This window comes from Orbicella franksi, chromosome 4 (genome assembly GCF_964199315.1).
Source record: "Orbicella franksi chromosome 4, jaOrbFran1.1, whole genome shotgun sequence".
Lineage (NCBI taxonomy): Eukaryota > Metazoa > Cnidaria > Anthozoa > Scleractinia > Merulinidae > Orbicella > Orbicella franksi.
In genome coordinates, this window is record NC_138148.1 from 20,452,301 (window position 1) to 20,737,300 (window position 285,000).

The following is a 285,000-nucleotide window of genomic DNA, read 5'->3' on the forward strand; positions in this document are numbered from 1 at the left end:
TTTTCTACGGGTTAACTGTACACCCACCTGTTTGAAAATCAAAAAATATCTCTGGGCAAATGGTTTTAAGTCGCCCGCCTTGGCCTGTGCTTCTCATAGATTTTTCCCTGACCCGCCGTGAGAATGTAAACAATTGCGTGACGCGGGCGGTCACCGTGAATACATAATTCCAAAAAACCGCAGATGGCTATCTTAGAACATTTCGGTAAAAAAAGAAACACATAATGGACCACTTTTAACTTTAATATTTTGAAAGTCATCGCTTTGGAAATTTCGTTAATTAAAAACGTCAATTAAAAGCAATTTACTTGGAGTTCGGGTGTTACTGCTATGTCGTTTTAAGCTGTCGTTCTTTCTTTGATCATTTTAATTACAAGAGCGAGTTCTAGAAAGAAAATCGTTCTAAGTTCATTTGTTAAGCGTAATGACAAGTTGATATTGTTGGTTTGTATTGTAGCCTTACGTGATCTGAATGAACGCTACAGTGATTAAATTTGTATTTGTTGATTGATTTCGACGGATCGATTTTCGGTTAAACCTTTTTATTTGTACCAACACATTTAGTGCCTTTTCTCCTGCTAAAAAGTCGGAAAAAGTGAAGTAAACAAATCCTAAAAGTTTAAATCATAAATAAGAGGCATCGACAGTGCGAGTGTCTCGGTAAGCTGTTAATTTGAACAATTACTGTGCTGGACGGATTGCTTTCCAGGTTACGCACGTACTATACATATGGTTCATTGTGCGCGAATGTTTCTGTTTCAAACAACTGAAATGCTCAATGCTTTTTTTTCTTTTTTTCTTCAGTCTTAAAACTTAAGGTTAGAGTTAGGCTAAACCCTAAACTGTTTTGGCGGCCAACCTATTTTTGGCTAATTGCTTAATCAAATTATATATATATATATTTCATTGAAATTCGCTCTTCCGTGACCGACTTCCGCGAACAAAACAAGATGGATGTTCGCTGTTCATTAAAGACTACAATCCTGGTCAAAAGTGTTGGGACAGTTACGGCAGATGACTTCACAAGCAGCCTCTCTTAAGACCAAAACCGCGCAAGCCCGCCTACCCCCCTCCCCCTGTCAATGTTGATAAAAATCTTGAAGAAAAAAAATCCTTGACAATAGCTTCAGAATAGCCACGTTTCAAGAATTGTTCGCCTCCTAGAACAGTGTTCTCGAACTAAAGAGACGAGAAGATTGATATTCACGTCTTATTCCAATAATAGCGATTTTTCAGCAATCGCGTTTGGTTCCAACACAACTGTCTAACAACTTTCTATTGTCCCTTTTTCCTTTTTTCTCACATCCGATCTAGTCTTTAGAATAGCTTCGTTTTCATGCAACATTGCTAGGGGGGAGGGGAGTCAATTGTACTTGCTTCTGTTCATCTTTTGTTCTAAAACGTTAAGGACGTAGTTGAAATCGAGGGTTTTAGCGCGCAAAAGGGGGAGGTGTCCCAACAACTTATGGCCAGAATTGTAGGTTTACACGAGAGGAAATTGTTCCGGATTCGTGATGAATTCGGAACGTTTCAGTGCCGGATTGATTTTGCCGTTTGCACAAAAGTGGACGAATCCGAAAAAAAAACTCCCCGGAATTTAAAGTGGGAACTTTGAATCCGAAAACTTTTGAATCTGGAGAGTTTTGTCGTGTAAACGATTTTCTCTCGAATCCGCATATTTTTCCGCCTGTGATCTTTTGAGTTTGCGGTGGAACGAAAATGGCGGATTACATGATCCAGTCGTATACGTAGTCGAGTCGTAGGCACATTGATGGCCATTTGATGGCGGTCGCTGGGTGATTGCCTCGTGCTGTTTCAGGTGTAGGTAATCACTTTTATAATGGGTAATGCCATACTCCTCAGAAACCCAATTTATACTTTACTGCGCAGATGACGACGATGGCACGATCGAAAACCGCGACGGTTCTAGATATTAAGTAAAGACCAGAATAACTTCCTGGAGGGACCTGACATGATGGACAACAGTACCGTGGTCAGCGAGTTGAAAGAAAACTTCAGACTGTCTCAACCTACCCCTAGCCTTATTTTCGGAGGCATTTTGTTTCTCGTTGTCGAGGTAACAAACTGCTTGTTAACCATTCCATCATGAATGTGCCCGGAGTTATCGTCGTGTGTAAATGGTTAAGAATCCGAATATCCTTTCACTGTAAACCCCTACTAATCCGAATACTCTAAAATTGATGAATCCGGGAACTTTTACGAATCCAAAAAAAATCCTTTAGTGTAAACCTAGTCCTAGATCAACCACTGTAATGTTTATTTGTCTACCAGTGTTATGATTTGCAATTTCAGTTAATTGATCAAACAACCAAAGTAGAAAAGATGGAGTTTTTCCCAGTATGATCGAAACTTAAACGCAATTTCTTCCTGGGCTAATTCAATTCAAGAAATTCCAGGTTTTCTAGCTGAGTTTGAGCATATTGTGTAGGTACAAATTTTCTACACAGCTAGAAGAGCTGAGATGCCATCACGCAGTTAGTAGTTTATAGAAATTATGGCATTTCCACTTGACTTTATTTGTCAGTCAATGATTCAATTGCCATAAACCATAGAGGATTGGTTAAGTGTATCTCTAAAACTGCCACTATATTGTAAGTTATCAGTGAAATCAATAAAATAAACAAGTATTAAAATCATTTCCCGGAGTACTGTAGCAACGTTCTTTATCAGGGATGTCGTGGGTGTTGCAATGCAAATGAAAAAACATATATATTTATACTAACTTAAACAAAAAAAAAAACATTTTCCATTATTTTATCCACACAACGTTTCAAAAATTGCTTTCATCGGATTGCTGGAAACGAATATTTTACTCGAGAGTGGCTTTCCGCGTCACGCAATTGTTTACATTCCAACGGCGGATTTTGGACAAAATCTATGACAAACACAGGCCAAGGCGGGCGACTTGAAACCATTTGCCCAGAGATATTTTTTGATAGCCTAACAGGTGGGTGTATATTTAACCCGTAGAAAGTGTTTTTACGGTATTTAAAGTTATAGCCCATAGAAAAATATGGCGATGTTTTTAAGCAATAATTCTCTTGCCACACACTGTAAAATTTTGCGTGTCAGTTTGATCTCTTTTCGGGCTCAAAACTAACTTTGATTTATTTTATTTTTCGCTCAGTCATACCACGAAGACCTGAACTGAATATAAAATCCATTGAAAGATTCTCAAGTAACTGTTCTGCGGAGCGCGAAGCAATCAAATATTCGGAAAATTCAGCAAAACCGGAAGTAGATTTTGAGTCCAATCGGGTCGAAATCGTTTTTGGCGTATTTCTACCAAAGAAAGCTGTATTAGCAGAAACTAACTATGGTCCGTTTCTATTCTTACTAGGACCTATCTATGGACAAAATACAAGCGAAATCAATTTTTCGACTTGTGCCATCGATAGGCGATTTAGGTCCATTTTTGTAGGCATTCACTCTTAAATTTTAATGTTTCCAAATGTTCTTACCTTGGAATCACACAACCTCGATCCCAGGGTCTCTCATCTTCCCGCCCTGGGAACGAGGTTGGGAATCACAAACAAGAATCTCCCTAGTCAATTCAATTATGCCTTAAATGGTGAAGTTATTTCACATGTTAAATCTACCAAATACTTAGATGTAACCATCACAGATATTCTATCTTGGAATGAACATAGTAAAATGATATGTAACAAAGCAAACAGTACACTTGGTTGCTAAGGAGAATCCTTAGTGCATGTTCCCCATAGGTAAAATCTAGAGCTTAAATATCTCTTGTTCTCCTAAAATTAGAGTATGCCTCTTTGGCATGGAATCACATACTGACTAGATTGAGATGGTTCAGCGCCGTGCAGCAAGATTTGTATTTAATGATTACTCAAGATACAGAAGTGTCAGCTCTATGATAGACAACTTGGGGTGGGACACGCTAGAGCAGTGTAGGCACCTTCATCAATTGCAGATGTTCCATAAGATCAAGTACGGCACGGTTGAGATAAAATTTTGTCCCGACAGACCAGGCTGCCAAATCGCCATCCTTATCACGAATACGGTGCACTGTTGACAGTTTTAAATTTTCATTCTTTTCGAGGGTTATTCCTGTATGGAATAACCTTAACTTTTTAGTTGATCAGGCAAATTTTAATTATGTAGCAGTGATGAAAACCATAAAATTATTCTTTTAAAATGTATTTTCCCTTTTCAATTATTGTATAAATTTGTATATATTTATATGTATTCTCTTAGTATAGTTTTTTTTACACTATTTTAGGTCTAACTTGTTAAAGATTAAAGATAACAGATAGCCGTAATAGGCGAGAGAGAACTGACACGAAATCTAGAATTAAATATCAGATAGTTTATACAGATAACTGCTCATAGTAGATATACATGAGATAAACAACCGCCTTTGTATATTGTTTTTAACATTACTTCAAAGATACGTTGCCCTTTGTATTGTTTTATTAACCGACATACTTGTTGATACTTACATTATCGCAAGCTGATGTACATTTACGAAGGTTTGATGTGGAATGTGCTCAATTCGGTTATCATGGAGAAGTCTAAATGCAAAAGAAAACATTAGAAAAAGAAGATATTTCTTATAAAATAATCACTGACAATAAAATAATGGTGAACTTCAAATGCGTAAATGTATTTATTTTTTAGCTAATGGTCGCTGATTACATTAACGCTGTGGTCATTCGTAACCGAAAATCGGTCTTTATTTAAGCATTGGTCCAAATGTTGTTGATCGGTTCGGGCCATGGACAATTTTGTTTATATGATGACGTCATCAAATGTGGCTTCTTGGTGCAATTTCCAAAAAGCTAGCTCGACATTTTAGTTCCGCATAGTTGTCTCTGATATTTCTGTCCCTTGGTAACCCTCGATATAATTTTTTTTAACGTAAACTTTTAGCGTGAGTAATTAACATTTACTCCCCGCAGAGGAGGTGGCTAGTGGTAGATAATATATCCACCACTAGCACTGCGGGGAATAATTGTTTTAGTATATACCAACGCAGTAGGACAAAATAACCGAAAAATTGACTCATGGTTGGCAGATTTCTCAGATTAAATTCCCGCACAAAATCTTCAGCCGTGCAAGATTCATCAGGTGATCAAACCTTTTTCGTGTGTTTAGAGAAATTACAGAACTGTAAACACAGCGAAAAGGTGATTGATGCGTTGATCTATCGAAAAGATTATTTCAGTTCAGTCGTCACAACTTCTGCTGCAAGTTTCTACCTGGAAGATTCACACTGAAGTGAATTGCTAACCTGAGGTAAGCGAGACTTTGTTGTAGGAACTTTCGTGGCGTTTTCCATAAACATCGTCAACTTGCTTTGGCGAGATATCCTTAATACGAGTTGTTAAGTCCTCCTGATTTGAAACCATACTGTTAGACATTTTATAAATTTCATTGCTTTCATTTCGCTAATTTCTGAACGATAACACGAGTTGCTTTGTCGAAGTTGTTGTAAGTTGTTTACTCTAAAAAAATCATTATCTGTCGGTTTTCGCCGATAGCCTCATGTGTAAATATAATGAAACTGTATTTGTAACTACTGTTAGGCAAGTTTTGAAGTTTTCTTTGTGTTAGTAGGGGCAGCTGCTTTGCGTAGACTGCTAAAATTTCTTCTTCTGTTACGGTTGCTCTAAACAGTGATCATCATCATCATCAACATCATCACCATCAACATCATCACCACCAACATCATCATCATCATCATCATTAAAAGTTAGACCGGCAAAATAATATTATAATTTAATATATTCTTTGGTATTTTTAAGCATTGATTATGCCTTTTCATGATCGGGTGTACTATTTTAATTGTGTGTGGTTAAGTAAGTTAATAACTTGCTCATGGGTGGGAATATGTTATAGGAAACGCATGAGTGAAAAAAAATTAGGAAAAATAGGAACTTTCTTTCAAAAAGATAAGAAAATTAATGCTACTTTGATGGACAAAGACAGTCCCCCTAAAACCCATCACCCATCTCAATTCCCCAATTAAGTCCATCAACAGTGATACAAATGTATATAAGCTTAAACCTATATGAAAATGCAAGCATTTTTTTGTTAAAAAAGTTATTCTACTCAGCTCTCATTGTGACAACAACATCAGTTTGTTTAACCAGGAGCCATAACCCGATAATGCCTCCTGGTTTAACATTATATATTATAAACAGAGAAAAATAATTGAAGGGCAATTGGCAATCAATTGTCAAAATGACATTTGCATATTTTCATAGCAGCAAGACTAGTGATTTTACTTTAAAATGGCAGGTCACCTTTAATATGGCTTAAAAATGATAGTTCACCCTTAATTTGGCTTTTTTTCTTTAAAGAAGAAGCAGATATACCATTTAATTTGGTGCTGTTTTTTCCAGTAGATGATCATATATATCCAGTTCAACAACAGTTCAGCATAAGGACATGCAAATCTAAGCTACGAAGAGAAATCCAATAAGCAACAGAAAACAATGAACTAATTACTGTCGCTAACATTTTTGTTGATTCAGAATATCAAAATTATGACACCAATTGTTTTATGCTAAATCTACATGTATATCTGAAACACCCGAGGCTTAAAGTGCACCTAACCCCCAAAATTTTTTTTCGCTAAAACGAGTCTAGACTTGATTTGAAGCATTTGGGCGAAAAAATTTTTGAATTTGGTTGAATCCTCGATTTCCTATGCCCTTTCAAAGTCGCGCTTGAAGGTTTCACGACTGCGTTTTAGGGAGTCTGGGGCGGCGGTACCTAATGACGTCTACCCAGGAACCAAACACAATGGCGCCTCAGTCAACTCTCTGTATTTGCTCGAGAAAACGGAATACAAAACTAATCGTTCCGATGTATTTTGGGACTAAAACGTCCAAGTTTTGTCTCAGAATCATTTCTTTTTCGTCACTGGAGTCAGAGTTAAGTTTCGATTCGGAAGACTCCGAAATAAACTTCGATCGAGCACGTTCGACAACTGTGAACTCACTGCTTAGAGCTTTGAGAGCAATTTACAATATTTCAAGCGACGAAGGGGAAGACTTCTTTGCGGACGAGCTGCTTGTATATTAGGAATGGAAAGCTAGATACGAAGTGGAGGGCAGGCAAACGAAACGCAGGAAAGAAAACTCAAGGATTGCTTTGGATGGTAATTTCGTCAACTAAACATAAGATTCCCTCGCGTGTTTATAGCCCGTTTACATTTGTCCTTAGCGAGAATGTATTTTGTCAAGGTGTGATTGTTCTGTTAAATCCAGTTTGTGTTTTACTTTCAGTTGAATGCTTCATGTTTATAAGAGCGACGTACGTGTTGCAGTTTTGGAGACTTGATGACCTCCAAAACATTGGCTTCGATCGATTGAAAATCGTATTGTTTAGACCTGTATTTTTGAAGTCTGTGGAACAAGGTCCACTGAGAGTTCTTCAATGGTTCTCACAGATTCAGTTCGCTTGTTTCGGTTCGACAAAATCAACCATCGTTTAAGTCTTTATTGCACCATTAGCCGATCATCGTCAGTAAATTGTACAGTATATCTTTTTTGGATCTGGGATATTGCTGCAGCAATCGATAGCACTTCTGGAAGGCATTTCTGCGCACTTTTCGAATGTGTATTGCACCGTCCTAAAGGAAATGAGAGGACGTGGGATATCCAACCTTCCTGAGTAGACGTCACAAGAGCCGCTGGACCCATTCTCCTCAAACTCGGTCGTGAAACAAAATGGCGGTGTTTTGGAGCTATTTTCGAGATTTTGTCGGGGCACAGAAAATCGAGGATTTAACGGAATCCAAAAATTTTTTCGCAGAACTATTTCAAATAACAAGTAGATTCGTTTTAGCCCAAAAAAGTTTTGGGGGTTAGGTGCACTTTAAATCCACTTTTAAGTTTGTAGCAAATGCTGCTTAATCAGCAAAAAAGGAAAAGTAGGAGGTTTCATTTAAAAGATAGGAGAAAATAGGAATCTGCCCAAAACATAGGAAAAAGTAGGAACTGGACATCCTTCACTGATTTAGGCTAGTCAATCAATGATCAATCAGTAATACACTGAACTTCTCCCACAAATTATTAATTTCATTCAGTGTATCAATGGTCACAAAAACACGCACAAGAGTTTTATCAGTCAATTAATTCAATGCCATCAGTTGACATCAACTATCACAGACCATTCATTTTCTCAATTACTGTATGACAATGTGAAGCAATAAAACTGGTCAGACCAGGCATACATCTATAAATTACTTAGCATGCAGGCTCTCCTGGTCAATAATTTAACCTTGGGTCTCATTATAACTGTTTTAAAAACCGTTAAATGCAATGGGTATGAGGTCATACACTGTATAAAGGTAAAATTCGAGCCAGTTTTACATGTAGCTGCAGTCAGTGTACATGTATAGGCTTTCACTAAAATAACTTCACTTTTCTTTTAATCGAAATCTAGCCCTCCAATTGTAACAGACATATAGCTTATAAAGTGAGCCTTTTGGTTTAAAAGCACTGTATCAATGCAAATGATTTCAATCTTTCTCGTTAACAATCAGGAGAGCACTACTGAGTAAAAGTGATGAAATATCATTGCATGAAAGATCATCGCAATTTATTTATGCATGCTACCAGTTGCAGAAACAAAGCTTGAAAAAAAATTGAGGACTGAATTGAATTCCAAGGCAACCCATGACCACTGTGATTTTCCCATACAAATAGAAAGTGCCTAAAATTTTTTTAAACTTCTTTCTTGTCATATGTCCTGTTTAAGAAATAGGAACGTATACCGTGTTTCTATCGAGTTTTAGTATAAAATCTACTAGTGTTCTAACACGAATGCTGTCCTCTGATTAGCTACGCTACTCACTATCTCTACTGTTGTAGATAGTGAGTAGCGTAGAAGTGTAAAATTGTTAACAAAATGAGGGCCGTGATAGAAATCTCGAGCTCATAATCTAACTGCTTAATAGAAACACTATAGATCGTTTTCACGTGACGTCATCACTTTCTAAAATCCAAAACGAAAGAGCCACCAAAGTTTTTGTCCTCATCAGGCACAAGAGGCGGTATATTTATATCTGTTTACAATTTTACAGCTCAATAGCGTGCTTCGTTTGGAATCCAGAGCATTTTGAATTTCAGGGTTATGGAGGTGCGTGACACAAGGCTATGATCGAGTTTGTCGAAAAATATATACTTATCCCATGATTTTGAGCCTTTTTAGAAGTTAAAGCATTAGGAAAAGTGCTTAAGTAAATGTTCGTTTGATCAGTACTGATAATCAGTCGCCTAGATAGCCAAAGTAAGTTCCAGATGTTTACACTATTTTCCGGCCGCCATATTGGTGTACCACGGAGGTACACCAACATGGCGTTTTCATACTGAGCTCTGTAAATATCGGCGAAACATTTCGACGAATATCTAAAGTTTGGGGAAACGCACAGGTCTAAAACTTGGAGAAGTGGCTTATTTAGTTATCTTCTATAACATCATAATTTCATAGCTTTTTCCACTGGATGGTTTTCGATTTATTTTTTTATTGCGTGACAGTGAAAACGATCTATTCTTAACCAATCAGCGCGCGTAGTTTCTTAGGACTGTTTTCACGTTTATTTACTTACAGCATGTATAATTTCATCACGCTCGCAAAGACCCCTTCAGGTAGATGTGTAATATTGTTTGAAGACAAATCTCTGTGAAAAGTAAAACGCGATAACGGCCTTTCCATTTGCGTACAATAAAATTCAACGTAGAGGCGAGACAATTTCGGACAGAAACTACGCAATTAGCCTATATTTCCACAATATCACGTTGGATTATATTGTAATGCAAATGAGTAAAAAACTACTTGGGGAGAAATGCTATTAACAGAGAAAACTGAATTTTTTTATTCTAGATACAGTTACACAGCTTTGTTTTCAGTTCTCGTAATCTGCCACTTCAAGTTCAAGTTAGCACATGTAAGTCATGTAAGCGATGGGGAGCAATTATCGAGGTGTGGGATCCACTCAGACGCATTATATGTACCAGCATTCCCATTTTTTAGAAGACGAAATTGTGCAGCCCTGCACGTCATAACCGCGCAGATGCGCAAATTTCCGCAGATTCTTGGTCGGAGTTGCCTGGAGTGGCGTGATCACTGTTTTGTGTAATAAGGACTGCGTAAAAAAGAATAAATCGCCCGGTAGATCTTAAAACAAATTAAAACAAGACACTACTACAACGTATAAATGATATACAATACAATACAATTTACAATCGCAAGATAAAACCATATGATGCCTCAGCATGGTATCGGGGTAAAACTTTTGACTTGCAATAAACAGAATTGGATACAACCTTCCTACAATAAGTTCTGTACGTGTTTATATTTGTTTACAGTGTTGTCAGTTCTGTCAGGTTCGCAAACACTCTGCCAGGTAAAGATATGATAGCGTTTGAAGACAAATACCTGGAAAAATGATCGTGCGATAAGTGAAACAATAAACCATATTTCGCTTAGTTTAGATTAATAAAATTAATAATAATGACAATAATAATAATAATAACAATAATAATTTGATAATAATAATTGACATTTTTATTGCGCATGTTAGTAAGTAACTAAGTAAGTAAGTAAGTAAGTAAGTAGGTAACTTTATTTAACCAGGGTAGCCCATTCAGCAACGAGGCTGGTATCCACAGGAACCCTGGGGGTTAAAGATATGTACAATCTATAAGATCTAAAAAATTAAGTACTATTTAGAAATTTAAAATTAAAAGGCTAAAATACACAAATATGAATGTTACATGAATATATGATCACCTGCGCATATGACTTGATGCTAGGTCTGATGATAAAGCCATAAAATCGTCTTTTTTTTCCTAAATTAATATTTCTTGTATGCTATTTAATGAATTACACGCAATAGAGACAATCAACGTTGCCATACAGTGTGCTTTGTCTGCATCTAGTTTTCAATAATGTCATTTCTGCGGTGATAGTTGATAGTTGGTTGATCCGGCCTTCGGCCTCATCAACTATCAACTCTTAGAAATCGAAAGCGAATAACCTAATTATTTTAGTATAATTTTTAGTTAAATTTTCTTCCGCTAACCATTTCTAATTGTTTTTTACCTCGTATTTATCTTAACGCTTTAGAAAAATCGCGGACTGAATTGTCGTTTGGAATTTCCTGTCGTGTACGCGCGCACATCAGTATTTATTCCGTTTATTCTTCTCAGAAATTTAATTATCCATATCTATTTAGATGTTCTTCCGTAACCTCGCAAAACGAGAAAACGCCGCTATTTTACAGACGACCTTCAGCCACTGCATTCTAATAAGCACGTAGATTATGAGCTCGAGATTTCTATCGTGTGATAGTTGACGAGGGCGCAGCCCGAGTCAACTATCACGCATAGGAATCGAGAGCGAATAATTTAGTTGTTTTAGTATAATTTTACCAGTCGTTCAAAACTTTATCTAAATCCTCTTCACAAACACTTCGAAAACGCCAAGAAGCTGTCGTCACTTTGTTAACACGGGCACACTGCTACTAGTACTCGTCAGTGACTAAACAAGCGGGCTTCGTTGTAGTAAATATGGCTACTCGCTTCACCGAGGTCAGCAGAGTAGATGTAACTATCCTCGTCAAGGAGGGAGTATCCCAAAAAACCAGGGAGGTGACTTCGTACGCCGTTAAAGTTTTTGAAGGTGAGCAAACTTTTAATTACAATGCATTGGACGAATTAAAATGTGCTTACCAAGAAAACATAAGAACGAATAAAAGTTAAATAAAATTGTTTTTCATCTTTAAACTTGATCTAGAGAGAAAGGAATAACGGAAAACATTGAGGAGTTCTCAGCAGAAAGACTTGCAGAATTCCTTCGGAAATTTTACGTCGATGTACAATTAGTGGACAAAACTTTTCGCGAGACTACATGAAAGCCGTTTGAGTGGGTCTGGAACGGTAACTGACTGAAGCTCCACACAGGAAAGCATTTTCTATCATACTCGAAAAAGTTTTTGTTCCATCCAACAAGGCTTTTGATTCCCACCTTAAAAGTTTGGCGAAGACGGGGCTGTTGTCATCTACAAAAATACAAGCAAGCCCTAGAACGCGAAGATCATGTGGAGCAGTTGTTTACGGCGAAGCAGTTAGGAAACGACACTCCTGAAAGCCTTGTTCAGACTTGTTGGTTCTATCTAATGCTCTACTTTAGCAAGCGTGGCCAAGAAAACCAGAGAAATACGGTAACTGATGGAAAATATTGTTTTAGGAAAAACCGCAAACGGCCTGGAATATATTTCCTTTAGAGAGCAAGAGACAAAAAAATCATCCTGGCGGCCTCCGTGACAAAGAAGATAACAGCCTGGAAAATTCTAGAGGAAGAAGACTAGTGTGACTGGCCACAAAGGGGATGTCTCAATCGAGCCATACCACGAAAGACCGACAATTCAACAACAGGTGCCGCAACAGCAAGTCAAGCTATTGCTGTCCAAAACACCGCTCAGTCACAAAGTCCTCTTGTAGCACTGCAGCAAAACCAGGGCAACGACGAATTCGCTACTTCAATCAACTGTCCAATGTCGGCACTCAACATACCAACGCGGCCCAGAACTGTACTTTCAATTTTTATGGACATTCTGCCTAAAACGACGTCTGAAAAGAGGTCTTGCGAGGTCTTTTGTAAAACCTTTTCTGCCAAAGTTCATGTTTTTAGGTTGCCATTTTTTCAAAATGAATGATTTGACGGCCACGAGGTTAAGCTGATCGGAAAAACACTGTGAATTTTCTGGCAGTTATGCCGTATTTTTTAACAAATGTACGTTGCGAATTATTGAAATTTGTGACAGGCTGTACGCACGAACAAATATTTGATTGATCTACATTCAGTGGATTTTTGACTGTTTTCTTTTTATGACTTCTGAACTGGCGTGCGGAAGAAAATTTAGCGGTGAACAATAAAGACAATAGAGTGTTTATGTCTCTGAACTGTCGATCTAAAAGTTTTCCCTTGGAATTAGATGTTCTTAAAACTAGCATATTTGCTTTAAGAACATCAAATTTCCGCGGGGCAACTATTAGCCGATAGTTCCTCGGCAGAAACACCTTGTTTAAATAGCATACAAGTAGCTCAGCCAATCAGATTGCAGCATTTACCTTGGTATACTAGTAGAATTCTACTAATATAATAAAATTCCTGAGAAGACTAAAAGAAAAGCATTAACGGTTTCTTGACTTTAGAAACTTGAAAATATTGAAAACAAAACCGGGTGCACGCGCATAGACAACTGCAAATTTCCAATGGCAATTCAGTCGGTTCGTGCGATTTTGTTCTAGTGGTAAGTTTAATAATACGCGTTTAATAATACGCGAAAAAATTCTAGAATTAGAATTCTTCTAAAACAACATTATTCGCTCTCGATTTCTATGGGGTGAAAGTTGATTCGGCCTTCGGCCTCATAGAAATCGAGAGCGAATAATCTTATCTAGCATAAATCTACACGCGGTCTATCACGAATGCCCTTCTCTAATTGGCTGATTGGAGATTTTGAATTAGCAAAGGCCAACCAAATGCTCGATGCTATTTGCAAAAACATGATCCAAAAATGTAGAGTGGGTCCGGTGCTGCATAGAAAAACGATAACCAGCGAGCAAATGAAAGAGTTGCTCAGAAGAGTTCAAATTGGCGACCTCGGCACAAACGATCCCTCCCAACTACAGCACTACGAACGGCCCTGTGTAACTTAACTTTTAACTTTGGAAAACGACACCGGGAATATCAAAGAAACTCAACAAAGAAATGCTGGTTCTGTAGACCACTCCTCAAGAAGACACTACTATGAGTTCCGAAGGGGAGCTCTTTAATAGCTACCAAAAACTACCAAGGCGGTCCTAAAGATTCTAAAGAAGAGTCCGTTGGAAAGATGTTTGAAGTAATTAATTCCAGCTGCTACCCCGTCGAAACAATTGAGAATTTTCTCAAGCATCTTAATACCAAACTGGATTGCCTTTTCCAAGGACTAAGGGGACTGTCAGTAAAATTCAACCGCGGAGCATTTCTCCATCGTTACTTTATTCAGCAAACATGAAGGGGACTGTTGCGAATAAAGAGGATATTACATGGCCGCTCGGAGATACGAAATTTATCCTCGAGTGAGGAACCCTTGAAATATAATAAACACAGTACTTACAGATATGTCAGTTCTTTTAGATTCTGGTTCGCAAACACTCTTTCAGGTAGAAATTTAATAGCGTTTGAATGCAGATGCCTGTGGAAAGTACAACCCGATAACTTGTAAGAGTGAACTAACAGTGTCTTATTCTTAGACTACGAGTAGAGCCTCCGTGGGGGCGGTTTTCTTTCGCGTCACGCACGACGGACGAAGCGAAAGAGGGACTACTCGGGACTACTTATTCTGGATACAGTTATGTGAGTTTGTTTTGAGTTCTCGTAACTCCCCATTAGTATCTCATACCATTAGTAAGCAATGCATGTGAAATGTCAATCTGAACGTCAAACAACCTTCAAACCTTCACCTTTACCATGGTGTAGATTAAGGTAAAATGTTGCGCTGTGAGCAACAACTTAGAGAACGCTTACTTGCCAAAAGATTTATCTACCGGTTCCAAAGAATCCAGCTAAAATAAAGACTAATGAGAAATATAGGAATTTCAAAAAACATAGTTATGAAGCAGAGACAAAAGCATGTAACATAAATGCAGACAATATATTAAACCCAAAGATTGTTCTGTAATTTAACAAGGCTCTCACTAAGCTACGGATATTTTTTACGTTTGATCGATTGCTGATCATTGCTGAAAAGCGTGTTGGCGCAGCACAATCTTACAGCCGTTATTTGTTCGTCACGCAATGCTGTCACGGCATATGCTCCACATTTTGATCTCTTTTGTATAGAGCACTCTCAGGATAAGTGAAGCAATTTAATCATTGTTCATCTGTTTGTTCATATATATAGTAATAGGTGCATATTTATATAATCGTATTCTATAGTGTACGTGGCCTCAGTCCAAATCACATTTGTTGTACGGTCTGATGTTTCAGACAACAGCTGATAAAGCTAGTGCCTGTACTCACTAGAATTTTAAAAAAATCGCCATAAACAAATTATAGATCAATGAAGCTAAAACGAGCTGAAATAAAAATAGGAAATCACAACGAGTCTAATTCATGAGAAAAACAGACTAAATTTAATTAATTACGTGAGTAAATAGCCCTGGCCATTCCATTTTATTTGGCGTATTTTGTTTGCTTAGTGGTGAGGCATTGGTGTGTAACAGAAAATGGAGGACTGTTGTCAATACAGTCCAAAATTATTGTCAGTAAAATATTGTAAATAAAACACCTATTGACCGGTTACTTCCGCAGCCGCCATTTGGTCGTTCCGATAAGGGTATCATTATTGTCTTTACCCCTATTAAGCGGCCACCCAAACGTTAAAAACTTTGTTTTGGAAAGGGCGATGGCAGATAAGAGTCTGAAATTGAAGGTGCATGACGAGTGATAATTCAAACACACGTCTATCATGATTGTCTTGAATTGACTCCATGTTCACCAAGAAATTTATAACCCGATAGTGAAAACTTTAATATTCAAGGTACACCAACCTCTACTAAAGCGGCTAGCCCCATTAAGCGGTCACCACCTATTTCACCGAGGGTAGCCCACTGTGTTACATGTAAACCAAAAATAATTGCACAGCGCGAAAAGACCTACAGGGGTTTAGCGTTATAGTATTACGCCGGGCGTGTAAGTAGCGGTGGTCGAGTAAAAGATAACAACTTGGGCAATGGTAAACTATTCATTCTTTTCATTTATTAATTTAATCTCTTCCTACTCAACACGATTGTGTGCTCCCAATGGTTCCAAGCCTTACGGAGCCTTACGTATTAGGATAGAAATTGTCCTACCCCTACCCTCTAAATGGGATGACAGCATTGCGTGACGAACAAGCAAGGAACCGCTGCAAGCAAGGATTCAAGCAGCAATAGAGCAAACGTAATATCTTGGTGTAGTGCAAAACAAGCAACTATCCACAAATGCCTTAGCCGTTTTTGACTTAGATGCGGTGGTGATCATATGTGTCGAAAGAGGGTCACAGATTCATGGTATTCGACCATTAAATAAGTTGACAGTTGGCGATGTACAACGGACGTTGTGTAAACAAAAGCAAACTGCTTTATGTGCAACGAATGGTGAGAGAAACACGTTAAATCGTCTATGGGCCTGCCTTTTACAGCAAACGAGGTTAGAAAATTTCGAAATTATCAGCTCTGTGTCTATTTCAACTTATTATAGGTCAAGTCATGTGGTGCATGCTAAAATATACGCCTAACCCGTAACTTGAAATTTGACGACGGATGGTCAAATATTTGCATTTTTAAAGTACTTTGAAAAGCTCTCGCGTCGCTCACAATCATTTGCCCAAAGAGAGTTTTACAGGAAACTTTAGACCATCCTTCTGCGATTCAACCACCAGAAGCTTAATACATTTGAAGGTTTCGCACATGGTGAAAATTAATTATATTCACGAAGTACTTTTAAGTGAATTAAATACATGTCTTCGAAATTTAATTATTTTGCACCCAAAAAGACAACGCAACATTCCCTAAAATTAACCCAGTACACATTTAAGCATTGCACAAAAATATTTGACTGTTTTAAAGACGGAAGAATGATGTGGTTTTGCATGCGAGGCTCTCAAACTTGTTTAATAAAATGGTGCGTCAAATGACGATTTTAACGGAATTTGGTAATTTGCATATTTCTTTGAAATAAAAGGATATTTTGCCAAAAAAAACTATCCAGTAGTTTTTGTCATGCCCTAGCCTATCTACCATGAAAATATAAGCGGAATCGAATTTTTGACCCTTGCCGAGTTATTTTCCATTTTTATGGACAGGGACTCTTAAAGTGACTCAGACAGTTTCCAGCAGTTAGACTTTGATGGGTTATTGTAAAAAATACTGCCCAATCGATCATTGGTGAGCTCTAGGTTACCACAGCATGACCTGCAAAAAACACGCTTAATTTTAGCTTTAAGTCCTTATAATTCAAAAACGAGCTTGGTGACCCCAAATTTTATTACTGAATTGTGACAAGCATGATAAGATGCAACGTTTTGCGAAGTTTAAAAAAATCGGTACACAGGGTTCAGAGCCACCTTAAATTTCGAAAATTTAAGGTGACTCTGAACCCTGTCTACAGAATATTTTGTAAAATACTTCGTAAAAATTTGCATCTTATCATGCTTGTCACAATTCAAAACTAAAAAAAATGGGAGTCACCGCAAGCTCGATTTTGAGTCATAAGCGCTTAAAGCTTAAATTAAGGGTGTTTTCAACAGATTTTATTGTTGCTTTGGCAACCTGTTGTATAAAAAGGATGAACTAAACTTGTTCACCAATGATTGGGCGTTTGTGTGATGCCATTATTGTAGCATCACTTGTTAAAAAGTAGTAGTATATTCATCCTTCAAAGTGTGTTTTTTTTTTTATTGTAATGCAATTTTATTTACAGGACAAACACTTACGCTACTTACAGTACTAATATTATTCTTACTTCTACACTTAAACTGTACCTGCTCCTTACCCTACTTATTCTTACACTATTTATACATGCACTAGTCACAATACATATATTACAATGCGATCACGCTAATTAAATTACAGTTGGCTGACTTACAATGCTCTTTTTTTATTAAAGATAAATTACATAAACATATAAGTTTTATACTTCCTACATTTTGCTTCTCTACAACGCACTTAATTATGTTTTTCGAATCTTTTTGGCGATAACATCAAACGACTCAGTATTGTTCAAGTTAAATAACAGATCACTTACATAAAAAAAAGTCGGACTCGAAATAATTTTTATAGTAGACCGGAAAGCCATTCACACGAATTTCTTTATTGTTCCAAATTATATTATTCCAGTCCTTATTTGATGCGAAGTCTTCACGAAATACAGACCACCATTGCAAAAGTTCAGTATAGAATTGAGAACGGGTTGAGAAGTCCTTTACATCGAAATTACTGTTAAAAAGGAAAAGTCCTCCGTATTTGGCTAGAAGATGACGCAAATAACTTTTCCAGGTACCACTGTTTGAACTAAATATTCTCTTTAACCATGCTAGCCTTGAGGATTTGATCATGCATTCAAGATCTATCATTTTTAAACCCCCTTTCTCAGAGTCATTTATTGTTGACAATCTCGTAACCTTATCAGTACCTTTCCACAAAAATTTATAGAGAATTCGATTTAATTCTGTAACTACTCCTTCTGGGGTTGGTATTAATGAAAATAAATAGACCATTTTGGGGATTACGAGAGCTTTGATTATTGTCACCTTCCCATACAAAGATAGACCTCTGAACGACCAGATGTTTATAAGTTTTTTTATTTTATCAAGATTTTCTATAAAATTCTTTTCCCGTAGCAATTTTTCATCATATGAATAATCGACTCCAAGTGCTTTGATAGGCTCATCGGGCCATTTAAGACCCAAGACCTCAAAGTATAGTTGTTAGAAAAATGCTGGAAATTGTTGCCAGCCTCCTTAAGCAATAAATCTGTTTTTGTCAAGGTTTCTAAATTGTTCTTATCAATATCATTCCATAATTGCAACATTTACACAAAAATGTTCTTGAGTCATTACTTCTTGAGACAAGACTAACAAGTTCAATTTGATTGGCGCTGTACATATTATATGTTCTTCACATTAGGTGTTGCTTAAACTATTGATTTATGTATTGTACATAGACAAAGAAAAATAGAAGTACTTTCACACAATCGTAGGAGTGCTCGATAAAATAGTCCTGCTGTTAAGAGCCAAAAATAACCAGAATTGTTCATTTTTTGATAAAAGCATGAAACTTCCCAGGATTACTAACCTCTATAAGGTAAACATTTTCTGATATGGAGCCATCCCAAATTTACACCCACAAACATGCTACGCGCATGTCAATAAATGACGTCTTAGGCCTTTACATGGGAACGAGGCTGAGTTAAAATGCTTATTTCTGAGCCTTCTCAGGAGTTCTTGGTCTAGATTTCTTGCTTTTTAATATAAAAGCAACTTATAAAGTATCTGGGAGTCTAAAAATTTGTCACGTGATTAGTCACGTGACCATCATTTCAATAAACAAAATAATACCGAATATTACATTAATACGATTAATTTTTATTTCTCTTCTTCTTTCTCGTTTTTCCTCGCAAATAGAATAAAGTAATCAATGTGGGAAGTTAAAAAAAATACAAGATTTATATTTCTGTCCATGGGACATTGGATCCTACCATCTTGCGGCTGCAAGGCGCGTGAAACTATGGTGGCTAAATGCGAACTTGTTATTTAAGGAACCTCACCAGTTAACTAAAAGGTCCACTTAAACAATATTTGGCAGAGAACATTTCCTTTCAAAGATCTACTTGCAATATTTTTGGGCTTACAGACACTGTGGCCTTATTCGCTAACGAAGCCCGATTTTTTCAGAATTAGGGTGTTCTTTCGGGCATGTTCTCTCCAAAATGAATTTTCGCACGAACGTCCTTAAGTCTGGCTTAACGGGATATAACTAATTTCGGTGCGGATCTCATGGGAAAACTCTTGATTGGTTTAAATCGTATTTGATTAATCGCACACAACGACGCTTCGTTAATGGCTGTCTCTCTAACTTCACCACTCTTAAATATGGTGTGCCACAAGGAACCATCCTTGGTCCTCTTTTATTTCTAATTTACATTAACGATTTGCCTAACTGTCTATCGTTTAGCGTACCTAGAATGTATGCTGATGACACCCACATTACTTATGCTGGTTCTGATTTGTATCTGATTCAGTCTAGTCTATCTCACGACCCTGAAAAGCTAAGTAAATGGCTTGTGTCTAACAGACATACCTCGAACGCTACAAAAACGAAATTTATGTTGATCGCCCTCCAGGCAAAGATTAAGTACTCTATGTGATACACTCGAACTCTCCATTGATAATGTTCCGATTGAACAAGTTTCCTCTGTGAAATTACTCGGAGTATATATCAATGAAAATCTAACGTGACATTCCCACATTGATAAACTGTGTAAAAAGATCGCTTAGAACTGCAACTGGAGCCATAAAGCGAGTTAAGCCATTTGTGCCTCAATCTACTCTACTCTGCACATACAACTCACTAGTTCAACCTCACTTTGATTACTGCAGCCTAGTCTGGGGTGATTGAGGCAAAACATTATCTAATAAGGTACAAAAACCACAAAACTGTGCTGCACGAGTAATAAATTCATCGGGCTATGACGCTGATGTCGATTCCTTGTTTCACAAGCTCAGCTGGAAAGACTTGCAATTTCAACACCAAATTCAGAAAGCTCTAATTAATGGATTTCAAGTCTTTAAACGGTCTGGTTCCCGAATATCTCCCGAAATGAATCAAATTATGCTCTGAGGGACTCGGTTAACAAACTTGTTGTTCTCTTTCTGAGAACTAACTACATGAAAAATAGTTTTAGTTACAGCAGCGCAACCCTCTGCAACAGCTTACCCTGTAACATTAGGGAGTTTGGTTCGTTAAATCAATTTAAACGCTTTCTCTATCGTAATTTTTAAACACGCGGCATTCACGGAAATCAGGTTTATAAGTAGAATATTGCTGTAAGTTATTACAAAATTAACATATGTTTGAAGACTAATCTTTTTTTTTTTTTTTTATTTGCAATAACACAAGGGAAACCAATGCTTACTTACAATACTAACTCTATTTACATTATATTGCTCTAATTATTTACACTATTTAAATTACAATAACTAAACGACTTACATTGCTAACAAATACAGTTACACGACTTACACAATTAAGAAATACAGTGACGACAAGGGGCAAAGAAAAAAAAAACTGAGAAGAAAAATAGCTAGTTATCATTACAGCTTGAGGTTGTAGTACAGAAACATCAAAAACAGACCAAAGGCATGTGGTACATTAAAAGTAAAATGAGTTATGCATCTGACAGGAGATTAGAAATAGATTAATGGGTAGGAGATAGATAACCTACAGAAAATATAATCTAAAATATTAATTAAATCCTCATATATCCTGTAAGAGGTTTCCATTTCTTCGTGTCTCCACTTTTTGTTTCTATCTAATATTGTGATTTTAGTGTGCATATGAAAAGCGTAAGATTTAGATGATCATCTTTTGTTTTAGCGAGCCATACGTGATATCGTGCTAAGAGAAAGCAGTAATTTATAAGAAGCGCAAATTGAGAGATATCAGGCCTCAGACCCAAAGCAGTAATATTTGTCAAAGCATAATCTCTAGGAAGTAAATTTAAGTTTTTCAGCCATTCAGTAAGTTTATTCCAAAAGTGAGATGTTTGGCGGCATGACCAAAAAAGATGAATTATTGACTCAGAGGAGGTGTGACAAAAACTGCATTTCATCGTCCTGTAGACCTATTCTAAATAAAAAGTTATTGGTTGGTACATGTCTATGTTGACTGTACCGGTTTGTGCAATTGTGGTGGAAATTGCAACTAAAAGAACCTTTATTCAGCTAGTGCTTTTAAAGGCAGGCATAGGAACGTTATAGCCAATGACAGATGTTTTTCAAAAGGTTTCCTTCAGACCACAAAGTTCAGCAAGTGTTTATTGTAACATACCTGATCTATTCCGGCATATTTGAAAATCTCAAATGCGAAATAGAAGGTGTCTCAATCACAGTAAGCAAGTAAGTCAAGAAAATCATGTCAATGAAAACTATATAAATTGACTATTGCCTATTGCCTATTGCCTATTGCAGTGCTTATTGCCTTGCTGGTAATTGAAAACAATGATCACGTGACTATCACGTGACATAATTTAAAACTCAAAGGCACTGGTTAATTTGTTATTGTATTAAAAAAAAGCAAGACACTTGGCATAGTAGTCCCACAAGGCCAAAATAATCGGTATTTTGCATCAGCCTCGTTTCCATGTAAGGGCCTTGTATGCCATATTTTTGACATGCGCATTCCATGGTTCTGGAAGCAAATTTGGCATGGCTCCATATCAGGAAATATTTGTCTCATAGAGGTCAGTAACCCTGCCAAGTTTGATGCTTTTATCAAAAAACGAACAATTTTGTCTCTTAACAGCTGGACTAAAAAATACATGTAGAGCGAAATACAAATTACAAATATTGATTTGCATGTTCAGTCGCGTGTAAAAAAAATTAGAATTCATTATCGTCGGTAATTGCGAAATCGCCTTGACTACGCGAGGCGGGAAAAAACAGGTCATGTGACTTAAGTTTTAAAAGGAAAAATTCATCATGTAACGACATTCGAAGCCAAGTCATCAACAGTCGTAAGCATAAACATCAAGATAGCGATCAAAGGGATCCGACACTCAGGAACACAAATTGTAAGTTTCGAAATCGTTTGTCGCTTCGATTCAGAATGTTTTAAATAGTAATTTATCTCGTAATTATTTCAATTTCAGTTGACTACGATGTAGCCACGGACGCAACGAGCCGTGTAAACTCTAGTTCAAATAAATCTGACAACTTTTGATCCCTGGTGGGCTAATCTTCAAAATAAGTAGCACCTTCAACCATAGGAGCGAATCAAATATTGTGCATAGATATATTTGCCGGATATATTATTAAAAGCCAAATTGCAATATACCCTTTCACTGTTTTGTTTACAAACAAATATACGTAAAAGGAAAAATTTAAGGGAGATGAAGGTTATGGGGGACCTTTTGAGAAACAGCCCTTAAAGGAAAAGCTGAATTCATTACATGTATGTGTTGAATACTCAAAGTAAGTAGTCAAAACACTGCAGTCCACGTGTCAAGTGATTGCATTGTGAGACTAATGATCTACTGCATAACATGAATATTGACTCAAATTAAACGTTCCCCTAACTCAGACAAACGCAATGGAAACGAACTATTCGGTCTGCGGTAAAAATAGCTGCCTGGAGTCCACTGTCAACAACAGAACAACAGAATTATTAAAACTGTACTAAAATAAGTTTTGCTAGATTCCGACAAAACAAGTAGCGACCAGTAATGAGTAGCGAAATAAACAAATTCTCAACCTAGCGAATGTTTCGATAAAAGACAATATTTGTTACATCTCGTGTTTCCCCTTAAACTTCTTTCGTGCTCTACCGCTTCCTGCGTGCTTTACAACAGAACAGAGCAGAGTAGAGATTTCGTTATTTGTCAAATATGAAAACCAATATATAAGCGAGCGAGAAAACTACATGATGCAAAAGTAGCCCAAGAGCTGAAACTGTTCCTATTACAACAAAAGCTATTGTATACATTTTGTTTTTATTGTTTTGTATGCATGTATTCACTTACAGCCATCTCAGTTTTATCAGGTTCTCAAACACTCTTTCAGGTAGAAATGTAATTGCGTTTGAAGGCAATTCCCTGTGAAAAATTGAACGCAACAATTTATAATTTATCTTTTTTGTAAGGTCGTAATACTAGCAATAATGATAAATATTGCATAAAACGTACAACAGTTTTTAAAGACATGTTTCGGCATGCTTATGCCATCTTCAGTTTAATAGAGTGACTAATGATACGTGACACAAGTTATATACTACAAAATATGAATAAATTATTTACAATATGCACTACAAAACAGTGGAAACGGAAATTACAGAGTTAAAAAGGTGTTGAAGTGATGTAACTGTTTGTTAAGGTCAGGTTTGTTCTTACTAATATAAAAGGCTTCTTTAAGTTTAAGATCAATAGAGCTATTCGCTGAGTCTAAGATGCGAAAACAAGAAGGTGTGTACATGCCCCTGCATGAAGAAAATTGAGAAAGATGTTTAAAAATATGCGAGTTTTTATCGCTTACTGTATGTTCTTTAATCCTGGTAGAAAAATGGCGACTGGTTTCACCAATATAACAGGAATTACATCCCGCACAAGTAAATTGATAAACTACCATGGATTTTAGAGCATCCGGAGTACGATCTTTAAAACTGAACATATTCTTGATTTTGAAAGAAGTAAAAACTAATTTGATATTAAGATCCGTTTCACAAAAACGTTTAAGTAATTGCCGTAGTTTGAGTTCCGTTATTCTAGAGTACTGGCCGATAAAAGGAAGCTTAAAATAGCGTATATCGTTTTCATCATTAACGTTGCGGCTTTTTTGATCAGAAGGCTTGTTAAGATACCGCTTGAAGGTTTTTTCAATGATGTGTGAAGGAAACGAGTTACGTTTTAGAGTGTCCGAAAGCTTGATCAGATCGTTTTCAAAACCGGAAGAAGTGTTGTTGATTTTATAAGTTCGGTCAATGAGAGTACGGACAAGGCCAATTTTATAGCGAAACGGAGTGAAACTAAAAAAATTTGTTAAGAGACCAGTGTAGGTTTTTTTATGAAAAACTGAAAAAACGCAGTCATGCGAAGAGTTGTCAATCAGAACATCCAAAAAGGAAAGTTTACCGTCGTTCTGTTTCTCGAAAGTAAATTTGATGTTGGGATGTTGAGAATTGATGAATTCAAAGAAAGACATGGCATCCCGAATAAATTGTATGAGTTTAACTTGATGACTCAGCATGCTAAAGAGGAGGACCTCTTGAAATATAATAAACACACTAGGTTTTGTATTCGTGTATTCACTTACAGCGAACTCAGTTCTTTTAGGTTCGCAAACACTCTTTCGGGTAGAAATGTAAGTGCGTTTGAAGACAATTCCCTGTGAAATATTGAGCCCAATAATTTAGAATTTATCCATTTTTAAATGAATTACATGAGCTTAACGTGATGCTTCAGCATGCTAAAGAGGAGGACCTCTTGAAATATAACTGTAAACTCAGTATGATTTGTATGCGTGTATTCACTTGCAGTGATCTCAGTTTTGTCGGGTTCTCAAACACTCTTTCAGGTAGAAATGTAATCTCGTTTGAAGACAAACGAGGCGCGGTGGCCTCATGGTTAGTGCGCTCGTCCCCGGATCAAGCAGTCCGGGTTGGAGCCCTGGCCGGGGACATTGTGTTGTGTTCTTGGGTAAGACACTTAACTCTCACAGTGCCTCTCTCCACCCAGGAGTATAATTGAGTACCGGCGAATTGTTGGGAAACCTAACAAATTGCGGAGGAGTGACCTGCGATGGATTAGCACTGATCCCATCCAGGAAGAGTAGAAATACTCCCAGCCGCTTCATGCCACAGAAACCGGGATAAGCTCCGGCAGCTATGAGCCAGTCGGCTCCAATGCTTCACTCCTTTTATCATTCACTTACAGTGATCTCAGTTTTGTCAGGTTCTCAAACACTCTTTCAGGTAGGAATGCAATATCGTTTGAAGACAAACCCCTGTGGAAAGTAGAACGAGATAACTTGTAAGAGTGAACTAACAGTGTCTCATTCTGGATACAGCTATGTGAGTTTGTTTTGAGTTCTCATAACTCCCTATTAGTATCTCATCCCATTAGTATCCAATGTATTTGAAAAAACAATCTCAATGTCAAACAATCTTCAAACCTTCGCTTCAGCATGATGTAGATTAAGATTTTGCGCTTTGGGCAGGAAGTTAGAGTATTGTTGCTTGCTAACAAATTTATCTACTGAGGACAAAGAATCCGACCACAATAAAGCGTAAAGAGTAATAAAGGAATTTCAAGGTAGCAAAAGACCAAAACAGGTAACATAAATGCCGACAAAAACTTAAACCTATAGATTGTTTTGTAATTTAATAAGGTTCTCATCAAGCTACGGATATTTTTAGCTGGAAAACGCGTAAAGCCGGCATTACGTCAACAGCTCGTGATAGTTGTGTATTTCTATCGATTCATAGAAACAAAATTCGGCTTTTGGCCCAAGCTTTTTTTACAGAGTATTTTCTAACGCATCATGTTTTGCATTGTAGTAAAACAAAAGAGTTTATGTTCTTGGGCATAAATATTTTTTGGGCCCGACTTATTTTTGCCTGAGCCGCTAAGCGACAGCCGGGAAATGAGCTCTGAGAAGGGCCCAAACATATTTATGCCCAAGAACATAAACTGTATTACTATTATTATCACTTTGGAGGACATCGAGAAAATAAGAACAAAAAAAACAACAGTCTGAACAATTACAGGTGCGTATACAAGTTGAATGGCTTTTTATTTTCCCTCAATGAAATGACACAATACATCGTGCGAAGCTGGTTAAAATTGCAAAATCTCGCCGTTTGAGTTTTCAAAAACTGTAAAAGACATGGAAGGAACTCGGCTCGATGAAGTTTATTTGTAAGTGTTAAAATTTCAGCGGGCTAAAGTAAATTTTATTCCGCTAATTTCTTCATTTTAGCCCGCAAAGTGCGCCACAATTCCCGACAAAGTGATAATTATTAAGAATAACACAGGCACCGACCAAATAAAGCAAATTTATTGATAAATATATGGATCGATGATTAATATAAATGAAAAATGAAAGAAAGGAAAGGATAAATGAAATAAATGATGGTTGTGTTATTTAAATGGGTCCTAAATGGATAGACTGCTGTAGGCAGGTACGTGGATGGTTTGGAAGGTGGATGGCTTAGAGGGTGGATGGACAAATGAACACACGTAGTTGGAAGGTCTGGATGGTGGATGGATCAGTATAGACATGCTAGCGAAATAGTCTTACAAATATTGAGTCTCCCTTGTAACGCAACGCATTGTGTCCGAGGATGATGTTCCATCCGTACAGTTAAGAACGAAGCCAGTACAAGAAGAGGACCGATGAAGCACACAACCTAAGAGCAAGCAACGTTGATATAAGAATGTAGGGTAAATATATATTCGTACAAAACTGAAGTTGAATTGTTTTAATTTTATTCCGTAAAGGATCGTAACAATAATAAGGATCAACCCTTAGGTTTTCGTTTTAATAAGAGATATCTAAATTGTTTTACGTGTACCAAATAGCCCTTGACTTGCTCTACAAGAACACATTTTTTTTTTTGTTACTCGTCATCTGAAGTCGCGTCAGCACGACACTTACTCTGATTGGGTAAAATCCATCGGATGATGAAGCAAGGACCAATCAGCTGTAGGGCTGATAATGCATTAGCAGCCCGCTGTCAGTCATTTGCGGTCCACTGAACACGAGTTTTCGAGAGGCCGAGTTTCTATTTGGCCGCGTATATTGATAATAATACAAATTTGCGTTAACTTCGCCTTAAGCATTTCGAACAAAAGAGGTCAAAAACTGTCTGTCTTGTAATGGAGAGCTGTTGTTGACACCGGATTCAGTCACGATCACCTGCGTAGAAGTTGGGAGACAAATATAATTCGCGTTGCTCACCGTTAATACCTGATAAGGAGCATAAAACTATTTGCTGTTTTTGGATAAATAGCATTTTTTTAATCAACTTGCGACTTTCATTCTCTGTGCTACTTAAAAGGACTCTGAATAGGAGAGAAAACACTTGGATTTGCATTTTCTATTTTCTAGCGCAAGAAAAAATGCTAACCTTGTGTAGCATAAGAGCACAAGAACATGGGCAGTAACAACAGCAGCAACATGGTGAAGATATAGTTCATGACGAGAGATGTTGTCTACGTTTACTTTGGAAACATCAAACTGTAGATAAGAAAAGAACAATAGAAATAATTGGCTAACTTGTGTCGATTACCTAAACGTTTTATTAATTGTTTCAAAGGATGCAGTAAAAAAAGGCCACAACAAAATGCGCAAAAACACTGCCTAAATAATTGGCCCCTTGAGTGCATCGAGATTTGTAGCATGTTTATGTTTTAAAGGATTAATTTAACGGAGCGCCGCATAAACGTCACTCACACAATTCTCCATCCGTGAAAACTCCCTCATGCCAAGCCCAAGATCCGATCATACATTTCTCTGCTAGACTTTGTGTGTCCCGGAGAAGCAGTCAGTTAACGGGGTCTACTGCAGTTTTCTTGGCACTTTTCTATTTTTGATGTAAAATGAATCTGGAAATCTGGAATGTTTGTAGGACATGATAGCTGCAGATAATGCAAACCTCAGGTATTTATACGGCTCGCGTGACTGCTTTCTCACGACAGCGTTAAGATCCTTATTAAGGTGGCCGAACACAGTTTTCGCGCGCTTTTGCTGATGCAATTCAGCGCGCACACAAGGATTGCAAAAAACAAACAGGCCATTAATAGAGCGATCATTTTATTTACTCAACGTAGTGTATTGATGGCTTTAATCAGACTTTTATTACAAGATATCTTAGAAAAGGTAACGATGCAAAGAACCCAGCAATTCTCAGCTTTCTCTTTGTTACCAGAAGAACTCAGTTAAATGCAGCGCATGCGTAGTAAGGCGAAAAATTGCGATTGAATGCGGAATAGCTTTCTCGGAAATACGCCTATTTCTCGAGAACCACTCATTAGAATTTTACGCCATTTGGTAGGAAAACACTTTAGGAAATAAGTAACTGGAGTATTGAAAAAAACTGAACTTTAACAAAGGAAATTCTAGATATTCCTGTGGACCTTCAACAAGGGATAATTAAAGATCCCTCTGTTAAATTATTAGCAAAATGGTGTTAACTTGTTGCATGCAAATTGTAAAGAAAATCTAACGTCTAGATTTTCTTCAAATAAACAAAACCGATTTTAAAGGCCTGTTTATATTTATTCATGTTGCCATGGCAACGGCAAATACGTCAGCTTAACCATCAAAAATCCAAAGTTTGCGTTGTTAACTTCCTTGCTGGCATTTTTGGCGACCGAGGGATCAAGGGTTTTAGAGAAAAAGATGAGTGAAACACAGGTATCAAAAACTGTGTTCACCCAGTAATCTGCGCGCGCTCAAAGGAAAACGTCAGTGTTTTTCGATTTTTATGACGTCAACATGAGCACAAAAAGCAAAACTGACAGTGAATTTTCTCGCGTTTCCTTTGGTGAATTTTTTTTTTAATTTGGCCCAGTTGTAACCACATACAATTCCTATAAAATACCCTATTTTTGTTAAAATCTGTCAGAGCTAATCTAATATATTTAGAAGAATGACAAATTACAGAATATTGGAAAAACCGTCTGAACAACCTTGACTTTTTACCAATTGAAAATGTCAGGCAATACCATTTCCATGATGACGCAAAGTATGAAAAAATTTCACCGAAGAAAAGTACAAATATTGAGGAGTTTAGGCCGAAATGAGGAATATATCCACAGGGCAATAGATGAGATGTTGCCATGGTAACGGACTTGATCCACAAATTGACAACCAAAAAATAAGCCTTATTTTAACAGTAACCATACTGGTATATCTCTACAAGGAAAACTGTTGCGGCTATTTCGTGTTTTCTATATTTCCTGTTTTCTTTGTGTCTTTTTTTGTTCCGTATGTTAATGTATTTTTTCACTTTCTGCATTTCGTTGCGTATATATTTGTGTTATCCCTTCATGTTCATTTAGTGCTAGTTTATCGTCCGGTACACATGTTACGTCTTGGTTCCCAGAACCCCGTTGCCAGCATTTTCGTAAGCCGTTTAGTTTATCGTCTGTTTTGTATTTTCCTCTTAGTTTTCTGCCGTCTTCGGTTGGTTATTTGTAGTAATTCGTTTTATGTTTATCTTTAGGAATTTACCCTCCTCGTGCGGAAAGTCAAATAAATTTACTGGACTAATTGAAACTCGCTTTAAGTTGTGTCTGAAGTCGGCCCTTTGCTTTTTCAAAAACTTTAAGAGAAATTAACTAAGTTTCCTTTTCTAACTCGCGCTCTATAGGGAGGGTGTTCGTAAATAATCTAGGGAGCCACCTTAAGGTGGCTTACAACCGTTTTGATGGATTATAACAGCCCAACTTCTAACTCTTTTCAAAAATGTTCCAAAATGTTTTTTCTTTCTCTATTTACTGTTTTCTTTAAGTCTTTTACCATTCTAGGGGAAACTTGAACAATTTAAACGTCAACAAATGGCCAAAATGAATGACCGAGTACCTAAGGAGAGACTGGGCACTAGTAGGTTAAATCGCGTTTTTCTAAAAATTCGCCCGCATGATCCCACCTCAAAATTTCAGGAATGAGAAATTGGCTCTGATTTAACATTCATGCAAAGTAAAATAAAAATCTGTACGACAGATTTTTCGCCAACTAAGAAAATGTGAAATCAAAAATAGCTCAAAATCAGTCTTACAGATTTTTTTAAATTTTGGCTCTAAACGCAATTCACCCCTAAAAATTAATTGTGAAAATTTCATCATAGGTTGCACGGTAGGTTTTCGAGCAATCCTCGATGAAAGACTTACTTTTACATCCTTGGACGAGAATTGAACTGCGCATGCCCTTTATTTATGCGCGCGCTCATGTGACGCCATGTATGGCTACGAGAAAGCAAGAGTAAATTAGAACTCTTTTACCGGTTGTTTATGAACCTTTTCTGTCATATTTTATTGGCCCTAGGCTTAAACACATGTTTGAAAGCAGTTTGAAACTATCGCTACGTATACCGAAGTGATTTAACGCCTTTCAAGTCCTGAAGTTGTTTACGTTTTTTCGTAGGGTTACTTGAGTCATTTTTGCACGCGCGACTAACACTGACGTCTGGCAGGCAATCGTAGCGCTCGCTACTGAGTCTCTGAAAAACTGTAGTAAGCCACCTTAAATCAAAGCTTGGGATCATACTACTTTTCATAGTATTCGGGGTACTAAGGGCTAGGGTAAAGGTAACAACCCCACCTCAAAGAATAGCCTTCCTTCTAACGTCAGAGCCTTTAGTTGTTTTATTAACTTAAACAAGGAGGCCAATCACCTAATGTACACCTCGTACTCCCACACAGCAAACATGTGAATCAGTTTTTTCTTATCTCAATCTTGTAACTGATGTTTCTGCCGTGTTTAAATAAATAAAGTGTATGTATTCCGCTAACGAAAGCTATCTGTTGCGACAACCATGGACTTAATTTGACATGAAGCAGCAAGAGGTTCCCTAAAATAACAATATGAAATGAAGCGGGGGAATTCATTACAAAGGCCAAAACGGCCTGTCCACTGCTAAAAACTTTGTCTGAAATCTTTACTGTTGGAGATTCAATAACAAGAAATCTCCCACAAAGTTATTTGTATCATCCACCACTGAAAACGAGTACGTCTGTATTTAATGGCAATAGCTCCAGCACAGAGTCTCCAGAGATGCGTTGATGCACTGTAAGAAACTAATTTTAGTCTGAAGAACAAACAGTAAAAACACAAAGCGATATTCACTCGAACAACGACATAATGAATTATCGCTCAAACTAAACCACAGTTTTCAAATGTTTGGCGAAATTGCCCTTAAGCATTAAAAAGATGTTTTTCTTCTTCTATTTTGTGTTGGTGGTTGGAGTGAGCTTACACGAATTAAAAAATAATCGTTTGTTTTGCGTAACTTAAGGTCGGGTTTTGCGCCTTAACCTCATACAAGAACCATTGGTTTTTCCCGTCACTGGCATTTCATGCAGAGTCTTCATAACGTCTTGTTTGACATATTTAATAATATGACTACAGTTTCAATAGCAAAAAATATGATTTTAACCTCAAGAAAAACAGAAGACACAAGTTGAAAGAAAAACGAGGTAATGGGATAGAGTAACAGCAACAAGCATAAAAAAAACAGCAAAAAGGAACCATCCACCTTGCACTTGAATTACATAACTTTAATCCCTTAACAACATATTATAAAAGTTGCCTTTCAACCTGCAAATGCCCGCAAAAACAAATGCAGTAAGAGTGTTGTGGTTCTTTTCTACAAATCTCTAAGAAAACGTTACCAGATAAGGTAAACTGCGCGATATGTCAGCAAGGCTGTCAATTTTGACGCCATCTGTTCACACAGTGTTTCAGCTTACGATCATTTGACGAGTCTAATACAATAGTTAGCTGTTTCAAAATTTTTATAGCACATTGACAAGTAATAAAAATCCACTTTCCTCTGTAAAGGGAGTGAGCTTGGTCAAGCTAATCTACCTTTATTTGAATTGACTTGACATAGTTCAGAATGAAGTACCATAAAAAATGTACATTGACACAAAGAATAATCTAAATTTGCGAAATATATAATTAATGCAGAAAGAGTTCAAAACCTGACCTTTTTTATTCATGGTAGTAGAAAAGTCAGTATAGGTGGCTAAAATTTGGAGCTGGTATGATCACAATAATCTTTCGTCCTTCAGCACAGCATTCATAAAAACTAATAGTTTTCAAATGCAAAGCAATGACGTGAATTTGAAAAATACAATTTATCGCCAAAAAGATGATTTGCTAAAATCTTATTTAGAAGTTTTTGATTAATTTTGCACTGGAAGTACCATAAATGAAGCGAATTTTGTGATTCGAGATTTTTCATTAGTTTTCGGTTACGGCATAGCTTTTGAAGTACACTAAGGACGATATTGATGTATTTACCATGGTTCTTTGGCAGAGGATGTTTTAGCAACGTTTCAATCGAGAAATGCCTGAAGAAAATACAACCGTTTAACAGAAAATCTGCCTGATGCGCAGGTTTATTTTTTCTAAGGGGGCTGTTCTTTTATTTTCTACCAAAACCCTACGAGAGGAATCTAACAAGTACGTAACCTACTCGACATATTTGCACTCTTGTCGATTTTTACGCCATCTGTTTCATTTATCAAGTTTTTTTGCGAAATGAGATCCAAATAACTTTAAAGGAAAGGGCCTTGTGAAAGTAAGAATACTACGAATTTGAAAACTAAAGTCACTCCACCAAAAGACGACCACTACTTGACACCCTGATAATTCAACATTCTTACCTTCTCTTCTTTTTAAAGATAGTGCTAGGTTGATTTGTGGGCCAAAATTTAAACTTTGTTTGAAAAAAAAATATATCCACAGCCTTCCTATAGAATAAGAATTATTTTCTGCGCTCAGAACAGCGGCATCGTATTATATCTAATTTTTGTCCAATAACTGCTTCGGTTTTACACTCCCTAAATGCTTCAGTATGAAACATTACAAATTGAGCACAACGTATGATTGTTAAGCTGAAAAATAATCCACTTCACGGATAATTAAAATAAGATGTCCTAGCAATCCTAATTAAGTTTCTTAACTTCTGATGGCAAACAAAACCTTTCGCCTGAATTTAAAACACACGTTTCAGCTTTTAATTAGTTTTTTGTGACCAAAATATAGAGAAGTTTCTTTATCTCTTGAGCACAACGTATGATTGTTAAGCTGAAAAATAATCCACTTCATGAATAATTAAAATAAGATGTCCTAGCAATCCTAATTAAGTTTCTTAACTTCTGATGGCAAACAAAACCTTTCGCCTGAATTTAAAACACACGTTTCAGCTTTTGATTAGTTTTTTTTGTGACCAAAATATAGAGAAGTTTCTTTATCTCTTGAGCACAACGTATGATTGTTAAGCTGAAAAATAATCCACTTCATGAATAATTAAAATAAGATGTCTTAGCAATCCTAATTAAGTTTCTTAACTTCTGATGGCAAACAAAACCTTTCGCCTGAATTTAAAACACACGTTTCAGCTTTTGATTAGTTTTTTGTGACCAAAATATAGAGAAGTTTCTAGATCTCTTTTCATTTTATTTTCCGAGAAGGAGGGGTGGGGGGTGGGGGCGTATGTCGTTGACTATTGATATTCATAATACAAGAAAGAAAAATTTAAAGGATAAAACTAGCTAGGGGTGAGTGCCTACTACAAAAAATAAACGACTCTGTTATTGTTTTACTCATGGTTGGCATCTTGCGCCTTTTTGAAATTGGCTGATCTCCTTCAAGGCAATCAGTAAAAGCGGATGTTAAGATATTTTCATTCGAAGAGATACCTCTCAGAATCTCATGTAGATTTTTGTTTATGCCCTTAATTGACATAGTTAAAATCATGATTAGGCTGGGTTCTGATAAAGGAGGCATCATTTTCCGTTAAAGAGACCCCTGTGTCGAGACAATCATTGACTTAATTTGACATGAAACAGCAAGAGGTGCCATAAAATGACAACTGAACATAAAATGAAGCAGGCGAATTCAGTACAAAGGCCAAACCTGTCTACCGCTGAAAACTTTGACTGAATCTCTTTTGTTGGAGAGTCAATAACAAGAAATCTCCCACAGAGGTATTGTTTATCACCCACCACTGACAACGAGTGTGTCTGTATTTAATGGCAATGGCTCCAGCACAGAGTCTCCAGAGATGCGTTGATGCACTGTAAGAAACTAATTTTAGCCTGAAGAACAAACACTAAAAACACAAAGCGATATTCACTGTAACAAAGACATAATGAATTATCGCTCAAACTAAACCACAGTTTTCAAATGTTTGGCGAAATTGTCCTTAAGCATTAAAAAGATGTTTCTCTTCTTCCCTTTTGTGTTGGTGGTTGGAGTGAACTTACACGAATTAAAAAGTAACCGTTTATTTTGCGTTATTTTAAGGTCGGGTTTTGGGCCTTTTAACTATGTTAGTCTCATACAAAAACCATTGGTTTTTTTCCCGTCACTAGCATTCATGCAGATAGCTTCGCCTCAGAGTCTCCATAACTTCTTATTTGACATATTTAATAATATGACTACAGATTCAATTATTATAGCAAGAAATATGATTTTCCTCTCAAGAAAAGCAGAAGGCACAAGTTGAAAGAAAAGAGAGGTAAAGGGATTAAGTATAATTAACAGCAAGAAGCAAAAAAGAAAAACTGCAAACAGGGAACACCCTCCTTGCACTTGAATTATATAACTTTAATTCCCTTAACAAAACTTTTGTAAATACGCATATTATAAAAGTTGCCTTTCAAACAGCAAATCCCCACAAAAAAGGCAATAAGAGTGTTGTGATTCTTTTCTATAAATCTTTAAGAGAACGTTACCAGACCAGACGAGGTGTGCGCGATATGTTAGCAAGGCTAACATATTGACGCCATCTGTTCACATACTGTTTCAGCTTACGATCATTTGAAAAGTCACTTACAATAGATCGCTGTTTCAGAATTTTTATAGCACATTGCCCAGTCACAAAAATCCACTTTTTTCTGTAACGTGAGTCAGCTTGGTCAAGCTACTCTATCCTAAACCAAATTGACTTGACGTAGTTCAGAGGGAAGTACCATAAATATGTACATTGCAAAAAGAATAATCTGCGGAAAGAGATCAAAACCTGACCATTTTTACTCAAGGTGGTTAAAAAAAAGTTAGTATATGTGGCTAAAATTTGGAGCTGGTATGATCAAAATAATCTTTCTTCCTTCAGCACAGCATTCATAAAAAATAACAGTTTTCAAATGCAAAGCAATGATGTGAATTTGCAAAATACAATTTATCACCAAAAAGATGACTAGCTGGCTATTGCTCAACTTTTATTTACAAGTTTTTGATTAAATTTGCACTGGAAGTACCATAAAATGAAGCGAATTCTAATAGTTTTCTATTATGGCTTTGCTTTTGAGGTACGCTAGGGACTATATTGATGTATTTACCATTGTTCTTTGGCAGATAATTAATGACAAACTGATATTGAAAGCACACTTTTCAGGTTTTCACAAGGTATTTTAAAATGTTGACAGATATATACATGTCTTAAGAGTCCCTGTCCATAAAAATGAAAAATAACTCGGCAAGGGTCAAAAATTCGATTTCGCTCATATTTTCATGGTAGATAGGCTAGGGCATGACAAAAACTACTGGATAGTTTTTTTTGGCAAAATATCCTTTTATTTCAAAGAAATATGCAAATTACCAAATTCCTTTAAAATCGTCATTTAACGCACCATTTTATTACACAAGTTTGAGAGCCTCGCATGCAAAACCACATCATTCTTCCGTCTTTAAAACACTCAAATATTTTTGTGCAATGTTTAAATGTGTACTGGGTTGATTTTAGGGAATGTTGCGTTGTCTTTTTGGGTGCAAAATAATTAAATTTCGAAGACATGTATTTAATTCACTTAAAAGTACTTCGTGAATATAATTAATTTTCACTATGTGCGAAATCTTCAAATGGATCAAGCTTCTGGTGGTTGAATCGCAGAAGGATGGTCTACAGATTCCTGTAAAAATTTCTTTGGGCAAATGATTGTGAGCGACGCGAGAGCTTTTCAAAGTACGTCAAAAATGCAAATATTTGAGCATCCGTCGTCAAATTTCAATTTACGGGTTAGACGTATATTTTAGCATGCGCCACATGATTTGACCTATGTTAAATTGAAATAGACACAGAGCTGATAATTTCGAAATGTTCTAACCTCATTTGCTGTAAAAGGCAGGTCCAAAACCGATTTGACCTGTTTCTCTCACCATTCGTCGCACATAAAGCAGAAGTTTGCTTTTGTTTACATAACGTCCGATGTACATCTCCAACTGTCAACTTATTTAACGGTCGAATACCATGAATCTGTGACCCTCTTTCGACACATATGATCACCACTGCAACTAAGTCTAAAACGGCTGAGTCATTTGTAGATAGTTGCTTGCTTTGCACTACACCAAAATATTACGTTTGATCATCATGGTTTGATGGCTTGAATCTTTGCTGGCAGCGGTTCCTTGTTCGTCACGCAATGTTGTCATCCCATTTTAGGGGGTAGGGCTAGGACAATTTCTATCCTAATACGTAAGACTCCGTAAGGCTTGGAATCACTGGGAGCACACAATCGTGTTGAGTAGGAAGAGATTGAATTAAGAAATGAAAAGAATGAATAGTTTACCATTGCCCCTGTTGTTATCTTTTACTCGACCACCGCTACCTACATGCCCTGCGTAATACTGTAACGCTAAACTCATGCCTAGGTCTTTTCGCGCTATGCAATTATTTTTGGTTTACCTGTAATACAGTGGGCTACCCCCGGGGAAATGGGTGGTGACCGCTTAATGGAGCTAGCCGCTTAAATAGAGGTTGGTGTACCTTGAATATTTAATTTTTCACTGTCGGGCTATAAATTACTTGGTGAACATTCAAGACAATCATGATAGACGTGTGTTTGAATTATCACTCGTCATGCACCTTCAATTTCAGACTCTTATCTGCCATCGCCCTTTCCAAAACAAAGTTCTTAAATTTTGGGTGGCCGCTTAATAGGGGTAAAGACAATAATGAAACCCTTATCGGAATGACCAAATGGTGGCCGCGGAGGTAACCGGTCAATAGGTGTTTTATTTATAATATTTTACTGAAGATAATTTTGGACTGTATTGACAACAACATACCAATGCCTCGCCACTAAGCAAACAAAGTACGCCAAATAAAATGGCATGGCCAGGGCTATTTACTCACCTAATTACTAGTTAAATTTAGTCTGTTTTTCTCACGAATTAGACACGTTGTGATTTCCTATTTTCATTTCAGCTAGTTCTTGCTTCATTGATCTATAATTTGCTTATGGCGATTTTCTTAAAATTCTAGTGAGTACAGGCACTAGCTTTATCAGCTGTTGTCTGAAACGTCAGAACGTACAAGAGACGTGATGTGGACCGACGCCACGTACACTATAGAACGCGATTATATAAATATACACATATTATTATATATATGAACAAACAGATGAACAATGATTAAGAACAAATGTCAACAAAAACCAAGTAAAATTTGAATTTGGCGGCAGAAGTAGAAAAATCGATTTTTCTCTCTTTTCGTCCACAGATAGCCCTTAGGTAGATATGAAACGTGATATAGTTTTTTGGAGCTCGAAGCGCTTTAAATTCGAGAAAATCGAGGGAAACGATTTTCGCCTCAATGGTCACCAAAATGGCCGATCACAAAGACTTAAAATTAGTAATCTAAACTTAATTTGCATTCGCGTGTAAAAGAGAACTAAAACTTATCAATACTTTTTCTTGAAAGACAAAGTATTTAGCTATCCAAAACAGGTTAGAACTTGACTTGAGCGCCATTTGGGAATAAACACACAATTTTTAAAAAAGTCCCTTTCAGTTAGTAGGTCGAATTCCTAATTTAGGAATAAAATTCAGAGATATTTTTCGACATGTGCCGTAACTCCAAATTCCTTGAAACTTCGCCTTTGGAACACTTTTATGTTGTTGTAAAACATGTATTAAAATCAGCTTGGGTTATTCTTTGAGTGGTTTTTGAGGCCTGGCTGAAAAACTCCGATTTTACCTAAAACATGACGAAAAGTAAACAATGGCTTCTGCGTGTTGGTCTGAGGGCAAGCGAGTACAGGCATTTAAATCCTTATAGTATGAGTTCTTTGTACTAATAAGCAAATTGTTTGCTTGCACCTGTAATAAAACTGTTCAATCTCAACGCCAGAGTAACTTTATTTAATCCGAATATGTTTCATCGCTTCGAATCCCAGACATTGTGACGAGATGTCGATTTCACACCAAGAAGAAACAAGAAGTCGAAAACGTTTTACTACGCGGCCTTCCAATTATCAGTTTAAGACAACTGGCCGCTGAAGGAGACATTTACCGAATTACAGCTTAAAACAGTTACGTTTTCTGTAACGCATCAGGTTCGGCTGCAAAAAGTTATTTCAGGACCAGCAATACAGGTTAAATTTGGTGAAGAAATCTTAAGGTTTCATTGTTTATTTTGTTTGCAAGTCACAGTTTCATTCCCGGCCGTGGAATTTACTATGTCCCACAGCAGAGACCAGAATGGGTTGTTTTACAAAAGTGCGGCCGTTTATTTCCGAAGTAAAACATGTTTCCGATAGTCTTTAGTAATTTTGTCAATATATAGTTCAGTTAAAAAGAAGATCACGCGAATTTCAATTAAAAGTTCGGTCAGAAATATTTCCCGCCAAAGCGAAGTTATTTTTTCCAATGTTTTCTAGTCACTTTGTTTCGACTTTCTGCTATTGGCAATCCATGACTCACTAAAAGACCCGCTTGGAATGGTTAGCTAGATTGCAGAATAGAATACTTAAGCACACCAAATCCATTAAGCTAATTTATTTTACCCAGTATTTTCCCAAGAGAATTCTATCTTAGACGTCACGCTGCATGTAAAAATAAAATGTATCCTCAGTTCTCTTGTTCTTTTTTTGCTTTGTATATTTTTTTTTTTTGCCGTCGTGCAAAACATACTGCAACCATATAACGATCGAAGCTCTACTCTAAATTAATTTTGAGACTTTAGTTAACACTTCGTTTGCTTTCGGAAGGCGTGACACGTCATATATACAGCGATTTAAGGTCAGACGACAGAAGTTCGCAAATGCGGATCTTTTTTAAAGGTTTCTGTCGTTTATCCTTGGTATGTTTTAAAAGTATGAACTGTTGTGTTTTTCGATCAGAAGAATTGCTAAGCAATGCGGGTGGACTCTGGTCAGTTATTGTTCCATTAACGGCGCTTAAACTGATGAACGAGATTCTCGAGGAAAGTCAGAGGTCAGATCCTATTTGGTAGCGATACGAAAAGACAGGTTGGGTGACACCAATTTGCCGCTATCCGCCATGGTATCCGTTCCACGAAGAGGTTACGAAGGAGAGAAGAATAGAAATATGTAAATGCTGCTATGTCAGGATTACCAGCGGAGATCTTTCTCGCGATCAATGTTGTTTTTGTCGGCCCAAGTTAGTATACCTTCCGTTGTACCTTGTAAATGGGCAAGTCCTATATTAGAAGGTTGGAAAATAAGCGCCTGCTCGCATTTACTTTGCAGTCCCGTTTTCCATATTCAACTGAAGTAAAGCAACTCTGTAACTTTTATTTATACATGTACACAGTTAAACCGGGTGAATTGTTTAGAATTGCGGTCCGTAATTGTGAAATCTACACATTATCTGTTTGTCGGTGATCTAATTTCACGTAGAAAGATTGAAATATTCCTTCATATTCCTCATTTTATCATTTTATTTTACTTTAAAAGAAGCATATCGACCGGCAGAACGAAAATATGATAATGAAAGAAGTTAAACCGCTTTACTTCAGCAGTCTCTTCTGTCTCTTGGTCTCAGGAAACACGCAAGCAGTCTATTGCTTACTTCTTGCTGATGTTTTCGTTAAAATCCGGTTATTTCAGCGGCGCGTTAAAAGCCACTCGAAGAATATCCCAAGCTGATTTTGATATATGTTTTACAACAACATAAAAGTGTTAAGTACAAGGAACTAATAATACAAGGACTTTAAACGCCTATACCGCATTACCCTCAGACCAACACGCAGAAGTCCATTGTCTACTTTTCGTCATGTTTTAGGTAATATCGGGGTTCAGTCGGGCCTCAAAAACCACTCGAAGAATAACCCAAGCTGGTTTTAATACATGTTTCACAACAACATAAAAGTGTTCCAAACGCGAAATAAAACAACCCATTCTGGTCTCTGCCGTGGGACACAGTAAATTCCGCGGCCGGGAATGAAACCGTAACTTGCAAAGAAAATAAACAATGAAACCTTAAGATTTCTTCACCAAATTTAACCTGTATTGCCGGTCCTGAAATAACTTTTTGCAGCCGAACCTGATGCGTTACAGAAAACGTAACTGTTTTAAGCTGTAATTCGGTAAATGTCTCCTTCAGCGGCCAGTTGTCTTAAATTGATAATTGGAAGGCCGCGTAGTAAAACGTTTTCGACTTCTTGTTTCTTCTTGGTGTGAAATCGACATCTCGTCACAATGTCTGGGATTCGAAGCGATGAAACATATTCGGATTAAATAAAGTTACTCTGGCGTTGAGATTGAACAGTTTTATTACAGGTGTAAGCAAACAATTTGCTTATTAGTACAAAGAACTCATACTATAAGGATTTAAATGCCTGTACTCGCTTGCCCTCAGACCAACACGCAGAAGCCATTGTTTACTTTTCGTCATGTTTTAGGTAAAATCGGAGTTTTTCAGCCAGGCCTCAAAAACCACTCGAAGAATAACCCAAGCTGATTTTAATACATGTTTTACAACAACATAAAAGTGTTCCAAAGGCGAAGTTTCAAGGAATTTGGAGTTATGGTACATGTCGAAAAATATCTCTGAATTTTAACCTTATATTAGGAATTCGACCTACTAACTGAAAGGGATTTTTTTAAAAATTGTGTGTTTATCCTCAAATGGCGCTCGAGTCAAGTCCTAACCTGTTTTGGATAGCTGAATACTTTGTCTGTCAAGGAAAAGTATTGATAAGTTTTAGTTCTCTTTTACACGCGAATGCAAATTAAGTTTAGATTACTAATTTTAAGTCTTTGTGATTAGCCATTTTGGCGACCGTCTACGCGAAAATCGTTTCCCTCGATTTTCTCGAATTTAAAGCGCTTCGAGCTCCAAAAAACTATATCACGTTTCATATCTACCTAAGGGCTATCTGTGGACGAAAAGAGAGAAAAATCTATTTTTCGACTTCTGCCGTCCTATGTTTGCTAATTAGAAAAACTCACTCTTAAATTGTTTCAGTTATCCCGAGAGTACTCTATACAAAATAGATCAAAATGTACAGCATATGCCGTGACAGCATTGCGTGACGAACAAATAACGGCTGTAAGATTGTGCTGCGCCGACACGCTTATCAGCAATGGTCAGCAATCGATCAAATGCAATATTTTGACGAAGCGTAAAGTAAGCAACTATCTACAAATGACTCAGCCGTTTTAGACTTAGATGCAGTGATGTTCATAAGCGCAGAAAGATGGTCACAGATTCATAGTATTCGACCAATAATAGGTTGACGGTAGGCGATGTACATCGGACGTTAACCTTGTGTAAACAAAAGCGAACTTCTGCTTTATGTGTGACGAATGATGAGAGATCGACTAGAAACACGTCAAATCGGCTTTGGACCTGCCTTTTACAACAAATAAGGTTAGAACATTTCGAAATAATCAGCTCTGTGTCTATTTCAACTTATTATAGGTCAAGTCGTGTGGCGCATGCTAAAATATACGTCTAACCCGTAAATTGAAATTTGACGACGGATGCTCAAATATTTGCATTTTTGACGTACTTTGAAAAGCTCTCGCGTCGCTCACAATCATTTGCCCAAAGAAATTTTTACAGGAATCTGTAGACCATCCTTCTGCAATTCAACCACCAGAAGCTTGATCCATTTGAAGGTTTCGCACATGGTGAAAATTAATTATATTCACGAAGTACTTTTAAGTGAATTAAATACATGTCTTCGAAATTTAATTATTTTGCACCCAAAAAGACAACGCAACATTCCCTAAAATCAACCCAGTACACATTTAAACATTGCACAAAAATATTTGAGTGTTTTAAAGACGGAAGAATGATGTGGTTTTGCATGCGAGGCTCTCAAACTTGTGTAATAAAATGGTGCGTTAAATGACGATTTTAAAGGAATTTGGTAATTTGCATATTTCTTTGAAATAAAAGGATATTTTGCCAAAAAAACTATCCAGTAGTTTTTGTCATGCCCTAGCCTATCTACCATAAGAATATTAGCGAAATCGAATTTTCGACCCTTGCCGCGAAATTAAGAATTTGTCTGATTTTTACAGGCAAGCACTCTTAAGAAAGTACATATGCATAACATTGCCGAAAAAAGTGACTGAAAAACAATGAAATAACAGTATTTCAGAAAAAAGGCCCTTTTCAGCAAGGCTTTTTGATTGTAATAATTCCCCAATCTCCAACAAATTTATTGCGCCTTATCTACTACTGACAGTGACTTTGACAGTCTCCAGAGATGTCTAGTGAATGACTGCAGTTTACAATGAAGAAATTAATTTCAGTCTGAAAACAAGCACTTAAGAAAAACCAGCAATATTTTATACGGTAACGACGAAGGCAGCGAGCTTCACTTAAAACCAGCGATAAGGCTAATATCTCTAACCACTCGTAATAATAAATAGGTGAACCACACAAAGATCGTGTTCATGAAAAATAGTGACTTGGATGTAAGCGTTCTCCAATAAGTAAGCTTATATTTGTGCTATCAAAATGCGCCCCCATTGGTGTCCATCTGTTGGAACGCAAAATTTGGTATAAAAAACACCAAAACAATTGTCGAAGAAGAGAATGTTAATGAATAATTGATACATTTGGATGACGAGAAACTCGAGTGTAAACTTGCCAGCAGTGTTCCGTAGGCGCGGTTTTGTTTTTCATGTATTCAGGAAGACCTTTGATTCTTGCAACCCGAAGTACGATATCATTGATTATGAGTCATTATTGCCTTATTTACCATGGCTAGAGTCTTGTTGACGCTTATTCCTTTGTTTTTCATCCCCCCTAGAATGTCCAAATGACCAGTCACACTAAGTACCAAAAATATTTGGGCAGTGGGAGAGGCAATTTCTTAATATTTTCAAAGGGCCACTTGCCTCACCTACCCTACGAGGGAGTTCATATACTCCCTCACCCACCCCCACACGTAGCTAACGAGTTACGTTTTCAACTCTGCTTTAAAATGGTTACCCGAGAAGTGTACTTTGTTATAACATTAATGATGTTTTGAACAGAGAACAGAAACCTCAAAAAGGGGAACCTAAAGAGAAGTGGTAATAAAGCTTATCATGAGACTTTGACGCTAGGAAGAGAGGAAGACCAGAATTTAAGACCAGAATGTCAGAACATGCACATATTGTACTCTTTAAATTTTATTCATCTCAGTGGTACTTGCTTATAGCAAGTTGCACAGCAACATGTCAAGAATGACAATCGAACTAAGAGAACCGTTTTAACTGTACGAAAGGAACTCAAAATTGAGTTAACACCCAGCACAAGATGTGACTTGTATAGCAGATTCCTAAGAAAAATCTACAATATCTGGTGTAATGAATTTATTCGAGCACAGAAGTGCCTTGAAGAACACCATTGCCAACAAACACAAGATTGACAAGTTATGCCTAGGGAAAAACTCTAGGTCCAGTTACAAAAATAAGACGTTACGTACAATGTTATTTGGTTTTGGCTCTTGGTTTTTATCATATATTTCCTGACCATTTACTTTTCAATGATCTTTGGTAAAATTCCTCACTATGTAATCTGGTCGCCAGTTTCACAACTGAAGTGGTTACCATGTCTAAATATTTTCTAAATATATGTATAAATATTTTCAATTTAAAAATCAATTTCAATTTAAATATTTTAAATATTTTCAAATCGGGCAGCACGCGTCATAACTTTTTCAAATTACGATCGTAATACTGATGAATTGTTGAGGGTGGTCAACTGGGTTAAACTGGACCGTCAACGCCTTGTTAATAAATCAATAATGATGTACAAGATTGTAAATAATATGGTTCCGGAATATCTTTGTTCATGCTTTGTCTTCCGTTCCGATACTTTGACTTATAAGCTAAGAGATAGTGATGGTACGCTTGCTATCCCACAGCCCCACACTAATCACTGTAAAAGAAGTCTTTCTTACAGCGGAGTTGTACTATGGAATAGTCTGCCCTTGAATATTAGTCAATCGCTCTCCCTTAATCAATTTAAATCTAAGTTGAAGAACTATGATTTTGACAGTGGTCTTATATAAATTTTATTTTGTTTTTATACACGGCTTCCTTGTAAAGCAGGTTTTTATCATTTCTCTTATTCTAGTAGTTATTCACAATATTAAATTAGTTAGGTAGTTAGATTTATTTAAATTAAATATTGTATAGTCCTGAAGGAAATACCGTGTCTAAATAAAGATTTTACCTTTACCTTACCTAATTGTTATTGTCATTAGTTATTTTTTTAATTAATAACAATTCTTTATCGAGCTTATTTAAATTCTTCATCAAAACTTAACGTGATAATTATTTACGGCACAAAACTATTTACAATAACAATTCTAATAAAGTCGTTAAAAAAGGAAGCAAAATTTAGTGTAAAGAAATGAATGAAATTGAGAAGAGCTAAAAATTGCAATAGCTTGTTTGAAATGTCACAGAAACGTAACAAAAGCATTTGCGGTTTGTGTCATTGATTGTACGCGAGAAGTAATCAAAAACTAAGAAAATTACTCTCACTTTACAATACACATAATTTCTACTAATTATGGAATCTTACTTGTGTCATTGATTGTACGCGAGAAGTAATCAAAAACTAAGAAAATTACTCTCACTTTACAATACACATAATTTCTACTAATTATGGAATCTCACTTGTCTTTCCTTTAACTGTAATACTACCAATAGTAAAAATAGAAAATTGATAGAATATACAATGTAAAATAGATATATATGTATATATTATTACTGTTCCCTTTATTATTATTATTATTATTATCATTATCATTATCATTATCATTATTATTATCATTATCATTATCATTATCACCATCACCATCACTATCACTATCATTATTATTATTATTATTACTATCGTTATCATTATCATTGTTGTCATCATTATTATTAAATGCCCCTCTGGCTTGGGACTCAGCAGTGGCTCAAATGTCCCACATGATAAAGAAGCTCTGGCACACTGATTGAGTTTAAGATTTTTCTTCTGGCCTAAAACTGATAACTGACTGTTATTTTTAGCTATAGCAAGCTGGCTTTCATGTTTCCAGGGTTGCCACAGGTCAGGGAAAAAATTCTTCAAGGTCAGGGAAAAGTCAGGGAATTTTGAGTCAGGGAAAATTGATATTTTGAAGAAAAGTCAGGGAAAATTGAAATAATTTAACACGCCTGATATACCACTGAAGGCGGGAAGAAACATTTTGGGTCACTGTGATCTCAAAGATATTTTTCCTCAATGAAGAAGGAAAATTTGTGGAAAACTTACAAGTCTAACGAACAAGTAGAAAAGAAGGATGTAAGTTGAGGCCAAAAGCTGCTACAAGATCTGATGTTTTTATTGGTCAGGGAGATCTTATTTTTATCAGGGAAGTCATGGAAAAGTCAGGGAAAAGTCAGAGAATTTTGAAAAGTGATGCCTGTGGCAACAACAGTTAGGATTTCATGTAAAAAGCGAAGTAGCAAGTTCCTCTATATCCAGATAGCTATGCAGCTTCACCCAAGGTAAAGCCCGTGTAACATGATTGATGAGAATAATTATTTATTACAATGGAACCCTATTAATACAGTCACAAATGGTCCAACAAAATTTTGGTCCATGAAAATCTTAACAAATATAGCATGATTGCACTTCTAAACAACTACTCTTTAATACCATCTGGAATGCAGATATAATTTTTAAAAAACTGAAACTTGAATCAGTGTATAACATATTAACAATAGAAAGATGACCATAACTGGTTTGAGTGGCTATATATATGGGGTTAAATTATAAAGGATTATACAGGTTTGGCCGTTGACCATGTTAACAGGGTAGTCACATTAACAGAACTTCCTTATAAGAAAATGTGTAGGTCTTTCGCCAGGACAAAATAAAGTGGCCATAATAACAAGGTGACCATATTAGCGTGGTGACTGTTAGGCGGGGTTCCACTGTATATACAAATGCAGTACAATGCACAACAGGACTTGTTGTATATGGGCAGAGCTGAACTGGACTAAATTTGACTTCACTGATACATTAAATTACAAAGAGAGGTAAAATGTCGAACAAAGGCATGATGTGACTACTTATGTTTTGGAAATCTACTGTTGTAGAACTATGCATCAAGGTGTCCCAAAATATTGAACTGTTGCAATCAGCCATTTGTAGAGACCAGACAGTTAAGTTCAAATTTCTCAACATCTGCATCTCTTGAGACAGAGTTCTCTTAGAAAGAGGGGGGTCCTCCTGTAAACATACTTTCCTCTCCGACCATGCATTTGTCGTTTAAACTTCAATGTTGTGAGAGCAGGGGCATAGTTAACTAAAGTTAAGTGACCATTCATGTTGATCTTTAGCTGGCTGAAGATGGTTTCCAGAGCACTGCCATTTAAGTGTAGAGGCCAAATGTAGTATCCTGGAAACTTTTGAAGGAAGGACTGACAGAATTCTGTAAACCCATGGTACATCAGTCTAGTAAGATGTCTGAAAGGCATATAATTTTGATGAGTTACATTAAGATAATAGATGATTATAATAATTGCGGTCTTTAATTATTGAATGGAGATGCTATATCAGTCACTAAAAAACAAAATCTACATCGTGTGTGCTGGCAATAAAAACATATCAATAACAACCATGATCACAGCTCTACATAATCCTTGGTTACACACATACTTATGACAAGTGTTAAATCTCTATTACTGATCATCAGAGAAAAATTGACTTGTTGACAACAACTGTAAGAAATACATGTATAACAAAGTGAGGAGAATTTGCATGTCGAAAATGGGGCTTTGGGTGACTCCCTAGACTATTTACGGACACCCTTTCTATAGAGCAAGATGAGCTAGAGTAAAGTTGTTGAAGTATATTAGCTGCTCGAGCAGCTACAATATCAACTGACTCGTAAGTTTGTTACATGTAGCTTATTTCAATGTCAACATGTTGGCAGTGACATGATAAGACAAGTGTGATAATGATAAGACTAGATGTATATTTCTTTGAGAACTGACTGCGATGTTACTGCTCGGTTGCTTCACTGTTGGGTTTGCATTTAGGCTTTAAGCTTCTGTAAGTGTTCATAAGGCTTTGGCTAAACAGCAATCAAACAACTTCAACCTTTCACAAGTAACCTGCACGCAGGCTCATGCTAGAGCACAAGCGCGCGAGGCGTAGCTGTGTGGGCGAAATCAAGCGGCACGAGAAAGTGAGCCTACTCTGATCTCTGCAAATATTTCATTTCCACCCCGGAAACTGAAGAAAAAATAAGCCAACTAATTTTCACCAGAAGTATGAACTTTGGCAGCTCAGATCTCTGGGATTTCATAACAACATGCAGTCATGATATACGTTGTTGATAAAGTTTTGCCGAAGAAAAACTGTCAATGTTTATGTCTAGCAAGGACACACACTTGATTCCAAGTGATCTTGCTTTGGCGGTCTGGTCTTTGATGATGTTGGTAAACAGGCAAACGCCTTCATGTTGTTTCGTTGCCCACTTGCAATCACATAAGTTTGTAATATTTAACTCTTCCCATATGCAGTCGGCAACACAACAAGTACATCTTGATTCTTTAACATACTCTCAACTCCTACTTCCTGCTCCCTCTTTAGTTAGAAATTTAACTAGAAGTAGACTGGAACTTTGTAAAACATCAGTAATGTGGGCACTCAACTCTTCCTCTGACTACAAATGTGGACGACTTATTTTTTATTGTGAGAACATGCAATAAATTACAGACTCCATGGGGATCTTATCGCTCCTCATCAAACATAATGGATTGACAGTTTTCTCGCCTTTCCCGCTTTTCGACCAATGGTATTGCACTTCGCTCAGGCGAAGCAGAAATGAAAAAAAAAAACAGAGATCAAGGCAGGCTCACTTTCTTGGCGCCTCTTCACCAGACTCCTTCCTGCCGGATCGCTTTGCTCTTCGCCGCTCGCGCGCGACTCAAAAATGAGCCTGCCAGCAGGCTATTTCACGAGCTGTGTGAAAGTAGAACGAATTTCAGTTTAATGTTATTAGATCGTTAGTAATTTGGTGGCGAGCAGACTTCGCTTGGTGGCGAAGTGACTGGCGGCCGCTGGTTGATAAGAATTATCGACTGATTACTCCAGAAAATTTTACGACTAGCACATGAAAGGTGCCTTTGTTTTGACTAAAAATTAAACTAAGATCGTCATACTCACCTCTGGCGGCACTTTTGTAAACTTTCGTGATGCTGTCAATGTCCCCCAAACCACATTTCTCTTTCAAACGAAGCAAACGAGGGTCAATCGAAGTGGCGGTTGATATTTACCGCATTTGATACACGCAAGTTTTCTTGTTTTCCTCGCCATATCTTTGCGAAGAAACTTCGACGTCAAGTTCAAAGTGCTCATTTTCCAAAGTACAAAACTGCGATATTTACGTTTTGATGCCTACATAACAAAATATTTTCTCCTCCTCATATCACGTTCGAGCCGAAATTCGATTTATCTTGTCATGGCATCTCGCACATGCGCAGCTCTGTCGTGTCCTGTCTGGTCCACTAGTCCCAGTATTACTCCGCTGCGCATGTTATTTCTGCGCGCCTGGGACTTAATCGCTCTTGATGGATTTATGATGGCGGCATGTTTTGAAAGGATTTTAGCTTCTCGGCGTTCTAATTTTCTTTTAGCTGCTCGATACTTTGCCAGTAACCCTTCAGCATTGTTTAAAGTTGGAAATGAGGTAGAAGTTCGTCGGGTTGTTTCTATGAAAGATGTACAGGCATTCGCTCACATGTCAGGAGATACCAACCCCATTCACTACGATGACAAATTTGCGAGGAAAACCCGCGTCGGACAGATTATTGTGCACGGTGTAATACTGAATGGGTATTGTTTTTTTATATGGCCTTAATAATCTTAGAATGTTTGTTTTATTTCGATGGCAACTTGTAGACGGGGCTTTGGGGCTTTGAAAGTCATTGTACTATCCCAAATATTTCTGTGAGAGTTCTGAAGAAAAGTGTTTTTATTTCGAGAGATAAAGAAAATTTTTTTCTTTTCGGAGAGGGATATTTTTTGAAACTTAGATCATTTTTTCCTCAGGTGGGTAAATTTTGAATGAATGAAATGAAAACAATCTTTAAAGAGGAAGCGCCCGTCACGTAAATACGTGGTTTTCAGGGAGGTCCTCTATAAAATAAAAAGTATTAAAATCTAAAATAAGAAATACAAGTATCACAGATCTAAAATATAAAAATATACAATAATTAAAACTACTAAAACTACCAAAACTACCTACTGTCATTTTTTCTAAAAATGTTTATCCATTAAGAACCTTATAAGGTTTTTCTTAAATTTTGAGTGGCTTCTTTCACATGCATGTATAGTCTCCTTTGCAGCCGTTATCAGAGTTGTCACGCAACACTTCTCCCCCACTTACTAATGCATGTATGGGTGTTAGGTGGAGTTACGTGTAGTTAGGGGAGGGTGAACATAAAACAGAATGGCCCTGTTCCCCCCAGAATCAAAGTGGGAAAAACCAGGCCATGTGTATTATCATAACAGCAATTTTTTTTCCATATAGGATGTTCATTTTTATCTGCCATGCATGGCCACAAAATACATGAGCAGCTATAGTTCTCCATATTTCCGATGTTTGATTTTCTTCTTGTGCCAAACTTACGAAAGAACCAGATGCTGATCATAGGCTTTCCCTAAGAGTAGAAAGTGTGAAAACAGGCAAATTTCATCTTTACTTGCTCATGAATGAAGTGTATGTATGTACACTAAACAACTATTCCTTCACCAAAGTCTAATCACAATTTATAATATTTTTGGGTTGGGTAAATATCTTAATCAATACCTCTCCCCTGTTGCATTGCTCAAGATTACATTTTACTGATAGGCAAAGGTAAGGTGTGCTTTCCTCTGATAACTGTTGTCTGTTTTTATTTTAGGATAATTTCAGCTATCCATGGCGCTAAACTTCCAGGTCCTGGTTGTATGATTCTGTCTCAATCGTTGAAATATCCTGCCCCATGTAAGTACTCTATATGAGGTGTCAGATGTAGGGAAATGAAAAAAATAATAATAATAAGTTCCAAAGGGAAAAGGGGCACCAAAGTGCACCATCACTGTAGGTTCTCTTTCTCCCCCTTTATATAAGAATGGTTGAACCTCACTATTTTGAAGCAGATCTCTTGAACGCCCAGCTATCTGGAGCTCAAATCATTTTCTGTTGGATATGCTCTTTCAGTCATTTGCTATCAGCTATATTGAACCCTGCTATCTCAAACTATTGTTCATTTCCTTTGAGATAACAGGCTTCAGCTGTACCTTGGGGCTCTCATCTTCTCTTTGGGTATCCCATTTGAACAGCTGTAGATCCACCTCTGGTTTGTAAAGATTGTGAAAAGATTGTAAAATCAGATCGGTAACTGAGAGATGATCTTAGCAACCCTGGTATGGCTTCCATTTGTTTAGAAGGAATGCAACCTTTGGAAACAAGATTGCGTAAGGGCTTTCACTTGCCCAGTATTTCCACAGAGAGGGGGACATGGGGCTTTGCAGTGTTACGTTGTTGACTGCTTTTCTAATGCAGTGATACGGTAAATAAAATCCCGCCTTGCAGTGTTGCGGTGATCTCAAACCCTACGGTTTGCAATGTTTGTGTTTTTCATGCTACGGTGTTCAGTGAAACGAAACTATTTGCAATGCTGTGTTTTCTTGTTTGATCTCTCTCTGACCTAAATTTTGTATGAAAACTTTGTTAATCCATGCTAATTTTATGGTTGTATATTTTACAAACCAACAAATACAGACCAACACTGGCTAGTTAATCTCCGATATGCTTCAGCTGCCAATCTGAAGCTGTTTTCAACCTTTACAGGCATCAGCAGTATCGACACATAGGCAGTGAGAAGTGTTGTGGCGTGTTTATTTTGTGGAAAATTGTTCAGGTGTAAAAGTATTATAACAAGTGTAGACGTTCAAATCATGGGCTAAATCATATGTTACAGTGAAGGTGTTTCATCGACTTTTCTTGCAGTGATGTGGTGGTCGTTCATTTTTTTTTTTTTTTTGCAGTGTTGCAGTTCTCAGAGCACCCCTATGTTCCCCTCAAAAGACCGTACTCAATTGCAGTGCTCAACTTGCAAACATGCCCTATTTAAATGCTATTTTGGAATGAAATGTAAAACTCTGTACAGCCTTTGTCACACCAATATAGCTTAAAAACAAATCCCCTTAGCACTGCAGATACCTGTGACTACCAAGAATAACAAACCCCACCCACCCCACCTTAGGAGATTACCAAGGTTGTATTGTATTGTATTGCATTGCATTGCATTGCACTGCATTGCATTGTATTGCATTGCATTGTATTCGATGCATTGTATACCCAATACTTCGAGAATATTGTTAACACTATGTGTCACCTGGAATGGGTAATTTTGGCTGATTTTTATTTTACAGTGTTTCCTGGAGAAGAAGTTTTGACTCATGTCCAGGTAACAGGATTAAGACATTCTATTATGATTTGTCAAGTCACTTGCACAGCAGTTCAGAGAGGCAAAGTAAGTTTTCTTTGTTAAATTTATGAAGTAAAGTGATTCAGACTCTGAACATTGCAAACTATGTTGACTGAAATGAAAATCAACAAGTTAAACTTGCTAGCCACAGTACACTTTTTTTTGGTGAACGAGATGTAGTGACAGCGTTTGCTTGTGTTTTGCAGCTTGCTAAAAGGTAGATATAAGGTTTTCATAAACAGTAATATTTAGTTCACGCAAAGAAGGTATAACCATTGAGTGACAAATTGTATGGAGGAATGCTAAATAGTACTTAAAGGCTGTCTGAAAACTGAAGCAAAGCAAAAGCTTGAAGAAGATTAAGACTTGGGAGTCATAGATCAACTAAAAAAAACAAAAAAGTCATAAAACAACTTCTGCTTTGGTGTAAAAAGGATATTTTCATTAACTACTTTTCGCTCCAAAATAGTTACGAAATTCACGGTGCGACACTCTCAGAGGATATGCATCACAACTTCCGAAGAAATAATCCAATAAAACCAGCCCCCATTTTTCCCTAGATTCGTCACTAGCCAATAAATTTCTATTGATATATATCCTTGAAGGGTTGGACTATCACACAATAAATATAAGATGAAGACCATCACACCATAATTCTCTCCGCTAAGCGGATGGGAACGTTTCCTGACAACACCTAGTTAGTGTTTCTCATCGTGTTAAGAGTATTGACTACTTCCTACCTGGAGAAAAAAGCCTCGGTAACTGAACTAAATCGAGCACAATGCAATGGATTGCGTTCGACTGTGTTCGATGAATAAATTTTCTTGAACAAAGGTCATGTTATGTGGTCTGGTAAACATACATACAAAGCAAACCCATCCTAAACAAGTTTTTCTCTTCCTTTTTTACAGACTATTCAATAACAAAAATAAACTGTCCAGGGCAGTGACAAGAGTGGTATATAAGCTATTTATGTAAGCTATTTATGTACTCGCGGTATATTCCGGCGGCATCCCGCACAAAGGTCTTCACTTAGCAAGTAATCGAAGCATTTACAGGCCACAGGGATACAATCAGTTCACGTTGAACAGTTTGAATTGTCCGCGTTCATTTACAACTCACTCGAAAAAGCACGGCCTTTCTCGCCTATTTTCTTTAAAACTTTGAAATCTTCACCCTCCTTCACTTCAAAGTGGCACTCTTGGCGGTCTTTAACTACGCACCCAAAGCTAACAACGCAGAACGCATCTGAAACCATTTCTCCGAGATGTGTGCCGTTACGAAAAACACGTGTTATATCGAAGCAACTGAGCCTCCAAACACTTGTTGTATTGATTTTCAACTCCAGTTTTACAGAAGTCAAGAGTTCGGAAAACGAGCGTTCGAGTGAGTTCGATTGTCCAATTTTTTTGTATGTGAGTTTGATTTCGTTCGATTGCCAAACTCAATCGGAGTCAATCCATGGACTGAGTCAACTTCAATCAATCAATCAATAAACTTTATTTAAGTGTATAAAAAAACTTCTAGTCAGTCCGGAGGCCGACTAATCCGGAACACTCCCAATAAAATTACTAATAGATTAAGTTAAATTAACTTAAGTTAAAAGTTACCTGTCACTTTTTACGTTTTATGTTCATATCTACAATGCCATTAATATTATAAAATATAGACTAAAATATAATAGTTTCTACCTATACAACTATATACAAACTTTAAATATGTCTAAAATTCAAATAGCATTTTAAACACACTTGGCACAATTTCCTGTACAGACATAATTTGAAACTAGGTTCGCGAGGTCTTTTCTGTGGATGTTCGAGACAAATGATGTTAGACTTGGCATTGTGTGTCGCTATGTCCAAGTTTTGAACACAAATATGGTCCTAGATATCTTAGGGAATGTTTGCCATAGTGGACAGAATAGAATCTGGAGATATGGAAATCTGAGTTCTTGAGGCTGTACCCAGATGGAGTGCCACTGACTAAATCTAATCTGTTCGAAGGCAGCAGTCTGTGCTTGACTTTTTACATAAAAATGGCGATATCTTGCAATCGCATGATGTACAGAGAGAACAAGTTGGCGCGTTTCAGTAAGTCTTTGTACGCGAGATCCCAGTCACAGAAAACCGCCCCAAGTCCCCTTTCATTTACTCTTTCTAGTTTCTTTTTGTCCGTTGCTTTACAAAAGTGCCAGACAAGGTTACAATAGGTCAGATGTGGTAATGTCGCTTTTTTATAAATTTGCTGTTTTGCCTCAGTAGGAATGGATTTTCTAAGTCTCCTTAGAACGCCTATTAATTTGCTTAATTTTTTTTACCAATTATGGAAATGTGTTTAGAGAAGTGCAGCTCTTTGTCGATAGTGACTCCCAGTAATTTAAATTCTTCAGTAGTGTTGATAGAGTGGCCATTAATGTCGACAGATGTTAGGGATGGCTAGTGTTTCTTGCCGATTACCATGACTTGGTATTTGCTGTGTCCCTGTGCCCTGTAAATGCTTCGATTGAAATTCAGTTGGATTGGGTTGGATTGACCATGCCGGTTTAGACCGGGAGGGAGCTTTTGAGACCCTTACCATGTAATTCACGGAACATTAACGATGTGACAACAAAAGGGTTTATAACAGTTTCAAAAGTATTCCCTTTGAAGTCATATAACGTAGAAATGGCATCGTTAAACAGCCGCCATCTTGGACTAGTTAACTTGAATTTCGCGCGTTACTTGTACAACACCTCAGTATTCCACCAAAACTGACACAAAAACAGTCAAAGCCGATAAAGAAACTTGCATTTATCTATTAAACTACAAGTTACCGTTTCATTAAAACTCGGAAATTGGAACATGCCTGTCAAGAGACAGTTTCTAGGGGGGGGGGGGGGGGCGCACCAATTTCCTTGAACAATGAGTTGTCATACCATATTGTTCCCAGATAAATTTTAGGTGGGGGTCTCAAAACACCCCTCCCCTCTCTGGTCTGATTAGGTTTATTAAAGCTATTTCTTTGATGAACATTTTGTAGGTTGTTCTATCTGGCGAAACAAAGCTCTTAGTTCCTCAGAATCTGGATGAATAAAGCCGTTGTTTTTTATGTAAGTGAAATTTAGTGCCTCATTCTTGCTGTATCAATTTTTTTTCCATCTGCCGTGGTGGCCATGTCGTGCATGGTGGCCATGCACTACATGGTGACCATGCTGGGGTTCCAAACAATCACACTCTCTCTTTCGGGATCACGGTTGGAACACGTTATATAATTACACATTATATAATCACGATATAATTATATAATTACACATTATATAATCACGACATAATTATATAATTACACATTATATAATCACGATATAATTATATAATTATACATTGCATAATGACAGTATAACTACACTTACCATGTACTATCGAACCTATATATAACGGCCCTGTATTAAGCGGCCAGTTTTCAAAGTCCCGAGTTTTCGCTCAAACAAACGCTGTATTTGTTACCTGTATTAGGTGGCCACCTTTATTAAGCGGCCGCGGCGACCCTGTAGCAGTCCTATGTTTGTCTTTCTTTGTTATTTTTACTTAACAACTATGAAATTGAACGTAAAAACTGTGAAATTGAACGTAACAACTGTGAAATGACGCAATGAGATATTTTGTTGTGAACTGTAAGTCACAGAAATACAGTACTGTATACCGTAGAAGAGTAGAGGATAATTTATTGCACAGTACTTTTACACAATGTTACGTACATTATACCGTTAAGTTACAAGTTGGCACTGAACCTTGTTTAAAGTATTGATCGCTTGAAAGAGTGTTGATTATCCTATTGTTTCCTTGCATGAAGTGTTCTTGTAGATACGCCATTTAAATTGACATTAGACCACACCCGCTGAGTATTTTTAGTGATCCTGTATTAAGCGTCCACCTGTATTAAGCGGCCAGTTCCTCAAGTCCCGAGGGTGGCCGTTATTTACAGATTCGACTTTAGTTGCATAATAGTTATACACAACAAGCAATGAAATTGTATCAGCTTACTACTTACTGTTTATTTTTAGTATAGTACCGACTTGTTATTTCTACTTTAGGGCCGTTTTTTTTCTACTTTATAGATAGCAATTTGCATTTGCAACAATTGAAAATTTCTACAAACGAGTTCAGCAGGTCCTGTGAAAGGACAAGGAATAGCACTGATCAAAGTTTTCAGCTGGCTTTATCAGTCACATGCGCGCTAACGGTACAAAACCATCTCTCCACTGAATTAATACTTGTTGCTGTGTGATTTTTGTCCAGGTTGAGCACTGATTCAGACAGAAAACAACTACACAGTCGGATGTCGTCAAGGGTTATCATCGCTTCCAAAAAGAGTCTCCTCCGCGACTCCCGGTGAGAGAGAGCAGAAACAGGAAACAGGAATCCTTATTCACGGAGCCTGCTGCATTGGTCAGACGTTGTTCGTGAATTTAAGATGGCGTCACAAGTCTCGAAATACTCGCAAACTTTCGCGCTGTTTTCTGGTTTAACACAATAGGAAGAATACGTGTGCCTTAGTGCCAGCCGTTTTCCTACGACATGGGAAAACGGAATTCAAACTTCCAGTTTCGTTTTTCGTTTACCCACGTCATCGGAAAAGGGAATTCGAACTTTTATTTTCGTTTTTCGTTTTTCAACTACATTGAAAACGAAATTTCCGTTTTTCATCTTCTATTTCCGTAAGACATTGAAAACGGAATTTAAACTTCGATTTTCGTTTTTCGTTTTCGTGTTCTGTTATGTTATCTCGAGACAGTGGCCTATTAAGCAGGCGCTAGCGTTCTTTGGGCTTGGACGTCATAGCCAACTGTATGTAACTGAGTGTACATACATACGGAGTTGTGATAACAACAAATAGCGTAAAAAAAACTGTGCAGCTACATTTATAGAAAACTAATATTTAAGAATTTTTCAGCCCGCTACAAACCGTATTGAGCTGACTGTTATTAAGAGCCTTCTGTTTAATATGACTACCACGATGTCGATATCGGCAAGGAAATGAAATTATGCGTGTACGATCACAAGTCACGGAATTAAATGGCTATTCAGGTCCGACTATTAAGTCAAAAAGTTTCAATACAAAGGCTTGTCATGATCGATTTGGAACATACAGTTGAACCTCCGATATGGCGCCTTCTACTTCGATATCGACCGGTCAGTGTAAAACGAAGACTGCGGACTGACCGGGAATAAAATGCAGACTGAGGGTAAAACGCAAACTGCAGACTACAGACTTTTTAAGAATATATCGACAGTGTTATTTCCATTATTGATTTCTAACCGGAAACAGGGTTATTCAGGCTAATAGTAGTGAAAGTTTCCAATGCTCCGGTTAGCCTGAATATCACTCAGGTTAGCCTAAATAACGCTCCGGTTTGCCTGTTAACGGTTAGCTCTCAATGATGGAAACTACTCAGTTAAAAAGTCTGCAGTCTGCATTTTGACCTTCCGTCTCCATTTTACCCCAGTCCGCAGTTGCAGTCCGCAATCTGTAGTCTGCAGTCCGCAGTCCTTATTTTACACTGACCGGATATCGACTGTTCCATCTGCAACTGACTCTCTCTTTTTGATACCATGGAAACTGTAAAACCCTTTTACACTTAGCAAACTACTGTGCAGCCCTTGATTCGGGTATCGGTTCTTGATTACCTTGAGAAGGTCTTCACAACTATTATTTTCCTCAGTAAGAAAACGGCGGACAAAGACTTCATCAAGGATGTAGTTTCCAGGTCCATTTTTAGCGACAGGAAGAGCCAACATTCTTCTGGTTCACGTATACAAAAGTGACAAAAAACACATAAACGAAAAACGACAATCGATGTTCAAATTCCGTTTTACAATATCTTAAAAAACGAAAGACGAAAAAAGGAAATAACAATTAGAATTCTGTTGTCCAAAGTTGTGGTAAAACGAAAAACGAAAACAGAAGTTGGAATCCATTTTCAATGTAGTAGGAAAACGGAAAACGAAAATGGAATCTCGAATTCCTTTTTCCGATCTCGTGGGTAAAACGAAAAACGAAACTGGAATTTCGAATTCCGTTTCCCCTGTCTTAGGAAAACGGTTGGCACTAAGGTACACGCATAAGGAAGATTCAGCAAACCACAACGGCAACTGCAACGAGAAAGTTACTAAGCAAATGGTTAATAAGCAGAGCAAGAAGTTGTTGATCCCGGGTGTTGATCACTTCACCCTTCGTAGAACATACGCTATAACACACGCTGTAACACGTGATTTCAATAGCCCACTACATAACCGCCTGACCAAAGTTGTGTTCCGTGTCACTTAACATTTATTCCCTGTTTGTTTATTTTGGTTTGACTTAGTTGAATGAGCTTTTCATTTAAATTCTCTTACATTGTTTTTAAAAAGCGAAAGCAGCCATTATTTTATTTGTTAACTTTAAGAAAAAATGTTCCATGATTTTCATGTTCCATACGCTTTTACCTTCGTGACTAAATGTTTATTCAATCGGCGCCTTTGCCGTGGCTGCAAAGCCGATTGAGCGCTTCCTTCTTGCTGTAAAGTTTCTAAAATTAAACGAACTTATATTGTCCATGTTTGAAATTCTGGCATAACTCTCCGCTCTTGGTGGTGAAAATAGATTAAGCGAGGTTAAGAATAGCTTGGATCAGTCTTCTGTCGTGAGCTGGCAATGTCAAATCTTGCTGGGACCAGATGTTTTATGCCGAGTATTATCATCTTAAAGTGCGTGTTCCCGGATTTACCCCCGGGCAATTTACCATTTTAGCTGAAACGCAAGACTAAGAACTCTACTGGAGGAAACAAGTATCTTTTCGTGCATAATCAACTTGGCTTGTTTGAAATCTCTTTGCTTTGTTACACTGAGTTCCCACGGTTATTAAAAGAGCGATAAGTGAAAGAAGTATATGAATTTGTTCCGTGGTATTTTTGTAACTAAGAGCTGTTATAGTTTGGTAGTCTCATATTCTGTGGAATGCGTCTTTTCGCGCGGTCTAAAATCTCGTTAAATTTTTTCCGCTGAGTCCTGTAAACTCTGAAAGAGAATATCAGTAATGGCGCCAAAACATTGGCTCGCTCGCAAGTTCCTTTTGCACGTATTTGCATGGCAATGTGTATGGCCTTATGTCCCAGTCGGGACAACGAGGATGAATAAGTGAGAGAGTCAGCACATGGCAATGTAATCTACTGCTTGAGAAACGAGAAATGCACTACTTTGCTTTCATGTCTTGATTGTCTAGTCATGGAGCTGATTCAGTGGAAAAACTTTCTTGTTTTTGTAGCTATTTGTAGCATGCACATAATTGGGCCTCTTGTGGTTCACTTGAAATCAAACATCGTCAAAACAAACACTGAAAGCGTCACAAACTTTCTCCAAGGAATGCTGCGCAAACATTGGAGTGATAATCTGAAGTATCGGTGGCGAATTGAGAGAGCCAGTAAAAATTAAACATGGAAAATTACATGTATCTTATTAGTTCAGTGTTAAAACAGTTAGAGGCTTCCGCACTTGAAAGAAACAGGCTTAGTATTTTTTGGTTTATGTTTCTGTTTTGGAGTTATTTTTAATGCTCGCAAAAAGGTTATTTTTAATTGATTGTGTCTGGTTTCTACTCTCGGGCCTGTATTCGCGTGTGGTGTCAGGAAATAACACTGAAATGATCTTTTCGTTTTTTACGCTTTACGTTGCCGCCGACTGACATTCATTTACTCTTTTTTTGTTTCCTTTGGCGGGAATTAAGAGAGAAGATGACAGATTTTCATCAGCTGCGAGTCATAATAGAGCGGCGAGAGAGTACAAAAGCCCAGCGCAGGGCCACTGTCAAGCACAACCCGGTTGAGGCCGTTGGATTCACTTGATCTTTGAGAATCATTTGTTAACTAAATTTCATAAAACTGATCCCACTGCTACCAAGGTATACCTTAGACCAATTGCTTTCTTTTCTTTGTTGATTGGACAACAAAGTTTATTGATTTGCTATTTTGCCCGAGGCAGGTTTTGGATTAAAGGCGTGAACTGATGGCGAACAAAAGTTTAAACTTTTACGGCGTGGTGGTGTTTTCGCTGATTGCGATTCAAACAGGTCCAGTGGCATTAGAAAGACAAACGGTAGACGAGGTGGTAAGTGTAGTTAATTGTTTCATATGTAACATTGGTTCTATGTAACATAGCAGTAGTTTTGTTTCGTAAAACAGGTTCCCACTGATTTTTTTTCTCGCATGGCACAGTTAAGCTAATGTTTGCAGCAACGCTGTAAAAGCATCATTTGAAAAAACGAAGTTCGTAGGAAACACTCTAGTCCGAAAGAATTTCGTGAAGGCTGGTTGGCCGGTTCCTTTCTGTGATCTGTAGCTTTTAAGAGGATTAGTAAAAAAAAAAACATAACTCGTTTACTAAAAGCATTTCAATTTAAAACAAGTGATGGTTGACCTATAAAGTCCTTGGCGAAATTGAGTCGAACGTTTAATCGCGTTTTCCCTTCAAAATCTGGTTTTCGTACTTAATTTCCTTAGACGAAGCTATTACTGCGATTATAAAACAACTTTGGTACAGAAGTCACATTGAACCATAAAAATTTATTAGAAAGCTATGTGCAATAAAATCAAGTTTATGTTGACAAATATTACTGGGTACAATCCACTTTCAAGGGCTTAATTTATATGAGGACCGTAGCTTCCGTTGATATCACTAGCTTAATTAAAAGAAAAAACACTTCATTCTCCACCGATATTGTGAAGGAATCTTTCGGTCTGTGTCCTTAGAAAACTAACAGCATGTTCATAACTATATGTAATGTAATTTCCTGAAAATAGTCTCATCAAATGCTAATTGAATCTTCACGCAACCTAAGAGTGGTTGGTACAAAAACGCTGATTAAGGGAGGATTAAAGAATAAATCTTTGTGTGCTGTTAACGTGGCTATAAATAAGCACATCGTGACTATATATACCGCGTTGACTCATTTTTCGTGCTATGTACTCAGTGGCACTTGCATAAGAAGATTAAGGTTATTCCCCAGTATTGCCTTGCGCATCCCTACTGCGCATAATTTCACGCGTGATTAGCCCGCGCATTAACAAATGGCGGCTTTTTCTTTACAGAGAGGTAACTGGTCATTTTCTCGCAAACGAGTATGGTGACCTATCATTTTTTTCTGTTGTTTTGAACTGAGTAATAAATTTCTCTGTGTAAACTAAATATGGACCAATTCTCAGTGTAGAACAAAAACCAATGGTCAGAAACGTGAATTTAGCAAGCAATCGTGACTACAATCATAGTGCTATTATAAGGATTTACATGGATATAAACAAGGTGCTTTTGCTCCTAGACGAACATGGGGACCCCTCATTTTTATTTCAAAATTTAAGTTCCTATAATATAAACAATCGATAGGCAAAGTTTCACAAAAATCTCAGTGCATAAGAAGATTAAGTAGCGGTTGTCAAGAAGTATTTGCTGAGGGTCTTCATTTTCCCTTTCTTTTTTCTTGGAATATCCTGACATACATACTTTATTTAACCATACCATGCGCTTGCGGTCCTTACAATCCAAACCGAAATCATTTTTTACTACCCGGGTATAAGGACGCCAAATTTACACCACCCTGTCAAGAAGGAATTCGTTTGGGCGTGTCAGTTGCTAGTGACGGTGCAATTTAGTGTCTTTTTTCTTTACTGCGACATACCTTAGTTTCTCGCCAGTTACTTTTATCCACATTCACGCTCTGTTGTAAGATTATGATTAGTTGTCTCACGACAGTCCGGCGTTTCTTCGGTAAGGAGATAAAAAGGGTCAGACTTTGTACTTGTTTATATAGGTAGGTCTTCATCAGCTGTTGGTAGTTAATTTAAAACAACACAGCTAATTGTCTAGGTCACAAAAATGTTTTTTCGTTTGGTCTGTTCTGTCGGGCAGATGTTTAGAAATCGCTGAAATTGCTAATTAAACCGAGGTGATAAACTCTTTTAAAAGATGATTATCTACTAGATGAGCTGCCTCTGTTACGGAACAACGTAAGCGGATGTTTGAATTTTTAACGTTAATTTTTGTATCTCGCAATTTAACGTTTAACAACAAGTTAGCTGTGGAAATTGCCCTTCATACTAATATTGTTTACTTTCACTATCAGGAAAGCGATGACGTTATAAATCCTGCCGCTTTCAACGGCGAGCTCTTGAGGCAAGTCCGTGACTCTAATGCTTCAGTCCCCGCTATGGCTGAAGAAATAAAGAAACGTGGAAATGAGCTCAAAAAATTCATTTTACTTCCCCTAATGCGTCACAAAGAAAAGCAAGGGCATAACAGAAATCAGAGCCCAACGAAACATCATGAAGAACACCACCATCAACATCAGCACAATTCTCCATCTGCTGGAATCCATTTGCCACGTCCATCTCCCACATTTCCCTTCAACACGAGGACAGATGAACATGTTGACTTCTCAACTGAAGAATATGCGCAGATTACTCCAACCCCATCGGTGGACAGCTGGTTGACTCGGTTGATCTTTACTCCAAAGCTTCGTTATGCAAGAGCTGACAAAGTTCCCGATGATTCACAAGTAAAGATAGCAAAAATTAGCAGTTTAAATTCCAGTCCTACTCCAACATTCACTCCCGTAAGCTCGGTGATGACGCTGTCGATGCAACCAAATCAGAGCGTGACAGGTATTTTAAAATATTGCGCGTTGGTCACCAGAGTAATTGTTGCTCTTGAGGTGCGAATGTTTCGCTTATAGCACAGTCTCAACGTTCTAATGACAGTAATCTCTATCAATCAACCAGTCAATCAATAAATCAACACTTTATTTAAACACGTTTCGCCTAAGAGCTAAGTAAGGTCGATCACAATACGAACGTGTAAAGGACGAAAGTAGCTGGATTTCATCCCCTTTGGGATCAACGTAGTCATAATTAAGCGTGATATACAAAAGGTAATTGTCTTTTCAGTATTTCATGGTAACCAGGATCGACAAAAGCCATTCACCGTTATGTCCACTATCATAGGAATAGTTGCTCACGCCACCAAAGGGGAAGCTACTCCAATCCATAACATTTGCACCACACGTAACATTATTATTTTCATAATGTGTTTGCTGCTCTGAGAACTGATTTGGAACACGCTGTAAAACCATGTAAACTCAACCTGCTAGCCTTGTTTTATTATTTTGTAAAGTGAAGGCTCAGTTGTGACTTTGATCCCCCAAACGAAAGGGGAACCACTATGCCCAGCCAAACCAGAAAATCTTGGGTATCATAGCAGAGGAAAGCACCCTATTGATTTGAACACGGTCTAATCAACCTACCTGCCGCTCCGATAGATGTGTTGCTAGTCTATATGCAGCTCCCACATTTTCTCAGGTTTTGTCAACAATCGCATACTCACGAGTGAAGAGAGGTACTAAAAAGATAACTAGTCCTGTTGAAACCCAACTCAAGGACTGCCAGGCTAAACTTCTCCTTTTCTTCCATAGTGTTTCAACTTACTTGTATCGTGTTGAGATGTCAGACTTTTTATTGAAAAATTATCGTGTACTGAGACACGTAGCATTTTGATGTTTTTTGGTTTGTTTCTGATTTTTGTTGTTTTCATCGGCTTCAGGACACCCAACGGACCCATCAGATGAACAGGATCCTTGCACTGTATGGCAGAACTGTGCTTTAAATCAGCTCCTGAAAGCCAGCCGCTGGTTTCAGAAATTACCCAGCTGTTCTTGTCAGCTTCAACCAGCGCATTTCATCTACAACAACACAATTTACGACCCGGCATTGAACAAGTCCTTTCAGTGGAGAGGAATGAAGGTGGATAAAAAAGGCCTCCTCAGACGTACAGCAGAGTTCTGCATTCGATCTCTTCCACGTACCAGCCTCAGCGCCCAAGTTTGTTGCTATGACTCCAAGTTCCAACTGATCACCCGGGGGACTGGGGCAGGCGCACCGTTCGTTGTGTCCCCGGATCGGAATGCCTCGATGCATTACAAGCTGGACGTCTTGCCTATTCGTCTTTGTAATGGGGACTGGACGCGTTATCACGCCGTGCGCTCTCCCAATAATGGCCGTAACTGTTCTGCAAACCCGGATGACAACGAATTTGCTCTTCAAGTACTGAAGGCAAGGGATTACTAGCCGAGAGTTTTCTACGGACTTATGGCATCCTTAAAACTATGTTCCTTTGATTATTTACAAGAATGAAACATATAAAAGTCTCTCAGTTGCAGAAGAACCTGAGAAAACTAACAACTTATCGTCTGATTGTTTTTCAAGATTCAGTAGTACAATAATAATGTGACGTCATTATATTTTGTAACCGCACCAGTAAACTAGTAGTGGCTATTACCTCAATGATATAATAAACTTTGCATAGTAGTTATGGAGACATTTTGTTATTGCTGCCTTTACCACTATAGAAAAGTCTTTGATCAGTACGTTTATATCGAAACGCAGTTCAAATGTATTTTAGACCTTAAACAAAGCTTTTATTGATAGCTTTAATGATGTTTTGTATGACAAATTTTATTACAATAAACTTTTCATCGAAGACATCATTTTAATGTGAACTACCCGAATCATGAGTACAGAGAGCTATACAAGAATAGTTGGTAACGTATCCTAAGCAGCACAAATCTGAACAGTTACACAGATTTTGAAGTTTTTTTTCTGAGTCGAAATATACGATTGGTTGAGTGGAGTACGGATAGTTCTTTCATTTTATGCTTGGCTGCGACATTTAGCTATCAATGAACGACTCGCATCACCCTACCTAGCTGATATTTCAAACTTTTTTCATTGCGGCCTCAGTCTGTAAGACTTCATTTAGCTTCTGTGTTCAAGGCTTTTTGAAAAAGTCATTTTCTCAGAATGTCGAGAATCCAGACAGGCAGAAAAAATCTTTTTTTCTCTGTATTTCGCCGAAACATGCCTTTGGGTGAACTTATTCAAGGAACAAGAGATGTTCCAACGATTTGTTCCAATGATTTGTTTTACGGGCGAAATTTTAAAGGAGGCAGTTTTCGACGCTTAAAATGTTCAAAATTTCATGCTTCTTTACGCAAACCCCAGCGGGGAGGTAAAAACGATTCTTCGAAAAAACGAAACTTGGCGCAAATATTATTTGATTCTTATACTTTAAAATCATTTTGTAAAGCAGCAAAAGGAACGTAAGTAACTATGAGTCGTTCTTTCCAGTTTTAACTGTTAATTTCCAAAGAATAACCTGTGATTTGCATAAAATTGAACTCGCTTACATGCCGCAACAGTTTATTTTACTGACACGGAGCATTTTAATTTCCAGAGCTATAACTTTCCTGGTGGAAAATAAAAATACTATAACCGAGGTTTTCTAAAATGTAGATAATTTGACCAAATGGTATATACCAGAGGCCATTTATACTAGTCAAACTTAGCCTTTATTTGTTCTCGCCAACAGACACAAATGGCAGCTGTATACAAATATGCTTGCTTAAAAAGCTACAAAAAAAACATCTAGAAACTTATTACACGGTTTTAACTTTTCATTCTCCCGTTGAGTCGTTCTGTAAACGATACCCAGTAAAGCAGCGATAAACGGCCCTCTCTTTCTCATCCCTTCCCCACTTCGCTACAGACGTTATTTTCGCCGGAGACAAGCGACAACCAGAAATACGTCTGCCTCCGCAGGCTAAACTTCTCCCCATTTTTTGCCCACCTGAGGTTCGCTCGTTTGCTCGCTCGCTTGCTCGATCTCCCCGCTTGGAAAATGGAAAAAGGAAACGCCTGCTACGCGGGCTATCTCTGATGTCGACAACGTTTATTTTTGCAATGCGACACTGAATGGCACTCAGATGTGGCTGTTTTATATCGTTCGTAGATGCATGAGACCCTATTTTCAACACTGGATGCGGGATTGAGGATTCTCTTTGATTTAGCCTTTGATGCAGCGAAAGAATAAGGAGCAGGGAGAGGGGGTGGGGCAAAAAATGAATGTTTTCCTCCCCACCCCCCACGCCCTGCTTCCCCCCCCCCCTTTTTTTTCTCATCCCTTCCCCACTTCGCTACAGACGTTATTTTCGCCGGAGACAAGCGACAACCAGAAATACGTCTGCCTCCGCAGGCTAAACTTCTCCCCATTTTTTGCCCACCTGAGGTTCGCTCGTTTGCTCGCTCGCTTGCTCGATCTCCCCGCTTGGAAAATGGAAAAAGGAAACGCCTGCTACGCGGGCTATCTCTGATGTCGACTTGATTCACAGTGTTTTGTCACACACCTCTAAATGTGCGCAAAGAATAACAACAACAAGAAACCAATTAGTTGCAAGAAAAGCTGGACCGCCGAAGATACCTGTTTATTATTCATTTAAGTAACTCAAGCTACATGCTACCAGGCACACTCTTCGTGCCGTGGAAATTTTTTCTATTAATTGTAACTTACTCTGTGTAAATAAAGGCTTAATATCATTTGTTTCATCCATTTATTTTTCAAATCTGAAAAATATGAGAAATCAAGTGCATTTCTGTTATATTTATAGGCCTAAGATTTTCTTTCCAAATACGATTCCATATTTCGAGACATTTCTTCTCATTTAATTACTGTAAAACCTTACAATCCCATCTCTTGAGGAAGTTATTTGCCCGTGTCGTTGAAGGCGTCCAAAACTTTCAGACATTTATTATTTACTTGTTGAAGTTGTCCTCTCATTCGTTTTGTGATACACTTGATAATACTGAAATCCAACATTATCCTCGGTTTCAGCAGTACAGAGTTCATCCGTTACAACGCTAATAGGACCTGTTTAATTTTCACAAAGATCTTGAAATTTTAACTATTGAGCTCATAGTAAGTGCAATTGGTCGCGGCCTTTTCAAGTAAGTCCAGGTGGATTCTTTTATGCTTATGCTTATGCTTATGTCGTTATTGTGTCCAGTAGGGGGACATGTTGGCATAAGTATAAGCATAAGCATAAGCACATTAAAAAGCATAAGCGGAAGACTATCAGCCAATCAGCGAGCACTTTATGCTTATGTCAACGATGTCCTCACTGAACAGAAGCATAACCATAAGAAGAAGAACGCTTGCTTATGCTTATGTCGCGGCCGTCCCCACAAGAGCATAAGTTTCTTATGCTTATGCTTATGCTTTTGCTTGCGATCGGCCTTATCAACATGTACTGGATATATTCCAGGCATATATTTTATAGAACAACTCAAACACTGGGAATATAGCAGCAAGAAGGAACGTAAGTAACGGTGAGTCCTTCTTTCCCGTTTTAAACCATTAACTTCGGACGAATAACCTCGTGATCTGCATAAAATTGAACTCGCTTACATGCCGCAACAGTTCATAACTTTCCTGGTGGAAAAAACAATAACCAATTTTTCCTAAAATGTGAATATTCGAGCAAATGGTATATACAAGAGGCCATTTATACTAGTCAAAGTTAGCCTTTATTTTTTCCTCTCCAAGAGACACAAATGGCGGCTGTACAAAGGTATTTTTCGGCGAAATAAAAGAAAAATCGATTTTTTTTTTCATGATTGTCTTTCAATTCTCGACATTCTGAGAAAATCATTCTTAATATGTTGCCCGATGCATTCGCGGTTCTTGAATACATTAATCTAGTTTTTGGCACTCAGAAAGCATTTGCTGCTATTTGGTTCTCCGAGGACCTTTTGAGTTCCTTTTTGCCTAGTTCCTGTATTGCCACAGAATTCACTTCTGGAATGCGACAATTTTTTTCCTCCTTCGACGCAGATATTTCCATCAGAGTGACAGTAGACTGCTGAGTCAGTTGACCGTTACATTGCATTAGACTCAATTTCAATTTGCGCGAATTTGCCCTTAAATTAATCGAAAATTGTGCCGTTCTCAACCAATCAGATTTGAGAACTCTTTCAGTTAGTAAAAGACCTTAGGCAATTTTCGCTTTTCTCTGTGTATTCACATAAGTTTGATTGACATTTTTGCTTGCCCCACGCGTTCTCTTAATTTACAGGCGTCTTTTTACAGGGCACTTCACTCGAAGATTCTTCCGTTTCCTTTTTCTACTTATTTTGCGAAATTTTTATTCTTTATTCTGATTTGTTTTTGTAATAAAAAGTAACGTTAAGAAATCACGACGTTTCGATCTCTCCGAGGTCATTTTCAAGTGGGAATAAAAATTATAAAATTAGCATAAATATGTTTCTCACAGTAAAACAATAGTCACAGTAGTTAAAAATGTCACGGACGGTAGAATGCAATAAAATGAGTAGCATGAGTGATAAAAATATTTATGAAGTTAAAAAAGGGGTACTAAAACAATGAGACAATAAAACAAGAAAACAATAGTAATAAACTAAAAGCATTGATCTAAACAAGGAATGCAATGCGAATTGAATCACACTGTTTGTTCAGTGTTAGTAAAAAAACAATTCGAAAATAAGACAGTAAAGTTTGTTCTGACACTTTCTTAAAATTTTAAAACCTTGCTCGATGTCATCCGGCTTCTTATCACGTTGCTCTCTTAGGTGGTTTCCAACTGCCGATCCTTTGTAGTCTTTGTGGTCTTCAATTCGTTGGTGTAGGTCGACAAAACCTGCACCACACAGGTCACGCTTAAAGCAATACACTACGCATTGCTTATTCACTAGGGGCGGCTTGTCTTCCCTCACTTTGATATCGTCCTTGATCCTTCGACTTGTGTACACTGGGCTAATTTCTGCATTGATCTTTCGAATGAGGTCGCTAAGCTGCCTGCGCACTGCTTTGGCAGATTTCTGGTCTTTAACAGGCAGCACGATTCTAACTAGAGCTTCTGTCTTCTCATATACTTAGGTACGTGAATCTTCAGACCCTTTTGAATTAATGAATTGACGGATGGTAGACTGCACAACAGCCACTGTTGAACACCATGCTTTATCGTGCGTTTAAGCTCTCATCTACTTGGGAGTTTTTTCATGAGGAATGTGCAGGCTTTAAAGAGACCTTTGCCCGACTACACTACCCAGACAATCTTGTGCAGTGTACCAGTCTACTTTTTAACTATCATTCCGTGTATAATCAACTTGGCTTGTTTGAAATCTCTTTGCTTTGTAACACTGAGTTTCCGCGGTTATTAAAAGAGCGATATGTGAAAGAAGTGTACTGGTCAGCGGTTCTTACGGGCCCATGCTCGCATCAATAAAACGTGTTCTGTACATCCGCCATCTTGGGTATCTTGTTTTCTACACTTCATGGTGTCAGAAGCCGGATGGAGCACCTGAAACCGCCTGAAGCACTCACACTGAGTGCAGCGGCGAACAAAGCCGAGGCATGGCGGCGATGGAAGATGTCATGGGAACTGTACAAAGTGGCAAGTGGTCTCGATAAAAAGGATGAGAAAATTCAAGTCGCCACGTTGCTCCGTGTGCTTGGAAAAGAATGCTTGGAGATTTACTCAAATTTTGTTTGGGAGAACGAAGGTGATCGCGACAAAATTGTGGTAGTGGAGGAGAAATTTATGGCTCACTGTGCGCCGTTGACATCGAGGCATTTTAATCGTCATTTTTTCAGCGACCGCAAACAGCAAGGGGGCGAGACAGTCGATGAGTTTTGCAGCGCTCTGAAAACACTGGCTGAGAATTGTGATCTCGGCGACAAGGAAGAATCTTGGATAACGTCTATTTTTATTCTTGGCCTCAAGGATCAAAGTACGAAGGAGAGACTTATGGAACGAGAACAGAACCTGGAGAAAACATTAACAGCAGCTCGCATTGCCGAAACAAGTAAACAACACACGAAGAGCTTAAAGGATGACGGCAGCAACGTCGAAAGAGTGGATGCAGTGGATGGTTCAGTTCGTAACCATCAAGGTGGCCTCGCGTGTAGGAACTGTGGCATTTTGCACGGGAAAGGTTTAAGCCTTGCTGCTGGCCAACAATGCCACAAGTGCAAGAGGTTGAATCATTTTGCAAAGATGTGTAGAATACCAGGAGGACATAAGAAACAGATAAACACAGTTGATGATTATGACTCTGACACTGAGAGCATGTTTATCGGTGCCGTTAACTCGGGGGACTATGCCATTGCTGCCATCATTAGCAAGACTAGAAAGTTATTCGAAGACCTGCATAAAACCAGTAGGAAGATGTGAGTTAACATGTTAGGTGCGGGGGCACAAACATCAAGTTTTATTTCAAGTTGTGGATGGTAGCTATACCCCACTCCTGGGCCGGGAATCCTGCGAACAGCTGGGCTTAGTACAACGCATAAGCACTATAAGAAGCAAAGGTATCCTGGATGAATTCCTAGAAGTATTCCAAGGGCTGGGATGCCTACCCGGAAAGTATCACATCAGCATTGACCCCTCCGTCCAACCTGTCGTCCATCCACCCAGAAGAATTCCTCACTCTAAACGTGACCCATTGAAGAAAGAACTAGAACGCATGGAAAATGTTGGCATCATTGAGAAAGTGCCTCTAAACGAGCCAGCAGATTGGGTTAGCAGTCTTGTGTGTGTTGATAAATCATTCGGGTTTGCCTAGATCCAAGGGATCTTAATCGTGCTATCCACTGCCATTAGTTGAGGATATCACTTCCAGTTGCGCAGGAGCCACACTCTTTTCAACCCCGGATACCGAGAAGGCTTTCTATCAGATTCAGCTGGATGAGGAGAGCAGCAGACTGTTGACATTTAATACCCCGTTCGGCAGGTATCGTTACCTGAGGATGCCAATGGGCATCAAGTCTGCTCCAGAAGTGTACCAACGGAGAATGGAGCAAGTGTTCGAGGGGATCCAGGGGCTCAAAGTCATTATGGACGACATAATTACATATGGATCTAACCAGGAGGAGCATGATATCCGATTGAGGGATGTTTTGGAGCGAGCCCGAGACAACAATCTGAGATTGAAGAAGTCCAAGTGCCATATCGAGAAGGAAAAAGTGCAGTTTCATGGTCATGTTTTCACAAGGGACGGCTTAAAAACTGATCCCGAGAAAGTCAGGGCAGTAGTTGACATGCCAAGGCCCACTGACAAAGCTGGTGTTCAGAGACTGTTGGGCATGGTCAACTATGTGAGCAAGTTTATTCCAAACACGTCTGACCTTACTTCACCACTGAGACAACTGCTACATCAAGATGTAGAGTGGCACTGGGAGGAACAGCATGAGACAGGTTTCAAGAAAGTTAAAGAAGCCCTTGCTCTTTCACCAGTGTTGGGGTACTATGATGCAAAGAAAGAGTTAACACTCCAAGTAGATGCCAGCTCAACAGGTTTGGGTGCAGCATTGATTCAAGAGGGGCAACCCATAGCTTATGCTTCAAAGGCACTGACGCCCACCCAGCAGAATTACTCCCAAATCGAAAAGGAACTTTTGGCTGTGGTGTTCGGATGTGCAAAATTCGAGGAGTATATTGTGGGTCGTGACCTAACTATTGAAACAGATCACAAGCCTTTGGAGTCAATCATTAAAAAGCCCCTTCACGCATTACCATTGCGCCTGCAAAGGATGTTGGTTCAACTCCAACGCTATCCAGAAATCAACCTGGTCTACAAGCAGGGTACAAGTCTCCATTTAGCGGATGCTCTGTCTCGAGTTCATTTGGAGGAGCAGCTGACAAATGCTGAACAGTTAGATATAAACTTAGTGGAACACATGATCTCAGACATGCAGTTGGTCAGGTTTGCAGAAGAACCTAAACAAGATGAGATCCTTCCTGCCCTGCAAAAGGTGATTTTGTCTGCTTGGCCCGAGACGAGAAGTCAGGTACCCGCTAAGCTACAGGAGTTTTGGAATTACGGAGATGAGTTGACTGTTGGCCATGGGTTGGTCTTGAAAGGTCAGAAGATTTTTGTACCTAAACCTCTACGAGAGGAGATGCTTGAGAGATTACACGAAGGACACCTGGACATCAACAAAACGCTAATGAAAGCACGGGATGTCCTGTTCTTGCCTGGCATGGCTGCAGAAATAACTGAGAAGGTCAAGATGTGCCCATTGTGCCTAGAGAATCGACCATGTCAGCAGTCTGAACCACTAAAGTCCCACGAGATCCCACCACTGCCTTGGGCCAAGGTTGGCACGGACCTCTTGCACAAGAATGGTCGGAACTACCCCGTAACAATTGATTATTACTCCAAGTGGCCAGAGCTGACACTGCTTAACTCAATGACCAGTACTGCAGTCATCAGAGCCTTAAAGTCCCAGTTTGCCAGGTACGGTGTTCCATCAGTCCTAATGTCCGACAATGGTCCATGTTACAGTTCTGAGCAGTTTAAGCCGTTTTCGCAAGATTGGTGTTTTAATCATGTCACATCGAGCCCCGGATACCCACAGTCTAATGACCAATCAGAAAGATCGGTCAAAAACCTGAAAGAAATGCTGGAGAAATCTGATGACCCGTACAAAGCCCTCCTTTCATACAGAAATACTCCATTGGATGGAGTTAACTTGTCGCCGGGTCAGATGCTCATGGGTAAACGTCTGAGAACCTTCATCCCTGTAACTGAGGAGATTCTTAAATCCCAGCTGTATGAGCCTGAGGAGGTACACCCCAAACTAAAGGAAAGGCAAAGAAAGCAGAAACTGCATCATGACCGTACAGCAAAGGAATTGCCGCCGCTGAAGGAAGGCGAGGTCGTGAGACTGAAGGAAGGCAGCAGGTGGAAACCGGCCAGAGTCACACAAATTCTTCCATCACTGAGGTCTTATCAGGTGGAGACAGAGAAAAGCGTGTACCGGAGGAATCGTCAGCATCTGTTTAAGACTGAAGAGTCCCAAACACCAGACGTCACAACTGATGATGTTCCAATGGAAATAGAGTCAGATACTGTGCCTGTTGCCACCACCCCTGATAACCCCGACACACAGCCAGTAGAAATGCCTGTGACGACTTCTACCCGATCTGGAAGAACAATCCGAGAGCCGGAGAGATTTAAGAACTATATCAAGTACTAGAGACAGAGTAAACTCTTGAAAGACTTTTATTAACTTTGTTTGTTGACATTGCCACCTTTAGGTTGTTGTTAAGTTCCTTTGTTTAGCCATGAAGTTTCCGATTTTGTGCTAACTGTTCCATTGTTACTTTTGTAAAAAAACTGGGATGTTCTGGTCAGCAGTTCTTACGGGCGCATGCTCGTATCAATAAAACGTGTTCTGTGCATCGGCCATCTTGGGTATCTTGTTTTCTACACTTCCTGCACTTCAAGAAGTATATGCATTTGTTCCGTGGTATTTTTCTGACTAAGAGCTGTTAAAGTTTGGTAGTCCCATATTCTCTGGAATGCGTCTTTTCGCGCGGTCTAAAATCTCGTTAAATTTTTTCCGCTGAGTCCTGTAAACTCTGAAAGAGAATATCAGTAATGGCGCCAAAACATTAGCTCGCTCGCAAGTTCCTTTTGCACGTATTTGCATGGCAATGTGTATGGCCTTATGTCCCAGTCGGGACAACGAGGATGAATGAGTGAGAGAGTGAGCGCATGGCAATGTAATCTACTGCTTGAGAAACGAGAAATCCACCACTTTGCTTTTATGTCTTGATTGTATAGTCATAGAGCTGATTCAGTGGAAAAACTTTCTTGTTTTTGTAGCTATTTGTAGCATGCACCTAATTGGGCCTCTTGTGGTTCACTTGAAATCAAAAATCGTCAAAACAAACACTGAAAACATCCCAAACTTTCCCCAAGGAATGCTGCGCAAACATTGGAGTGATAATCTGAAGTATCGGTGGCGAATTGAGAAAGCCAGTGAAAATCAAACAAAGAAAATTACATGTATCTTATTAGTTCAGTGTTAAAACTGTTAGAGCTTCCGCACTTGAAAGAAACAGGCTTAGTATTTTTTGGTTTATGTTTCTGCTTTGGAGTTATTTTTAATACTTGGAAAAGATTATTTTTAAATCACTGTGTCTGGTTTCTACTCTCGGGCCTGTATTCGCGTGTGGTGTCAGGAAATAACACTGAAATGATCTTTTCGTTTTTTACGCTTTACGTTGACGCCGACTGACATTCATTTACCCTTTTTTGTTTCCTTTGGCGGGAATTAAGAGAGAAGATGACAGATTTTCATCAGCTGCGAGTCATAATAGAGCGGCGAGAGAGTACAAAAGCCCAGCGCAGGGCCACTGTCAAGCACAACCCCGTTGAGGCCGTTGGATTCACTTGATCTTTGAGAATCATTTGTTAACTAAATTTCATAAAACTGATCCCACTGCTACCAAGGTATACCTTAGACCAATTGCTTTCTTTTCTTTGTTGATTGGACAACAAAGTTTATTGATTTGCTATTTTGCCCGAGGCAGGTTTTGGATTAAAGGCGTGAACTGATGGCGAACAAAAGTTTAAACTTTTACGGCGTGGTGGTGTTTTCGCTGATTGCGATTCAAACAGGTCCAGTGGCATTAGAAAGACAAACGGTAGACGAGGTGGTAAGTGTAGTTCATTGTTTCGTGTGTAACATTGGTTCTATGTAACATAGCAGTAGTTTTGTTTCGTAAAACAGGTTCCCACTGATTTTTTTTTCTCGCATGGCACAGTTAAGCTAATGTTTGCAGCAACGCTATAAAAGCAACATTTGAAACATTTGTCTCCGTCTGAAAAGTAACAAACGAACTTCGTAGGAAACACTTTTTTGTCCGAAAGAATTTCGTGAAGGCTGGTTGGCCGGTTCCTTTCCGTGATCTGTAACTTTTAAGAGGATTAGTAAAAAAAAAACATAACTCATTTACTAAAAGCATTTCAATTTAAAACAAGTGATGGTTGACCTGTAAAGTCCTTGGCGAAATTAAGTCGAACGTTTAATCGCGTTTTCCCTTCAAAATCTGGTTTTCGTACTTAATTTCCTCAGACGAAGCCATTACTGTGATTATAAAACAACTTTGGTACAGAAGTCACATTGAACCATAAAATTTATTAGAAAGCTATGTGCAATAAAATCAAGTTTATGTTGACAAATTTTACTGAGTACAATCTACTTTCAAGGGCTTAATTTATATGAGGACCGTAGCTTCCGTTGATATCACTAGTTTAATTAAAAGAAAAAACACTTCATTCTCCACCGATATTGTGAAGGAATTTTTCGGTCTGTGTCCTTAGAAAACTAACAGCATGTTCATAACTATATGTAATGTAATTTCCTGAAAATAGTCTCATCAAATGCTAATTGAATCTTCACGCAACCTAAGAGTGGTTGGTCAAAAAACGCTGATTAAGGGAGGATTAAAGAATAAATCTTTGTGTGCTGTTAACGTGGCTATAAATAAGCACATCGTGACTATATATACCGCGTTGACTCATTTTTCGTGCTATGTACTCAGTGGCACTTGCATAAGAAGATTAAGGTTATTCCCCAGTATTGCCTTGCGCATCCCTACTGCGCATAATTTCACGCGTGATTAGCCCGCGCATTAACAAATGGCGGCTTTTTCTTTACAGAGAGGTAACTGGTCATTTTCTCGCAAACGAGTATGGTGACCTATCATTTTTTTCTGTTGTTTTGAACTGAGTAATAAATTTCTCTGTGTAAACTAAATATGGACCAATTCTCAGTGTAGAACAAAAACCAATGGTCAGAAACGTGAATTTAGCAAGCAATCGTGACTACAATCATAGTGCTATTATAAGGATTTACATGGATATAAACAAGGTGCTTTTGCTCCTAGACGAACATGGGGACCCCTCATTTTTATTTCAAAATTTAAGTTCCTATAATATAAACAATCGATAGGCAAAGTTTCACAAAAATCTCAGTGCATAAGAAGATTAAGTAGCGGTTGTCAAGAAGTATTTGTTGAGGGTCTTCATTTTCTCTTTCTTTTTTCTTGGAATACCCTGACATACATACTTTATTTAACCATACCATGCGCTTGCGGTCCTTACAGTCCAAACCGAAATCATTTTTTACTACCCGGATATAAGGACGCCAAATTTACACCACCCTGTCAAGAAGGAATTCGTTTGGGCGTGTCAGTTGCTAGTGACGGTGCAATTTAGTGTCTTTTTTCTTTACTGCGACATACCTTAGTTTCTCGCCAGTTACTTTTATCCACATTCACGCTCTGTTGTAAGATTATGATTAGTTGTCTCACGACAGTCCGGCGTTTCTTCGGTAAGGAGATAAAAAGGGTCAGACTTTGTACTTGTTTATATAGGTAGGTCTTCATCAGCTGTTGGTAGTTAATTTAAAACAACACAGCTAATTGTCTAGGTCACAAAAATGTTTTTTCGTTTGGTCTGTTCTGTCGGGCAGATGTTTAGAAATCGCTGAAATTGCTAATTAAACCGAGGTGATAAACTCTTTTAAAAGATGATTATCTACTAGATGAGCTGCCTCTGTTACGGAACAACGTAAGCGGATGTTTGAATTTTTAACGTTAATTTTTGTATCTCGCAATTTAACGTTTAACAACAAGTTAGCTGTGGAAATTGCCCTTCATACTAATATTGTTTACTTTCACTATCAGGAAAGCGATGACGTTATAAATCCTGCCGCTTTCAACGGCGAGCTCTTGAGGCAAGTCCGTGACTCTAATGCTTCAGTCCCCGCTATGGCTGAAGAAATAAAGAAACGTGGAAATGAGCTCAAAAAATTCATTTTACTTCCCCTAATGCGTCACAAAGAAAAGCAAGGGCATAACAGAAATCAGAGCCCAACGAAACATCATGAAGAACACCACCATCAACATCAGCACAATTCTCCATCTGCTGGAATCCATTTGCCACGTCCATCTCCCACATTTCCCTTCAACACGAGGACAGATGAACATGTTGACTTCTCAACTGAAGAATATGCGCAGATTACTCCAACCCCATCGGTGGACAGCTGGTTGACTCGGTTGATCTTTACTCCAAAGCTTCGTTATGCAAGAGCTGACAAAGTTCCCGATGATTCACAAGTAAAGATAGCAAAAATTAGCAGTTTAAATTCCAGTCCTACTCCAACATTCACTCCCGTAAGCTCGGTGATGACGCTGTCGATGCAACCAAATCAGAGCGTGACAGGTATTTTAAAATATTGCGCGTTGGTCACCAGAGTAATTGTTGCTCTTGAGGTGCGAATGTTTCGCTTATAGCACAGTCTCAACGTTCTAATGACAGTAATCTCTATCAATCAACCAGTCAATCAATAAATCAACACTTTATTTAAACACGTTTCGCCTAAGAGCTAAGTAAGGTCGATCACAATACGAACGTGTAAAGGACGAAAGTAGCTGGATTTCATCCCCTTTGGGATCAACGTAGTCATAATTAAGCGTGATATACAAAAGGTAATTGTCTTTTCAGTATTTCATGGTAACCAGGATCGACAAAAGCCTTTCACCGTTATGTCCACTATCATAGGAATAGTTGCTCACGCCACCAAAGGGGAAGCTACTCCAATCCATAACATTTGCACCACACGTAACATTATTATTTTCATAATGTGTTTGCTGCTCTGAGAACTGATTTGGAACACGCTGTAAAACCATGTAAACTCAACCTGCTAGCCTTGTTTTATTATTTTGTAAAGTGAAGGCTCAGTTGTAACTTTGATCCCCCAAACGAAAGGGGAACCACTATGCCCAGCCAAGCCAGAAAATCTTGGGTATCATAGCAGAGGAAAGCACCCTATTGATTTGAACACGGTCTAATCAACCTACCTGCCGCTCCGATAGATGTGTTGCTAGTCTATATGCAGCTCCCACATTTTCTCAGGTTTTGTCAACAATCGCATACTCACGAGTGAAGAGAGGTACTAAAAAGATAACTAGTCCTGTTGAAACCCAACTCAAGGACTGCCAGGCTAAACTTCTCCTTTTCTTCCATAGTGTTTCAACTTACTTGTATCGTGTTGAGATGTCAGACTTTTTATTGAAAAATTATCGTGTACTGAGACACGTAGCATTTTGATGTTTTTTGGTTTGTTTCTGATTTTTGTTGTTTTCATCGGCTTCAGGACACCCAACGGACCCATCAGATGAACAGGATCCTTGCACTGTATGGCAGAACTGTGCTTTAAATCAGCTCCTGAAAGCCAGCCGCTGGTTTCAGAAATTACCCAGCTGTTCTTGTCAGCTTCAACCAGCGCATTTCATCTACAACAACACAATTTACGACCCGGCATTGAACAAGTCCTTTCAGTGGAGAGGAATGAAGGTGGATAAAAAAGGCCTCCTCAGACGTACAGCAGAGTTCTGCATTCGATCTCTTCCACGTACCAGCCTCAGCGCCCAAGTTTGTTGCTATGACTCCAAGTTCCAACTGATCACCCGGGGGACTGGGGCAGGCGCACCGTTCGTTGTGTCCCCGGATCGGAATGCCTCGATGCATTACAAGCTGGACGTCTTGCCTATTCGTCTTTGTAATGGGGACTGGACGCGTTATCACGCCGTGCGCCCTCCCAATAATGGCCGTAACTGTTCTGCAAACCCGGATGACAACGAATTTGCTCTTCAAGTACTGAAGGCAAGGGATTACTAGCCGAGAGTTTTCTACGGACTTATGGCATCCTTAAAACTATGTTCCTTTGATTATTTACAAGAATGAAACATATAAAAGTCTCTCAGTTGCAGAAGAACCTGAGAAAACTAACAACTTATCGTCTGATTGTTTTTCAAGATTCAGTAGTACAATAATAATGTGACGTCATTATATTTTGTAACCGCACCAGTAAACTAGTAGTGGCTATTACCTCAATGATATAATAAACTTTGCATAGTAGTTATGGAGACATTTTGTTATTGCTGCCTTTACCACTATAGAAAAGTCTTTGATCAGTACGTTTATATCGAAATGCAGTTCAAATGTATTTTAGACCTTAAACAAAGCTTTTATTGATAGCTTTAATGATGTTTTGTATGACAAATTTTATTACAATAAACTTTTCATCGAAGACATCATTTTAATGTGAACTACCCGAATCATGAGTACAGAGAGCTATACAAGAATAGTTGGTAGCGTATCCTAAGCAGCACAAATCTGAACAGTTACACAGATTTTGAAGTTTTTTCTCTGAGTCGAAATATACGATTGGTTGAGTGGAGTACGGATAGTTCTTTCATTTTATGCTTAACTGCGACATTTAGCTATCAATGAACGACTCGCATCACCCTACCTAGCTGATATTTCAAACTTTTTTCATTGCGGCTTCAGTCTGTAAGACTTCATTTAGCTTCTGTGTTCAAGACTTTTTGAAAAAGTCATTTTCTCAGAATGTCGAGAATCCAGACAGGCAGAAAAAATCTTTTTTTTCTCTGTACTTCGCCGAAACATGCCTTTGGGTGAACTTATTCAAGGAACAAGAGATGTTCCAACGATTTGTTCCAATGATTTGTTTTACGGGCGAAATTTTAAAGGAGGCAGTTTTCGAGGCTTAAAATGTTCAAAATTTCATGCTTCTTTACGCAAACCCCAGCGGGGAGGTAAAAACGATTCTTCGAAAAAACGAAACTTGGCGCAAATATTATTTGATTCTTATACTTTAAAATCATTTTGTAAAGCAGCAAAAGGAACGTAAGTAACTATGAGTCGTTCTTTCCAGTTTTAACTGTTAATTTCCAAAGAATAACCTGTGATTTGCATAAAATTGAACTCGCTTACATGCCGCAACAGTTTATTTTACTGACACGGAGCATTTTAATTTCCAGAGCTATAACTTTCCTGGTGGAAAATAAAAATACTATAACCGAGGTTTTCTAAAATGTAGATAATTTGACCAAATGGTATATACCAGAGGCCATTTATACTAGTCAAAGTTAGCCTTTATTTGTTCTCGCCAACAGACACAAATGGCAGCTGTATACAAATATGCTTGCTTAAAAAGCTACAAAAAAAACATCTAGAAACTTATTACACGGTTTTAACTTTTCATTCTCCCGTTGAGTCGTTCCGTAAACGATACCCAGTGAAGCAGCGATAAACGGCCGACAACGTTTATCTTTGCAATGCGACACTGAATGGCACACAGATGTGGCTGTTTTATATCGTTCGTAGATGCATGAGACCCTATTTTCAACACTGGATGCGGGATTGAGGATTCTCTTTGATTTAGCCTTTGATGCAGCGAAAGAATAAGGAGCAGGGAGAGGGGGTGGGGCAAAAAATGAATGCTTTCCTCCCCACCCCCCACGCCCTGCTTTCCTCCCCCCCCCCCCCTTTTTTTTTTTCTCATCCCTTCCCCACTTCGCTACAGACGTTATTTTCGCCGGAGACAAGCGACAACCAGAAATACGTCTGCCTCCGCAGGCTAAACTTCTCCCCATTTTTTGCCCACCTGAGGTTCGCTCGTTTGCTCGCTCGCTTGCTCGATCTCCCCGCTTGGAAAATGGAAAAAGGAAACGCCTGCTACGCGGGCTATCTCTGATGTCGACTTGATTCACAGTGTTTTGTCACACACCTCTAAATGTGCGCAAAGAATAACAACAACAAGAAACCAATTAGTTGCAAGAAAAGCTGGACCGCCGAAGATACCTGTTTATTATTCATTTAAGTAACTCAAGCTACATGCTACCAGTCACACTCTTCGTGCCGTGGAAATTTTTTCTATTAATTGTAACTTACTCTGTGTAAATAAAGGCTTAATATCATTTGTTTCATCCATTTATTTTTCAAATCTGAAAAATATGAGAAATCAAGTGCATTTCTGTTATATTTATAGGCCTAAGATTTTCTTTCCAAATACGATTCCATATTTCGAGACATTTCTTCTCATTTAATTACTGTAAAACCTTACAATCCCATCTCTTGAGGAAGTTATTTGCCCGTGTCGTTGAAGGCGTCCAAAAATTTCAGACATTTATTATTTACTTGTTGAAGTTGTCCTCTCATTCGTTTTGTGATACACTTGATAATACTGAAATCCAACATTATCCTCGGTTTCAGCAGTACAGAGTTCATCGTTACAACGCTAATAGGACCTGTTTAATTTTCACAAAGATCTTGAAATTTTAACTATTGAGCTCATAGTAAGTGCAATTGGTCGCGGCCTTTTCAAGTAAGTCCAGGTGGATTCTTTTATGCTTATGCTTATGCTTATGCTTATGTCGTTATTGTGTCCAGTGGGGGGACATGTTGGCATAAGTATAAGCATAAGCATAAGCACATTAAAAAGCATAAGCGGAAGACTATCAGCCAATCAGCGAGCACTTTATGCTTATGTCAACGATGTCCTCACTGAACAGAAGCATAACCATAAGAAGAAGAACGCTTGCTTATGCTTATGTCGCGGCCGTCCCCACAAGAGCATAAGTTTCTTATGCTTGTGCTTATGCTTTTGCTTGCGATCGGGCTTATCAGCATGTACTGGATATATTCCAGGCATATATTTTATAGAACAACTCAAACACTGGGAATATAGCAGCAAGAAGGAACGTAAGTAACGGTGAGTCCTTCTTTCCTGTTTTAAACCATTAACTTCCAACGAATAACCTCGTGATCTGCATAAAATTGAACTCGCTTACATGCCGCAACAGTTCATAACTTTCCTGGTGGAAAAAACAATAACCAATTTTTCCTAAAATGTGAATATTCGAGCAAATGGTATATACAAGAGGCCATTTATACTAGTCAAAGTTAGCCTTTATTTTTTCCTCTCCAAGAGACACAAATGGCGGCTGTACAAAGGTATTTTTCGGCGAAATAAAAGAAAAATCGATTTTTTTTTTCATGATTGTCTTTCAATTCTCGACATTCTGAGAAAATCATTCTTAATATGTTGCCCGATGCATTCGCGGTTCTTGAATACATTAATCTAGTTTTTGGCACTCAGAAAGCATTTGCTGCTATTTGGTTCTCCGAGGACCTTTTGAGTTCCTTTTTGCCTAGTTCCTGTATTGCCACAGAATTCACTTCTGGAATGCGACAATTTTTTTCCTCCTTCGACGCAGATATTTCCATCAGAGTGACAGTAGACTGCTGAGTCAGTTGACCGTTACATTGCATTAGACTCAATTTCAATTTGCGCGAATTTGCCCTTAAATTAATCGAAAATTGTGCCGTTCTCAACCAATCAGATTTGAGAACTCTTTCAGTTAGTAAAAGACCTTAGGCAATTTTCGCTTTTCTCTGTGTATTCACATAAGTTTGATTGACATTTTTGCTTGCCCCACGCGTTCTCTTAATTTACAGGCGTCTTTTTACAGGGCACTTCACTCGAAGATTCTTCCGTTTCCTTTTTCTACTTATTTTGCGAAATTTTTATTCTTTATTCTGATTTGTTTTTGTAATAAAAAGTAACGTTAAGAAATCACGACGTTTCGATCTCTCCGAGGTCATTTTCAAGTGGGAATAAAAATTATAAAATTAGCATAAATATGTTTCTAACAGTAAAACAATAGTCACAGTAGTTAAAAATGTCACGGACGGTAGAATGCAATAAAATGAGTAGCATGAGTGATAAAAATATTTATGAAGTTAAAAAAGGGGTACTAAAACAATGAGACAATAAAACAAGAAAACAATAGTAATAAACTAAAAGCATTGATCTAAACAAGGAATTCAATGCGAATTGAATCACACTGTTTGTTCAGTGTTAGTGAAAAAACAATTCGAAAATAAGACAGTAAAGTTTGTTCTGACACTTTCTTAAAATTTTAAAACCTTGCTCGATGTCATCCGGCTTCTTATCACGTTGCTCTCTTAGGTGGTTTCCAACTGCCGATCCTTTGTAGTCTTTGTGGTCTTCAATTCGTTGGTGTAGGTCGACAAAACCTGCACCACACAGGTCACGCTTAAAGCAATACACTACGCATTGCTTATTCACTAGGGGCGGCTTGTCTTCCCTCACTTTGATATCGTCCTTGATCCTTCGACTTGTGTACACTGGGCTAATTTCTGCATTGATCTTTCGAATGAGGTCGCTAAGCTGCCTGCGCACTGCTTTGGCAGATTTCTGGTCTTTAACAGGCAGCACGATTCTAACTAGAGCTTCTGTCTTCTCATATACTTAGGTACGTAAATCTTCAGACCCTTTTGAATTAATGAATTGACGGATGGTAGACTGCACAACAGCCACTGTTGAACACCATGCTTTATCGTGCGTTTAAGCTCTCATCTACTTGGGAGTTTTTTCATGAGGAATGTGCAGGCTTTAAAGAGACCTTTGCCCGACTACACTACCCAGACAATCTTGTGCAGTGTACCAGTCTACTTTTTAACTATCATACCGTGTATAATCAACTTGGCTTGTTTGAAATCTCTTTGCTTTGTAACACTGAGTTTCCGCGGTTATTAAAAGAGCGATATGTGAAAGAAGTGTACTGGTCAGCGGTTCTTACGGGCCCATGCTCGCATCAATAAAACGTGTTCTGTACATCCGCCATCTTGGGTATCTTGTTTTCTACACTTCATGGTGTCAGAAGCCGGATGGAGCACCTGAAACCGCCTGAAGCACTCACACTGAGTGCAGCGGCGAACAAAGCCGAGGCATGGCGGCGATGGAAGATGTCATGGGAACTGTACAAAGTGGCAAGTGGTCTCGATAAAAAGGATGAGAAAATTCAAGTCGCCACGTTGCTCCGTGTGCTTGGAAAAGAATGCTTGGAGATTTACTCAAATTTTGTTTGGGAGAACGAAGGTGATCGCGACAAAATTGCGGTAGTGGAGGAGAAATTTATGGCTCACTGTGCGCCGTTGACATCGAGGCATTTTAATCGTCATTTTTTCAGCGACCGCAAACAGCAAGGGGGCGAGACAGTCGATGAGTTTTGCAGCGCTCTGAAAACACTGGCTGAGAATTGTGATCTCGGCGACAAGGAAGAATCTTGGATAACGTCTATTTTTATTCTTGGCCTCAAGGATCAAAGTACGAAGGAGAGACTTATGGAACGAGAACAGAACCTGGAGAAAACATTAACAGCAGCTCGCATTGCCGAAACAAGTAAACAACACACGAAGAGCTTAAAGGATGACGGCAGCAACGTCGAAAGAGTGGATGCAGTGGATGGTTCAGTTCGTAACCATCAAGGTGGCCTCGCGTGTAGGAACTGTGGCATTTTGCACGGGAAAGGTTTAAGCCTTGCTGCTGGCCAACAATGCCACAAGTGCAAGAGGTTGAATCATTTTGCAAAGATGTGTAGAATACCAGGAGGACATAAGAAACAGATAAACACAGTTGATGATTATGACTCTGACACTGAGAGCATGTTTATCGGTGCCGTTAACTCGGGGGACTATGCCATTGCTGCCATCATTAGCAAGACTAGAAAGTTATTCGAAGACCTGCATAAAACCAGTAGGAAGATGTGAGTTAACATGTTGGGTGCGGGGGCACAAACATCAAGTTTTATTTCAAGTTGTGGATGGTAGCTATACCCCACTCCTGGGCCGGGAATCCTGCGAACAGCTGGGCTTAGTACAACGCATAAGCACTATAAGAAGCAAAGGTATCCTGGATGAATTCCTAGAAGTATTCCAAGGGCTGGGATGCCTACCCGGAAAGTATCACATCAGCATTGACCCCTCCGTCCAACCTGTCGTCCATCCACCCAGAAGAATTCCTCACTCTAAACGTGACCCATTGAAGAAAGAACTAGAACGCATGGAAAATGTTGGCATCATTGAGAAAGTGCCTCTAAACGAGCCAGCAGATTGGGTTAGCAGTCTTGTGTGTGTTGATAAACCATTCGGGTTTGCCTAGATCCAAGGGATCTTAATCGTGCTATCCACTGCCATTAGTTGAGGATATCACTTCCAGTTGCGCAGGAGCCACACTCTTTTCAACCCCGGATACCGAGAAGGCTTTCTATCAGATTCAGCTGGATGAGGAGAGCAGCAGACTGTTGACATTTAATACCCCGTTCGGCAGGTATCGTTACCTGAGGATGCCAATGGGCATCAAGTCTGCTCCAGAAGTGTACCAACGGAGAATGGAGCAAGTGTTCGAGGGGATCCAGGGGCTCAAAGTCATTATGGACGACATAATTACATATGGATCTAACCAGGAGGAGCATGATATCCGATTGAGGGATGTTTTGGAGCGAGCCCGAGACAACAATCTGAGATTGAAGAAGTCCAAGTGCCATATCGAGAAGGAAAAAGTGCAGTTTCACGGTCATGTTTTCACAAGGGACGGCTTAAAAACTGATCCCGAGAAAGTCAGGGCAGTAGTTGACATGCCAAGGCCCACTGACAAAGCTGGTGTTCAGAGACTGTTGGGCATGGTCAACTATGTGAGCAAGTTTATTCCAAACACGTCTGACCTTACTTCACCACTGAGACAACTGCTACATCAAGATGTAGAGTGGCACTGGGAGGAACAGCATGAGACAGGTTTCAAGAAAGTTAAAGAAGCCCTTGCTCTTTCACCAGTGTTGGGGTACTATGATGCAAAGAAAGAGTTAACACTCCAAGTAGATGCCAGCTCAACAGGTTTGGGTGCAGCATTGATTCAAGAGGGGCAACCCATAGCTTATGCCTCAAGGGCACTGACGCCCACCCAGACAAATTACTCCCAAATCGAAAAGGAACTTTTGCTGTGGTGTTCGGGTGTGCAAAATTCGAGGAGTATATTGTGGGTCGTGACCTAACTATTGAAACAGATCACAAGCCTTTGGAGTCAATCATTAAAACGCACCTTCACGCATTACCATTGCGCCTGCAAAGGATGTTGGTTCAACTCCAACGCTATCCAGAAATCAACCTGGTCTATAAGCAGGGTACAAGTCTCCATTTAGCGGATGCTCTGTCTCGAGTTCATTTGGAGGAGCAGCTGACAAATGCTGAACAGTTAGATATAAACTTAGTGGAACACATGATCTCAGACATGCAGTTGGTCAGGTTTGCAGAAGAACCTAAACAAGATGAGATCCTTCCTGCCCTGCAAAAGGTGATTTTGTCTGCTTGGCCCGAGACGAGAAGTCAGGTACCCGCTAAGCTACAGGAGTTTTGGAATTACGGAGATGAGTTGACTGTTGGCCATGGGTTGGTCTTGAAAGGTCAGAAGATTTTTGTACCTAAACCTCTACGAGAGGAGATGCTTGAGAGATTACACGAAGGACACCTGGACATCAACAAAACGCTAATGAAAGCACGGGATGTCCTGTTCTTGCCTGGCATGGCTGCAGAAATAACTGAGAAGGTCAAGATGTGCCCATTGTGCCTAGAGAATCGACCATGTCAGCAGTCTGAACCACTAAAGTCCCACGAGATCCCACCACTGCCTTGGGCCAAGGTTGGCACGGACCTCTTGCACAAGAATGGTCGGAACTACCCCGTAACAATTGATTATTACTCCAAGTGGCCAGAGCTGACACTGCTTAACTCAATGACCAGTACTGCAGTCATCAGAGCCTTAAAGTCCCAGTTTGCCAGGTACGGTGTTCCATCAGTCCTAATGTCCGACAATGGTCCATGTTACAGTTCTGAGCAGTTTAAGCCGTTTTCGCAAGATTGGTGTTTTAATCATGTCACATCGAGCCCCGGGTACCCACAGTCTAATGACCAATCAGAAAGATCGGTCAAAAACCTGAAAGAAATGCTGGAGAAATCTGATGACCCGTACAAAGCCCTCCTTTCATACAGAAATACTCCATTGGATGGAGTTAACTTGTCGCCGGGTCAGATGCTCATGGGTAAACGTCTGAGAACCTTCATCCCTGTAACTGAGGAGATGCTTAAATCCCAGCTGTATGAGCCTGAGGAGGTACACCCCAAACTAAAGGAAAGGCAAAGAAAGCAGAAACTGCATCATGACCGTACAGCAAAGGAATTGCCGCCGCTGAAGGAAGGCGAGGTCGTGAGACTGAAGGAAGGCAGCAGGTGGAAACCGGCCAGAGTCACACAAATTCTTCCATCACTGAGGTCTTATCAGGTGGAGACAGAGAAAAGCGTGTACCGGAGGAATCGTCAGCATCTGTTTAAGACTGAAGAGTCCCAAACACCAGACGTCACAACTGATGATGTTCCAATGGAAATAGAGTCAGATACTGTGCCTGTTGCCACCACCCCTGATAACCCCGACACACAGCCAGTAGAAATGCCTGTGACGACTTCTACCCGATCTGGAAGAACAATCCGAGAGCCGGAGAGATTTAAGAACTATATCAAGTACTAGAGACAGAGTAAACTCTTGAAAGACTTTTATTAACTTTGTTTGTTGACATTGCCACCTTTAGGTTGTTGTTAAGTTCCTTTGTTTAGCCATGAAGTTTCCGATTTTGTGCTAACTGTTCCATTGTTACTTTTGTAAAAAAACTGGGATGTTCTGGTCAGCAGTTCTTACGGGCGCATGCTCGTATCAATAAAACGTGTTCTGTGCATCGGCCATCTTGGGTATCTTGTTTTCTACACTTCCTGCACTTCAAGAAGTATATGCATTTGTTCCGTGGTATTTTTCTGACTAAGAGCTGTTAAAGTTTGGTAGTCCCATATTCTCTGGAATGCGTCTTTTCGCGCGGTCTAAAATCTCGTTAAATTTTTTCCGCTGAGTCCTGTAAACTCTGAAAGAGAATATCAGTAATGGCGCCAAAACATTAGCTCGCTCGCAAGTTCCTTTTGCACGTATTTGCATGGCAATGTGTATGGCCTTATGTCCCAGTCGGGACAACGAGGATGAATGAGTGAGAGAGTGAGCGCATGGCAATGTAATCTACTGCTTGAGAAACGAGAAATCCACCACTTTGCTTTTATGTCTTGATTGTATAGTCATAGAGCTGATTCAGTGGAAAAACTTTCTTGTTTTTGTAGCTATTTGTAGCATGCACATAATTGGGCCTCTTGTGGTTCACTTGAAATCAAAAATCGTCAAAACAAACACTGAAAACATCCCAAACTTTCCCCAAGGAATGCTGCGCAAACATTGGAGTGATAATCTGAAGTATCGGTGGCGAATTGAGAGAGCCAGTGAAAATCAAACAAAGAAAATTACATGTATCTTATTAATTCAGTGTTAAAACTGTTAGAGCTTCCGCACTTGAAAGAAACAGGCTTAGTATTTTTTGGTTTATGTTTCTGCTTTGGAGTTATTTTTAATACTTGGAAAAGATTATTTTTAAATCACTGTGTCTGGTTTCTACTCTCGGGCCTGTATTCGCGTGTGGTGTCAGGAAATAACACTGAAATGATCTTTTCGTTTTTTACGCTTTACGTTCACGCCGACTGACATTCATTTACCCTTTTTTGTTTCCTTTGGCGGGAATTAAGAGAGAAGATGACAGATTTTCATCAACTGCGAGTCATAATAGAGCGGCGAGAGAGTACAAAAGCCCAGCGCAGGGCCACTGTCAAGCACAACCCCGTTGAGGCCGTTGGATTCACTTGATCTTTGAGAATCATTTGTTAGCTAAATTTCATAAAACTGATCCCACTGCTACCAAGGTATACCTTAGACCAATTGCTTTCTTTTCTTTGTTGATTGGACAACAAAGTTTATTGATTTGCTATTTTGCCCGAGGCAGGTTTTGGATTAAAGGCGTGAACTGATGGCGAACAAAAGTTTAAACTTTTACGGCGTGGTGGTGTTTTCGCTGATTGCGATTCAAACAGGTCCAGTGGCATTAGAAAGACAAACGGTAGACGAGGTGGTAAGTGTAGTTCATTGTTTCGTGTGTAACATTGGTTCTATGTAACATAGCAGTAGTTTTGTTTCGTAAAACAGGTTCCCACTGATTTTTTTTTTCTCGCATGGCACAGTTAAGCTAATGTTTGCAGCAACGCTATAAAAGCAACATTTGAAACATTTGTCTCCGTCTGAAAAGTAACAAACGAACTTCGTAGGAAACACTTTTTTGTCCGAAAGAATTTCGTGAAGGCTGGTTGGCCGGTTCCTTTCCGTGATCTGTAACTTTTAAGAGGATTAGTAAAAAAAAAAACATAACTCATTTACTAAAAGCATTTCAATTTAAAACAAGTGATGGTTGACCTGTAAAGTCCTTGGCGAAATTAAGTCGAACGTTTAATCGCGTTTTCCCTTCAAAATCTGGTTTTCGTACTTAATTTCCTCAGACGAAGCCATTACTGTGATTATAAAACAACTTTGGTACAGAAATCACATTGAACCATAAAATTTATTAGAAAGCTATGTGCAATAAAATCAAGTTTATGTTGACAAATTTTACTGAGTACAATCTACTTTCAAGGGCTTAATTTATATGAGGACCGTAGCTTCCGTTGATATCACTAGTTTAATTAAAAGAAAAAACACTTCATTCTCCACCGATATTGTGAGGGAATCTTTCGGTCTGTGTCCTTAGAAAACTAACAGCATGTTCATAACTATATGTAATGTAATTTCCTGAAAATAGTCTCATCAAATGCTAATTGAATCTTCACGCAACCTAAGAGTGGTTGGTCAAAAAACGCTGATTAAGGGAGGATTAAAGAATAAATCTTTGTGTGCTGTTAACGTGGCTATAAATAAGCACATCGTGACTATATATACCGCGTTGACTCATTTTTCGTGCTATGTACTCAGTGGCACTTGCATAAGAAGATTAAGGTTATTCCCCAGTATTGCCTTGCGCATCCCTACTGCGCATAATTTCACGCGTGATTAGCCCGCGCATTAACAAATGGCGGCTTTTTCTTTACAGAGAGGTAACTGGTCATTTTCTCGCAAACGAGTATGGTGACCTATCATTTTTTTCTGTTGTTTTGAACTGAGTAATAAATTTCTCTGTGTAAACTAAATATGGACCAATTCTCAGTGTAGAACAAAAACCAATGGTCAGAAACGTGAATTTAGCAAGCAATCGTGACTACAATCTTAGTGCTATTATAAGGATTTACATGGATATAAACAAGGTGCTTTTGCTCCTAGACGAACATGGGGACCTCTCATTTTTATTTCAAAATTTAAGTTCCTATAATATAAACAATCGATAGGCAAAGTTTCACAAAAATCTCAGTGCATAAGAAGATTAAGTAGCGGTTGTCAAGAAGTATTTGTTGAGGGTCTTCATTTTCTCTTTCTTTTTTCTTGGAATACCCTGACATACATACTTTATTTAACCATACCATGCGCTTGCGGTCCTTACAGTCCAAACCGAAATCAATTTTTACTACCCGGGTATAAGGACGCCAAATTTACACCACCCTGTCAAGAAGGAATTCGTTTGGGCGTGTCAGTTGCTAGTGACGGTGCAATTTAGTGTCTTTTTTCTTTACTGCGACATACCTTAGTTTCTCGCCAGTTACTTTTATCCACATTCACGCTCTGTTGTAAGATTATGATTAGTTGTCTCACGACAGTCCGGCGTTTCTTCGGTAAGGAGATAAAAAGGGTCGGACTTTGTACTTGTTTATATAGGTAGGTCTTCATCAGCTGTTGGTAGTTAATTTAAAACAACACAGCTAATTGTCTAGGTCACAAAAATGTTTTTTCGTTTGGTCTGTTCTGTCGGGCAGATGTTTAGAAATCGCTGAAATTGCTAATTAAACCGAGGTGATAAACTCTTTTAAAAGATGATTATCTACTAGATGAGCTGCCTCTGTTACGGAACAACGTAAGCGGATGTTTGAATTTTTAACGTTAATTTTTTATGTGGCAATTTAACGTTTAACAACAAGTTAGCTGTGGAAATTGCCCTTCATACTAATATTGTTTACTTTCACTATCAGGAAAGCGATGACGTTATAAATCCTGCCGCTTTCAACGGCGAGCTCTTGAGGCAAGTCCGTGACTCTAATGCTTCAGCCCCCGCTATGGTTGAAGAAATAAAGAAACGTGGAAATGAGCTCAAAAAATTCATTTTACTTCCCCTAATGCGTCACAAAGAAAAGCAAGGGCATAACAGAAATCAGAGCCCAACGAAACATCATGAAGAACACCACCATCAACATCAGCACAATTCTCCATCTGCTGGAATCCATTTGCCACGTCCATCTCCCACATTTCCCTTCAACACGAGGACAGATGAACATGTTGACTTCTCAACTGAAGAATATGCGCAGATTACTCCAACCCCATCGGTGGACAGCTGGTTGACTCGGTTGATCTTTACTCCAAAGCTTCGTTATGCAAGAGCTGACAAAGTTCCCGATGATTCACAAGTAAAGATAGCAAAAATTAGCAGTTTAAATTCAAGTCCTACTCCAACATTCACTCCCGTAAGCTCGGTGATGACGCTGTCGATGCAACCAAATCAGAGCGTGACAGGTATTTTAAAATATTGCGCGTTGGTCACCAGAGTAATTGTTGCTCTTGAGGTGCGAATGTTTCGCTTATAGCACAGTCTCAACGTTCTAATGACAGTAATCTCTATCAATCAACCAGTCAATCAATAAATCAACACTTTATTTAAACACGTTTCGCCTAAGAGCTAAGTAAGGTCGATCACAATACGAACGTGTAAAGGACGAAAGTAGCTGGATTTCATCACTTTTTTGGGTCAACGTAGTCATAATTAAGCGTGATATACAAAAGGTAATTGTCTTTTCAGTATTTCATGGTAACCAGGATCGACAAAAGCCTTTCACCGTTATGTCCACTATCATAGGAATAGTTGCTCACGCCACCAAAGGGGAAGCTACTCCAATCCATAACATTTGCACCACACGTAACATTATTATTTTCATAATGTGTTTTGCTGCTCTGAGAACTGATTTGCAACACGCTGTAAAACCATGTAAACTCAACCTGCTAGCCTTGTTTTATTATTTTGTAAAGTGAAGGCTCAGTTGTGACTTTGATCCCCCAAACGAAAGGGGAACCACTATGCCCAGCCAAGCCAGAAAATCTTGGGTATCATAGCAGAGGAAAGCACCCTATTGATTTGAACACGGTCTAATCAACCTACCTGCCGCTCCGATAGATGTGTTGTTAGTCTATATGCAGCTCCCACATTTTCTCAGGTTTTGTCAACAATCGCATACTCACGGGTGAAGAGAGGCGCTAAAAAGATAACTAGTCCTGTTAAAACCCAACTCAAGGACTGCCAGGCTAAACTTCTCCTTTTCTTCCATAGTGTTTCAACTTACTTGCATCGTCTTGAGATGTCAGACTTTTTATTGAAAAATTATCATGTACTGAGACACGTAGCATTTTGATGTTTTTTGGTTTGTTTCTGATTTTGTTGTTTTCATCGGCTTCAGGACACCCAACGGACCCATCAGATGAACAGGATCCTTGCACTGTATGGCAGAACTGTGCTTTAAATCAGCTCCTGAAAGCCAGCCGCTGGTTTCAGAAATTACCCAGCTGTTCTTGTCAGCTTCAACCAGCCCATTTCATCTACAACAACACAATTTACGACCCGGCATTGAACAAGTCCTTTCAGTGGAGAGGAATGAAGGTGGATAAAAAAGGCCTTCTCAGACGTACAGCAGAGTTCTGCATTCGATCTCTTCCACGTGCCAGCCTCAGCGCCCAAGTTTGTTGCTATGACTCCAAGTTCCAACTGATCACCCGGGGGACTGGGGCAGGCGCACCGTTCGTTGTGTCCCCGGATCGGAATGCCTCGATGCATTACAAGCTGGACGTCTTGCCTATTCGTCTTTGTAATGGGGACTGGACGCGTTATCACGCCGTGCGCCCTCCCAATAATGGCCGTAACTGTTCTGCAAACCCGGATGACAACGAATTTGCTCTTCAAGTACTGAAGGCAAGGGATTTCTAGCCGAGAGTTTTCTACGGACTTATGGCATCCTTAAAACTATGTTCCTTTGGTTATTTACAAGAATGAAACATATAAAAGTCTCTCAGTTGCAGAAGAACCTGAGAAAACTAACAACTTATCGTCTGATTGTTTTTCAAGATTCAGTAGTACAATAATAATGTGACGTCATTATATTTTGTAACCGCACCAGTAAACTAGTAGTGGCTATTACCTCAATGATATAATAAACTTTGCATAGTAGTTATGGAGACATTTTGTTATTGCTGCCTTTACCACTATAGAAAAGTCTTTGATCAGTACGTTTATATCGAAATGCAGTTCAAATGTATTTTAGACCTTAAACAAAGCTTTTATTGATAGCTTTAATGATGTTTTGTATGACAAATTTTATTATAATAAACTTTTCATCGAAGACATCATTTTAATGTGAACTACCCGAATCATGAGTACAGAGAGCTATACAAGAATAGTTGGTAAGGTATCCTAAGCAGCACAAATCTGAACAGTTACACAGATTTTGAAGTTTTTTCTCTGAGTCGAAATATACGATTGGTTGAGTGGAGTACGGATAGTTCTTTCATTTTATGCTTAGCTGCGACATTTAGCTATCAATGAACGACTCGCATCACCCTACCTAGCTGATATTTCAAACTTTTTTCATTGCGGCCTCAGTCTGTATGACTTCATTTAGCTTCTGTGTTCAAGACTTTTTGAAAAAGTCATTTTCTCAGAATGTCGAGAATCCAGACAGGCAGAAAAAATCTTTTTTTTCTCTGTATTTCGCCGAAACATGCCTTTGGGTGAACTTATTCAAGGAACAAGAGATGTTCCAACGATTTGTTCCAATGATTTGTTTTACGGGCGAAATTTTAAAGGAGGCAGTTTTCGAGGCTTAAAATGTTCAAAATTTCATGCTTCTTTACGCAAACCCCAGCGGGGAGGTAAAAACGATTCTTCGAAAAAACGAAACTTGGCGCAAATATTATTTGATTCTTATACTTTAAAATCATTTTGTAAAGCAGCAAAAGGAACGTAAGTAACTATGAGTCGTTCTTTCCAGTTTTAACTGTTAATTTCCAAAGAATAACCTGTGATTTGCATAAAATTGAACTCGCTTACATGCCGCAACAGTTTATTTTACTGACACGGAGAATTTTAATTTCCAGAGCTATAACTTTCCTGGTGGAAAATAAAAATACTATAACCGAGGTTTTCTAAAATGTAGATAATTTGACCAAATGGTATATACCAGAGGCCATTTATACTAGTCAAAGTTAGCCTTTATTTGTTCTCGCCAACAGACACAAATGGCAGCTGTATACAAATATGCTTGCTTAAAAAGCTACAAAAAAAACATCTAGAAACTTATTACACGGTTTTAACTTTTCATTCTCCCGTTGAGTCGTTCTGTAAACGATACCCAGTAAAGTAGCGATAAACGGCCGACAACGTTTATCTTTGCAATGCGACACTGAATGGCACACAGATGTGGCTGTTTTATATCGTTCGTAGATGCATGAGACCCTATTTTCAACACTGGATGCGGGATCGAGGATTCTCTTTGATTTAGCCTTTGATGCAGCGAAAGAATAAGGAGCAGGGAGAGGGGGTGGGGCAAAAAATGAATGTTTTCCTCCCCACCCCCCACGCCCTGCTTCCCCCCCCCCCCTTTTTTTTCTCATCCCTTCCCCACTTCGCTACAGACGTTATTTTCGCCGGAGACAAGCGACAACCGGAAATACGTCTGCCTCCGCAGGCTAAACTTCTCCCCATTTTTTGCCCACCTGAGGTTCGCTCGTTTGCTCGCTCGCTTGCTCGATCTCCCCGCTTGGAAAATGGAAAAAGGAAACGCCTGCTACGCGGGCTATCTCTGATGTCGACTTGATTCACAGTGTTTTGTCACACACCTCTAAATGTGCGCAAAGAATAACAACAACAAGAAACCAATTAGTTGCAAGAAAAGTTGGACCGCCGAAGATACCTGTTTATTATTCATTTAAGTAACTCAAGCTACATGCTACCAGTCACACTCTTCGTGCCGTGGAAATTTTTTCTATTAATTGTAACTTACTCTGTGTAAATAAAGGCTTAATATCATTTGTTTCATCCATTTATTTTTCAAATCTGAAAAATATGAGAAATCAAGTGCATTTCTGTTATATTTATAGGCCTAAGATTTTCTTTCCAAATACGATTCCATATTTCGAGACATTTCTTCTCATTTAATTACTGTAAAACCTTACAATCCCATCTCTTGAGGAAGTTATTTGCCCGTGTCGTTGAAGGCGTCCAAAAATTTCAGACATTTATTATTTACTTGTTGAAGTTGTCCTCTCATTCGTTTTGTGATACACTTGATAATACTGAAATCCAACATTATCCTCGGTTTCAGCAGTACAGAGTTCATCCGTTACAACGCTAATAGGACCTGTTTAATTTTCACAAAGATCTTGAAATTTTAACTATTGAGCTCATAGTAAGTGCAATTGGTCGCGGCCTTTTCAAGTAAGTCCAGGTGGATTCTTTTATGCTTATGCTTATGCTTATGCTTATGTCGTTATTGTGTCCAGTGGGGGGACATGTTGGCATAAGTATAAGCATAAGCATAAGCACATTAAAAAGCATAAGCGGAAGACTATCAGCCAATCAGCGAGCACTTTATGCTTATGTCAACGATGTCCTCACTGAACAGAAGCATAACCATAAGAAGAAGAACGCTTGCTTATGCTTATGTCGCGGCCGTCCCCACAAGAGCATAAGTTTCTTATGCTTATGCTTATGCTTATGCTTGCGATCGGGCTTATCAACATGTACTGGATATATTCCAGGCATATATTTTATAGAACAACTCAAACACTGGGAATATAGCAGCAAGAAGGAACGTAAGTAACGGTGAGTCCTTCTTTCCCGTTTTAAACCATTAACTTCCAACGAATAACCTCGTGATCTGCATAAAATTGAACTCGCTTACATGCCGCAACAGTTCATAACTTTCCTGGTGGAAAAAACAATAACCAATTTTTCCTAAAATGTGAATATTCGAGCAAATGGTATATACAAGAGGCCATTTATACTAGTCAAAGTTGGCCTTTATTTTTTCCTCTCCAAGAGACACAAATGGCGGCTGTACAAAGGTATTTTTCGGCGAAATAAAAGAAAAATCGATTTTTTTTTTCATGATTGTCTTTCAATTCTCGACATTCTGAGAAAATCATTCTTAATATGTTGCCCGATGCATTCGCGGTTCTTGAATACATTAATCTAGTTTTTGGCACTCAGAAAGCATTTGCTGCTATTTGGTTCTCCGAGGACCTTTTGAGTTCCTTTTTGCCTAGTTCCTGTATTGCCACAGAATTCACTTCTGGAATGCGACAATTTTTTTCCTCCTTCGACGCAGATATTTCCATCAGAGTGACAGTAGACTGCTGAGTCAGTTGACTGTTACATTGCATTAGACTCAATTTCAATTTGCGCGAATTTGCCCTTAAATTAATCGAAAATTGTGCCGTTCTCAACCAATCAGATTTGAGAACTCTTTCAGTTAGTAAAAGACCTTAGGCAATTTTCGCTTTTCTCTGTGTATTCACATAAGTTTGATTGGCATTTTTGCTTGCCCCACGCGTTCTCTTAATTTACAGGCGTCTTTTTACAGGGCACTTCACTCGAAGATTCTTCCGTTTCCTTTTTCTACTTATTTTGCGAAATTTTTATTCTTTATTCTGATTTGTTTTTGTAATAAAAAGTAACGTTAAGAAATCACGACGTTTCGATCTCTCCGAGGTCATTTTCAAGTGGGAATAAAAATTATAAAATTAGCATAAATATGTTTCTCACAGTAAAACAATAGTCACAGTAGTTAAAAATGTCACGGACGGTAGAATGCAATAAAATGAGTAGCATGAGTGATAAAAATATTTATGAAGTTAAAAAAGGGGTACTAAAACAATGAGACAATAAAACAAGAAAACAATAGTAATAAACTAAAAGCATTGATCTAAACAAGGAATGCAATGCGAATTGAATCACACTGTTTGTTCAGTGTTAGTGAAAAAACAATTCGAAAATAAGACAGTAAAGTTTGTTCTGACACTTTCTTAAAATTTTAAAACCTTGCTCGATGTCATCCGGCTTCTTATCACGTTGCTCTCTTAGGTGGTTTCCAACTGCCGATCCTTTGTAGTCTTTGTGGTCTTCAATTCGTTGGTGTAGGTCGACAAAACCTGCACCACACAGGTCACGCTTAAAGCAATACACTACGCATTGCTTATTCACTAGGGGCGGCTTGTCTTCCCTCACTTTGATATCGTCCTTGATCCTTCGACTTGTGTACACTGGGCTAATTTCTGCATTGATCTTTCGAATGAGGTCGCTAAGCTGCCTGCGCACTGCTTTGGCAGATTTCTGGTCTTTAACAGGCAGCACGATTCTAACTAGAGCTTCTGTCTTCTCATATACTTAGGTACGTGAATCTTCAGACCCTTTTGAATTAATGAATTGACGGATGGTAGACTGCACAACAGCCACTGTTGAACACCATGCTTTATCGTGCGTTTAAGCTCTCATCTACTTGGGAGTTTTTTCATGAGGAATGTGCAGGCTTTAAAGAGACCTTTGCCCGACTACACTACCCAGACAATCTTGTGCAGTGTACCAGTCTACTTTTTAACTATCATACCGTGTATAATCAACTTGGCTTGTTTGAAATCTCTTTGCTTTGTAACACTGAGTTTCCGCGGTTATTAAAAGAGCGATATGTGAAAGAAGTGTACTGGTCAGCGGTTCTTACGGGCCCATGCTCGCATCAATAAAACGTGTTCTGTACATCCGCCATCTTGGGTATCTTGTTTTCTACACTTCATGGTGTCAGAAGCCGGATGGAGCACCTGAAACCGCCTGAAGCACTCACACTGAGTGCAGCGGCGAACAAAGCCGAGGCATGGCGGCGATGGAAGATGTCATGGGAACTGTACAAAGTGGCAAGTGGTCTCGATAAAAAGGATGAGAAAATTCAAGTCGCCACGTTGCTCCGTGTGCTTGGAAAAGAATGCTTGGAGATTTACTCAAATTTTGTTTGGGAGAACGAAGGTGATCGCGACAAAATTGCGGTAGTGGAGGAGAAATTTATGGCTCACTGTGCGCCGTTGACATCGAGGCATTTTAATCGTCATTTTTTCAGCGACCGCAAACAGCAAGGGGGCGAGACAGTCGATGAGTTTTGCAGCGCTCTGAAAACACTGGCTGAGAATTGTGATCTCGGCGACAAGGAAGAATCTTGGATAACGTCTATTTTTATTCTTGGCCTCAAGGATCAAAGTACGAAGGAGAGACTTATGGAACGAGAACAGAACCTGGAGAAAACATTAACAGCAGCTCGCATTGCCGAAACAAGTAAACAACACACGAAGAGCTTAAAGGATGACGGCAGCAACGTCGAAAGAGTGGATGCAGTGGATGGTTCAGTTCGTAACCATCAAGGTGGCCTCGCGTGTAGGAACTGTGGCATTTTGCACGGGAAAGGTTTAAGCCTTGCTGCTGGCCAACAATGCCACAAGTGCAAGAGGTTGAATCATTTTGCAAAGATGTGTAGAATACCAGGAGGACATAAGAAACAGATAAACACAGTTGATGATTATGACTCTGACACTGAGAGCATGTTTATCGGTGCCGTTAACTCGGGGGACTATGCCATTGCTGCCATCATTAGCAAGACTAGAAAGTTATTCGAAGACCTGCATAAAACCAGTAGGAAGATGTGAGTTAACATGTTGGGTGCGGGGGCACAAACATCAAGTTTTATTTCAAGTTGTGGATGGTAGCTATACCCCACTCCTGGGCCGGGAATCCTGCGAACAGCTGGGCTTAGTACAACGCATAAGCACTATAAGAAGCAAAGGTATCCTGGATGAATTCCTAGAAGTATTCCAAGGGCTGGGATGCCTACCCGGAAAGTATCACATCAGCATTGACCCCTCCGTCCAACCTGTCGTCCATCCACCCAGAAGAATTCCTCACTCTAAACGTGACCCATTGAAGAAAGAACTAGAACGCATGGAAAATGTTGGCATCATTGAGAAAGTGCCTCTAAACGAGCCAGCAGATTGGGTTAGCAGTCTTGTGTGTGTTGATAAACCATTCGGGTTTGCCTAGATCCAAGGGATCTTAATCGTGCTATCCACTGCCATTAGTTGAGGATATCACTTCCAGTTGCGCAGGAGCCACACTCTTTTCAACCCCGGATACCGAGAAGGCTTTCTATCAGATTCAGCTGGATGAGGAGAGCAGCAGACTGTTGACATTTAATACCCCGTTCGGCAGGTATCGTTACCTGAGGATGCCAATGGGCATCAAGTCTGCTCCAGAAGTGTACCAACGGAGAATGGAGCAAGTGTTCGAGGGGATCCAGGGGCTCAAAGTCATTATGGACGACATAATTACATATGGATCTAACCAGGAGGAGCATGATATCCGATTGAGGGATGTTTTGGAGCGAGCCCGAGACAACAATCTGAGATTGAAGAAGTCCAAGTGCCATATCGAGAAGGAAAAAGTGCAGTTTCACGGTCATGTTTTCACAAGGGACGGCTTAAAAACTGATCCCGAGAAAGTCAGGGCAGTAGTTGACATGCCAAGGCCCACTGACAAAGCTGGTGTTCAGAGACTGTTGGGCATGGTCAACTATGTGAGCAAGTTTATTCCAAACACGTCTGACCTTACTTCACCACTGAGACAACTGCTACATCAAGATGTAGAGTGGCACTGGGAGGAACAGCATGAGACAGGTTTCAAGAAAGTTAAAGAAGCCCTTGCTCTTTCACCAGTGTTGGGGTACTATGATGCAAAGAAAGAGTTAACACTCCAAGTAGATGCCAGCTCAACAGGTTTGGGTGCAGCATTGATTCAAGAGGGGCAACCCATAGCTTATGCTTCAAAGGCACTGACGCCCACCCAGCAGAATTACTCCCAAAGCGAAAAGGAACTTTTGGCTGTGGTGTTCGGGTGTGCAAAATTCGAGGAGTATATTGTGGGTCGTGACCTAACTATTGAAACAGATCACAAGCCTTTGGAGTCAATCATTAAAACGCACCTTCACGCATTACCATTGCGCCTGCAAAGGATGTTGGTTCAACTCCAACGCTATCCAGAAATCAACCTGGTCTATAAGCAGGGTACAAGTCTCCATTTAGCGGGTGCTCTGTCTCGGGTTCATTTGGAGGAGCAGCTGACAAATGCTGAACAGTTAGATATAAACTTAGTGGAACACATGATCTCAGACATGCAGTTGGTCAGGTTTGCAGAAGAACCTAAACAAGATGAGATCCTTCCTGCCCTGCAAAAGGTGATTTTGTCTGCTTGGCCCGAGACGAGAAGTCAGGTACCCGCTAAGCTACAGGAGTTTTGGAATTACGGAGATGAGTTGACTGTTGGCCATGGGTTGGTCTTGAAAGGTCAGAAGATTTTTGTACCTAAACCTCTACGAGAGGAGATGCTTGAGAGATTACACGAAGGACACCTGGACATCAACAAAACGCTAATGAAAGCACGGGATGTCCTGTTCTTGCCTGGCATGGCTGCAGAAATAACTGAGAAGGTCAAGATGTGCCCATTGTGCCTAGAGAATCGACCATGTCAGCAGTCTGAACCACTAAAGTCCCACGAGATCCCACCACTGCCTTGGGCCACGGTCGGCACGGACCTCTTAAATGGTCGGAACTACCTCGTAACAATTGATTATTACTCCAAGTGGCCAGAGCTGACACTGCTTAACTCAATGACCAGTACTGCAATCATCAGAGCCTTAAAGTCCCAGTTTGCCAGGTACGGTGTTCCATCAGTCCTAATGTCCGACAATGGTCCATGTTACAGTTCTGAGCAGTTTAAGTCGTTTTCGCAAGATTGGTGTTTTAATCATGTCACATCGAGCCCCGGATACCCACAGTCTAATGACCAATCAGAAAGATCGGTCAAAAACCTGAAAGAAATGCTGGAGAAATCTGATGACCCGTACAAAGCCCTCCTTTCATACAGAAATACTCCATTGGATGGAGTTAACTTGTCGCCGGGTCAGATGCTCATGGGTAAACGTCTGAGAACCTTCATCCCTGTAACTGAGGAGATGCTTAAATCCCAGCTGTATGAGCCTGAGGAGGTACACCCCAAACTAAAGGAAAGGCAAAAAAAGCAGAAACTGCATCATGGCCGTACAGCAAAGGAATTGCCGCCGCTGAAGGAAGGCGAGGTCGTGAGACTGAAGGAAGGCAGCAGGTGGAAACCGGCCAGAGTCACACAAATTTTTCCATCACCGAGGTCTTATCAGGTGGAGACAGAGAAAAGCGTGTACCGGAGGAATCGTCAGCATCTGTTTAAGACTGAAGGGTCCCAAACACCAGACGTCACAACTGATGATGTTCCAATGGAAATAGAGTCAGATACTGTGCCTGTTGCCACCACCCCTGATAACCCCGACACACAGCCAGTAGAAATGCCTGTGACGACTTCTACCCGATCTGGAAGAACAATCCGAGAGCCGGAGAGATTTAAGAACTATATCAAGTACTAGAGACAGAGTAAACTCTTGAAAGACTTTTATTAACTTTGTTTGTTGACATTGCCACTTTTAGGTTGTTGTTAAGTTCCTTTGTTTAGCCATGAAGTTTCCGATTTTGTGCTAACTGTTCCATTGTTACTTTTGTAAAAAAACTGGGATGTTCTGGTCAGCAGTTCTTATGGGCGCATGCTCGTATCAATAAAACGTGTTCTGTGCATCGGCCATCTTGGGTATCTTGTTTTCTACACTTCCTGCACTTCAAGAAGTATATGCATTTGTTCCGTGGTATTTTTCTGACTAAGAGCTGTTAAAGTTTGGTAGTCCCATATTCTCTGGAGTGCGTCTTTTCGCGCGGTCTAAAATCTCGTTAAATTTTTTCCGCTGAGTCCTGTAAACTCTGAAAGAGAATATCAGTAATGGCGCCAAAACATTAGCTCGCTCGCAAGTTCCTTTTGCACGTATTTGCATGGCAATGTGTATGGCCTTATGTCCCAGTCGGGACAACGAGGATGAATGAGTGAGAGAGTGAGCGCAAGGCAATGTAATCTACTGCTTGAGAAACGAGAAATCCACCACTTTGGTTTTGTCTTGATTGTATAGTCATAGAGCTGATTCAGTGGAAAAACTTGTTTGTTTTTGTAGCTATTTGTAGCATGCACCTAATTGGGCCTCTTGTGGTTCACTTGAAATCAAAAATCGTCAAAACAAACACTGAAAACATCCCAAACTTTCCCCAAGGAATGCTGCGCAAACATTGGAGTGATAATCTGAAGTATCGGTGGCGAATTGAGAGAGCCAGTGAAAATCAAACATAGAAAATTACATGTATCTTATTAGTTCAGCGTTAAAACTGTTAGAGCTTCCGCACTTGAAAGAAACGGGCTTAGTATTTTTTGGTTTATGTTTCTGCTTTGGAGTTATTTTTAATACTTGGAAAAGATTATTTGTAAATCACTGTGTCTGGTTTCTACTCTCGGGCCTGTATTCGCGTGTGGTGTCAGGAAATAACACTGAAATGATCTTTTCGTTTTTTACGCTTTACGTTCACGCCGACTGACATTCATTTACCCTTTTTTGTTTCCTTTGGCGGGAATTAAGAGAGAAGATGACAGATTTTCATCAGCTGCGAGTCATAATAGAGCGGCGAGAGAGTACAAAAGCCCAGCGCAGGGCCACTGTCAAGCACAACCCCGTTGAGGCCGTTGGATTCACTTGATCTTTGAGAATCATTTGTTAGCTAAATTTCATAAAACTGATCCCACTGCTACCAAGGTATACCTTAGACCAATTGCTTTCTTTTCTTTGTTGATTGGACAACAAAGTTTATTGATTTGCTATTTTGCCCGAGGCAGGTTTTGGATTAAAGGCGTGAACTGATGGCGAACAAAAGTTTAAACTTTTACGGCGTGGTGGTGTTTTCGCTGATTGCGATTCAAACAGGTCCAGTGGCACTAGAAAGACAAACGGTAGACGAGGTGGTAAGTGTAGTTCATTGTTTCGTGTGTAACATTGGTTCTATGTAACATAGCAGTAGTTTTGTTTCGTAAAACAGGTTCCCACTGATTTTTTTTCTCGCATGGCACAGTTAAGCTAATGTTTGCAGCAACGCTATAAAAGCAACATTTGAAACATTTGTCTCCGTCTGAAAAGTAACAAACGAACTTCGTAGGAAACACTTTTTTGTCCGAAAGAATTTCGTGAAGGCTGGTTGGCCGGTTCCTTTCCGTGATCTGTAGCTTTTAAGAGGATTAGTAAAAAAAAAAACATAACTCATTTACTAAAAGCATTTCAATTTAAAACAAGTGATGGTTGACCTGTAAAGTCCTTGGCGAAATTAAGTCGAACGTTTAATCGCGTTTTCCCTTCAAAATCTGGTTTTCGTACTTAATTTCCTTAGACGAAGCTATTACTGTGATTATAAAACAACTTTGGTACAGAAATCACATTGAACCATAAAATTTATTAGAAAGCTATGTGCAATAAAATCAAGTTTATGTTGACAAATTTTACTGAGTACAATCTACTTTCAAGGGCTTAATTTATATGAGGACCGTAGCTTCCGTTGATATCACTAGTTTAATTAAAAGAAAAAACACTTCATTCTCCACCGATATTGTGAAGGAATCTTTCGGTCTGTGTCCTTAGAAAACTAACAGCATGTTCATAACTATATGTAATGTAATTTCCTGAAAATAGTCTCATCAAATGCTAATTGAATCTTCACGCAACCTAAGAGTGGTTGGTCAAAAAACGCTGATTAAGGGAGGATTAAAGAATAAATCTTTGTGTGCTGTTAACGTGGCTATAAATAAGCACATCGTGACTATATATACCGCGTTGACTCATTTTTCGTGCTATGTACTCAGTGGCACTTGCATAAGAAGATTAAGGTTATTCCCCAGTATTGCCTTGCGCATCCCTACTGCGCATAATTTCACGCGTGATTAGCCCGCGCATTAACAAATGGCAGCTTTTTCTTTACAGAGAGGTAACTGGTCATTTTCTCGCAAACGAGTATGGTGACCTATCATTTTTTTCCGTTGTTTTGAACTGAGTAATAAATTTCTCTGTGTAAACTAAATATGGACCAAATCTCAGTGTAGAACAAAAACCAATGGTCAGAAACGTGAATTTAGGAAGCAATCGTGACTACAATCTTAGTGCTATTATAAGGATTTACATGGATATAAACAAGTTGCTTTTGCTCCTAGACGAACATGGGGACCCCTCATTTTTATTTCAAAATTTAAGTTCCTATAATATAAACAATCGATGGGCAAAGTTTCACAAAAATCTCAGTGCATAAGAAGATTAAGTAGCGGTTGTCAAGAAGTATTTGTTGAGGGTCTTCATTTTCCCTTTCTTTTTTCTTGGAATACCCTGACATACATACTTTATTTAACCATACCATGCGCTTGCGGTCCTTACAATCCAAACCGAAATCATTTTTTACTACCCGGGTATAAGGACGCCAAATTTACACCACCCTGTCAAGAAGGAATTCGTTTGGGCGTGTCAGTTGCTAGTGACGGTGCAATTTAGTGTCTTTTTTCTTTACTGCGACATACCTTAGTTTCTCGCCAGTTACTTTTACCCACATTCACGCTCTGTTGTAAGATTATGATTAGTTGTCTCACGACAGTCCGGCGTTTCTTCGGTAAGGAGATAAAAAGGGTCGGACTTTGTACTTGTTTATATAGGTAGGTCTTCATCAGCTGTTGGTAGTTAATTTAAAACAACACAGCTAATTGTCTAGGTCACAAAAATGTTTTTTCGTTTGGTCTGTTCTGTCGGGCAGATGTTTAGAAATCGCTGAAATTGCTAATTAAACCGAGGTGATAAACTCTTTTAAAAGATGATTATCTACTAGATGAGCTGCCTCTGTTACGGAACAACGTAAGCGGATGTTTGAATTTTTAACGTTAATTTTTGTATCTCGCAATTTAACGTTTAACAACAAGTTAGCTGTGGAAATTGCCCTTCATACTAATATTGTTTACTTTCACTATCAGGAAAGCGATGACGTTATAAATCCTGCCGCTTTCAACGACGAGCTCTTGAGGCAAGTCCGTGACTCTAATGCTTCAGCCCCCGCTATGGCTGAAGAAATAAAGAAACGTGGAAATGAGCTCAAAAAATTCATTTTATTTCCCCTAATGCGTCACAAAGAAAAGCAAGGGCATGACAGAAATCAGAGCCCAACGAAACATCATGAAGAACACCACCATCAACATCAGCACATTTCTCCATCTGCTGGAATCCATTTGCCACGTCCATCTCCCACATTTCCCTTCAACACGAGGGCAGATGAACATGTTGACTTCTCAACTGAAGAATATGCGCAGATTACTCCAACCCCATCGGTGGACAGCTGGTTGACTCGGTTGATCTTTACTCCAAAGCTTCGTTATGCAAGAGCTGACAAAGTTCCCGATGATTCACAAGTAAAGATAGCAAAAATTAGCAGTTTAAATTCAAGTCCTACTCCAACATTCACTCCCGTAAGCTCGGTGATGACGCTGTCGATGCAACCAAATCAGAGCGTGACAGGTATTTTAAAATATTGCGCGTTATTCACCAGAGTAATTGTTGTTCTTGAGGTGCAAATGTTTCGCTTATAGCACGGTCTCAACGTTCTAATGACAGTAATCTCTATCAATCAACCAGTCAATCAATAAATCAACACTTTATTTAAACACGTTTCGCCTAAGAGCTAAGTAAGGTCGATCACAATACGAACGTGTAAAGGACGAAAGTAGCTGGATTTTATCACTTTTTTGGGTCAACGTAGTCATAATTAAGCTTGATATACAAAGGGCAATTGTCTTGTCAGTACTTCATGGTAACCAGGATCGACAAAAGCCTTTCACCGTTATGTCCACTATCATAGGAATAGTTGCTCACGCCACCAAAGGGGAAGCTACTCCAATCCGTAACATTTGGAAACCACGTAACATTATTATCTTCATAATGTGTTTTGCTGCTTTGAGAACTGATTTGCAACACGCTGTAAAACCATGTAAACTCCACCTGCTAGCCTTGTTTTATTATTTTCTGAAGCGAAGGCTCAGTTGTGACTTTGATCCCCCAAACGAAAGGGGAACCACTATGCCCAGCCAAGCCAGAAAATCTTGGGTATCATAGCAGAGGAAAGCACCCTATTGATTTGAACACGGTCTAATCAACCTACCTGCCGTTCCGATAGATGTGTTGCTAGTCTATATGCAGCTCCCACATTTTGTCAGGTTTTGTCAACAATCGCATACTCACGGGTGAAGAGAGGCACTAAAAAGATAACTAGTCCTGTTGAAACCCAACTCAAGGACTGCCAGGCTAAACTTCTCCTTTTCTTCCATAGTGTTTCAACTTACTGGCATCGTGTTGAGATGTCAGACTTTTTACTGAAAAATTATGACGTACTGAGACACGTAGCATTTTGATGTTTTTTGGTTTGTTTCTGATTTTTGTTGTTTTCATCGGCTTCAGGACACCCAACGGACCCATCAGATGAACAGGATCCTTGCACTGTATGGCAGAACTGTGCTTTAAATCAGCTCCTGAAAGCCAGCCGCTGGTTTCAGAAATTACCCAGCTGTTCTTGTCAGCTTCAACCAGCGCATTTCATCTACAACAACACAATTTACGACCCGGCATTGAACAAGTCCTTTCAGTGGAGAGGAATGAAGGTGGATAAAAAAGGCCTTCTCAGACGTACAGCAGAGTTCTGCATTCGATCTCTTCCACGTACCAGCCTCAGCGCCCAAGTTTGTTGCTATGACTCCAAGTTCCAACTGATCACCCGGGGGACTGGGGCAGGCGCACCGTTCGTTGTGTCCCCGGATCGGAATGCCTCGATGCATTACAAGCTGGACGTCTTGCCTATTCGTCTTTGTAATGGGGACTGGACGCGTTATCACGCCGTGCGCCCTCCCAATAATGGCCGTAACTGTTCTGCAAACCCGGATGACAACGAATTTGCTCTTCAAGTACTGAAGGCAAGGGATTACTAGCCGAGAGTTTTCTACGGACTTATGGCATCCTTAAAACTATGTTCCTTCGATTATTTACAAGAATGAACCTATAAAAGTCTCTCAGTTGCAGAAGAACCTGAGAAAACTAACAGCTTATCGTCTGATTGTTTTTCAAGATTCAGTAGTACAATAATAATGTGACGTCATTATATTTTGTAACCGCGCCAGTAAACTAGTAGTGGCTATTGTCTCAGTGTTATAATAAACCTTGCCATAGTAGTTATGGAGACATTTTGTTATTGCTGCCACTATAGAAAAGTCCTTGATCAGTACGTTCATATCGAAATGCAGTTCAAATGTATTTTAGACGTTAAACAAAGCTTTTATTGATAGCTTTAATGATGTTTTGTATGAAAAATTTTACATCGTTCGTAGATGCATGAGACCCTACGCGGGATTGAGGATTCTCTTTGATTTGGCCTTTGATGCAGCGAAAAAATAAGGAGTAGGGAGAGGGGGTGGGGCAACAAATGAATGCTTTCTTCCCCACGCCCTGCTCTTTCCCCCTTTTTTCCCCTTCCCTTCCCCACTTCGCTACAGGCGTTATTTTCGCCGGAGACAAGTGACAATCAGAAATACGTCTGCCTTCGCAGGCTAAACTTCTCCCCATTTTTTGCCCACCCGAAGCTCGCTCGATTACTCTCACGCTTACTCGATCTCCCCGCTTGGAAAATATAAAGGAAACGTCTGCTAGGCAAGCTTGTCGCATGTCGACTTGATTCACAGTGTTTTGTCGCGCACCTCTAAATGTGCGTAAAGAATAACAACAATAGGAAACCGATTACTTGCAGGAAAAGCTGGACCGCCGAAGACACCTCCTAATTATTCATTTAAGTAACGCGAGCTACATGCTGCCAGTCACGCTTGGTGCCGCTTAGCAAGGAACTGTTTTCTATTAATTGTAACTTACTCTGTGTAAATAAAGGCTTAGTATCATTTTTTTCATCCTTTTATTTTTCTAATCTGAAAAATACGAGAAGTCTAGTGTATTTCTGTTATATTTATAGGCCTAAGATTTTCTTTCCAAATCCGATTCCATATTTCGAGACATTTCTTCTCATTTAATTACTGTAAAACATTACAATCCCATCTCTTGAGGAAGTTATTTGCCCTTGTCATTGAAGGCGTCCAAAAATTTCCGACAATTATTATTTACTTGTCGAAGTTGTCCTCTCATTCGTTTTGTGATACACTTGATAATACTGAAATCCAACATGTGCACTTCCTTATAAAGTTATTGCAATCTGTGTCAAGAGCAGCATTACAAATATGCTGTAACAGTAAATTTTGCAGTTTTGTGTGAAAATATCACTGCTACAATTAAACAAACATTTAACATGATCCTCAGTTACAGCAGTACAGAGTTCATCCGTTACAACGCTAATATGACCTGTTCAATTTTCACAAAGATCTTGAAATTTTAACCATTGAGTTCATGTTAAGTGCAATTGGTCGCGGCCTTTTCAAGTAAGTCCAGGTGGATTCTTTTATGCTTATGCTTATGCTCATGTCGTTATTGTGTCCAGTGGGGATATGTTGGCATGAGCATAAGCATAAGCATAAGCATATTAAAAAGCACAAACGGAAGACTATCAGCCAATCAGCGAGCCCTTTATGCTTATGTCAACGATGTCCTCACTAAGCAGAAGCGTAACCAGAAGCATAAAGGCCTGTCCAAACAGGGAATGTTTTGTGGCCAAACATCATCAAACATTGCTTTGTGACCAGACATGCTGATGTGGAAGTGAGTGGCCAAACGGTTGAAAATGTTTGATCAAACACAAATCAAACTATGAATACAAGCCGCTGAGCAAGCAAAGTATGCATGCGCGCGCCAAACATGTTTGATAAGGCTGTCTAAACGAACAAAACATCGCCCATGAAACACGAGAACAAAAGAAATATTGTTTGATCGAATGTTTGATGGCCTTCAAAATTTATCAAACACGACCAAACAGCACCAAACAAGGTCGGCAAACTGTAAAATGTTTGGTCACCAAACATTATTTGATGGTGTTTGGTCGCCAAACATTTCCCGTTTGGACAGACCTTCAGAAGAACGCTTGCTTATGCTTATGTCGCGGCCGTCCCCACAAGAGCATAAGTTTGTTATGCTTATGCTTATGCTTATGCTTATGCTTATGCTTATGCTTATGCTTATGCTTATGCTTATGCTTATGCTTATGCTTATACTTATCCTTGCGATCGGGCTTATCAGCATGTATTGGATATATTCCAGGCATATATTTTATAGAACAACTCAAACACTGGGAATATAGCAGCAGAAGGAACGTAAGTAACGGTGAGTCCTTCTTTCCTGTTTTAAACCATTAACTTCCAACGAATAACCTCGTGATTTGCATAAACTTGAACTCGCTCACATGCCGCAACAGTTCATAACTTTCCTGGTGGAAAAAACAATAACCAATTTTTCCTAAAATATGGATATTCGACCAAATGGTATTTACAAGAGGCCATTTATACTAGTCAAAGTTTGCCTTTATTTTTTCCTTTCCAAGAGACACAAATGGCGGCTTTACAAATACGCTTAGCTAAAATGCTACAAACAAAACTTCAAGAAACTTATTTCACGATTTTAAAGTATAAGAATAGAATAATAGGATCGTTCTTACGGCCCCGCTGTTTTCGTAAAGAAACGTGAAATTTTGGATATTTTAGGCCCGAAAACCGCCTTTATAACGAAATTTCTTTCCATAAAAAATCGTTCGAGCTCTAAGCTATTTTCCTTGAATAAGTTCACCCAAAGGTGTTTTTTGCGAAATAAAAGAAAAATGTATTTTTTTCATGATTGTCTTTCAATTCTCGACATTCTGAGAAAATCATTCTTAATATGTTGCCCGATGCATTCGCGGTTCTTGAATACATTAATCTAGTTTTTGGCACTCAGAAAGCATTTGCTGCTATTTGGTTCTCCGAGGACCTTTTGAGTTCCGTTTTGCTAGCTCCTGTATTGCCACAGAATTCACTTCTGGAATGCGACAATCGTTTTCATTCTTCGACGCAGACATTTCCATTAGAGTGACAGAAGACTGCTGAGTCAGTTGACCGTTACATTGCATTAGACTCAATTTCAATCTGCGTGAATTTGCCCTTAAATTAATCGAAAATTGTGCCGTTCTCAACCAATCAGATTTGAGAACTCTTTCAGTTAGTAAAAGACCTTAGACAATTTTCGCTTTTCCCTGTGTATTCACATAAGTTTGATTGACATTTTTCCTTGCTTCATGCCTTCTCCTAATTTACAAGCGTCTTTTTACAAGGTACTTCACTCGAAGATTCTTCCGTTTCGTTTTTCTACTTATTTTGCGAAATTTTCATTTTTTATTCTGAATTTTTTTTGTAATAAAAAGTAACGTTAAGAAATTACGACGTTTCGACCTCTCCGAGGTCATTTTCAAGTGGGAATAAAAATTATAAAATTAGCATAAATATGTTTCTAACAGTAAAACAATAGTCACAGTAGTTAAAAATGTCACGAACGGTAGAATGCAACAAAATGAGTAGCATAAGTGATAAAAATATTTACGAAGTTAAAAAATGAGAAAATAAAATGAGACAATAAAATGAGACAATAAAACAATAAAACAATACTAATAAACTTAACGCATTGATCTGAACAAAGAATTCAATGCGAATTGAATCACACTGTTTGTTCAGTGTTGGTAGAAAAAAACAATTCGAAAATAAGACAGTAAAATTTGTTCTGACACTTTCTTAAAATTTTAAAACCTTGCTCGATGTCATCCGGCTTCTTTACACATTGCTCTCTTAGGTGGTTTCCAACTGCCGATCCATGTGGTCTTTGTGGTCTTCGATTCGTTGGTGTAGGCCGACAAAACCTGCACTAAACAGGTCACGCTTAAGACAATACACTACGCATAGCTTATTCACTAGGGGCGGCTTGTCTTCCCTCACTTTGATATCGTCCTTGATCCTTCGACTTGTGTACACTGGGCTAATTTCTGCATTGATCTTTCGAATGAGGTCGCTAAGCTGTCTGCGTACTGCGTTGGCAGATTTCTGGTCTTTAAAAGGCAGCACGACTCTAACTGGAGCTTCTGTCTTCTCATATACTTAGGTACGTAAATCTTCAGACCCTTTTGAATTAATGAATTGACGGATGGTAGACTGCACGACAGTCACTGTTGAACACCATGCTTTATCGTGCGTTTGAGCTCTCATCTACTTGGAAGTTGTTTCATGAGGAATGTGAACGCTTTAAAGAGACCTTTGCCCGACTGCACTACCCAAACAGTCTTGTGCAGTCTACCAGTCTACTTTTTAACTTCGTAAATATTTTTATCACTTATCTTACTGACATATTTTATCGCATTCTATCGTTCGTGACATTTTTTACTGTTAGATACATATATATGCTAATTTCATCTATTTTTTACTCTCACTCTAAACGTCCTGATTTTTTATCGTTAGTTTTTACTACAAAATCCTCTCAAAGAAATAAATCATCAAGATTCTGAAATTTTTAATGCGGTTAGCATGTTAGCACAAGCGTTCTTTACACCATTTCTTGACCGCCTTTCTTAGCCGTCTTCCGTCCTCTGACAAAGTTCTGAGTATTTTGAGGAACATGGGCCTCGACGGCCAATTTTTCCAATTTTCGTTTAGAAATGAACACTGTCATTACCTATTCAGGTTATGAAAAGCTGAGCTTTTAGATCTGAACAGGTCTAGATGATTGCGACATTGAAAAGTAAAATCTAAGTTCATTTTTTACTTGGTGCCGTCCTCGACGTTGCTGACGCCGAAGCTCCCTATCACGACAATTTTTTATCGCAATGTTCAACAAAGGGCAATTTGCCGGCGAATGATAAATGGAGACAAAAAACATAAAAGGGATATACGCTTCACGTCCAGAACACAACGGCAGAGCGTTTTCGTTTATCACCAAGGAGACAAATTAGCAAACAGATGCTTGAGCGATTTTCAATTGGGTGTCAAAAGTAATCAGGCAATTACTTTGCTTTTGGTTTTATTACGGTTTGAGATTGGTTGAGTAGTCTAACTGGTAAGTATAGAGCAGTTTTCGATTGAGTGTCGTAAAACCAAAACCGAGACTAAAGTAATTGTCTGATTACTTTCAACGCTCTAATATTGGTTTGGTTTTGGCTTTACGGCACTTAGTTGACAACCGCACTAATTGGTTTGGTTTTCAGTCAGTCGATTGTAAACCGAATTGTTGTCATTGTTGATAGACAACAATCCACAAATAATCACAACAAACCTGAAATCTAATTTTCCTCTCTTCACATCCAGGTCTTGATATCATTTATGCTTGATAACGTATTTTTGAAGTTATATGTGTGTTTTACAACATTTAACATTAATCTTCATAACAAGCTAAGTAATTTAAAATCTAACTGTAATCCCATGATTATGCTTTTCACAGGCTTCACTGTGCATGTATTTATCTTGCGGCCTGGTGGGGATAGGTATCGATAAAATAATGTTCGTATATCACAGTTAAATACAAATAATTTTACACTGATCTCATAAGGGCTATACAGCAGTCTCCGGTGATTATGTGATATTAAAATTACAGACTGAAAGATACAGGCAGGTGCTAGGAACCTTTTTGTGTTTGTCCAACTCTGACAGGTTTAAAAATTTACATTTTCTTCATTTCATCAAAATTCTATTTTCAACTTCATGGAGGTAAATTTGTTGAGCTTAAAAGACATAGGAAACTAAAGCAATGACAACGGCGACGCCGAGGACGACGCCTGGTAAAAAACTGAATTTATTTTGTCTGAATCGTTCAGATCTTGTCAACCTATCTAAAAACTTGCTCAGGCTAAATATGTAATGATAGAGTTGAATTCTAAAAGGAAATACGAAAACTTGGCTGTTGTGGTTCACGTTCTCCAAAATACTCAGAACTTGGTCATTTCTCGTTGTTGTTTTGCAGCGAACGGCTACGAAATGTACAAATATCTATAACTCACTCCGACATAGTTATTATTCTGCTCATTAAGCCTTTTGTTTGGTGACGTTGTCGTTGCTTTCGTGGTTTCCTTAAGCTCCCTATTTACATTTTAACAAAATATCTAGCTTATTCTCGTTTGTATGCGTGTACTGACCGGATGATAGGTCATCTTTCTTTGAAACTCAACTTCAAACGAGATTTGAAATTATTGTCTGTAAGATATTTAGTAGAATTTTCGGTTACATAACTAAGTACCAAAAGTTCCCGCCTGATTTCAATCGACGAATTATACAGGACTGCATGCCGCTGTAGCAGCCATACTAAAATACTTTAATAATACAGTCTAGCTATGCATTGCAATTGAACGAAGAAAAGTCCTTTTGTAAAGTGAACAAAGGCTTCCGATGGTGACATTTCATGTTTCTCATTGTCAATCTGTCTTGACCAGAATGAACATTTATGACGTCACTTCGGTATTATTTAAATAAGTTTCGCTCGTTCTCCAAGCAGGTGAAAACAGCTCGAAACGACAACACATACAACACATCGCACCATCGCAAATCTGCTACAGCTAAGTTTGAGTTGATCCTTGGATTACTTCAAGCCACAAGCTAGCATTTTGAAATGACCAGGAACAAGATTTTGCCATACTGCAAGGTGATTGTGGGACGTCCTAAGCTTTGCTTTGGTAAGTCGACCTTTCCGTTTCATTTGTCTTCGGTTTATGTCGCCGAGAGTCATGAAACAAGCCCGGATGATGACATGGGTAACATGCTACCAGGCGAATTCTGGGTTGTGTTCAGGTTACATGCTACCAGGCGAATTCTGGGTTGTGTTCAGGTTACAAGCTAGCAATAGAAGCGACGCTGTTGTTAAGTTCGTTCAATTTTAGTTCTTCTTTAAATGGATAGGCTTGGTTACAGGCAAACCGATTGATGAATCTCATGTTCAAAATAACTGGTTAAATATATAACAAGTGGTGCTGGAGATGCCAATTCTTTTTATTAAACTGCTCCGCGAAATACGACTAAATATGTGTTTTATTAAATGTTCGTCGTAAATTAATGTAAACTTCCGTTTGTTAAACCCCTGTTTAGGTTTGGCCCTCGCTGCCCATTTCTCAGTTATCATATTAACAGCAATTCTTCATACTACTGGTTATGATATTATTCCGGCGGACTTCTCTCAAGTTCCTCTTAACCTCGAGCAGGATGATTCCAAACTCAGAGCGGATGCTTGGAACTTTGTTGACCAAGACCCGCAAATCGATTTAAACGCTGCCTCGCTCGGTGTTCAAGGAGAACGAGCGGCGAAATACGACATGCTGCAATTGATATACGAGATGGAAAATGGGAACATTTTCACCAAGGAGAACCTGAAGTTGATTCAGAAAACCGAACGAGAATTGTTTGCCAACGAGGTTTTTCGACAGAAGTTGTGTTTGAAGACGCAAAACAGCCAGTGCAAACAACCCACTTCAATAATTAGGTTTTTCGATGGCTCTTATCAAAAGTTTCATCGGTTGCTAAACGATACCGAATTTGATAACATCCCCCGAGTTTTAAGCGCTGCAAAATCCATGAACCACACGAGAGCAATCTTAGATTATCACCTCGGTAAAGACGCGGTGATTAATTCAAAAACCGCGACCTCGCTTTACACTCGAACATTCCTTAGCCTCGGTTTTCCTTTTAAAGGTTTTCAAAGCACAGCGGACCGGCCAGATGATCAGTGGGACTTTGCACAAAAACATTCGGGAGAAGCATTTGCTGAAAAGCTTGACGAGCTTTACGAATCAGGTGTCGGTGAAATGAAATTTTACTACAACCTCAGATCGCTGTTTTTCGATGCTGTGTCCAGACAAGTCATTTTTGATCTCTTACTTGTGCTTGGCAGTTTCGCATTTATTTTCTTTTTCGTGCTGTTTCAGACTCGGTCTCTTTGGATTACTGGATGGGGACTGTTCAGTATCTTTTCTAGCTTTTTTGGCGCTAACTTAATCTACAGAATTGTCTTCGATTTCCGATACATCGGCATTTTTCACGTGTTGTCCGTTTTCATCATTCTTGGTATTGGGGCTGATGATGTATTTGTCTTCTGTGACACTTGGCGTGCGTCAAAGGACAAAGTCTATCCAAATCTGGTCAGTCGGTTTTCTCATGTGTACTCCCATGCAGCTGGTGCCATGTTCATAACATCGTTTACAACAATGGTGGCTTTCATTTCTAACGTGTTTTCGCCGTTGCTAGGCGTTTCGTCATTCGGTACGTTTTCCGCATTGCTTGTCTTTGTCAACTACTGCTCCGTGATCATATTCTTCCCGACAGTTGTAATTACTCACGAGCTCTACTGGAAGAATTGGAAGTGGCCTTGCTGCAAGGTGTTCCACATTTTCTGTGACAGGAATCCACGGGACAACCGGATTTCACCAACACTCACAGGAGACATTGAAGAAGAGAAAGATTCTTCGCTGGAATCTGTTTCAAGCAGTCACACTCGACTGGTGGCCAGGCTCTTTGGAGGAGTTTTCTTTGACAAAGTTGTTGGCCATAAAGTTACCCGGTGGATTATAATTGTTGTATTCACCGTGTTTATCTGCCTGTCAGTGACGTATGCAACACGGATAAAGGTCGACGAGGAGCAGGTAATATAGATATCTTTGCCCCGGTTTGACTGAAATCAGAGTAAAAGCAGCTATGTTATCGTAAATTGTCTCTGGCAGTTTACTGTGTATTCCGTTTCTGTAGGAGAGGTTTCTTCTCCGGACAACATTGTCGAGACAACGTCTACTGGGTTAGTTCAACAGAAATTGGAAGCTTTGGCTCTTGCGAAAAATTATTCAAACGAAAGAGTTCGTTTCCTGGACATAAAGTGAAAGTCTCTTGCTGTGGCTACAGTTTTTCCGGCGTTTTTTTACGCAGTGACTTTTCAGTGGGAGCACGCACATAAGGCCGAATAATTGACGTTTTAGGCCCGGTCCGCACTACGCAGGAGAAATTTGAAAACGCAGCTTTATTTCTACGGTGAGGCCTACCGTCCACACTAATCCGTCACGAAAATGGAGCTTTTCGGAAACGTTCTTCAAACGGAAGGAATTTGAATACGCCAGCTTTGCGGTTTAGTGTGGACGGAAAGCATTTTAAAAACGGAAAACTGACGATGACGCCACGATAATCAAGTGATTTCCCTGTCCTAGTTTTACTCAAAGACAAATCCAAAATGACCGGTGATTGTTGCGTTTTGAAATTTCTTCGGTGTAGTATGGACGGAAAACATTTAATACGTTTACAGACTGAAACGCCGTTTCAAATTTCTCGCGTAGCGTGGACGGAGCCTTAACGTTTAATATTTCTTTTGAAAAAACGACATATTTTTTAAGTGATCTAAAACAGTAAAATCGATCTTATAAGAACTTTGTTAAAGACTAAATTTTTGGCAACATTCAGTTGCCTCCGTCAGAGTAGAAGCAGTTTCATCTGCATAATTTACAGTTCTTATTTGCCGTAGGTCCCCAGCTCTGCTTATATTTCATGCTGATAATATTTCTTCTGCATTTGAATATACATAAGCGTACACAATCTTTACTTTAAGTAGCTTAATACATTTTTTTTAACTTGGATACTTATTTAAATAAACAGGTAACTGTGCGAGTTTGAAATTTGAAATCATGAAAACCTATTAAATATGCACTTGCAAGGTTCTATCTTTTCCTTTGTTTTAAATATTCGTATTTCTAGGGAGATCTCGCGAAGAAAAGTTTTTAGGTTCTGAAGCCTTTTTAAACTAAAATAGGCCATTTTCAATATCTTAAAATTCTAACTTGGCCCCGAGGCTTGGGGGAATAAAACAAAAAAAAAAATCACATCGTTGTCGAGGATGAATAAGTTATGTTTTATGTCTTATGTTTTATTCCTTAAACCTCGGAGCCAAGTTAGAATTTTAAAATGTCGAAATTGGCCTATTTTGCGCAGATATCGACTTTTGTCGATCCCATTAAATCTCTTGTTTCTACGTTCCGTTATTCTGAATTGCACTGTAATGATCTCATTTTTTTGTAGGTTAATATTTGGGGAAAGGGAACAAACTGGCACAGTGTAAAGCGGCTGACGGCGGTCGCCTTTAAACCGAGCTCAGAAGACAATGTGATCAACTTGTACATCGTATGGGGTTTAAAGAATCAAGACCGCAGTGAATGTCACTTCACAGACTTCAACTGCAAGGGAAACACTGTGCTGGACAGAAGCTTTGATCTGAACCCTCCGCCATGTCAGTTAGCGATGCTGGTAAGATTTGTTAACAGTGGAATACTTTGTTGGGGCAGCTGTTAGATTTCCCGAGAAGATATGTCCTTTATTAATCAACTACGATGAGCTAAATCATTCAGTCAGTAATTCAATCTGTCGGTCTGTCAGAACGTTAGTGAGTGCGGCATCAGTAAGTCAATTTTTCAGTCCATGACCGTCTGTTTGTAAGTCAGTCAGTCAGTCCGTTGGTCCGCAAGTCGATCAATTGGCCAGTTCGTTTGTCTGTCTGTCTGTCTGTCTGTCTGTCTGTCTGTCTGTCTATCTGTCTATTCGTCAGCTAGTAAGTTCGTCCGTCCGCAAATCTGTTAGATTAAAAAGATTAATGGATCAGCAATTCACTTGACCACTGATGAGTGAATCAATCAATCAATTAGTCATTCAGCCAGTTTATTGAGTCCGTCAGTCATTCGGCAATGGCAAAACCAGAGGAGGAGCCTAGGATTTATTCCTTTTCTTCCTTTTCCCTCCGCTTATTAACAAGCTGGCCACATGCTTTCCCTTTTTAAGGTCATTCCCCAGTATTGCATTGCGCATCCCTACTGCGCATAATTTCACGCGTGATTAGCGCGCACGCATTAAAATGGCGGCTTTTTCTTTACGGCTGGACCTCGCCATAGAGGTAAATCATCATTTTCTCGCAAACGAGTATGGTGACCTGTCATTTTTTTCTGTTGTTTTAAATTGAGTAATAACTTTCTCTGTGTAAAATAAATATGGACCAATTCTCAGTGTAGAACAAAAAAACAATCGTCGGAAACGTGAATTTAGCAAGCAGTCGTGACTACAATCATGGTGCTATTATAGAGCGTTTTCACTCACGTGACCAGCAGCCATGCAAATTTATTGGAACAAAAGAAAGTGTTTACATAAGAAAAGAGTTCAACTCCCACAGGATTGGTTTGGTACACCAACTTGGCCGCTGTTTCATTGTCTTGGAACACCAATATGGCTGCCTTGACGTGATGTGAAAACGCTCTATGAGGATTTATTGGGTATAAACAAGGTGCCGTTGCTCCTAAACGAACATGGGGACCCCCATTTTCATTTCAAAATTTAAGTTCCTATAATATAAACAATCAATAGGAAAAGTTTCACAAAAATAATCTCAGTGCAGGTTCTATTTCAGTGAAATGACCTTAAACACATCTAGACTGTAATCAAGCAGTTGTTTGTTAAACAGTTCAACAATCAATTTCAATTGCATGCTTGGATATCAGCTATAGTTTTGGCTTACTCCACACCTGTTTTGTTTCAGGAATCACAAAGCATTCTAGATTTTAAAATCGTTCATGCTTTCGACCTATTTTGCAAACCAATAGTTGCTTAAATTAATCGATAAATGTTTCAATGAGATCGACCAAGTGAAAGTCACATGTTTTGGTGTAGACACTTACTTAGTCCGTAGCTTCGCTTTGTGAAAAATTTTAAACCGCTTTTTGAAACTGCCGAAGACAAGCTTGTTAATTTAAAATCAGCTTATGTATTAAAAGGTCTCCCTCTCCGCGGTGGCTGATATCTAGAAGCTGAGTAAAACCGATTTAAAACTATTTCGGCCCGGATAATTCAGTGCTAATCCACAAAGTCAGATCATGCATTGTTCTTCAAAGGATTGCGAGAGGTCATGCTGTTATTTCGTTTTTTTAATCTTCTTTTTTTTTTTGGTCTTAAATTGGTTACTGATAATAGAATTTACCAGCCATTCGGTCAGTGATAAAAATAAAATACGAGGACAAGGCACTACCACAGAAGTACCTCTGAATAACTCATTTCACTTTATTTACTATCTTTTCATCTGAAGTATTCTAATTTTAGGGATTTTCGTTAAAAGAAAATAAAACCAACAAATTAGTTTTAACACAAATTGGTTATTTTTCTTTAGGATTTCTGCAAAGAGTTAAAAAGTTTGAGTGCTGATAAACTGGAGCAGTTGAAGATACGACGGAATGCGGTTACTGGTGAGCCAGACATACGCTGCTTTCTTCAGGACATGAGTACATTTCTTAAGGTGAGTTTTTCGCTCTATTATGAGAGTGTTTCTGTCGAGGAACTATCGGCTGATAATTGCCTCGAGTATATTTGGTGTTCTTAAAACAAATATTTACCCAAGAAGCGAATCTTCAAGGGAAAACATGCTAGTTTTAAGAACATCAAATTTCCAAAGGGCGTGAAAGCCAAATGTAAAATTTGAAAAAGAAAACAGACAAAAACCCACAAAGTGCAGATCAATCAATATTCATTCATGCGTACAGCCTGTTTACAGAAAAATGTTCACCGAAGAGTACTATCTATCCGGGTATTTTCCTCGGACGGGCACGATGGGCCGATAGTGTCTCTCCGCCGATAAACACTGTTGCGTCACATGATCAAATTAAACCAATAAGAATCGGAGAAAATTTAGTGGTGAACTATCCCACATAGAATTTGACAGCGAATAATCTAATTGTTTTAGTATAAATCTACTACTCGTTTAAAACTTTATCTAAATCTTCTCCACAGACACTTCGAAAACGCAAAGAAGCGGCCGTCATTTTGTTGACAACCGCACACTGCTAAACTTCAACAACTGCTAGGCACACTATTTACATGCACAGAATAGATAGTGAGCAAGAACAATAGTAGATTTATATTAAGAAGGAATAGTCGTGCAAATAAACATGACGTAAGTTTACTCTGAATATTGAGACCAATATTCTCCTTTCTGCAGCCTTACGTACCCGGGGAACTCCCATATGAAAAGGTCGGGGATCCTCGTCGGAAAATTGGAATTAAAACCCTAAAGCAGAACAATCTGGGGGTGGCTCGAGCTTTATTTGACCCCTTAAAGATACCACTTCAAACAAAACAGACTCGATTACCAGCCGCTGTTCAGGTAGTAGACCGGATTCGAGAGACCGGCGGAAATCGAGCCTAAAAATGGAAATAACAGCGGTTTTTACTATTATTTCTTCAAGTGCACCCTAAAATATACTTTGACAGATAAAAATAGTGGCGTTTCTTCATGAACACCCTAAGTGATTTATACCCCTAAGCGAGACGACGACCATCCCCGACCTTTTCATAGGGGAGTCCCCCTCTCCCCCCTCCTCCACCCCCCCTCCCCCGAGGCTTATGTAGTCAGAGACTAGTATAACAAGTCAGTATCGTGCAACATGTCTCATGTGTAACCTTTATCAACCTTTTTTCACTTCTTTTTATCGACAGGATGAAGCAAAAAAGTCCAAATATCCAAATGGTACGGATTTTAGCTTCCCTTTAAACAGCGAAAAAATGAGAACCTTGATGCAATACAACCCTAAATTGTACAACACTTCGAAACTTTCGCAAGCGTACTATCGTTTCTTTGAGATGGCACTTGGCTATTGGTTGACTCGTGGTAACACGTCATACAACAACGATGATTTTGTCACCTATGGTCGGCTCCTTGGAGGGCAGGTTGATCCAACGTCTAAGTTGAAGACACCCAGCTTTCAAGGTAAGCGTTTTGAAATTGTACTCCCTAAGAAAATTAAGCTGCCCCTTACGTAATTATTAGTGTCTTTTATGTAGAAAATAGAGGATCTAAATATGTTGACATAGTTCTGAGTTCTCTCAAGAAAAAGTAGGGAAGTGGATAGATAATTTGCTAACAATCAAATTATTGCATATCAATTGGCCCCTACTCCCCTGGAGGTCTTTGGATGGACATTCTCACTTTAAATGATGTTATGTTTAGAAGAGAAGGTATTTAAGGGCCCATTAACCGATCTTTTCGAGCCGTTGCTAAGGAAAATTTATTCTAATGTAATCTCATCATTTTTAGTCAGTTCAGAGTTATTTCATTTGTTTTAACTTTTTCATGATCAGCAACACTAATGATGACGTCATCAGGCCACGCCCATGGTCATGTGACTAATACTGAAAAAACGCAAAGGCTCCCAGGCAAATTACTTTATCGGGATTTTTTTTTGCTGATTTAATATTTTGATATAAATTCTCATTACGCTATGCATAGATTTTGTTTCATTTCTAAAAGGTCGGATCTTGAGGGAATTTCAAAATATTAAAATATTCGCAATTTTCTGAAAAAAGCATGATTTCGAAAAAGGAATGCATAGCTATGTTTCCAACGTTGGCGTTAATCGAAATCCGTCAAAAAAGGCTGGATTTAATGGAAAACCGCGTTTCCTTTAGCATTTAAAGAAACCGGAAGTGCGCCCGATATATATTGGAAGTTACCCTATCAGCGCGTGCGCAATTTACACTACCAGCGCACTTCGGTAAGATCAAACAAAGCCACACGGAGTTAGTTTTTCTCTTTCTATTGCTCTTGTTTTTCTGTCTTTCTCTTATTTTGTCGTTGCTTGTACTTTTTTTACTTTGCATTTTGTGAAACACAAAGAAAAACATCGAAAATGTTTAGCGAATTTGGAAGTTATTGAGTTGTTTTTATTTTCCGCGCTCAGACTGACGTAAGTAATCGGGAGTGAAATTTCACCTCCTTAGCAACGCGCGCGAGCGCGCGCTTAAATCGGTTAATGGGCCCTTAAGGATCGAACTTAATGGAGTACTGAACAATTCACGCGCATGTTACAGAATTATGTGTCAATTTAATGGGAACTACGATATGCTCTTTAACTTGGTATGCGTTAACCACTTTTGCAATTAAGAGAACTAAATGACACGCTCTCTGTAAGATCGGCGAAATGATTTGTTGTTCCTCTCACTTTACAGTTATCTCAACGTTCTGTCTTCGTCATCTCTATACTTTTACTTCGTCTGGAATCTTGGTATTGATAATTTATTTATTTATTTATGTAATACTGATTTAGGTGGTAAATATGGCAACAATCTTTTGTACGCCGGAATCAAGGTCCATACCACAATGACTATGGGTAGCTTAGGATACAAGAAAGGACTTGTTACCTATGATGCTTGGGAGGAATTTGTAAACCAAAAGGTACTAAAACTTGTTTACACTTGAGGTGGCTCAAAACAGTTTTCTGTTGTTTTTTTTTTTGAGACTTTTAGAACTAGGTGCGGTTTTTCAGGCTTGGAACTGTACTGCTTTGAATGGCTGTGCTATTTTTTAAGGAAACTTTCCACTGTACCTTTCATTGTGGTTAAGTCATAAATAAGGGTGCACTGTTCTGTTGCATAGTAACAAACTTGACCCACTTTTTACCATCGATTCCATTTATCTTAAAAGCTAGGCCGGTGATCCTATATTGTTTTATTAAAATCTTTTTGACTATGTACGCTCATTCTTGACCTTGGTGTGTAAATAAACGAACAATTATTCTTGTCACAAGGTCTGAAAAATCGTAAACGAAGCTTTCGACTGTATCGCACAGTCTTCATCAGCGATTAAAGTGAGCTCACGTTGTCACGTGAATGCAAATTGTTCAATCACGTGACAGATGGTCAAAAATGGCGGGAAGATCATAGCCCCTGTCTCTGTTCAGTGTTGGGCGTTGACGTCTGATATGGATGGCCTCCTTCTCAATTTCCCCTCCAACCATCATCTACATCATAAACGTTCAGTTGTGAGGACCCTCCTACACAGAGCAGAACACCTTGCTAGCGAGGAGGAAGATAAGGCAAAGGAAGTACGGCACATCCAGAATGCTCTACTCGCAAATGGTTACAAACGCTGGATATTTAAAGTCCCTTCTCGACCCAGCCCCACAAGTTAGGAGAACAGCACCTTGGAGACACCTAGACCAACCTCCGTAAGCCTGCCTTATGTGTCTGGACTCTCAGAACATCTTAGTAGAGTCTTTAGGGCACAAGACATCCGCACATACCACACGCCTTACAACACGCTGAGGTCCATCTTAGTCCATCCAAAAGACAGGACACCAACTGAAAAGAAGACGGGCGTGGTATACGACATCACATGCAACGATTGCGGAGAGCATTGCATTGGCGAGACAGCGAGAACTCTGGAGAAGCGACTGGGTGAACATCAGAAACAAACAACATCTGCATTCCGGGAACACCAGTCTTAGGCCAACCACGAGATCGACTGGGAAGGAGTCAAGATTCTTGATAAAGAGTCGGTAGATATCAAAAGGAAAATCAAGGAGGCCATCCATATCAGACGTCAACGCCCAACACTGAACAGAGACAGGGGCTATGATCTTCCTGCCATTTTTGACCATCTGTTGTCACGTGATTAAACAATTTGCATTCACGTGACAACGTGAGCTCACTTTAATCGCTGATGAAGACTGTGCGATACAGTCGAAAGCTTCGTTTACGATTTTTTAGACCTTGTGACAAGAATAATTGTTCGTTTAAAATCGTTTTATTACATACAGAAGAAGAAAGAGGGAAAATGATTAAAAAAAATTGTGGAGTGGATTTTGCATAAATTTAAAACAGTGGAAATTTCCAAGTTGGAAAAATTCCGCATTTCGTACGTACATTCCGCTTTTGCTGTTGACTAATTTTTTGCATTAAAAAAGTAGGGTCACCGAATTAGTTTTTGAGATATTAGCTTCGAGGATGAGGAATTTTTCACGCGTGTTCAATGCATAAATTAAAATCTCGACTTTGCAAGATCGCACTTTGTGCACACATGAAGGCTGTCCGCTGCTCAGTAAAGCCCGCAATTCCGCGCGAAAAAACGCAAATACCCGAAAATAGTGTTTCCTTTTTCGCTGTTGTCGTTAGCAGCATTATCTGCAGTAGAAGAGTACCATAAATACCCGAAGGTGAGACTGGCACAGTAAAAGGACGAACAAAACCGGAAGAGTAGTTTTTTCCTGCTGTATTTTAGATTGATAACCGGCGCGATCGATCGCAACACCAACATCACAATTTTCGTTTACGTTCCAGCACAGTGGTTAAAAAGAATACTTTCTCCTTTGAAATTGCCTGAAGGATGGATGTTTTCGAAGGTAAAAATAAGCGATATCGCAAACAGCTCTCTAAAGTCAGCGGAAACAAAGTTTTACGAAGTAGTCCTCGAGCCGCCATTTTTGCAAACTTTAAATCTCGCGCGCTATCTCGCGACCCCTCGGGTGATCGCGTGACGCCTCGTGCTGAAGTGCGCGTTAGAGCCCAGGCTTCTCACGGAAACATTACTGTTTTGAACCACCTTAGATTAGGCTGTGTTCTTGGGTTCCGAATAAAGCATCCGCCGAAATATGTTTGTTAAAGAGTGTTGTGTGTTTCTTTAAAAAGTCATTTGTGGGACAAACCAAGCAGCAGCTCGAGATCAAAGCCCTATATATCTCCCTGGAGTGTAGGCACGACTTTGTTGTTTGTCTTGTTTCTTACTCAAGTGACTGCCTAAACATATATTTTCAACATGGACAATAAACAAGCAATGGACCTACATGATTATCAAATGGTTCCCTGCTCAAAATATATGTATACCTCCCTAAGCAACCAAAAGTAACATGAAATCAGGCATAAGAGAATGACACTTGAGTTAAGATCCTACAAGAAACGTTCCTTTTCTAATTTTCAAGGCGACAGTGTCTCCGTGCATCCAGAAGCACATTGCAGTTCAAAAACTAACTTCTCAGGCTTTCAGTCCCGTCAGTTCTGAGTTTACCTTTGACGACAGTTTTGTTATTTCTCTTCCTGAATTTTGTCTAAGAGCAACTTGTGTTGTCACCTATACTCATTCCACCACTATCTTCGCATGTTGTACTGCTTGAAAAGTCCCATGTGCTCTCCTTTTGTAGCAAAACCTGACGTTTGTTGAAAAATTCATAGACGGGTAAACTCGTGCGCCGAAGTGCATTCCAACTTTGAATAAACTGAATTTGTTTGCAGATGAGTGCAATGCCATCATCATGTGATAATGCTTTCCAGACCACTCCTGAGGCGGCACTGGCGTGGCATTGGATCAAAGTACAACAGGTTTGAAGAATAAAGTTCTGAGTAAATCGTATTTTATATATTGAGTTTCTTGCGTTGCGTTGCGTTCATTTTTTTCATGATGTTTTAGTATATTTTGCCATCTCTTAATCAATTTGGAATGCAATCATTACAATGAGTCAAGTTGTCACACTTGCTGTTGTTCATCTTCCGCACTGTCTCAGGATTAGTTACTACGTTTCACTGCAAAACTGTCTCGTTCTTCTTTATGTTTCCATTTTCACAGGTTCTTGTTCGAAGCGCAGTAAATGGAATTATCATTGGTCTATGCCTTACTCTACCCCTGTTGATAATCATGACCACAAACTGGATTGTGGCATTGCTATGCTGTATGACAATTTCTTTTATCACGGTTGGCGTGGTCGGTATCATTCCACTAGTCGGATGGAAGCTCGGAATACTCGAGTCCCTGAACCTGACCCTAGTCGTTGGATTAGCCGTTGATTACGTGGTCCATCTCGCAGACGGCTACGTCCGCTCCCAGAAGCACTCGCGCGGCGACAAGGTGCGCGAGACGCTGGGTCACGTGGGTATTTCTGTGTTGTCAGGCGCGTGCACAACCGTAGGAGCGTCCATTTTTATGCTGTTTGCGCGAATTCTCTTCTTTTTTCAATTTGGAATCTTTATTTTTTGCACAATTGGACTCTCGATATTTTACGCGTTATTTTTCTTCACCACTGTCCTCGCTCTGGTAGGACCTGAAGGCAGCAGGGGTTCAATACTACCGCTAGTGCGCTATGTGAGAGACAAACTGCGCAACAAGAAACCCACAGATGTCACTTGTCAGCAATGCGATGGACGAGGATTTCATGCCCAGCCCCCTCGAGAGAACAGCACATTTACTCCTGTAGATATCTCGTAAAACCTTGCTATGTCCTTGGGAATGTAAATATCGATTAATTTTACAGGAACATAATTTACAGAAGCAAAACCATTTGAAGAATAAAATGTTAATGCTGTCGCATTAGTTTTTTGTACAGCGGTATGTTGTGCTATAGTTACCAGTTTTTCGCTCGGACAACTGTCACAGGTAGTTCTAGTATGTGTTACACTGTTCGACACAAGGTTGTACCTCGGCGGATCTATGCGAATTTCACGTCGTTAAATTTGTTGTATTTCAAGGTTCTTATCGTCAACGGTCTTTATTCGTCCTATTCACGTAAAGGTTCAAAGGAAACGGAGGGCGTTGTAAACAAAGAAATTTACGGAGCGATTAAAGGTACAAACAGTTTTGTTTAACCGAGTGTTTGGTCTCCAGAATAGTATTTGCTATCGACGGTTACATAAAATGTGGCCAGTTTCTTTCTCATTTCAAAACACCTTACCTCATCTTTAGTAATCTCACCCTTAAGCTGAAGCTAAGTTTCAGTATCATACAGATTCACTCCTTACATTACGCTATCTCTCATGTTGGTGTCACAGTACCACAAAACTGTTAATAGTACGGTCGATCACTGGGATGGGAAGGCGAAGGAGGCACGTCCGAGTGTCCATGTTATAGAGACTGAAATGATAAGAATGCTGTTTTTTTTTTCTGGGTTCAAGTGAACTGTCCATAATATTGAGGTGCCAGTATCACGGAGCTCTTCGACTGTACCGGACAATTTCATTCCCAGAGCCACTCGTCCCTCTTAGCTGCGGGGCCTTGGCAAAGAGGAAAAGCTGGTCATAAAGATATAATTTTGATTAGCAAGATTCCAAGATTTTCGCTACTTCAACGACGTTTTCTTTCCGAAATATATTTACTGGTTGATATCTCACTAAAACGGTTTATGTAGAGGACCTACAGACCTTAACGGGTTTTGACAAAGGAAATTTAAAATAGATGTAAAATTCTGAATGGAAGAGGAATTGATGTGTTTGGTCGAAGATGACTTAATTCATTGAGAACTTTTTGCTAAAACTTCGTTAAGGTCTGTAGGTGCTGTAATCGAACAGTTTGCGGTGAAGATCCACTAGTGAGTATTTTCGGGAGGGAAACCAGCATTTTAGGCCAAGAATCTAGCCAATCAAATCATGTTTCTCCTCGTGCAAAGCCCCTTCCCTTAATATATATTAAAGGCAGAAACCTCGCGTTGGTGGTCATTGTTTTTCCCCAGGGCCACCCCCTTGTGTTCGGGCTCTTTTTCAAATCCCCTGCGGATAATACTTTTTGATCTCGACGAACGGAACGTCTGTGGACATACTAGTAACTTTTTGTAAACCCCGGCAGAGTATTAACTTGAGTCGTGTTATTTGAGGGCTTTTTCCGCTGACAGAAAGCCTTCCCAACCATCAAATTAAATAGGTTAGTTTTAGTCTCTTGGACACGATGACATTGCCATAAATGCATGTAGTATGTTTTAAAAGTCAATAAACCTCGTCCACGTCAGCTTTAGACAAAAACTGCACATAAACAGTGTTGGCATGGAGAGTCAGTCAATAGTTTCTTCAGAATATGTAGTTTCTTCTGCTCTTATTGCAGTAGACTTATGATAGCCAGAAATGATTTAAACTAAGACGAATTAAACAGGCTTCCGGTATGTTAGCACTAGCATAAGTCAAATTTTAAAAAATGTAATGTTATTTGTATTTTAATTAATTCTCACGCAAGGCTACCGTACATTAGAGAACAAACAAACTTTACGAAAATTAAATGTTATGAAAATCAAATTTTCTTTTTCTAAATTCTGGACTCGGTATTTCGGAAAAGGTCAGAAACACTATACTCGTGAAGTCATGATCAATACCTGTTCCCCTCAGCTCGAAATCGTTAATGGTTCAAGATGTTTTACACCTTCCAATTTAAATTCATTGTTCTGAAAACGAAACATGAACAAAATGCATTATGTCAGCTGGAGTTGTTCACACCGTTGACTGAACAAGTTGCAAAAGTCATATATGGGAATACCGAATACAAGAGAACAATGACTCGACAAGGAGCCAGAACTAAGGAAAGTTTAGCAGTTGTTGAACGCTTTTGCATAAATAACCTATATTGGTGTCGACTTTTAAATCAATGTATAATTTATTCAATTTATCCAATGTATCAAAGAAAACTATGAAAGCAGATAAACTGAACATACGGTGTACTCCTTACTAAAAGTTCCAAGACGATGAAGAGATCGTTTATTCGGAAGATTGAGCAAATTAGCTTTTGCTGAGAGCGAATTGGGGCTGGAAACAACGTGAAACATAAATGTTGACGACGAAAGCGATGTCATGTCGACATCTGACATAAACAAGCGCGTATTGGTCGCGTTTTGTGTCATTGCTTTGTTTCGAAAGCTTATCAACGGAAATCTCAAATAATTTCACTTTTCTCTCACTTTCAAGAGGTGTTGACTTTTCATATTCCTCTGAGTGAGACTTGTGTTATGGGCAATCAAGAGGGTCAAACTTTATATTTGACTCGACACGTGTTGTTAATTGAACGATTTCCATGTGGTCCACCAGTTAATAGCGTGACGAGACAAAACAATGAAGATGATTGGGTTACCATGCATAACAGAACGGAAAAGAAAGTTCCCAACATGAGTTCACTTTTTATTCTAACAGTTTGACAGCTTGTTTGCAATACTTCTTCATTTAGACAGATAACGCGAGTGTCAAGTCTTTTCTTGGCGCATACAATCAACCACAGAAAATTTTTTTGCGCGTCCTTATTGTAATTCTAAGTAAACAACAATTCACTTGACCGATAATGCAATTTGATAGTCTAAAATTTCCCATTGTCAAAAATTTCCCTCGGTAAATTTTCTTTTTCTCAAAGCGGTCGATTATGTTGTGAGCAGCGTCAAGTTTATGTCAAAGGTAAAAATGAATGAGTCTTTCGCTTTCCAGAAACCTCTCTTGTCAGACTTGCCTCATTGTATGAATTATTTTGCACTTCCTTTGAGAAAATTGCGTAAAAGAAGTACAAAACAGTACGAGTTCAAATTGCTCGTATGGTATAGCGCCAATGAACCGAAAAAGATCCAATGTGGTGTAAAAATTGTTCATAGCACCTGCAACAAGCGGTGTCTTCTGTCATTACCCAACAAAGACAACAAAGGCGCTTGCAGAGCGACAAACCGCTGGAGCGGTCATTTGCATGCGCAAGCGAATTATGTAAATGATTTACTGCTCAGTGTTGAAAGGAAAACAAGAACCAAGGTTGAGTAATACGGCCGGTGGTGTACGTTTGAACATGTACCTTCTTTGTCCGATCATTGCCAGAATGACACAGTTGAAATAACGTCCACGGTAATGGCGGCTTGGGTGTTTCGCTTCCTCGTACGGAGGCCGAAACTCTGCTTCGGTAAGTGATTTTACAAGAAGGTTTTCTCCCCCATTTTTCTTAAAACTCATTTTGTTTAGTACACAGATGAAATGTTTTTCTCGTTTGAATTGTATCGACAGGCTTGACCCTTGGAGCTCATTTTGTCTTACTTCTAGTGACGGGTTCTTTGTATCTTTCTGGTTACGACATTTTGCCGGCCGATTTCACCCAGGTGCCCTTAAATCTCGAAGACGATGTGACAAAACTTCGTGCGGACGCGTGGAAATTCGCCCGGCAAGATTCCCGAGTAAACATAAATCCCACATCCGTGGGAATTCAGGGCGAAAGGACTATCCAATACGACATGCTGGAGTTGATGTACGACGCACAACAAGGCAATACCTTCACAAAACAGAATCTGAAATTAATTCACGACGTAGAGATTGAAATCTTCAACAATTCTATTTATCAGCAACGCCTTTGCCAGGTCATGGCAAATGGCCTTTGTAAATTGCCCTTGTCGATTATTCGCTTCTTTGACGGCAGTTATAGATCAATTCATCCAGATCTGTTCGATCCCGAGTTTGAAAATATCACGAGAATTCTAATCCTGGCTAACTCTATGAACATAACTCGGGCTATGCTAGACTTTCATCTGGACAAGCACGCGGTAATCCATTCCGCTAGCGATGTTGCTGTTCAATCACGATACACCAGATCGTTATTTTACATTGGTTATCCTCTTAAAGGATTCCACAACACAGAGGACCGCGTCGACGAACAGTGGGACGAAGCTCAGTTTTTCGCGAGCGAGGCATTTGCCAAGTTGTTGGATAAAAAATTCAAACAAGGAATCGGTGCCATGAAATTTTATTATTTTCTCCGCGCTTTATTTTTTAATGCCATTTCGCAGCAGGTTATATATGATCTTCTTCTGGCCGGTGCAAGCTTTACATTTATCTTCCTATTTATGCTCTTTCAGACTCAGTCCCTTTGGATAACAGGCTGGGCCGTGTTTAGCATACTCACGTGTTTCTTCGGCGCGAATTTGATTTACCGAGTGATATTGGACTGTCGGTACATCGGCATTTTTCACGTCCTTTCTGTGTTTATAATCCTTGGCATTGGAGCGGATGATGTATTTGTGTTTATTGACACATGGAAATCTTCGGAGTCAATGGCCTTTCGCAACATGGCAGCAAGGATGTCATTGGTTTACCGGCGCGCGGCCAGTGCCATGTTTACAACTTCCTTCACTACGATGGTGGCTTTTGTGACAAGCGTGTTTTCCCCACTCTTGGGTGTGTCCACCTTCGGCATATTTTCAGCGCTGCTAGTTTTTGTAAATTTTTGCTCCGTGATAATTTTCTTTCCTACTGTAATAATAACTTACGAGTACTACTGGAAAGCCTATCGTTGGCATTGCTTTGGGGATTTGAAAGCGTGGCAGGCAATAACGTCACGTAGAGAAGATATAATTCAGGGCGAGGGACCGGAAGAACAACAACGAGAGGAGAAATTCGTGGAACCGAGCAAGCTTGTCAGCAAGTTCCTTGAAAATAGCTTCTTCGAAAATTTCATTGCGCACAGGACAATTCGATGGATTATCTTGGGAGTGTTTTTCATTTTTCTTTGCGTTTCAATTGGATTTGCCACACAGCTCACTCCAGATGAAGAGCCGGTGAGTTTTATATTCCACCTGAGACGATTAAGATACGTAGACACTAACAATGAACGACTGACTGTAGCAACAGGGCGTCAGTACAGTCTACTCTTTAGTCGTTGTGCTGGTAATTATTTCACTTGGCTCTAACTGTGACTGTTATATCAGGTGTTGTTATGTTTCAGTGCACTTGTTAAATTCTGTAGTTTTCGTTGGACCGTATTCAGGCTCGGCAGGTTCAATTTTGGACACATTAAGTTTAAAAGTGAAAAGACTGAAACACGCGCTTGGCTTGAAAAAAAATTTGGAGTCGACATTTTCATAAAAAAATAATTAAAGTAACCGTGCCATGTTTTATAGAAATCAACTTCAGTTTCATAGAGCCGTTGGTTTTCGACTAATTCTTTCTGTGTCGCATTTGCATATTCTAAACCATTTTCGTTTAAAAACAAAGAAGTCAAAGTACTTAAATTCGGCTTTCTCGTTATAACTCGCCCCTGGCTACTGTCATTAATTTTTTTTCAGTTACGGTATGACTGTAGCAGTGAAAGTGAAAACTTATAGTATGAATGTCCCAAAGAACGTTATTGCAAAAATATACTAGATACACTGAACATTTAAGGTAAGGTCATGAAGTGTGACTTGTCCCATCATGTTTTGACATGACAGGAAATTCTGGTTTTGTTCATGTGATTTGATAGCTGTTAAATTCGGATCTTCATCTTTCTTCACGAAAAAAAATATTTCTTCGCGAAAATAACATGGAAACCACACGTATCCGCAAAAATTATTTCTCGAAATCGAAAAAATTATATATTCTTTCACTGGAGAAGAATGTTACATAAATAGATGATGTTCCTGTTTAGGTGCGTGTAGAAAGATTTGGATCTGATAAAAAACAACTTTCTGTATAATTTGATTTCACACAAGCTGTATTTACTCATCAAAACTGGCGACAGTTTGAGCTATCGACTTTCTATTCTTGTTAATTCTTAAAAAACGTCTTCTTCAGAAATTTCAGTGTTTTGTGTCAGAGATTGTATATAATACCTGTTTTTTCTGTTTTTGGTTTTTTTTCTGACAATTTTCAGACCTGTCGCTGTGAACGTCACGCGGTAAACGACGTGTATATCAAATCTGGCCACAGTTGGCAAAGGTCCTGGGGTGTTTCAAACTTCAACAAGCATTCCAAATTGAAACATTTTGCACGGTGAAGGTTTTAGAGGAAAACGAATTTGCATCAATTCAATCCAATAAGGAAAACACATTGTTTATGATTTAACTTTCTCATGAAAAAAAAACCGCTGCTGATCCTTGTGACAGAATAATAATAACATTCATTCATATCTTAATTCAAATGAAGTATTTTATTATTAATGAAGAGTTTACAAATACCTTCTTAGTACGTTACAACAATAAAGGTTGCAATTTGTACAAATTTCAAATTGCTTGAAAATCATTCTTCGTTGCACAAATCAATTTAGTGAACTGTATGCATCTTTAAGGTTTCAAAGTGCCTTCTGTTTACACATAGGTTAACTTTTGGCAGTTATCCTAAATTTCCTCTGATAAACAAAATACGCAAAGGGAAAAACAATTCATAATAATCTATAAAGCAAAAAGGATAATTAAGACAAGTCATCTTGATAAGTTCAACAAATTAACGCTATCTGAAATAACTTGTACTAAGGTATTTTGTTTTTATTATGTAGTATTTTTAGTCTATTATTTAGAAGGGCCAAGGCTCGATTCCCTGAGCTGAACGATTCTCTCTTGCGTGTTTCAGTCTTTCTTTACTCAGTCGGTATGAGCAATATGTGCAAGTCGACTAGGATATTTCCACTCTTCAGGAGAAAGATAACAAACAATCTATAAACTCATTGATGTATGAAAATGGCTCCGTTCCAGTCTCAAGTTGTTGTTTCCACGCGGAGTCTTATTCACTGCTGCACTCATTTTCGATAGTCTAGATTAGTAACGAACATTTTAATTAAATTGAGGCGCAAAATTTCTGTTCGCCGGGTGAAATATTAAAGGAATACTCATTACATTGGCTGCAGTAAATGTGAAGCCTTGGAGCCGACTGGCTCATAGCTGCCGGAGCTTATCCCGGTTTCTGTAGCATGAAGCGGCTAGAAGTATTTCTACTCCCTGCGGCTGCGGTAAAAGACAGGCTATCTTTGTGAAGGCAACTGGAAGCGCACATGCACATTCGCTTAATGATAGGGCGTATGCAGCAGCGATGAAAAGCAAGGGTACAGTGAAGTACCAAATTTAGCTGAGACCTATATATTCCACTTTGTTATTGACAGGTGGACGTCTGGGGCCCGGGCACTAACTGGTACAGTATCAAACAGTTAAGGCGCTCCGCGTTTCGTCCGAGTCAAGAAGACGACGTTGTTGAAGTTCACATCATCTGGGGTCTGAAGAATCAAGATCGGAGTTCATGTCACTTTACAGACTTTAAGTGCAAAGGAAGGACGGTGTTTGATACCAGTTTTGATCTCAACCCGTCAGACTGTCAGGTGGCCTTGCTAGTAAGTAATTTGTCCTTCCGTCCGCACGGTCATTTACAAATTCATTCATTATGGAAGCAGCATGGCCGAGTGGTTAGGGCGCCGGACTTGAAATCTGGAAGTCGCTGGTTCAAGTCCCGCTCTGACCGCTAAGTTGGAGTTGTTTCTCGGTAGACCCCAGTTCAACTCCTCGGTCATGCTTGTAAAAAGCCAACTGGTCTGCCTCCCGTCAGGTGGGATTTTTTTGCTTATTATGTTTATATGCAATATTTGTTTCTTTCACTTTAAGTGGCATGCGTGAAAACTAGCTAGTTGCATCGACCACTATAAACATTTCAGATTAAACATTTAACATTTTTTAACATTACAAACATGCATGCATTATTAGAGGTTGGCAATCTTTCCTTCAGTTTATCAATCATTCATCCATTGACAGTGATTCAGTCATAGTTCATTCTTCTTTCCTTCCGTTCATCCCTTCATTCGTCCATCCACCATCCATCCATCCATCCCTTCATCCATCCATCCATCCATTATTTTATCAATTCAATTAAGATAAATATACTTGCTTAGTTTTGATAAATAATTTTGAAAAATGGTTTTGATCGCGTAATACCCTTTCCTATCGATTGGCTTCTTCGATGTTACCTGAATGCTGTGTTTTTTCATTTATTCAAGGACTTTTGCAAAGAACTGAAGAATTTACCAGATCACCAGGTCACAAACTTGGAAATAAGACGAAACGCCGTCTCTGGAGAACCAGAAATCCAATGTTTTATGGAGAGACTGAATGAATACCTTCAGGTGAGCAAAAAGAAATAATTTCTCTATCTTAGCACAACTGAAAAATTCCTACGAATCACAATTCAACAATCTGGAGGAGGACCTGCATCATTTGCAAAATTCTTCATGATTGGCCGTACGCAAGAATAGTTAAACACATACATACAGGTGCAGATAAACGAAAGCGAATGAAAATAGAGCTCTTAAAACTTTTTTTCTGCTGTAGATAATTAATTTTATTTCATTATCGATCCGCTAATTTATCGATTTAATTATCTATGTGGGGTCCACAATTAGCCTTCAAGGCAAAATCTTTTAGACACTGAAATAAAGTTTATTTATGTATGTAAAAGGCGATATCAACTGGTTTCTCCTGCTTCATAACCTTACTAAGTTGCACTTAGGTGTGACTATGAACATGATACTAGTCTACACGTGTACGTTTGGAAAATATTCATGGAGAGTGTCCACAGTAACGCTGGTCAACTCGGTCCTTTTAATGGATGGAAGCATACTACATCGGAGGTAAAACAGTCTTAATTTGGCCTCCGGTTCTATACTAAAACTCTCGATATCCTGAACTATCCACTAGTCAGCTGCAATTCGTGCGCGAGCAATCCTGTATTATGGTTTGGGCGTAAGCAACAGCATTACGCGCTGCACTAAAAGGCCAATGATATTAGCGGTTCCTCCACTTATTAATTTAATTTTGATTTTCTAGTTGCAAACACAACTGCCCATGGAGTTGCGACTTATGTCTCCTACAGTCTGTCAGTCTAATGAAATTATTATGGTTACTTAGAAAAAAATGATTGTAAAGCCTGCTTAAAAAAAAGTACATATCATCGATCACGAGAAATATAAACTTACGGCGTTCATTGTTGAAACACTGAGACTATGTAAATCACATACCATTTTCTCTTCACTGACCTCTAAGTAAACTACCGTGACTGATCTTACATCAGTTCCCTTTTCATTTATTGCATCCCTAACGTTACATCTTTGTAGGACGAGGCTACCAAGCCCAAATATTCAAACACCACTGTCCTAACCATACCCTCACATGAAGATGACGTACGGCTGCTAATGGCGCGAAACCCTCAGTTGTTCAACATAACGCTTGTGGGTGAGATGTACAACAGATACTTTGAAGCAATGCTTGGCTACTGGTTAACCAATGCCAATCAGTCTGTTACGTCATCTGACTACAAAACCTACGGTGGGCTGCTGGGTGGATCAAGGGACCCAACCGACCCCTCCACAGAGCCAAATTATCAAGGTGAGGAGTCTACGCTTGTGAGGAACGTTTTGTAGTAGAAACCAGTTGAATAACAGTCGCACCGAAAATACTCAGCACAAGGCAGAGTGAAAGAAATCCTGAACTAGCTCATAAGCATAAGCAAGTTACGACAACGAAAGATAATCACAGGCACACACAGAACAAACATGTTTCGTTCTTTTATGCTTAATCTGTGCTTATGTGGAGTGAGAAGTAGGAGCACTGGTTTTATTCTTGTTTCCAGTGCCACACGTTTTTAACGAGAATGAGCTGGTATCGAAAATCCCGCTTATTCCGCGATTGCAATCGTCTTACGCATATGTCCTGGTTACCTTGTGCATATGCATGTACCCCCAGATCAAATCAAATACCCCGAGACACTTCAATAAAGGTTTTGTTGTTGTTATATGCCCTAGTGAAAGCCAGCCTTAATGGAGTCCCTCCTCCTGCTTATGAATGGACTGAATATTACATATTTTTCCTTTTAGGCGGTAAATATGGGAACAAGCTTCTATTTGCTTCTGTGGCTGTCAACACGACCATGGTTCTAAGCAAGACCGGACAAACTGAAGGACTCAAGGTGTATAAACACTGGGAAGACTTTGTAAAACAAAAGGTATGCTTGACGCAAATGATACACTCGAAACTCTTGAACTGATAACCTTCTCTTTTGATACAGACTTCTATGAAGTTTTGAATAACTACACGGCATAAATCAAATTTCAAATTGTCTAGACGATTCCAAGTTCCCCTTTAATCAGTAAACATTTAAGTCGGTAAACATGCAAGTTTCATCGATTAAACATCCTTCAGTTGTTAAGACTGCTTGTTAAAACGGATGAGAATTTGCCTACGAAAATAAATTTCATCAAACAACTAAGAGATCCATTTCAGAGAAAGATCCAATCAGAAACAAGGTGACTAACAAACAAACGGCTGAAATGCGAAGTGCTTAACATTACCACGAAGGCGGTTTCTTGACAACAGGTTCATGACTTTTCAACTAACTCTGTATATTATCACACTGAATTCAAACTTAATAGAAATAAAATTAATTACTCATTAAAAGTAAGTAAAAACAATTATCATAATAATTATTTCCATGTAAATATGTCTGATTCTAAGAAAGTCTGGAAGGGGATAAGACAACGAATATTCCTTGTGTAAATAAATCCCCCCCCTTCAGTATCTCACAGTTCCCAAGATAGTTTCTTTCTATTTCCCACAACAACAGTTGAAATTGAAAATGAAATTATTGGGCTAAATGCTAATAAGTCTACAGGGCCTTACAGCAGACCAGTTGCTATTTTAAAAAGCTACCAAACGTGTTATATCTGTACCTCTAGAAATAATATTCAATGCCTCCTTTTCTACTAGAATTGTCTGAGATTTATTTAAAATAGCTAAAGTTACCCCTGTTTTTAAAAGGGTGAGCAAACAAGCCTAAATAACTATCGTCTCATTTCTATTCTCTCAATATTCAATAAACTGTTAGAAAAGTTGATGTATAAGAGAATATTAGAACTTCTGGAGAAGAATAAAGTAATTTATTGCAAGCAGTTTGGCTTCCGTGCGAAACACTCCACGGATCACGCTATCCTAAGCATCATTGACTTGATTCAACATGCGATTGACTGCCAGGAATTTTTTTGTGGCATATTTTTGGATTTCAGTAAAGCCTTTGATACTGTAAATCATAGACATCATAATATCTTGACTGAAAAACTAGATTATTATGGCATTCGTGGTGTAACCAAAGACTGGTTCACCTCTTATCTTACTAACAGATATCAATATGTTTCCTTGGGGCAAACTGTGTTTGAACTTCAACCTGTCTCTTGCGGTGTTCCTCAAGGCTCAGTTCTTGGCTCACTATTATTTCTCATGTATATCATTGATTTTAGTAACTGCTCTGAAATTCTAGATTTTCTGACTATTTGCAGATGATGCCAAGTCCTTGAATCCAAAGTAAACAATAAACTAGTAAATATTCATACTTGGTTGAGTGCCAACAAACTTTCACTTAATATTGATAAGTTAAACTTTGACATTTTCCACCCTCCACAAGAACTTACCTTTTCATGTCACACTGTCTTTAAATGGCACAAACTTAAACCAAGAGTACTCCGATAAAATATCTAGGTATTATAATAGATTCTAATTTATCATGGAAAAGTCAAGTAAGCTAAATTGCTATAAAGATTAAGCGAAATATTGGGATTCTTTCTAAACTTCGTTATCATGTGAATTCAGATATTGTGGTTAAACTACATTATGCCTTAATATATCCCCTCTTAACCTATGGTTTAATTTCTTGGGGTAACACCTAATCTCCAACTACCCAGCCTTTGTTTACTTTTCTAGTCCAATTTTCAAACACTTAAATATTGTTAAACTGCCTGACCTTGTCTTTCTTAATATTGCAGTCTTTATGTATAAATTTCACAATACACGTCTACCATCTGTTAATGCTGATGTTAACTGGTTGCCTGGCTCCGCTAACCCCCTATGGTTATTCTAGGCAGCTAGTACTCTAATTTTTACTTTTAATATTTTCATTGTCGTATTATTTTGAGCAAGAGTGAGTACAAATAAAGATTGATTGATTGATAGATTGAAGATTGATTGTGTCTATTATAACGGACTGATTGATTTCTTGACTAGATATCACTATCACCTGACAGTGGCCAGGTATAAACTGGCACTGCGTTGACACTTATGATGGAATTTCGAGTAACACCTGTAAATGTTTTAGATATCAAAATACAAACTCTAATGCTTTGACAAGACGCTTGGTCTGTCAGCTTTTATTTAAGTTATGTAAGTGCTATTAATACAAAGGACTGAAACTTGTTTTCATTTCAGATGAGAACTATGCCTCCTTCATGTAAGAATGCCTTTCAAGCCACTCCCAATGGACATAACGCTTGGCATTGGCTCAAGGTTAAAAAAGTTAGTATTGCCTGCAAAGTAGTAACTATTGCAATATTGTTTGCTATATCGCAAGTTTCATTCTCAGGTCAACCACGTCGAAAACTCGACTCTGACAGTTCATTAGAAACTAATCTACTCGAGACAAGTGATGTACATGTGAACCTGTTTCCTTGAAATTTATTTCTTGTAATGAAAGTGTACCTCGAAAACTTGATCAAATGCGCTATGAAAGAATATAAAATATGCCAACTTTGTGAAAGAGTTCTTCGCTGACAAAAACATTTCTTGTTTTTTGGTCAGTCCAAGCACAACGAGGCAAGCGTTAAATTACGTTTAATGAGAGGGGGTTCATGTTGACCCTGTTCGGGTTAAGTCGCTATCATGACTTCATTAAACGTTTATAATGCTACAATCGTCAAAGTTTTCAACATTATTATTCCCTCTTTAGCAAGAGAAGTATTTTTCTTGTTTCTATCCAGTTATCATTTAAAGAAACCCGATAGGCGAGTTTTGGAGGACGAGAAATACCATCGGGAAGAGCACCCGGGCGTCTCAGCCATCTAATGAGTCTCTCGTAGAACTTTTTAAATTCAAGAGGTTTGAATCTCCTCTTCTTTATCAGGTCCTGGCATCAACCGCTGTGCGAGGTATCCTGCTGGGACTGGGGCTGGCCATCTCTTTGCTAGTAGTGATGACGTCAAACTGGATAGTGGGTCTGCTGTGCGGGGCCATCATCTCTTGTATCACTGTGGGTGTTGTTGGTGTTATACCGCTGGCCGGATGGAAGTTGGGCGTTCTTGAATCTCTCAATCTGACGCTGGTGGTCGGTCTTGCTGTTGATTACGTAGTTCATCTTGCTGACGGTTACGTGCGATCCCAGAAGCAATCACGCCAGGACAAAGTCCGAGAGACGCTAGGTCACGTGGGGATTTCTGTGTTGTCAGGAGCGAGCACGTCACTAGGGGCCTCTGTTTTTATGGTCGCGGCGAAAATTCTCTTTTTCTTTCAGTTTGGTATTTTCATGTTTTGCACCATTGGTCTTTCAATTATTTACGCTCTAATTTTGTTCACGACTATTCTGGGAATATTCGGTCCTGAGGGAAATACCGGATCACTGGAGCCGTTTTACAACTGGTGTAAGAGAAAGACTGGTCGTCCTATTCAAGAGGAAGAGATTCCTTGCGAAGAAATTAACGAACTAGGTTACCGGTCACCTTCCACAAGTCCCTGTAGAACAGCCACACCTTTATAACATCAGCTAATGGGCGAATTTACTCCAAATATCAGATACCTTTATACGCTTTTGACCGAGCATTTCTTTGAATTGGTGCATGCTTTTTGGAAATTATCGGGGTGGCTTTGCTGCACTTAGACTTGTCAGGTGACTTAACTGTTATAACCCTTGAACTTCTAACAAGAATCAATGTTAATTTTGTGCAATCTTAAACAAAAGATGTTTAAAAGGTGAAATGATATTTGTTTCAATTCAAACTCACTATTTGCAGTCACAACATAATCAGGGCGTTACAAATTAATATATTACAGACATACTTTTAGCAATTTTAAAAGTATTAAAGGAATTGAAAAAAGATTGGTTTCTTATAACAGGAAACCAACATATAGCGGAGGAGACAAAGCGAAAAGTACAACTCTGACTAAAAATTCAAAACAAGTCATGGCTATAATGTTTATAATAATATACATGAAAAAATTACTCGATTCTGATTGGCTGAGAGCAGTGCAGTTCAGGTGTAACACCAGTGCAAAAAGTGTAACACCAGTACAAATTACACATCCAAATTCTGGATTGTGATTGGCTGAAAGACAATAGGACATTTTCTAAGCCAATGGTATCACGTAAAATGATGACGAAAATTTTGTGCGGAAACTTTGAAAAAAATTTTCTCGAATGAGAAAAATGGCTTCACGCGAATTTTTTTCATGTTTATATTATTAATAAGTAATCATACAGTTTTTCACGTTCAATTTGGAATTAATTTGGACTTGTGAGTTTTTCAAAATTATTTTTGAAAAGCCCACTCGTGCAAATTAATTTCAAGTTGAAAACGAAACCGTATGATTACCTATACATTTACATTATACAGTAAGAGAAAATACAATTACGTCTTTAATTTATTTAATGTACTGTTAGCTGTATACAACATAAGCAGTGAGCATACACTATGAAAATAAGTAACCTTTGCAGATATTTAAAATTGCCTGAGACAATCCTATACCAAATTACTATGTCCTGTTCACGTCAGCGATAAATACATTCGATAACATCAACTGCTGCTGTAAAACAGTCGGCATTTAATTTTATATTGTTTTTCAAGTAAATTTGTTTTTAAAATTAACTTTACAATATATAGTAGGTATTCACTTTAATAAAGGTAAATATTACAGGAATGGCATTGATGAGTGGGTTGGGAGAAGCTTGGATCCCTCATAATTGATTATACATTTTGAGGAACAATTTACTCCTGTGTTTGAAATCTATAAGTATGAAGCAAGCTGATTTGGAAACTTCGGAGTACCAGTGTTAGTTGTGATTGAATAAAACAAAACGGAAAGTCTTTGCATAGAGTGTTCTCACATGACGTCACGGATGTCATGTTTGTGTTCTCAACAATGGACTTCTTCTTTGGGAAATGAATTCCTTTCTTAGAGAAATATTTCCTGTTATAAAATACAAACATGGACGCTGTACACTCCAAGATTGTTCCTCAGTAAAATTAATGAAAGATATTTTTTAAGAACTGACTTTCAAGGCAAAAAAAAAAAAAACGGGTCACGGAGAATGAGAGTTCCCTACTAAAGACAGATAGCTTGCTTATAAATATCGGCAATGGATAATAAAATATTATTGACAAAGATTGTTTTGACCCCTGACTGTAGCCGGAAGTTTATCACTAAGAACTTCTCCTTCATTTCGTAAGTCAGCCCGAAGAGCCTTGATTTCCTCTGATTAAGAACATTTGAACGACAGCTGTTAAGCTGACAACAGAACATGGAACGTACCCCATGGACACTTACTAATTGTTAGTGACTAGCTGCAAAATAATCTGATTTTGAAATGCATTACGGTTTGTCTGATATAAAGGTTTCAATAAGCCAGTGTACTTCTTAATCCACTGGGAAAGTCGAACGTATCACTCGACCGTTCAGCGGCATCACCTTGCGATAATTATCAACAATATTCGGCCCAGTCGTCTGCCAGAAGGGAAAGCCACGCAAGGCTCGAAACAGCTCCATTTGTTTCCTTGAAATTGTAATGGTTTCTTTCAGCACAATCCACGTGACGCTTTCAGAACAAGGAGGCGTAGTCAACGAGCCACTGTAGGTCCAGTAGTCCTTGGTGCTTGGGATCAGAGACCCCGGATCAAAACTAGACTTCATTTTGTACTTGTCGTCTTTGTACTGGACGCGTGGTAGGAGATCGCAAATAGGCGTCAACTTTTCACAATCGTCGCAGATTTCAAGAAAGACACCAATCACGGCCAGACCATTCTCCTGCGTCAGAGCGGTCTCAAAATTCTCGTACAAATCAACGTTCCAGTGAACCAGATGAAGCTCAGCTGGGTAAGCTTTTCCATTCACCAGATGTTCGGAGCCTTGTTTATCGCTGGCACCCCAGTGGAAGTGAAATTGTTTAAACTGGTATTTGTGAAGCAACGGCCCACCGCTCAGTTGATAACCATTTCCTGACGAATGAGACACCTCCACCGAGTGACCATTGTTCGTGATGGTATATGTGCTGTCTTTCATGTAAAGCGCGTGGAGAGGGGTCTGGGACAGAGTCGGGTCATGTTGAACGCAAGAAGCCTGGATATCAATTGGTGACTGCTTTTTACCGGCTGCGGCGGGAAAAGTGTTTGCCCAGCGGTGAGGCCCATGGAGGATAGAATAGTCCCAGACATGAGCCGAACCCGTCATCCTGAAAAATATAATCAAAAATATCAAGCTACAAATACTTGGACTTTAACACGCAGTCAAATGCAGCGAAAAACCGGGAAAACACCAATAGAAAGCAATGGTGAAAGTCGTGCTTGGAATTAATCATCTGAGGAAAGCTAATAACTAAAATACTTCATGTTTTCATCCATACACCGAATGCAAATATGGCGGATCACTCGGTCAGCGCCCGGGATGAGTTGCATGAAAGCGAGGCTAGTGAGGCTTTGATGTTTTGTTTTGACAATGCTTCCCAGAAAAGTCTTGCTTTGTCGTCGATCTGGTCTGTTTTATTTAGCTGTGGCTACGAGCTGCTGTGTTTCTGAACGCCACGAGAAGGGATATAAATTTTCCACCGTTCGCCTCTTAAGCTTAGGGAAAATAGTGGATCAATGCAATTCGTTGAGACGAAGGAAAGGAGTTCACGATCGCCGCAGGAACTAAAGTTTGTTCGCTACATTTCACATTAGAAGATCTTAGAAAAATCGTTTAAATGACGAGCTTATGTGGTGTCTGGTGGTGTTCCAACACGATTTACATGGCCAGTACCTTCCCCAAAGTAAAGAAAAGCTCCTCTTGAAAAACATCCTTTGTCTCAAAGGAAGAAGTTGACTTCGCGTCCACTCGCACGGAATCGCACGAAACAAATACTACGGTGTAATAACCAAGCGAATGAACTTCAACTGCCCCCATCGTTGTATCCAGTGAATGCTTTGAGCCAAATGAAAACGACTTGGAGCTAAATGCGGTCGCTTACACATTTTCTAAGATCTTCCAGCCTGAACGAACAAACTTTAACAGTTCCTTCGGCGATAGTAAACTACTTACCTTCGTTTGTTTTCCCTGAGAGGCGACCGCGGAAACGAAAAAAAAAAAAACACTTTCTCTGCTGTGGAAGATTTCAATTCCTTCTGGTGGCATTCAGGAACACAACAACTTATAGGGAGGGCGAAACAAAAACAGACCAGATCGACGACGATGCAAGACTTTTCTGTCACAACAAAACATCAAAGCCTCACTAGTCTCGCTTGCGTGCGACTCGTCCCGGGCGCCAACCGAGCGGTCCGCCATATTTGCATTCGGTGTATGAATAAAATTAATTCATTCATTCATGTTCAAACAATTTTTTTAAGAGCAAAAACTTAACTTTGATATAATTATGCACAACAAATAGTTTTCCCCCAGTTCTTCAGGTCAGAATTTGGACTCATATTTAACATAAGCCATATTCGTATTCGAACTTATAGCTGGCAACTGAGGCTAATGCGGGGAGTCTTTGCAAATGCAAATGACATTAATCTCTTTTTAATGATAACTTTTCCCCGCATGAGTTTCTTCTAGTCCAAAAACCGAGAATACAAACATGGCCTATTTAAAAAGAGCACAGTGGGCATAATTAACGCAGGTGAAAAGGAACTATAAGAGTATTATAACTAAAAATTGTCTTAAAATCCTATTTGAGCGATTTCCATTGTAAATGTCTCAAAATACTCTATAGAAAATTCTTTTTAGTTATAATTCCCAAAATAATTCCAACAGAGAGCTTTCGGGATGATATTATTACTTAGAACCCCTTCACAGTACATGGGCAAATATCTGTCATTCTACAGTAAAGTAATGACCGCATTGTTGTTCGTGTAAATAAAGGTTGTCGTAACGATATGACTCTTCTTATCGTTCAGCTGCAAATGCAATCTGTTTACAAGCAAGAGACTAGATCATCGTCCCTTGCTACAAGAGAGATTGTTAAACCTAACGAGAAACCGGCAGGATTCAAAATCATTGCGCTGAAACGGGACAATTTTAATATTCTCGTTTTCACTCATGCGTTCCAACACAAATATTAAATTAGTGCATTGTGAATGGACGACTTTAAATCAGTCACTTTCAAGGATCCTCTGATATTACATTGCATTATAAAGCATCATTAAACTCTCCCAAGACAGCTCACAGCAGCTCGTATCGTTCGACTACTTTCACGCCATATCAGTTCGCGAACACTGAAGTGGATAGCTTTTTGTTTGACTACTGATCTTGAACTGCATATATCGCATACATAACGACCAAATGAGTAACTTTAAGGTGTCGGTCCGAACGTTTCTAATAACATTTCGGGTTTTGGCATGCCTTGTAAGACAATAATCATATTCATAGACCTACAATAATCAGTTTGATTCAAAAAGTCAATAAGTGGCTTCTCATTTTATCAGACGTTTTGTACCTTGATGTTCGCCACATGAGCTAGTATCACTAATACACTAAACGTTTTGCAAATGTACAGCTAAATGACCGAATATGAAGGAGGGTATCCATCATTAAAATAATCTGTATTTTATTTACCTGACTAGTGCTAGACGTCTGGTCGTGAGATGCACATCGAATACATACGCGCAAATAGCGCCGGGCAAACTTTGAAGTTGTTTTGTACTGAAAAGGTTTTCCGGTTTGTATATCGTGTAGCATGAGGTTGTCATAGTAACACAAGAATTTGAAGTGGAAGTTATGCCCTTCACTTACTTAATTATCTTTCACGCGTTAACACATAGAGAGTAAGATAAAGTCTACACACGAGCCAGGTGGCCTATCAGGCCGGTGCATATCTCTGGTTTCAGTGCCAAGAACCGAAAAGGAGTATTTCTACTCCCCCTGGATGGGATGCTAGTCCATCGCAAGGTTACCTCCCAGCATTAAATTCGCCGGTACCCATTCATCCACCTGGCTTGAAAGAGGCACTGCGAGAGTTAAGTGTCTTGCCCAAGAAGACCAGCCAGGGATCGAAACCTGACAACTCGATCCGGAGGCCAACACACTAACCATGAGGCCACCACACCTCCACAACACATAAGGAGTATTGGAGTCAAAGTATCGAGCACTAGGTTTCTAAATGATCGCTACGATAGATCTCTGCAGAAAAAAGTTCAGCGACCGTTGTAATAATATTGAAACCACTCTCCAGCAATCTTATAGCGATCTTAGCGATCATATAGTAGTCATCGTAAGGATCGCTTACCTTTTTCTGTTGCGATCGCAGCGAACGTGGAGAACGTAAAGGAAAGTAGCCTTAAGACTGATACAATATTCTTACCTTATGTTACGGTGGCTCAAAACAGTTTCCAGCACTTCCCAAGACTTAGATTTTGATGCCGGTCGCTATAACCACTCTTTATCAGTTGATGCTACAATCATGGTATCAAAAAAACACTCACTCAATGGTTAAGACACATTTTCGCGACACAACAGGTTACAGTAGCAAGAGTATGACCTGCTAAAATACCCTTCATATTACAATCGTGGTATCAAAAAACCGCCCAATCATTCGTGTAATCACGGCTTGAAACATTCGAAAATTCATACAGCACATCAATTCTGTGATTTTCAATACCTTCTTTAGGCAGTCGAATACAGTCAAACCTGGATTAAGCGGACGTCTTCGGAAAATGCGCTATTTATATAAATTAGCTTCTATACATAGAGACGTTCGTGCGAAAATCTATTCTATGTAATTTGTTTCTGAGGTAAGATATTGAATACTTGCGTCAGAAACGCAACGAACAAATAAGAAACATTGCTAATAAAAATTAAAACTAATCAGTCTGTGAGGAAATCGTTGCACTTCCAGGTCGAATATAACTTGAACTTCGCTACGACTATGAAAGCCTTGTACATTGGTAAGCGGATTCACAAAAAGTCCAACAGGAGCGAGTGAATCTCCCATCCATATCTACAACTTGGATTTTCCAAGTTAAATATGGGTTTCCCCGTACCGTTTTTGAAATACAAGTACTTCAAGCTAAAATTAAGAGTGTTTTTAGCAGGTCCTACAGTTGCTATGGTAACCTATTGTGTCTCGAAAATGGCAACAAAGTGTACCCAAATGATGGGGAGCGGGGGCGGGTTGGTACTATGATTGCATCAACAACTGATAAAGAGTTGTTATAATGACCCATCAACATCTAAGTCTTGGAAAGTGCTAGAAATTGTTGCGAGCCACCTTAACAATTAATCTACGAAGTTAAAGCTGGTAGCAAGTTGCTTCACGATATAAAACAATGTTAGTACAGGAGAATGGACAATATTCGTATTCACGGTATTGGACTGGAACTAGCTTGCAATGGAGGCTCATACGGGGGAATATCACTAAAAAGAAGTGAATGACATTTGCATTTGAAAAGACTCCCCGCATTAACCACAGTTGCACGTTAGTTCTACTCAAATATTGTCTGTTAACCTTAGTGGCATATCAATTTGTGCACAACAAATGGCCTACTTTACATTTCCTTTTCTTTCGTTAACTCAGCTATTTATATATATTTGGCTGTTATGAAATATAATGGTAGTGCAGTGTACACAACCTCTTGGTTACTTCATCAGCCACTCTTGATACCAACTGATCAATTAAACCAGGAGGCAGGTTTAATTCCTGGGTGGGTTGTGGAGCTTCCGGAGCGGACTCAGAGGACTGCGCAGACGGACTCGGTTCAGGTCTCCTGGTTTTCTTCTTTGGAGGTGCTGCTACAGCTTTTGCTGCTTGCTTCGTTAACCGTGCAGATCGCTTGGCAGGCATTTTGCTGCAAAACAAAGTCAAGAAAATGAGAACTAAGACATAAGTAATTGAAAGCAATAGAATACTGCACCTTCAATGACACTTCCCTGACGGGGCTTTTCAATGACAATACAAATAAAACAAAAAAGCAAACACATGGATTAAAAGATTGTGAAAAAGTATATATACATAAATATTACAAAAAAGGAAAAATGCTTTATCACGTAAGAATGGCAAAAAATGATAAAAAAAAGTCAGTGATTGATTTATCTTTAAGGTGAAATTTAAAGAAGAGGTCGCCTTAAGTCTAGGGTTTTAAGGAATAGGCAAACAAGCCAAAGTCTTGATAGAGAAACGGCGTTGACCCAACAGCTACAGCTGACGAACGTACTTAGGACACTTACATAGTTTGGGCAGAAATGTTCATTTATAAGTGTTGTGAATTAGGGCCTATTTTTCACATGAGCTCGGTAACCGGGCTGGCTCGGTTACTGGGACACGTTTTGTTGTCTGTTCATATGGGAAATTTCAGCCTAGGATTAAATTCAGGGCCCGGTTGTTCGAAAGCCGGTTAATGCTAACCCAGGATTAAAAGTCAATCGAAGTATCCATTTTTCTTGTATAAAAATGCTTTTCACTGCTTTTGTTTTGCGTAGTTTGAGATTTTTCAAACTCAAACCTGAAGGACAAACGATGTACACAGAAAAAGGCACCCAAAAGTTACAAAAACTGAAAAGAAAATTCTCCGGCGCTAATCCTGGGTTAGCTTAATCGGGCCTTGTACAACCCGGCCCAGAAAACAAAACCAAAATGACGCCAAATAAAGTTGAAACTCTACCAATAACGTCAATTAGCGTACTTCTGAACTGGAAATACATACGACTCAAAAATTACGCCATTTTGGCCGCTATGTTTGCGAAAGCGAAGCTATTTTGTCAAAAAAAGTTTCGTCCCGGTTACCTGGGCTTGAGTGCTCATATGGGAAAATTTTCATCTACTTCGTACTGTTAGTAGAAAGTAACTAAGGTGTCGTTTTGTAAAGTACTTCAAGTAATTTTAAGTGGGCAAATAAGCTCAATTAGCGACTTGTGAGCTTTGTATTGTAATGTAAGTCATGTTTTGTTTAGCAATGTAATGTAAGTAACGCTGTAAGCGACTGTTAGTAAGTGACCGTTAGTATAAGTAAAAATAAGTACTAGTGTTTACTAGCGATTAATCCAATAACTACAGTAATATAATAAGTAGAGAGATGTTGAGTAATGTAAGTAGAGTGATGTAATGAAAGTTTAGTCCTGTACGAATGTTTCTTTAAATCCAAAAAAAAAAAAATCTCGGTAACCGAGCTGACCCGTCTTCTCATATGAACACATGGAAATTTTTACAAAGGAAATTAGAGTGAGACGGCAACACGGTTGACCGGGCCCATATGAAGAGGCCCTGAATCACTGACTGTAGTTACTGAATGTCCAACAGACCGTGCAAATAACGGAATAAATGAAGGAATGAATGACAAACCATGCCATCGCAATATCGTCCAAGAGCATGATTGTCCTTTATTTTTATGCCAAACAGATATCACAACATTCGAACAATATTTCCCAATTTGGGTTCTTAATTCCGATATTCAGTTCTTGTGTTTTTTAAAATCAATACATAAAAGCATGTGATTGATTGGTCGGTAATTTTTTTCGTTTCTTTATTTTTCATTAGTCACCAAAGTTGCAATATACTGAGACTACTGAGCTTTCAGCTCTTTCGTCTTTCCGTAAAGTTGAAGTTCCATTGACTGAGCTCATTGACAAAGGACCCCACGTGTAGTTTGACGTCATTGTATATTATCTTTGCTGCGTCACGAGGCAAGACTGTTTTGAAACCAATATACTAAATACAACATGCAATGAAATAGTCCAGCCAGTTGAGAAAATTACGTTTTTTGTACGGGGTATAACGCTTTCCCGTCTTAGTTCTCAGTTGAGTTCGTCAAGGCAACAAAGCTACTTGAAACAAATAAAGTCGCTTCTTAAGCAACAAAGTTTACTTGCAATTATGACACTCAATTCACTGAACAACTCTTAACATTCATTTACGTAGTTTTCTGAACGATAACATTCCTGTTCAGTTAGCAAAGCCCTTTTCCCATCACTCAGACACTCATGTAAAGACCTCGGTCCGGCGTCAGCAAGGACAAAATATGATTATAAATGTTGATAACGGACTTTTTCGTTCAGCTTATCCCAGCACGGGTAGATAAATCATGTTGCTGAATATCACGTAAATGGAACTTGGAACTGTGTGCATACGGGGACTTTTGAACAATACGGCTGTGAAGATTTACAATTAAAACTATGTCCCTTTGCTAAACAACGCAGCAATAAATTAACTAAGAACATTTGGCTCACCTGCAATTGTTGATTAACCCAAGCCTGAAGTGAATCACCACGCACAAGCAGAACTGCCACGTCTCACATGAGGGACGGCGGGGGTGCACCGGAATTACCTTCCTCTTCACTTTGCACATGCTCAGATGTTGATACACTGTACTGCGATCCCACTTGATTTGGCGAACCACAGAACAAGCCACAAGGGTACAACGTTGAATTTCAAAACAGCCAAATACGTATTTTAAATATTTGCTACTAAATGTGCTTACAAATATAATCCAAAGTTATAGATATGTACCAACAAAGTAAAATTCAAAATGTTTTTCAAAATTTTAGCAAGAGGAATTTATGTTACGGATCTCGTGACACCCATTAAGCACAGAGTGACAGAAAGCTACCAAGGGGAGATTGGAAGCATTTCACAGAACTCTCGAAACAACGAAATTATCCAGTTTTAACATGGGGCACAGTAAAAACTCCCTTCGCATGAGTCAAACAAGAACTTTTACCTCTTAAAAAATTTGATTATCTTGTAAGAGTAAGACAAGAGAGCGAATATCGACAAGCTAATTTTTTTCACGTCAACTAGTTTCTAAGGACGCGATTGCGTTACTATCCGTCACGCTACTGACAAACAAAAGCAACGTGTTTAAATTACCGCAAAGTTAAAACCACATTCATTTTAGATTTTCTTTGAACATAAAAAAGATATAGATACTACAAGTTCAACAAACAAAAATAACTTTTTTCCTTTGCGTGTTTTTTTCTTGATAACTGCCTTATGCTTTAAGGGTAATTTTTGTTTTCGATCATGTAAACTTGAAATTTATGTTCACTTCCACAATTTCTTTGAAATATATTTGATCCGGTCCTTTTCCGTTACGGATTTCTTACAAGAAATCATGTAGTCATGTATACAAAAACTTAAACTATCTCATAACTCTTTCTCTGAGGGAACAGTTTGATCAAAGACTAGTTCGTGCACCACGTCATGGAATACAAACAGTATGAATATTTCTCGCTCAAAATAAAAATGAGCTATTCCGACAAAAAGCAAATTTAATGCGTTAAGTACTTACAAAGCACCAGGAAACCTGCACATGGCTAAACCCACAAGAAAAAGTGGTTTTCTCGGGAAGAACATGACAGCGCACTTTGAATCGTACCAGTTAGCACGTTTTCGTTTCACAATTTTGTTTTGACACGTGACCGTAACACAACTGCACCCTCACGCTTGAGTACGTGACAACCATCAGGCAACCCTGAAACCTCGAGTTGGACGTTCCAGTTTGAATTCCAGCTGGACTTCTAGCTGAGCCTTAATAGCGTTTCGGTTAAACTGGATAACGCTCAGGTTAGCCCGGTTGAAAGATACTCAGCTTAGCCTGTTTAGAGTCAAAAAATCTGTAGTCTTACCAACTCGATTTCCAACTCGACCTCAAACTCAATTTTTTATCTCTATAATTTACAACTGGCAATTCTGAAACAATTGGTTACGAAGTATAGCAATTTTACCACACGTGTCGTAATTACATGCTTACTACATTAGACATAAACAATGATAATACAATTATTTAATCTATGTCATAACAGATGATAATTAACTATAAATAAATAATTTCCATCCAGCCTGAAATTTCCTTTGCATGTTGTTTCTAAAGGCTCTAGTTTTCAGATATATCGCTAAACTCTGATACCAAGGCAACAGATTTGTCATTCTCACGTTCTTTAAAGTAAATATCAAATAGAATAAGAAAATAAAACGAATATATAAAAAATACCACTTTTGACAAGTTAGGTTAAACAAGACAGAGAGAAGAAAAAGCCGTGACAAAAAGAGAGAGATAAGCACCCTTTTGAAACCACGCAAACGTTTCTGCGTTCAAACAGGTTGTGCAAGTAACTTTCGTGGGCACAAAATTTTGTGAAAGGAAGCGGTTGCTTACTTATATTCATGTTATATTAGCAACATGACTTACGGCGGGCTCAACTTGACTTCATTACGAATTAAGCATTGCCGTTGTGAGGTCGCAAACAAATCACACAAATACCAGGGGCTGATGGTTTAGGACAAAGTGTGAGGAAAGCCTGGTCTTGCCTCACTTTGAATCCCCCATCCCTATCATCACTCCGCTCAAAATCATATCGCTACATCCCAAAAGGCGGCTAGGGGGACTGGGTTTTGTGAACTGCGACTAAAGACAGGTTTTACCAATGCATTGCTGTAAACCTCAATCCTCCGCAGGAAAAAAAAAATGGCGACTGGTAAATTTACCCATAATTCGTAAAGCACGAAAACTTAAGCAACGCTCATAAAAACGTAAAGAAACTGAAGTTCTAACATATTCAAACCTAGCATACACTATGTCGTTAGCAGAGGGACAAATGTTGCAAAACTGACATGACTTTCCTCGTACTTTATGGGCTGTTTAAGGCCGCTATCCTTTTTCCCATGGAATATTCATCCATGAAGTATAACTTAGAGTTAGATGAATTCCTTTCACTTCCATAGGTCAACATTATTGACAGACATAATTTACGCGAGATTCATCAACGTGGGTGGACTGTTATGGCTCGTAAAGGACCCGCTGGGATCTACATCAGGCAGGCCAAACCAAGCGTGCAGCAGTGGCAAAAGCCTGGCAATTCTACCTTGTTTACCCCAGTTTCGCAAAAGAAATCTGTATTTGCGAGAAGTTATCCCACCAGCCCGTTAGCCGTATTTCCCTAGCTGTTAATTATGCCATTTTAATTAAGTACTTCTGGTGTAAAACTTAACCTTGTTGTGGACTAATCAACAAAGACATTCACCGAAGGGCCATGCACAGATCAATATACTTGTATAAACCACTAACTAAGCTGATAAAGTTACAATCAGATTGAATAATAAAAAATAACCTCGGATTAACTTGATCATTAGTGCGGGTAAATCGCTTCATCCTAACCACTAGATCAAAGATCATTTCACAACGGCAGGTTATTTTTGACACTTAAAATGAAAGGTTTCCGACAAACATAAGCTGCGGGGTTTCCGCTTGTTGTTATGGAAAGGGAGGTTCAATTCGCAGGTGTAAGCGAACAGGGAACATTCTCGCGAAAGTGATCTTTGGTTGGTAGTATGGAATAAATGTCTTACAAACGGCATAACCAACGAGAATTGCACAGAATTGACAGGTAAGGTGTCCTAATGATGCTAAACTGTGTTGTGAATAATATTGTTTTGAGAGGTCTAAGTAAGTACATCTCTTAACGAAAGATTTCATTTTGTTTAGTTTTTTCACTTTTGGCGAAATCGTGTATGGTGTTTTGTTTGGCGACGTGTTAACCGAAATATTTTTATGTTCACAACAAATTCGTAGAATTTGGATTTGATTTCCAGATCAGAAATTCTGATAAACGGGCACAATTCAAAGCACATCCTCTGTAAAATATATCCTCCGCTTTTTAATAAACGTTTTCGAATTTTCTTAATCGCGAAAACCTAAATGGATTATGTGAAACAATTAAGATATTAAAATACAGGCGAACAAAAAACTATCTTGCTTAGTAGCACTTCTTTTGCAAATCCTTCCTGTTTTTTTTCTTTTCAATAAAGACAAACGTCCAGAAAAGTTATTAACATCTTTGACAGACTTCACGACTAATTATTTTCGTGTAGCTGTCAAAAGATGCAAATTAATCGGCAAAAATGTCCTGAGCTTGATTAAAAATTGCGAGGTTTTTTAGGTGTTATTTGCCGAATACAAGCTGAATTATCTCACTTAGCTGTGTCATCTCTTTCAAGACAATGTGATTTATTGCACACAATCAGCCTTGCCATATAAACATCTATTACTGTGTGAGCTGAAATTTAACCACTTCCGAACGCTTTGTATTATTTTTTCATCTTTGAGCTTACTGTGTAAAATTCAACTTACGAAAAGAATATTAACAATTTTCACGAGGGGAATTGCAGTTATCACTCTGCGGGAATCATTTTGAATTGTTTAAGACAAGAAACGTTCAAAATAGTCTTTTCCTTCTTTTATTCGAAAATAACCAGAAACGACTGTGCGACGAATTCGTTGAAAAAAAAAATTTATATTAAATGCGAATTCAGTCGAGAAATACAAAGCACAAACGGTTTATAGCGACCGACGAAAAAATTTTAGTCAAATCTGAAAAAGCAGCGTTTTACTTGTAAGTTCACAAAGAGAATTTTCTGTTATTGTTATTAACACACATGGATGCCAAGTTGCTGGTGTTCTCGGCGCAAGTTCAAACCGGTAAACTTTGACTTTTCATTTCATTTTAGTTTTGGAATTGTTAGTTTTCCCACTATTTGTTAAACGCAGGCATTAAACATTATCCTTGGTTTTTTTGTTTTCCCTCTAAGGATGACCATCGAACTGTGTTTTTTAAACTTGTGGCAATTTTGTTTTCCAACATCATCTGTCACGGATACATCTTTAAGCTAATTTGCTTTTCAAAGAAGGAATAATTTAAATGAAAGAAGGAAGTTTGTATTGTGTCGATTCCGACAGCAGCTGGCTGGCATTCAAATGCTGTTTAAAATGAAGAACTGGGCCGAGATATTGAAACCAAGAGCATCTCGATTGAACTATTTTACGGCAATAATTTTTTTTTGTTAAAACTAAAGAGAAATGGGTAAAAGAAACTAGCTCGACGAGGCATTTTCACATTTTTAACTTTGTACAAAATGGTATTTCGAAATATTGATGAAAATTTTGAACGTGGGGATTGACATTGAAATGGTTTTGTATATAAATGCATTGAATAAGACCAGTTAGAAATTCTTGCTGTTATTCCTTGTTAATCAAGCAGTCGACAGGGCCTGGTATAAGCAAGTCAAGAGGTATTTTAGCTCAGGAAACGCACAGATGAAAGATCTTCAAAAATGAACTTTTTAATGGGAAAACGTGCGAAACCGTAATCTATTGTATTGGACGAGGTGTGAAAATGCATTGTATAAAGACGATTGCAATGCTTAGGTGATTAGAGACAGAATTGTTCTTAGGTTAATGTTCATTTTGCTACAGAAGAGCCCATAATATTACTAGTGTTGATAAACTCTCTAACTGTTAATGTATTTGAAGGAAAGCATCCTCGGTTCTAATATAATGAACGCCTACAATAAGTTTGAAATTTGCATTTGTCTAACTACACTGACATGGTTTATTTCAAGTCATCACTGTTCCGTAACATTGCCTTAGTAATGAATCTTTGGAGAAAGCAGCGTCTCACCTTGCTAGCTGTCACAATAATCCAAGTCAGCTGCGGTGGCACAACTCTTCTTGGTGATAAGTTGTCGGTTTACCGGGCGGAAAGCTCGCCTAGAGGTAAGTTGAGTGAGCACTCATGTACGCAAAAATATTATTGGATGCTAAAACATAGAAAAAATGTAAATTTGGTGTAAACACCTGCTTAAAATGGCTTGTCAAGGAAACTTAGACATTGGAGCTCTAATTAAATGGAGGAATTGCCATCTTTTTTTCACAGAAAAAGGTAAAAAAAAGGTAAAATACATTTGTAAACCACGTAAACGTATTTGCTTCATGTCTTGTTGAATTTTTCTTCCCATAGTTATTACGGCTATACCTGACCATCACTGTCAACAGCGTCCATTCATAGAGCCTTTTGCAATTTGACATTTCACCTTTTTTCTAGATATTGATTTGTCTTAGCGGTAATGAATGAGCTGAAAGTTGCTAACCATGCCTTATGAGACTCGAAATTTTCTGTTTCAATTAAAATTTGTCTTAATATCTCTGCTGGCCAACTTTTCTTCCCGAATTTCTTGAAACCTACGTCGGAGGAATTTGAAAACGGCCTTTTCACTCTAAAAAAAAACAACAACATGTTTTCCGTCCACATTACGCCGGAGAAATTTAAAAACGCAACAATCACTGGTCATTTTGGATTTGTGTTTAAGGAAGACTATGTCAGGGAAATCAAGTGATAATCTTGACGTCATCTTTTTTTGGAAAGCTTCGTTTTCAAAATGTTTTCCGTCCGCACTAAAACGCAAAACCGACGTTTTCATCTTCCTCAGGTTTGAAGAGTTTTTTCGAAAAGCTCTGTTTTCGTGAAGGATTAGGGTGGACGGTAGGCCTGGCCGTAGAAATAAAGCTGTGTTTTCAAATTTCTTTTACGTACTGTGGACTGGGCTTAGTCGTGGTGGTAATGTCGCACGAAGTCAGTGAATCAAATTAAGTCAGTCTTGTTTAATCTTGCTACTGGAAGATATCTTTCACCCAGAACAACAATAATTTGTCAGACCCTCTTGCGAGGTTATATTTTATCCACAGGAAGTTTAAGCATCTAAAATCATGATCCTGTTTGCTTTTGATTAAAGATTTTCAATCATGTGGAAAACGATTTCTCCGTCCCCAAACCAAGAGGTATGGGAAGGCGTGGACAAGATCTCACGTGATCAGCAAGCGAATAGTGGGTGGGAGCATGAGTGGTGACGGGGCGTGGCCATGGCAGGTGGCTCTCTTGCTGGATGATACTCAAGTGTGTGGCGGCTCACTCATCAAGTCTAACTGGATTTTAACTGCCTGTCATTGCTTCACAGGTGCGTCACTGAATACGTCCTCCAATTTAAATCTTTTTTTACCAGGTACTTGTAAAAGTACAATTGCACTCAGACCTGTGTATCGTGCAGCAAAGACAGCATATGTGACTAAAAGGAAACGATGTTTTTTACTTTGCTTTCCCGCAGATTACAGATCATCAACGGATCCGACTCGTTGGAAAGTTAAACTTGGTGCGCATCAAATTCCTTCGGAGACAGAATTTGAAGAAACCAGGGAAGTGAAGAACATTATTATGCACCCAAAGTATTGGGGCAAGACTGAACAGGGAGTTCTTGTTCAACCTCCCGATTACGATGTCGGTGAGTGAAAAATTGAACGGAAATAATTCTCTGAAGAGCATAAAGTAGTACTATGAGCTTATTGACTGAACAGGACGGCCGGACGGCAAAACATTTGTCACCAGGCTTGGACGTGTAGACCGAGCGCTGGGAGGTTCATTGTTTCTTACCTGGAGTCAGTTATTTTGCCGTCCGGCCGTCCCACTCAGTCGAAAAGTACTTTGTCATTTCACGGCAACCCGTCAGGCCTTACACACTGCAGTTCGCATTACGGTTTTCCAATAGCAGTTGGGCAAGCGGAGCGGTGTGTTAGTGTGGTCAAAATTGTACTTTTGACGAAATTGTATATCGAGTATCTCCCCGGGGTTCTTTGAGAGCTGAAAAGAGATATCGTTCCCCCTATGTTAACTTTTTGGTACTCTGTATAATTGTTAATCGTCTTGCTTGCATCCAAACAGAACGTAGAGCACAATGTAACACAACATATATTGGACCAGCACGGCTGACTTTTTTGTCCAGTTTCATTGACCTTACGTGATAATAATAATAATAATAATAATAATAATAATAATAATAATAATAATAATAATAATAATAATAGTAATAGTAATAGTAATAGTAATAGTAATAGTAATAATTATAATTATAACAACTTCTTTCATACAGCGAGTCAATCGTATCAGGTAATTGCTTTATGATTAGTTGAAGGACGCATTTGCATCAACGTTTCCTTGCTTTCAACACTTGCAGCTTTAATTGAACTTTCAAGTCCCGCCATTTACAATAGTCACGTGCTCCCAATTTGCCTCGCCACAGCTAACATGGTATTTCCTCCCGGAAAGACCTGCATCATAACAGGATGGGGGACTAAAGGGTGGAACAAGCCCCCGTCTAACTTCCTACAAGAAGCTTCAATTCGTTTGGTTTCGAGAGATGAATGTAACGAAAAGAATTCTTACAATGGAACTGTTCCTCCAACGGCTTTGTGTGCGGGCTTCAAAGATGGCAGTATTGACGCATGTCAAAAAGATAGTGGTGGACCGCTGGCCTGTGAATACGACGGACGCTGGTATCTTTTGGGCGTCATATCATGGGGAAAGAAGTGCGCACTTCCAAATAAATACGGAGTCTATGCTGATGTACGAGTGCTGCGCACGTGGATCACAGACGTTATTCAACATTTAAAACAATAAATGGAAGAGATAAAAGGCAATTTTGAGTGATTGTGTTTACCAGATACTACACGCGCTCTAATTGGTAAATTTAGCCGGTCCTATTCTACTCTACGGTCCGCCAAAATTTATAGCTGTTTATGTTCCCAAAATGTTTCGTGATTTATTATAGAAATTAAAAATTTAAGTGTATTAAAACATGCTTACAACTTAACAACGATTTCAAATTGGCTCCTTTTGCTTTCGACGTTCGTCAGAAATTTGAAGCAGTTACGCTTTGCTTCATTTTATATAGACTATAGATTTCGTCAAATTGCTATTTTCGTGTTTTGTCAAAGTGAGCCTAGGCCAGGATTCCATATTGCCGTGCGTATTATCAGTAATAGATCTCAGAAGACGTCTAAACGTGACGCTTAGTGCATATTATTTACACATTTTTATCGTTTGTTTGATATTCCCATGTCTTAATTTTACTCATATGTGCAAAAACTTTAATCACTTTTTAAACTTGGAAATTATCTCAGAGAAATCGAAATGTCGTTTTTCATCCCGTGAAATTATCCTAAAATCAATTTGACTGTTACGAATATAGAAACTGATATGTCAGTCGTCACTCTTCCGCGGCCCAAGGTGCAGGCCCTGGGAAAGAGACTGGAGATGACTAACATTTCAGGCTAGTGTTTGTACATTCTCTTCCCCAGAACAACCTTTCCTTTTTGGCAGGCGGGGCCTGGGCGAAAGGAAAAGGTGGATATAGAGGCAAGATTCTTGGACTAAGATTTTCACTAATTAATCGCTGGTATCACTGACTGGTTGATCTCTGACTGTAGCCGTTCGATCAAATCACCTGCAGACCTTCCGTAAGTTTAAACTGGCTTACAAGGAGAATTTTCGATGACATCCTTTCGTGACGAAATGTACAAACGCACTTCCGGTCAGAATTTGACTTCTGCTTAAAAAAAAAAAAAATTAAATCTATCGAGGTTTCTGGATGCTGTGATCGAAGAGATTCGGTGAGAGATCATTAGTGGATAAGTTCGGAAAGAAGCAAGCTTTGAATTAGGGAAAATCTTTGCTGGTAACGCTCAGCAACTGTTCAGCTGTATAACCGAGTTAAAACTATACGAGGTTTTAACGCTCAAATGAAATAAAATGCACTTCGATAAAAATTCCATTTACCACCCTAAAGGTTGTAAATGGAATTTTGAAGGTAGCATTGAGGTAGCAAGAACATAACAAACACGGTAATTCTTTTGCAGCTTCCCATGAACCAAAGAAATTAATGTGACGTCAGTCTGGGAAACGATATCTTACTCATTTTTACAGTAGTTTTACTGGCCCCAATGATTACGACTTTTTTGGAAAATCTAACATTGAGGAACCCATTCGCGTTTAAAAGGAATCTCGGCTAAAGAAAAGTTTTGTTTGAAATCACAAGTCGGTGTTTGTGTTTAACTGATTCAGTGATTTGAAGTGGATAATTCTTTGCCTGTTTTGAATGCCGGACGTTTCACTTCTGCTATTATGGGATTTCAAATTCCCGCGCGCCGCTATGTAAGTTTTTGCAAAGCGTGATGGAAGATATGACGTCATTACGCGGTTGAACGTTTTTAAAATACAACATTGCGTCAGTCTAGAGATGTAAAGGTGCTTCTAATCTTTTATAATTCATATTCAGGGTGATGTAAAACAGGGTTCCTATGTATGTGCAGTTCCAACAAGAAATCGTCTTCTATAGACTTCACATTAGCAGAATTAGGACTCGAGTAGGAGAGCGAGATCGAGGACGAGAACACCTTTTTAATTCTAGTTTGTAGTCTTCACATAATCACGTCACATACCCACCTTATCCCATGAGACACCCTCTCTGCCAAAAAAACCAACATGAAGAGCAAGGGCTCTTAAAAACGTCACTGGTTTGAAATTCGAAGATCGTACTCGTACTTAATCTCGTATTCGTAGCTCGATCTAGAGGTTCCTAATCAGATCTCTGACCACGCAATGACGCCATAAATTACAATTAAATAAACCTGACGACGCCCAGGCGATTTAAATTGAAAACCAATATTCTTATCCGAACAATAAGAGAGACTAAAAACACCCAAGATCAATTAAAGAGAACCATTATTCTCGTGCATTCACTAATGATTTTCGTCAAATGGAAAGCTCTGGGGATACGTAAGAAGTTCTTTGCTCTCGGTTGAAGGCCAGTCGAATTCAAAACCATGTCAAAATTAAAGTCCCCCAAAAATATGGCTCCCTCGTCATCCTTTGAATAACTCGTCAACATCGATTCAATTTCATCGGAGAAAACAGAAGCATCCGAATTTGGTGGCCTACAGAGGCTGCCAAAGAAGATTTTCTTGCTTTTAGGCGGCGCAAGTTCAAACCAGAACGCTTCAATATTTGAGCTACTTTCATTGTTTACCAGGTTGAACTGTAGATGGTCGGCAATAGCTGGTTTTCACATGACGTCACTAAAATTCTAACTACAAAACTATTGATCTTCCTGAGATTTTACTTTAATGATGTATAAGAGCAGCTAAAAACTAACATTCACACAAATTTTCGCTCCGAATGGGTTCTTGGTTTTGTGATTCACTACGCTTGAATTTCTAAGCTTCTGCGTGACGCGGCATTTACATGACGGCCTAAAGAGCTGTCATGATGGTTAAAAAAGTGACTTATTTCGGGGAACTTGGCTATCTGAACAGTTCATGCCTTAAAAAAGTATTATTTTAATGTTTTATAGTTCCTCGAGGGATAAATTCACGCTTTTGTGTCAAAACTCAGTGACAGATGTTTCTGTTGGTTTCCGGCCACCATATTGGTGCCCATACGGATGGGCACCAGCATGGCGTCTCCATACAAATCTCTATAAATTTGGGTAAAAAATTTCTCCGCGTATCTCGCATAAGAAAAATTGCTGTGACCAGAATTTTGGCGAGAGTCTTTGCATATTTACCTTCTTTCATTTCCCAGATTCTAGACTTTATCTATTGACCGGTTTTGATTTTTTATTTTGATCTATTTTGAATTGCGTGACACTGAAAACCAGCAATATAAACTGTCACTCCGCCTCCAAAACAGTCTCTGTCTCCTCTGATTACTCACGTATATATACTTTGAAACTTAAATTGTTTTTCAGCCAAGATTCTCTTTGAAGCTAACCTGGTTTGGGTGTGTTAAGCGACCTATCTTAAACCAAACATTGGCAAAAAAAAGGTATTTGATGGATAAGGCACCTGGCGCAAAGCACGTTACAACAATCTTATAATAATGGATAGGGGACATAATAAAAAGAAAAAAAAACCAATCTCATATGACATAGACGCAAATGGAATGATTGTTTTACCAGTAAATAGTTCACTGACTAAATTTTTTACCACTTCATGAATTTTAAGATATAATTTGAGATCGATAGGAAGATGTTGCTATTTTACTTAAGATAATATTGTGCGAAAAAGGCGGCAAAACTAAGCGACGCGATGCTCACTTCTTAAGGACCTATTCCGATATGGAGAAGAGTTGTCTCTATTCGGAGGCTCACGCATACCGAGCCACATGTGGAATGAAAACGGAAACGTTTGTACGAAAAATCACAGAGTTAGCTCGGTTCCAGGGTGGCCTAGCGGAAAAAGAGTTACTCGATTTGAAGCCAGGGTGACTCTGGGGCGAACCGACTGTTTTCCTATGTGAACACCTTTATTCGCCCTTAAGGGACAAGTCGGTACATACAGAGCAGGCGCGAAACCAAGATGGCCATATTGGGATTGGTTGGTAGGGACAACTTTTTTCAATTAAAACGCCCTGAGGAAAGGTAACCCTCCAACACAACCAAACGCAAAAAAATAATTGCGTTGAAGGAACTTAGTATAGAAGCAATGAAATTCACCATAGAAAACACCCGTTTGCTATTTATCACTTCGTATCCAATGCGGACTCATGGAATAATTTTCGGTTAATGCCAAGATCTCTTCATTTATCAATATCTACAAAAAAAAAATCTAACTCTTTCGCTGTTGACCGTACGAGAAATGTGATACAGATGTCTGTGTTTCTCAATACCCTCCAAAAGGAATGGAGTGCCATGTCTCCCTGATCAACTCAATACGATCAGAGATCTTTTTTGGAGCGAGACTGAACTAAACTTGCAGGTGGAAATTCTGATCTTATCGGGACTTTTAGCATTAACTGATAAATTTATTCCACTGATAATGCATGTATGATACGTGATGTAATAGACAAGTTGGCGCGCGTCCGATATTCAACGAACGATTTTCAATAATTAACGTAGGTGTTTTCACGATGTATTAGCGACGTTCGGACAATTTCTAAGGGATACGAAATTTTCAATGCCAGACAATTAATTCCAAGACGTATTTTATACTAATATTTCTCAAAATGCATGTCTCTTTTGAATAGTTTCATTTTCAACAATTGCATGACCAATCAACAAGACTTCATAAGGACTCCATTCACCTGGCTTTTTTGTTGGAGTTGCATGATAACGAGTTCCCGTATGGAAATGACCGTATGAATTGTTCGCGAGCGGCAGTTTCAGTCACTCGAGCAGTCTGCTTGTAGATGTATTAGAACATGTATTTCATGTTTTGAACGGTAAATTGCAGTGAAATTCTACTGGCTGAGGCTGGATGAGACTCGACACCTCTGGGAGGTTCTATATAAGGTAAGAAAAGCACTGCGTGAAAGCCGTTTATACATAAACTCACATTTCAATTGTCTATGTCAGACACAGATTCTCGTGGCACTCTGTTAGATTCAATGCATCCTTGCAAGGTTGTTTTTCTGGGGTAAATAAAATAGACAACTTGAGGGTTTTAGTGATGTTTCGTGTATTACTTTTTTACATGAATGAAGATAAAGAAGATACGCTTGATGAAATAAAACATTATAGTTCCTTGAACAATCAGCGTAGTGGCGGACAACGAAAATTATGCTAACAGATCGATGCTCTCTAAATTGTAAAAATAAACCATCGGTTTGAACGCTATATCTAAGAAATTTACACTTTTAACTTCTCTATTATTTAAAAATATCTCAAACGAGTACACAAATGTGTTCAGCTTTCAAGGGAGTGAAAAAGCCAACAGGATAATGAATAATATCAATATAATTTTTGAATTGCAACTTTACTATATTTTCTGGACCATTTAGAGAATGGATTTTCTTACTCTTTACTTGTAATATCTTCAGAAACCTGGTCTTAATTTAAGTCAGAGACAAAAAGCTACAAGCCTGAAAAATTGCGAGGCGTTATTATTTTGGTGCTCTCCTCTTAACATATATGCAAAAAAGTAAAATTCAAAACAAAAACATTATAATAAACATCTGCTGCATATGACGGTTAATCAAACATATTTAGGGGTCCCGTTTATGCGTAAATTAAACATTGCCGTTTATATAATATTTAAGATAGTAAGCGCGCTCTCATTGGTCGATAGGTATGTTTAGATGTGAGTATGTAAACCTCGTTGTTAGAGATATTTTTTTGTAAAAGCAATAGAGGACTCGAAGGTGATGCATCTTGGGTTTGCATAACTGTCTCGAATTCTTGCTGAGGTTATGTAAACACGGAAAAAGTCCTCTATTGCTTAACAAATTACACTTTTTAAAGTTGCGACAATCTATATCTCTGTTCAACATAACTTTAAACTCTGGTCCACACAGTTAACTTTTTGCTACGCCACGCAGGTTTGATTTCAGAATGTTTGTTTGGGGTACAACAAGGATAGTGATCTTGGCAAGCGTCTTTGGCCTATGTAAACCTTACAGCTGGAAAACGGTCTTAGGTAAGAACAAAAACTATATATTTTCCCTTGCCATGTGTCCTGACATCAGCGCTAATCTGTATGCAGCCCTGAAATTCGAGAATACAAAAGACCAGCGAGCCGCAGCTTTCGTGAAACATTAGCAACAATGTCCATCTTAGCCAAAAAAAGACTTTACTTCTCAAGACGTACACAGTTGAACTTCTTTAACAAGGACACCAAAGGGGCAGAGCCGCGTGTACATATTATGGTCGTTAATCTTGTGACTGTAAATAGTTTGCGTGTTCAATAGCTCGATAACGTAAAACCAAAAATAATAATTATATTTTTCGTTTAACATAACACCTTATCTGGGGCAGGTCGCCATTTTAAAATAGGAAAAAACCTTAACTCATTGGATCCTACGAATAAAAAACGAGGTGTACTTTTTCTTTTCGATGGCCTTTACACATGCACAGTTGAATTTGAAAGCTGAATTGACGGTAACAAAAAGTTATCAATACCTGTAATTTCTCGAACGTTAATATAACCTTGAACACGGTTTTCCAGCGCTTTACACATTGAAAGGATCTTATGAATTTCTCTCAGAGCCCGAATGTGGTGTAAGGTTCTGGCAAAACGAGAAAGAAGATAAGCGCATTGTAGGCGGCCGGATCAGTTCTCCCGGGGCGTGGCCCTGGCAGGTGGCTCTGCTCCTAAACAACACTCAGATGTGTGGAGGTTCCCTTATTTCGCCAGAATGGGTTGTCTCTGCATCGCATTGCTTTGTTGGTAAGAAATACAGATTATTTCATTCTGACATTTCATTCCTCATGCTGCACAAACAGCGCAATGACTTGGACTTTACCTTCTATTCAGTGATGGAAATTTACAATTATTGTCACGTGTTTATCTTAAAAGAAGGGAACATCTGCAGAACAAACTGATTCTTATCACTAGTTTGATTGGTTTATGTAAATGATCCAAGTTCTTTCAGCGTGTATGTTTACACATCCTCTAGACTCACAAGTCAGCCTGGTGCAATCACATCCCTTCATCCGTAGAGGTCTTATTTCAATATTATGGGTGAGACTCAATGGAAAGAAACATACAATATTTCATAGAGCATTTGGGTAATTACAGGTGCAAGTTACCAAATTACCATAAAGCTTAGCCTATATAATAGCTAATTGTTAACAAAACAAAGCAAGAGGAATACGCATAAGATAATTAAAGCATCGCCACGATCTTCTTGCTAATCTGATTTCAGGTCCTGATTTGTCTACTGATCCCAAAGATTGGACAGTAACCTTAGGAGAGCACCACCTAAAAAATGAGGATTGGTTTGAACAAAGTAGAAACGTGAAGTCCATTTATACTCACCCACAGTATACTGGCGGCGGAAATGAAGTCACAGACCAAGAAATCAAAGGAATCCCACCCGATTATGACGTTGGTATGAGAAACTTCGTTGTCATGTCATCTTCTATATATCTCTGTTTTCTCTTATCTTATCAACTGTAATTTATCTTCCCAATCACAGGAAATCACTGCTAAAAGATGTCATGATTTTGTAACATTTCTCAAGCCATTCGTCACCAATAGACGCTCCTTCCATTTCCAAGAAAAGAAAATATAACCTTCCTTTCCCGCATTCTTATTCCGCTTGCCCTTACTTTCCGTAGGAAAAAGAGACCTTATTGCATTTTATCTCATTAAACTTCAAAAGTAAATTGGTATTTGGTGACTGTCAACCTCAAATTAATTAAGTTCAGTTAGGAAAAGATTTTTCTCCACCGCGTCGTAATCTAACGACCTATGATTGAATGGAGGAACGGATGGTCGGTAGAAAAGAGCAAGGAAGGAAAGGAGAAAGGAGGGGAGAGAAAAATGATAGATGGATAAATGGATGAATAGCTGGTAATAATGGCAGCTGTTATTGTCTCTTGCCGGTTCTCTCGTCTACGAAATGCATGTTCCAGACGTCTCTAAGTAAATTAAAACCACTACAGTCGTGAGTCTAGGACGAGTAGCTGTGCTAATAGTGCTTTGCCCTCTTGCTGTAGCTCCAGCCTAGCAATCAAGTTGGGTCTATTTGACCGAACAGGTGCGAAGGAACGATGACCAATGAAAAGCTGTATTTTCATTTCACTTTCAGCTCTGCTGCATCTAAAATCTCCCGCCATTTTGGACAACTTTGTATCCCCAATCTGCCTCCTTCCTCCGGGCTTTACTTTCCCCGCCGGTAAGGAGTGCTATGTTACCGGCTGGGGCCATACACAGTGGAGAGGACCAAAGCCTGACATTTTAAGGGAAGCCAAAGTAAAGCTCGTTCATCAAGACCAGTGCAACGCAGAGAAATCGTACGAAGGAGCCATTCACAACAGGGCGCTTTGTGCTGGATTTGAGGAGGGTGGAGTCGACGCTTGCCAGTACGACAGTGGCGGGCCGCTAGCTTGCGAACAGGATGGGCTCTGGTATCTAACTGGGGTGGTTTCCTGGGGCCACAACTGCGGGGACCCACACAAGTATGGAGTGTACGCAGACATGGAGGACATGACTGAATGGGTTAGAGAGACTATAAAAGAAGCAGAAAAGAGTTACGTCTAGGAGAACATTAATTACACTAATACGAAATATTTATTAACTGTTAACACAGAATATGTTAATTTAAATCAAGATACCTAACAAAGACGCTAAACACTGTTTACTAACATTATGTCTTCGCATTTTAATCATCAGTTCATTAAATTGACCTCTTGAAGTATGATCACCATGAAAGTTTACAAAAACAACGCTGTAAATAAAATCTTGGGGTCCACATAACATACTTGTTGCGCTATGGCTTTTTTATGTACAATCCATCCATTTGCCTATTCACTCTTTCTTTCTTCCTTTATTTCGTTCTCTATTTCCTTTCGTCGTGTCTGATAATCCCAGCTTCTACAATCTCTCTTAATCCGTCTTCTCCACCGAGAGGCTCGCCTAACATCCCTTCAGATTAGGCTCGTTTCCAAGAACAAGTTGCGGCAAATCCTGCGGAAAAAATACCGAAAGCGTCCAAGGAAAATTTTCGATCTGTGGGACGAGTACAACGTTTACAAGCTAAGAATGTTAGGGGCGGCGAATGGTACTTTCGATATTTAACAATGTGAGAAATCGGAATCGCTAGAAAAATGAGACTGTGAGACCCGTTTTTGCCTTCAAGGTTTGCTGATCCTGATCCCATGCATAAGACTTGTGATCCTAGATATCCCTGATCCAATATACCTAACGTGCGTTTCACTAAAGACCCGCAAACGTCTGGGCTCCGAAAACCGTACTGTAAAGCTCCCGAAAAGACTTCCGGGAGTTTCTCAAAGCGCACGAAAATTTCGGGCCAGAGAAAATCACGTCACTTTTTTCCCGTAAACTTTACGGGTACTCACAACCTCACGAAAACGTTTTTCGGGCGTTTTTATCGAAATAAAATGGCGAGTATCGCGGCTCTTATGATTCAAGCTAGACAGCCCAGACAATACATGGAAATAACATCGATGGTAAATATGCGAGAAAACGAGGTTATTGAAAGATATAGACTGTCCCCCGAGAGAATTCGATGGATGGTGACGTTACTTTAGGACAAACTCGAGCGTGACACGGGGGTAAACGTTAAATTAATAAATAACATTTTGTAACAACCGGTAGGGAGAACCGACCTCTTCCGAATATGAAAACATTTTTTTTGTATCTTTTATTAGGTCCTTGCAGCATTAACAATAACAATAACAATAACAATAACAATAACAATAACATTAACAAAAACAATAACAGCAACAGTAATAATGATAATGATTATGATAATGATAATGATGATGAAAAAATAGCCCACTTCACTATAAGGTGCTTTTCAGTGGGGCCCTGCATAAATAACTATTAAAAGTTAAAATAAAAGTTATAAGTTAAACGTTTAAAATACGTATATACATGAAAGGATAAAAACATTATAAATATAAAATAATAAACATTACGATACTACGCTACAGCATCTTTCCTGAAAGTACTCGGAGATACCAAGGGAATTTCCAAGGCAAGCGCAAGTCGCTGCATAAATGAAAATAAATATAATGTATAGTTACTTTTGTTGAGGTTTCTAAAAACAAAAACAAAAAAACGCGCGAAAATCTCAAAAATCGATCGAGCATTAAGTTCGCAGGTATTCATTTATACACCTAAGTGGAGAGAGGCACTGTTAGGGTAAAGCGTCTTTCCCAAGAACACAACGCAATATCTGCGGCCAGGTCTCGAACCCAGACCGCTCGATCCGGAGACAAGCTCACTAACCATGAGGCCACCGCGCCTCCCAATAGCCTTCATGAAGAGTGAAGATGAAAACTTTTACTGAGCCAAAGTGGCATCCTCACAATACATCTTTCATCAAAACCTTAAGTCGTTTCTTGTCCGCTCAATTCGAACCCCCTCCCCGTGTGTAAGCTTCCCAGGTTATACTGCATGGAGATCAGCAGAAATAAGCCCAGGGCTTATAATCGTCATTTTACGGAATTTTTTACGGTATATATCGAACATTAAAGCTGATAACAGGATAGAAGGCAAGAATTATGCATTCACAAAAATAATACAATTCCATAACTCCCTTCACTATAGCAAGAACTGAAATTTTAACCATCCTTTTTCTCAGATACCAAAGAGCTATGAAGAGCAAACCATATATGTACAATACAATTCAAGTTTGCTCGTACGAGAATATTCTACAGGAATATTCCACTCTTGGTTTCTTAATGGCTGGTAAGAGTTTCCCGGACTAGGAATTGGTGCTTAATGAAGCAAAACCATCCGTATTTTAAAGTATGTTTTAACTCACCTAAAAGGATCTAATGATAAAGAACCAAAGCAACTCTATCACTTGCTCTCCCGCATTCACTTGATTAACCTAATATTTTTGGATAGTGAGCGCTACCACGGGTCTTTTCATTATCGTGACCAAGGAACATTTTTACACCAGGATAAGTTTGGACTGTTTGGTCCATTTTATCGATGTCGGGCGAGACAGAACCTAGTTAATGACGTAGTTAACACGAGTTTCTGTCTTCAATCTTTCTTTCTCTCTTTTCTCACTCTCCTTCTTTCTTCCCTTCCTTCTGATAATAGCAATGTATTAACAACCACATAACCACATGTATCTGCTGCGTTGCGGCAGTTTTCTGAACAGAAGAAACTTGAACTTCCAGTCTCTTTGTTGTGTAAAGTTTAGCAATTCCTGATCAGGAAGTTCTTCCTCTGACAACAAAAGTACCGATCCATGCTAGTACCTATCTGAGTCATGAAGGTAACCAATCACATTCAAAAACGGGTTTATATTCGAGGAATGTTCTTATTACTCGGCTTCCGTAGGAAAGCCCGAGTCATAACTAGTGAGACAATCTCAGATAGTGCAGAGCGCAACTGATAGCTCTGATACAGTAGTCCCATCAGTACTCACCCCTGCTCGGTTCACTTCCGGTTTGTGTCTACCTTGGTAGTCTGCTACGGCTTTTCCCCTTTGCAGTGTGTATGTTTCAAGGTTGTATTTTCATTCAAGGTCCAAACATTACGCACAAATTAATTACTACTGATGCTTTAAGTTGATTTTCGTTCATTTTAAATTCAACAATACGCTGAAGCAGCAAACGTGACAATTTAGCTCTTCACGCCAACTTTGTAACTTGATACTTTTGTTTTCCTCGCAAAGCCATGTAATATGAAACCCCTGTTTTCTCCAAAACATACGGAAGATGTCCTTGTTTTTTGGAGATAAATGAAAGAAAGTTAAATATCTGATGTAGTGATGAAGAAACGGAACAGAGACGATGTTTTACTAAAAATGCAAATTTTTACCGATGAACAAGAACTAATTTAATTATCAGATAGTCACGAAATACCACTTTCTTTTTCTGTTGCCACCTTTGTTGTTAACAATAAAACAATTCAAAATTAACACACAATGATATTGATGGCTGAGAAGCTTTTCAACGAAAAGTATTGAAGATAAACAGCGCTACTTGGCCGATATGAATGAGTCTCCTCAAAGACTGATTAAATTAATTTGAACTTTCATTAGGTGCCACGGCGTCTGCAGCAATATTTGAGCATTTTCCTGGTTTCTTTTGTTACAAATTTACAATTTGCGGAGTATTAAAGCCACTAACTTGAGAACTTTTTGGTCTCTCTTACAGACACAATTAAGGCAAGAAATAAACAAGTCGCAAAGGAGAAGCAATATATTTGAACCCTGACAAGCACACTATTGTAGATTGAAAACAGGAGACGATATTTGTTGAACCGACCTGTTTGTAATTCTAAAAGCTACGCAGCCACAGTAACGTTACACTTCTGCAATAAAAAGGGACAATTGGCGCTACCTGAAAAATAACTGCCGTCCTTGGTCACATGACACGATATATAAAATACTGCGTGTAAAGATAGTGTAAACACTAACAATGCTAGAACGCATGCGTCTTACATGTTGAGCTCTACCATAAGGAAAACCACTCAACATTTGTGCGTGATTCCGTATGCAATGTATCCTTCACCTAATATAGAGGCCACGAACCCTAACTAATCTACGCATGCGTTTAGGGCAAATTAGTTTTGTTCTAAGGAGAATGGTACCACAAGGAGAGCAAGGGGTTACCTGAAACAACTATATAGCTTTGCGATGTTCAAAGTTAAGCGACGGCGATGGAATGTGTTTTACGTAGAGTACACATGTACCTTTCCCACCCTACTCCCACTACTTCCTTGCCTCTAGACTAATTAATTAATTGAAATTAATTAATTAAACAAACATTAAAGTTTACACCTTAGCGCCATAGGGCCATACCGCCTTAGTTCCTTAGCGGCAGGCAATCCCCATAACCATCCCAGTAGTGCACTCTGCACTAAAAAGCAAGCCGTTGTTGGTCGCCAAAAAGGAGGTCATGGTCCCAGGCGTTCCATACGTAGCCCGTGGAACTGGGGACGAGAACGCGACATTGCTCCCTTTTCGTGGCAGAATGCGTTGTTTTGCGAAGAAAGTTTTGGCACTAATCGCGCCTTATACGTTCATCTCACATACAAAGATATCGATCGTTTTCGGAAAGGATCGGTCCACGAACTATATTACTTGAAAGCCAGCCAGGTAAGCAAAGTTCACGCTCGAAACGTTCTCGTCAGAACAACTGAGCCGATCGCGGTATGTGTTCAAACTACGAAAAGTCTGACAAAAAATAGGCACTCAATGACGGTATGTGGCTACTGCTGTTATTATTTAGAACATGGCAGTAAAACAAATCATATTGCAATAAAATTAGCTAAATACGAAAACGTTTTTGGACTCGCAGCTTATTAAAACATGCGACTTCTTTCTTGCGCCGCACAAAATATGTTGATCTCCAAATTTGGAAAGATAAGACTTTCGGTAACCTGAATTAAATATCTTAGTTCCAGGTTAGTTGGCTTTCTAGTAGGGTGCAGGAAACAAGAATATCATTGTATGATTTTGGAGGCAAATTCTGCGGGAAAATTAAAACTTCGAGTGTACGGGGAATTGTGCGGGATTATTGACGAGCAAATGTTCTTGCCAAGCCCTAAGGACAATCTGCATTGACGATACTTTAGCCAAATTTATTTCACTAGTAGTTCAAATAAACTTAGCAGTCTTAGCAATCGCCAATTCTTTTAGAAAACTGTGCCTGACTGCTAAGGAAAATCATGTTGCGTTACACGACTGACTTGACGAGTACGAAACCAAATAAGCAGCAAAGCAGAATGCCGCATCTTCCCTTATAAATGAGTTCCTCTTCAAAAAAACTCCAGCCTTGATTCAATAAAAAATATGTAGCTTGAATATTTCTTCACATACTGTGTTAAAGGTCGTAAATTCTCGGAAGTTATTCGCAAAAAACGCCACTTGAAAGTTTATGCAAATTATGTGCTATGTAATTTGACACCTTGTCGTAAACTGTTGTTTCCGCAACGGAGTTTATCATGATATTCGTTTTGGCTCTCTCGAAAGAGATTATTCGCTCTCCAAAGGAGATATGACTCTTGAAAAGGGTTTAAGATCGCAACAAGGCAAAGATGTTCAGCTGCACAATTCACTCGGATCGTCACGACCAGTAAACGAACTTCGTACAATTTCTGCCAGGATGTACAATGTCATCGCCACAAGTTGTAAAGGGCCGTCGGTAAAACCAGGAACATGGAACATCCCGGAACATCGAATAATTATGATAATTATGAGAAAAATATGTATAATTAAATTTTCGAAAATAAAATAAATAAAAATAAACTGGTATCAGTTCAAAATATGAAAAGATATTTTGGGGGGTTGGGAGCGTTCAATGAGTGCAGGCTCCTCTTCTTTTCGGCCAATTGCGTTACGGGGCTTTACAGCACAAACGTGGACGATTCGGACGATGAATGCCAGGTAATTCATCGCGTTTTCCCTTGTTGAACCCCGATTTCTTCAACATCTGAGGTGTTCGTAGGAGCATCATACAGTTGCTTGTTAAGTCAGTAGCCATAGTTTTGTCACTACTGTTCCGTCTTCGTGTTGCAATTATCATCCCCAGTTTCGCGCTCTCCGCTAGGAACGCCTGGCACTATGACCCACCAAGTGCAGACTCAGCCTTTCCGGTCAAATATTAGAGCAGTGCATTCACGCGCATACTTCGCATGTTTGGTCTACTTTGGTACTGGGAGTGGATTCTTCGGTTCCTTTGACGCACCATGATCCGAGTGATCTTGGTTTGATCTGTTTAGTAAAGAGACGCAAAATCCGTTTTCAGATTCCTTCGGATTTAAGAATCCAATCTTGGATTTTCTTAAAGAAACGCACCCTAAGTTTGATCGAATGTCAGATAACGATCTGCACGTCAAGTTGAACTAGCGATGAATAGATTATAGCCCACGGTAAAAGTGTTTTTAATTAATTAAGAATTGACTTGTACCAGAGAAAACATTTTCCAGGAGAGGCATTTGAACTGTTGGCGACACTTTGAATTCAATTTCAGATCGCCAACACTTGTAACAAATATTTTTTGAGACAATAAAGTTTTGACCAGCGACCCTGTAAATTTTGTGTTTGTATTTGTTTACTCTGTCATCACAGCTTGAGCAGTCCGAACTAGTTTACACAAGAAACTCCATCAATGCCGAAGAGTTTCTATTTCTATCTCATAGAGAAACTATTTCTTGAGAAAAAATACGCATATCTTTGAATTGACGTAATGAATTGAATAAAGAAATCACACTCGTGTACCCATATTTATCGGTCTGATTAAAGAGTTCGAACGCCACCACCTTGGTTTTCTATGCACAGCGAAATCTGGGAATAAGGGACAGCCACAGGATTAAACTGATGGCGAACGACTGGAAGGAGTGGATTGGTCTTCTAAGTTGCAAGTCGTCACTCAATGCAGTCATTTTCATTTTTCTTTATTTTTTTTCTTTTTTTGTTTTGTTTTATAATGCTTTTGTTTTGCTTTTTATTTTCCGAGCTGATACCAGTTCATTTTTGTTTAGTTTAATTTTTGAAAAATTAATTTTACACATTTTCCCCATAATTATTATAATTATTCAATGTTCTGGGATGTTCCGGAATGTTCCATGTTCTTGGTTTTATTGACGGCCGTTGTAAAGAGACCCGGAAAATTCTTTGCAAACAAGTTCTCCAGAAATGCGTAGACAGCTGTTCTTGATTCTTGAACCAAAATGGCTTAAACTCACAACTTGCGACTGGATTAGGAGGATACTCAACAAAGCAAATAATGAATACTAAATATCTAAGCAGAACTCTTGTGTTAAAATATCCTGATTCTTTTATTTGTTTTTACTGTGTCCAATACGCGTACTCGTAACAAAGCCCGAGTAAACGCTCTTAGAGCGTCTAGTTTACTAACAGACTGGGTTTAGCTCTAAGGTTTGTCTTATGATGAAGTAAAGTATAATCCACCGAAATGTTTTAACAAGTGAGGTTGTAAGTTCAAATTCACCTGCTTGATAAACTGATACTAATCGTGCTTTCTTTCCAAGACATGCCAGCTATACCTGATGAAATTCTACCCATCAAGCGGAATCTACCTGGTTTTTAGTGACCGTAATCTTACCAACAAGATTATATAATATGAAAAAAAAAAAAGCTGTTGTTTCATTTTGGTTTCAGCAAGGCGGCTATGGAGAAACTGCGGTTCACAAGGGATAACCCTGAACTAGCCAAACTGAATGGTAAACCGTCTTATTTTACAACTATTTCCGCCTAGTAAGTTGTCACCAAGTCATTAGCCTAACTCAGCATATCCGAGCTGCAAAGAATATGGGAAGAGAACAAAAACAGAAATTTTGTGTGGCGTTTCTCCCTATTCTTTCCTCGCGGCCCGGTCGCGATACGCGTGAAAGGCCACACAGGCTTCGAGCCAAGGCAATGTTGTTATTCCAATCAAACTCGCCCACTAACCTCCTGAATGTCAGTTGTCTTGTCTTGTCACTTACTCCCGAGAGATCCACCAGAGTACAAGTGAGGCTCACTAAGGATAAATATAACAATTTTGTTGTTTTTCTTTCTTTTATGTTTTCCCGGACAATCAAGTCCTCTTGTTAAAATTAAGCTTTTTTTCTTCCAAAAATTCAAAGTATATCAAGTGTTTCTTCGATTTATCATTATATTGTCCTTTTATTATTACAAAGTACATAGACAGTGACAATCCATGCAATTATTAGCAACTTTTAAACATCTCGACAAAACCAAAAAAAAAAAAAACCCAGACACAGACATTAGCAAACTGAACTAGGTTGAGTTCAAACTAACCTAGTTAGAAACAAATTGACCTACAACATATGTTAAGCGCCCAATTTTCTAATGTCGTTAGAAAGGAAAGGAAATTAAGTAGAATGGGAAACATCAATAATTATTCTTTTTTTCTAATATGCCTTCATGAATATGGCTTTCATTTAATCTGAGTAAATTCTGAAGAATACAGCAGCTTGTCAGAGAGCTCAGAGTAACTATCTTTCAGTAGGTTTTCTTATTTCCTTCTAGTACTGTAAAAAGATACAAATAAAGCTAAATTTACTACTAGAAAGCCTGAATAAGAAGCTTATCATTGTTGTAGTGTCTGCTGGGCTGCCTGTAACAAGTATTATGGGATAGGTCTTGTTGTTGTGAAGCACGTGTGCGTGAAAACGGAAAGGCAAGGTTATACTGTCTTCAATGCGGCTTGAATGCGAACAAAGAGTATTACAACTGGCGATGAGTGTGAAAACCAATCGTCAATAGTCTCCTAGAGGAAAAGTATCGAAAATGGCGGTAAACATTGAATTTGGAAACATCAGTCCGTTCGACTGCAAAGGCAACCCAACTAGCGTTGGTCCAAGATGGCGGCGTTGGAAACGTTCCGTCGAGTTCTCCTTTGAAGCTAAAGGCGTCAAAGAGGATTCCCAGAGAAAGGCACTGCTCCTTCACTTCGCTGGGCAAGACATACAGGATATTTTCGACACCCTGACTGACCCAGGACCGGTTCCAGAAAACGACTCCGGGTACGCAAAAGCCATGAGGTCGCTAGATGCACATTTTGCACATCAGGTTAACATTCCCTTTGAAAGGCACCAGTTTCCTCAAGCAAAACAGGAAGAGTCAGAAACAGCGGATCAATTCGTGCTGAGATTGTTTCAGCAGTCGGAGAACTGCAAATTTGGAGAAGCCAAGGAGGAACATATCCGTGATCAGTTGATCGACAAATGCAGGTCACACAACCTTCGCAAGAAATTGCTGGAAGCAAGCGGAATGCTTACACTCCAAAAGGCGCGAGAGATTGCAAGATCAACGGAATTCGAAGCGGCTGAAAGTCAAGCAAGATTGATAGAGAATGATTCCAAGGGTGACAATGTACACGCATTGGAGGATAAACAAGCTGATTAGGGCACAAGGAAGAGAGCAAATTGCTACCGATGTGGGTGGGAAGGCCACTTTGCACGAGACCCGGAATGCAAGGCCAGATCTGTTACGTGCAAAAAATGTAAGAGGACTGGACATCTCACAAAGTTTTGCAGGACCAAGGGCGAAGATAAAACCAAGAAAGGAAACGTTCGTCACGTGACCGAAGACGACGACTTTGCATTTACAGTTCAATTAGGTGCCAGAAACATACCAACAGTAGCCATTGAACTTGGAGGAGTACAACTGAAGGGCGTGCGTGTTGATTCAGGATCCACTTGCAATGTCATTGACAGGGAGATGTGGGAGGTGCTTAAAATGAAGAAAATCAAGTGTAAGTCATGGAAATCAAACAAGAAATTGTACTCTTATGGCTCGGAGGAACCACTCAACACTGCCGGTGAGTTTGAAGCTGAATTGTGTTATAAAGATAGACAATGTGCAGCACGTTTCGTTGTTGTGGAAGAGAAGGCAAGGCCAATACTCAGCCGACAGACCTCTGAACTGTTGGCAATATTGAAAATCGAGATAAACTCTGTCAGTGAGGAGAATTTGCTGAAGGAATTTGAAGGGATTTTTGTTGGAGTTGGAAAACTCAGAGACTTTAAGGCCAAACTTCATGTTGATGAATCAGTCCAGCCCATTGCCTAAAAGTTGAGACCCTCACCATTTGGATTAAGGGAGAAAATTGAGCAGAAACTAGAAGAACTTGTGAGCCATGACATCATTGAGCCAGTTGAGGGGCCAACCCCTTGGGTGAGCCCTGTTGTCGCAGTCCCTAAGCCTTCTGGAGACATTAGGCTCTGTGTAGATATGAGAAGAGCTAACCAGGCCACAGTAAGGGAGCAACACACCATACCCACAGTTGATGATGTTTTGTACCAACTCAATGGGAGCACGGTATTCAGCAAGCTCGATCTAAGATGGGGCTTTCATCAGATTGAATTAGAAGAACAGTCCAGAAATATCACCACATTTATCACCCACAAGGGGCTGTTCAGGTATAAACGCCTGATGTTTGGTATCAGTTCTGTACCAGAACCTTACCAACATACTATCCAACAAGTATTAGAGGGGTGTGAAGGTGCTTACAACATTCATGACGACATCATTATTCATGGCCGTACTGTTAAAGAGCATGATGTCAGGTTAAGGAAGACCTTCGAACGTATTCAAGAAAAGGGGCTTACTTTGAACATGGACAAGTGTACGTTCAGCATGTCAAAACTGACTTTGATGGGACATTTATTGTCCAACCAAGGGATCGGGCCAACAGAGTCGCGTGTGGAAGCAGTCATTGACGCAAGAGAGCCTCAAAATGCAGAGGGGGTACGAAGTTTTCTGGGATTAGTGAACTTTAGTGCCAGGTTCATCCCCAATTTAGCAAGCATTGCTGAACCACTTCACAGGCTAACAAGGAAGCAAACTCCCTTTGTGTGGGGCACAGAGCAACAATGTGCTTTTGATGCTCCGAAAGACAGCTTGGCAAATGCAGAAACCCTGGCATATTTCGACAGCAATGCAGAAGAAACCAAACTTATCACAGATGCTAGCCCTGTGGGTTTAGGAGCGGTCCTTACACAAGTTCCAGGAGGATGCGAACGAGTAGTCGCATACGCTAGCCGTAGTCTAACAGATGTTGAGTGTAGGTACTCTCAGACAGAGAACGAGGCACTCGGACTTGTCTGGGGTTGCAAGAGATTTCACGTGTACCTGTATGGAGTGGAATTCACCCTGCTGACTGACCACAAGCCCCTTGAGGTTATCTACTCTACTAATTCCCGCAATTCAACAAGGATAGAATGCTGGGTCCTGAGACTGCAGCCATACAGGTTCAAGGTGCAGAGTATACCTGGTAAACAAAACATTGCTGACCCACTTCCACGTCTTGGAAAAGGAAAAGGGGTATGCATGAATGACGATGCAGAAGAATTTATCCGGTTTGTGGCAGAAACGTCAACGCCAGCAGCTATGTCTGTGCAGGAGGTTGAAGAAGAGTCATGGCTCGACCCAGAAATGTCACAGTTAAGAGAATGCATCACAGCAGGAGAATGGGACAATGCCCCACCACAGTATAAATCCGTAAGAAGTGAACTTTCCATTCTAGGCAAGCTAGTCCTAAGAGGAACAAGATTGCTTATTCCAGCAAAATTACGCGACAGAGTGGTAGATCTGGCACACGAAAGACATCAGGGGTTGACAAAGACAAAACAGAGACTCCGCAGCAAGGTCTGGTGGGCTGGAATTGATAGACAAGTTGAAGCAAAATGCAAGACCTGCCATGGCTGCCAGTTAGTTGGTTTGCCCACACCACCGGAACCCTTCAAACATACTGAGTTCCCCAGTCAGCCCTGGCAAGATCTAGCAGCAGATTTGATGGGGCCCCTACCTTCCGGAGAGTATGTATTTGTCGTCGTAGACTACTATAGTCGTTACTTTGAAGTAGGCATCCTCAAGTCTGTAACATCTGCCACCATTATAGGAAGCCTGGAGAGAACATTCTGTACGCACGGTCTCCCGCAGTCGCTAAAAACAGATAATGGACCACAATTCACGTCAGAGGAATTTGGAACATTTTTTAAAACAAACAGCATACAGCATAGAACCTCCACGCCTTTGTGGCCCCAAGCAAACGGGGAGGTAGAACGCCAAAACAGAAGTCTATTCAAAACCTTGAAGATTGCCCAAGCAGAAAAGAAGGACTTAAAGGTAGAGATGAGGAAGTTCCTAACAGCCTACAGGACCACACCTCATAGCAGCACTGGAGTCTCTCCAGCCAAATTGTTGTTTAACAGAGAGATACGGTCAAAGATCCCTGAGCTGACAAAGTGTGAATACATTGACAGTGAAGCACGAGACTGAGACGCAGAAATGAAACAGAGGAGAACCGACTATGCCGATGAATGAAGGGGAGTGCAGCAGAACAGTCTAGCTCCTGGCGATCAAGTGCTGGTGAAACAAAGGAAGGAAAATAAGCTGTCAACCACTTTCGAGGATGCACCTCACAAGGTCACCAATAAATATGGCAACGAAGTCACAGTTACATTACCTGAAGGAGTTAACTACAAGAGAAATGTAACTGAGGTGAAGAAGTACCTGAAGGCAAGCGATGGACCAGACCAACAAAGCACAGGAGACAGCGTTACAGGTGGAACTGCCGAGTCAGAGGTTCCAGCATTACCCCTGAGGCCAACTAGGGAAAGGAGGGCACCAGAGTATTTAAATGATTATGAACTCTGTTAACATTAAGGAGATCACTTGGAGTTACTTTAGTTCGATTATTAACTCTATTGGACTTTATGCACTCTATCGATGTTAGGAGTGGAACACTTTGAGTTACTTAATATGCTTATGAACTCTGTTGAAACTTGAACAGCAAGAAACGGGACACTGAACAGTGAACTTGTTGAGAGTTTTCCAGGTCGAAACGTTCAAACAGAGTTATTCCAGTATTGTTGAAATTTGTTAACCAGTTAATTAGTACTTTAATCCAAGGAAAAGAAGGGTTGTAGTGTCTGCTGGGCTGCCTGTGGCTGCCTGTAACAAGTATCATGGGATAGGTCTTGTTGTTGTGAAACACGTGTGTGTGAAAACGGAAAAGCAAGGTTATACTGTCTTCAATGCTGCTTGAATGCAAACAAGAGTATTACAATTGTCTTCACGAGTCTGTTATTGTCTTATATTAGGTTACAGCTTTTTGCTGGAAAGAAATCTAATAAGAAACAATCATCTTCTTTAGATTTGTAACGTAATTTGTTTCCTTTCCAGAATCTAAGAATCTAATTGTTTCTGCGCATCCTTACTGTGCACACAAATTCACACGCCACGTCATGCATGAGAGCACATGCTAAGTAATAAAATAAACAATGATAGGGCAGATGGCCATTTGCTATAGCTTTGTCTGGATTTAACGATCTTGGACGTTCGGTGACCCCTATTTTTCTTTTCATGGATCATTTTCTCTGCCGATTTTCTATGTTTAGCGAAAAAATGAAGAAAATCTATCGACTAGAATTTTGAATTTTTTGCAAAATGCACTATCCAATTCCATTCTTTTTAGCTCTTGGTTTATCTGTGCAACGGTTTCAAATGCCTCTTGAAGCATTAAATTTTGTGAATTTTGTAACGCTTGGAATTATTTACCTAACAGACCCACTTCTACAAAATATGACTAGGATCGTTTGCCTCCGTTGACTCACCTTCAATATTTTTTACTATAAACCCCTGTAGACCATGCTGAATTACGTGCGCCAATTTTTCAAAATCAGGGTAGTTTTCCACACGCTTTATCTCTGAAACGAAGTCGGTGACCCCCAGCAAATGTCCTCAAATTGATTGACAGGAAAGTTGCGAAAGTCCAACAGAAATGACAAAATGGCGGGCAGCTCAGGGGAAAGTGATGGTATTTTGATACAGAGTTTGAAGGAGAATGCTATGAACAAAAGCACCTACAAAGTACAAATAACTGGGTAAAAGTCTGGAAGTCTTGGGCTGCTCAAAAGGGCTATGACGAAAGTTTTAAAAAGTAGGAACTGGAGGCCCTGAACAAAATCCTCGAGCGGTTTTACGCAACAGTTTGTAAGAAGGACGGGGACGATTACGAACCTGATAGCCTTCGTGTGATGCATGGTTACTGCTATCGACCAATACCTCACAGAGAAAGAGTACAAACATTCCATCATTCGTGACAGAGAGTTTAAAAGTTCAAAGCAAGTTCTTAAGGGAAAATCCAGGCTACTGCGACAACAAGGCAAAGGCAAGCGGCCGAACAAGGCAAGAAGTCTGACAACAACCAAGGGAAATGAACTGTGGGAAAAAAAGAAGGTGGGAAAGGGAAGTCCGCAAGTTCTCGTCCAAACAGTTTGGTGGCTCCTGACCCAGTATTTTGGCCTTCGAGGTCGCCAGGAACACCACAGTATGATGGTCGAAGATTTCTCCTTTGGACTAGATGAAAACAACACGGAGTACGTCGAATTCATCGAGAACCTGACCAAAGCACGCCAGTCCAGACTATCCGCATAGCCCAGAAGCTTCCTTCAAAAAAATGTGTGCTACTGGAGGTGATAGATGTCTCGTTACAATCTTCAAAGAGTTTCTGTCACGTCGTCCTCCCAAAATACATGCAACCAGTCCACTTTATCTGTCTTGTGTGTCAAATCCATCCTCACAAGTTTGGTACAAGCGACAGCCGATGGGAGTGAACAAGCTCAATGACATGATGAAGACCGTAATCAAAGTAACGACCCTGGAATATTCATGGAAAACCTTTTCCAACCACAGCGCCAGGAAAACAGTCGTAAAGAAGCTCAAAACAGCAGGACTAGAGCGAAGTTCAATTGTAAAAGTAACGGGCCACCGAAACGAGAAGTCACTGGATGACTATGATGAAGGAGATGAAAATAAACAACAACAGCTTTCCCACACCATCAGCCACGGCACAAACATCAACAGCCAGTTAGCTCAAGGAAACAGCTCCACTTCGGTTCATAGTAGCACCAACAGCTCCAGCAATAACAACTTCAACCAAGCAGGTTTTGCCATTCAGATGCTAAGTTACATCTCTGGCCAGAATGATCAGTATCAGTCTTTAAAGAACATGAACCATTTGCACCAGTGTCAAGTCACTTTCAACATCGGAAGCACGGCAGCTCCTGAAAAGCCACAGTCAGCTGCACCGCATGGCAAGGACAACATTTCTAACTGATCAGTTCAGTTTTCGAAATACTTCAATTGTTGAACATGTTGATCTCAATTAGAATCGACTGGAAACATTATTAAGTGAACCAGTTTTGACGTCTTTTCAGTCCTCCTTTCTCTTTGAGGTTCTTAAATTGAAAACGCTTTAGAATGATAGATGCTTCCAGAATTTGATCTTTGTCAATTGAACAATATTTTTGCTCTGTACTTTTTTTACAAGTTTTGGCATGTCAATCAAGGCTGTCATTTTTCGACCAATAATGTTAATGTAGGTGGGACCAGTGAGCCGTGACATGAAATAAACTCGATCAAAGAATCAGACTCAAATTTTTGTATGTATATTATTAACAAGTACTCAAATGATTTGGAGTGCAATTTGGAATAAATAAAATTCCTCTGCACAAAGAAGATGACCACGAGTAATCCGGAGAACATGGCGGCGGCACCACTAGCTTCTCCAGTCTTGTTCTCCCGAGATAAATTCTGACATGAAAGAGATTAAAGAAATGCTTGCAGTTATCCAAGGTCAAATGGCTACAGTTCTGTCCGATAATAGGAAAATACGAGGCCTTGAGACACTTAAAGAGTCGATGAGCACGCAGGACCACGACCTTAAACAAACACAGCAACAACTGACGAAAGCGGTCGCTCAAAGCGATTTGCTAGGGAGGAATTGGATGTTGCTCTTTCCAAAGTTGGGAAACAGCAAGAGGAAATTGATAGCATGTGGTGTAAGCAGGATGACCTTGAACAATATTCTCACATAACTCCTTGGAATTGCATGGAATCCCACGCGGTGCATATTCTTCCACCGAACAGGCGGTGCTTAAGGTGACAAGCGCTCTTAATGTCATCGTTCACCCTGAAGACATCGAAATATCCCATCACATAGGGCGCAAGCACACCGAGGTGATTATAGTATAATTTGTCAGCCATAAAGTTAAATCCCGAGTATACAAAGCACATACCAGGTCAAACAATGTGTCCTTAACTGGCCTCTTTCAGCACTGTCCAGCATCTTCTTGAACCGAGTGAAACCATATACACATGTCTAACGGCCTACAGGCATCATCTCATTAACAAGTTAAACACGAAATGGAGGAAAAAGGTACTGCTGAGTGTTTGGACGATGGATGGCAAGGTTTTTGTCGAGATGTCTCTGAAGGCTCGCCAATTAGAATATCCTGCGACGAAGACTTAGACAATCTTTAAACTATTCACTTGTTGAGGGAAGTATAAACTTTAGAACCTGATAACTGCAATGTGTGCTTATTATTATAATTATAGTGTTAAGGGACGTTTTTGGAACTTTTTGTCTTTCGTTAGCCTCTTCCATCAGGGACCAGACTTAATCTAGCTTTTGGGATATATTGATATTATTATTTCTTTTTTTCTTTCTTTCTTTCTTTATATTTATTCACTTATTTTTTTTTATTTTGCTGTTTTCTTGTTCTTTTAGAAAACTCGTTTATTTACTGTAGCTACGTTATATCTTATGCTTTTTGGAACTTTTGGTTTTTCGTTAGCCTCTCCTGTCAGGGACCAGACTTAATCTAGCTTTTGGGATATATTGATATTATTATTTCTTTCTTTCTTTATTTTTATTCACTTATTATTTTATTTTGCTGTTTTCTTGTTCTTTTAGAAAACTCATTTATTTACCGTAGCTACGTTATATCTTCCACTTATGCTCGATCCAACAGAATGCAAATTTCTATCGTTAAATGTGAGAGGTTTAAAAAATAGGAAGAAACGCAGATCTATTTTTACTTATTTGAAAGACCAAAACTGCCATTCTTACTTTCTGTAGGAGAAGTATTCGGAACCTGAAGACGAAATTGTTTGGAGAAGTGAATGGGGAGGAGAAATTCTGTACTTGCATGGCATCTGGATTTTGATAAGCCCACAACTTAACGGTTTTCAAACCGAATATTCTTGCAGCGACTCTGAAGGGCGAATCATTGTGGCCAACATAACATAAATTCTGTTCAAAATATCCCTCTGCAATATTCATGCTCCAAAACAACCTTCAGGTGTAAAACACCTTTGTGAAAGATTTAAATCAGTTTTTACTCTCTAAAAGCTAATGTCAGCCGACTTATTGTTGGGGGTGACTGGAATGTTGCTCTCGGTGCCATCGACAAGAGGGGTGGAATACCTTGGGGACCAACGACATACCGTGATTATATAATTGCAATGTGTGAAGAATTAGATTTGATTGATATGTTGAGGAAGAAAAGGCCTAATGCAAAACTATTTACTTGTGAATCAAAACCGTTAAAAATGAAATCGAGAATTGACCACTTTTTAATTGCAAACTCAATGTCTCATCTAGTTTCTTATGTTACTATTGGAATTTCAATTGCCCCGGATCACAGAGCGGTAAGGTTAAATGTTAAGTTGACATCCAACAAACGAGGGCCTGGTCTGTGGAAGTTCAACAACTCTCTGGTACTTGATGATGACTTTGTCAGCTTGATCGAGACTAGTTATTCGGCCATAAGTGAACAATTTTGTGAATTGGATGATAAACAGCTAACAGGGGAAATGATCAAGATGGAATTGAGGGGCTTCATAATTCAATACGCAAAATGCAAGGCCTGAAAGTCTAGAGGTTACCTAGAAAGTTTACAGCAACGGCTTGCTGAACCGGAAGCATTTATCAACAACAGTAATGAGGGTGATGGTAACTTAGAAACTAAATTAACGCTGCAGGAACAGCTAAAAAAAGGAATTGCAATAGCTCTACGAAAAGAGGGGTGAAGACGCGATCTTTCGCTCCAAGCTTCAATGGACCGAACAGGGAGAGAAACCAACAAGCTTTTTTTCAATGTGGACGCAAAAAATTTCAATCAGACGACTATTACTGAGTTGGTCACAAGCAATTAATACAAGAAATTGAAAATTTTTATCAAAGTCTATACCAGTCAGAATATGCCGGTTTACATGAACTCTTCACAGACTTCGTCTACTCCATGCAACTTCCTAAGCTGAGTGATGATGACAAAGAAAATTCAAAAAGGGAATTAACCATCGCAAAATGCTGTCAGATTTTAAAAACCTTCAATTTCGGAAAATCACCAGGTGAAGACGGCTTTACAGTACAGTTCTATACAAAGTTCTTTGAGCTTCTAGCTAGCGACTTAGTTGAAAGTCTAAACACAGCATATTCAAGAGGGGAGCTGTCAATTTCACAGAGAAGGGGGGTTGTCACCCTCATTCCAAAAGCAGATTCTGACACTGAAGCTCACAAATTGGCGGCCAATAACCTTGTTTTAACAAGGTTTGCCTTAAAAGGCAAACAAGTCATTTGGGCTAATTGGGTCATTTGAGGCAGTCAGGTCACTTGAGCCGATTGCGTCAAATGAGGTGGTTGGGTCATTCGAGATAATTGCATCACTGGAACAGATTGGGTCGTTTGGGCCAATTGGGTCATTTGAGGTTTTTAAGCAGTCAGGTCATATTTGGGCAGATTGGGTCATTAAAGGTAGTTGGGTCATTTGAGATAATTGGGTCACGGGAATGGATTGTGTCATTTGAAGCAGTCAGGTCATTTGCACTGATTGGGTCATTAGAGGTGGTTAGGTCGTTTGAGATAATTGGGTCACTGAAACAGATTGGGTCATTTGGGCTGATTGGGTCATTTGAGGCAGTCAGGTCACTTGAGCCGATTGCGTCAAATAAGGTGGTTGGATCATTCAAGATAATTGCATCACAGGAACAGATTGGGTCCTTTGGGCCGATTGGGTCATTTGAGGTAATTCGGTCATTTGAGATAATTGGGTCGCTGGAATGGATGGGTCATTTGAAGCTGTCAGGTCACTTGGACTGATTGGGTTATCAGAGGCGGTTAGGTCATTTCAGATAATTGGGTCCCTGGAACAGATTAGTTTATTTGACACAGTCGGGTCATTTGGGCTGATTGGGTCATTTGAGGTGGTTGGGTCATTTGAAATGATTGGGTCACTGGAACAGATTGATTCATTTGAGGCAGTCAGGTCATTTGGGCTGATTGGGTCATTTGAGGTGGTTGGGTCATTTGAGACATTTGGGTTGCTGGAATGGTTGGGTCATTTGAAGCTGTTAGGTCATTTGGGCTGATTGGGTCATTAGAGGTGGTTAGGTCATTTCAGATAATTAGGTCGCTGGAACAGATTGGTTCACTTGAGGCAGTCAGGTCATTTGGGCCAATTAGGTTGCTGGAACAGATTGGGTCATTTGAGGTGGTTGGGTGATTTTGTGGTAAATAACAGCTGAGTAAAATTCAGCCACACTGGGACATACAGGGTGTACGATACACCTCTAACCATCCAAAGGTAAGCCTCTCTCCTAATTTTTTTACAAGAGCAGCAGAATTTCCTCCAATAAGACACCAGCTGGCCATAGAATTTGCATAGGTTTTGTTCTATGAGAGCATTTTTGAAAGTGCTATGTACAGACAATCGAGCCTATCTCAACTACATTAAAGTAGACTGTGGACAGTCTCTGCTCTAACATCAGGGGCAAAGAAGGTGAAAATATTGAAAGCGTGCATTACACAAGCGACAAAGCTGTGAGCTATTAGGAGCATGGGCACCAGAAGAAGAGGCTCTTTTTCCGAAGGCTCTGCGAGCACTTTTACTTATTTTCCTGTTTATTCTCACTGACTTTATTTAGAGAGACTGCTCATAGGCTAAGGTCAAATTAGCCACATAATATACAAAAAACGACTCAATACTGTAAGCTCCTATCGCTGAATGAATGGCATTTGGATGGCAACCCCCTTTTCTTGGAGTGATTTCTACCAATTTGTACCGACATTATACCTCGTCAACTAGCATGTTCTATTCATTTTGAATTAACTGCTGTTCATCAGCATTGGAGACCATGAGGGATGATAAAACAAGGAAAACAAACAACAGTTTTGAGAAGGCAAATCAAGCAAAGCAATCGTTTAAAGAGGGTAAGTATTTTAAATCAATTGTATGAGGCCAGTTTGATAGCTATTTTGTCTTTGATGTTTCAGGACGGGTCACTTAAATCCAAAACAACAAGAGAAAATATGATTAATAATGCAATTATCTCTTGATATCAATCATTCGTGTGTGTTAAATTGCTTCATAGCATCCTCCGCTGATGTTCAGCTGCTACAATGTCAATGTGGTTTTCTTCTCAAGCTTAAGGCAGCTGATTTCCATGTCTTTTTTCTATTTCAAGCATTAGCTTAGCCTCATGATCAAGCTTTTCCTTAAAATCATGTTACTGAAATAGTAGTTTTTGAAGCTTTAGCAACGATTAAACATCTCAGTAGTACTCTGACAAGATTCTCACCTGTCCTGATCAATTATTTCCTTTAGAAACTTTCCCGACGACTGTCTTGTCTGGACACCTTGACAGTGCTGTCTGAAGGAGACAAGAGAAGGGCAAGAGAAATTCTGTCTTCCCCAGACGCATTACATTATATTTTGTTGGAGGAAAGCTGCGAAAAAGACGCAGTAGAGCCAAGGAGTGGCCTAAGACCATGAAAGATCAGAAAGCTTCCACGGGAGAAGAGTAAAATGAGAAATATTAAAGCGAAACTGGACGAGGCATATTTGGCCCAACCAACTGAGAAACGTCGCACAAGTGCACGTGTCAGCCGGACTGAAGAGGAATCACCACGCCCACACCCACCTAATGGCCCTTGCTGGGTAGTCCGCAGCGACTAATTCGCTACATTTTCAGAACATTTGACATTTTATACATACCAGCTGTAAGTTTGTCTTGATGTTCATTTGTTAAGAAAGGAATTTCAGGCATGTCATGTTCAAATGATGAGGAACGAATATACATGTATTTTTTAAGTAAAAAGATTAATTAATAGGTGTAACCGGTCGATCGATTGATGAAAAGGAAAATAATAAAATAAATTGATTGAAGCTGCAAAGAAAATATCGCTCTTATATTTGTGTGATTTAACAGTAGAGCATAGATATGATATAACCATATAAAATACCACAATCACAACATATTTACCTGTCCTGTAATGACAAAGAAAGATCAAGAATAACAAGTGCTGAAAGAACCCGATTTATTAAAAAATCAAGAAAAAAAAGATGTCTCCAGAACAAAACCTAGTGTTTCTGTCCCCTCTATATCTGAATACATCAGCAGAAACAAGAAAAAAACCTGTTTCCAGAAAGTAACCTAGTATTTCTGTTGACATTTGGTCTGATTACGTCAATGGAAACAAGAAAAAAAAATATGTTTCCGGAACATAAACTTGTATTTCCGTGAACGTTTAAGTCTGATTACGTCGACGGAAATATAAAAAATTCACATTTCTGGAACATTACCCTGTGTTTCCGCACATGTTAACATGAAGTTACGCTTGCGGAAACGCTTATTTCCTTCAACTGAAACCTGACAGAAATATGTAAAAAAGTGGTACGGTTCCGCTGTGACTGCAGCGATGGAAACATGAGTAAACGTCACCAAATTGCCAGCGGAAACGTGTGTTAACCATTGTGTTTCCGCCATGGTTTCACATATTTCTACCACGTTTCTGTTTATGGATTCTTGATATTTCGTCCTGTGCGTATTGTAACTTGTGTTGTTTAAGTTGAATTTCAAGTTCAAATTATCACACTGGATCAATGGATTTTTTTCACTTCCTCAGTTGAGGACATTGAGCATTTGAATAGTGTTCATGTTATTGCTTGACAGTTTTCCTTTCTTTTATGAATCACTCAGATTGTACTGATGGTTTTGTTGGTGGCACTTAATGAAATTGAAGCAAATTAAAATTTAATTTGGATATACCTTATGACGCTATAAGTTGAGAGCAGCACCTAATTTGTACAAAACCTTTATAGTTAATTAATAAGTGCATCTGAGGCATTAGATGATGTGTAAAATAACAAAACTAGAGTGATTTTGACTGATGACGACATCAACTTTGAATGGCAGGGCTTTTCATGTTTGTGCCTATGTCTGAACCCTTATTACAATTGTGACCAAACCTTATTACACTTGTGACTATTACATTTGTGACCAGGTACAACGTTTGTGCCTTCTACAACATCCCCCAATAAAGTTTGCGGCACTTAGACAAGAAAATGCTGGGTGCTACCACAGTGTGGCAGTGCTATCCAACGAGTGCATCGGAAGCAGTTATTGCTGCAGCAGAAAAGAAAAAGGTGGCCGTAATGATTTCTGTGATCAGCAAGAAGACTTACAGCATTCTTTGTGATTTGTGCAGTCCGGTGAATCCGAAAAACATTCGAGACAAAACATTCGAGCAGGTATGTGAGTTACTACAGCAGCATTTTAAACCTAAACAATTGGAAGTCACAAAATCCTATAGATTCCATCATTGCTTTAAAGAAGAAAATGAAACTGTCTCTGTTTACAGCACCCATTTGAGACGTCTGGTAACAACTTGCACATTTGGGAATTCCCGAGCCATTCTCTTTGAGACCAGTTCGTCTGCAGCATTCGAAATCCAGTGACCCGTAAAAAGCTCCTCACTGAAGATCACACATTTCAACAAGCCTTGGAAGTGGTTATAGCAGATGAAATTGTAGCAAAGGAAAGCATACAAATTCAGCAGCAACTGACCCAATCTGTACATTCTGTTTCCAAGAATTCTTCCGTTTTGTTGTCCCTATCGGTCAATTCTTTTTCCAAGAATTCATGTACCTCCTCCTTTACGTCAAGGTATCCGTCCAAACTTGCCTACACCTCTCCAATTGAATTTTTATGCTTGTTTTTCACGTGGAAATGCTGGCCATGTGCGATCCAAATGTGTAAACATATCAGGTTTTGAGCATGTGCAGTAGGACGAGACAGAATATACACATGTGCTTGTACTCGTTAGCTGGAATAAAAAGTTATCTTTCTGATCTCTGCCATAACTTTACATGGTGTCAGAAGTGGGATAGCGAAGTAACCAAACATACCATTTAGCTCGATACACTGGAGAAGGTGGAAGAGTGAAGTAATTTCCGAACGACACGTGTACGATCGATTCAAGAAAACAACATGGCCGCCAGCGCCTCATTCATTGACAAGGGTCCAACCATGGACTGGAGCACGGATGAAAACCTATACTCACGCTTCAAAATGTGGAAACAACGCTGTGAACTGCTCTTTACGGGCCCGATGGCCAAAATTGACGAAGAAATTCAGTGTAAGCACCTGCTTTACTGGGCCGGTGAGCACGGCTTGGAGCTGTTCAACAGCTGGGGCCTCTCGGCAGACGAACAAAAGAAACTGGAAAACTACTGGAAGAAATTCGAAAACTACGTGAAACCTCACTCAAACGAGCTGATCGCCGCCTGGGAGCTACACAATCTTCGACAAGGTACACTATCGTTAGAAGAATTTATTGCAAAGCTTAGAATCCTTGTCAAAGAGGCCAACTATCCATCGGAACATCATGATCGATTCTTGAGAGACTTCCTTGTACTCGGCATGAATTCAGACCATGTCAGAAAGGAGTGTTTCAAAGAAGGAAATGCTCTGACATTTAGTAAAGCTAGAGAAATGGCAAAAGCAGACGAATCAGCAGACAAGCAGCTTCAGCTAATGAACCCAGTAGTGTCAGCAGTACACCCTGTTAGCTCAACCAGGAGAAACCAATTCCAAAGCGACCAGCTGAACCCAGTAGCCGGTGGATCAAGGCAAAACCCAAAAGGCAACAAGTCAGGAAAAATGCAGCTCTGCAGGAATTGAGGTTGGGGCCCTCACTCTCATGAACAGTGCCCAGCAAGAAATGCAACGTGCCACTACTGCCAAAAGGTGGGACACCTTGCCAAGGTATGCTTTTCAAAACTTAAAAAGAAGGATGTGCATGAGATTGAAGCTACTAGTAATAACAATGCCATACCTGAGTCAGAGCCTACCCAATCATTAGATGATTATGTGTTCCTGGGCCCAATTGAAGCAACACCCCTGGCCATGAGTGTAAACGTTGTATCCTGTAGAGAAAAGGCTCTGCTAGAAGTCTCCTTGGCACTGAAGCCAGAAGGAAAACAAATGAATGCACTCTGTAAGATAGACTCAGGTGCTGAAACAAACATTATACCCAAGTCCCTATACAAGCAACTAAGCCCTGAGACACTAAGCTTACAACAACCTACAGTGAAGTTAACTGCTGATGGTGGAGCCGAGATCCCAAATCTTGGATCTTGCCAGATATATGTGAACGGTCCTAACAATTCCAACCCCAGAGTTATCCAAGCAGAAGTTGTTGACGTTGATGGCCCTGCCATAATTGGTAACATGTCTGCACAAGACCTGAACCTCCTAAAGCTCAACTGGCCAGTCACAGCCAGCACAAATGCAACCACCCAGAATGTTGTACAAAGTGAAAAGCCCATGCCCAATGCAAATACTGTCAAACTATTTGACATCAGAGGCAAACAACACCCCTTCCCACTGACAAAGGACTATTTGTTGGAAGAATATCAGGATGTCTTTACAGGAATTGGCTGCTTTCCAGGACCCCCGTACCACATCGAAACTAACCCTGACATTCCCCCAGTACAGCATGCTCCAAGACAGGTTCCAGTACAACTACAGAAAGCCTACATAGAAGAGCTAGACCAGTTAAAAGAATCTGGAATTCTGGTTGAGGTCCAAGATGAATATACCCCTTGGGTTAACTCTGCTGTGGTCACCATCAAACCCAACGGGTTGATCCGTCTGTGCTTGGACCCTCGGAATCTCAATAAAGCAATCAAGCGCAACCCCTACTATGTGAGAACCATAGATGATGTGATACCGAAAGTCAGCGGCTCCATCCACTTCAGTATCCTTGATGCACGCAGTGGATTTTGGCAAGTTAGTCTTGACGAGGAAAGCAGTAGGCTGTGCACCTTTAACACCCCATGGGGAAAGCATAGATGGACAAGACTTCCATTTGGCCTTACGTGCAGTGGAGATGTGTTTCAAGAAAAAATGGATATGGTCTTTGGCAGACTTGAAGGGCTCAGCGGTATTGCAGATGACACATTTGTCTATGGCACGGCCGAAGCACATGATCAGCACATACTAACTGTCCTTGACACAGCGAGAGAACAATGTGAGATTTAACCCGGACAAATTCCAGTTTAAAGTGAAGGAAGCATCCTTCTTCGGGCTCACATGGACCCCCGACGGGATCTGCCCTGGCGAAACCAAAATCAAAGCAATCCGTGATATGCCATCCCCGAAGAACCTTACAGAGCTGCAGTGCTTTCTGGGCATGATTAACTACCTGAACAGGTTCGCACCCATTCTAGCCCAAGTGTCAGAACCTGTGCGACAGCTGATGAAAAAAGATGTACCATTCGTGTGGCAACCAGAACACCAAAGGGCATTCCAGAACCTCAAACAAGCAATCACTGAAGTACCAGTCCTAGCCTATTACGACCCAGAAAAGGAGAACCTAATCCAGTCTGATGCAAGCCTTAAAGGCATTGGATGTGTGTTGATGCAAGAGGGCAAACCAGTGTGCTATGCCAGTCGATCACTAACTGAAACTGAGTCTCGATACAGCAACATAGAGCGAGAGTTACTTGCTGCCTGTTGGTCGCTTGAAAAGCTTAACCATTACGTATTTGGTAAGAAGGTGGTCATCGAAACTGACCACAAGCCGCTTGAAAGCATCTGGAAGAAGAGCATATCGAGCGCACCACCACGCCTTCAGAGGCTCCTACTTAAAATGGCCAAATACAACGTGGAGATCAGGTACATTCAAGGAAAAAGCAACGTGATAGCAGACGCCCTTTCCAGGATTAGCCACATGGAGCCCCCTGCAGAAGACAACGAAGTCCCCGTGGTGGAACTGGACACAATCTCTCGACACTGCCAGCCAGCCCTGCCAAACTAGATGAAGTACGAGAGTACACTGATCAAGACGTTGTACTCAGTCACTTAAAAGATGTCGTGCATCATGGATGGCCAGAATATCCAAATGAGTGCCCACAAGACCTGAAAGAGTTCTGGAACTTCAGAGAGGACCTGAGTGTTGAACATGGCCTCATTCTCAAGGGACACAAACTCATAATTCCCAGTAAGCTACGCCCACAGATGTTACAAATCATACACCAAGGACATATGGGAACAGAGAAGTGTCTCCTGAGAGCAAGGGACAACCTGTTTTGGCCAGGCATATCAAGGGACATCAAACAGATGACAGAGAACTGTCCGACATGCGCACAGTTCTCCAAACAGCAACCAAAAGAAACATTGCATCCACACAATGTACCCAGTTATCCATGGTAGAGGCTTGGATGCGATCTGTTTGACTATGGAGGTGCTCAATACTTACTAGTCGCAGACTATTACAGCAAATACCCCATCGTTAGAAAGTTGAGCTCAACGACATCTGCTGCAATAATCAACCACCTCAAATCAATCTTTGCAGAACATGGCATACCAGAATCCCTGGTATCTGACAATGGCCCTTAATACAGCAGCAAGGAATTTGCAGCGTTCTGTGACCAATGGGGTATCAATCACATTACTAGCTCACCAGTGTATCCAAAGAGCAATGGATTCATAGAAAGGATGGTACAAACCGTAAAGAACCTTCTAAGGAAGTCCGAGGCTGCAGGACAGGACCCGTATCTTGCGCTCTTGTCATACCGGGCCACACCTGTCGATAGCAACTTACCATCACCAGCCAAGTTACTGAACAATAGAGAATATCGCACACAACTACCCAGCAGTGGACGACTCCAACGGTCACAAGCAAAAGAATGCCACCAAGATCAGCTGCAGCACCGCCAAGATGTTCAGAAACAGCAGCATGATGGCAAGTCCACACGTGAGCTACAAAAGCTAGTACCAGGCCAACCAGTATCCGTGTTTCAACCAAAAACCAAGACCTGGACTCCGGCAACACTGAAAGAGCAAATGAACCAGCCAAGATCCTACATTGTAGAGACAAACAGTGGTTCTGAACTAAGGCGCAACAGAATACAGTCAAAACCGTCAGGCCAAGTTGCACCAAGCCTTGAAGGTCAACTGCTCTCTAGCCAAGACAATCCACCACAGCCCAGTGCACCTACATTTACATCTCACCAAGTCCCGTCACCAGGATTATCCCAGACACCCCAGAAACCAGCTACAGTTGGTGAGGGAAGTGCCGACCAACATCTGACAACCAGAAGTGGTCGTGTTGTAAAGAAGCCATTAAGGTTGGACCTTTAAACTTTGTTAATCAGAACAACTCGGCTTAGCCGTCTGAGAATTTTGTTGCGTTGGATTCAATTTGAACAATACTTGCGTTATTTAGGTTCCAATTTAGAAACCAAGTTTGTTTCTTTCACCCGGCAAAGTTTTTAGGGTGGAGATGTAAACATATCAGGTTTTGAGCATGCGCAGTAGGACGAGACAGAATATACACGTGTGCTCGTACTCGTTAGCTGGAATAAAAAGTTATCTTTCTGATCTCTGCCATAACTTTACAAAATGCATATTTAGAAATGCCACGCGTCGCAACTGTAACACAAGAGGACATATTGCTTGTGCTTGCAGGAAGAATGGAGTAAATGTGACCCTCCAGAGGATTTCCAACATAATGGTGATAGCACGGGCATGCGTGCGATGACACGGCACGCTAAGCGTGACATCTGACACGCATATGCACATATTTAATAAGGAAACAAAGAGTGTCACGGTAGCTTTTCTTTTGCACATCTTAACACGCTAAATCTTTTGACTATTTTCTGCGTGTTAAAAGACACGCTTCATAGCGTGTTAAAGTCGTGCGATATGGCACGGTAGCACCGAAGAGGTTAAGTAAGAAAGCCTCTTACAGTGCTGTGAAAGTTACTTAATTAATGAAAATTGAATCACGGTCGCCAAAAAAGGCGCCTGATGTAAAAAGTTCTTCCAAGCACAAGCGCTCGCACCTTACGCTGAAAGATGAGAAATGAAATAACACGACCGTAAATTATTGAAAAAAATCAAGAGCCATTATGTGGCTCTTGAAAAAATATAACTTGTTGTCGATACAATTTGTCTTGTGAACATAACAAAGCCAAAACAGCATTGAAGATTTTTACTTTCCTTCTGTGCGTAAAATGTTCGCATGATTACACTGTACTAAACATCAAGCATTCGTACCATTTAAATATTACGTAAGGCTTGTAGTTGGCACCACGAAAGAGAGATAAATCACTCACCTAAAACTCGTGCTTTTAACAGACTGCGAGCTAGGTGTTTCGATTGCTGCAAACGTGTCTTATTATTGGGTATGATTTCCGTTCGTTACCATAGTTACTTGAAACTGACATCTTGTAACGTTAAAACACAACACAGTAAACATGGCGTGCAACGCAACAGAACGTTCTCACTGTTTAAGTTTCACAACGGAAGATTTAGATCAATTAGAAAGTGTCGAGGAAATGTACTTCAAAACGAGAGAGGTCGAGGAAGAAGATAAAGAGGATGATTATTCAGACTCCAACAGCAGTTCTGACGATGAAGGTGTCGCTGATCAAGATGAGCCGGGAGATGATGCTTTTGAGCTCATGGAAATTTACGAAACCGAATGTGCTAAAGTGCAAGTATTTTACTCCGAAACCTGTAAATGTAAAATGGGTGCGGGAGAGATGGCATGTAGTGCAACGCTGAGCCTAGATGATGTCACAGTGTCGAAACAACTGCAATGAACTATCATCTGCTGAACTGGACCTGGTCATACTGGGAATCATTCACAGTTCCTTACACTGTAACGAAACCAGCATCTCCGGCAGAGTGGAAAAAAATCACCAAAGCACAAGAATGTGCTTCTTTTACCACAGAAAAAGAATTTGCAAGAAAACCTTCCTATTTCTGCACTGTCTTCAATCCTACCGGTTTCACAGTCTCGTTAAGCACTACAGGAAGAATGGATTGACCTTGCGCACCCATGGAAACTCGAAAAGGCTTCTGAGTAGTGCCTCGTCTACCGAAACAGTGGAACAAGTTGTCAAATTCATTAAAAATGTAGCTGAGGAACAAGCCCTCCTTCTCCCTGGACGTGTTCCAGGTTTCAAAAGGATTGATGTGAAGCTGTTACCATCCAACCTCACAAAACAGTCTTTGGAAGAAGTATTTCGACATCTGTACGAGCACGGGACAAACATCAGTGGGCTATTCGAAATTCTGCGACCTGTGGAATCAGCTATGTCCGTTTATTTTGATTATGCGGCCTGCAACTGACTTATGTTGGACATGCCAGAAAAACAACAGTCAGATTAACAAAAGTGCCAATTTATCTGAAGCAGAGAAAGTGGATGCGGTCAGAAGACAAGAAGAACATCTCCGTCTAACCTCAGGAGAACAAGAATATTACAAAATGGTATGTAAGGAAACGAAAGCCCATGTTCAAGCACATCTTGAAGAAGCCGATTTTGCGTTTGGACAGAGACCTTGCTCATACAATGGAACAGTACATTACTCGTACGACTACGCACAACAGCTGCACTATCCCGCAAATCCTAACTAGCCAGGGCCAATCTATTTTAAGACGCCAAGAAAATGTGGACTCTTTGGCGTATGCTGTGAAGCAATTCCACACCAAGTCAATTTTCTTATTGACGAAAACGTTTTGACAGGGAAAGGAACAAACAGTACAATTTCTTACGTCCATTACTTCTTTGAGCAGCATGGATTAGGCGAGACTCACACACAAATCCATGCAGACAACTGCGGGGCCCAAAACAAAAATTCTCCGTTTTTGTGGTACTATTTGTGGCGTGTAAACAATGAACTGCACAGTAGTATAAACTATGACTTTCTGTTGCCCGGACACACAAAGTTTGCCCCTGACTGGTGTTTTGGTTTAGTCAAGCGAAAGACAAGGCGTACCTTTATTTCATCTCTGTTTGACATTGCCAGGGCGGTCGAAGAATCTGCTTCAGTTAACGTTGCCGAGTTTGTCGGCTTACACAACGGAGCAGTTCGTGTCCCTACATATGACTGGGCCACTTACCTAAGACAATTCTACAAGAAATTACCTAACATTAAATCATATTATCATTTTTGATTTGACAAGGAGTTCCCAGGAGCTGTATTTTGCAAGCAATACTGGTTCTCGGAAGAAAAGGCCATTAACCTTCTCCAAAACAGAAATCAGCTCCCGCAACCTGGTCAGCTCCCCGAAATAGTCAGTCCCCAAGGCATCAACTGGGAGCGTGCCGAGTATCTTTATACAGAAATCAGAGAGTTTTGTCGTGACGGAACCAAAAATTTGGTTGCTCCACCTGTTTCAGATTGAGAACTTGTTAACTTTATTGCGAGTGACTGATAGCTAATTGAGAGTATTGTAAAATTATCTTCGTAAAGATGCAGTGCCTATTTATTCGGTTTTTTACATTAATGTATGTGGTTGAAGACTTATTGCAAGTAATTAAACAAAATGTAAGGTTTTGTAAACTTACAAGTGTGTGTGGGTATTGTTTCTCGAGCCCGAAGCCATAATTTAAAACCAGGCAGCACTGTTCTCAGACTACAAACGTTTAATTCTAACAAAGTAACAAGATTTTGATTTTGTAGTGCTCTCTACCCCGATTTCCATAGTATGACACCTGATTTTACCCGTGGTAATTTACGACACGTAAGGTTGAAACAATCAGGAGAGTCAGGATCCCTGTTAGAATAAGTTTTTCTAGGTGGCTAAATCGTTTTCCTAATTTTTGGTTTGTTTTTGACAGCATCTATTTAATACAGCTGAATTAAATTTGACCTCTGAAAACCACTCGAGGCCCTTGCTAGAGTCATTCTACAGTCGAGCCGGTTTATTTTAGCAAGGGAGTAGCAAGACGTTTGAAAATGGCCTAATCGAACCGAGAATACCGCAATAATCTAGAAATACCGATAAGACTAGTACATCAGAAATTCCTTATATCTTATCGGGAAAAGCTTCTGAAAACAATCCAGTTTGAAAAAGTGTTGGGCTTTCGAGTTTTTATTTAATCCTTTTTGCTTGCGGACGTATAAACCGACCCAATCTGGACAACTCGCCCCCTGGACAATTCGCTCCAGACAACTCGCCCCCAATATAAAAACACCTATGTTACGTTGGACAAATATATTTTTATGGCGGCTATGTTTACGTCTGCGATCAAAATTGTTTGTTATTTGCGTCTGGTGTTTGTTCTTTCACAGCGGAATACTCCAAAACATAAAACATAAACAGTTAGATCTGTTTCACTTCAATTACTTCAAATGTTGTGGCTGGATTATGAAATGGTCACGTTTATGTGTTTACGCGATTGTTACAATCAAGGCTACAAACCTAAGTCTTGGTCTCGTAATGTACTTTAAAAAACAAACTTTCTTCTTCTTTCAAGAAATTATTACCTTCTGAGCATAAAAATATATTTGTCCAACGTAACATAGGTGTTTTTATATTGGGGGCAAGTTGTCTGAAGATTGGGGGCGAATTGTCCAGGGGGCGAGTTGTCTGACATTCGAACCGACATTAGCTTCATGAACTGTTTCAAGGATGCGTTGACCGCAAAAGCATTCAATGATTCGGAAATGATACAAAAGTTAACACTTTTAGATCCCTGCCTTCACTTTTGGCTGTTTTTCAAGAAGTTTTAACCAATTGTAATTAAAGAATAATACATGAAAATAAAATAACTCCTTTTGAGCTCTAAAAATAATAAAAATAAAGAAAAAATCTTGCGATGCGAGTTTATAAAACGGTTGCAAACTTAGCGTTTTCAGCTTGCCGTCCACACATGAACGATCTTAAATGGGTGTTTTTCTCAACACTTATTAAGTTTATAAAGCGGTACTCGCGTGGACATTGCCACGGCAGCTTTGCTTCCACCGCCAAAAGACTTGTTAGTTTTGCCTTCTTCAAAAGGTATTGTTTATCAAAGTAGCACCTCGTAGTTATCGCACTTATTGTTAGGGGTGGCTAAAAGAAGACAAAAGACTGAATATAAATCATTTATTGCTCAGGCATAAAAGCCTGAGACGAGCAAAAGGGTATCACTGTGATTACAGCCTTGTGCTTGATTGTTACTAGAGGTTCGTAATGGCTTTACGCAACCTTACCAAAGTTCCACAACTGTGTCTTGTGTATTTTGCTGTTGACAAAAGTGCATGCGTTATTGAAACGAAAAAACTTCGATCGAAAGAGACAGGGAAGCTGTTTTCGGAGACTGCACCAAATACAAGAGACATGGTTACGGTCAAAAGTGGAGGCAAACTGCTAGAAGCTATGGTTATTGCGACAGATGGTAAGTAGTCTTCGCCCTTTCCAATCTTTTTCTCGATGATTGTTAAGGAACCTTACTGATGTTTCGCTGCGTTTCAAGTTTTTGCTATAATTGTTGTTGTCCTTAAAGGTTTTATGACAATTGCATTTTCTCAATTTTTAGAAAACGAAGATAACCTTAATAAAGAGGAAAGGGCTTTCGTTGAAACGAACGCAGGGCTTTTTGACTCGGAAGTGGTTTCTGTTGGAAAGAAAAGAAGCAACAAAGACGAGGATGCTAATGCGTCGAAAAAACGAAAAACTTCTAGTGACGAGGTAAGCTTGTAGCGTTGAGCAATTTTTTATCAAGATTCATCAAACGAGCATTAAATTATTCGTTAAATTCAATTACGGTCACTTCGCCCCATGGTCATTTCGCTCCCAGTCACTTCGCCCCAACCAAGAGTCAGTTCGCTCCATAGTCGAAGTCTCTTCACTCCATACAGAAGTTACTTCGCTCCATGTAAGAAATTAGTGAAATTTGTCATGAACTGTTTGTTTTGATGTTGGAGTTGGACTGATTATAAATTTATGTCAGTTGAGATTATTAAGTAATGCAGCTTCCAGTCGAAGCCCCTTATTTTGTTAACAGTCATGTTTGCTATAGGAAACCAGTCGTTCCAATATAAAGTTAGTTGTTTTGATACAAGTCGTTTCGATATGACCTCAAGCATTGAAGTTACACAAAAATTTTGATCACTTGAAGTATAGTTTACGCGTGAAAAAGAAAAACAATTGGGTGAATACCCGGGGGTGAATATTCTTAGTTCTGTAAACCAAGTACGTCCATGTATCGAAACGACCGGTAACCGCTCTTTCACTGGTTTGAATGCCTCTTCTTCTTTTTCTTCTTTTTTTTCAATAGTATTTATTCATAACTACTAGTTGTAGCTAACGCTAAGTGCCAACGAGCATCCCTTGTGAGATAACTTTAAGAATTCCTATGAATTCCTAGGAATCTGAGGTGTGAATTTTCACGGTAATTCGGACTCGGAATTCCTAGGAATTCCAACTGAAATATACTCACCTTGAAAATTCCTTAAAATTCTAAAAAATTCCTAGGAATTTCTGAGAATAACTTGGAATTTGTAGGATTTTTTGAGAATAGGTTGGAATTTATTGGAAAATCTGAGAAAAACTGGGAATTTTGTATCATTTGTAGGTCAGACAAAATTTTGATGATTAATGCCCAGTATTAAAATAACAAATAAAGTCACTGATATCACATCAAACAGGTTTTAAATGAATGGTTTATTACATTGGCTTTCATGAATTTAAACAAGAATAATTATCCTGTTTCTTTCTCATTACATCAAGAATCAAAAGTAAAACTGAAAACAGATATGAAGGTCAAACTTTTATATGTTTGATAAAAAGAGAACTTTTTCAGATAATTTACTTACTTTTTTGGTTTACAAATCCAACAATTTTCCATACACAAGATTTTAGCTTAAATTATTGTTATTATGTGGAACAAATCTGGATTTTCATGAATGTAAGGAATCAATGATAAGGACAAAACTGAAACAATCCTTAAAATTAAAAAAAAGGCTGAGTTTGGGCAAACTTAGCTGCTGTTCAGTTATTTCTGTTGATTCCGAAGCTTCTTTTGTTGCCCTCTAATTAGGGTGTCAACAGCTAGCCTCTTCATGTTCATCTTTGTTGTATGACACCTAAAACAAAATTAAAAAAATACATTACATTGCGATATATATGAGGTACTGTAAGACTGAGATCCAAATATTTATGTGCTCACAGTTTAATACATGCAGCTAATTAAGACCCGACTGTAAGCTGGTTGAAATGTTAAAAGAGAAGACTTGATAATTGTGAAGGTGCTTGTATACTATTGATAAATATGTGACATAAATCTTGAGCCTACAGGAGATTAAATCAAGGTTTTCCTTCTTCTATAAGTGTATCAACAACTCTCGAATTGGAGGATACACTATATATATATCACGGTTTTTAGCCAAATTTAGACATTAGAAAGATTAAAAAAGACACTTAAAACATTAAAGGAACATTTACACTGTAAATAATAGAGTAAACACAAAAGAATATACAGATGGACAAAAATTGAAGATCAACACGGATTGCCATACAGTCAGGCTGAAACACACAGGAGACATCAAACTCATGCACACTGTGGCTGCCTCATTGGAGTTTTTGTCAAGAACTTTGACTGGGATCAGAGAGAACTGCTATATTTATTTCGTTTGAACAAGTGAGGTGAGAGAAACGACTTGTTCCTCGCAAATCAAATTGTTTAGGCACGCACTCTGGGCAACCTAAATTGTTTCAACTTTGCTTTAGCCAGAATTCATTTCATGCTATGACTGAGTGACCCACTCGTGTATGATTCGTGATGATAAAGTTCATTCAAAAGCTTTTGTCTAAATACAAGAATTTACGTTGTATAATATAAGGTTACTTGAATTCAATTACTCGCCAAATAATTTTGTATACAGGTAATCTGCCCTTTGAATTTTTCCCCGTTGAAACATCCACAGTAAGACTTTCTTTTAGCTCCAAATCTTCGCCAAGAATAACATGTTTCTCGTTAATGACACTCACGCTGTTTTCTTCTAGTCACAGGACCGCAGCAAAAACCATTTTGATATAATTTTGGAAGTGAAATCTACTAATACGCACGAGCGATCAACCGTTAACGCTGAATTCAAAGATGGGCGCCAAAAGAGAATGACTAACGCGATCTTTGTCACGTTCAGTCACAAGGATAGTCATGTGAAAATTCGCGTGCTGTGATTGGTTCAGCTGATCAGTTGAGGAGAGAATGGAAACTGGAGAAGAAGGAGAGAGAGACTGGCAATGAGGTTGCCAGACCAGTCGCTTTCGATGGTAAGTCTGCTCCCCTTTCCACGCTGTTTTGGTGGTCTTTTGAAAGATGGGTCTTGCTTCAAAAGGAAAAAACTACACAAACCTTTTACGAAGAAATCGAGGAAAATGGAACGTACTTTAACTAGTTGATCTGTTCCCGACGGTTGTCAAGATAACAAAGGATCGTGAGGCACTTAAATCAAGTTCACTGCAAAGGTAAGGAATCCAATTTTATAGGGATTTTCTGTTATGATAAGCTATAATTCTAAATAAATCAAACTAAGCAATGCATTGTGTGCTCTTTAAAAACCCCAAAAGCCGAGATTCACCTAAAAGGTTTCAGATCGACCTGAGAAAACGAGATAAATTCTGCGAAATAAGCTTAAGCTTGTTGTAAGTCCACCAAATCTATTTTGAGAGCCCACTTGTTTCAACACCCAGTCAGCACAATGCAGCAAGTAGAAATTTGCAATGCTTATCATTTTTTCCTTTGAATTATTTATAAGGATTAACATTATATGAGATCTATAGTCTTTTCAATACATCAAGATGTAGGGTTTTTTTTATTTGTCATTTATTTATGTCAGTTATTTATTTGTTTCCCACTGACTCATAATCTTTTTTATTCTTTTGATTTTGTTGTGTCATGAATTAAAGTGACCGCGAGGACAAGGAAATACAAGAAACATATTGATGATCCCACTTTACCCATACCAAAATCTACAAGATTTGACCACATAAATTGCTTAAAGCAGTCTTCCCGGGCCAGTTGATGTCATCTCCCTCTCTTGCATCACTTTTTCCTGGAGATCATTTCCAGCACCATGAACAGAACACCTCGGAGTTTTCGGCTCACCTGAGTGAGATGGCTGTTGGCAGAAATGTTGTGGATGGCTTTGATGGACTATGGAGTCAACCTTTATGCAAGAATTGAAGCTTCACAGAAGCATTTGATGAAATTGAGTTGCCTATACACTGTACCTGAAAAGACTACAGAAATACCAATTGATGTAATACACACAGTGATTCAGATAATGATGTTGAAGTTTCTAGTTCTGACTCCTCTGAAGAAATTGAGAACTCTGACACTGACGGCCATTCACTGGACTCCCCTGATGTAAGTGAAACTAATTGTTCACAAGAAAAAACATTTTCTGCCAAAGAATATGCCTGTATGGCTATTCTGGCCTTAATTTCAAGACATTGTATGACAATGAGAGGCTGCTAAAGATATCCTTGTTTTAATGAAACTACGGGTAATTTGTCCAGAGAATGTCACAGTACAGTTTTACAAATGTACAGCAAGTGTGTGGAAACTGTGAGCTTTTCATTTCTGACATCTGTGAGAGATGTCTTCTTCCTCTTTTTCCTAAAGTCATAAAGGATCAAGTCAAAAATTGTTCAACAGTGGGCTGTGATGGGTATGTGTGTGAATCTACAATTATATTAAATATATACATGCATATATATACTTTTGGTTTTATTGAAATTGTAAATAACATATATACATTTATGCTGACAGGAATTTTTTGCTTAATCTATTTATCAAATCTGAGAGCATCCATTTTGCTATCAGTTAAACTCGGGGTGTTTGATTTAAGGGTCCATACGGGCACATATACACTAACAAATCAGGTTGGATCTAAAAAGCAATGTTATGAGTGCTATAGTTTTATGTTGAGTTGTCAGACTTAAACTGGAATTAATGTAGTAACATTTGTTTGGAAATAATTACCTTGGAGCTTGACAACAATAAAAAGGTATGGAACTCCAGGGAAATGATCCTGTTGATTCTTACTAATTCACAGAAACTGATTCATGCATTGAGTTCATCTTTAATTTTGACATTTTGGGAAATTTATAGAAATTTCAAAAACGATATTTCATGTGTTTTAGCTGTTCCCAAAATTCCTAGATATTCCAAACACATTTTTTAAAACAGTCTGGGAAATAATAGGAGTTCCTAGGAATTCCCCATAATTCCCAGTCATACTTTTCACTAGTCCTAAATATTCCCAGAAATTCCAAGGTCTTGGATTAAGCATAATTTGCATGTCTTGGAATAACTTGGAATTCCTAGGAATTCCCAATAATTCCCAGTCATACTTCCACTATTCCCAAATATTCCCAGAAATTCCAAGGTCTTGGTTAAAGCATAATTTGCATGTCTTGGAATAACTTGGAATTCCTAAGAATTCCTAGGAATTCCTAGGAATTCCCAGACTACTGGGAATTTATTTCGCAGGGGATAGACTTTACCTAAATGCGCGCGCTGTTCAATTTGTTTAGAAATGTCATGAATTACCGTAATTTACGAAAAATAGTTTGAAGGCAATTTGATTGCATAAGTGAAAATGTCGAATTTGAAAAAGCCAGTGAAGGCATATTTTTTCATTTGGGTGAATGAAAAATAGTTTCAGTTGACGGAAAACGTCTTCGTTTGAAAGAAACACTATTTTAAGTCATCTTCCAGGAACTCTGAAAGTATTCTGATGACTTACTCATCCATTTCTAATAATATAATACTTTTCATTTTGCACGGCAGCGCCCAAGTATGTTATCACCAGCAAACTTGCATGTTTTGCCGTAAACAGAGATTTACCTGGATTTTAGCATCAAAAATGCTGGCTTCCTTTTCACGGTAGAAATATGCGGCTTCTTTTCGCGTACAATTTCTACAGCTTTAATATATCGTTGTTGAGTTAAGTTTTGTACAGAGAAACTGCAAAATGCTCGCAGAAAATTGCTAAAATTTTAAGTAATAAACACAGCATTTTTGTGCCCAACGTGGCTATTCTTTAATCCCGGAAAGAAATTTGATCGGGGCAGATTTTGATCACATGCTAGGCAACCACTTCTGAGCAGTGACCGCGCGTCACGCGATCAACAAAACAACGCTATAAATTGTAATAAATTGTAATCAAGCTTCATCTAAACACTTGATTACCCTTGAGCCTAAAATTTATCTTTTCTTGTCAAAATCGTTATCAAAAATTTAGTCGACCGGACAGGGGGTTTTTCGAGCCCTGAGCGTGAACATGCAGTATCTGGGTAAAATGTTTTGAATTCAATTCAATTGCATGATCTGTTTCAGATTACATTTCGTACATTTGGCAGCTGAAAAATTTCGTCTTTGACATCTTTCTTGAATCTTGGCCTGCAAAGCATAACAATGATTGCCTGAAAAGAACGTTTTTCGCTTTCTCACAGTTTTTTTTGATCGTAGAGTGTAATTTAATCTTTATCGCAACATAGCGTTCCATCGTTTCGTTGTCTGGCGGGGAAAATTTGACTTGTTGCTTTCGAACTTGCATGTTAATTTTTCTTTCATCTATAAAACTTTAAAAGTGTTGACTATGGTAAACCAATTACTCTAGAGATCTGGCAGAGCTAGAAAATCTTTGCAGAACTAGATGTTTTTATGTAATGCAAAGTTTGCTGAAAATGACGTTGCGAGTTTTGAAGTGGATTCATGCCATACACACTCCCATCCAGGACTTTCCTTGAATTACTTGGGATGCCCTTTGTGTAAATGTAATGCAAATGTAATTATTGTGTGATTTACCATGGGTATCGAAGAAATTTTTCCCTTGTCTTTTACGTGGAATATTAATTAATGTTTTGAAGCTGAAATACGATATTATTTATCTGAGTTACATCACACGCGACTTGTAATTTTTTGTTACAAATAATATTCGCCCCCTGAACTATAATGGTTAGTGATTTTACTTAGTTCTCGAGTTAGTTTTCTGACGATTGTGAATTACTACCGTAACTCTAATGTAACGCTATCTTACCGTAACGCAAGTACCTGTGGTATAGAGGTGTTCTTCATGCGAAAAGTAAACTTCCCAGTCAGTCTTCTGTTATCTGCTGAATTCGGCAATTCTGACAAGAAAAAAACGTGCGCGCATCATCAAAGCGCGCGCGCAGTCTTGAAATCAGGTTAAAACGGGAGGCAAAGTTTTTTTATTCGTTTTGCACCTAATTAACCGCCCATACTTTTTGAATTGGTAGTTGCAGATGTTGAATGAATTCATCAGAGAGCGGGATGAAAAACAGGCCTGGTTAAAACAGCAGCGTATTAATAGTGAGAAGGCTAAAACAACTAAAATGGCATCCATTCAGTGTGACAGACGAGACGTCCTCGAAAGATCAGAAGTGGCTGTGCAGACCGAGTTCCCAGACATAATGGATGATCTGAAGGAACAAAATCAGACAGCTGACTAAGATCGTGGCCGATCTTACCGCCCTGAAGAACAAACACCAAAGCGAAGTGGTTAATAATCAGTTAAACGACGCAGACATCCTCTCTGACTCACTAAGCGATGTCTTACCATTCAACGCAGAACTTTCCAGTGATCAGCCAGTTCCAGAAACGCCACCAGCGCCATTGAGCATGACTCAGAGCGTTCCCTTAGCAGTTGCTAACAGTGGAGCCATGCTACCACCGCTTTCACTCCCACCATCTCTGCGATCACCGCTATCCACAATTAATCAGAATGTCCCACTTGTGCAGCGCAGTCACGGCCCCACAGATGATCAGCGGCAAAAGGTTGAATCGTTGGTCTCCCTCGGAGGTAACATTATTACAACCGCTATGGCCTGCGTAGACGTTCTGTTCACAGACGAAGAATTGGCTAACGGCAACACTTCTGGGTCCAATGGCTATCGGCAGCTGGATGAGTTAAAGCTCCGTTTTCTAGAATCAACGCTCCGATGGAAATTTGAATCTCCAGTTTTTACTAGCCAGTGGGAGAGTATTCGAACACGCATCAACACCAAACGCAGGGGGGAAAGACGAACTGTAGTTAGAAGACTACAGAAAAATACAAATTTTTAATTTGACCTTCTTAAGAGACAACATTGCAACGTATGTAGTCACTGATAATTAGGCAAGTTTTCTTTTTCGGTTCCGTAGATATCAGTGTAAAAAGATAGGTTAGGTCATTTTGTTCCCCTTACATAAGTTTATGAAGTTTTCGAGTGAAAATATTGCATGTTTTATGATAAGATGTTTGTGACATGTAAAATAAACTAACATTAGGAGGATCAGACTTGTATCTTGGCAATTCTGTGTTTTTAAAGAGTTCCTTTCAGAACAGGGATGTTTGAAATTTTTCTTTAGCGAAGAGGTAATAGTGCCTCCGAACACAGCAAACGGTAATTATGAACACAGTCTTGTGAAGCCGCTTTTCGAAGCCTGTCTTTCGAACTTGATTTAAAACCATTGCGTAACTCCAAAAAAGTAAATAAAAAGGAAGTTATTTCGGATAGCAATAACTGAAAATAGTGTTGTCATTGGTGCCGTGAAAAGGGACTGACTGCAGAGCTGGAAATTACACTTCGTATGTTGTCACAGCTATTTTCGGCTACCCTGGGTGCCAGTGGGGTTTGTTTTGTTTTCGTGGCAAAGCTGCAATTGCGAGCGCTCAAAAGCGCAGCTTCGCCACGAAAAAAACAAAACTTTCCAGGGAAATTTCAGTACAGCATTTTCGATCATGAAATCAAAACAAAACAGGTTTCATGTTACAATTTGTGATTCATTCGAAGATAACAGGTGAAGTTTACAAAATAGATCGCTGATCCAACGATAAAAATTAGTTGCGAATGCGTGCGCATGATTTTACTTTTTTACAACTTAAAAATAACTAAAGATATTGTCTTTCTCGCCATGAAAAGCGACAAATAGGCTTGATTACGGCGGAAAGCTGGAAATATTAATATACTAGTATGTTGTCCCGGCTATGGCCTAATTTCAGCCGTTGGTTATCACAAATTTTTTCGATTATGAAATCATTGATCTTGCTATAAATTTCCGTGTTTTGAGAAAAGAATGTGGCAAAACATAACAAGTTTCATGAGACCATTTGTGATTCATTGGAAGACAACAGATGAAATTTACAACATGAATCACCGATTCGATGATAAAAATAATATTACGAATGCGTGCTCGTGATGAAGATAGGATAATTTTTCGTTTCAGAAATTGTAGCGCGTGCACTGGGACCTAATGATGCGCGAAGGCAGTGCGCAGAAAATGTTGAATGAATATTGCACCATGTTGAACCAATATTTCGATCATGAATGTGAATGAATATAAACCGTTGAATGTGAATGAATACATCCCGTAAATGTGAGTAAATATATTCGTGAATAATAATAACAACATTAAATGTGAATGAATATAAACTTTGTGAATTTTGCACCATTTCGCCAACCATAGTTGACACCGTTGTGACAAAAACTTGGATCGGATCAACGTTCTTACAGATGGTTGCCCTGATCTCTGTCTTACTATTATTTAACACAGCAAACGTGATATTTCGCACACCAGAGTGCAATATGACATGGCATGACACGGCTTTTGTTTTCGCATCCTTTGACACGCTGCTTTGTTTAACTGAACACGGTTTGTTGTTTATGTGTAACAAAAGAAAAATTTTAATTATGCGTGCATCGTGGCACACTGCTACCATGTTAACGAAAATTTCTTTTGTCTACCGTGCTAAAATAGCGTGCCCGTGCCATCACCATTATGCTGGAAATCCCGTGGAGGGTCACAAATGCTTTGTGTGTTGAGGATGAGTTAACCAAAGAATCATTGCTTGAGGATGACAAATTATATATTTTGTGCGATGTGAATGCCATCTCTAGGTCAGAAATTTCCGTTCCACTAAAGAGTCAAAACAATGATTGTCGTACGCAATTAGACACTGGATGTGCCTTGTCTCTGGCACCAATAAGTTTCTTCAAAAGGAGTTTGCCCCAATGTTGACATGCAACCGACCAATGTAGTGCTGTCCACCTATATACTCCCTTCCATTACTAGTGGTACAAGAGGGTACTTCTGCTTTTTTTGGATGAAACTGGCTCATGGACAAAACTTGATTGGAAAAACTTACCAGGGTTGAATCATATTGGGCCTATATTCCCCTCTGTGTCTGCATCTCAAGGAAACCCTACATTGGACTCTGTTCTACAGCAATATGATGAATTATTTCAGCCCAAGCTCAGGTGTTACACTGGTGAGCCTGTTGTGTTAAATGAAAGTAAAGGGGCCAAATTTCACAAAGCCAGAGCTGTTCCTTATGCTTTCCAATCAAAAGGGATAGCACTTTGCTGAAAATTGAAAAAGACGGCATGATTGAGCGTGTTACATCTGCTGTTAGTGTTGCGCCCATCGTGGCTACTGGGAAGAAAGAAAGTGAAGATGTTCGTGTCTGTGGTGATTTTAGTGTGACATAGAATGCATATGCGAATGTGGAAACGTACCCTATGCCTCGGATTGAAGACATGCATTCAGCCTTAAGGGGGTGCACTGTGTTTAGTGTGTTGGATATTAAACAAGCATATCACCAGATACCCATTGCCCAGAGGTCACCAGGAGATCTCACCATTAACACACACATAGGATCATTTACTTTCAAGAGACTTCTAAAGTCGATGAGTTCAATAATAGAGTTCACATGGCAACAACTGGTGATAAGTATGCTATTAAAGCATTAGATAATGTTGTAGGAGCCAACTCTGCAGAACTCCGAGATAGAATTTTGAAGCAAATACCACTTGACCCTAGGAAAACTATGCAATTAGCTTTCAATCTTCAACTTGCTGAGGGTGAGAGAACAGAAACAGCAGTAAATATAAGAACTGATGATGGTGTGACAAATGGTGCTGGTAATATCATAAGAAAAATACAATTACATGACAGAAATAGACCTTCCGGTATAATATGGGTACAATTTGACCATACAGATGTCGGTGAAAAAACTAGACATGATAACAGGCATTTGTATGTAGAAGGTATTGAATGCACATGGACTCCTATCAAACCTGTTACTGCACAATTTGCAGTTGGAAAAAATAGAACAGCTCAAGCTGTGAGAAAGCAGTTTCCACTGAGACCTGCAGCTGCTAAAACCATACACAGATCACAAGGTGATACTGAGACTAACATAGTCGTTAACTTTAACACCAGGAGAGCCATACCTCACATACATTATGTAGGTCTGAGTAGAGTAACAACCATTGAAGGACTGCATATCACTGACCTTTGTGAAAGTAAAACAGCTGTAAATCCTGCTGTAAAAGCTCAAATGCAACATTTACGAACTGAAGCCCGTCTCAAGCTTTCTATATCTCCTATCTACAGTTATGAGACAGATCAAAATACTTTATGTTTCCTTAATTCAAGATCATTGCACAGGCATATTGAAGATGTACGCAAAGATTTGAATTATTCAAGCGTTAATATGAACATCTTCTCAGAAACAAGATTGAATAGTTCAGACAAAGATACTGACTATGCCATCACAGGGTATACTTTATTTAGAAATGACAATCAGCCCACAGCTCTGAATACACTGCCTTACGGAGGTACAGCAGTATACAGCAAAAACCCTTTCGTCCTTGGATATCCAGTATGCAAAAACACAAATGGCGTTGAAATAACTGTTATCAGACTCGTGACAATACCACATGTTACAATCATATGTGTATATCACTCCCCAAAAGTACCAGTGAGTCAAATGTGTCTGGCATTGAAGCAAATTTTCACTTTGTACTCTGATTTCTGTATCTTTATAGGCGACTTTAATGTCAATTGGTTAATTCAAAAAGACAAAGCCCCACTTCATAACTTGTTTGTGAGAGACCATAATTACAGACAATTAGTCTCATGCTATACTACTGATAACAGGACCACCATTGACCATATCTATACTAATTTGCCTGAATCAGAAGTCAAAGTACACATTTTAGAAACATATTTCACGGACCATAAAGCAATATGTGCATTTATTCAAACAACGTGACCTTCTTGTAAAACAAACATTTCATAAATGTCTAAGAACATGATGAAAGTGAAATAGTATAATGCGTAATGATATATAGATTTAGCAAAACCTAAAAGCACTGTAATATGGCTTCAAAAGCTCTACTTAAAGAAATATGTAGAAAACAAATGTTTTTACATGTTTGCAGTTGTTTTCTGAGGTATGTATATTTTTATCACCAGTCTTCATATTTCTTTCCTTACTACTTTCTTCTTTGACAATCTCTCTTTCTCTTCCAATTTCAGATACTAACATCTCGTGTTATGAGACAGGTGGACATGGCTGACGAAATACCCAGTGGTACTGGACAGAAAGAGAATAGTGATCAAATACCTGATGTATCTGCCACACAGAAAAACCTATGTGATCAGGCAACCACGGAGTTTGTAGGATACATCCACAATCTTTCTCCACTAAAAAAGGGAAGTTACTTTGACTGTCAACTTCAAGGTAAAGAAAAAACTGTCCGGGGAGTGTGTTTTTCGCCACCAAAACTGAAGAGATTTACAAGCCTGAGTGAAGCAAACTCCCCAGTGAAAATTAAGAAGTTCCGCATTGACACAAAATCAAATGCTGAAGATTTGCTGATGGGTCATGATGTAACCATTGAACATTTTCCAGCAATAGACTTTGATAAGGTTAAACTTCCAACAACGATGAACCTGTCCACCATCAAATCTGTGTCCTGGCCAAATAGTTACAGTAACTGCCCAAGTTACCCATTTGTATCCTTCAAAAACTGTCAGTTCCAAAAACCTACAAATCCAACAAGCCATTATTGCTGATCCATCAGGAACCATGAAAATGACATTATGGGAGAACTTTGTTGGCAGCATCAAGCAGGGTGACACGTACACCTTCCGGGATATCTGTGTATATAAGGATAAGATGAGCCATGAAATCTGCCTAAACACTGCCAAATCTGGATCCACAGTTGAATCTGCCCCACAATTTCAACAATTTCTCCCATTTACAGTCCTTGAAAGTACCACAGTTAATGGAGAAATAATTGGAGTAAATCTAGTTGCCTCCTATCTGTTGTGCTGCAAGTGCAATAAAAAGGTTAATCCCAGTCCTGAACATGCTTTTATAGAATGTGCCAAGTGCCATTTCAAGCAAAAGCAGACAGCTTCTAAAGCACACTGGTTTGCTCAAGTGTTATTTCAAGACACAAATGATGACAAAATAGATCTTACTTTATTTCAAGATGCTATTCACCAAATTGCTAAGCTTACTAGTGATACTGTCGAAGTAAAAGGTCTTACTCAAGCAGACATAGAATCTACACTGTTTGCTTTGCCACCCATCTGTATAACTTATAATTGATGAAGCAAAGTAGTTGAAAATGTAAGTCAGTAGACTGCCATGTTATTATTGATATTAGTTCCTCCTTTTGTTGTTGTTACTTCACCAGTTGGATGAAAGCTACTAAAATTTACACAAACTGTTCGTATATCTTATATATTACATGTACATTGTAGAATGACAAGACAAGAATGACAACAGAATGTCAGTCAGTAAACAGCCACGTTATTATAGTAATTAATTCCTCTCTTTATTGTTGTTGTTAATACACAAGTTGGATGAAAGCTATTTGTTAAAGTTAGAAAAACTTATTTACAAGAAGGCTGGCAAAGCAAGAATGACGTCACAATGAATCTTACTTTAAGATTCATCTAGTTGCCTTGAAAATCAAGTGTTATTTCAAGACACAAATGATGACAAAATAGATCTTACTTTATTTGAAGATGCTATTCACCAAATTGCTAAGCTTACTAGTGATACTGTCGAAGTAAAAGGTCTTACTCAAGCAGACATAGAATCTACACTGATTGCTTTGCCACCCATCTGTACAACTTATAATCGACGAAGCAAAGTAGTTGAAAATGTAAGTCAGTAGACTGCCATTTTATTATTGATGAGTTCCTCGTTTTGTTGTTGTTACTTTGCAAGTTGGATGAAAGCTACTAAAATTTACAAACTGTTCGTATATCTTATATTACATGTACATTGTGAATGACAAGACAAGAATGACAACAGAATGTCAGTCAGTAAACAGCCACGTTATTATAGTAATTAATACCTCTTTTTGTTGTTGTTGTTAATTCACAAGTTGGATGAAAGCTGTTCGTTAGAGTTACCAAAACTGTTATTTACAAGTAGACTGGCAAAGCAAGAATGATGTCACAATGAATCTTACTTTAAGATTCACCTAGTTGCCTTGAAATAAAGTTGTGTTCAATTCATTTCATCGTTGCCACTGTGATGTTAAAAATAACAAATTCATAATAGTTAGCACTACTTCCAGAAAAATGTCTGCAATAATTTCAACCACACCCCAAAGCAGACCAACCTCTACTCCTCCTTACTTTTCAATATCACCTTCAACACGTTTGTTAGTTCAGGCCATTTTTCTTTGCTACACTGTTGGAGCTTCACATTATACCCCAGCCTCCACTCCTGTACTCTATGGCATATAAATCCTAATTGCATTCACGAAGTCTAACGCAATCCTATATAATCATATACACATTACTCTATTACCCTGCACTAGACACATGTACGCGTTGCGGACCTATTTTTGAAATAGTCTTCAAATAATTTCTTTATCACAGTGAATTCTTGTGTTTCTTCTCCAGGGTCTTCATATTCATATTGTTTTAACTCGTTCCTTGGATCTGCAGCAAACACTTCCCTTACACTAATGTTCTTTAAAGCATTATTTACTATCTCATCAAGAATGTTTGGCATCAAAGTCAAGTGATGTGTGTTTTCATTTGAATTGTGCTTTGTAGCTCTGTGCCTTTGGTAACCTCCCCTTGATTTTTACTTTTTTTCACAGTCACTGCACACGATCTCTGTTTATTAGACCTGAAAACGAAAAAGTATCAAATTATAATTCAATAACATTGTAGTCTTCAGGCCTCAACTATTTAGATCCAATGTCCCTATTCTTGTTTCCTAAAGACACATTTGTCAATATCGAGTTTGTTGTTGTCGTTGCATGCCCTGTGAAGTCTTCTCAAAACAGAGTATGATCAGGCAAATTGAAGTACCTAAGGCATCTACAGCACTTCTGTTAAAAAAAAGTGAATGTATTTTTTATAAAATTTCTAGACTATAGAGGGAAAAGAATCATCAAAAATGTTGCATCAATGTTTTATTTGCTGTTTTTTTTTTTGCTGGTGTGACAGTACAGTGCGTGCAGCTCCGTAATTCTTTTGGAAACAGACTAAGTAAGGGTTAATGTTTATATAATTGGCACTTACTTCACTAGCAAGAGTTGAAAATTGTTCCTGTAGTGCTTCATCTTTGTCAAGAAGGTCTTAAATTGCCTCAAAATCATCGCCCTACTGTTTCGCACTTTGAAGATTGCCGACATTCACAACCAGTCCCCTCTACTAACTATGGTCTGAAGAAAACTCTTGCAAGTCGGGCAAATGATGGCATCATACCAGTCTCTTGGATAATAATATTAGTCTTCATGCTAGTGATGATCTGGACAACACAGATGACAATAAAATGCTCACCAAGTGTTCAAAGGCAACCAGCCAAAAAGGGTGGGAAACCTCTGCCAAGGAGACAAGGCTCCTTCAAGACTTTGCTGAGAGCCTTGACGAGGAAGACGTCACCAACGACAAAATCTAGCAAGAGGTGGCTGATATTGCTCTAAAACGATGGGGCAAGCAGCTCTCTTCTAACAAAATTAAAAGTTTCCTAGACAAATATGAACAGCCTCAGAACTGCACTGACTTGGAGGGTGTAAAAGTCAACCATGACATGTGGACCAATTAAATGCCAAAAAAAAGAAAACAGACTTGATCTCAAATTTGCAGCTGGTTTATCAGCAAAATCACTTTTCCGACGTTACAAACAACTAATGTGCCTATTCAAAATTCAAAATCCCTCTGCTCTAGAAAACAACAAAATAATGGTGAAACACGTTAACACCATTGCAATGCTGGGGCATGTAAATAGTTAAGTTAGTAAATAGTTAGCCCAGCTGCAAAGAGATGAAATCAAACCATCATTGAAAGCAGAGTACTCTGCTATTTGCTTGGCTGAAGTGCACATCACTAGCCAATACCTTTTTGGGGACGACCTAGCAAAGTAATTGCAAGATGCGAAAGAAGAGAGCAAAATTAGCCATTTCTTTGCATCCTCATCTAAGAATGGTCCTTTTAAAGGGAAACGGCAAAGCTCGAACTAACATGACCATTACTCTAAAGGTTCTAAGAGAGATTTTTAGTGGAAAGGCCAAAACCAGCACTATAAAAAGAAAAAAAATCACCATATCTTTCTTCATAATATTCGATCAAAATTTGGTTGAGTGTATGATGTCATCACTTGGCTAATTTGCATATTGTAAACACTTGAATGTCTCTGGAACGAAAAAGGGAAATTTGAAAATAGTAAATAGCATTTTCCTTCTCATGCAAACTACTTGTTTATGTTTTAAAATGGCTTAGATAGGAAAGATGCGATTTTCATCATAGTACCACTTTGACTTTTATGCTTTTCCTGTTTAGTGTTATTTCAACAGTGTTGAACAAGCTGTGTGCTGCTGGATTGGCCTACACAACCATGGTACCTAACAGCTCTCCAGCTACTCAAAGAAAAACCAGTGTATCCAAAAGCCAGGAAAGACCTACTTCAACTGCCAAGCCATCCCTAAGGAAATTCATCTGACCTGGCACAAGCTGAACCTCCTCGTATGTCACTTATCAGGGAGGGACTAAACAAGTCAGCTCTATCACTTGCGGCAAAAGATGTACTTATGCCCTCATGGAGGGAAGACAACTCTAAGCAATACCACATTTACCTTGGCAAATGGAATCAGTACTGTCAGGACAAAAACATTGATGTTTTTCAGTCGGGAGTAAAAAATGGCATTGAATTTCTTGTTTCTCTTTACAAATCAGGCTTAGGATACAATGCTATAAACACAGCACATTCCACACTCCCTTCAGTACTTGTTTTGGAAGACGGAGTAAAGTAAGGAGAGTACCCATTAGTAGCTTGTTGCATGAAAGGGATTTTTGAGTTAAAACCAGCTTTGCCCAAATATACTGAAATTCTGGACGTCAATATTGTGTTAGGTTATTTGAGAGCTGCTGCACTCTTAAGATCCTCATCTCTTGAGCAGCTTACTCTAAATCTGACTGTTACTCTGCCTAACTACGGGACAATGTGGACAGACTATACATAAGTTTGATGTTAACTACATCGACAAAATGAATGACCGCTAAAAAATAACTATTTGTGAGAAACTGAAACAGAATAAGCCTGGGCGACATCTAGCACTCATTGATTTACTTTCTTTTCAAAGTGACAAAAAACTTTGTGTGGTTGACATCTTAAGGAATACTTACAGTGCACGAAACAGTTGTGAGAGGAGCACTCCCAGTTACTTATAAGTTATGTTAAACCATTTACACCTGTATCCAAAGATGCCATTTCCAGATGGGTTAAGCAAGTGCTAGTCAGCAGGGTTCAACATTAACAAATACTCTCCTCATAGCAGCAGAGCTACATCAACATCCAGCTGTAAGGCTAAAGGTCTAAGCTTAGCATAGATTATGAAGAGTGCAGGGTGGTCTAATTCTAGTACTTTTGGAAAGTTTTATGATAAGCCTGTTGATACCACCTCAGCTAATTTTGGTTCAGTGCTGCCAAATTGAGACACACTTTGATCTGTTAAAATTGCATCTTCTTTTTCTCGTGTTGAGATTAAACGTTGTCTACTGCTATAAGTTGTTCCTGATGCAGGTCTTTGAAGATCATGTGACTCTGTAGTGATACAGGTAAGGCTTGTTTAATTTTATAATTATAGACCAAGTTGGCCAAAGCAATGCTTTGTATAAATCTGGGACGTGTTGGTGCAATTAGTGTAGGACTGAAGCCCAAAAAGGTTTCAAAATCTGGCCTCAACTCAACGAAGAATTTACCAAGGTATGTTTTATTATAAAACATCCAATTTTAATTATACTGTACTTCAGGACACTTAAGGCTGACAGAAATAAAATATTCACTTTTCATGTTTATTATTGTTTCTTTGTTTCATGTCATAATTAAGAATTGTTGCAGTTCTTTATTTTGTTTTTAGTGCCTCTAAAGCGTGAAAATTGTTTTCAACTGGTTGCAAAGCTATTGGAGTTGAGAGAGATTAAAAAAACCCACAAGAGGTACAACACTACATCTGATCATCTTAAGATGGGGGAAGACATGCCTTACAAAGCTGATCTCACCCCATATTTTGAAAGAATGCGCACTAGAATTGTCAACTTCATTGTGTGTATTATTCAACAAGTCTTTCTCGACTGGGATGTTGCCAGCTGACTGGAAAATAGCAAACATAACACCGATTCACAAAAAGGGAAACAAGCACAAAAAAGAGAACTATCGTCAAATTTCCTTAACATCTATTGTCTGTAAAATAGCCGAGAAGATAGTACGTTCTAGAATTACAACCTTTTGGTCCACCCACCATGTCTTAAACCCAAATCAGTTTGGCTACTTGAAAGGAAAGTCGACGCTCGCACAACTTTTAAGTTGTTTCCACGACTGGTGCTTATCCAGAAACAACTCGAAAACAACAGATGCCATTTTCCTAGACTTGTCGAAAGCATTCGACAGTGTGCCTCACGAGCGCCTTCTACTTAAGCTTAGCCACTACGGGCTAAGCTATGGGCCACTGTTGCGATGGTTTAGAAACTTTTTAACAAACAGGCATCAGAGGGTCGTAATACATGGCACCTACTCTAGTTGGTCCCAGGTAACATCTGGTGTGCCCCAGGGCACAATTCTCGGACCTACTTTGTTCCTGATTTATGTCAACGACATACCAAACGTTGTTACATCTACTATCAAACTGCTTGCTGATGATACAAAGATCTACCGTGAACTCGACAATGTCGATGATACGTTTGCACTACAGTCTGACCTGGATTCTCTAGAAAACTGGACAAAGAGTTGGCAAGTTGAGTTCAACTCTGAGAAATGCGAAGTAATGAGAATAACGCATAAGCAGGACAAAAGTACACATCCTTATTACCTGTCAAATACAGAATTAAGATTTTTTGACTCATATAAAGACCTAGGTGTTAACATGTCAAGAGATTTTTCCTGGTCGAATCACGTGGACGTAATTGTGAACAAAGCAAACAAAGTGCTGGACTTGTTAAAGCGTACAGTTGGCAGTAAGGACAAAGAAATTTTCTCTATGCTTTACAAATCATTGGTGAGACCGATCCTAGAATATGCATGTCCTGTATGGTCACCTTACTTAGTCAAAGATATACTAGCTATTGAAAAAGTACAACGAATAGCATCAAGAATTGCTCTTGGGCAAAAACCCCATGAGATGCCATATGAAGAATGATGCAAATCACTAAAATGGAACTCACTTCAGCATCGACGAGAGTACCTGTCCTTAGTAGAATGTTATAAAACAGTGTTCAGATTAAATGGTTTAGACTTTAACGATTATTTTGAGTGTTGTAGAAGCAAAAGCATTAGAGCTAACCATCCGTTTAAGATCCAAACGAAATCAGCAAGAATTAATGCCTTCAAGTATTCCTTCTTTGTTAGAATTATTAAGGAATGGAATAATTTGCCAAACCACTTGTTCGGACATGACATCAACAACATTAATGCAAACAGGTTCAAATCAAGCCTTAAAAAGTGGATGAATATTCATTAATTATATGCCACAGTACCTAATATTATAGATTTCATAGATATTCTAGATTTTAAATTTTGGACTGTTAATTATTTACATAATAGATATTTCAAATCTTTAAATTTTAGATTGTCAGTTATTTACTTAACAGATATTTCAAATTTTTAAATTTTAAATTGTTAATTATTTACGTAATAGATATTTCAAAATTTTAAATTTTAAATTTTAATTTTAGTTAGGGGACCTAAATAGGGATAACCTCATGGTCCTCCTTTTCAAATACTCTTTGTACTCTGTATTTGAATAAAGTATTATTATTATTATTATTATTATTATTATATAAAGGGTAATTAAAAATACACGCATATGCTATTGTAAGACAAAAATACAATAAAATCTGGGTTATAACAACTCCCAGTTAAAACCCCATAAATGAATTTCATTTTCAGCTGTTAATAGGCTATTTCACCCCTGTATTTACACAGCAATCTTCTGATTATGAGACCACCCAGATTATGAACACATCCCCTTAGAAGCTGAGACTTTGTATAACTTTCTAAATACATGTTTACATATTGCTATTATATCTGGATTTCCCAATAGAAAACTTCTTCTATTGTCCATTTTTTTCTACTTTGACTCAGCAGAAATCCTTTTACATACTGTCCATGGATGATTTCCACAAAATCAATGTTGTAAACACATCAACTGCTGGGTAAAACTGTTCTACAAAAACATACAAAGCTGCATAATTAACAACGGCATGATTTCAAAACCTTTCAAACTTGAACGAGGCGTTAGACAGGGAGATCCACTTTCTCCTTATCTTTTCATTGTAGCCGTAGAAACGTTAGCAATTGCCATTCGTCAAAATCCAGCTATAAAGGGTATCTCTATTGGCAAGGAAGAGACAAAACTATTACAATACGCTGATGACACAACAGCAATGCTCGGCCAAAGTACTATTTCAAGTATTTGACCTTTTTAAGAATATCTCAGGCCTCAAGATCAATAACACAAAAACCGAGGGTATGTGGATTGGTTCATCAAAAGGAAACAAAGCACAACCGTTTGGCATTAAATGGCCTAACGAGCCAATTAAAGCACTAGGGGTGTACTTCACGTATGACCCAAAACTATTAAAAGAAAAGAATTTCATTGAACGTTTGGATAGTATTAAAAAACTTATCAACATCTGGTCCTCTAGAGGATTATCTGTGTACGGCAAGGTTACAATCATCAAATCATTTCTTATTCCAAAGTTTGTTTATGTCTGCTCGGTACTGCCTACACCTAAAGAATTAGTGAAAGAATTGAATCAACTGTTATTCAAATTTTTATGGAATGGGACGGATAAGGTCACTCGAGTTTCGGCTATAAATAAATATGAGGAAGGTGGTTTAAAAATGATTGATATAAATTGCATGATTAAGTCTTTAAGGCTGGCATGGATAAAACGTATATTTGATGACAACAACGGAACATGGAAATCATATCTAAAACACTTGCTGGATCCCATGGGAGGTTTTTCTTTTTAAATTGTAACTATGATATAAAGGATTACAACATCTTCTCTCAGTTCTATAGTGAAATGCTCTCGTGGTGGTCGGAGTTTCGTGATTCCTTTGCCTCTCAACGAGATTGGCAAAATATTATTTGGAATAATAAGGAAATTCGTATCGAAAAAAGACCAGTCTTCTACAAAAAGTATTTTGAGGCGGGAGTGATTCGTATCCAAGACCTACAGTTTGATTTAACTATAAATGACGCACTCAGCCACTGGTCTGACAAGATAGCCAATATTAGTTATTTGCAATGGGCTGGCCTTTGCCATTCTATACCGTCCTTTTTAAAGAAAATCATTTCCTGTCCATCTTTAGCTCCTCCATCCTTCTTTATTGACGACAACATCTTCGACGTAAGAAAAAAGAAATCAAAAGACTATTACTCACTTCTTGTTCGCAAAATAGCACAATTGCCTAATATCATAAAGAAACTGCAGAACGATTTTAACTTTTCTATCGATCAGCTGAGACAAATCTTCAGTCTGCCACACTGTTGTTCTTGAGTCTTATGTGAAAGGATTTCAATTCAAAGTGCTCAACTCTATTCTGTACACTAATTCAAAATTACACAAAATAGGCTTTAAAACAGACGATCTATGTTCATTTTGCAAGGCAGAACTGGAAACTTTATACCACCTACTTTATCATTGCTCCTTTGTTAAACGATTCTGGAGTGAGTTTCAAGGTTACTGGCACCAAATCTCAAATCAGCAGGTTCATCTTTCCCTCCAAGATGTTTTATTTGGAATATTATCCAAACCATGCCCTTTACTCAACTTACTGAACTATTTTATAATCATTGGTAAACTACTTATATGGGACTGCAGAAGATGCCAAATTCAACCCACAATTCAAGGATTTCGTACTAAAATTGCCATCAAATATGAAACGGAAAGTAAGATCAAAAAGAAAGATTATTTTAAAAAAAAATGGGTACTAATCCCAAATTAATTTATGTATTATTTCATTTTTTTTTGTTAATCACGTAGATGGTGTTATCATTATTTGAACTTTTTGAACAGCATGACAACTGTAACTGTGTTTTTTTTTTCCTCCCTTTTTCTTTCTTCTTTTTGCATGGTTAAAAGCACAAAGCTAATTAAAATATTCTCCCTTCTGTTGTATCTCTTAATTTTCAAGCTTTGTAGTATTGTTAGTATTAATTTTTGTGAGCAATGTAATTGCGTTTGTATATTTCATGCGAATAATCTATTAGTAAATAATCTCGGTACTGTTAGTTAATATATAAGTGTGTTCCTCATCATTGTACATTGTAGAGTTGTTATCGTAAGCTAATTATATATTTATTTTTGATTGTAAGTTAATTGTAGATATTTTATTCTTCTGTAAGTAACTTTAATATAAATAACGTATGTTATTGGTAAATAAAATAAAAAAAAACAAAAAAAAACACATCAACTGAGAGAATACTGACCAATGCTGTCCATATGGCAACTCTTCTCCTGGATATTCAGCCATCTGTTGATGGTGGGGAGGGGGAAGGGAAGGGCAGGGGGGGCAGTAGCCTGGCAGAATAGGGGGCAGGCAACAGGAGAGGAAAGGGAGGGAAGTGAGAGTGCTAAGAGGGTGGGAATCCAGAGAGAAATGCAAAATGCTAATTTTTGTCGTTCATTAAGGGTTCAAATACTTTCAAAAACAAGAACGGAAAATGTTATTTAACTTTCATTCACTGTCTTTTGTGACTTCTGGGTTGACAGGCAAAAAAAATTCACCCTTGGGCTCAAAATGAAACCCTTTGACGGTGGTTATGTCATAGGCCATTCACTTAAAAGACATTGGTAAGAGTAGCAATGCTGAAAACAAAAGAAAAAAGGAAATGCCTGAGGACTGGCAAGCTAAATGACTAGGATGTGGTTTGAGTCTCTTAATTTAAAGAGGAACCTTTGAATCCATGCCAAACATAAAGCCTTACACAAAGTTTCAACTTGTGTTACACGCAGACCACCTCTTTCGTAATCTTGATATAGAACTTCCCTTTTAATTTTGTCCTTCTTTTCTTTCCAAATAAATTTAAAAATTGAAAATTGAATTTTTGCAATGTAATCCTTGTTAATGTCTAGCACCGCAGCAGAGTGAAGATCTGTGAAATCCCTAGAGAATTAACGATTAAACAGCACCCGAAGATCAAGTTGGCACGATCTCCAGGAACCCAGCTTTGCATCAAGGTTTTCAATTTTTTGGTTGACATTTTTTTCTCTCATTTCCCACCTTATTGTAAGATATATGAATCCCCAAGACTTTAAGCCATTCTTTCGTCCATATGAAGTTGAGAGGTCTTTCGGTACGCTGTTTCCACGGACCTAGCCAAAGAGCTTTGGTTTTGGATTCGTTTAGTTTTAGGCCAGACAAAATCCCAAACTCGTTTAGTATGAGCAAGGCGTTTTGGACCAATATTAGGGTACTGCAAATGGGAGAGGTGTCATCTGCAAATTGGCTAATTTTAATTTCCTTATGAAAGATAAAAATGCCGCAAATCGAATTATCTTGCCGTATTTTAGTTGCAAGTATCTCTGCAGATAAAATAAACAGATAGGGTGATACTGGACAACCTTGCCTTACTCCTCAAGACAACTTGAGCTGCCTAGTAGTGAAACCATTATTAATAACGGAACTCTCTGCATTACAGTAGAAAGTTTCTATCCAACACTTAATAGAAATACCAAAGTTGAAAATTCACAGGACTTGTTGAATCATTGGCCACTCAATTGTGTCAAAGGCTTTGCGAAAGTTGAGCTGGAGGAGAATGCCTGGTATATTTTCCAGTTCTGTTCATTCTAAGAGGTCACATGTTCTGACCAATAAATCTGTCTTTCATAAAGCCTGTTTGGTCAGTATGTATTAGCTGCAGAAATACCATTTTAAGTCGTGTAGCTATTGCTTTGAATGCAATCTTGTAGTCAACATTTAACAAGGTTATTGGCCACCAATTTGTGAGCTTCAGAGTGTCAGAATCTGCCTTTGGAATGAGGGTGACAATCCCCCTTCTCTGTGAAATTGACAGCTCCCCTCTCGAATATGCTGTGTTTAGACTGTCAACTAAGTCGCTAGCTAGAAGCTCAAAGAACTTTGTATAGAACTCTACTGTAAAGCTGTCTTCACCTGGTGACTTCCCGAAATTGAAGGTTTTTAAAATCTAACGGCATTCTGTGATGGTTAATTCTCCTTCTAAATTTTCTTTGTCATCATCTCTCAGCCCAGGAAGTTGCACGGAGTGGACGAAGTCTGCAAAGAGTTCATGTGAACCAGCATATTCTGACTGGTATAAATTCTGATAAAAATTGTCAATTTCTTGTAATAATTGCTTGTGGCCCGTTATTTTAACTCCCTCGCTAGTTTCCAGCTCAGTAATAGTCTTCTGATTAAATTTTTTCCCCTCCATATTGAAAAAATACCTTGTTGATTTCTCTCCCTGTTTGGTCCATCGAAGCTTAGAGCGAAACATTGCACCTTCACCCCTCTTTTCGTAGAGATATTGCAATTCTCTTTTAGCTGTTGCTGCAAGGTTAATTTAGTTTCTAGGTTACCGTCACCCTCATTACTGTTGTTGGTAAACGCTTCCCGTTCAGCAAGCTGTTGCTTTAAACTTTCTAGGTAATCTCTAGAGTTTCGGGCCTTGCGTTTTGCTTACTGAATTATTAAGCCCCTCAATTCCATCTTGATCATTTCCCAATTTAGCTGTTTATCATGCAATTTACAAAATTTTTCACTTATGGCCGAATAAATTAGTCTCGATCAAGCTGACGAATTCATCATCAAGTAACAGAGAGTTGTTGAACTTCCACAGACCAGGCCCTCGTTTGTTAGATGTCAAATTAACATTTAACCTTGCCGCTCTATGATCCAGGGCAATTGCAATATGTATATGAGCTTTTTCAAATAAAAGGTCCAACTATGGAAAAAAGAAATCACTAATTTTGTAAAATCTGAGTGCCACCACTAGTAAGTGGAATTAGCATTACAAAGAAGTGTAAAAAATCGCAAATTTCGCAATGACTTGATGAAAAATCGTGAAGGTAGCGAAAAATCCCAGATTTTGTAAATTTTGTAAAATTCGCAAGCTCATGCTTGCTGATGTATTAGCATAAAGTTGTAAATTTCACAACAGTGTGGCAGCGACTTTTTGTAAATCTTGTAGAAGTTAACAAAAAATCGCAAAAGTTGTAAAATCTGCGTGCCGGCACTAGTAAGTGGAATTAGCATTACAAAGCAGTGTAAAAAATTGCAAATTTTGACAAAAAATCGTGAAGTTAGCGAAAAATCACAAATTTTGTAAATTTTGTAAAGTCCGCAAGCCAGTGCTTGCTGATGGATTAGTATAAATTAGTAAATTTTGCAACAATGTGGGGAAAAATCGTTGAGGCAGTGAATTTTTGTAAATCTTGTAGAGTTTAATGAAAAATCGCAAACTTTGTTAAATTTGAAACTCAAATGAAAAATCATAAAATTTGTAAAATGTTACTGCGTTCAATCCTGGACATAAGTGTAAGAAAAACACTGTTGTTGTTAATTCCCGTGTACATGCAGTCTAGTCAATTTATGCCTTTTGGAACCTTTTCTTTCCACCCTTGTCCGCCTCTGGATCCTTTTCACCAAACGTGGATAATTGGTAGGCTCTGTTGTTTTATCTCAGCATTTAGTTTTGTTTGTTGCTGTTATTTTTAGTCAGTTCATCGCTATGTTAGCAACTTTCAAAAACCTAACTAGCAGCTTGTAATTTTAGCCAGTAATTAATTATTTTCAGAACAAAATGGGGACTGAAATAAAGAACTGACCTCTTCACGTTCTTATCAGCTTTGGGATAAGCTTCACCAAGAATGCTTATTCACACCAGTTTTACTTTAGTCGAGTCATTCATTGATAGTGTAAGATACCTAACCCTGGTCCAAACATTTTACTTATTGTTTTGCTTTGTTGAAGAAAAAACTCTCTTTGGAATACCCACCATGCACCACAATGAGTTTTAACATGCTCTATGACATGCATCAACTGATGAAGAGTAGTTAGAAAGACTTATCAAAATCATAAGTCTTGGAAAGTGCTGTGAACTGTTGTCGGCCACCTTAATGGGCAACAAATGCCCATCAAGAGTGTTTAAATGGTTTCTCAGAACATTCAAACAGTTAAGAATTGTAATCAAATGGCCTTGTAACTATAAGTATGACTTGCAGATTGACTTCTCTGCGGACCAGTTGCTGACCACAAAGCCTGTAAACTCTAGAAGTGTGAGAAGTGGAGGAGAACGTGGAAGAATGGTTGGATTGTTCTGTGGGTAAGTACTGTGAATTATCCATATTCATGTTCTTCTATTGGATGACAAATGTTTCAAGCATTTTGTGGAAAATGTAGTTAAGGTGAGAGATCTAACTGAAAGACAAGCACGGAATGTTAGGTGGGCAATCATCAACAAGGGGCTGTACTGTCTGCATCCACCCTTGCAGCATTTGCAGCTATTAGAAGAGACATGGATTGTTATGTTCAAAGAGAAATATTCCTATGTTGAAATAGTCATGCTATCAGCTGTTTCACAGATGTCAGCATCAGTCAAATATTAATGAGGTGGGAAGATATGATGACGTAAGTGAAGATGTCTTAAAGCTTCTGTCAGATGCTGGTGACAAGGAGAGTTCTGATACTGTCAATGAAGATGTCACCTATGTTTTGTCCTTACTAGCTGATGCAGGACTGACTGTGTTACATGACTATGAAGAGCCTGCAATGTCAGAAGTTCACAGAAGCGAAGAATTGTCCACGATCATGTTACACAAATTCAGCATTTTGGACATCAGCCATTTAAAACCACTAAAATGAACATACGAAAAGGCTGTTGAGATTCTTCAAAAGCCCAATGCAACTGTGTGTGCCCTAGTGGTAGTACAAGATTGAAAATGGGGAAAGGAGAGTATAGGTGCAAGAAGAAGTGGTATTGCTTTTGGTCTCATGCAGTTGCAACAGTCCAAACAAATAGTGAGTTGTTAGACTTTCTGACGTCGTATGCCATCAACAGCATGGAGATCCCATGACCATCTGTGTGGGAAGTGCATCAAAGCAGCAGAGCCTTCATTTATCTGCACCTCTCTTGTTATCCTAGAAGATCTTTTACTGACACCCATAGAGCTTAGGATGCTACCTTGTGGGACACCACTACGTAATGACAGGGACTCAGACAATGTAGAGTTTATCCTTACAACCTGCTGTCAATCACTGAGGTAACTGTTAAACCACTGGAGACAGGTGTTAGAGGCACCAACATCCTTCAACTTGAGTAACAGAATTTCATGACTGATGCTATCAAATGCTTTGCTCGTATCCAATAACACCATTGCTGTCAGTTTACTTGCATCAAAGCCGCTAAGTATTGTGTCCGTAGATTTAATTACTGTTGCATCAGTTGAATGCTATTTCTTGTGGCCACTTTGGTTCTTTGATAGCCATTCCTTACAGGTTGGGTAGGAATTAAATTGATTATGAGCAACCCGTTTGTAAATCTTTGAAAGAACAGGTAACAGGGAAATAGGCCGATTATTGTTTGCTTGTTCGCGATCACCATCTTTGGGAATAGGCGCAACTTCTGCTATTTTCCAAGAAGGAAATGTTGAGGAGCCAAGAGAGGAATTAAATATAGATGTAATTGCAGGAAGAATAGGTGCAATACAAACTTTAATAACACGGTTGGAATGTTATCAATTCCCGAGGCTTTGTTAGATGGCATTGACACTATTATGCCTTTTATTTCCTTGCTGTCAGTACAACTTAAGGAAAACTGCTCGCATATGGGGTGTTGTCTAGGTGTGAAACGATGCTCGTGAAGAATGTGACAATGCTCATTAGCCAAGGATTTAATCTTGTTAACAGTCTTTTGACCAATGGACACAAAAAATTGATTAACTATTCAGCGACAGTTTTATCGTCTCTGCTGAATTTCTCAAAGAAGTAGAATTTTTCGGAATGCAGTGGCGAATAGCTTTCCAGATGTTATTGGAGTTTCTAGGATTACTTTGGATCTGATCAGTGACAAATTCTCATTCTGCAAGTCTAATTTCCCGTTTTACCTCTCGCCTGAAGTTTTTTTACACTGGCAAAGCCATCAGATCGTTTGTCCTTTTAGCAAGTCTATTCCAGGAATCCCTTTCTCTCATCAGTGCACGGATATTGTCAGTTACACAAGGGTTAGGTTTCCCATGTACTCTAAAGATCTTAAGAGGAGCATGTTGGTCAAAAATGTCATTAAACAACAGGTTAAAAGCATTCAGCTTATTATTTATGTTGCTAAAAACCTAAGTAACAGACAAAGGAACTTGCAAAATATCATGTAAGAAAGCGTCAGGGTTATAATGTTTAAAGTCATTCTGTCACACGTGAACAGTGTCTTCATCATGGGATCAAAATCTTCCAGTCTACGTGCAGCTTTCAGTGATGTGACAGGATCACCTGGGAAAGTAAGAGAGGTAGTTGAAATTGTCAAAAATGATGTCATTTTTTGGAAATCCATGTGACACAAGACTATGATCTATCTCTCGTGTGACAACATTGACCACCATGGACACCATTTTTCTAGAGGTTTGAAATTCAGGAGATAATTTGTGCTTTATTGAGAGGCCACACAGCTTAATTCATTTGTCCCTTTATCTGGTACAAGGAAAGCTACATGGAGAAGTACATGTAGGCAACCTTATGCCCCAGGAGTGTATATGTTGCAGGTAAAATCTGTTCTCAGGTAAAACCAGTCATCAAACTAGGTTAAGGTTGTCATCCATAACTACCTAGGTAAAATTTGTTCTCAACCTAGTTCAAATCAGTTATCAACGTAGGTTCAACTGTCTGCACATTTTGTTTTGTTAGGGACAGATAAATGAAAAGGAAATTATGTAATAAACAGAAAAGAAATTACTTCCAGTCTCTAGTCTTCTTTCTCTTGCCTCCTCTCCCCTACTTAACCCTCATCTATTCTTATCATGCCTTTTACCCTACCTACTGTTCTCTCCATTTTAACATATCACCCTCCCCTCCTCCACTGACCAACATTGTATTGAATGGTCAAAATAAGAAACTCTAACGTGCTTCTTACCGAGTCTTGATCTCACCTATCTTTAGATTTCAAGTCCACATGCCTCACCACACAGCCACACAGGAGAACGTTGGCAATTCACTGATATTTCTCAGCCATATTACGTATTTGTTACCAGACTCCTTCAGCCCTAAATTGCCTGGACCCAGTCTTTGAATATTACATACATACCCTCTGCATGCAAACTGGATCATGTGTACTAATGACACCCACGATCGAGTGTCAATCGATACTAGCGATCGACACCTCGATCGACCCGCGACCGACATGTCGGTTGCCATTCAGTCTACATGTTGACCGATACATGATCGACACTCAACCAACAACAGGCGATAGTCGGTCGAGTGTCGACTGACTCATGTGTCGGGTGATAGTCTCCTGCTAGTCGGTCCATAGGCTGTCCACACTCGTCTGATACTCTATCGATGCTCTGCTGACACCCATGGCTGAGTGTCGATCGATACCATCCATCGATCTCCATCCATCGACATAGCGGTCGCCACGCAGTCGAAAAGCTCATATGTTTTCTCTTAAATTAGCCTGCATAATACAGACAACACACACTTTTCTGTTACCCGAGTGACACACTCTCATACAAAGTTAACCTCACTTTACAGACAATTGTAGTCTGTGCACTATATGTATTATCTTTGTCATGTCTATGTGCTAATTGCACCGTTTTAGAAAATGAAAACTTCATGTAGATTAATTATTTTATTACTGATACAGTGGCATAAGAAAGTAATATGTTGTACAACTGTCTTTGTACAGTGTTTGACCCTTGTAAACCTTAGTGTGAGACATTTCACCATTGGAATGTGCGTAAGATTTCTTTAGTTTCAACTTTTGAAAGTTACAGTTAAGATATTAAAGATAGTTATGTGGTTTCACTGTAGAACAGAAGTTTACGTGATTTGCGAATATAAGTTAAACATATTTTGACACAGAAGATAGAGCATAAAGGTATATCTTACATTAAAAAGCAGTGCATAGCTTTTTGCAGGCCGCCCTTTTTCTCGAGCCAGGATCCGAAAACGAGCACGTTTCCCTTAAATCCCTATAGCATCCCGATTTCCAAGACCTCCGCAATGTTTTCGATCAAGGTAAGAAAAGTTTGGACAAAATGTTATTGAATTTCCGGACAATATAACTGTAACATGTTATAAAACTACTCTTAAGAAAATAGATTATAGAATAACTGATGAACAACGTCGAAATGAAAATTGCTGCTGTTAGAAAAAATTACTTTCAACGTACACAACATAGAGTACCCCCGACATAATCAATCGAACCAAACATAACAAAAAACAAGTCAAACTCAATCGAAGTCTAGTCGATGTTATTCTGGCGATCAGTGTTAATGTTATTAAAAACGATTTGAAACTGATCTAAAAAAAACTCTGACGAAAGCAACAGAGAGTTGTTGAAAATTTAATTTCTTATAAGTTTTTATAACATCATTTTAACTTTTAGATTTTTTAGATCAGTTTCAAATCGTTTTTTAGTAACACGAAGTCTAGTCGTTCGATTGTTTTACGGTTGGTTCGCCAATCGCACATGTAATCAAACTCCAACTTTTTGGTCAGTTTGATTACCAAACTCAATTGAACCAATCCAATTTAATCAATTTTTCCCTGACATTTGGTGAAAGAGCACTTGAGGTTGCCTTAAACAACCATGCTGGGGATTGTTAATTGTTTCAACATTGCCTGGGTACTCACGTTTATAATGCCAAGACCACACATAACTTTAGAAACCTGTTGAAACGGGTTTCAATGCCAGGCTTAGTCAATCGAACGTAATTTTTCGATCAAATGAGGGTTCGATTAACACATGTTCGATTGTGTTCAATTGGCTGGATATTTTTGGTGAGTTCGATTGTACTCCATTGCCAAACCCAAACAAAATCAATCGAACGATTGGAGTTTGATTGCACTGGGAGTACTGCAATATTATTCCTCAGGAAATTTACACTCTTATTATAACACGTTTTCTAGTAAATCAATTTTTCCCAGAATAAACCTGTTCAGGTGTTTGCAACTATTAAAAGCATTTTTTAAATCTTCTTTTCAGCGCTAGAAAATTTTCGTCCAATAAAAGAAGTTGACTTTTTAGACACGTTCATGCATTCTAAAGTTACTAATTGATCAATTAGTAATAGCCTAACACCTAATTAGTATAGACCTATTTAACAGTAAACATATATTCCAAACATCAGAACACTCCTCTGTAACAGACCCAGTGGAACCCGACCCAGTGGATTATTTTCCCCTACCCAGTGAAAATTTAGCCTCCCCAGTACCCAGCAAATATTTTGATTTTACCCAGCTATTTTTATGCTTCCCCAGTGACTGTGCAGTGTGAATTGAAAACCCCAGCGTATTTTTCCAAAAGAATAAACCAAAAAAAATAGTAAAAATAAAACAACAGCTACTACAAAAGTTGAAAGCTATAGAAAGTTCTACCAGCAGTTCTAGTTCTGGAATGGAGAGCCATTCGTCCTCATCGCATTCTAATGACCATCACACTCGAAAAGGGACCAAAATTGTCAAGAAAAAGCACTTCAAAGGGGGTTCCTCAATGCGACAAATGGCACTAGAACGTATCCATGGAATCCCATGTAAAACTTAATCTGGGATCCTGGGCAGGATAGGCAGGATCACGGGCGGGATAGGCGGGATCCTGGGCGGGAAAGTTGGGATCCCAGGTGGGATAGCCGGGATCCCGCGCAGGAAAGTTGGAATCCCAAGTGGGATAGCCAGGATCCTGGGTGGGACAATTGGGATCCCTGGCAGGACAATTGGGATCCCGGGAGGGGCAATTGGGATTCCAGGCAGGACAATTGGGATCCCAGGTGGGACAGTACAAATCCCGAGCAGGACAGTTGGGATCCTGGGTGGGACAGTAGGCATCCCAGGCGGGACAGTATGAATCCCAGCTGGGACAGTTGGGATCCTGGGTAAGACAGTAGGGATCTCTGGTTGGAAAGTTGGGATCCCAGGCAGGACAGTAGGGATTCTGGGCAGGAAAGTTGGGATCACAGGAGGGGCAGTTGGGATCACAGGTGGAAATGTTGGGATCCTGGGTGAGACATTCGGGATCTGGGGTGGGATTTGTGGGATATAAGTCTGTATTCCAAGCAAGTAGTACAAATAACTATTTCTGAGATCCCAAGCAAAAGAGTTGTGATCTGACAGGATATATAAGTGGGATCTACTAAGGTGGGATAATTTAGGCTGTTATAATTCATGGGCCAGCTACTTTTGATAAAAAATGTCACTGATTAAAAAATACAGAACAGGTTTTACTATTTTTGTAACTATATCTCCCAGATGCAGCACAGCTTATAAAATTATACGAACACATGTACTTGTACATGCCATGTTTTATTTCTTTAAATCATATTCTTTTTGGTCACTGCATGTATAACCATAGATTTCTGTCTGTAAGATAAACCTAATTTCTCTTCACCAGATTTGGGAATCTACTTATGAACACATCATTTTCCCAGCAACTTCCACCTTGACACAAATATCCCTCAGTTGTTCCAACTTAACAGCAACAAAGTTGTTACAGTACACTACTTTAGACATGTGATTTAAAAGGTTAAAGCCCTTGTAGGTTATGAAAGAACCAGGCACTGTCCTGTGCTGCTTGACAATGGCCAGGGATAAACTTTGGTGGTGGACATAACAACAGATGTCTCCAAACTGGCTTTGGCGACTGCTGTCCTGGTATAGGACTGTGTAACTACAAGTCGTCTTAGCTCTCTCATATAGCAATCGGTGATTGTTTACCTCCTCATCTTTAAGCGGTAATACAAATCAACTTTGTTGGCAAGTAAGAACATCCCTTGACAGGCAAAAAAGGTGCTAAGGGCTTCCCTGTGTTCTGGCTTTAAATGCTCACTCTTTGGCTTTCCAAGGAAAAAGTACCCAGGCTGGCATTCAAAGCTTAGGGCAGAGCTGCAAATGAAATAAACAGCAAAAAAAAAAAAAAAATAATAATAATAATAATAAACGACAATTTGTTAGACAACAATGACAAAGGAAATGAAGTGACACTAATTTCTGGATGTACATGTTCATTTTTCAAAATAAAATAAGTGACCTGCACCACAAACTTAAAAGCATAATTTTTCATTCACTTCAAAATAATGTTAATGCACTTGTACTATGATCGACACACCAGCCCTAATTTTTTTAACCATAGTCAATATCAATGGCATGTAAAATTTGCACAACTTAAAACTTTTAATAAATAATTCTATAAAAATAAAATAAATAACTTTAAGTGTCAATGTATTGAGCACTGATGTGCTAATTATTGTGGACACTGTAAATAAATAAACAAATATTGCAAATCGAATATAAACTTGTTGAAAAACACCAACTGGCAGGAGGCTAATCAGTACAAACAAGGGAAAGGCTAACCAGTATAAACAAGGGAGACTAATTTTCTCGTGTTATTGTTTTCATAATCAGTTTTAACAAAGTACAGTGTTGATACAGTATAGAATTACAAAATATTTCTTAATATCCTCCTCTGCAACAGCTCTTATTTACCTGGAATGTTCACATGACAACCTCTTTGTAAATTTCATCACTGATGAAGAGTTGAGAGAGGGATTCAGTTTTGTGACAAGAGATGGAAGATTCCTCAAGACTGACAGTGCAAATGCTACCTATGAAAAGGGAAAAAATATTATGTTTTTAGATGTTCAATGAACACACAACAATTAATCTTATACAATCACGTACTTTAAAAAGAATACTAACATTTCTATCCTTTAAACTCTTACTTTTATTACTACAACTACAAATTTAAGGCTGGAGGTACCTGTTCTGCATTGTGTCTTGTTCCATGGATCAAGCTTGTTAAACAGCCATTCATGTTTTCAAAGCCAAAACAAGAGTACACCCACAAAGGACCATAAAGCCTTACAAAGTAGACAAAATGGCGCAACTGGTGGGCATTCATAGTCATTGCCTTTTCACCTAATCAAAGAAAAACAATATAGTGAAGAAAAAGCAGTCTGAAATGCACAAGAACAAGGTAAAGGCATTGCCTAGGATTTCCTTTTTATTTTTTGAGGTAGCTACGATATTACATCATGCAAAATTAATATTTACCATATAAGGTGCCAAGTTCCTTGCAGAACAGGTCTATTATCTTTTCTGCATCACTGAGGACTTTGTGAGAAATTTTCTCACTAACAAGAAGTGACATTGCTGTAACCATCAAAGAGTAGTGTTGTTGGTAAGGAGGAGGTAGGATCTCCATCAGCACTGGCACTGAGAAATGCAGCAACCAAGCCCTGAATTCTGTGGCTGAAATAATGGTATATGTAAATAATTATTACAAACAACTTATCGTTTACTCGGTAAATAGTAATGTTAAGGCCTATGGCATGCATGCTATAGCTTCAGGCATGAAGTCATTGCAATGAATAACTGCTAATTACCCTTCCAATGTGCTCTGTCTTCTAGTGTTCTAGGTTTTTGGGAAATCACATCTGGAACTCTGATTGAGGTCGGACGTTTATCTAGGGCAGCAATCTGTAAAAGAATTGATTTGATTGTCTTAACCTTTTTATTTTTGTTTTTACCTTCAAACTTTACAGTCACACGCTGTAAGCAAGTAACAATTAACAATTAAATGTGACATCTAAATTGAATGCTGAATCTCAGTGTGAGATGAACCAAATAGGAATATTAAACTGTTCTGACAGTTGTGAAATTCCACATTAAGCCATTTATTGTAAGGGTGTTGATTAGGCTTAAACCTAGTCAACACCCTTACATGTACATGTATACTTTGTTCCCTATGTAAAAGTCCTTGCTTTTATGTTCTCCATTAAGCCAAAATGCAAGCAAATTCTTTATCAAGCCAAGACAAATGCCATGCATCCAGTCTGGTACAAATCCTTCAACAAGATTGAACTCCTTGAAGAGCATAAATACAGAGGCACTTTTAATTCCTTTCACCTGTAGTACAGGAAATGTGAGAGTGAGTAAGAAAACTAAAAAAAATGTTGGCTATATAATTTTGAACTGCACACTTGGTTTAACCCATTGGCTCCTGTGACGGCCAGTTTGGGCCAGCACAGATGTTGCTTTTTGTTCACTTATAACACCGTACCGTTTTAATTCATCAAGTAGAATACAAGTAGCAAAATAATTTAATCATTTTACCATTTTCAGATTTTCCTTTTGTTTAACGGATGTGCTAGAATTCGATTAATCTCAGGTAATAATTGGATTAAAGGAAAGCAACCTTATATAAATTAATACATGCAGGACATTAACTATAACTTGCTAATAAAACTGAGTTTAGAATTACATACATACTGACACGCCTAATTTTGTAGCTTCATAAGCACATTTCACCATAGACTTATGCGTTCTGTACTTCATGTTTGGAGTATGAGGCCATACCCTGTGAAGGTTGTTTTTCCTACAGTCTGCCCAGAATCAAAACATGTCGAACAACTACTTTCCCCATTGTACTGTTTCATGTTTGTTACTAATGATTTGGCCTGAAGATCTTCAGTACATAAAAGCAGTGTGGCATGGATCCTTTTTTCTCCAGAATTCACATTAACAGGAATTCCTACAACAATAGTTTTGAATGATCTGAAGTACATTAAAGGGCCGTAAGAGACAAAATTTTTCTCACATTACCTTACAGATTTAAAGCGAGCTTAAAAAAGTGGATCAACATCCATTATTATATACTACTGCCGCCTCAGTGCTAGATACTGATTTCTAGTAGATACTTTAGATTTTAAAATTTTATTTATTTTAGAAATTTTAAAATTTTAGATTGTAAATTATTTTAATTAACTATAGTCAGGGGACCTAAATAGGGTTAACCTCATTGTCCTCCTTTTCAAATACAAAAAATACTAATTGTTTATCTGTATTTGTATTTGAATAAAGTATTATTATTATTGTTGTTTTTATTTATACTACGTGAGCACTTGGTGTCATAAGGAGAAATTAGATGAAGGTCAGCATTATAATAGCTTTACAGGGTTGACTCCGTCCAAAGTACTTACCGTTTTGGTAGAGATCACAAATAGCACTTTAATCACTGGCTGTCCAAAAGTGAGCATGTTTGGCTTTTTATTCAAACACCACAACCCAACCAAAAGAAGGTACTTCCTGCATTGTCTGTACAATAAAGTTTGGTATAGAACTAATAAACATACATGTATTAATTTAACCAACAGACTCTGTTTTGACACTTGACAAAATGTTGTCCTGTTCTGAGCCTCCGTAAGGTCAAGTATAGCTTGACAAAATCTTGTAGTTGAAATAATCAGCATGCATACTTGTAGAACAGAACTGATGACGGGTATTTTTTTGAAAATAAACAAAAATGCACCTTAACTCTGAACAGAGCTTGCATATTTGAAGGCAGGACAAAAGGGGGAGTGCAATCCAGGTTTGTAGTTATAGGAAAGTCCACTGGGACTTTCGTATCTGGCAGCTTGATTATATAAGGGTGAGGCTGTGAAGGTTCAATGTTGTTACAATACAAGCTGTTCATTTTCCCACTTACCTTAACTCAGGTGGAAGTTCATTGATCATTGACAATATTGGCCACAAATTCTGCTTCTGGGAGGATTTAAATGGATTTACACCATCAGTGTAGAAGGAAAATGATATGTTAAATGGATGCTCTGGTCCTAGGAATCCTCCAGGCTTCAGAAGGTTCTTGCACACTGATCCACTGAAGACGTCATAAAGGTTGTCATCATGTAAGAAGTTGTAGCGAAAACGGTGACTGAGGTGTTTTACAAATTCTGAATCTTGAAAAAAAGAAAACTCTACTCAATGCTACTGGTCATGTTTGCTTTTACTATATATATTCCTGTATGCATACGGTTTTCCTTTATGCAAGTAAGCTAGCTTACTAACCTTGCTAACGCGATGTTACAAAGTTTACAATTCCTCCATGTTTGGTGTACACAAACAATGAAAAAATTCTCCGACTAAATTTTCTGAAATCGTAAAGAATTCAATCTTTTTGGTTAATTTATAATCAGCTGTGTTGCCATGGTAATGCATCATGGTCTAAAGTGGCATGCAAAAATTATGAATGTAGTAGCTTATCTTGTAACTTGCCAATTTTGAGCTCATCAGATGCAACCGTTTGGTTGTCAGTGCAAAATAAAGGATAGGTACTGTAACACTCCAAATTCACTCAAGCTCGATGTGTACACTCTAAAAGCACATGGTTTAATTCTAACACATACTTCATGTAAGTCACACTGTATATACATCTAACAACTACTTCGTGTACATCGCACAGGATATAACATCTCCCCCTTTTTGCGGTTGTCTACACAGTCCACATACAATAAAATAATAACACAGGATGGCAAAATCCAATTCAATGTTCCAGAGTCTTTAAATCAATCAGAACCAGTCTTGAGACTTAATGTGATTAATTGATGCTTAAAACTAGTAGGTTAGTAGGTTAGTATGCTCATAACAAAAATATCAAAGCTTATCCAATTAATACTGCAGTTCAACTCAATTGCATATTCTAAATGCTTCTGGCGTTTGATCAAAATTAATGTAAACATGTCATGTGACGTAATCAGTCAAATAAGCAGGTCGACGTCACTCTCGTCTGGGCCTAGATGACTGTACTCTGGGAGTAGGAGAGCTGGAAGTAGAACCTTCTTCTGTCTGAACTGTAGGAAGCTCTTCCAACTGTTGGTTGGCATGCCCTGATGATCTGTTTGCAACAGTCTCTTCAGCAGAATCACTTTGTTCAGGGATGGCTTGGACTGGACTGCTGGACTGGACTGTGCTTGGATTGCCAGAATTCATAAGTAGTGTTTCTCTCCAATCCTCACTATCTCCTCCTTTGGTACCTTCCTCATGCATGATAGCATTAGCCAATTTAAACTGGCTTGAATCTCGGGTTATCTCACGACCATCTGTAACTCGCCTTGCCGTGATCGTTGAACCACTAATTCTGATAACTGTGTAGAAGATAGGCTCATAGGCGGTCAACCATTTATTCACTTTCTTTTGTCTAAGTAGGACATAGTCTCCCACACAGAAGTTGTGTTCTTTGATATTCACGCCATCGCATCTCATCTTCTTATATACTCGGTCTTTCTCATTGATCAGCTCATCCTGCTCACTTCTTTCTCTTGGTACTGTGTGATCAAGTTTGGTCCTAATAGGCCTATTCGACATAGCTCGGTATGGAGTAACCCCAGTGGCAGGGTGAGGTGTGTCCCTATATGCCATCAACATATCACTGACAGCCATATTCCTGTCAAGTCCAGTTTTTCCCTGGAGATGGACGATTTGTTCCGTCTTGTTTAACACTTGCGTAAACCGTTCCACCTGGCCATTGGCTTGGGGGTGTTCTGGTGTCACACGATGATGATCAAAACCCTCTTCTTTTGCAAAGGTTGCAAACTGTTTTGAATTAAATGGCAGACCATTCTCAGACTGCACTTGTTTGGGTACACCGTGATGAGCAAACATTTTCTTCAACTTCTCTTTAGTTGGTTTTACTGCTGTTGAGGACACCACCTCTACTTCCAGGTATCGGGTTCTTTGATCAATTGCTACCAAGTTGTAATGACCGTCTGGGTAAGGTCCTCCAAAATCGATTGAAATCTCTTCCCAAGGTTCCTTCAGGATCACCGATGGTTTGATAGGTTCTTGTCTGCGATCTTTGGTAGTAACTTGACAGTCAAAACAATGACCTATCATTTGGTCAATCATCGCATTCATGCAGGGGAACCAATACTTAAAACTAAGCATCTGTTTCGTCTTGGTAGTTCCCAGATGTCCCAGCTTGTGGGCTGATCTGATGACTTTCTGCTGTAACTCCATTGGTAAAACAGTTCTTTCCATTCTGAATATCAGACCTTGTGCTTCGTAAATTTCGTCCTTAATCGGGTAGAATGGTGCCAGGTCAGCATCCTTCTTGCTGGTCTCCCAATTACCTTTCCTGATAGTTTGGCTCGTTTTTGCAAAGCTCTATCATGATGTGTTTCTTCTCTAATTCTGTCTAGCACCACTGCATGCTCCGTTTCAATGCTTGCCTTCAAAATCTTCTCAGTGTCATTGTTTCCAACAACTGGTAATGGGTGCCTTGACAAGAAATCTAGAGGGTCAGCCTCATCTTTACCAGGCTCGTATTTCATTTCAAAGTCCACATCCTGCATGTACATCACCATTTCTCGATTCGGGGGGGAAGCTTCGCCGTTGGCTTATTAAACAATGGCAGGAGTGGTTTGTGTGCAGTAATAATCGTAAACCTGGGTGCACCAAGAAGGTAGATAGAAAATCGATCCTTGGACCATTTAACACATGAAGCATCCTTCTCTGTCTGGCTATACCTCTTTTCCACATCTGTCAGAGTACGACTTATGAAATGCACTGGTTGCCAGCCCCTGGCAGATTGCTGAAAAAGGCCAGCTGACAAACCTTCATTGTAACTAGCTTCGACTCTCACCATGACTGGTAGCTTGGGGTTGAAGAATGCCATTGCATCCTTGCTGGAGATGTTGGCTTTCAATTCTTCAAATGCATCATCTTCCTCTCTTCCCCAGTGAAACTTAGCCTCCTTGTGAGTAAGCTCTCTCAGTGGTTTTGTGAGCGAAGCATACCGGGGCATAAATTTGGATAGATACCCAGTCATACCAAGGAAACTTCTTACTTCTGCCTTTGATTGAGGGGGTTTGCACTCATGGATGGCCTGTACCTTCTCCAGTGTAGGTCTTAAATCACCCTGGCCAAATTGGTAACCATAGAGGGTGATTTGCTTCTGGCCAAATTCACACTTAGGCTCGTTGAAGGTGATTCCATAATCTTCAGCTTTCTGAAATACTGACTCCAGTGTTTCATTGTGTTCCTTCCAATTGCTCGCTCCAATCAAGATGTCATCCCTCTGGTTAAGACATTGGGGAATGTCGCCGAAAATTCTGTACATTGCCTCATCAAATACATCTTGTGATGCCTTTGCGCCAAATACAAGCCTTTTAGGTCTAAAATTACCCCAGGGGGTACTGAAGGTAGCGACCAATCTCGATTCTGGGTGTAGTACTAGCTGGTGGTATCCCTGTCGGAGATCCAATTTTGTCCAGATAGTGCAATCATGGAACTTGTGAATAAAATCTTCCACTATTGGTACTTGTGAGATCCGGCTCCTTTCCACGTACTGGTTCGGAACTTGCAAGTCAACACTCGCTCTAATCATGTGTGGCTCCAGCTGGTCCGATCGCAACCCTGCAAACCTCGGTTTCGGTTGCACCACCAAAGGGGAGCACCAGGTAACTGGTTCATTGTCAGGTACTTTCTCGAAGATATCTTCTTGAATGCCTAAGTCCAACCACTTTTTCAGCGGCTCTTGAAGATAGTATGGTACCTGCCTAGGTTTCTGTGCTACCGGCACTGCTCTGGGTTTCATATGGAATCGGCTTAGGATCTCCCCACCATTCTTCTTGTCTTCTATCTTGCCAATGCCTTGAAATAGGCGGCTATACTTGGTGATTAAATCTTTCATATCCTGTTCACCTTCTGCCTGTTTAACAGTGTTAGCATTATGTCTCTCCACAGATATGGCCAGATCATTGGGCTCAGCGAAGCTGTCATCTGGTTGAATCTTCAGCATTCCTAATGCTATTAGTGTTTCCTTGCTAATCAGTGGAGGTGATTGGATCCTTCCAGACACTACAACAAATTTGGTTGGTTTCCCACACATCTCATTACGAATCACAGTTTGAAATTCTCCTTTGACCTTGAGTTTGTGCTGGAGAGTACGCAACTTGACATTACTGTTTGCAAGGATTGGCTTGTCATGTGTTCTGTGGCTGAATGCCTTAAACTGGTGTTTGTCCATAATATTAACACCCGCCCCACTGTCAGCTTCCATCAATACATCCACATCATTTAATCTCACCATAACAGTTCGCTAATCATCACCATTTTTGCCAATCACTCTTATCTTCTTGGCCTGTTTTAAGTGTTCCACTGCCTGGCTGAAAAAATCATCATCCGAGCTCGTGGATTCTGCATCTTCAGTTGTCCTCTTAATTCTCCCACTGCTTTTCCTTTTACTTTGCTTCTGTCTTCTGAACTTGTGGCTAAGAGTACTCTCAGATTTGCATACAGAGGAGAAATGGTTCAATTTGTGGCATTTATGGCATTTCTAACCATAGGCAGGGCAATCTTTTCCGTTCTCATGGACTCCAAACAATCCACAATATTGACATTTGTGCTTTTTCCTAGGCCGCTGTGTTTCATTGGATCCACTGCTTTGTTGTTTGGGGTATTGCAAATCGGAATGCACACGAGAAACATTCTCGAGTATGCACTTGTGGTTTCACCCATGTGTGGCCTCATTTTCAAAAATAAATACCTCGCATGATGTTTATTCTTCTTTGGAGTGAAGTGATCATTCAGCTTAGTACGCAGCTTCAGGTACACATCTTCCACCTCTGGATCCGGTAGGCTCTTTTCTAATCAAGCTATCTCTTTCCCGCCGTAAATTATTATAGCACCCTTCTTATCAACGGCCTTTGTAATTCTGAAGTATCAGAATTCTCGCTCAATTCCCTCCAGCCATTCTTCCCATGCTTTGCCAATGCTGTTTGCTTCATTGGGAATGATAAATGGCTGTGTTCAAAGGTTTCTAGTCTCTGTGACGACTTGAATCGCTTGTGCTGCTCCACTTGTTGCTGCTGTTTGTTCTGTCATAATTCTCTCGTTTTTCTCCTTGTCGCGAATGTAACACTCCAAATTCACTCGAGCTCAATGTGTACACTCTAAAAGCACATGGTTTAATTCTGACACATACTTCATGTAAGTCACACTATATATATATCTAACAACTACTTTGTGTACATCGCACAGGATATAACAGGTACTTCAAAGATTGGAAAACTGTGTTCTGCAGCCACCTTAAGTAGTTGTACTCCAGTTTGCGGTTAGTTGCACTCAGTTTGCTGTGGTTAGTTCCACTCTAGTTTGCTTGCATCAGCTAATTTATACTAATTTAAGATTTGCCTTATTGACTAATGATTTATAAAAATCTGTGTAAGAGAAAAGCAATCCAAATCGTGTGGCAAAAAGCTGCCATCTCACTTCTGTCTTTCATCTCCAGAGTGACTGAAAGCATGCTCAAGCTAAGCCCAAATATTCAAACAGACGACCAACAAAACAGTAAAACAACTAAAACATGTTATGCTGACATGGTATTATTGAAATGTTGCTCCAGTGCTTACCTTTGAAAAGACGAGTTAATTGATTAGAAAGATCAATTTCCAAGAATTCTTTGACCGGGGAATTTACTATTTGACATTGTTCGCTATTACAAATGCCCGTTGATGAAGGGATACTACCCAAGCATCTTCCACAATATATTTGTGTCTCTTTGGTAGTGGTTCCTTTACTGATCCAATTTAAACAGATGCTTCATGAACCATGTGCAAATTGACTTAATAGATTTCAGAAATTTGTCATGTCAATGTAAAGAGAAAACACACACATGGCTTCTTCATGTCTCTGATCACTTTACCATATATTCTTGGATGATACCCCTTACAGTAAAGCAAAGTGAACAAGTGGCTTATGAATTAGAGAAACTGTTTTTCATGCTTGGATTCCCCAAAACGCTGCATTCAGACAATGGAGGTGAATTTAGAATCAAGGACATGAAGAATCTCTGTAAAAGACACAAGATAAAATTTTGTACATGGTGCACCTAGAAATCCTTCTTCTCAAGGTCAAGTAGAGTGCAACAACAGTACTATCAAAGTAAACATTACAAACGTTGCAAAAGAAAAAGGGATAATCAACCAAATGAGTGGTGACAAGTAGTGCATGAGGTTGCCTACAAAAAAAATATATTACTGCATAGCGCAATACAGAAAACACCTTACTATGTAGTATTCGGCAAAGAGCCAAACATAGAATGTCATGATGCTAAAACAAATGACCAACCACCACAAGAAGAAAGTGTAATGAAAAATGAAACTACAGGAACTGAACAAGTGGAAATGGAGAATGACACACCAATTAACAACACATTGGATGAAAACAGCACGATGCAGTACAAAGCCCCAAGAGCTGAACAGGAGGAATTTGAAAGTGAACAAGCCAACACAGAGGTATCAGAATCAAGGAAAAGAAAAGCAATAACACAATCAGTCATGAATAATCAATGCCAATACAATAAAAAGATGAAAGTTAGCAGAAACAAACCAAGTAGTTCCAAAGTTGATGACTACACTGTATGTAACAATAAAAATTGATAAAGTTGATAAAACATCACTGCTCCACCCCAATGTAGTACTAGGCAAAATTATATGTATGGAAAATGATTATGCAAAATTGGTAACAAAATTTGGTGTTATTTCCACATATATTTCCACAAACAGATTAAACAAATGCACAAGAAAAAATATTACATTTGAATTTTCCAAGGAAATACCATTCTCAACAGTGTCAAAGAAAGCAATTGATCAGTAATTTAAAATTGAATCAGTATTGGAGCATGTAAGCATTTGTTGTTATGTCCAAGACCAAAAATAAAGCACACAGGACAACAAAAACTGCTTCCTTTTATTTCACTTTCAAGAATGTATGATCCTTAATTCTTGCCCTATAAAAATGAACCCTAACACCAAGCTGACAGTACATTAATAAAAAAAAGCTGACCCTTTCACTAACACAAAGCTAACCCTTAAACCAGAATTTACTGGTTACAATAATAACTTGTGCAATTATTTAAATGAAATTTAAACTTGTAAAAAAACCTGTGGAGCAAGAAAACCTAGATAGAAATACATTTACATTAAAAAATTTTCTCCGAATTACATTTGGTACACATTTGATCTAGTCGAATTAACACATTTAATCTAGTTTAATCAAAGACAACACATCAATCACAAGCTAGGGATTTAACCTAGTTTTAATACAGACTACAGATTTGACCTAGCTGGAATACTGGTTTGACCTGAGAACAAATTTTACCTACAACATATATTCTGTCAACATGGGTTTAGTAGTTCAGAAGTTTTATGGCAGATATCAGCCAGTTTCAAACCCCCGACAGCCCTAGATGCTCATAATTGTGTAAATAAATCTACTTCTCTCATTAAAGTGGCACTTGACTTGAAAAAAAACACTACATTACTATTTATTGCAGTGCCATTTGTACAGAACGAAGACTCACATTTTACCAAACTATTCTAAGATACTTTATTCTGTGTTATGTTTGCTTCAAAAAATGATAGCCCTTAATTTACAATTATGTTTTTGTTCATTACGTACAATTACAATTATGTTTTTGTTTGTTACATTATGCCTTTTGGAATTGTTAAACTTTTTAATCAGGCAACAAACAATGTAAACATATAAAAAGGAATTTTAAACCGTTATTCACTGTAACTGATGAGGGTCGTATGACCGAAACATTTTAAATTGCATTAAATTTTTATCTTTTAAGTCATCAGAAGTTGTCCGTCCATTGGCCTTTTTAAACTCTTTATATATAGAGTTGTGATAACGGCCTTGGCACGGTATAGTGTAACTATTAAAATGCTCAGGTCTGAAGCTAAAAGACAATAAACACAGTTATCAAAAAACAACCACCTTTCAGTTGAGAAACATTTTAATTTTTAGCGCCTTTCTTTGCAGAGACGCTGTTGAAATTGTCGAAAGGGATGTGCTGTTACCCCATCTAAGCCACTCCAGTGGTGGCAGCGAGGATGAAGAGAGCATGGAATACCTCCATGATGACCCATTGGCCCCCATATACCGGCGGGGGCTACGTAGAGGTTTAGCCACCAAAAAAGTTGTGTATATTCTGTTTAATCTGCGTCATGAATGTGTGGCATGTGCTGTTCCTACCGCTGTCCCCATTAATTCTGTGTTTGTAGTGGACATATCAGCCCCTCATGTGAAACACTATAAAAATGTTTTAGCAGATGATCTTGGGGCATGGAACCCGACAGGGACGAAGCAGAAATTTTACCGCGCTGCAACAAAGAGGAATCCCGTAAAAAAGGTTTCACAAGTTGAATATGAGGACAATGAGCCACATGTCTTCAAGTGCATCAGAAGCTTTTACAGAAATGAATCCTCCCCTGACTTGCTGAGGATTTTTATCTATTTAACAGGTAAGGCCATATAACTTTTTTAAATGAAACAGTATTTGACCGAATGAAATTTGCATGACTAGGCGTTACATCACCTGAGCCTAGCAGAGCAGTGATCACGCCTCAAATCTCTTGTCTCAAAGACCCGGAGGAATTGAGATGGGGGAGGCGGTTTGGGGGAAGGTATTTCTTATAGTTGACTTTATGAGAAGGCTACCCCGGAAAGTGTTGTAGGTATATGACGGGGTACTGATTTTATAACTTGGAGTATACAAAAGAGTATGGAAAATTTACATTTTTGTATTTAAGAGCAGCTTCGCCTAAATATCAACTACACTTGGAAATAGCGAAAAAATCGAATTTCTTCAAACTCGCCCAGAATGAAGCCCTACGGGCACTAGTTACAAAAATATCGTTTTAAGTTCGATAAATCAAACATTATTTTTTTCCGCAATTTTTTCGTTTCGATGCCCCAAATCGGCCAGAATCCATCGAAAATGAGCGGCATATTCAGAGGCTCGTAAACTCAAAAGTAAAAATCTTCATTACAAACTGATTGCACGTCGTATTTGTACTTCCTTTTTTGTCTATTTAGAGCTAAATAGATCGTGATTTGATTAGAACTTAAATATTTGACGAATTTTCTAAATTAACGACCCAAGACAGCTTTACAAGAGGTCTACATTTAGCCTATTTTCAAATGCTAAAAAGGCGTTCTGGTACACGGCTTTTCCCAAAACGACTAGTTTGGTGTGAAAGAGCATTCTTTCTTCTTCAAATTAGTGAAATAAAATTTTTGGGTAAATAAAATCGCGAGCGCTGAGATAGCGAACTAAATGCAGCACTTCTTCCTGAAAACGTGACCTTTGACCCGAGCGTAACGAAACCGATTACTGCAAGAAAACCCGGAAGAAAAGCAAACGCTTCGTTATTTTGAAACAATTTCTAGTGATATCTCTCCGAAACCATGATTGCAAGAAACTATTTCCAGATATGAAATCGTACAGGGTCAAAAAAGGAGCTAAAGGGCGCATTTTGACACAATAACTTTGTTTGCTGAGAATTGAAGTCAATGGCCGTTAACGAATTCCAGTGAAATTTGCAAACTTAAAGTATGTTAGCCGATACTTACCTGAATATTTATATTAATAGAAGAGTCGTCTTCTTGGATTAACCTTCAAAAGAAGCAGGATCCAGATTTGAAAACCTCTAAAAGAAGAAATGTTTAATGTTCCGTGACCTGCCCGCTGCTATAAATTAGCTTAAATTCCATGCACATGCCGACCGCATGTTTGTCGTAAAACCAACTGAACTCCACTGACAGTTTCCATGGGCAACCCCAAAATAAACAATGCCCAAAAATGTAAAGTGAAATTGGCTGTCTTCATGAACAGTTAGAAGCTAGAGTCAAGTTCCATTACCTTTTAAAAGTGCTTGATTCTACTTTGTTCACTCAGTAGTTATTCTCACGTTCGAATACTGCGTAGTATCGGTCACGCCAAAACACTGCAGACCGTGCAGACTGAGTAAGTTTCCCATACAAAGTCTTGTACGCGTTTGTCTATTGAATCAAAAGTCAATTCTGCGTTTGTGCAGCCTGTGGATAAATGACAGACTTTCAGATATATTTAACACTATTTTGTAACTAGACCCAAAAAAAGGAGTCACAATGAAAAGCCCAAACAAGTGTCTGCAGTAACACAGCGGTCAAACGTCTGCGCATGTGCGAGCAATGGAGCAACTAGGCGGCCAAAATATTTTCATGACACTGTTCTTTTCGTGGGTCATGGGTATCCTATAAATGACATTTTCCTCGTTACTTATATATTTGTTTATGTTTTAGCCGGTATAACGAGAGCTAACAGAAATGACTTGAGAGTTAAAAATTGTTCTACCTTCTGCTTGTTGCAGGTCTTTCTTTTCCGTGGTATGTATTTTCCGTGCTCCTTGAATTTTTTGTCCGCCTCGACTTTGCATTTAGTGCACCAGTTTTTCCCAGGTTTGTAGTTTAGAAAAGATTTTCCCACCTGGTCAAAGACCAGGTACAGTCGGTTTGGGATCGGTATTTTGGCCAGCTATGCCCCCATGACGATGGACATGAACATCGTTTGTCGTTTCGATTCATCTCGTTCCTGTGCTTCAGACAAATCAAGGATCCGGATGGAATCCCTCAGTCCTTGCCAAAATTTTTCCAGCTCGTCTGAGCGAAGCCGAATCACTGCAATTGTCTTCTTCTTCTCCCAATTTTCCTTCTTTTACACATCGTTTGTCGTCCGTTTCCGGCGTCACGCATCGTGTGATTAATAAAAACAAATAAAAATATACTACGCCGTCGGCTCGTAGCATGACACGGGTTTTAAGACTTATAAACTTTTTCGGTAAAGCTCAAAACAAAATGGTAAATCAACAGAATACCGGTAACTTAATAAACTTTGTGTCTGAAAAGTCTTAAGTTTTCCTTTTACCTGCTTTCTTTTCCTTTTACAGATTTCTATGAACTTTTCAATTTTTTTTCGTAAATTTTGCGTGACACCGGTTGTTTCCCATGTTTTCCTCTAAATTTTTGCGCGGGAAATTGGCGCGCGGCTGCCAAAAAATGTACCAACTTGTGCATGCCCGACGTTTGACCGCAGTGTTGTCTGCAGTCTGCACGGTCTGCACTGTGTTGGCGTGACCGATTCGCGGCATTCGAACGTGAGAGTAGTGGACAAAGTCGACGCAAACAAATAAATTCAAGCACTTTTAAAAGGTAATGGAACTTGACTCTAGCTTCTAACTGTTCATGAAGACAGCCAATTTCACTTTACATTTTTGGGCATTGTTTATTTTGGGGTTGCCCATGGAAACTGTCAGTGGAGTTCAGTTGGTTTTACGACAAACATGCGGTCGGCATGTGCATGGAATTTAAGCTAATTTATAGCAGCGGGCAGGTCACGGAACATTAAACATTTCTTCTTTTAGAGGTTTTCAAATCTGGATCCTGCTTCTTTTGAAGGTTAATCCAAGAAGACGACTCTTCTATTAATATAAATATTCAGGTAAGTATCGGCTAACATACTTTAAGTTTGCAAATTTCACTGGAATTCGTTAACGGCCATTGACTTCAATTCTCAGCAAACAAAGTTATTGTGTCAAAATGCGCCCTTTAGCTCCTTTTTTGACCCTGTACGATTTCATATCTGGAAATAGTTTCTTGCAATCATGGTTTCGGAGAGATATCACTAGAAATTGTTTCAAAATAACGAAGCGTTTGCTTTTCTTCCGGGTTTTCTTGCAGTAATCGGTTTCGTTACGCTCGGGTCAAAGGTCACGTTTTCAGGAAGAAGTGCTGCATTTAGTTCGCTATCTCAGCGCTCGCGATTTTATTTACCCAAAAATTTTATTTCACTAATTTGAAGAAGAAAGAATGCTCTTTCACACCAAACTAGTCGTTTTGGGAAAAGCCGTGTACCAGAACGCCTTTTTAGCATTTGAAAATAGGCTAAATGTAGACCTCTTGTAAAGCTGTCTTGGGTCGTTAATTTAGAAAATTCGTCAAATATTTAAGTTCTAATCAAATCACGATCTATTTAGCTCTAAATAGACAAAAAAGGAAGTACAAATACGACGTGCAATCAGTTTGTAATGAAGATTTTTACTTTTGAGTTTACGAGCCTCTGAATATGCCGCTCATTTTCGATGGATTCTGGCCGATTTGGGGCATCGAAACGAAAAAATTGCGGAAAAAAATAATTTTTGATTTATCGAACTTAAAACGATATTTTTGTAACTAGTGCCTGTAGGGCTTCATTCTGGGCGAGTTTGAAGAAATTCGATTTTTTCGCTATTTCCAAGTGTAGTTGATATTTAGGCGAAGCTGCTCTTAAAAGTGATATTTTAAAATATTTCGAACACAAACACTGAGTATAACTTTAATGGATTAAGGGAAGTCATGCACGAATGTAAAAGGGGTACCAATTAATACTAAAAGTATATCAAGGGGGTACATTTTTTGTCAAAATGATGTGTAGAATGGTAAAGGTTTGAGCCTTAGGCCATATAAAAAGTTCTTGAGTAACCTTGAAATTAAAGGAAGACGTTTAATTATACCATTGATCAATAGTGGCTTCACCCCCTTGCTGATAAAAACCTCAAGCTCAGTAAATACATACATGATTCATGTTATTCTATAAAAACAGAAAGATAAGCAATGTTTTCTTTTTCTAGACCCCAACGGCAATATTCACAATTTGGTCTTTGTTCAATACGTGTTTGACGATGAGGAGCACAAGGTTAAGCTAAAACCACATGGCAACTCAGAAAATTTTTTTTCTGAGTATTATCGCACCTAGCACACCACGATGGAGCGGTTAAAAGAGCTTTCAAAGTCAGACCCTCCTAAGACGGCTTTCTTCAAAAGCATCAAAGAAAAGGGAACAATTTCAGACTTTAAAAATGTGGCAGACCATCCCAAAAATGTGCAACAGGTCAAAAACATTAAAAGAAATTCCCAAGAAAAACCAGAGGATCCTATGCTTGAACTAATTGAAATGCTGAGGCAAGGAGAAAGAGATCCAAGAAAACGCTTTCTCACGTAAAGTCAAGACATCATCAGATCCATGTGTAGTATTAACCACAGACCACCAACTCAACAACATTCAAAGATTTTGCACCAATCCTAGCCAATTTAGCATTTTAGGAGTCGATCCCACTTTTGATTTTGGAAAATATTATATAACTCTAACTACTGATAGACATCTCCTTCTCTGAAACAAAGACAGTAAGAATCCTGTCTGGATTGGGCCAACCCTTATTCATCATGAAAAGGAATCATCAAGTTACTACAAGCTTTCATCAACAATGGTAAGGCTAAATAAAAACACACAAAATGTCCTGGTCTATGGGACCGACGGAGAAAAGGCATTGGGTGAGGGTTTTGGGAGACCTCTTCCATATGCCCAGCATTTGCTGTGTGACCTTCACATGAAAGACAATGTCATGTCAAAACTAAATGAATTTGGAATTCAGGGCAAAGCATGCGAAATCATCCTTAGCGACATCTTGGGGAAAGATATTGGATCTGCAAGGGAGCCAGGTCTTGTAGACTGCGAAAGCCCAACCGACTTTGATAGGAATTTGGATAGACTATCAAACGAGTGCCATTTGCTACACCCACTAGGAGAGCATTTTGTCACCTAATTTCGTAAATACAAGGCTGAAATCATGAAACAAACAATGACAGCCGATTTGCATTCCTTGGCTGGTCTAGGATGGCCTCCAGGCATCTACGACCAGAATGGAAACAAGTGCATGCATTCTGTTATGCAGCAAGAAAAACAACTGACAAGAAAAAGAAAGCTCTCTATTCCAGAGTTCTTGAGGCTTTTAGAAACAGTCATAAAACGGCAAAGAACTGAGGAAGATCTTACTTTCATTGGCCTTGGAGAATTGACAGTGGATGAAAAGTATGCAGAAGTAGAAATGAAGGAGTCCATGTTCTGTAGGAAGACGAGGGCACAGCCTGGTATGCTAAGAATAGAGAAAGGACGATAGTTTGCTCTGTCCGTTTCGTCGTCTTTTTTATGTACTATTGTTAATTTTGCCGTTTTCCACTCCTGAAAGATGACACCTGTCTTGAAGCACTTTAATTGACCTCAGGGCGATGTCATCTGGGTCGGTTGCCTTGTTCGTTTTTAAATTCAATATTTTATTTTTAACAGTACTTTCTTGTATTCTGATGACATCTAAGATTGGTATGGCTGTTGGGTCGATGTCTGTGTCTGCTTCAGTATGATAAGCTTCTTTGTACAGCGTAGTCAGAACAATAACACATGCTAGGAGTTTGTGAAAGTCGCAATTTGCCTCTACTAATACCTCAAGAAAGATGAGTTTTTAAAGACAGTTTTTTTTACTTAAGGTAGCATTAGATCACCTGTAAAAAAAACCGCTAGATCTAAAATTGAATGGCTTAGTGCAAGACTGATGTAAGTGACTTTTTCGAGTGAAAAATGATTTTTTTGTTCAAAAGCACCCAAATTTTTGCATGTGGTCTCCAACGTAATAGGAAAACATTGCCCTGTTTGTATTCCTTGTTTTTTTTGCCTGATGTAAAAAACAAAGTGGAAAGTTTACTCGCTCAAAGACGGGATCTGGAAATGAATTTCTTCAACTATGTTGTGACATAAGCTTGCATTCGCATCATTTTGGCACGCAAGACAACGTCAAGCTTTCGATCAGACAAGTTGAAACCTCACCTGTTGCATGAAGTCCGCTTATTTGACACATATTTGCGCCCGCCTGGCAGTGAAAGGACTTCATTAAGTCCAGAAACCCGTAAGTCACTAGCATATCTCAAAGAAGCGAGATGTGTTCCTGTTCCAAGATCGCTAAGCGATCGAAGGCACACTGATGCCAGGCGAGGAGTTTGAAAGCACTTCTCATGCAAAAAAACGAGTCGATGGCGAGAAGTGGTCCATTTGCCAAATGTTGCTGTGCAGAACGTTTGGAAATAAAGAAGTGCTTTTAGACTCTTAAAAAATCTGTTTAGTCGGCCCGTAGGCCTTGCCATGTTGAAGTTGCTCAGGGATATCCCATAATAATCTTTAATGCATCTCGATAGGTCTTGTCAGTCGATCTCAGTCGGCAATGGCAAACGTGACAAACTTACATTTTGCTCAGCCAACGGAATATTAATTGAAACAGAATCGACTGAAAAGATATTTTTTCACTGAGAAAAGTAATGTATTACTTCATTTAGACAAGAATAGCCCTAAGCCCTGATTCTTTCCAGGAATAAATGGCCAATGTTTTCATGTAAGAGAAATGATTGATCCAAAGTCGCGATTGTTGACCATTGCTGTGTTATAGTGTGACAGCTGACCTTTCGGGAACTGGGGCAAACAGACGCCAATCATATTATGGACTAGCGGCTTTCGATCACTCGCCTTTATTATCATGGAATCCCAATGGAATGATTCGTTCGTGAGGTTAGAAAATGGCGAGAGAAACAGACAACAGTGTAAGTCTTTTTTCTTCAAATATGCCATTCCTTTTGCTATATATTTTCCGTTTGTTTTCGGCTTTCCCGCTTAGATTCAGTTCAGTGTTTTCACAAATATACAGGGTATTTAATTATCGCAGAGACGGAGCAATTTCAGATTGACTCAGCCGTTCAAGTACTGTAATTCGGAAAAATGGTCTTTCTTCGAATATCAAGCGTTAATTCCTTGTGGCAACATTTCACGAAATATGTTTTATAAGGTATTTGTTGTTTGTCACGCAGTCAAAGTAATGGCAGGCTGCGCTGTTATAGCTCATTGAATTTCAAAACGTTTTACATCATCGCAGTAGCACCTATCAAATGTCGCATTTCGCTAGTGATTTTCACTTTTTTTTTTGAAAGAATGCAAACCGAAGTCTTTTTTTGTTCTAAACGAGTTTCATGTCTTCACTGATTGCAAAATGTTTCACTCTCAGAAGATAGGTAACCACTGCCAATAGACACTGGTCATTGACTTTATTTAGATTCACGATCATGCATGCTGTGTTTATGAAATGAATTGTTTTCTTGTTTTTAGTCCGTGAGCCAGGCAGCCAAATTTAGGCTGTCGGTATCATTCAGGGTGAATAAGTTTCATGGTGTATTTTGAAAGGCCCTGCCATTGTAGACTTGGAAAATCCATGATAGCACTGGGTCGATGGTAGCTCCTCCGTGCTGACTGCATTTATTTGCACCCCCCTCCCAAGCTATAACACATTAGGCCCATAGTTAATGTTCAATTATATGCAGCTACAAATGCTTATAGAATGTAATAAAATGAAGTGTGGAGACATAATTATACTTTTAAGAGTCTACATAATGTGTTTGAGAACATTTTGTTTAATACGCAAGCCCGGAAAGTTTGGTCAGCGGTATGTTAATTTATGCCATCTCTGAGAACTCTGTAGCTTGATGTATCTGTTGCAGTTAAAAATGTTCAGTAGGTAATTTTTTTTAACTAGGTAAATTGATTATTTAACTAGGTATTTTTTTTTAACCAGGTATTTTTTCTCTTGCTCTGTTTCAGTCAACTAACTAAAAAGGGTTCTAATTTATGGGGTGTGGTTAAAAATAGGGGCCTGGTATTTTTAGGGGGCTCTAAAAAGAAAAGAAAAATAAAAAAAGGAGGAGAAAAATCTCATTTCCTACTCTTCTCTTCATCTCTCCCTGCTCCCACCTACTTCTTCTTCTCTTTCACTATCTCCCTATTCTACACCTACCTCTTCTTATTTTCCTATCTAATTATTAATTTCAAAGGAAGAAGGAAATTACAAGTACCTACCGTGTGTTGAACCCAAGACCTTCAGATTACATGTCCATCTCGATCTCCACTAGACTACACAGCTCAAGTTGAAAAAATTTCTTTTTTTTCTCCTAATTATTGCTTTTTTGGGTCCCAGACTCACCTCAGTCCAAACTTAATTTATGCAAAACGTGCACATGCGCACTTGGATGAAAACGGGACTTCGTTCGTGAAAGCAATGGAAACTGCCACGTTTTGTGTCAGCAAAGACACGTTTTATGAGAAGTTAGATGCGCAAAAAAGCTCTAAAAAGAAGGAAAGCAAATTAACTGTGTTTATCCACGATCAATTTTACGACAAGGCAAAAAACTGGCTAAAGAATGACAGCAAAAATGAAGCAGAATTTGGACTAACCAAGACCGATGCAGTGGCCATTAAACAAAAGCAGTGGACGATTCAAAATAACAACATCTTGTCCAAAGACCGAAAAATTGTAGTACTGAGAAGCCAACTTCACAGCATCTTATGCCAGGCTCACTCTTCAACAGCACACCGAGGAAGAGATAAAACTGAAGAATTTGTAAAGAGGACTTACGCCGAAATATCTCAACATGTAAGTTTCGTGGCTTTTTCCTCTGTCACATAAAACAGCCGATGAAGTATTAGAAGCAGTAACACAACTGTTTTGGCAGATTGGATTTCCTAAAACCCTTCATACAGATAATGGGAAAGAATTTAAAAATAAACACGTGATTGACTTTTGCAATGAACACCAAATAGAGCTTGTGCACGGAGCTCCAAGAACCCCACAAACACAAGGACTCGTTGAAAGGAATAACAGAACTCTTAAGGAAAACTTGGCAAACATCTTAAAAGAAAAACAAGTGAGCTTAAACACTTGGTGCAATCATGTGGGAGAAGCTGCCTACAAAAGAAATATAACCAAACACTGCGCTGTATCAAGAACCCCATATGAGCTAGTCTTTGGCATTCTTCCCCATGAAGGACGAATAGGAACAACAACATCAGGAGAAGAATGTGCAGCTATGGAAGGAGATGGAGAACAAGAAGAGGAACCCGAAACTGAATGTCCTTCTATGGAAGCAGATGAAGAACAGGAAGATGAACATGAAATTGAATGTGTTGAGAATGCAGTTGAAAGAGAAGAGGAAGAGCCTACCAGAGTCTTAGAGGAAAACAATCCTGCTCCCAAAAGAAAGGTTCACGATAATTTTTCCAAAGTCCGAAAACAAATGAAGAGCCAAACGAATGAAAAACAAAACAAATATAATGAAAAAATGAAAGCTGCAAGACCAAGTGTAAAAAAATTTGAAATCAATGATTATGTCTGTGTAAAAATTGACAAGGTTAATAAATGTAATCCACTTCACCCAAATGTTTTGTTTGGGAAAATAACAGAAATTGAGAACACATATGTTCGACTAGCAACCAAATTTGGGTTAATAACAACTCTCATTTCCCCCAGCAGGTTAACCAAATGCTGGAAACCCAATATCACTTTTGATTATACTAAACAACTTACTTTCACAGCAGCATGTAAGATGGCAATGGAACAATAGTATTAGAGAATGAAAACTGATTTTCTCAAACTATAAAGTTTATTTTCCTTTATTTGTTTTGTTTGAATAGTAACAGCAAACCACAATTATATTAGTTATCTAACTGTTTAGTGTCTCCCCATTAAAGGTTGGTTGACTGACTAAATGACTGAGGGTGACCCCATTCGAGGTGGAATGACGGAACAACAATAATATTAAATATTGCCTAAACTACCTAAAAAAAGCTAACCGCAAGCAAACTGAAGTGAAAGCAAACCGCAAGCAAACTAGTGATATTCTGTCTTTACGCCAAATAGTGTCACCCCTAACCGACACGGGCTAACGGGTAAAATCTGGCTAACCGGCACTCCAGCTTTGTCAATATCCGTTGATCTACTATGTGAAAATGAAGAACATCATAACAGATTAAAAATATCCAGGTAAAAAAATTTGTTTTAAAATTACCTAGTTAAAAAAATATTACCTAGGTAAAAATCAAATTTACCTGAAGAAAAAAATTACCTACAACATCTCCGCCATTTTAAAAAGACCAACTTCGTTAAGGTAAGTGTTTAAACTACTAGATACCTATCAGTCACTTAATTATTCCACAAAATATGAATTTTATAAACATTTTAGTTTTGTGTACTCTTAATTTTGAATGAATCAGTTTTAAAAACTTTTTTCGATTGCAAAATAGCATGACAAAGACGTAAGAGCTGAGCACAATATAAGATGTTCTGTAAAACATAATCTAGGAAAACAGTCCATTTCTGTCGAGGCAATCAATAGCTGAAAATATCTTTAACCTTCTTTATAAAAACTCTAGTATTTTTTGAAACTTGCTTTCCTTTATACAAAAAAACTCTGGTTATCGGTTTTTTTTCTGACAATTCACCTTTTATCTATTTGGAACTTAAACTGTACTTTGTATTATGAGAAAACAAATCAGCTCGCATTAAATCTATTTTGAACTGTTTTAGAAATTTGCCTTTCAGTTCAATCTAAAGCTTGAAAATAATCGATCTATTACTGAGTGCTAATTTACTAGTGCATCTTTAACGTATATGAAGTCACTGATATCATTTATGCTATTATTTCAGAGTAAATAATAGATTTATTTTAATTCTCCATTTATAGTTACTGAGCTTGCGTTTGCCATTCAGACTGAATGGAAAAGGACAAGTGCCAGTGCATAATACACTATGCTGCATGTGATGAGGAAGATCATCTTGTGTCTCCAAAGGACATCAGCTCTTGGCTGGCTTTGCTGGAAGCAGCCAAAGTTTGAAATCATCGGGCAGTTTTGGATGTCGCCAAAACAGTCGAAGAAAATCACATACCAAATATCGCATATCACCGAAAATGTAGAAGCCTGTTTACTATGAAAAGAGACTTAGAATCTATTAAGTGAAAAAGCGTTGCATTGGCTATCCTGGGGTAACGATTTGGAGATAGCGGTTTGAAGGACATCTTCATTGAATCACAGATGGTTGCTGAGGGCTCCATAAGTGGTGTCATTGATGGAAAGCATTACAACCGTGGCGTGCGGGCACACAAGTACCTGTATGAAGCTCTGATGAGGTTAGCATGGGCTGAGTTCACAAGAAGGCTTGAGAGCAGTGATCCCAATCATCGCATCACAGTGGTGTCTTTTCTTGAGCAGGTGGATACACTGGCTAATAATTTGAAGGAAGAGAACTTAGACCAGCTGCTTCAATGCCGAGTCCTGCCCTATGGTAGAGGGAATAGTTCTCGGCCTGTTGCGGGCATCTTGTGAAGGTGACTGGGATTTACATCTCCATTTCATGCGAATGATGATCCCTTGGTGTTTTGCCTATGACAAGGTGAACTATTCACGATACCTGACTCCTTCCTTTGCTCAGATGACAAATCTCGGTGACAAAAATCCTGAAGTACAGAAGGCATTCAAGGAAGGCAGTTTTTCCGTTCAGTTAGCCAGCAGCAATCCCTTTGGGAGGATTCCAGTTGACCAGACAACTGAGGTCACAGTGAACAAAGATACTCAGAATCCTGGTGGAACCACACGCTTTAGCTTAAAACCTGCAACTGTTCAGCGCTATTACGTACCTCACAGCAGAATACCGAAGTGCATTTCTTGGGCAGCCAAGAAACATGGTGAAAGGATCCAACTCGGAAACGCAGCATACAGAGCTTCAGTCATCAAGAATAAAGAAAGATGAGCTCGCGGTTTCATCCATAGTTGACCTCATCCAAGGCTGGGTTAATCCATTTTCCGAGAGCCAAGAACTGATTAGCATTTCAACTGCAAAGAAAGCCCCCAGAGAGATTGCTACAGACCTGAAAACAGCACACGCGGTTGGTGAAAGATGTTACGCAAAGTTTAAAGAAAAGAGGATGGAGAAGACTCCTCAAATCAGGAAATTCCATGATCCTCTGAAGACCAACAAACTTAAGATATTCAGCAACATGAACAAGAAGAAACAGGTGCATACCAACGACCGATCGATTATTTTGAAAGCAGACAGGTCCTTGTTTGGAAGAATCATAGATATTGCACAAGAACGAAGCTTGCAGATGGATACCATCCTTTCACACCCTCTTGGGCCACTTCCCTGGGCCTTGTCAACTCCAGATGGCCTTCTGAGAAAGACCAACAAGGCCTCTCTGGCATCACTGTTACAGAAAAATGTACAGCTCTCTGAGAAAGTCCTTGTAAATTCTGCTGCAGTTACTGATGGCATGTCTCTGGTGCAAGGCTAAAGGAAGATCAACTGACCTTTTGGTAATGTCGCTATGACACTGTCCTGTCTATGGCAATGAAAGAAGGGGTGTGGTGCAACAGAATAGACGTCGTATTTGACACCTACAAGGAGCTATCCATTAAGAACAGTGAGTGGCAACTGCGAGGTGAAGGGTCAGGACACCAGCTTGTTAACATCACTAGCACACAGATAGGTAGGCAGTGGAGGAATTTCCTGACAAGAGTGAGCAATAAGACGAGTCTTATCACCTTCATCATCAATAAGTGGAGAAAGGAAGCATGCAGACAGAAGTTGGAGGAGAAACTGTTGTATGACAATGCTGGTGATACATGCTACAGAATCACAGTGGAAGGTAGTGAGGAGGATTTTATTAATGGAGAAGTTTAATGGAGAAGTTTAAACTCATAAAGAGATGTTGCATTAATTATAGGCAGTTTAGAGAACTGTAGTCTTAGTATATTATTGTAACAGTAGCTTTTGTAATATAAGGCAACCATTATCAATTTTTCTGTAGCAGGGTAATTATCACGTCATTTTCAGAGGGAAATTTAGTTTTTTTGCGGCCGCGATTTGCTTCTACAGCGGCAACCACCAACAGGCTCATTTCCCATAGCAAGGAACGGCCTCGCCATTGTTTACGATTTGAAGGGAAGAAGGGCTATTGTTTTGGTAAAGGTAAAGTCTGCATACAAGCGAAGTGGCCCATCAGGCTGGAGCTAGGAGTATTTCTACTCCCCCCTGGATGGGATGCTAGTCCAGCGCAGGGTTACCCCCAGCATTAAGTTCGCTGGTACCCATTTATACACCTGGTTGGAGAGAGGCACTGTGAGAGTAAAGTGTCTTGCCCAAGAACACGACACAATGTCCCCGGCCAGGGCTTAAAGTCATTCCTCACATTTGCATTGCGCATCCTTACTGCGCATAATTTATGGCGTCATTAGTGCACTTGTGCACGCGCACATTGAAAACATGACGGGTTTGCCTTGATATTGAGCTCTGTCAGTTGAAAAATAGCTCTAGCTCACCAACAAGCACGGGCACCCCAATTTTTTTTCCACTCATTGTAATCAACTAATCATAAGCTTTGCGTGGGAAAAGACTGATCGAATTTCTATTGCTGAAAATTGAATAAATAAGAAAAATAGCAGATACACGGTGGTCTTTTCTATTTGGCAGTCGGTAACCACGTCAAGAAATTTGGCTCAAATTTTTAACCAAGGATTTAGCTTTCTGTCTGAATCAAACTTAAAAGGTTTATTTGTGTCCGACACAATGTATTGACTGTAGTTTAATGCGTGTTCTTATGAGTCCGGGCTCACAAAGATGTTACAATTACTGGGAATGCGTTCTTATAATACGCATTAAATAATGCCAAAATGGGGCGTTTTCAATGCCTCACTGCTCCTTAATGAGCATGGGCACCCCCTTTTTTATTTCAAAATTAAAGTTATCATATGACAAATATTCAGTGGACAAAGTTTGAACAAAAATCTATTGTCACTTTTATTTCAGAGGAATTACCTTAAATCCGGACCGCTCGATCCAGAGACCAGCACACTAACCATGAGGCCACAGCGCCTCCCATGCTATTGTTTTAGAACCAATGAAAATGAAGAACAAGTAAGCCTTTGCCGCCATTGACAGTAAAAAAACATGGCAGAAAGGGCTGAAGGAGCTACGCAATGCAAAAAACCTGATGAAAATTGATGGAATTCTCGAGTTTATCGGCTGGAAAATCTGACCCGTAATTTCGACGTCCTTCAAGAAGTATTCTGGTCACCTTAAAAGATTTGAAAATGTGAACCGCTCTGAGTTTTGGGCAACAGATGGCACACAATTTTACGAAGAGTGATACTGGAAGAACTTAACTGCGTGGTGAGTTTTTTACGAGTAATTCTTTTTACCACATGGTTAGGTATCAAAGTTTGGGGTTTTCCGCATGTTTTGACGCCGTCTTTAAATTCCTTCCCCAAGCGAAGGAGATAGTCAAGTTCTTTTGAGTGAAATTTGGGAAGCCTTTTTTGCCGTGGAGGCAATGAAATAATATACAATATATCACTTTAAGTCGAATAAACTCCTTTCAGTTGAATTTTGTGTTGTGATTTACGCTTATATAGGACAATTTTAAATAGCTTGGTCAACAGTTAATTTTACTTATTTGAATTTTCAGACATAAATCGTACACTGTTTCCATACAAAATATACATGTGCTATGCAATATAACTAATTTTTATATGCTTAAGCTTAAAAAAATAGAATGCTATAAACCATATTATTTTATTGCATTTTGTTCATTCATTCTTGCTGTTGGCATTTCCTTTTTAGGTTTCTTGGCTGCATCACAGGAATAACTTGTCTGTTTTGTGGATTTACAATTACAAAATACTCCTGCATTATTTGCTTTAGCCGAGCTGTGTCTGGTTTTAGTCTGCAGAAAGTGGAGGCAAGTTGAACGAATTCATGGTGAATTGATTCATCTCCCTGCTCCCCCAAAAAAGCTAGTGGAAAGTGCCACCTTCTAATAAAATCCACAGTATGTTCCTCCAGCATGTGCAACTTTGGAGGGAAGGTCATGTCTTGAAATTTCTCCCTGATGTATACCCTGAGTTGTTTGACATCATCCTCTGGAAATAAAACAAACAAGTACTATACAAAGTCCAAATATACTGTCAACAAACCTTAACAATACGCCCTTGGTTGGGTTCTGAGCTCATTATGTCTTCATGGAACTTTCCAAAATGTAGTGGGAGAACATGTGGTGTACTAGATCACAAAGCTTATTGTAACGATCATCAAGAATTTCTTGAATAAGCTCACCATGTGTTTCGTAACGCTTCACAATGTACTGCCTCTCTAGTTTTTCAGAAACAGTTCCAACACATGGGATGTTTGGCTTCCAACTTATGTCCAAGGTTGTCCAGGTCTTTGTGAGTGAGCACCTTTGCTTTTTTCTTCTCAGGTTGCTGTTGTTTACAACTCGCCATGATTTCTTTCTTGCCTTTCTCTTCAGATGGCGCATGACTTGAATTGGCAATTTTACCTTTGGCAGGGACAACACTTCTTCCCTGTTTGCCACCAGAGGCCTCTTTTCTTTTGTGATTCACATTTCTACTCTTCTCTCCTCTCCCGTTGCCATCTGATGTTGAGGGTTCCGGAACATATTCACTGTCTGTGTCACTTTCACAGCTTTCGTTACCATTGTGTGAATAATCTGAATTGCTACCCTTTTCGGAGTCAACTTTTTTGCTAAAATCAGATATGCCTGCCAGCGAGTCATTGGAATCCAAAGAAATCATAGACCCTATTTCCCGTGGTGAATTGTGGATACAGAAGAACCATTTTCCTTCATTTTGATACTTGCTTTCATTGAAAAACTGTATCTTCATGCTGTCTGCCATTATTTTGGTTTCACTAAGAAAATCAGATCCAAGTTGGCCTTGATGCGGATGTCTCAGAAAACAGACATCCATTCAAGAGAGTATCTATAAATAACTTTAGTGGAATTGACATATCCCAAGGCCTGGACTAGGAGCCTCCCTCTCTGTCCCTCATTTTCTCTTGTTATTAATGATAACTCAAATGGGGGTCTCAAAATGATAGATATACAGTCTTTTAGCAAGTCCCTAAAAGGTACATGGATTAAAAAATATTTAGATGAAGAAATCAGGGGAAATGGAAATATTTTTTTTGATGTTAAAAGAGACATAGAGGCTCAATTCACTTCACTTCACTTAGCTTCTTTGTGCCTCGTGGCACATAAGGCCTCATAGAGGCTCAATAGTACTCATTATTAGACAAAACAAGAAAGACACTATAAAGAATCTCAAGATTAAAACTGTGTTATAAAAGAGACTCTGTTAATCTGCTCAAAAGTCAATTTTGATGAACACATAATGTCCGAAACAATTTCTTGAACAAATTTTAAGGCACATCTCACTCATAAGAATCAATAACTGCCCTATTTTCTATCAAGAATGGTTTGACAGTGGCGTCACGAAAGTGAAACATTTGAAAGATGCCTCTAACAATTTTTTATCATTAACTATAATGCGGCGCAAATACAGCCTTAATATTTGCCCTCTATGGTATTACAGACTTCTGTCTGCTCTGAAATCTCTTGGGAATACATGTAAAACAACTCTATCAACAATTGTGACTATGAAAGCTTTATGGAAAAATTAACAAAATGCCAAAGTGTAAACAAACTGGTTTACACTAAACTGATTTCCACAAAATGCACACACCCAACCCATAATCAACAGAAATGGCTAAAAGACTGCAACCAGAATGATGTTGATTCAATTAACCGGTGGGATGCCTACCAGCTAGCCTCTAAATGCACTAAAAGTACCAGAATTCTTGAATTCCAGTACAAATTCTTCCATAGACGAATAGTAACAAATGACTTCCTAACAAAAATTGGAGTAAGAGACAACCCAAACTGCTCCTTTGTAATGAAGAACAGGAAAAACTACTTCATGTCCTTTGGTCTTGTCCTAAGTTGTCTCTTTCTGGCGTGAGTTAACTGTAAGGCTAACTTTGCTCCACATTACTCCCGAACATTGCACAATAGATCGCCTTGTTGCTCTTGGTTTAAAGCCAGATTCTTCCAAGGACCACAAGCAAATTAATTTTTCCTGCCTCCTAGCAAGGAATTATATCTGGATGAGCAAAAGAAAAGAAACCGCACCAAAGATAGGTTTCTTATAATATTTGAAATCAATTTACAATATTGAGGCCAATGCAGAGAGTGCTCTTCCCAAAAAGTGGAAATTTTTGAGCACATTATTCTAGTAAGCCTTCTTTTTCAGCAATCAGTGTATCTTGATCCACCGTACATTTTGTTTGTATTTGACTTTGGGTACATTTGCTCTGCAATCAACGCCTTTTAAGAAATAAACACAAAGTGCTTTCTATATTATAAGTAGCATATTATAATTGTAGTGTTTTTTCTTTTTGCAAGTAGCATTTTCTTATTTGTAATTGTGAGTAGTGTATGTTTTTAGAATTGCTTTTTTTTTACTTTACTTATTGATCTTTATCAAAAGGTGTATTGCAATTGTGAGTGATAAATAATAGGTATAGCGACTACAACTTTCTTTGCTTTCGGGTGTCACATTTTTCCATGACCCCTGGAAATTATGCAACCCACTCTGTAATACTTAAGTATTCTTCATTATCTGTAGTTTTGTGTTTTTCATTTTTGGCCAGTGCTTGTTAGCGCTGAAAGTTCGATCTGCTGGTTTCTACCGTGTTTTTTCCTTAGCTGCTTCACTATTGTGTGAGCCCTGAAGTACAAATTCTAGAATTCAAGTCGCCACAGTTTTGTAAGTTTATTTTGCTCCGCTGTCAGTTTTTTGTGTTGTTATATTTTGCACTTAAATATTTGTCTTGTTTATTTTTCAGTTGAATCACACACACATCGCACATCCACAATCACTTCAGTGTCTCGTGTTTACGCCCAGTATGATTAAACTCGTGCATTCAACCTGCGATGCCTGTAGCACTTACTAGACCTACATTCATTCAAAAAACTGTGTTTACTGGATCGACCGATTATGGCAGAAGCTGGCGATTTCTTCCCAGATGATGGCATTGGCCTTGTGAGCGAGGGCATTGATGCAGCAATGCTGAGCTCTGACCTTCGTGATGACGGTGTTCCACCAACATTGAAGGTTAAGAAAAGTTTACGGTGATCTCACGCTGGATATCAAGCATTCCTAACAAAGCTGTACAGAGAAATGGAGTTTTTATTTCTCGACAAATGGAATGCCGAACTTGTTAACAACACGCTTAAAGTCGTTCATGCAGCATTCATTAATTATGAACGAGTGCATACCATCTATTTGGAAAGTCTCGATGATACAGCAGATTCAGAGGGCGACTTCAGAATACAAAAGTTGCCTAAAGGAAAAGTTTGAATTTTTCCAACGTGTCCATCAGTGGATGGCCAGCTCTCAGCCAAGCCTTAAAGTTCAAGTACCCTTGTCGGAAGACAACATTCGTCCGAGAGATTCTGTAAGTCATCACACCACTTCAGCTACGAAAAGCAGTCAGCGTTCAAGTTCCCATTCAAGAGTGAAAATAAAGGAAGCCAAGGTCGAGAGGGCGGTTGCCGAGCTACGGTTACAACAGCTGAAGAAGAAATTAGAATTACAAGAAAGATGCAACGCTTTACTCCAACGGCAGGAGCTTCTGGACGCAGAAAATGACATTGAAGCAGCTGCACTTTAAGCCTGAATTTTGGAAGCTGGCATCGGCAATGTGAGCATTAGTGCTGAGCACGAAAGGGTCCTGAGTGTGCCATCATTTAAGACCATTGAACAGAAATCTTCCATGGATGAGCAGAAAGAAATGTTACCCCCTGCTGCAACTCGACCATCAGAATTACCTTTTCCAGCTAAACAGCAGATGTTGAACCCCAATGCCTCTGAATGGTTTGCTAAACCTCCTGACAGAGATATCCATCAGTCTGATGGAAGTCTTCAGCAATTTGTCCAATTTGTCCAATTTGTCATTAAAAGTTGTGTCACTATGGATTCAGTGCTCAGATATCAAACTGCAATGAAACTGTTAAAGGATTGTTTCGGCCATCCCTTCAAAATTGCCACTGCCCATGTAAATCAGGTAACCTGTGGTCCAGCTGTTAAACCTAATGATCAGAGAGGATTGCAGACCTTTGCAGATAAGTTGAAGGACTGCCAAAACATGTTGGAGTCAATTGGATATTTAGATGAAGTCAACAGTTCTGAAAATTTAAGGAGCATTATCGATCGTCTGCCCTTCCATCTGAAAGCTAAATGGCTTGATGTTGCCGACAGCATCCAAGAGTCCAGTCAGCGTCCTAGGATTCCTAATATTTCAACGTTTGTCTCTGAAAAGGCCTGTGCTGCTAACAATCCCATCTGTGGTGGTGCGCTTATTAGTGACAAAGAGAAAAGTAAGAAGGACAGATTGGGTAAGAAGATTAGTTCTCTAAATACAATGGCGTCATCCCATGCTACTCATGGAAACTTTAGTGGGCCTGGTTCCTGTGTGCTGAACCAACGTGAAAGTCACAATCGTCAGCTTACCTTGAGGCAAAGATGAAGTGGGAGTAGAAAATGCTTACTTCGTGAACTTCCTCAGTTATGGAACTGTGAACAGTTTAAGAAATCCTTTGAGGATCAAATGAAGATAATTTGTGATGTTAGGCTCTGCGACAACTGTTTCCAAGTGGGCCACTTCGCAACTGGATGTATGCAGAAAAGTGGTTCTTACATCGAGGGCTGTAATGGAAAACACATGACTGTCATTCACCCCCTTGAGTGATCTCTACCTGCAAGGCAAGAGACTCACAAAATTCACAAGATGAAGAACAACAAAGCTAACCCTAACAGCCAGTCCCATGCAATAGAAAGTGCAGAGCACACCATTCAAAATCACGCAATTGGGGCCAGCATTCATAATCCAGGCAGAAACACCAGTGCTGTTGGTAGGAAAGTACGCCTGAGAACTGTTCCTGTGAAGGTGCAAGGAAAGCAACCAGGACAAGTAGTGGAAACACATGCACTCTTAGACAATGGTTCTGATGTGTCACTTTGTGATGAGAAGCTAATTGATAAGTTAGGCATCAGCAGAGTCCAGAGACATTTCTCCCTAACCACCCAGGAAAAGAGGAACAGTCAAAGGTCAGGTTACGAAGTTAAGCTCACCATCAACTTGATTGACAATGAATCAAGTCTAGAAGTACCCAAAGTTTGTACTGTTGAGCACCTGAACATTTCCCAGCTAAGCATTCCAAGAGATCGGGATGTCAACAGATGATCTCATCTGAAAGGAATTGAACTTCCAGAGATTGACAACAAGGAAGTCCGAGTACTATTGGATGTAACTTGTCTGAAGCCTTTTGGGTCCTCGAAGAAAAACGTGGTAGCAAAGGTGAGTCAGTGGGCATTCGATCGCCACTGGCCTGGACGATAATAGGACTGTCAGAGAAGATTGGTCAAGAAGACAGCTTCAATGTGAATTTGTTACGTTTGGAAACGCAAGATGATGATAAAACCCTTTCACAGCAAGTAGAAAAGTTTTGGAAAACTGACTTTGTTGATTTGATATCAAGTTCAAAAGTGTCCATGTCTGTAGAAGAGGAGCGAGCCTTGAGGACAATGGAGGAGTCTTCCAAGAAAGTTTCTGGTCATTACCAAATAGCACTTCCCTGGAGACAGCAGCCTCCTTATGTGCCAAACAATCAAATTCTTGCAGACCACAGACTGCAACTGCTGAAGAAGAAGCTCCTACGTGATCACAAATTGTTTGAAAGCTACAGGGCAACTATTCATGACTACATCTCAAAGGGTTACACCCAACGAGTACCTAAAGAGGAGCTCGATGTCGATGGCAAACCTCTGTGGTATCTTCCACACCATGCTGTCGTCAATCCTAATAAGCCCAGGAAATTAAGAGTGGTTCTTGACTGCGCAACTCGATACAAAGGAACATTGCTTAATGACCAGCTATTAAGTGGCCCAGACCTGACCAATAGCATGTTTGGTGTCCTTGTAAGATTTCGTCAAGAACCAGTAGCTCTATCCTCAGACATCGAAGCTATGTTCCATCAAGTAATGGTTGATCCAAAGGATACTGATGCTCTGAGGTTCCTATGGTGGCCCTTATGACGACCTATCTAAACAGCCAGTTGAATACAGAATGAAGGTTCATCTATTTGGTAGCACGTCCTCTCCAAGCTGTGCCAGTTTTGGTCTTCAAAAGCCTGCTCAAGACAATGCAGGAGACTTTGACCATGAAGTTGTCAACACAGTGTTGAAGAACTTTTATGTGGACGATCATTTGAAATCAGTGAAATTGACCGAAGTTGCTGTTGAATTGAGGGAAGATCTGTGTGCCTTGCTGTCAAGAGGTGGATTACGATTGACCAAATGGTTCTGTAACCGGAAGGAAGTCCTTGAAACCATTCCAACTCCATACAGAGCTCCTTCAGTTTTGGATCTGGATTTGGATTCTAACATCCTTCCTACTAAGAGAACCCTTGATGTTCAGTGGAACATGAATAGTGACATGTTTACCTTTAAGATCACACCAAAGGATAAGCCCTTTACACGAAGAGGGCTCCCATCAGTGACAAGTTTCATTTATGATCCGCTTGGCATGGTATCACTGATCATCTTACCTGCAAAGAGGCTTCTCCAAGATCTTTGCAAGCAAGGACTTGGCTGGGATGAAGAAATCGGAAGACAAGAATCTCATTGCTGGAGACTATGGTTATCAGATTTACCTTTCCTTTTAAGTGTTGCCTTCCCAAGATGTTTGAGGTGGGTAGACTTTGGCCAGATACAGAATGCTGAGCTTCATCACTTCGCAGACGCTTCCCAGATTGCTTATGGGACAGTATCATATGCAAGACTCGCCAACGAGAATGGCCGCATTCATTGCAGTTTCCTTGCTGAAAAATCCCCCTTAGCTCACATGAAGCAGATGACTATACCCAGATTAGAGTTGTCAGCTGCTGCATGCTTGTGGCCAAATGGCTTGCAGTGATGCAGGATGGTTCAAAACTTTCCCAGTGGAATTAAGTGCCAACTAACATCAACCCAGCGGACGATGTTAGCCAAGGTCTGACGGTAAAGGAGTTATTGAGCAATGAGAGATGGTTCAGAGGCTCTGCATTTCTGTGGGAAAATAAGTCATCATGGCCCATCAATCCAGTCTCCTTAGCCATCATTTCCGATGAAGACCCAGAAGTCAGAGCTCGAGGTGAAACAAATCACGTTACCCAGATGTAGGAGAAACGACCACTGGACCTAATGTTGTTCCAATATTTGTCATGGTACAAGTTCAAGAGAGCTGTTGCTTGGCTTCTGAGACTTGTACAATTCTTAAAGGGAAGGAGGTGCTTACGAGTTTCATCACCTGTTGATGTATTACCTTGTGGCAGGCTGTCTATTGAAAAATGACGTTATGCAGAGGCTCAAATCATCAAGTATGTGCAGCCTTCCTACCCGTGATTAAGGCCCTCCAATATGTAATGCATGGAGAACCTGAGAAGCGCACATAAAGAATATCCGCTCATTTGGCTCGGTTTACAAATTGAGACGATTTCTAGATGGAGAGGGAATGTTGAGAGTTGGCGGTAGGCTTCAGAATTCTACATTGGAGTACCAATCAAAACACCAATCGCTGTTACCTTCCAAGCACCACGTTACTAAGCTGCTTGTTATAGATGTCCATGAATCTGTGGGACACCTACGCCAAGAATGTCCTGACCAATTTGAGACAGAAGTACTGGATTATCCAGGGACAGGCCGCTGTCCGAAGAGTACTTGGCAACTGTTTGACCTGCCAAAAACAAAATGCTCTAAAGGGTCAAGAAGCAATGGAAGATTTACCCAGCAAGAGGCTAACTCCTGATGAGCCCCCGTTCTCTTACGTTGGCATAGATTTCTTTGCTCTGTTGTACATGAAGCAAGGCAGAAGTACTGTAAAACATTATGGACATCTTTCCTCTTGCTTAACTATGTGAGCAACCCACATTGAAGTGACCAAATCTCTTGAAACAGATTCGTTTATCAACGCTCTTTGCAGATTCATTAGCAGAAGAGGAATGCCGAAGATGATAAGTGACAATAGTACCAATTTAACTGGCAGAGAGAGGGAGATCCGTGAGGCCATAAATGGCTGGAATCGGCAGAAGATTGAAGGGTTTCTACACCAGAAGAATATCGAGTGGAAGTTTAACATCCCCCCCCCTGGAGCATCACACATGGGAGGAGTCTGAGAACAAGTAATTCGTTCAGTGAGAAAGATTCTGAGAGTCCTTCTTAGAGAGCAATTGGTTTCTGGAGAGGCACTGCGAACATTGATGGTGGAAGTTGAGGGAATTCTGAATGAACGAACAGTGATAATTGTATCGACGCAGAACCTTTGACTCCCGACCACTTGCTACTTCTTTGATCGAATTTGAATTTGCCACCAGGAGTCTGAATGATTTATACTGCCAACATTGCTGGAAGCAGATTCAATACCTTACGGACGTATTTTGGAAGAGGTGGTTGTCACAATGTTTACCAAGCTTCCAAGAATGGCAGAGATAGATCAAGCCACGTCGTGATTTTGCTGTGGGCGACCTAATTCTCATGGCTGATGAAAGAGTTCATCGTGGCCAGTGGCCTTTAGGTAGCGTTCTCAAAGTACACCCGGAAGGGATGGATTTATCCGATCAGTCAAGGTTGCCACAAAGCTGTCTATATCGACAAGGTCAATTTTAAAATTGTGCTTCCTTGAACATGAGAACTCACTTCCAAGGAAGAACTCTATTTGATCTTTATAGCTATCATGTAGTTAATTTGCTATGAGAAAGACTTGTTAATTTATGCAGTGGTCGTCATGCTTGAACTTTGAACACTAGTTGGCTTACTTAGATACTCGTTATACGTTAATAATGTAAATTCTAGTCATTAAGCACTTGGTGAACTCAATTTAGTTCAGGGGCTGGTAATGTAGTGACTAGAACTTTCTTTGCTTTCGGGTGTCACATTTTTTTGACCCCTGGGAATTATGCAACCCACTCTGTAATACTTAAGCGTTCTTCATTATCCGTAGTTTTTTGTTTTTCATTTTTGGCCAGCACTTGTTAGCACTGAAAGTTCCAACTGCTGGTTTCTACTGTTTTTCCTTAGCTGCTTCACTATTGTGTGAGCCCTGAAGTACAAATTTTAGAATTCGAGTCGCCACAGTTTTGTAAGTTTATTTTGCTCCGTTGTCATTTTTTTCCTTCTTATATTTTGTACTTAAATATTTTGTCTTGTTTATTTTTCAGTTGAATCACACACACATCACACACCCACGATCACTTTGGTTTCTTTTGTGTTTATGCCCAGTATGATTAAACTCGTGCATTCAAACTGTGATGCCCGTAGCCCCCACTAGACCTACAATAGGTTATGTGTAGCTTTGTAGCTTATTGCAATAGACTAATTTGTAATGCTGTATTCATAAGTAACAGTAAAAATAATGAGTAAATAAGTAAGAACTGATAGAAGTGTAAGTTATTGCATTGTTTCATGACATAAGCGTATCCTTGTAATGTAAAATTCACATGGTAAATAGCGTAAGTAGTAGATTTAAACATTGTATTGTATTGCATTATATTGTATTGTATTGTATTAGTAGTATAGGGGAGCAGTTTCAGACCCAGCCAATTAGAAGGCATTATTTTGTTCACGTGATAAGTCTGGACCAATCAGCTTGCAGGATTTTCAGCTCAGGTCAGTGGTTGCACTAATGCGTATTAGAGAGGTCTGGGTTGAGCTCAGTTAAAGGTGGCCATGCGGGATATGAGAGAGGAAGTGAGGTCATGGGACCGGAAGTGATGTAAGAGACCATGTGGGTTTTGACAAAAAATTTTATTTACAAATCTAGTAAATGGGTTACATTTTGCATGTCGATGTCGTCAATATGATAGAAAGGTGTCGGGATCCACAACGCATTTGTCAAAGACCACTTTGCATTGTTTGGTTTCTTCAACCGTTTGCAATGTTTTTGTTTTGACATCTCGTTTGATCTTGTGTGGGTTTGTACGCTGATTTCCTGTGGTTCTTCGCGGGATTCAGTGACTTCATTGATGACGTTTTCTTTCAACAGGTCAAAGTTCAATTGTTCTCAGCCACGTGTGTTGAGAGTGAAACTGCATACCTTGCATTCGAGTTTTCCTTCCCTGGTTTTGTAACTGTAATTCTTGGGGGGAGCAGCAGCAAACTCTACGATGTGATCACCCTGTTTCAATTCGCTGGTGAATTCGTCGACATGATCTCCTAGGGGTGGCATGGGTCCACCTTCTCGATGCGAGAAGATGATGGAGTCTGTGTTGAAGTAGAGGGCTTGATCGGGTTTGAGTTGACTGAGCCCTTCTCAGTAGAGTTTGAGTCTGGCCCAGCAAGCGGTGAAGCAGGCCACAAAGATGTTGATGTTGACTTGAACGGCTTCTTTGTCTTCGACGTGTTTGTAGACCAATTTGATCATCTCGTCATTCATGACACAAAGGGTCTGAATTTCTCGACTGTCATTGGTCAGCAGGGAATGAAGCCTGGCCAGGGACGAAATGGCTTCGACTCTTGCTGCCTTATTGACCGTACTTGCCCCAGAAGCTGTTTAGCATCATTTTGGCAAGAGAACGTTGACCGGGATTTTATTGGATTTTGTCAGCATCAAGTAGAATGCCTTCCTTGTCTTGGTAGTCCGCGAGGTACTGAGTGCATTTGTCGATGTCATCACCTACCTAATCGGGCCATCCACTGGCTTCTTGCTTGATCTTGAGAAATGTGTTCACATAGGAAGAGAACAAGTCATTGGAATTGTGCAGGAAGTGGCAAATTTTGTACACGTGTTGGATGACGTACCCTTGACGAAGGACTTATTGTAATTCGGGTGTGGGCCAGGTACCCACAAGACATCGCTCCAACTTGTTGTGGATGCAATGATGGCTTTGTTCAGTCAGCGGTTTGGGTTGATCGTTTTCCACACAAGTTCTGCAAAGTGGAAAGGTGAGTTTGCCACCACTGCGATGGGGTAAGACGGGGTGGTACAACCCAAAGGGTGGAAGGATCTTACATTTGACGAGACCGAAGTAACTGGAAATGTCGGTCCCTTCGGGTTGGTGAATGATGATGGGATGACCAATGGGGTAGGGGCAGTTTTTGTTAGTCCAGGGGTAGAGGGATGTGAAATCAAGGTAATAGACTTCTCCGTTTGATCTGATGGTAAAGTTTGATGGCGTTGGTTTGTCCACTGTAGAATGCGTCCCTGGGTTTGAGTCTGGAGACGAGGTCAAAGGACTTGACCAGACTCCAAAGGTCGTCATCTTCTTTCTTGAGTTGTTCCCATTCACATTGCCACATTACCACCACATTGTAGCCATCAGCAAAGAGACTGTCATCTTTGAGTTTGGTGGCTTTGTAGACATTTCGCATGGTCTGATCGCACATTTTATGATGTGTACAGTCACAGTCTGGATAACACTTGGCACATCCATGCCAGAAACATCAGTGGAATTCGTACACATTGCACGTGACTTTGTTGTATCCATCCACAAAGAAGGCTTTGTCTCCACATAGGATCACGTGCCCACCTCATTCTCGACCCCAGACCCTTCGCTTTCTTGATCGCACGCGAAGGCTCTGGGGAACTCTACGCAAGTGTAGCCAAAATCTGGCTATGCTGGCGTCACAGCGCATGCTTATTGAAAAACCAAAATGGCGCCTTACTTGGACGCAGCTGTTGTGTCTGCCTTAAAGAAAGCTGGAAAAGACGAAAACTTTCGCTTAAAAGCTGAGCAAAAGGCAATTATCGAAGCCATAGTTTGTTCTAAAAAAGACGTTTTAGGTGTTTTGCCGACGGGTTTCGGAAAGTCCCTCGTTTTCCATCTGTTAAGTGATGTTTTTGACTTTATTGATGCTAAAGGTCCACCTACACAGACAAAAGCCATCACCATTGTCGTATCGCCACTAAATGCCCTGATGAGAGATCAGATAGGAAAATTGGATCACTTGGGAGCCATTATTCTCGACGGAACGAAAAGTACCAACCATTTAGCAATGTCCTTAGTAACAGATGGCAAACTACAACTGATATTTTCACACCCAGAACTTCTGCTCGAGAACAACACAAAAACGATGCTGAAAACAACCAACTTTCAGAGGAATGTGCGTTGCATTGTAGTAGATGAGGCGCATTTAGTGGACGACTGGTGAGTGCTTTTCTTTTAGTGATTTCATTTGGTTTACACAGATACAACTTCTGTTATAAATTAACTAAAACGTATTAAAGCATACTTTAATTTCAACTGAACTTCAATTTGTTCTACCTTACATCTAACTTAATTACTTGTCAAATTTCTGCTACAAATTTCAAAACCGTTTAGTGGCAGGTTAATGTGTGTACATGCACAGTTTGGCATTAACTCAAATATATGGAAGGTTGCAAACTTTTAAACCAAGAGAATAATGTTAATCATTTCAATTCAATCAAAGAAAACAAAGCATAGTATAAAATGGATGTGACCCCTTTTCTTAAAACCCATCTATTATATTTTTTGTGCAACTCAGGAAAGAGTTTCGCCCAGCATTTGGGAAGCTTGATACCATCTGCAGTATTTTCCCTGATGTGCCCATCGTGGCTCTAACTGCCACAGCTACCAAAAGCAAGAAAGAAAAGATTGTTAGCTCCATTGGTCTTCAGCTTCCTTTTGTTGTTGAGGTTAATCCAGACAGAGAAAATATTTTCTTTGAGTCAAAACCCCGACCAGCTGCTAAAGAAGAAAGAATAACAATTCTAACACCTTATGCTCAGGAGTTAAAAGCTAAAAGATCTGCCATGCCGTTAACAATATTTTATGGGGACCTGGAGGGCTGTGCTGAAAGCTTTCTTTATTTCAGCTCTGAGCTAGGTGATAATCAGTATGAGCCACTCCATGCAGACAAAGTGGCCAAGAACAGGCTATTTACACAATATCATGCACAATACCCAAAACATGAACAAGAGCGCATTATGGAAGAACTTACTAACAATAAATGTAAGCACAGAGTTTTTTTTGTGACCATTGCATTTGGTATTGGCATAGACTGCCCTAACATTAGGGTAATTCATCTCGGTGTACCTTACACCATGGAGGAGTACTTCCAGGAAGCTGGCCGTGCTGGAAGGGATGGTCTACCAGCCAAAGCTACAATTTACTACAATGCATATGACATTAGCAAAGCGAAACGTGGCCTACAAGATATTATGATTAAGTTTGTGAAATCAACATCTGACTGCAAACGCAAAATTATTCTCCAATATTTTGGGTATCAAGCCCCAGACAGAACTGATGGTGGTCATGATTGCTGTGACTACCACAGAAACATATGCTCCTGTGAACTTTGTGTAAGTGAAGCTAAGAAACCAAAATTTGTCACTGAAGTTGATCTGCAGAGTACAGCACCTACTGGTTCCATCACTGTTTCCAAAGAACAGAGAGACCTTTTTCGTCAGAGGCTTCTTAGTTTTCGTGATACCCTGGGTACTTCCAGGTCTTGTGTTGGCAGTGTGAGCTTGTCAACTGGTTTCAGCTTAGAGTTAGTTGATAAAGCAGTGCAAAACTTTGAGCACTTAGATTCCATTGGGAGTATTTTATCCTATTTACCTGTTTTCAGTGAAGACAATGTTAAAGCTATTTTTGACATCCTACAAAGTGTCCTAGGTGAGCTACGGACCTAGATGGAGTTATGTTCCATTCTTATGTTTTAATAAGTCATAGTGAAGTGGCTGGTTATAAACTATGCAAATGTCAACTCGGAGATGGGAGGTGCTCTAGTTTACTTGGGTGGCATCACAATATTCTTGTCAAACCTTTACACTAAACTTCATGTGTAATTCATTAATATTTAAGACAGAGAAAACATGGTCTGTTTTTCTATCAAGTTTTAGTATGAATCTACTAGTGTTCTATCATGAATGCCATTCTCTGATTGGCTACGCTACTCACTGTCTATTCTGTGATAGATAGTGAGTAGCGTAGCAGTGTGCCCTTGTTAACAAAATGACGGCTGCTTCTTGGCATTTTCTAAGTGTCTGTGAAGAGGATTTAGATAGAGTTTAGAACGACTAGTAGATTTATACTAAAACAATTAGATTATTCACTCTCAATTTCTATGCGTCATAGTTGACTCTGGCTGCACCCTCGTCAATTATCACATGATAGAAATCTCAACCTCAAAAACACAAAAGGAAGTTTGGGAGAACTAGAAATGTTGTGTGACCATGAGCTGACAGGCGAGTGTTTCCACGGCTTTTTCACATCCTCCCAAACTTTCACAAGTTTTTCTAATGTATACCCCAATAGAAACACCAAGAAAATGTTTTTATCTTATTTAGAAGAGCCCAAAGAAAATAATAAACAATGTGACTAGGACAACTTTTTTGTTTTCCTATTGAGTTACAGAAATATGATTTTTAACCATTTAGGGCACGTATTTTCTTTGGGCTATTTTCTAAAATATGCATTGTTATTCATGGTTTACCCTAAAGAATGTTAGGATAAATGTGAGTGGATGGAAATGGCTTCCTTGGAGGTTATAAGTACATTTATGTGGATTACCTGTTGTTCTCAAAATATCAATGGTACATGTACTTACTGAATTATCTTGGAAAACTGAGCACATTTAAGATACTACGTGTATGCAAGTGTGTAAACTTACATAATTTGTAAAATTCTTATAACAATGTAAGATGGCTGAAGTTATGTTGGACTGACAATAAACTTTGTCCTTTTTAGGTAATGTGCTCATGATTTCTAACTTTACACTTTTTGTGTGACTAATCAGGACTGATCTCATCCACATCCGACTCTTCATCAAAGTCATTGTCACTCTCATCCTCAATATCACTGCTGCTATCCCCATCACTGTCAGCTCCAGCAAATCTACACGCTGCCAGTTTCCTTTTATGTCTAGTTAACCAAGCATCCAGTTTTACAATGTCCAACTGGTCGAGGGGACTTTTTGGGATGGTGGGGAAAGAGTTGTGTTTACGACCTGAAGTAAACACAAATGGTCTTCGGCTATGTATAAGTTCAATCATTTCCCTCTCGTCATCTTGCTTACTCAGAGATGTGTGAAGGGTGTAGTCAGGAGCAATTTGACACTGTCTATCAAAATTATCTGAAACACCTTTCAAACCACAAGAAGCTTTTGTAGCCCTCTCTACTGCTGCGAGTGTCTTGTTAGCTACAAGATCCTTCAGAACAGTTTTGTGGCCTTTAACAAAGTGCTCTTGTTTAAGGTCATTGGCAACATTCTTCCCTTCACCACCTCTCCAGTTAACAAACTGTCCATGTATAATCCTATGGGCTACTTTCTGGGTGTAAAGGGCCTTAACACATGTTATAAACCACATCATTTCAAATGCATACTTCATTCCTCTTGGTCTAGATCTGAAATAAAGCATTAATAGTTTTGCATTTCTTAGATTACGTTCACCATCCCCCTCCTTTTCTGTATCATGTAGTTGCATCAGTATTGTGCCAAGTTGTATCACTTGCAAGCCATAGTTGAGTACCCTGTCATCCTTCTGTGGATCCTGTGGTGGTATGTTTGATATTGTAGCTTCTGGCTCAGTAAATGGTTCAGACTGAGGTTGTTGTTTGTTGTCTTCTTGACTTGCTTTGTTCTGACCACATAATGCTAAGAGGTTTTTCTGCCAAATCACGTACTGTCCAACATGCAGGTTGTGTGTGTTTCTTTCAGGACTTGCAGCCTCAACATGAGCTACATACACCAATGCAGTCTCAGTGTTGGTCACAATGGTGGGTGGAGGAGTTATTACTTTCCCCACTCCTAGTACTATAGTTTCCTGGTTAGGTACTTGTTGGAGAAGAGCAACAACGTGACCTGCACAATGCATAACAGTGAATGCAAGATGCATTTTATTCTTGCTCAAAAAGTGTATCTTAGTACTACATGTATATATTAAATATTACAAATTTTTAAAACTTCTCAGCAATTAAGTCATCTGTATTACCATTAGGTTTATCTGAAGAGTGAAATACAGGTAGCAGTTGTACCACGAAATCTTTAAATAATATCGTGAGTTAAAAAGCCAATGACCTGTAACAAAAAAGAGCCAAAACCATTTGTTTTTAGTGTACATAAATTTAACTTCATATAAAATGTAATATATGTAATATGCACCTGGTTGGATGGATGGTCTCTTTGCTCTGTTCAATGAATCTGTGTTTACTTCCCTTTGCTCTTGATCTTTTTGAAACATAAACAACAATGAGCCAAAAAAAATGCCTATGTGTAGTTGATTTAATTAGTGAGGTTTTAAATATGTTTTATCATGTATTATTATATGCATATTGTTTTGCACATTTATTAACTCATTTTCAAAATTATGAGAGCTATTGAAAAAAATTGTCTTTCACTCGGTGATATCCCTGATTAATTATTACCAGTAACAGATTGGGTAAAAACTATTTTAATGTCCACAAAAAGTTTTGACATGGTTTAAGTGATTATATTGTATAATTTCAAAGTGTTTTGCGGGTGTTTAATTTATTTAACTTACCCTTACATATGCATGTAGCTGTCCCTTTCTCTACCCATCTCCCTTGTCTGTTCCTGACAAGCCCCTTAAGTAATTAGTAGCTAATGGCTGTCTCTTTCAGATCCGAGCCAACAGAAAATTATTGTTCCTTCTTAGGCTTGTCAGAAGTACCCAGCTACCAGCAAAAATCACTATCTACTTCATGATCTCCCCCAGCTACTCTACTTGCTAATCACCTGATTCTTTAAGCGAGATGGCAAAATCAGCTGCCTACTTCAAACCTATGTAACAACTGCCTCTTATTTCTTTAACTGATGACCAAGAATGTTAACCTCAGCTAATAATTAACAAAATAATGCAGATAAAAACACGGCTCAATAATAAATTTCATAAGTATTCAATTCTGTACCTGCTGAGTAGATGGGTGATTGCTGAAACCTGGGTTCTGTAGCAGCAGCTTCAGCCTGTGGCTGCTGCAGTGCTTGCTCTTTCTGTTGTCTCAGAGCTTTTTCAACATCAAATTCAAGCATCACGTACTCATCCACAAAACAACCAATGATCTTTTCCAAGTCCTTCGGGTCTGAGGAAGTAATTTTCTTTGGAGCACCATCCAATCGTTCTAGACCAGCATATTCCATGAAAGCACTACACAAGTAGGCTTTTGTTGCTGATAACATAAGGGAATTGGCACTCTCAAAGTTGCTCTTAACTTTGGTGGAAACATTTACTAAGCCAAAACGTTGCCTCAAGTTGTAGAGGGAACCTACATCTCGTGCAGACTGTGTATTGTACAGCTGCTCCCAGATGTACTGAAGAGAGAATTAATAAAAGAAAACAGTGACTTAATGCATCAATCTCACACCAATTGATTGTATGATAGCTAGACTACTACTAAAACTGGTCAGTAACATGGAGGACTTAGGAGTGTTAATCATTACCTAAGTGATGATAGTTAATTGTTGATTGATGTAACAGCACGTTGTTAAGCAAGTTATTTAGAATCGTATGTCAGTTGTAATCTCTTGTCGATCTGTTCGAACCGTTTTTTGGTTCCATCTCCGACCATCATGACTCATCAGGATTCTACCTCTCCCGTTCTTCCCCGACGCTCAGGCAGAAAAGTCAAGCCGAACAGGGATCCCGACTATGAATACGTGCAAATGCGCATTGATCAACTCGATCGCGAATTAGCCGCATCGGGGCTATCGCCTCGTGCTCCGTTAATAACATCTCATGCTCACGGTTCTCATGATTCTCCTTCTTCGAGGCAGCTCTCTGATCCTCCAGTCGCTGTTCCATCCACATCTGCACTAACAGCGGAGATCGAACTGGCTCAACTGCAGCGAGACAAGTTGGCTCTCGAGCTGGAAGTTTTAAAGCTTCGCACCGCAGCGGCAGAAACCAAGGTTGAGGGAGTGGAGTCGAAGCCAAGCACAACAAGAAAGAAGAGAACTATCGACTGGCCTCACAAGTTCTGCTCAGGTGCGCCCACTTTAGAATTTGAGAAGTTGGAGATGGCCGACTTTGTTGCTGGTTTTCTCGCCATGGTTAAGCCATATGAGGCCAAGCGCAAAGAGGTTATGCTCCAGCTTCTCGAGTTGTTAATGTGCAAAGCCTCTAGCTATACTTGGAGGAGTGTTAGGGGATTTTATGCTCATATTGCCAAGCAAGTGGAGTTGTGTCGCCTGGAATTTGATGACGAGTCTCAAATCCGCGATTCAGCAACCATTTTCTTCAAGCATTCAGATTTACGGTCTTCCACTCCCCAGCCACGCTCGAATAATTCGGCTGGGGGCGGATCTTCTTCTGGTAGCGATATCATCAACAATAAATCGTCAAAGCCAGATTCTTCACAGGCCAAGGCTTGTCGTCAATGGAATTATCTCGGTTCTTGCCCCTGTGATTCAACTAGCGCGTCGTACGCAGGGCATCACAAATGTCGAGTCTGCGCTAAAGATCATCCTATGCTTCACTGCCCAAAGCGACGTGCTCCTATTCCTGAAGTGAACTTCAATTCTTCAGAGCCGGCGTGACTCACGAGCTCAAACCCGAGTACGGACCCTTTTACGCCCCAACCGACTCCAGCTTTTCCTACGGACTTATCGCTCACGGACATCCCTAACACTAGATTTAATTCCTTTTCAGATGACTTTGCTGCGACCGCAGTAATTCAGCATATTCTGGCTTCTAAATCAGTTTCCCAATGCCCGTTAAAACTGGTCAGTAACATGGAGGACTTAGGACTGTGATCTGGTAATGTAACATGATTGAAATTCAAAAGTCATACTGACATTTCAATCTCATACATGTACCTACATAGTTTTATATCATTGAAAATATTAAAGTCGATCATTTATGATGTTAAATCATCATCATTATTATCATTAGTTTCACCTCCTATTACAGTACATTTGACAGTTGCAATAAGTGATTATAGCCTGAGAACTGAAAGTCCTCTGAGCTGGTAGCAGGACAGAAATCTCGAGTCCAGATGTAGGCTATGCTAGGCTTTGCATTAAATGCATATAGAATTGTTATCTTTTATATTCATTAAATAGTAATTATTTGTTTTTTCTTGACCATCTAAAAACCAGTACATCAAGTTGGGAAAACATATTGTAAGCAGCTGTGCATGTATACATGTAAATAATGTTACAAAGCACAATTTAGTCCCTTTTACTTTGTAAAAATCTTATGCACTGCTTGCACAAGGGTCAAACAACCTATATCTTCAGGAGGGGTTAGGGAGTTAGGATATCAGAAGGAAAAAGCATCAATGGGATTTTTGTTTATTTTAAATTCAGTTCCACCACCTCCACCCACAGAGGTATTTCAGTCTTACCCCAAGGAATGACTGCTTAGCATGCCAGACAGCTGCAGCTTCTATAACACATTCAAACTTTTCACATGAATAGTCGCAGCCTGCTCTAGTTTTCTTCGCTCCAGTCACTCGTTCCCGACCAAGAAGGTCACCAAACAGTGGGATATGCTTTCCTACCAGTTGTAGAACACCAGAAAATTACTTTTTGAAAACAAAATTCATGTATTGAAGTAAATCTATTTCACTGTTTATACATTCAATACATATATTCAAAGCAAATAATTTCTATGTTAAAATATTTCATATTTTATTATATACATTAATTTCTGTCATAAATTTACCCAACTGATTATTGACAGAAACACATTAATTTAAGGTGGCTGAACACAGTTTTTGATATCCGTGTTCATTCACCTTTTTCTCTAAAACCCTTAATCCTTCGCTCGCCAAAAATAGCAGCAGGCAAGTTAACATCACAAACTTTGGGTTTTTGATGGTTAAGCTGACGTAAGTGCCATTGCCATGGCAACATGAATAAATATAAACAGGCCTTTAAAATCAGTTTTGTTTATTTATAGAAAATCTAGTCATTAGATTTTCTTTACAATTTGCATGCAACAAGCTTGTAGCAATTCTCACAAGTTAACACCATTTTGCTAATAATTTAACAGAGAGATCCTTAATTATCCGTTGTTGAAGGTTCACTGGAATATCTAGAATTTCCTTTGTTAAAGTTCAATCATTTTCAATACTCCAGTTACTTATTTCCTTAAGTATTTTTGTGCCAAATTTCGTGAAATTCTAATGAGTGGTTTTCAAGTAATAGGTGTATTTCCGAGAGTGCAATTTTCATTCAATCGCAATTTTTTGACCTACTACGCATGCGTTGCATTTAACTGGGTTCTTTCAGTAACAAAGAAAAAGCGGGGAATTGCTGGGTTCTTTGCAGCGTTACCTTTCCTAACATATCTTTGTAATAAAAGACTAAAGCCATCAACACTCTGGGTTCAATTATAGAGAAAAATAACGCAGATAGTAAATAAAATGATCGTTCTATTGACAGCATGCTTGTTTTTAGCAATCCTTGTGCGTGCGCTGAATGGCATCAGCAAAAGCACACATGAAAACTGTTCGGCCACCTTAATTGTTGTAAATATTTTTTGCAAATTCATTAAGACGGGAAAATAAAGAAGCAAGCATTGTCTCAGAAAGAATTCCATGTGACAGAATTTAATACCTCATTTAATAAAAATTGCTCTTTTTTTCTTGTTGTTATAACTATAGTTAAAACAGAAAATTTTAAGGTACACACCTAGGGCAGATCTAGGGGGTTTTGGTTGAACCTCCTAAATTAAAAGAAAAAAGACATTTATAACATGCTCACTTGGTCTCAGATTGCTGGAAATTCTCAATTTAAAAAAAAAATTGAGGGAGGATGCCCCCGGGCCCCCTACAGGGGGGTGCCTTTGGTAGTCCCCTTCTCAAACCCCCTTCTCTAAAATCCTGTACTCACCCCTGATACACTACAGGTTAGTAATTGATTGTCAAAAAAATAAATAAAACTTATTGTGATATTCTTTTCACACACCTTTTAGAAGTGTTTCTGTTCTTTCCAGTTTTTCTAACTGTGAAACTTCTTCTGCGATACTTCCCTCATCAGGGGCGTACACCTCAGTGAGTAGCTCCTGCAGCACTTCAAGATACTGCACAACATCAGAATGCTTCGACTGATTGTATGGAACAATTGGTAGGTTGATGACAATAGATTTCTTTGCCATTTCTGCAGAGAAGCGATGCTTAATATGCTTAGGGATAAAAGATTCCAAGGAACTGAGACATGGAAAGAATTCTACCAGTATTCTGCTAACAAGGACAATGAACTCTTTTCTGAAAAGCTGAAGCTCATCCTTACAAAGCAAGTAATTGGAATTGCTGAAAGTGCTAATGTCATTCACTAGTGGCTTTGTATCATCAAGCCCAGCACTTGAGATCCGATCAAATGTTAAATAATACGTTATCCAGTGAAAATCAGAGTTCCTATGATTTTTCAGGATCACATTTGCTAAAATTTTGAAATCAAAATTGTCAAATGTAGCTCTTAATTCCATAGAACTGTTTTCCTTCATTACGTCACGAACCTTTTGTACAAGCCCATCACCTGCAAAGAAAGGAAGAAAAAGTTCTTAATTTTCAAGAAGGAAAATAACAATAATACATATATTTTATGCCCTTTAAAATAATTTATGATTTAAGAAAAACTGTTGTAAATGAATGCTTACCAATGACATCCATAGTTTTCAAGTAGTTTGCCCTTGACTGACAGATACCAAGACTCCTCATTCTTTCAAAGGTCTGCATGGTACATATTGCAAGAAATAAAAAAAAAAAACAGATAAATGTGAAACAACAACTTAATTAAAAGCTATACATCAGCACCTATAAAAAAACTTGTTAATACCTTTTGAGATGATTGCTAAATGAAAAAGTCTGTGAGTACCAGTAAGTCTTGACACAGTTTTCTTATAAAACTTCATCCCTAACAGAAGCTAAGGTATCTTTGTCTTAGACACTCTACATTTTAAACTTCTCTGACCAAAAGGTGGACACCCCCAAGCAGACACTTCTATGTAGTTTCATTGGGTTTTACTTGTGGCTAGGGAATGGTTATAATTACATTTTGATGAGAGGAAATGTACTACTTGGAAAAAAAAGTACAGCACAATACAGTTTACCACTAAGTGATCAAATATATTGATAAACATCACCTTTGTCCACCCCTTTTTTTCTTGTATTTTTGAAAAAAAATCCAACCATCTTTAGAGGGGATTTTTTCATTCTGTTTGGGGAGGGGGGGTTGGCTTGCACTCTGCCACAATTCCTTTGGCCCCTTCTGTTTGAATATTTTGGATCCGCCCATGGCTAAATTTACCTTTTTGCTGCTGTGCCCAACTCCAAGAATAATTGTAGCAATTTTTTGGACCAAGCTAAGCTCTTGCCACCTCTGGTTCATCATCATTGCATAAACCATGCACACTGGAGGGACTTGAGCATCCACATTTTTCTTTAGTCTGGGAGCAGCCACTGTTGCAATGAAGTCTAGTATATCTGGTGCCCTGTTCTTCATTTCTTTCATAACATTGCACCACTCAACACTTTCCAAAGCTTCCACTGATGTGTCTTTAAGGACCGACGGCTCACCACGAGTCCTTACACACAGTGATTGGCACTGGTCATTGATTTCTTTAAGTAGCTGTAACTTGATGGCCCCCTTGATGCTATCAACACTGAGAACTTCTTTGGCAATGTCCTCTGGAATTCCCCACTGCACAGTACTCAATACCTTTGTAACTGTTGCTTTTGGTATGGCGTCTTTGCATGACTTGATGAGCTGGAAGGTCATTAAATGAAAACAATTTTGTCCATTATGTTTCTTTTCTTAATTTAACTTACGTATAATATCAACAGGGGTAGTTTATCCAGACTCGGATGGAAATACCGGCGTAACAATTTTTTTGAAAATCGCACAAGTTCTTCTTTCCTGGAACTTTTTTCACGAGCTCCGTTTAATTTATTTTAAATCTTAAAAATAATATAATAAAACGAACCTGTGAGTTTCGAAGACCAGCATCGGTTAATATCTCCAAGGCCTGTTGTTTGTTTAATTCGTTGTCTGGACTCGAGGCGCTTCTCGCGCTTACCACAGGTAAGGGAAGGATATCACGACTGTTTGTAGGAACTTGCTCGCCGGAGAAAAGTGAAGAAATCTGAACTCTCAACTCAGAGCTACACTCTTCATCAGCCGCTTGATTGGCCGGAGTAAAGGTGGTGGTGTCAAAGTGCCGTGTCGTAAACTCAGTGGGAACTGTAGGCCTTCATTTTCCATGTGGTTCTTGTGTTGGTGTTGAAGGCTTTCTGCCACGTTTAAGCCGAGCGTTATCTAAATCCGCTATCTGGATTTCTTTGGATTGCGAGCAAATGTTTCGGAAGTCATCGATAGCTTTCGCAAGTCCTGTGACCTTTCGGAAACATTTCCTGCAGATTTTTGTTGTTAGGAAATCTTCATCGCTCTCTTGCACCTGGATCTTTCCCACTTCTTTTAGTTTCTCGATCACATTTTCCCTTTGAGCCGTTTTTCCAAACAAATCTATGCTATCATATACGTTGGACAAATGAGAATTGCAGCAACGGCAAATTTTGACCTTCCGATTGCACAGTTTTTTCGGTGTTCCGCCCATTTCTTTCACTGTTCCCTGCACGCACTGTAAGTTTTCCCGTAAATTCATTACAGGTAGCGCGTAATAAATTGACCAATCAGAAACGTTTTTATTGTTTCACTCATAAACCAATCAGAACAGACTTTCTGGCCCAGTTTCCCAGAGCTCTTCTCGCCGTCCGTCATGCGCAAAAGAGAAGAGCTCTGGGGTCGAGAATGGTGCCCACCTCCGTTAAGGGCGTGTCGAATGTGGTGGTCGGGTTTTTGATTCAACTACGTGAGCCATTCCAGGGAAGCGAGTGGGTGATGTATTTGAGGGAAGAGTTTGGAAAGATTTCTTGGATTCTAATGGAGATCCGTACTTCTCCACAGTAGGAAACCTAGGCAATATGCTCAATGTGGATTGGTTTCAGCCTTACAAGCACACCAATCACAGTTGTGGAGTGATATATCTAGTGCTGATGAATCTTCCTCGGGAGGAGAGGTTTAAACCTGAAAATGTGATAATTGTCGGGATTATACCAGGCCCCAAAGAACCAAAGGGTGATATCAACTCATTTCTTAAGCCTCTTGTTGATGAACTTATAGACTTCTGGGATGGAGTAATCTTTGAGGATTCATGCCTTCCAGGAGGGATGTTAAAGCTTCGTGGTGCCCTCTTAGCACTGTGTTGTGATGTGCCAGTTGCTAGGAAATGTGGACGTTTTGCAGGCCATTCAGCAGCAAAAGGTATGTATCATGATATCTTTCATTCACGATCAATCCCAAAGTTATTTCAAGTAATAAAGGGCCTGTGTCATGATAATGTGCATACTTGTCTTGATTAACACTAAAAAGTTTTAAATGTGGCTGAATATGATTTAGGCAAAGGTAGACTCAAACCAATGCAGTCAGCAGTTTCCCCTTTTACAGTACATGACTTGCGGGGCGCCCTTTGGAGATTTCCAGTGCTGTTGTGTCACATTGCATTGCACATACTGTGCTTACGGCTTCTGCTCCCCGCTAACCTTTCAGGCACCAGTTCCCAAGCTCATCTATTTGTGATGAGTTTAACCAATGGCAATTGTACAACTAAGTACCAGGGGCTGTGCAGGATAATTTGTGGGTTTCTCATGCAGCTTTATAACAGTTAACTGTAAAACTGTAATTCTAGATTTGGTCTTTTTCTGTTCTGTTCCCAGGTTTTAATTGCTTGTACAGCAAGGAAATTGCTTTCTCTCTACATCAAATTCAAATGGCAGAGTGCTTTACAGTCAAGACTACTCTGAACAGTTGTTAAGATTTTTTTTAAATTACGGGTCCACGAGGGCCTATGGCCATATTGTTAAGACCTGGGTGCATGGTACAACTTCTTGTGCAACATTGCATGCAACAGGTTGCAGCATGTCTGCCTTTGCAATAATTTGTGCAATGGTGCAGAGAACAAGTGTTCATATATATGGCAAGCACTCAAATTTTAAAGAATACTTGCAATAAAACTAAAACTCCACAACTCTTTTTTTCCACCATTGTTGTTGTTCACTATCAGTAACCACATGTCCTCTTAGAGGGTTTTTGTTGAAACACCCACTGTAATTGGTTATATTAAATACTGTTTTTCAGGTTGCAACAAGTGCTTCAAAACCTTTCCAAGGAGCTCTTTTGGAGCCAAACCTGATTTCTCACGTTTTGACACAGAAACACAGGAAAGAAGGGCAAACGAACTACATAGAGTACATGCTGAATCTGTACGATTTGCAGTGTCAATTGAAACAATCCTTGTAAGTTCATTATGTCCTAACCTACATGTACATGTAGTCCTCCTAACTGTCAGTTTCTAAATGCATTGATTAAATGAAAAGAACGATTTTGAACCAACTAAGTGTGAAGCGTGCAACTGGAACACGAGACTCATGCGAAGTATGAAACGTGTTCATGTTTAAATACTGAGGCATACATGAGATTCTAAGGTATTCTAAAGGACACACTTCAAGTGTTCTGTGGTGTTCGACTGGGACATGAGACTCATGCGAAGTATGAAACTTATTCCTGATTGAATACTGACGCCAACGTAAAGTACTGAAGACCCCTACCAAAGCTTGTATATCCCCCAAACTGCGTTCAAACTGCCGAGTGTAACACACTTTTCAATTCCTTTGGATTCCTAACAAAACCCATCCAAAAGAAAGAAAATTGTTCTGGTCAACGAACGAATACACGGTCGTGCTCCTGCCGTATGTCCATATTCGATAAGAATTTTCCAGGTCCACATCACGGTTGTACACGCCATGAATACTCTAGAATTCTATAGCTTTGGCGTCAAGATCACGTATTCGAGGATAAACGAATACACTCGCAGATGGCACATACTTTGAATTCATAGTCTAAATTTTGCTTCTCAGTAGGAGAATGCTATGAACCCGTACTGTTACATTCTTTTATAAAGTTCTTTTTACAAAGGGTTCGCCATCATACTCTAGGAGTATGACAGATGTGTGGTATACTTTAACAAAAATCCTCGAACAATTATGAATGGAACGTATTCCACCATATTCGACACGAATATTCCAGGTGTACGTCACATGTTGTGTGCGGCTTAAATACTCTAGGATTCTATTGCATCACAATCACATATTCGAGTCTAGAATACTCTAGAATATTTTGGCTTTCATGCAGTGAGTCGACAAATCATTCTGGGTGTTGATCTCGATTTAAAGCACTTCCTATCAACTTCTTACCACTCGACTGCATGCTTCACAAGTACCGCCTTTAGTATTACGTCATAGTTGCATTGTCAATTCAACCTGTCCCCTTTTTTAGGAGTTGAACCGCAATTTTTAACTCAAGATTTCCAACTCATGACGAATGACGCATTTTAGCTTATTCGACTGACCTAGGCGGCTGACCTAGGTACAACAGTGATTGTGACTGGTTGCTCTGCAGAAATTTCAAACCAAGAAACCTACCAGAGGTGGTTATTTTAAAAAATGCAGGTCTTGAATGTGCATGTAATGGTCAAGCTGGTTATATGTAATTCTTTTGGTTCGATTTGTTAACTGTTGTTATTTTCAAGGTGATTTTACTCTTTCAGTATGAGATTAAGGTTACAATTGTTTATATGACTGGGTCAGCTGGGTGCGTTAAATCATTTAATTTTAAATTTTGTTCCTTGTTATAGTTTTCAGAATAAACTTGAAGAGATTAAGTTATGTTGACTGGTACTGGTTTTGGCGGTGATGAAAATCCTGGTGAGTTGAACACTGATGAAATATCGACCACCTGCTTTACATGTGTCAAAATCTTTTTAAGAATGAAGTATAACACAATAAGCACTTTTGTGACTCAATGACATGTAAATAAGTGGTCCTGTATTATGTAGTTTACACTGCAAAGGAATAACTAGTCTAAAGGTCTTTCTTGCCTTATTGGAAAATAAAATCAAATGTGAAAGACAAATGGCCACTAAAAACTCAAACTACAGAAAATACGAAGCTAAACTTTGTGTAGTGCATACTTAAAGCTTCAGTGACATAAATGTATTTCTGAAATTAGCGTTAGTGTTTTGTGCTAGTAGTGTACGTTACTTTTTATAAATCATTTCTTGGTCGTTACTTTCAAAAGGTGAAAAAGAAAAAAAGCAGTGTAAACAGTGTTACTGAGTATTGTACTAGCATTATTTTTGTATGCAGAAGTTTCAATTGTAAGTAGTTTCAGCAGTGATTTGTTATGTGTTAACAATAATTAAAAAAAGAAAAAGAAGTTGAAAATAATATAGCTTTGGAACAGTACACATGACGCAA

At 39.1% G+C, this 285,000-nt stretch overlaps 17 protein-coding genes and 3 pseudogenes across 23 annotated transcripts; 16 read left to right on the forward strand and 4 right to left on the reverse strand.

The window, feature by feature from the left end:
* Positions 1–14,995: 14,995 nt before the first annotated feature.
* LOC145485612 (uncharacterized) lies at positions 14,996–209,852 on the forward strand. Its single transcript, XM_081464251.1, has 3 exons — positions 14,996–16,905; positions 205,089–208,752; positions 209,313–209,852. The coding sequence occupies exons 2-3, from the start codon at positions 207,700–207,702 to the stop codon at positions 209,850–209,852; spliced, it is 1,593 nt and encodes a 530-aa protein (XP_081320377.1). The 5' UTR covers positions 14,996–16,905; positions 205,089–207,699.
* LOC145483731 (hydroxyacyl-thioester dehydratase type 2, mitochondrial-like) lies at positions 44,831–53,224 on the forward strand. Its single transcript, XM_081462281.1, has 3 exons — positions 44,831–49,108; positions 50,179–50,261; positions 51,695–53,224. The coding sequence occupies exons 1-3, from the start codon at positions 48,735–48,737 to the stop codon at positions 51,811–51,813; spliced, it is 576 nt and encodes a 191-aa protein (XP_081318407.1). The 5' UTR covers positions 44,831–48,734; the 3' UTR covers positions 51,814–53,224.
* LOC145483712 (uncharacterized) lies at positions 54,637–64,439 on the forward strand. The gene is made up of 4 exons (XM_081462257.1): positions 54,637–54,838; positions 56,025–59,868; positions 61,877–62,414; positions 63,349–64,439. Exons 2-4 carry the CDS (start codon positions 59,767–59,769, stop codon positions 63,870–63,872), a joined length of 1,164 nt encoding a protein of 387 aa, XP_081318383.1. The 5' UTR covers positions 54,637–54,838; positions 56,025–59,766; the 3' UTR covers positions 63,873–64,439.
* Positions 73,339–78,402, forward strand: LOC145483683 (uncharacterized). Of its 2 annotated transcripts, XM_081462225.1 has the most exons (3): positions 73,339–74,104; positions 76,139–76,676; positions 77,611–78,402. In XM_081462225.1, exons 1-3 carry the CDS (start codon positions 74,003–74,005, stop codon positions 78,132–78,134), a joined length of 1,164 nt encoding a protein of 387 aa, XP_081318351.1. In that variant the 5' UTR covers positions 73,339–74,002; the 3' UTR covers positions 78,135–78,402. The 2 variants fall into 2 exon arrangements, with proteins under 2 accessions (XP_081318351.1, XP_081318350.1); XM_081462224.1 differs by lacking the exon at positions 73,339–74,104 and having other exon boundaries at positions 74,896–76,676.
* Positions 87,948–92,471, forward strand: LOC145485345 (uncharacterized). The gene is made up of 3 exons (XM_081464022.1): positions 87,948–88,171; positions 90,207–90,744; positions 91,680–92,471. Exons 1-3 carry the CDS (start codon positions 88,070–88,072, stop codon positions 92,201–92,203), a joined length of 1,164 nt encoding a protein of 387 aa, XP_081320148.1. The 5' UTR covers positions 87,948–88,069; the 3' UTR covers positions 92,204–92,471.
* LOC145485346 (uncharacterized) lies at positions 101,999–106,289 on the forward strand. 2 transcript variants are annotated; one of them, XM_081464024.1, is made up of 3 exons: positions 101,999–102,226; positions 104,261–104,798; positions 105,735–106,289. In XM_081464024.1, the coding sequence occupies exons 1-3, from the start codon at positions 102,125–102,127 to the stop codon at positions 106,256–106,258; spliced, it is 1,164 nt and encodes a 387-aa protein (XP_081320150.1). In that variant the 5' UTR covers positions 101,999–102,124; the 3' UTR covers positions 106,259–106,289. The 2 variants fall into 2 exon arrangements, with proteins under 2 accessions (XP_081320150.1, XP_081320149.1); XM_081464023.1 differs by lacking the exon at positions 101,999–102,226 and having other exon boundaries at positions 103,881–104,798.
* Positions 110,362–126,930, forward strand: LOC145483684 (protein dispatched homolog 1-like). 2 transcript variants are annotated; one of them, XM_081462227.1, is made up of 9 exons: positions 110,362–110,378; positions 112,755–112,932; positions 113,342–114,888; positions 116,303–116,527; positions 118,428–118,553; positions 119,750–120,020; positions 121,357–121,484; positions 124,316–124,402; positions 124,647–126,930. In XM_081462227.1, the coding sequence occupies exons 2-9, from the start codon at positions 112,869–112,871 to the stop codon at positions 125,280–125,282; spliced, it is 3,084 nt and encodes a 1,027-aa protein (XP_081318353.1). In that variant the 5' UTR covers positions 110,362–110,378; positions 112,755–112,868; the 3' UTR covers positions 125,283–126,930. The 2 variants fall into 2 exon arrangements, with proteins under 2 accessions (XP_081318353.1, XP_081318352.1); XM_081462226.1 differs by lacking the exon at positions 110,362–110,378 and having other exon boundaries at positions 111,688–112,932.
* On the forward strand, positions 128,425–140,089 carry LOC145483698 (protein dispatched homolog 1-like). Its single transcript, XM_081462244.1, has 8 exons — positions 128,425–128,699; positions 128,801–130,341; positions 132,636–132,860; positions 133,518–133,643; positions 134,631–134,901; positions 135,390–135,517; positions 137,767–137,853; positions 138,458–140,089. Exons 1-8 carry the CDS (start codon positions 128,648–128,650, stop codon positions 139,085–139,087), a joined length of 3,060 nt encoding a protein of 1,019 aa, XP_081318370.1. The 5' UTR covers positions 128,425–128,647; the 3' UTR covers positions 139,088–140,089.
* Positions 140,962–154,025, reverse strand: LOC145483714 (carbonic anhydrase-like). 3 transcript variants are annotated; one of them, XM_081462261.1, is made up of 4 exons: positions 153,958–154,025; positions 148,732–148,883; positions 146,142–146,357; positions 140,962–141,772 (listed from the first exon to the last, which is right to left on the reverse strand). In XM_081462261.1, exons 2-4 carry the CDS (start codon positions 148,848–148,850, stop codon positions 140,962–140,964), a joined length of 1,146 nt encoding a protein of 381 aa, XP_081318387.1. In that variant the 5' UTR covers positions 148,851–148,883; positions 153,958–154,025. The 3 variants fall into 3 exon arrangements, with proteins under 3 accessions (XP_081318387.1, XP_081318386.1, XP_081318388.1); XM_081462260.1 differs by lacking the exon at positions 153,958–154,025 and adding an exon at positions 149,793–150,336; XM_081462262.1 differs by lacking the exons at positions 148,732–148,883; positions 153,958–154,025 and having other exon boundaries at positions 144,130–146,229.
* On the forward strand, positions 152,660–156,832 carry LOC145483718 (transmembrane protease serine 6-like). The gene is made up of 4 exons (XM_081462268.1): positions 152,660–154,052; positions 155,069–155,290; positions 155,438–155,611; positions 156,341–156,832. The coding sequence occupies exons 1-4, from the start codon at positions 153,884–153,886 to the stop codon at positions 156,781–156,783; spliced, it is 1,008 nt and encodes a 335-aa protein (XP_081318394.1). The 5' UTR covers positions 152,660–153,883; the 3' UTR covers positions 156,784–156,832.
* Positions 161,192–166,326, forward strand: LOC145483720 (transmembrane protease serine 2-like). Its single transcript, XM_081462269.1, has 5 exons — positions 161,192–161,452; positions 162,478–162,575; positions 163,143–163,325; positions 163,804–163,989; positions 164,692–166,326. The coding sequence occupies exons 1-5, from the start codon at positions 161,418–161,420 to the stop codon at positions 165,141–165,143; spliced, it is 954 nt and encodes a 317-aa protein (XP_081318395.1). The 5' UTR covers positions 161,192–161,417; the 3' UTR covers positions 165,144–166,326.
* On the forward strand, positions 179,528–181,392 carry LOC145485611 (uncharacterized; annotated as a pseudogene).
* On the forward strand, positions 192,817–204,460 carry LOC145483734 (uncharacterized). The gene is made up of 2 exons (XM_081462283.1): positions 192,817–197,665; positions 204,248–204,460. The coding sequence occupies exons 1-2, from the start codon at positions 197,486–197,488 to the stop codon at positions 204,458–204,460; spliced, it is 393 nt and encodes a 130-aa protein (XP_081318409.1). The 5' UTR covers positions 192,817–197,485.
* An 18,590-nt stretch (positions 209,853–228,442) lies between the features above and the next one.
* Positions 228,443–234,045, reverse strand: LOC145483722 (uncharacterized). Of its 2 annotated transcripts, none has more exons than XM_081462272.1 (7): positions 233,966–234,045; positions 233,460–233,574; positions 231,864–231,957; positions 231,532–231,729; positions 231,239–231,396; positions 230,986–231,083; positions 228,443–230,364 (listed from the first exon to the last, which is right to left on the reverse strand). In XM_081462272.1, exons 1-7 carry the CDS (start codon positions 233,992–233,994, stop codon positions 230,193–230,195), a joined length of 864 nt encoding a protein of 287 aa, XP_081318398.1. In that variant the 5' UTR covers positions 233,995–234,045; the 3' UTR covers positions 228,443–230,192. The 2 variants fall into 2 exon arrangements, with proteins under 2 accessions (XP_081318398.1, XP_081318397.1); XM_081462271.1 differs by having other exon boundaries at positions 228,446–230,364; positions 230,965–231,083.
* Positions 234,046–240,407: 6,362 nt separating this feature from the next.
* On the forward strand, positions 240,408–247,374 carry LOC145483739 (uncharacterized). The gene is made up of 3 exons (XM_081462289.1): positions 240,408–240,551; positions 242,083–242,564; positions 246,750–247,374. Exons 1-3 carry the CDS (start codon positions 240,412–240,414, stop codon positions 246,872–246,874), a joined length of 747 nt encoding a protein of 248 aa, XP_081318415.1. The 5' UTR covers positions 240,408–240,411; the 3' UTR covers positions 246,875–247,374.
* A 5,916-nt stretch (positions 247,375–253,290) lies between these two features.
* LOC145483710 (uncharacterized) lies at positions 253,291–257,216 on the forward strand (annotated as a pseudogene).
* A 5,244-nt stretch (positions 257,217–262,460) lies between these two features.
* Positions 262,461–263,767, forward strand: LOC145485613 (uncharacterized). The gene is made up of 2 exons (XM_081464252.1): positions 262,461–262,851; positions 262,995–263,767. The coding sequence occupies exons 1-2, from the start codon at positions 262,461–262,463 to the stop codon at positions 263,765–263,767; spliced, it is 1,164 nt and encodes a 387-aa protein (XP_081320378.1).
* A 3,748-nt stretch (positions 263,768–267,515) lies between these two features.
* LOC145483730 (uncharacterized) lies at positions 267,516–268,139 on the reverse strand (annotated as a pseudogene).
* Positions 268,140–269,356: 1,217 nt separating this feature from the next.
* On the forward strand, positions 269,357–271,358 carry LOC145485614 (ATP-dependent DNA helicase RecQ-like). Its single transcript, XM_081464253.1, has 2 exons — positions 269,357–269,850; positions 270,209–271,358. The coding sequence occupies exons 1-2, from the start codon at positions 269,357–269,359 to the stop codon at positions 271,356–271,358; spliced, it is 1,644 nt and encodes a 547-aa protein (XP_081320379.1).
* A 2,667-nt stretch (positions 271,359–274,025) lies between these two features.
* Positions 274,026–279,412, reverse strand: LOC145483729 (uncharacterized). The gene is made up of 2 exons (XM_081462280.1): positions 278,597–279,412; positions 274,026–274,996 (listed from the first exon to the last, which is right to left on the reverse strand). The coding sequence occupies exons 1-2, from the start codon at positions 279,132–279,134 to the stop codon at positions 274,893–274,895; spliced, it is 642 nt and encodes a 213-aa protein (XP_081318406.1). The 5' UTR covers positions 279,135–279,412; the 3' UTR covers positions 274,026–274,892.
* Between the last annotated feature and the right edge of the window lie 5,588 nt (positions 279,413–285,000).

Bases quoted from the DNA above. Each gene is read 5' to 3' on its own strand.
- LOC145483734 (XM_081462283.1), top strand. From the start codon at position 197,486: ATGACAATTGCATTTTCTCAATTTTTAGAAAACGAAGATAACCTTAAT. The intron at 197,666-204,247 runs GTAAGCTTGTAG...TTGAATTGGTAG, and splicing joins GAAAAACTTCTAGTGACGAG to TTGCAGATGTTGAATGAATT.
- LOC145483698 (XM_081462244.1), top strand. From the start codon at position 128,648: ATGGCGGCTTGGGTGTTTCGCTTCCTCGTACGGAGGCCGAAACTCTGC. The intron at 130,342-132,635 runs GTGAGTTTTATA...TGTTATTGACAG, and splicing joins TCACTCCAGATGAAGAGCCG to GTGGACGTCTGGGGCCCGGG. The intron at 133,644-134,630 runs GTGAGCAAAAAG...ACATCTTTGTAG, and splicing joins GACTGAATGAATACCTTCAG to GACGAGGCTACCAAGCCCAA.
- LOC145483731 (XM_081462281.1), top strand. From the start codon at position 48,735: ATGGCATCTCGCACATGCGCAGCTCTGTCGTGTCCTGTCTGGTCCACT. The intron at 49,109-50,178 runs GTATTGTTTTTT...TTTTTATTTTAG, and splicing joins CACGGTGTAATACTGAATGG to GATAATTTCAGCTATCCATG. The intron at 50,262-51,694 runs GTAAGTACTCTA...TTTATTTTACAG, and splicing joins GTTGAAATATCCTGCCCCAT to TGTTTCCTGGAGAAGAAGTT.
- LOC145483739 (XM_081462289.1), top strand. From the start codon at position 240,412: ATGAAACTACAGGAACTGAACAAGTGGAAATGGAGAATGACACACCAA. The intron at 240,552-242,082 runs GTATCAGAATCA...CTTTCTTTGCAG, and splicing joins GTGAACAAGCCAACACAGAG to AGACGCTGTTGAAATTGTCG. The intron at 242,565-246,749 runs GTAAGGCCATAT...TTCTTTTTCTAG, and splicing joins GATTTTTATCTATTTAACAG to ACCCCAACGGCAATATTCAC.
- LOC145483712 (XM_081462257.1), top strand. From the start codon at position 59,767: ATGGCGAACAAAAGTTTAAACTTTTACGGCGTGGTGGTGTTTTCGCTG. The intron at 59,869-61,876 runs GTAAGTGTAGTT...TTTCACTATCAG, and splicing joins GACAAACGGTAGACGAGGTG to GAAAGCGATGACGTTATAAA. The intron at 62,415-63,348 runs GTATTTTAAAAT...CATCGGCTTCAG, and splicing joins ACCAAATCAGAGCGTGACAG to GACACCCAACGGACCCATCA.
- LOC145485346 (XM_081464023.1), top strand. From the start codon at position 104,153: ATGTTTGAATTTTTAACGTTAATTTTTGTATCTCGCAATTTAACGTTT. The intron at 104,799-105,734 runs GTATTTTAAAAT...CATCGGCTTCAG, and splicing joins ACCAAATCAGAGCGTGACAG to GACACCCAACGGACCCATCA.
- LOC145483720 (XM_081462269.1), top strand. From the start codon at position 161,418: ATGAGACTCGACACCTCTGGGAGGTTCTATATAAG. The intron at 161,453-162,477 runs GTAAGAAAAGCA...TACGCCACGCAG, and splicing joins TCTGGGAGGTTCTATATAAG to GTTTGATTTCAGAATGTTTG. The intron at 162,576-163,142 runs GTAAGAACAAAA...AATTTCTCTCAG, and splicing joins CAGCTGGAAAACGGTCTTAG to AGCCCGAATGTGGTGTAAGG.
- LOC145485613 (XM_081464252.1), top strand. From the start codon at position 262,461: ATGAAGAACAACAAAGCTAACCCTAACAGCCAGTCCCATGCAATAGAA. The intron at 262,852-262,994 runs GTACTGTTGAGC...ACTTGTCTGAAG, and splicing joins TCTAGAAGTACCCAAAGTTT to CCTTTTGGGTCCTCGAAGAA.
- LOC145483718 (XM_081462268.1), top strand. From the start codon at position 153,884: ATGGTTTATTTCAAGTCATCACTGTTCCGTAACATTGCCTTAGTAATG. The intron at 154,053-155,068 runs GTAAGTTGAGTG...TTTTGATTAAAG, and splicing joins GGCGGAAAGCTCGCCTAGAG to ATTTTCAATCATGTGGAAAA. The intron at 155,612-156,340 runs GTGAGTGAAAAA...CAACACTTGCAG, and splicing joins ACCTCCCGATTACGATGTCG to CTTTAATTGAACTTTCAAGT.
- LOC145483722 (XM_081462271.1), bottom strand. From the start codon at position 233,994: ATGATCAATGAACTTCCACCTGAGTTAAG. The intron at 233,575-233,965 runs GTAAGTGGGAAA...TTTATTGTACAG, and splicing joins GAACTTCCACCTGAGTTAAG to ACAATGCAGGAAGTACCTTC. The intron at 230,365-230,964 runs GTAAATAAGAGC...TTTCATTTGCAG, and splicing joins TTGTCATGTGAACATTCCAG to CTCTGCCCTAAGCTTTGAAT.
- LOC145483683 (XM_081462224.1), top strand. From the start codon at position 76,031: ATGTTTGAATTTTTAACGTTAATTTTTGTATCTCGCAATTTAACGTTT. The intron at 76,677-77,610 runs GTATTTTAAAAT...CATCGGCTTCAG, and splicing joins ACCAAATCAGAGCGTGACAG to GACACCCAACGGACCCATCA.
- LOC145485614 (XM_081464253.1), top strand. From the start codon at position 269,357: ATGGCGCCTTACTTGGACGCAGCTGTTGTGTCTGCCTTAAAGAAAGCT. The intron at 269,851-270,208 runs GTGAGTGCTTTT...TGTGCAACTCAG, and splicing joins GCGCATTTAGTGGACGACTG to GAAAGAGTTTCGCCCAGCAT.
- LOC145483714 (XM_081462261.1), bottom strand. From the start codon at position 148,850: ATGTGCAAAGTGAAGAGGAAGGTAATTCCGGTGCACCCCCGCCGTCCC. The intron at 146,358-148,731 runs GTGAGCCAAATG...TTTGTTTTGCAG, and splicing joins GGGTTAATCAACAATTGCAG to CAAAATGCCTGCCAAGCGAT. The intron at 141,773-146,141 runs GTTGTGTACACT...TATATTTTTCAG, and splicing joins GCTGATGAAGTAACCAAGAG to GATGACGGGTTCGGCTCATG.
- LOC145483684 (XM_081462227.1), top strand. From the start codon at position 112,869: ATGACCAGGAACAAGATTTTGCCATACTGCAAGGTGATTGTGGGACGT. The intron at 118,554-119,749 runs GTGAGTTTTTCG...TTTTATCGACAG, and splicing joins ACATGAGTACATTTCTTAAG to GATGAAGCAAAAAAGTCCAA. The intron at 121,485-124,315 runs GTACTAAAACTT...ATTTGTTTGCAG, and splicing joins AGGAATTTGTAAACCAAAAG to ATGAGTGCAATGCCATCATC.
- LOC145485612 (XM_081464251.1), top strand. From the start codon at position 207,700: ATGGCAACAACTGGTGATAAGTATGCTATTAAAGCATTAGATAATGTT. The intron at 208,753-209,312 runs GTGAGTCAAATG...TTCCAATTTCAG, and splicing joins ATCACTCCCCAAAAGTACCA to ATACTAACATCTCGTGTTAT.
- LOC145485345 (XM_081464022.1), top strand. From the start codon at position 88,070: ATGGCGAACAAAAGTTTAAACTTTTACGGCGTGGTGGTGTTTTCGCTG. The intron at 88,172-90,206 runs GTAAGTGTAGTT...TTTCACTATCAG, and splicing joins GACAAACGGTAGACGAGGTG to GAAAGCGATGACGTTATAAA. The intron at 90,745-91,679 runs GTATTTTAAAAT...CATCGGCTTCAG, and splicing joins ACCAAATCAGAGCGTGACAG to GACACCCAACGGACCCATCA.
- LOC145483729 (XM_081462280.1), bottom strand. From the start codon at position 279,134: ATGAAGGAAAACAGTTCTATGGAATTAAGAGCTACATTTGACAATTTT. The intron at 274,997-278,596 runs GTGTGTGAAAAG...TTCTCTCTTCAG, and splicing joins AACAGAAACACTTCTAAAAG to TACATCTGGGAGCAGCTGTA.